This window comes from Equus caballus, chromosome 26 (assembly GCF_041296265.1).
Source record: "Equus caballus isolate H_3958 breed thoroughbred chromosome 26, TB-T2T, whole genome shotgun sequence".
Taxonomy (NCBI): Eukaryota; Metazoa; Chordata; class Mammalia; order Perissodactyla; family Equidae; genus Equus; species Equus caballus.
Window position 1 is genome coordinate 22699198 of NC_091709.1, and position 285026 is coordinate 22984223.

The following is a 285026-nucleotide window of genomic DNA, read 5'->3' on the forward strand; positions in this document are numbered from 1 at the left end:
TGTCTGAGGGGTCATGACAGATAGCTACCTAGTTAATTAAGCTGAGAGTTATTTGAATTTAATATATCCTTGTCTTTCTCATTTGTAAGAACATTGGAAAAATTAATGTTGGAGGAAAAAATCAACTGCTGCAGATTTTTCTATCAGTGATAAAACAGTTGAGATATTTTTTGTTTGGGAAATTCCTAGCCCTCGTGAAATAACTGAAGTCTTATATTCTTCAAGATGAATCCTTTCCAACTCTCAAAGAATTTGATGGAAATGCAAAAACAAATCAAGACTAATTCAGAGTAGAGTTTTACTTCACTGTAACATGTAGAGCATGTTTTGCTCATCGTCATCAGAAGAGCTTGATAAATATGCAGACTTTGAGCCCTAATTTTGGAGATTCTATTTTAGCAAGACTATGCAGCCAGGTTCTTAAAATAGTATTACAGAGCTAGGTTTTAAAAATAAATACACAGAAACTCTGTGAAGCAGAGAGAAAAGTCTATATGGGAGATTGCTATAGATTGACTCTACCTATCCCTTCAAACTTCATATCTTGAAACCTAATACCCAATGTGATGGTATTAGAAGGTGAGACCTTTGGGAGGTGATTTGGTCATGAGGGTGGAACCCTCATGAATGGGATTAGTGTCCTTATCAAAGAGCCCCCAGAGAGATCCCTCACTCCTTTCTATCATGCGAGGACACCGACCACAAAAAGACGGCCATCTACGAACAAGGAAGCTGGCCCTCGCCAGACGCTGAATCTGCCTGCACTTTGATCTTGAACTTCCCACACTGTAGAACTGTGAGTAACAAATTTCTGTTATTTATAAGGCACCCAGTCCTTGGTATTCTGTTCTAGCTGCCTGAATGGACTAAGACAGAGATTATCACAGGCAGAATAGCATGGCTGTATGAATGACTTCTCTTTTCCCACTATTTACACCTCCTTCTTGATTCTCTTTTGTCTTTACTCCAGCCTCCAGGGGCACATAGTTGTCTCCTTGCTGCAACACCCAGAAATAGACAAAAGCTCCTTTCCCGTCTTGCTCCTTGCTTAACAACGAAAAGCTAAAACTTGAAAATAACCTTACTAAGAACTAAAGAGAAAGTAAAGGAATATAAAGAAAATTCAAACTTAGAAAAGGCTTCACCTAATAAAATACAGATTTCTCATTCAAACATAGTTAAATTGAAGCCACAAGTTAACCAGTCCAATTTACCAACATTCAGGCCAAGGTTTTGCTCACTTCCTCCAACACATTCTACTGATTAGAGATTCATTTGGGTTTGAAAAAAAAACACTCCTTTTAAACTTACAAATTACTACTTCGGGAGGTGAAGTCTATCATAAATTTTAATCAGATAATTCTGTTTTTCTGCTTTTTTCCTAATACAAAGCTGAAATAATTGGAAAGGAGCAGGGTTGAATAGATAGATTTACAGTGAGAAATCAAGTAGGGAAACAAGTCAGAGGGTGAGCTTTTAGCAACTCCTTGCTGCCCATGCTACAGGCCTCAAGTGCCCTTTACAAAGCAACTAGTCTTTTTTTTCACTCAAGGTCTCTCCTTAGTCCCCCAGCTCTGGAGACTCTCCCTCTGTTCTCCTGGATTTTTAATTCTGTTCGGAGGGCCCTTCTGAAAACTGACTCAGTTGGCCAGTTTGTGACTTGACTGTAAATTATTCCCCTGTAAGTTTCCTCCCATTTGACTGGCTTCAATCTCTACAGTCTGGCCTCTTCCCCGCTCTTGAACTGGATTCCAAAAACAGTGCACCACAACCCAGTTGTGTTCAGAGGCTGTTCCCTGTCAGGAAGTTGATTCTGATGCATGAGGAGATGAAACAGAAGTCTGGATGAGCAAAAGCACTTCCAGGCCACTGAGTATGTGAAGAAGGATTGTGTGCGGGGACGCTAAATTGAAAAGGAAGAAAGAAAGGGAAGTGGGAGACTGTTAGAATTTTGTCTGACCCTGGGAATTACAGCTGCCCACAACACATATCAATCATTTTGTTTTCTCTGGTAACGTGAATGCCAAAGGTCTGACCTGGGGTATTTAAGTTATCTTGGTTCCCCACACACCATTCTGCTTCTCCTCTATCACTTTGAAAGGACCATCTTTTCCCATTCCCAAGATATAATCCTTGGCTTTCTGCTTTTTTCTCTGCTCTATTTAAATCATTCTTCTATTTACACATTTTCAAATGCTGTCTATGCTTTCAATTTCCAATTCTGTAGCCTATGTTCAGCACTGTTCCTTCCACTCTCTGTTTGCCTTGGAAACAAATGTCACTTGACCTGTGGCTTCCAATAGTTACCTTCCTCCTGCTGATAGAATTATTTGCTGACAAATTTATTTGAAAGACTAGAGTTATTTGCTGACAAAATTATCTGAAAGGCTTTGCCTCCAAACCATATGTTTTCTTTTTTCCAGTTTCTTACATACTGCCATCTGGTTTCTGTTCGTACTTTATCTCCATCTACATTTTCTCTTAGACCTCTTTGCTACATTAAAAACTGTGAAGGCTGCTTCATTCAAGATCATGGAAAACTTTTAGTAAATGTCCCTCCTTCCTGGTTTTGCTTAAACCAAGTGGAGCAGGGGTATAGTATGAAGAAAAGTAGCACTAGGAAGCTAGGTATAAATCAGAAAGCCGTCTCCCTCCCAGTTAAAGTGAACATGCCTTTGTTGAGGTCCTATTATACCCCAGACACTTGATTTAAGGGCTAGAGAAATAAAAGTGCGGGGTGGGGGAGGGGGGAGATGGATGGTTACATTCTTAGATGATTGATGAATTCTTGAAAAGAATTCAAAGAATTATAATGTAAGTTTTATCTTGGTGAACTTGAGTTCTAAAACTCCAATTGCAAAGGCCTAATAGAATTATCTTTGCCGTAATCTTAATATCAACAAAACTAAACTCATTAGCTTCTCTTTAATGGTCCCTGAAAATAGCATTTTATGTTTCAGTCATATTTTTATCTCTTTCTTAGATTCCTTCATGTAAAATCAGTCACCAAGCCTTTCCTTTTCTGAGGTTTGAGTACTACACTGGTAATACCTCTCATAGAGTTGATTTGAGCTGAGCTTTGCTTTGTAAGTCTACCTAATGATGAAGAGCATCATTAATGTCAGAAAACTGAAATTTAAGGTTATGATCGTTAGAAACTACAAATGGGATATTTCATGTTGAAAAAGAAATGATTCACCCATGAAAAAGATTTAACAATTGTGAAACTTTTGAATCCAGTAAAAAGGGAAATTAACATTTTTACATTCATAATGGGAAATTTTAGCACAGATTTCCTGGAAACTAACAGATGAAATAAACCAAAACTCACAAGACAAGAGAGAATTTGAATAACATAAAAAATAAACAATACCACATTCAAAAGGCAAAACACATTCAGTTGAAACATATAAACAACATTTACAAAAAATGACCACATGAAAAGTCACAAAGGAAGGCCCCAAAAGTAAAAATTAACAAAATTAGTTAGTTATATTCATTATTAAAGCAAAAAGAAATTCCGTAATCTTTCAAGTGAAACAAAACATAACAAAAAACAAATGAAAATCTCCTAGCAACCAGGAAGATAATAAAACTCTCTGACTCTGATAGTCCACATACATTGGAAGTCCAAGACCATATCATGCCCCAAACAGCTAATAAAAAATATTACACGCTTTCCTTTTAAAGTCAGAAACAGGATTATAATTTCTGCTATCACTGCTACTATCCATCATTATACTAACAATCTTAGTCCATGTAATAAGATAAGAACAGTAATGAGATTGGAAAAATAATTTTTTAAATCTTATGAATGTATATGAGAGGGAAAAATGACCATATTTCTAATAGAACCAATCAGTGAGGTTAGCAATATTGGAGGCTTAAAGTACAATGTATAAACATCAAAAGGTTTCCTAAATCCTTCCGATATAAAATGGAAACAATCACTTTCAGAGCAATAACAAAAATTTTAAAGTACTTAGAAATACACTTTATAAGAAAGATTTTTGAATAATGAATAAAATATTCGACTTGCTATAGCAGAAAATTTAGGGTAAATTCTCAGAAAACAAAATGAAAAGATGCTAAAATGTATGAAGTTAAAAATTCAATGACCAACAAAAGTAAAACTGGGTTATAGAAAAGATTTAGATAATAATGAAATTACTAAACAAGACTGATGTAAGAAAAATAAGGGAAAGATTAAATAAAATATTAAGAAAGAAACAGAGGTATATTTAGAGATAGAATAGAATAGGGATTTAAAAATCATAAGAGAATATTTTGACTTCTAAGAAGAAAATTATAAAAACACACTGAATGGCATAATCACTCCTAGATAAACAGGTATAGCATCTTTATTGATGATAAGATTCAACATAGTATTTTCCTAATTAACATAAAAAGTCTTTGCAAAGTAAATCAATATCCAATAGGATTTTATGGAATTTTTCAGGCTAATTCTAAATTTCATGTAAAAAATAAATTTGTAGGAATAGCTAATATATATCTGAAGAGGAACAAAAAGGAGAATCTATCCTACCAAACGTCAAAAGATGTAAAGGACTGCTTTTAAAATAACTATGGTATTGATGCAAGAATAGACAACAAAATCCAGAAAACTAACTAGAACATTCAGAAAGAGACTCATGCATATAAAAATTTTATAAAGATGGCTTTTCAGATCAGTGACGATAAGAAGAAATCTCTGACTCATCTTCCCCACTTCAACTCTCCTGCGTTCCCCTGGTCTACCTGAGCTCCTGCAATAACCCCAGCAGGTCCACCTCCTTCCGCTCTTCCACCATCTAGTTCATTCTCTACACATTAGCCAGAGTCATCTTTTGATACATCAATATGATGTCTCATACCCACTCTCCTAAATACCTTCATCAGTTTCCTTTTACACTTATATTAAAATCCAAATTCTTTACTGGATCTACAACTCCGTGCATTTTCTAGCCTCCACCTGTCTCTTTAACGTGATCTTTAAACCATTCTTTCCTTAATCATCTTTCTCCAGTCACACTGACCTTTCAGCATCGCTCTGAAATCTTGGTTCTTGTACTTTAACCTGGCTAATTCCTTCTCATGCTTGAGTCCTAAACGCAAATATCATTTCCTCAGATCGCTCTCCACAGACTCAATCAATGTAAGTTAGGAATATCCTCATGGCCTGCTATTCTATTTTTTTTTTTTAATAAACCCCAGTTCTTTTCTCTCCCAGTGCTCATTACAAATAAGCACAATACAGAATTTCAGATTTTTTTCATGGTTACTCTTCTTTTGTCTCCCATACCCAATACTCTGAAAGCTAAAGAATAGTAGAGAATGATGGCTTTATTTCTGGAACCTAGCACAGTGCCCAGCAGGCAACAGGTTTTCAACAAATATGTATTGGTTAATTAAATAATTGAGTAAAGAGGGATGAAAGATAAGGGAGGATTCCAAAGCTAAAAGAGAAGAAAATGATTGTGAAGGAAGGAGAGAATAAAGATAGAAGGAAGGAAGGGGAAATTGGATTGAATTTGAAAAATAAAAATAAGAAAGATAAATTTGGAAAAATTATAATGCTCAACTTAATAAAAGCAAGGGAAAGGTTTTGTAGATGAACATGCCTGGTCATCATTCCATAACTAGCCTTTTTTTCAGAATTATGCAGACAAAATAGCATTCTAGAAACTTTTTTTTTTAAACATAACTAATGCTACTATATATCAATATAATTTAATATTTAAATACAAAAAAGGGATTTCTTTGTTTGATTTATACTTTTTCACAATATAATAAATGGGATTATATATTCTCCATGAACTTTTCTTGAGCCATTGAAAGAATTTCACTTCTCTTGGATGTGAGGTTAGGACAACTGGTTTCCAAGTAGATTTAAAAAAAAACAAAACTAGAGGAGAATAAGAAGAGAGAAAAAGGTAGCAACTTGGGTTTGTAATTTACTATTTGTGAGATGATATAAATAATAGTAATGTGCTATGTTGTTCCCTCCAGCCCTGGTGGTCCAGTAATTAAGATTTGGGGCCCTCACCATGGGGGTCAGTGTTGGTTTCTGGGTCAAGGAACAACATCACCCCTCTGTTGGTTGTCATACTGTGGTGGTTGCGTGTTGATCCTTCAACCTAATATGAAGATGCTGAAAGCTATGCCACCAGTATTTCGAATACTAGCAGGGTCACCCATGGTGAACAGGTTTCAGCAGAGCTCCAAGGCTAAGACAGACTAGGAAGAAGGAACCGGCCACCCACTTCCGAAAAAGTTGGCCGTGAACAGCAGCGGAGCACTGTCTGATATAGCACTGGAAGGTGAGAGGATGGCACAAAAAGACTGTCAGTGTTCCTCTCTGCTGTCCACAGGGTCGCTAGGAGTCGGAATCCACTCAAGAGCACTAACAACAAAAATGTCGTTCCCACAGGCATCATTTCGGGTCTGAGAATGGAGTTATCAGGTCGAAGAGTCAAATATTGGTTCTTTGTGGGCAATAAAGTGAGTTTTTCTTCCCCACCCTGTCTTTTTGTTATATCTGTATCAGTCAGCGTTCAGTTTCAGAGAAAAGAATCTACTGTTGCCAGTATAACCAGAAGGGATTTATTTAACGGCATTAAATACCACACAGGATCATTACGAGGGCTGAAGACTCTGACTCTTGATTGAGTTTCCAGGAATCATTCGTGAAGCTACATTGCAGAATTGGGCCACCAAGGGAGCTGCAGTCCCTGTCACAATCCAGAAGCTGTAAAAGCAGGAAACTGTGTGGAAAATCAGGAAGATGTTGCTACATCTGCCAGCTCCAGGACAACACTGCGTATGTCAATATCTGCATCAGTAGAATGGATTTCTGATACCCTGACTCCCTAGCCACATGACTTAGTTTGAAATAAAAATTGCGTGCTAGTTCATCTAATCTAAGGATTATAAATTACATCTAGATGATCTAGTTCATCTAGATCAAAGGATTATAAGTCAAATATACATATATCTCACATCTAGAACAATGGGACTATAAATCACATGTAGGAAATGTAGTTTCTTGTTTATTTCTGTTTGTTTCATAAACTAAAAGGAGGCTGGAATGCCTGTTGAGCAAACCCATTCAAAGGAACTGTCATACTGTGTATATACCTGCTCTTTTTTGATCAGGGAAGAGGGATCACATATGTGAATTATGACAGTAATAAACAAAGTATGGACATTCAAGGAGTTATTTGATAGATTTCTGTTTTGGTTTATAACAAAGTATAGGCATTATTTTATAGATTCAAGTTGATACTTTCTGACATTTATAAATTGTTATTGAATTATGTTATTGATTAAAATATCAATAATTTACTAGCTTTTTAAAGAGAATATGAAGCTTCTAAGAAGTAAGTTTAGAAGAACTAAGCCTCAGCACTATTGACACTTTGGGCCAGATCGTTCTTTCTTGTGGAAGCCTGCCCATATTGTAGGATATTTAGTTGCACATCTGGCTTCTATCTACCAAATGCCAGTGGCATCCTCCTTCTCTCAAGCGTGAGAATCAGAACTGTCTCCAGACGTTGCCAAATGGCCCCTGGAGGGGAACACAAAATTGCTCCCAATTTTGAACCACGGGTATAGATAGAATCATGTAAGATGAAGAAGTCCAAATCCTGCTTTAAAAAAATAAAAACAAAAAATCACATCCAGAATAAAATCTAAGATTTTTATCTCACAATAATTTTGCATTTCTAAACTGTATATTTTCCAATTTTAGGTTTTTAGAAAATATTTAAAGATTTATAAGGATATAAGGATAAAATTCATTTAAGCAAACTACCTCAACAGTTATTAGCCCCTACTTGTATATTGGCTGCTTTAAACAAAGTAGTTTCTCTTCATTATGAGATCCTTCAACCTAATATGAAGAGGTAAATTTTAAATAATCTTATATTCATGTGAGATCTTATAAATTTGAACTGTGTGGATGTCCCATGTTCTATAAATTTAAAAATAGCGTAGCTTCTATGTTTCTGTTTATGCTTTAAATTCATTGTAATTTTAAAAATTACATTGGTTAATTTCAATAATGATGTTACAATAAGCTCAAGAAAATAAAACTGTCACTTACTTGTAAAGATACCACTTTCTCACAAAAATAAATCTAGCTATTAAAAATAGAATGGTGAAATGTTTACCCTATTTCTGACAAATGAGAGAGAAATAATTATTCATTAATATTGCTTTTGCAATAATACTGATAACGAGAGAAATTATATTTTTACTTTCATCTCCTGGTCATCACTGTGTCAACGCTAAGTCAGGCTCCTGCCTCATCCTTAGAGAAACAGTGATAGTGACGATTCTCAGATTTTTCTGCCTCAACTTTCTTCAGTTAGACCCCCGTTCCTCCAGGAAGAGATTCTCAAATCTTCAACTCTGGTTGCACGTGAGAATCTCTTTGGTATTAAATATTTATGTCATGATCTCACCCCTAGAGAATTTGATTTAATTTTTCTGGGGTGGGACCTGGCCATAGGTGTTATTTTAGAACTCTCTGGGTAAGTCTAATCTGTAGCCAGGGTTGAGAAATATTGCTGAAAGAGAATAGAACTCAACTATGAGAAACTACGTGCAATTTGAAAAGGTCCCTTGGATGGTTTTCATGTACCTTCTTTAATGGGACATCCTGAGAATGAACTGTCCGTGAACCAAGGATCTCTTTATCTCCGCTCTCTCTCTCTCTGTTTCTCTCTCTCTCTCTCTCTCTCTGTTTCTCTCTCTCTCTCTCTCTCTCTGTCTCTCTCTCTCTCCCCTACTCCCACCCTGAAGATGGAATCCCCAATAAAAACAGGTAGTTTCCAATGCAGAGTTGGAAAGATTTTGTCTGGAATAGGATGCTTTCTTTAACATTAAGATTAAATCTGGGAAGATGAGGCCCAGTGTCATTATCAACAGAAATTTCCAGAAAGAGTATGGACAAATAGGCAAGCCTGTGGCCCTGAGGATGGGTTTAGGGGAGTTTCCTAGCCCACAGGTCTATCTAGGACAAAGGACTGCGTTTGCCTCAGTGGCCTATGTATCAAAGGTCACTCTGAGAGCCTGACCTTACCAGTTGCTATGCCAGCTCTCAATCCTATTTTAAGTATACTCTGAATTACAAAACTCTTTCTTCGTAGAATTGTGTTGCTTTAAGAAATTTTGTTAATATTTCTACATCTGTTTTCTCAACTATAAAATGAAGTCACACTAGATAATTAACTAAAATCAATTCCTGCTCGGATAATTTACAGTCCTTCTTTTCAAGACTTTGGCAAAGTGATTAATTACTGTTATGAGCTTTGAAACCCCAATGACAAGCATTAAGTTACATTGAGGGTTTGGGATATTTCTCTGCCTTCAGAGTCAGTCATGGGCCCTCATATTCTCCTTCTGCTCTTCTTCCAGCTCTGCTTTGCCTTGGCATTTCTTTTTCTGAGACAGTGAGGGAGACAGATTATTACTGTTCTATAGAGGAAAATTAATGGGCTTAGTGTGAATCACAGAAGATAGGGAATAACAACTTAAGTAACAGAGAAAAGAGAGAGGAGAAAGTGAGATCATAGACACCAAATGCACATAATTTTTAAAGATGGGAACCTGCAATAATGAGGTGTCAGCGGGGTCAAGTAGATAAGTATATGAAACTTAGAGGATTCTGGTTGCATGGGCAGTTGCGTTTGTAAATGGATTGCACACTCTCCACCAGCCCAACCACAGAAAGCTGCCGCACACTCTCCCACTGCTTTCACAACTCCCTTTAGCCCTTCTCCTCCTGCAAAGCGTCATGAGTAATAACCCTCAAGCCCCTGCAAAGATGGCCCTCACCCCCACAGTGGGCAGGTGCAGTCATTCAAAATATACACAAATTCCACAGAGAAAAAGACATTATGATGGTATTGCAATCGATCTCCTCGCTGCTAAAGAAATTAAATCCACATGACCTACATTCATGTACAGATTAACTCAGATGGAAAAATGAAAACTAGTGACAGTGAATCACGCGCTAAGTACAGGAACTCATAAATAAATAAAATCCCTGAGGGTAGAAAACTCAGAGTTGAAATAAGAATGCCTGATAAAATGAAAAAAAAAGAAGAGTTAGAATCAAAATCTAAAACTTTGGGGGAAGTAGTATAAAAACATTTTCCAATATCTGAAATACATCTCTGCCCTGGGTGAAATAAGTGAGGGAAGTTGCACCCTAGCCAAGTGACAGAGACACCTGAATTTGGGGAGTTGAATAATTTTATTTTGACTGACTCTTTACAAAGATAAAATAGAGTAACTTTAAAAAACCTCAAAGATGAATAAGAAAAAAAAATCCTTTATTTTAGCCCCTCAGTCTTATTACCTAACGGTAAACACTGTTACAAACTGGCGTTCCAAATATATATGTGTGTGTATATATATATGTATCTACATATATACACATTCATATTTTAAATTTACTTTCACATATCTTATAGTTAAGAATATAGATGTATATTTGCGTCTATATATACACATATGCTTTTGACCCAAATGGGTTCATATTTTACACCTTTATGCACATTTCTTTTTTAATTTCATTCAATATAGTCCCACTTCCTGGAGTTAGATCCTGGCTCTACCACTTAATACCCATGTGACCTTTAGACCTGCTGCTCAAATTCTCTGTGCTTCAGTTTCTCCTTCAAAAAATGGTGATAAAAATGGTGTTACCTAACTCTTCAAAGTTGCTATGAGGACTAACTGAAGACTATATTACAAGATCTTAGAATAGTATGGGCACATCAAAGTGTTGTGTGAGTGTTAGCTATTATTTTGATAATCATTATCAACATCATCATAATCATCTTCATCATCACACATAGCACATAGTGGACAGTGTCCTATTCTGCCCAGATCCCTTCTTCAGAGCACTTCTGATGACTCATAACCATGCCCTGTACTGGTAGCTCCCTTTGGCTGTGGGAAACTGCCATATACAAAGTTACATTCCAGGGTAGAGTCCACAGCCAATGACTGGCTGATGTGGGGGCACAAATAGCCTCTTTAGCTCAAATTGGACAATTCTGAAGGGCCATACCATCTCCAGAGCTCTCTGTAGGCTTATGAGCCAGCTTCTCCCTTTGCTCAATCTTATTTTCCCCACTCATTTTACACTTACACATGTAAATCCTGAAACCTCTCACCAATTAAGATGCTTCATATAATTTCCTACCTCAATTTGTTTCCAGGGAACTTCCAATCTAAAACAACTTGTTCCAGTAGTAGCTGTAAGGAGCATGTTCTAAAATGGAATTTTCCATTTGGATTACCTACTGGTCAGTGGGTAATGAAAACATTATTACTAGTGGATGGTGGAGTATGGATATCCTGAACCATTTTGTAGTAATTTGTTGTTAAACTTTTCACTAATGGTGGACAGAATGTGATACCAAGGGGAGAGGATACACTGCCTGGTAAAATTTCTCTCGGGCTTATGAGGTAGGAGAAAAATGGTAACTACAGGGTCGGTGGAATTGGATGACTATTGTTGAATTCTACTGATTAGAGAGATAATGATAGCTCAGGATGATTAGTAAATAATTCAAGGCAGAATATGAAAGACTCAGAGTAGCTTTGGCAGTATTTAAGGAAACCCTAATCTCCAGTAGCTCTATGGAATGAAGGACCAGTCTAAGGACTTCAATAGAAGTAGAGATGTATAAAAAGTTGACTTCTCAGTCTCAGAAGGTCTCCTACACCACGAATTTTATCTCCAGTTCCAGAAAGAATGGAACCTTGAGACTTGAAACAGGGATATCTGAGAATCTAAACCCTAGATTCCCCTGACCTTCTGAGTTTGCAAAAGTGGCCTACTCCTCCTTAGTAGAAGACAGCACACCCACACACCCTGACTTGACATCATACAGAGGTCTCATATGAGCCAGACGTTATAAAACAATGCTTACTTCCTCATATCTCCTGGCGTCTAGACCCATAACAAGGACCAAATTCCAGCACAGCCTAATTAGGGAAGTACTATGTATTCTAAGGGAGAAGAGAGACTCTGTATTGAAGTTGTTACAAGATCTGGCTAATACGGTCTGAAAAGATATGGATGAGTATGGGATGGGATTTTGGGGGTTCTAGAACAAGGGGGCAGAAGATGAGGTTGAATAAGAAATAATTTATCAATATATTGCTAAAATGTCAGATTTAACATCACAGCAAGTATCACTAGAGATGGTACCAATACTTCTAGGAAAGCCCTTGAACGTTTAGAGAAAGTAATAACTCATACAAATGAAACAGAAATTCCAGAAAATACTGTGGCAGATATTGAAGGAAGGGATGAAAAGACTCAGAAAATAAAGCATACTCGAATGGATATGCTATCCCACCTCAGAAAACTTACCAGACAACTATGTTCTTTGGAATAGCCCAGAGGATACTCATTTATTACAGCAGTAAGGATTGTGACGATGAGGGAGACACTGGCATTGTTGAGAAACTGAGTCATGGGGATTATCTGTAGGTTAGGGCAAAAGGAGGATATGCCTTTACAAAACTAAGCTCTCTGATAGTCATGAGGATAATAGGATCCTGAAATAACAGTGGTCTGGTGGAGGTATGAACTATGTGAAACAAGGTGCATGCAATTATTGCATTAAATATCAAGATTTAAGTAGTAGCCAGGAAGCTGATCAGCAGAGAGTTATGGAATTAATTAATGAAATGCAGTGGCCCTAGAAATATGGGCAAGAAACATAGGCAGACAGCATATGTATTGCTTAAGGATTTAAAGCTGTATGTGTGATCAGGATCCTGAGGGTAGAAGCCCCAACAAAAATCATGATCTTTTTTCAGACCCGTAACACGTAGAACACCACAATAAGTACATTCAGTAGTAATTTCTTCAATCTTTCCCCCAAAATATGTATGGCCATTTACTCAGGTAATCATGTAAATTAAGTCTGAATTGACAATGATATCTAGGGACCCAAGCACCACCATGGACCCTTATTAGAACAAGGGAAAAGGGGCTAGGTGATAAATGGAATTCTGGTCCATGTCAAGATCACCGTAGGTTCACTGGTCCACAGACTCACTCAGTGGTAATTAACCTAGTCCTCAAAATGTGTAATTGGAATAAATATACTTGATTATTAGAACAAGCTGCATGTTGGTTATTTGATCTGTGTAAGTACCATTGTAGGAAAGCCAAATGAAAACTTCTGAGACCATGCCCCTTCTCCAACAGAAAACCAAAAACAATACTGAATTCTAAGGGATATGGCAAAGATTAGTGCCACCCTCAAAAACTTAAAGAATAAAAGAATTGTTGTTCCTTTCCTATCACAATTTAATTCACTAGTTTGGCTCTTAAAAAAAAAAAGGGCAAAAACCAACTAGATGGATCATAACAGACAACCATGTGTTATTGCAAGTTTGACTCAATAGTACTCCTGGATGCACCACAGTGCCATGTGTCATATTTTAACTAGAACAGAGGAACATAGACCTAGCTGTGGTATGTGGCCATTGACTTTGCAGCTGCATTCTTTGCCTTCCCCATCAGCAAAGAGGCTCAGAAGGAGATCATTTTCATGTGAGGTGAACAGTCTACATTTTCAATCTTGACACAAAGCTATATTAACTTTCCCTCTCTCCAATATAATACAGTCCAAAGGGACCTAGACCACCTGGACATCTGGCAGAATATCACACAGGTCCACTAAAGAGATGACATCATGCTAATCAAACCAAGTGGGCAAATACTGGCAAGTACATTGGAGGCCTTGGTAAGACAAAGGTGCCCCAGAGGAGATAAACCCTACTAAGATTCAGGGTCCTTTCACATCAGTGAAGGTTTTTCTTTTTTCTTTTTCAGAGATGTGGGTTTAAATCCTGATTCAACCACTTACTAGCTGAGCCTTATTAATCCTTATTTTCTTATTTAAAAATGGGGTTATTAATATCTTTTCACTATTATTCAGTTTTTTATTGAAGTATGATTGACATGCGATATCATATTAGTTTCAGGTGCACATCATAGTGATTCAATATTTATATACATTGCAAAATAATCATGTCAGTGAAGTTCTTAGGGTTCCACAAGACTGAGGAATGCCAAAACATTCTCTCTAAAGTTAAAGATAGATGGTTACTTCTCCAAACTTCTGCCATTCAGAAGCAGCACACTAATTAGTAAGACGTTTTGGATTCTGAAGGCAGCAAATTTAACAATTTGGAATATTATTTCAACCCATTTTCTAGGTGACATAAAAACCTGTTGGTATTGAGAGGACTCTAGAGCAAGAAAGGCATCAGCAGCAGGTCTAGACTGAAGTTCAAACAGCCCTGCCACTTGGAACATATTACCTAAAAGACCCCATTTACTAGAAGTATCTATCACAAAAAAAAGTTATATAAAGTTTATATCCAACCCTTATAGAAGAATCACAATCATGTGTTCTGTGAAACCCAAGAGGACATAAGACAGATGAGCCTTTGTAAGACAGAAAAGATAAATCAGGAATTGGAAAAAACAGGGCCAGAGGTATGAGTAAGGTGTGGAAAGAGAAATAGACATGTAAGAATCTATACAAACTCATGGGCAGTAGTTTAGCTGATTTGTCAGGGACTTTAAAAGAGACAAATTATAACACTGGGGACAAAGAGGTATGGGCAAGTGGCATGTGACTGGAGAAGAAGATAAGAGAGGGAATGAGGTATGAAGAGTTTTATGCCATTTGTCAACCCTTACCAGAGAGCGCCTACCATGGAAGAGACCCTAAACAATCAAGTTGATGAAATGCCACGGCCAGTTTACATCAGCCAGTCCCTGTAATCAGCCACTCCTGTGCTGGTACAATAGGTTATGAACAAGTGACAATGGTAGCAAAGATGGAAGGTATGCATAAGCCCAACAGTATGAGCTTCCACTGAACAATTCTTATCTGGCTACTGACACTGCTGAATGTCCAACTTGCCAGCAACAGAGACCAAAGCTGAGTTTCCATATAGCCCCATCCTCTAAGACCATCCAATGATCTACTTTGTGGCCAGTTGACTACCTTGAAAGGGAAATACAATAATTTTGCCTTGAATTGATGAATACTCCTTGTTATGTGTTTGCCTTTTCTCCTAAGAGGGCCATAGTTAACATTATTTTTAAGGACTTACATAGTATTTGATCCACCAACATGAGATCCCATATAATATTGTTTCAGAATAAAGAAACTATTTTAAAGTAAACGTGGTGTGTAAATGAACATACAGCTGTGAGATCCACTTATTCTATCGTACATTGCACCACCTAGAATTTGTCAGCCTGATAGCTTGGCACATCGTCTCCTTAAAAACACAGCTTGACAATAGCCAAGACATACGAACAACCTAAATTCCCATCGATAGATGAATGGATAAAGAAAATGTGGTACATACATTCAATAGAATATCATTCAGCCGTAAAAAAAGAAGGAAATCCTGCCATTTGCGACAACATGGATGGACCCTGAGGACATTATGCTAAGTGAAATAAGCCAGACAGAGAAAGACAAATATGTATGATATCACTTATATGTGGAATCTAAAAGTATCAAATTCATAGAAACAGAGAGTAAAATGGTAGTTGTGAGGGGTTAAAGGGTGGGGAAATGGGAGATGTTGGTCAACTAGATGGTGACTCTAGTTAACAATACTGTATTGTATACTTGGAAGTTGCTATGAGAGTAGAGCTTTAATGTTCTCACCATAATAATAGCAGCAACAACAATAACAAAATGGTAATTATGTCAGGTGAAGGATGTGTCAACTAACATTACTGCGGTACGCATTTCACAATATATAGCTCTATCAAATCATCACAGTGTATAGCTAAACTTACACAATGTTATACATCAATTATATATCAATAAAGCTAGGAAAACACACACACACACGTATACACAGTTAGGGCTCCAGCTTAGAGATGATACCCCGAGAAGATAAGATGCCATCTTCCAGATTGTGATATATAACTTAAATCAGTGACCACTAATGTGGCTCTGTGTCTCTGGTAGGTAAAACACATAAGTCTAGAATCCAAGTAGAAACAGAAATGGCACTGTTTAACATCATTTCCAATAACCCATTTTGGAAATTTTTGCTTCCCATTTTTGCAAATGTAAACTCTGTATGTCCAGAGGTCCTCACACGTGGGACACAAAAAGAATTCCATTGAAGCTTACTCTACAGCTGCCACCCAGTTACTTGGTGCTTCTTGCTCTAAGAGACCAGCAGGCAGGAAAGGGAGTCACCATCCTAGCAGGGGTAATTGATGCTGATAATCAGGACGAGGTAGGTCTTTTGGGTGTTCCCAGGTCCAGTTTTAATGTTAAAGGAAAAAACAAAGAATCACAGCATAAAAAGGACTTGGTCACTAGAGAATCAGATGTCTCACAATTAAAGTTCTGGGCCACCCCTACAGGTAAGACACCTCTACCAGCAGGCATGTTAGCCAAGAGTGAGGGCAATATAGAATGGATTCTGGAAATGGGTATGCTGATTATCATGGACTTGAGATCAACTGCTTCACTGAGGGCTGTAATTCATCCTACTAACCCTTCTTTTTTAGTTTTCCTTGGAAACTTAACCAATCATAAACTTGAAGGAGCACTTCCAAAAAGGGGTCAACTTACCATAAAAAATAAGCAGATCTGAGTGATACAAAGGGAGGACTGTAGTGAATAGTGTGGTACCCCGCCCAGAGCCCTCATCAGGGCCAAAGAACTCGCTCATAGAGACTGGGAATGTCAGCTGCTGACAGTTTCAGCTCTACTCCAAACTGGGAATTGCCCTCAACCACAGGGAATTCCCTCATCCAAAGCTATGTTTCCTCTCCAGGAAGGCCATGACCAATGACCACTAATACAGGGATATGATCCCTCCTCCCCACTTTGCCACATTTTGGTATAGTCTCAAGGACCATCCCAGGTCAATGTTTTCTGTAATACCAGTTAAGGCCTCAGTGATGATTACATTGCAGGTCAGATTGTCCTTCTACCTAATCTTGCCTTTCTCATTTCCTCACTCTCCACTAAACACTCTGCACATGCCTCTTCTCAGAATGTTTCGTGGGAACCTAACCGAAGACAACATATCCTGAGTATCTTTCTATGCCAGTAGATAGCTCTCTGTCTCATTAAAAAGACTGCATATTTTTCTATTGTATTTATCATTTATAATAGCATAATTTACTTAGCTAGTGAGTTAGGTAATTCTTAAGTCAACCTAGACTAGACCTCCCTATGATAGGAAGTGTAGATCATAACAGAAATCTGTGAGCCAAAAGTGTAGCCTCACTGTTAGTCATTTAAGATGATTTACTGTCATTCACAAGGCTTATGGTTTATTTAGCATAACTGACTCTAAAAAAAGCTGGCTTTGTGTTTTGCTGACAGGATTACATGGGAAAATCACTGATCCCATGTGGTAATGTATTTCTTTGATGATACTTTATTACACTGATTGACAGCTGATGGTAAGTGTGTGTGAGTGAATGGATCAGTAAGAATATAGCAGAACTTGTGGTCTGCAGAAGAAAATGTAAAATGGTAAAACCGCTTTAAAGAACTGAGTTAGGGTAGTAAAAAAAAAAATGCTGCGAGGTTGTAAGCTGCAAGGATTTTTGTAGGTTTTATTTAAAATCTGTACTTTACTAATTTTCCCACTCCTGAAAATTCAGTGGTAACTGTGTTTTAATTAAAAGTATTAGAGAGACACAATTCAACTTTGGAGGTCTTCATTGCTGCTCAAAACTTCCTTATGCCTTTGTATCCATACTCAAAATTTCCATTACCATCTATATATTGAAAGCTCACAACTTTTGTCTTCACTTCAAGAACCACATATACAAGTGTCTCTTCAACTTCTCCATTTAGGTAGCTCAGTATAGCAAGATTTTTATAGATCATATATCTGAGAAGACTTTAATATCCAGAACACATAGAGAGTTTCTACAACTCAACAACAAAAAACAAACAACTCAATTCAAAAAATGGCCAAAGGACTTGAATAGACAACTCTCCATAGAAGATATAAAAATGACCAATAAGCACATAAAAAGATGCTTAAATTCACTAATCGTTAGAGAAATGCAAATCAAAACTACAACGAGATATCACATCACATCAATTTGATGGTTACCATCAAAAACACAGAAAATAACAAGACTTAGTGAGAATGTAGTGAAATTGGAACCCTTGTACACTGTTGATGGGACTGTAAAACTGTGCAGACACTGTGGAAAACAGTATTGTGTCTCTTCAAAAAGTTAAAGATAGAATTATCATTTGATCCAGAAATCTCACTTCTGGGTATATATTCAAAAGAGTTAAAAGCAAGGTCTTAAAGAAATATTCATACACCAACGTTCATAGTAGCATTATTCACAATAGCTAAAATGGAAGCAACCCAGTGTCCACCACTGGATGAATGGATAAGCAAAATGTAGTACCTATATCCCATGGAATATTATTCAGCCTTAAAAAGGAAGGAAATTCTGACATATGCTGCAGCATGGGTGAACCTTGAGGACATTATGCTAAGTGAAATAAGCTGGTTGCAAAAATACAAATACTGCATGATTCCACTAACATGAGGTACTTAAAGTAACCAAAATCAGAGAGAGAAAGTAGAACGGGGGTTGCCAGGAGCTGGGGGAGGGAGGAATTGGAAGTTATTATTTAATGGATATGGAGTTTCAGTTTTGCGAGACGAAAAGAATTATAAAAATGGATGGTGGTGATGATTGTACAACATTATGAATGTATTTAATATTCCTGAACTACACATCTAGAAATAGTTAAGATGGTAAATTTTGTTATGCGTATTTTACTGGAATAAGAAAATTAGGAAAAAATCAAATGCAAGAAAAAATAGAGCAATATTTTATTTCCATGATTTCTCTCTTTCCTGCCCTCAAGCTGGTCCTTTTCTGTATCTTTGATCTCTGTATGACATCACCATACATCCACTTCCACAGTTGAGAAGCCCAATATTCATCCTTGAATTTTCTCTTTTTCTCACCTTTCATATCTAATGCATTACAGTTTTTTAAAGTATATCTTCTTGTCTCTCTGGAACACCTGCCATCTCTCCCCATGGCTGCAATTTATGTGAAGTCATCACACTATTAGTGTGCTGGCACTCAGTGCAGTATTCATGAATTGTTACATTATAAAATCAAACACGAGCTCCTTAGGAAATATCTTCCAGAATAATTTGGGGTAGCCATTCATTTTTGCATGGAAACAAGCCATATTATATAAGTTAAATAACCATTTGAAATATGACATGTGAGTCTTAGTTGAAATTGTTTTTTTGAATTATGGCTTAAAAGGTGATTGGAGAAAAAGACAAAAACAGTAAGACTGACCTTTGATCTTTTAAAAAATTTAATGTTTCTATATTTTTATAGATATAAAACTATTTTTATAGAGGTGATTGCTACCTCAAGTATCTTTCAGGGATTATAGGCTATAAAATAATACCTCATGAAAGGGATTCGGTTAAAGACGAACATGAAATCATGGACGTATTATCTCTAAAAAATCCCACCATGGAAGGTGAGAGTATAAGTGACGTATGTGGGAACAGTTTTGCTGTATGCAGTAACAATGACAACAAAGGCTGGAAAAAATATTTGTCCCTGTCAAAATTCACTTTTTAGAGGTTTTTGTATTTGAAAATTTAAATAACTCTTTTTTAGTTGTTGATTTACGTGGTGCTTTTGTAAACATGTTGTTTATTCTAGACTTCCAGCTGCCCATGTGATACACATTGTTAGATTTAAAATGTTGCCAGACATTTTTTTAATTTCTGAAAAGAAAACCAAGAACTGGATTTAATCTCTGCTTTAACCTTTTTTGGATGTACAACTTTGGAAATGTGGATAATGCATTGCACTCCTCTGAGCCTTGGTTTGCAGCTATGTAGCTGGACCAATAAGAATGCTAATGCCTAAGTCAAACTGGTTGTTAGGAGGGTAAAAATATAAAAGTCACCTCGTGGTCCTTATCAGCTAGGTACTCAATAAATAGTAGCTCTTAATAGCATTAGTATTAAGCTTTTGTTTTCGAGCCTTTGCTTACAATCACATGTAAAATTACCTTGTTTAGTTTTGCAAAGCCAACTAAAATATGATTTATAGGAACAAAATGAGACACAGTGGTTTCTAAGGACATAATAAGGTTATCTTATCTCAGACAGGGAGTTGGGACAAGAATTCTAACCTATTGCAATGAAGTGGTGGGAGTTCAAATGCAACAGATAACTGATAGATGAAATTTGAATCTGAGATGTTGAAATTGAACAGACCCATACAGACAACATAAACCATCCGTCTCATTTTCCAGACTGTAAAGACTGAGCCAAGAGAAGTTTACTGATTTCACACAACTGCACAGCAGATTAGCCAAAGAAAAATTAGAAAGGACATTTTTAAACTCCCAGCCCAATGTTCTTTCAAATACTGCATCATGTAAATGAAAAGAAAATTAATACCCCAATCATTTGCTTATCTTACATTCAGAGTACTTTGGATAGAAAATGTCTAGATTATTTTGGAAACATCATCACAGATATAAATGGTTGGCTACCCTTATAAACATCTTGGAGAAACTTACATGTTGGTTACATTTCTGGGAAAAAACTTCCTTTAATCCACTTATTATTCAGGTACGTGGGAGGAACACGTAAGCCTCGTCTGGCAGGGTATTTCAGTGAAGACAGTGACTCCGTAATAGAGGTTCTGTTTTTGTGCTTGGCGTGAAAAGCTATGTAACTGTGAACTTTGCCCTCTAGAGTATGAGGTCTAACAAGGAGGAAATCCATAAATAGATTAACACAATTCAACAAAGAAAGTGCTGAGATATGGGTATGCGTAAGATGTTATGAGAGTATATAGCAGCAATATTTACCTGTGGTCAAATTATCACTTATTACATAGACTTTCAGGTCAAGAACTTAATAGAAAAAATAGTCAGATGTCTATGCAGATAACAATAAAACTATCATCACCTTAACTTGTTTCTATCAGCCAAAATCTCTATTGGGAAGTAGTACTCTGTTCTCAGAAAAACAAAAGTGTTTTGATATTATTACTATAACCTTTCCTTATTCCCCAAAACTCTTTTGAGAAAAGAGAATGAGAATCTGTTTTCTAAACTTCCAGTTAATATGATTTATATTCCTACCCTTAAAAAACACACACAACTTCAATCAAAAAGGTCATCTTCCACACTTGCCCTCTTTCAAAATATGAAAAGAAATTTCAAGCAGGAACAAAAAAGAAAGTCAGGCAGCTGTTTGGGCTATTACTGAATAATTATGATGCTCATCACTATTGTTTCCTTTTAATGTTAATTTAAAACATGCTAGGCACTGTAAAGCACACTGACAAATACAGCATTTTAAGGAAACTTTGGACTGAAATACATAATATTTTATTTGAAAGATACAAAAGAAAAGCAACCAGATGCCGCTGTGTAATCTCCTCGTGTATTTTGGGGAAAGTAGCAGTCCATTATTCTGGAGTAGAAAAAATAGTGAGTGGAATGTTCTGGAGCCATAGTGCATTGGTGATATCTCATGAAATTGCTACAATAAGCAAATTTAATTGTTTGTTCCCAAATTATATTGTTCCCATCTTGCCTTTTTATAAGGTTTCATGCTCTTTATGAATCTCTAATTTTATTATGGAAAAATCACAGTTAATGACAGCATATAATAGCTAATAATATTGTTACATCCCTAATTATCTTTTAGGTCAATAAAATGTAACAAAACATTAACATTCATTCAAATCAAAAGAGACTTTATATGAGTATTTAAAAGTTTGTGTTTTTTATATTTTATCTTAATTGAAGCCTTTTAGAATGCATTAAAATATTAGAGAAACTACACAAAAATCAGCATATGAGTGTTTAAGATCTTGAATCTAAATAATTTTGCAAAGCAATTCATTTTATTTATCTTACACTATTAACACTCACCATGTGCATTCTTTATAAAAAGTCTTGGTGAAGGGATTAAATACAAAGAAAAAAATGATTAAAGAAGATTTCCACCAGAAAAAAAGCCAGGAGATGTTTTCACAAAAATGGGCATACCTGGCCCTTGTGTAATCAGGATGGAGGGAAGTTTGTGCAAAAAGGAATAAATCTTAAATTCAAACTGGAAAAAAAATGGCAATGTAGAAGACAGCACATAGACTGATTCGCAAATTGAAGTCCGTTTTGAAATTACGATTGGAATAAAGAGGAAAACAATACTTTTTCTTAGAGAATTCATTCATTAGGTCAACAATATTTGTGAAGCACCTGTCGATGGTACACACTGTTCTGCCCTATGGAGGTATAGGAAAGAATAAAAACAAAATCCCTGTTTTATGGACTTCTTGTTAGAGTGGGTGGAAAGAGACCATAAACAAATTCAGAACAACCCAATACATCAGGGAAGGAAAATAAAGCAAAGCCCAAGAATCGAGAGTGTGGCCAGTAGTTGTGTATATGTCATTTTTGACAGTGTGATCTGCAAAAGTCTCTCTGAGCAGATACTTGAATGAAGTGAGGGGGTGAAGCTTGTTGATCAATGGGGCAAATGGAGATTAAGTGTTTCCTCTTCTGGGAGCCAAAGGAAGATAGAAGTATCTATGTAATTATTGTCAAATTAGAAATACAAAAGAGACAGGTAAGAGGAAATTTCAGTATTTGTTAAGAAATGGATATACTCATATATCTAAATAGAGATTTAAAAATTAGGTTGTGGATGAAAATTAGATTGTGGATAAAAGAAATATTTATAGAAGTAATGGTAGCATTAAAGTATACATAGACACATAAAAGTAATGTCAAAATTAAATAAAAATTAGATTTCCAGATAAATATAAATACATGTATATAAACTTATGCATAAATAAAAATAAGGGATGTATATAATATATAGAAACAGAAATAAGAAACATGATTTTCTGCTTTAAAACCAATGGTTATCTTCCTAATAGGCGTGAAGATTAATTCTCGAAGGGTGGGTGTGCTGATTTGCTTTCAGACCAATTTTCTCCTATCCTCTTGACAAATTTATGTTATAAATTTTAAAACTTACGTTATTTTTTCATCTTTAAAAAAACATGCAGTGTGAGGTTGAGAGACAGAGAAGCATGTTCTCAGCAGCTGTGCGATGCTGGCATGTTGTGAATATTCAACAAATATTAAGTGACATTGAAATATGAATTGATGGATAATGAATCACTTTAGGGGATTATCCTGCCAAAATGTTTTGGAAGATCCATGAAATGTTTGACAAATCCAAAGGATCCCAAGATTTGCTTTTACTGAGATTTATTTATTTATTTGGGGGGATGGGGAGACATTTTCTGATTTTTCATCTGGCTCTTGATGTCCTGTTAGAGAGTAATTCATGTTCAAATCATATTACTTTAACTTTTGTTAAGTAATTGATTTCTTAGTGGGTATATAATTGGCAAAACAGAGCATCTAGAAAAATTGCCTCTTTTTATTAAGTACAGAAATAAAATTGATTAAGCAGAAACTTAATTATAGTAATGGAATTGACCCTAAGGTGGGGAATGAGCATCAGGACAGGACACAAATATTGCATTTTCAGAGTTTGTAACTCACAACATTATCTCATTTAGCATTTACTTAAATAAGGAAGAAAAATCCACAGCTTATAAAATTTTTTTGCATCTATTTTCTTCTGATTGCATTCAGATTAACAGTCAGGATCCTTGCCTAAGACCTATATGGTAATTTTAACAGGATTTAAAAATTATCTCCCTTTAAATATCAAGAAATTTTATCCCATTTCTTGCCATTTGAACATCCCCTGGCACATTTGTTCTGTGTGTATCCATCACTATAGTTATGTCAACCTTCTTGCAATGCTTGTAAGAGGGCAAGTGTAAGGATTAGTCAGAATTCTTGAACTTGCAAATCACAAAAGCCAGCTTAGGGAAAAAGAGGGGATTTCTCATTAGGCTACAGGAATCACTAATAGTAGTTAAAGAAAAGAATGCAGCCAGATGTCAGGTGGGACTACAAGAAGCATTAGAAGATATTGGCCACTAGGACCATTCTCTCACCATTTCTGGATTCTGCTTCACTCTGTACATTTACTTTATTTCTATTTTGTCAAACTGCTTTTTTTTTTTGCTTCTACTCAAATCACACTGTGGCAGAAGAACAGAGGCACGACTATATATGGTAGAATTCAAGCCGTATTGGAGAGACAGGCTCTCTTGATCTTAATTCCTAATTCTCAAAGAACTGACCAGGCCCCAGATCAGATAAAGTGTCCAGTCATTTCTCAACCAACTCTGGCCAGGGACTCAAGGTGCTATTTTATAAATATGGCTGCTAGGTCCTAACAGTAGAGGTCTGAGGAGGTCTGAAGTAGGCGGGAGTAATTCAGCGGTTCATTATGAGCTGGGAGATAGCCAAGGGAATCTGCTATATCAGGTAAGTGAAGTTTTGTCTAAAAGTCTCCTTAAGTACTTTACTCTTCATATGCACTGTAATTTTTAGGAAAATATCTTTTCACCATTCAAAATCCAGTTTCCAACTCATCTCTGAAGTTTTCATGTTAATGGAGAAATGATCATCTAACAGAGTGATCCTCCTAGAAAAAATACCCACAAATGGGAAAAATTACAGTCACAACTAATTTGAGGTTCTGGAGACTGCAGTATGATAGGCTGATTTTGGAGCAGAGCCAAAACTTGGTGAAAGCAATCAGCCAGATTGAGTTCCTCGGTTTTTTTGCATTTTGTCCTGAGGACAGCTCAGTTGTGGTGGCAGTGGCATAGGGACGGTTCAAACACTGATAGAAAGCCTGCTGGCTTACTGGCTAAAGGAAATTGGACAAGAAGCACATGGCAACCAGGGTTACCAGACAGTGAGAGGAGACTTACAGAGGAGACAGCCAGAGAAAGAAGATCCCAATTTCTGTGCTTAAACTCAGCCCTAGTCTCTGGCTGGCCACTGAACCACATATTGAGTGGGACAAATGGAAAGCAGCTCACAGCTATGGGTTAAGGTACTCATCTGAGATCTAAGCAGCCGCCCACCGCAGACATGCCTGTTTGCACTTCAAGTCTAACCAAGTTAATTGCCTGCTAAAACAAAAGCATCAACACTTTTTGGAGCAATATAACAGAATCCAGATTCTCCGCAATCTAATATTCAGAATGTCCAGGATACAGTCCAATATTATTCACATATAAATAGCCAGGGAAATGTGATCCAGTCTCAAGGGAAAAGACTATAAACAGATGCCAACCCTGAGGTTAGCAGATGTTGGAATTATTACACAAGTGCTTTAAAGAAACAGTTATAATTCTGCTCAGTGACATAAAGACAATTAGACTTGTAGTGAATGAAGACATAAGGTATCTCTGCAAATATTGAAAATCGGAAATTTTAGAGCTAAAAATTTTAACACTGGAAGTAAAAAATCCAGTAGATAGGCTTACCAGAAATAGAGATAAAAGGTTCAGTAAATTTGAAAACATATTCATAGAACACATCCAATGTGAGGAAATATATCCTCCACAACGTACTTTTTAATTTAGAAGAAAAGAAGACTAACTTTATGGTGGAGAAAATGGCAGACACCAAGTTAACCAAGTGATAGAGTTAACATCACCAGTAATGAGACACAGTGAGAACTTCTACCTCTTAATGTGATACACTGAGAAGAGTACAGCATCATTTCTATGGTTTTCTTTGTGAAAATGAATATCTTAAATGTAACCATGAGGAAACATCAAACAAACCAAAACTGAGAGGTAGTCTACAAAAGAATTGGCCAGTACTTTTCAAATGTGTCAAGGACTTGAACAAAAGAGAAAGACTGAAGCCGGTTCCAGAAAAACAGAGACTGAGCAGGCACGACAACTAAGTGCAATGTGTGACCTTGGATTGCATCGTGGTCCAGAAAGAGGACATTCGCAGGGCAACTGGTGAAATTTGAATAAGGCCTATAAATTACTTAATAGTACTGTACTGATGATAGTATTGTGATTTTACTAATTGTAGGTGGTTATGTGTGTATTGTTAAGAAATCTGTTTTCTCCAAATTTATATTTTCAGTGCAATCCCAATCAAAACTCCAGCATGTTTTTGCAGAATTATCAAGCTGATTCCAAAATTTTTATAGAAATGCAAATGAACAAGAATAGCCAAAGCAATTTTTTAGAAGAGGGAAAAATTGGAGAACTTAAAATGTTCTGATTTCATAAATATACAGTAATTGAGAGAATGTAGTACTGCATAAAAAATAGACACATTGATAAATAGAAGAGTCCAGAAACAGATCCAAACATAATTGGCCAAATATTTTCAAATAAAGTATAAAGGCCTTTCAACGAGAGAACGAAATGTCTTTTACAAAATAATGTTGCAACAACTGGATATTTATATGTGGAAGAACGTGACCATGGTCCTTAGCTAACGCTATGTATTCCTAATTCAAGAGGATTTCTAGACCTAAGCATCAAATCTCAAAAATTCCTAAAGGAAATAGAGGAAGAAAGTCTTTGTGTCATTGCGATAGGTAAATACATCTTTGCATGCAAAATAGAATGTAAAATGCTTGAATCACTTTCTAAAAAGTGATAAACTTTAGCAAAATTAAAACATGTAGCTCCAAAATGGGCATCAAGTTTATGTTTATATAACCAGGGAGCTGTCCCACCTCAGACTTTCTTAGTAATTCTTTCCATCTTTGAGGCCCAGTTTTCCAAAAGCTCAATTTGGTAGATGCTGCCAAAGCCATTTTTGCTTGTTACTGACGAGAAGTACTGTTTCTTGAGCTAGGTTTACCTGTGCACTATGATGCCTTACATTGACAACTTCTTTCTAAGCTTAATATTTAGAAAGGATTCTTTCCATGCAATACACATAACATTCTCACCGAGGTTAAGCCATATGAGAGCCATTTGCACTGAACATACAGAGATTGGAAGGAGACCAGGAAGGATAGATTTTCTAATTCCTTTTATTTGATCACTTAGCATGACTAATGTGCCTGCCTTGTGCTGCAGACGAGAGTTCAAAAGTGACAACTAGAAAATATTTTCATAAAAGGGGAGAGGGTTGTTCCCCTCACTGTAAAACCTAGGAATGCAGCAGCAAATGATCTCAGGATGGTCTAAGTCAATATTAAGAGACCAAAAACCCGAATTAGGTCTTTACACAGCTGGCACATACTCGAGAGAAAATTCTAGCAAATGGCAACTTGTTAAGCAGAAACCCCCATTACATCGCTGACACTCTCAAGATATTTTTCAATTATTTGGCTCAACAGCAACTCGCAAAGCCTTTTGCACAAGCAATTTTTCAGAGCCTTGTAATTCTTGTCAATGTGTATGTAATTCCCATTTTTGACTCTCTTTATGTTAAGACACCAGAACACGGGAGTTTCTGTTTTTAAATAAACATAATTTTAATGTCACAGAATCCTGCTGAGTATTTCTTAAAGGTTTTTTTCCTCCTTGCTTAAAAGCTTTACACTCTTTTCATAAGAGCAAACCTATTCCAACATTAAAAGGTTCCAATTAGATATGAAACTCCAAACCATGAATTTTGAGAGAGTTCTGAACTTGCCAGAACAATTTCTCGTCAGACTTGATACTTGGATTACACACTCCCACTGCATATTTAAAAGCCTTTACTATAAAGGTTTCCTATAACAAAAGGGAGATGAAAAGATACTGTAATTATTCACGGAACATATTCAAGCCATCATGGCTGATGAAATACGATATCTACGACATTCCTCCACTGTAAATAAAGCAGTGATTCAGAGGAGGGCTATTAGCTACAGAAAACCCATTCTTAGCCTTATTAACACATAAAACAATAGCTTTCATCTCAGAGTGCTCTGCCTTTCCGTTTAAAACATTCTAAATCTAAACTGGGATTAAAATTGAAGTTGCAGGTCTGGTTCAGCTTTTCAGACTTTGAACTCAAGTGGACACTTTGGGGGTCTTTCCCCTAATAACATGGCCAAGGCAATATACTTCCCACTTGGAAAAGAAAAGCCACTATTCCAGCAGCCCGATACTCTTCAACAGGTGGGCCTGGGCTGAGAAACTAGGTTAGTGCAAGGCTGATCCCTCAGGGAGGACTCAGGCACAGACGGCTCTCGTTGCCTGTGCACTGTGGAAAGCCACATCAGCTCAGAACTGGATGCTGAACACCAAAACCAGGGTGACGCGCACAGGACACCTAAATGCAGTTTGCAGCCTGCAGAGTGAGTGCTACCCTTGCAGTTGGAGAAGCTCTCCTTGAGACTGCATGTAAATATATTCTGAGAACAGCAGAAATGCTTGGCAATGGACAAACTCTTGATTAGAGGAGTTTCACTGCTCTCCGTGTGATGCTTTCCAGAGTATCTGTCTTGGCCACTGGCAATCCTTCAGAAAAGGAATCACACACGCATTGCATCTCCTGGTTTAATAAGGCCTCTAAGCTGCCAGCGCAATTATTGAAACTTTCAAAAGTGGCATGAGTAGCTTCAGTGCCCAGAGATCTTCCCTCTGATTTTATTACAATGAAACTAATATAAAGAAGTAGAGGGAGGATGGCAAGTTGACACACATGCCATTTCTCATATGCCATCGGAACCTGCTGCTACACGGTTTTTCTTGCAACCGATGGTGTTATTAGTCATGACCTTGTCAGACTTAGAAAACCTGCATCCATTTTAGCCACTTGCTGAAAGCACACAGAACTGCTGAAGATAAAATTTCCAGGAATACATTAAAACAAAACTGCTAACTCAGCCAGATTTCCTGTACACTTGGAAAGCCTGTAAAACAGCAGGCCAACGTTAATACGCAGAGAGAGACGATAGTATAACTAAGTGGAAGCTGCTGTTTAAATGTCAAGGTTTTGAAAATTAGGGAAATGTTTACATGAGTGCCAATTATCTTTTAGTGGCCACAATAGGTTGGTGAAACTTACCTTCAGGTTATTTTTGACATTGAAAATTGAGATTGCAATTTGCTGAATATATCAATTTTACTTTTGTTCGAAGTCAAAGAAATCATTTGGTAAATAAGGGTAGGCTTTCTGAGAAACTGCTATGTGTTCCAGTTTTAGGAAAAAATCTGTTCCAAATATTCCCCAAAACTGAGAAATAGTGTATGTACATATAAAGGAGTAGATAGTATGCAACCATTACTGATATCAACAGGTAATTTGTGGATTGTTAATATCTTTATATCTTGTTCTAGGCACTGAATTTATATTAAATTATTTCTGTCTACTCCTTGGTCATTTCCAAATATCCTCATAGCTCAGATATATCTGACTCAATTATCCCCATACAAGAAGAGGGATCCAGCTCTTAGATTTTCATTGCTGTCACAGTTACAACTGGAGGTTGTAGGCTCCTCACATAAACTCACTGTGTTTTTTTAGCCTGATACTCTTCTAGGCAAACAGTGGTCACAGAAAAAGTGTTTATTTAACAGAACCAGGAACTACATTCCTCATACAATTTATTTTGATATTTAGTCTGAAAAAACATTTTAAATGCAAAATATATTCAATTATTCCTCAAATAAAAAAATATTATCAGTTTAACACCTGTTGTGACTAGCACAGCACATTGGACCACTTTTCTTTCTTTCTTGTACCTTTCTTGAATGTTGTGGCAGGTTTTGTGAATGTATATGAATTGCTCAACTAGTTTGAAACAAATAACTCTATTATATACATATTTTTTTTCTCTAAGAACCCATACCAGGGCTAGATATTAATTCTGTTGAGCTGAACTGAAATCAAATTGAGGAATTTTGGGTTTCCTTCATAAGGGAAAGCCTTTGCCATTTAAATAAGCACCAACAGAATATGCCTATCCCTTGACTTGATATTCCATTTTTAAAAAGAAGAATTATTTTAATGAAATATTGAGCCTGAACCAAAGGAAAATTATCTAGTAATAGCCATTATTTTGTGAGTTAAGGATTTAATATCTTCACCTACCTAAATAGTACTTCCATCTGACTAATAAGCTTTCAAAAAATGTTCTCAATACTAGGGAGAAAATGCTGGAGAAAAAGAGAAAGATCTTTCTGTGACTGAATTAGCAAACAACAAAATAGATTAAGAAAACAAACAACAAAATAGATTTTAAAAAGGGATTACTGATGAATTCAAATTTTAAAAAATATTAACAATAATGTATCGATGTTCTTTATGTTTGTTGATAGAAATGAGGATATTTTAGAAAATAAGGACTTAGATTTGTGAAATTTGGCTTTTTCTACCAAAAAAATTAAAAAGGAACAAAACCTAAATATTGTTCTAATCACGAACGGATTTACTAATCTAGATGTCAGATTGCCTCAAATTAATAACATTTCAACCAGGAATATTGAAATTCCACGCAATGCCTTGTAGAATAAGCATTCAGCTGGGAGTCCGAAGATTTGTTTCATAATCCTGGTCCCGTCAGTGACTGGTTGTTGAGTTTGCATAGTCTTTAATCTCCGGCCCATTGTCTCTTGTGGTGTTACTGAGTTATCAGATCAGTTGATCTCTCAGCTCCCTTCTAGACTTAAAATTCTCCGATCTTTCCGAAGACCTCAATTCTGCTCTGTAACCAAGGCCTCTTTTCAAGAATAGTTAAAGGTTATGTTTAGGATTATGTTTTCTTTCTTTATAACTATTTCATTAGCTGATTTAGCAAAGATGCTTTGGGAGAATTTTGTCTGAAAAGTAGCTAATGGGAAGAAAAGATATGAGAAACAGATTTGTTTTCGGGTAACCACACTTATGTATATGAGTACTTGTGTGACATGTGTGCATTTTGTGTGTGATGTGAGTGCATTTCGTGTGTTCTTTTGTTTGTTTTCTTTGCTTCTTGCCTTTTTTTGTTCTTTAGCATTTCTTGCTTTCAGAAACTTAAAAGAGCCAAAAGAACTACATTTATATGAAAAGATTTTTTGGAGCAGCATTGCCAACTTTGGTTTGAAGCTGGAGTTTACAAAATCTTCACAGAGCCTATTTTAATGAGGTTTCCAGCTTTAATAAAAAGACTGCGGTTACTTAACTAAAATGACCTGCCAAAACTTCCTTAGGTTCATCTATGGTGACACTGAATATTAAAAATATTGAATAATAGATTGAAGCTAGAGCGAAAGCTTTCATGTAAAATGCAAAATGGTTGCTCCAATCCTTTATATTAAGAGCAAGTCCTCTCAGGGCATATGCAGAAACAGCTAATAATTCTTATTAAGTAACATTATTTACTACAGGTATCATTTCTCGTGGTTAACCATTTTGTAAAATTGAATTTGCTTCAGTTTTGATTAAAAGTATTTATTTCAGGCTCTGTGAAGAAAAGAGCTCCAGTAAGAATGATGAAGATTTTGCAAGTTGCTAAAACAAACTAGCTTTTGTTCTCAAATCCTCAAAAAATCTGAAAGCATATTTGTTTCCAGATGGAAGATAATTAACACAAAAAAATTTGCTTTATCCATAAATATGGTTCCTTTTTAAGTTTCAGTGAGTTTACCAAAATATATAAATTCCCTTGGAACAAATTAAAGTAAAAGTGGCCTTGGAGAAAAATTAGATAAGTAAAGACTACTTATTTTTCTTCCTTTTATTTAAATCATGGGAAAGATGGGTATTATAAATTGAGAAACTGTGTCTTTGTTATTCTCATTATTTCTTTGTGCAAGATGTTTGTTAGAATGAGAATCAGGCTGTCTATTGACAAAATTATGTGACAATCTGCATAATTATGTTGCATATATGTGAGACTAGTTATGAATGATTAGATTGTTGTTCAAAGTTAGAATGTCTTTATTTTAGAAAAGCCAATGACTATGAAATGAATGGGATTGTTTGTGGCAATGAAAATATTTCCAAACTGCAGAATTAGACTGCCAGTATCGAAAGACTTAGGCTGAGCGACGTTATTTACCTCTATCCATTAATGATAGGAGCTAAATAAAAGAATCCACATAAACACAGCAGCAGAAGTCACCACTAAGTATGGTGTAACTTAAATTATTTCTGTTCAAGTGCATTTAAAGTGTCAATTAATTGCCTCCATTTCAAATGCACACCTTTTCCCCAATTATCAAATTAAAATTTGAGCTGAATCAATGAGCACAATGATAGTTTAATTATATTAAACCACATGAAATAAACAGGGAGGAAGTGTTTGTACAGATGGGCACCTGAGTCTGTCACCTCCAGGCAGAGCCAATGACAAGTATCATTCTCTCGGTAAATAAAATTGCTTTATTTTCCTGTCACTGCAGCATCCCTACTTTTAAAGATGGGAGAATGGGTTGAGATAGAGAGATTTAAGGAAATTACAGAAGGAGAAATTGCAGGCGCAGATGTATTTTTTTTCTAAGGGCACCAGGTGTTTTAAATGCCACCAGAAGGGTGCTCCAGGCAATTCCATGCTGTCCAAGATAGCTTGGCATAGATTATCTGAAAGCTTTTGTGTCTTTTCAGCTTTTGATTAAAGGCCAGTGTCAGGACTCCTCTGGGCTTTTGCTTGGTACAGTAAAGCCGGGGGATTTTTTTTTAAGCTGCTGCCAAAAAGATGCCAGTTAGGATAATTACATTTCAATTTAAATTGGTAATTTTATGAAAATTTAAACCAGAATATGTGTCGCCCAAATCTCCTCACTTTCATTCCTCCCAAACATGCACACACACACCCCTCTTGTTTTGGGGGAGACAATGACAGCAGTCCACCAGAACCTTCCCATGACCCAGAGATATGTGCCAGGAATTAAATAGATGAGAGAAAATTGAACAGAGCCTGTTTTCTCTGTCCAAATTTATTTTCTAGCTTGGATTTATCACTGGTGTACATTGGAAGCATCCCAGGGCATCCCAGCTTCCAGTATCTTTTTCCCGTGGGCGCCAGCAAAAGAAGCTTTCGACCATAACTGTAGTATTTAAAACATTGTTTTCCATTCACAGTCAAGCTTTGTATTTGTTAAGAGGATGTAGAAAAGAAATCAAACCTACTTAGAGTCTCTCACCCTCCTGGTGAAAGGAGTGGGGACACAAGTGGCTGGATGAACCCTGAATTTCCTGTCTGCCACTTTCTTTTTCCAGGACACATACGCAAGCTTGGCAGCACCAACAAAGTGGAAGTAATGTTCCTTTGTTTAGAATGCAGTGTGTACGAACATTTACATAATAAAATACACACACAAATAACAGATGGTGAAGAGCCACTCATTTCGCCACATGTTGTAAGCACGATACCGTTCCTTGATGATCTCATTTCTTTTACTTCTGCCTACAGATGTCTACCAGCTATTTAACCTCAGGGGTTATTCAGATGGGGAAAGGTTTGAAGACAGGCACAAATCTGTCTACAGAATTTTCCTCTTCCATCAGGTGTAAATGCCCTTTCTGCATAGTCATCAATCCACAAAAAATGCTTTCCTCTGTCTAAAGGACTGAATAGTAAACTCTTTTCTCTTGACACTTGTTGGGCAGATATTGTCTACGAAAGAGAACATAATAAATACTGTCAACATGCTGACTTTGAAAGAGGTCTTTTCCCTCTAACCTTTTGTTCTGAGCAGAAAGTGGCTTATTAATAATCTTAGTTACTGGATGAATAGCCTTCTTTGATAGAAGTGAAGAAGAGCCTTCTGAAATGGGTGGAAATGTTCCAGATGCTGTTTGCTCACATGTCCAATCTGTAATTAGATTTAAGCCTCAAATGTGTGGTAATAAATACGTTGTATACATTTAACTGCCACTTCCCTCCCTAATTTACACTTAGATAACACTTTTCCTTCCAAAAGCACAAATTACATTCCTTTTAATTAGCTCACAATGTCCTTTATTAAAGTACGTTGAGAATGCACATTATTAACCTATTAATATATGAACACACATTATGCAAAAGCACATAAGCATTAATTAAATACTGTAACATAAGGAGACAGCATATCATACCCATTTTACAGAAATGAATCCATGTTAAATTATTTGGACAATCATTGATCCAGAATAAGAATCCTTGTTGATCTGTCTGGGATTAATTATTCCTTCCCAAGAGGACATATCTTTGACTAAATTCTCTTATTACTTCTCACATAAAGTGAATTATAATTTTTTAAGTAATGATGGTTAAAAACAAAGGGTGAAATATTTAAACCAATTAGCACTTCATGTTAGGGAAATTTCATTTTTAACAAGTATGTATATCTCTCATTTCACATTTACAGGTTGTAATAAGAATTTAATATGGGCACTAGTATAAGCAAACAAAAATGGATGTTAAAAATAATTAATATCTCAGGGCTGGCCCCGTGGCTGAGTGGTTAAGTTCACGCACTCTGCTGCAGGCGGCCCAGAGTTTCGTTGGTTCGAGTCCTGGGCGCGGACATGGCACTGCTCATCAAGCCACATTGAGGCAGCATCCCACATGCCACAACTAGAAGGACCCACAACAAAGAATATACAACTATGTACCAGGGGCTTTGGGGAGAAAAAATAAAATTTACAAAAAATCTTAAAAAAAAATAATTAATATCTTAAGGAAAGATCAATGAACTTTATTCAAAATGGCTGAAAACAAAGACTCTTATCCTTCAGAGAATACCTAGAGAATAATATTCAGAAATAGGTTTAGTGACTTGCTGAAATGTGAATGAGAACAATTTCAAAGATCAGAATGATTTTTGGAAAAGGAAAACAAATTAAACAAAAAAAGAGTTGATTTAGCCATATTCGTTAGGGCTGATTAAGAGATACTTGATGACCAGTTGAACATGGGCATATTGCAGAATTAGCAGGTGATCCATTTGCAATCAGAAGAAAAATAGTGGTTACAGAATAAGGAAGAAAGGACAGGAGGGTAAAAGGAGAGCAGGAAAGAATAGATTGTAAGATGGCTGGACAAGGTGTTAAAAGGGCTTCCTACCTTACAAGGAACTTTAGGCAAAGGAAGGAAAATGAAAGAGCAACGAAAAGCTTGTAAGAGCAGAAAAGGAGAAACAAAAGTTGATAATCTCACAGAATTTACCAGCAAGCACTAGATTTGAGAAGCATTAAGAATACACTGTGCACTTATACAATTGCAGCCCTTACAGAATGAAAACTGTATTTCTGGGGATGGTTACTTAGGTAATTTCACTTATTTTAGTGGTTTTTCCTATGTGGTAAGTAGCAGAAGACTGACCCTAATCTGGGTCTTTTCCCATCTTCTGTACTCCCCTTGTTTTCTGTGGTTCCGTGTGCTTCTGTCACCAATGCCACTGTGTCCTGTCCTTCTTTCTTTTAGTTGGTACAGACAATGATTGGAATAAAACAGTCATGGTGGACTGTTCCTTTTGGTTTACCTGTAAGTCAAACCATCACCAGCCATTTATAGAAGAGAGGAAAGAAATTCTAGGCTGTGACACTGATGTGCCAAATGCTAGGCAAAATTCCATTTCTCAGCTTCTAGATGTTTCTATTGCGCCTTCCCAGAAAATAAGCAAGGAAAGCTAGACTACTAAGGGATACATATGAAACTCATCAGGAATTAAGTAAATTTCAAACTATAGACTGGGATTCTCCATTAAATTTGGAGCCTTTCCAAGTTAAAAATGAAGCCAATCATCTTCTTCCCTTCCATGGAGTCTACAGGGATTCCTAGCAGAAGCAGAAATTTGCCAATTAGTATCTTCACAAAAATTTTACTACCAGTATTTTGTACCCCAGCCTGGAACTTTTCTTTTACCACCCTCCTTTCTCATCATCTACTCTGTCTTCTGGATCACAGTCTCAAAGAAAGGAAGCTCCATAACTAACGTTTGCTGGTTGAGATGCCAAGCGCTATGCTAATTGCTTGCATGTGTGGACATTTATGTCCTAGGACAGAGCTCCTTATCCCCAGTTAGGAGGGAATTGTAATAATCTGCAAAAGCTTGAGTTCAAGGAAGGGCCTAGGAACAATCCTGTAACCCTCACCTTCCTATAACCCTACACACTACCCTTCCTTCAGGACTGTTTTAACATAGTTATCCTCTATTGGAAATCCTCAGTAACTCTTCCGTTTCCAGAAGCTTGCTATGTTTAGAGTGTTCCGCTGGAATGCCTTGGACTCCCAGATACTTATACCCATCGTGCTCTAAACTTCAACCTAACATCTGGGTCATGACCCCTGCCTCTCTAACTCCTTCCCCAGGCTCTCCATTCATGCTAATCTTCCCTGCTTCTTCCGGACTCCAAAAGCACTTGTTACATTTTCTGTACTATCCACTTTGGCTCTTTATTTCATAATTGCCTCTGTAGCTTCAAGATAGCGATGGTGTTCTGTTTTTCATAACATTCCCAGCACCTACAACTGAAAAATTGGGGGTTCATCATAATTGTTACTTCTTATCAGGAAGATACAAAGTGCTTGAATCACAAATGTGGGTGTGGAATTTTCCTAGTTTCTTGAACTGCACTCGATACTTTCACATTGCATTGGTCTACATCACGGTGAAAAATTTTACTTAAATGACACAAACTAATGGCTAGTTATTGCCTGGTGACAGGAACTATTCCACGTTCTAGATGATAATTACACACATGAGTGTGTGCATATACATACAGACACAAGCACAAAGATATACAATCCAAAAGATCAGGGATTCCTTGAACAGAGATAGAAATAATGGCAATTAATAGAAAAGGATTGATTCTTTATACTGACACTTTATCTGTACTTGATTTTAATTTCTTTGCTTTCAATCTTTTTCTCTTTGATTTTTACTTCTTATTTTCCCAATTTCTTTCTTTGACATCTTTTCTTGGTGGTGTTCCTTTTCCATCATTTATTTCTAATGAAGCCTTCTCCAAACACTACTTGGTCTAAATTTCTGGAACCCTGCTGGCAATTACATTGAAAAAGTAATGTTTGAGGTTGACTTGTGGCTCTGCTGCGTAGTTGTTACTTAACAGAGCATCAAGCCATAAAGAGTATCAACTCTTTACTTCTGTTTCTGCTTTTTAATAAAATAATTATCTATGGAAAACTGTAGCTCTCTTCAACGTCATGGCCAAGATAAAACTTTGAAACTCAGGCTGAACTGAATTCAAAAATTGATTTAGTTCTTATTGCCTTGCCTTACTACAAATATTGGCAGTAAACTACATTCTGAGATACATCCTCACGGAGAGACTTTAACTCTAGCAGTTATTATCAGAATCATAGGTTCCCTTTGCTTCTAAGCACGCATCTTGTGTTGTATATTTTAGATTTGCCCCCTCTCAATCAATTCTCTATACTTTTCTGGTCTATTCCACGTCCAGATGATCTCTGTAGATCACACCATTCTGGCTCCCTTACTCTGCACTTCCAATTTGTTCAGCTATGGGGGACAAGGGAGGTGAAAGGAAAGGGAAGTAGTATTTATTCTCTCAGCTCCCTCCTTGCATGGTTGAGGGTTAGCAAAGGCTATGCTCCTCTAATCGAAAGACATTTCTTGGCAGATGTACCTTTCCTATAGTTACCTCTCTCACAGGCTTTCAATAACTGTGCCCTCTTCTCACCCCTTTAGTCTCAGGATGGATGATAACAGCTTCTAAATATCACTAACCATTAAGTCTTTCATCATACCTCATCAGTTACCCTTGATGTTCCTTCTCCATACCACTGTAAAAAGTCTGTTCACTGAACTCACTTCTATTAGCTTGTTGTTGTTTTTCTTGAGGTCACATTGGTTTATAACATTATGTAAATTTCAGGTGTACAACATTATATTTTGACTTCCATATAGACTGCGTCCTGTTCATCACCAAAAGTCTAATTTCCATGCATCACCATACACATGTGCCCCTTTACCCCTTCCACCCTCCCCCCACCTCCTGCCCTCTGGTAACCACCAATATGTTCTCCATATCTATGTGTTTAACTTTTTATCTTCCACGTATGAGTGAAGTCATACAGTAATTGTCTTTCTCTATCTGACTTATTTTGCTTACCTTTTTATATGCTACCGAATTTCCTTCTGGAACACTAATTGATACTTGTATCTTTTCCTTGACATTCTCAGTTTTCTGTCTCACAGGCCTAATTAATAATTGAAAATTTATGGATCGAATTAATAATCGGAATAAAAAATTTAAAAATAGTAAGAATAACTGCAATTAAAAAAATCTCCCAACCTAAGCCAAAGACCTAGAACTATCATTTCCTCATTTCCTCCTTCTGATTCTCTACCGAGACTCTTTCAATGTTGTGTTCTCTCTTATTTCAGTCTAATAAACTTAGGTTTGCTTGATCAAAATAAAGTAAGAATAATCTTTAATGCTTGAAAATGTAAGCTGAAATTTTAATAGCTATATTTTATGTTCATTTAAATAATCAAGTATTACTCTTTTTTCCACCAAAACTTGTATTAAAAATGTCCCCCAAACATAGCTAAAAGTATGTGAAAGCAATAAAGCATTTCATAAATGCCATAAAATTCCTGAAGCATGTTTTTATGTTAGTAGCTTTAAAACTAAGAGTAGAATAACATTTGATATCTGAAATTTAGCTTTCTCAAAAATATCTCATTTATACTCCTACCTCTTTGTTCACAAGAATCAAACACAAAATGTGTCTCCTCAAGAGAGATGAGTAACTCACTCCCTTCGTCTTTACTATCATGTTAATGACTCTATACAATTGCTTTTAAACTTTAAAGGGAGAATGCCTAAAGAGAATCAGGTGTAAAACAGAATTCTTGGAACTAAATACTCTGCATGTCGTTCTGTTGAGGACATACCTTTCAGCCCTTGAAAACTTTCTCATAGACTGAATACTGATGGCATCACAGATTAAATATTTTTCAAAGATTCATCTACATTTTTTCTTTTCATCCAAGTATAATGGTGGACATTGAAAATGCTTCATGACAACATGAACTTCTTCAAAGTAATTGCATTCACTAAAAATAAAATGTAGTTACCATGCTGAGATGTATAAAATAGGAAAGAAAAATGAAGAAAACTCTTTCTTAGGCCTATGCTTCTTATGAGGCTTGGGCGTCTGCCTACTACAACATATGAATGTTGAGAAACAGTCTTTAAGATTCTATCTCTTCCTTCTTCACTCTCTTTCACACCATTTTCTCTATCTGTTCCTTCCAGATTCATTGTCTGTCCTTCTCTGCTCTATGCTTTGCCCTAGAGACTACCACCATACATTTTGTAACCTAGGGATTTTTGCTCTCTGGTTTCTGAAGAAGCCATAAGGTGGGAGTTGAGGGAACACCAGCAGAGAGTATCCAGGGTATTTCTTCCCCAACTCCCTTCGTGCTTCATGCTTCCATGCTTTGACCATTGATTATGTCCCTCTATGACTGCAGTCTTGCTGGGCAATGCTTCTCCTTGTCCTTAACTCTTACACCACTTCAATAACACTATTTCCTCTATTTGTTCTAGGTATTAATATATTCATAGTCCCCAGCCACTATTCATAGAATGTTGTAATGAACTCAATGTGTTTTTTCCTGCCTAGGAGTATTTCCAGGTGAAGGTGGAAATATGGTGAGTGGGCAGCTACTCTGGTAGCAAAAAGAAGCAGATAATCCTTTTCCAAAATGGATCTCCTGATGTTCTTAAATCTCTCCTCTATGCTACCACCTAGTCACTTGACCATCAGGTTCTGTGGCTTTTATTCCCTTGATTTATTGCTGTGGTTAAGGACTTAGCAGGATGAATTTCTTTATATAGCCAGTACAATATCTAACAGCTGACTAAATGAATAAGGCCACACTACAAGAGAACCATAGAAGTTTTAATGTTTGGAGAATACATGTCCAGGGTAGAATTTCAAGGTAGATGGAATTTGTTTCCTACCTCCTTTTCTGTTCCTTTCTCATTTCCCCCCTACCATTTCCAAGGAGTCTGTATATGAGATGTAAGAAAGTAAGCATTCTGCATTTGAAAAGAAAATACATTGATGATAAAATATGGCAAAGCTATAATTGAGAGGAAGAGGAGTAGAACACTGTGGGGACACAGACTATATTCTAAGTTAGCCTGTACTAGTTGTTTGCAATTATGTTTTGTCCTTTTGGTAGAGATGTGGCTGATAGGAAAATGGAAGACTAGAGTTATACAAGTCTTTCTGGTCTCCTTTTCATTTCTAAACACAGTGAAGTCAAGGAGCCTACAGAGCTTAATTACAGTTGTGAGTTCACTATAGATTTGCCAGTACACCATTAGACCTGTGCTGGTGAGCAAACTCTCTTCTTGTAAGTAAAGCTGGGCTCATAGCTCCTAGACAGATACCAAAGACAAGACCTAAACTGATGACACCTGAAATCAACAGATCAGTGAATCAAGATACTGCTCAGTCCAGAGCATATTAGAAGAAAAAAGAGGAAGGCAGGTCTCTAATATGACATTTCTAGGAAGTAAAATTATTCTCCATATTATCAACATACAATATCTTCCTCTTTTTTATTCTTTACCTATGCAGTGTGCCAGAGGCCCCAAGCTCTTCTCTTTAATATTTCCCCACTCACTGATGTTTGCATTATCAATTACAATTTGTTCTGTTTTCTACCATAAACATCTACAACATTAATGATCTGTCAACTTTGAAAACACAATAGCACAACTTTCATTCCATTGATTCTCATAAGGCTAATTATGCCCTCCAAAGTATAAGAAGGTCATACACGGAAAATATAAGTATATCAATATCTATTATTAGAGGAAATAAAATGTAGTGTTTAAGAGACTATGTTCTGGAATAATTCTCCCTTTGTTTGAATCCTGGCTCTACTAATTAGCTTTGTGACCTTGTGCAAATTACTTAACCTTTCTGTGTATCAATTTCATCCTCCGTAAAATGGAGATAATGGTAATACCTGCCTAGTGTGTCATATTAATTATTAAATTGGTAAGAACAGTGCCTGATAATAGTAAGCAGAGGGAAAAAAATTATACAGAAGGCCTAGCTCAACCCCGTCACCAATATTATGATTGGCTCTATCAAAATAAAAACTGAAGCCTTAACCTAATTTTGTCTGACAGTACCCTCAACTTACAATTGTAGGGAAAATTTTAGAATAAAAGTCTTCAACATGTTTGCTCTACCTGCACAGACCTGCCAGTGCAACCCTAGATCAGGGAGCGTAAGAAGAGTGAAGCTGGGGAGCTCACGGCCATGAAGTATATCCTGGCGTCTTTCCTGATTTCCTATACCCATTATCAAGGACCTTATAAAATATTTATAAATATTTATAAAAATTAATAAAATATATTGTATATTAACATACTATATATGATTATATGTATAAACATATATTTCAAGATTTATAAAACATTTATACCCTAAGGGAACTTGTCCACCAAACAATCAGGGTTGGTATTTCCCACTAAGGCATGCTTACTCCTGAGAGAATCAAGGAATAGCAGGCCCAAGGTACACACTCATTATACAAGCTGAGGTGGTGCCTCTCATTTTCCTCCCTCTTCTTCTCCAGCCCCATCAAGTCATAAAAGGAAGAATTGAGGCCATTGTCCACTATTCTTGTTCTAACACTGCCTGATCTTGAGAAGGGATCAATTGCAAGGGATCATATGAATTGAGCTCCGAATAGTGAGGTGAGCTCAAAGAATCTGTCTTGGGAAAGGTTCAATTTCATAGGCCCTGTTGATTTGCTTAGGAGATATGAAACACGGTGAACCTATGAACAGCTGGAAAATACAGAGCAGCAGATCCAAATTGGGAGAAATAATTTTTCCCAAGGGATAATGTCTTAAAAATTTAGAAGCTGGAGATTATTTGTAGAGATTGAAAGTGAGCTCCATAGGCTCAGCAAGGACTTTCAAACAGCAATACATAGAATATAGTAGATGTATTAGCTCTGAGAGTAATTTAGTTTCATTGTGTATTTCTGGAAGAGACTATAGAAAAAAAGTTTAATATTATGAAATGTATAGACTAGCGTGTAACACAGAAGACAAAGGAAATAAGAGAGAGACATCTGTGTTGGATGGAATTAAAGTGCATGGGATGATACCCAAATTTATATTGGTATATAAGTTGGAGACTTTACATTTGCGTGTTTGTGTGTGTGTGTGTGTGTAGCTTGATTTATTTTACATTGAGTATATATTGCCTTTATAATAATAACTCTTTTGAAAATGTCTAGTAAAACATAAGGTCATTTTCCAAACCAAGTGAGAATAACAGTAGAAGTAAAATATAAGGAAAATGCATGAGCCTTGGAGTAGATTGAGTTTCACTGGCCTCTTAGTAAACACTCAAATGTCTACAATAATGGGCAGGGCTCAGTTTCATTGACCCTTGCAAGAACTATATCAGAAGTATTACCTAGTATAAGTTGAGAGGACCACTTGGTCTATCAAAACAATGTTCTGTATAAATTCCTGCAGATTATTGTGAAATGACCAACTGGAAAGTGTCCTGAAATAAACATAATTTGGACTCAGTTACACTGGGATCTAATATCAAAGCAAGGTAGCAGATGAGCCAAATGCAACCACTTTTCTAAAATCTGAGAGAGTATAGTGAATCTTGAAAATTGTAAAAGGCATTTTGTGGTGGTATGGCTACATGTCCCTGTGACCCATATCAAATAGAAAACTAAATGTCTGCTAAAATAGAGGACTTTTGAAGTTTCATCATACAAAGAGACAGTCTCTACTCCTTTGGTCTGCACATTTCCGTTCTCTTTGGACATAGCTACATAAATTACTTGTGTGACCCTGACATGCCTTCTCAAACCCTTATTCCAAGTTTGAATTCCCTTGTGCCTTTTGTGATACAGTACCAATAGGTCTAAGCATGAGGACAAAAGTGGGTTAAGGTTCTTGCCAATTGGTACTTATCTCCTAATTCCATCAGGGTACCAGCTACAGGGCCAAGTGAAGGACTTGGCCAAGCCTGAAAAGCATAGGAATTGTGCAAACACTCTTGGCAGCCTGAGACCAGAGAAGAATAAAGTTGTGGAAGAACCTGTGTGGACTTTGGAACACAACTACAAATTAGACAATTAAAATGTTTAGCTGATTCCCTTGGTAAAGGAAGGAAGTAAAGAAGGAAAGATGGAATGAAGGAAGGAAGGGAGGTAAAAAGGAAGGAAGGAAGAGGAAGGGAAAATTGAAAGGAAAGACATTTCGACTATTATCATTGAGACATAGAAAATTATACAGTGGAATTTCTAGGTAAGATAACGATTTTCTCAGAATTCAGAAACAATCAGAAAAACCTGGGATCTAAGTTATATCTTGGCCCTACTAGCTATGTTATCTCTTTGATTGTCATTTTCTTTTGGAAGGTGAAGGATGATACACTTTATGGGGATTTTGTGTCACTTAAGTAAGCAAAATTTGAATAATGAGTCCTTCTTATAATAGGTACTCAATGAGCACTAGTTCTCTTGCCTAGAACCAATTAGAAGAGACTGATTGGATACATGTTATTTATGTCTACTTCTTTAGACCATTGGATAATAAAAGGAAATTTATAGTGTCTAGCTGGGAAACCATATAAATTTTAAACAGAAAATGGATTTAGGCAGTGTGATAAAGATCCTTTGTTTAAAAATGAATAGACTACTAATGCATGTATATTAAATTATGCCATTAAAACCTAAGACTCTCTTTTATTTTCTAACAATAATGTGTGTATCTGGCATTGTAAATCTTCACCATATGTACTAAGAGATTGGGAGTTTTCACTTATGTATAGACATTTATTTCCTGTGTAACATAAAAGTGAACAGTTTACAAGAGAGGAGCAAAAAGTTGCTATTCTTCTAAAAGAAACATGCCAATCTCAGAAAAAATATGGTCAGGGCCATCCTTAGAACACATAAAAGCAGAGAGTTACTGCAGGGTCCGTTTGCTAGGGTTTGGCAGTGACTCAGAGGATGAAAGTGGATCAGGAAAGAGTAGATGGTTTCACAAAATGTTGCAAGAAAGATGAAGAAGCTCTCATATACATCCAGATAGGCCATAGTCCCCAACACCCGTACCACCAAAACTGCCAAGATGAAAAAGTGGAAATTTCCATTTCTGGAGGGAGAGTTGGAAGATGGCACCATAGGAGGACTCTGAACTCACCTCCTCCCACAGACACAACAAACCTACAACTACATGTGGAATAATCTCCTCAAGAGAGATCTGGAAACTGGATTAAAAGAACCTCCACAGCAAGGAACAACACAGAGAGAGGTAGAAGAGGCAGAGATACAGTCCTGCTGAGGGAAAAACCACACCCTTGCAGCACTTCATGGTCAGGAGCGATCTCAAAGGTACAGGGCTTTACCTGGAGGAGTGAGGAATTCAAGCTCCACATTAGACACCACTAGCCTTAGATTCAGCACAAGAGAGATGAGACATCAAAACACCTGGTGCTGAAAACCAATGTGGAATACACCCAGGAAAACTACAGAATTTCAAGGAAAGGAAAACATGCTCTTAAAGGGCCCACTCACAGACACACTCAAACCAGAAACCAGCAAAAAAAAAAAAAAAAAAAAAAGAAAACAACCCCAAAACAAATAGAAATATGCATAATCCATTGGTAAAAGAAATTCACTTACCAAGCTTGGAGCACCTGCTAGAGAGGCAGGAGGTGACTGGGAGACACACCCATGAACTGAGACATTGGCAGCAGCCATTTTTGTGATCTAGTCTAGCTGTGCTGACACAGACACTGGCAGAAACCACTTTGGAATCCTTCTTCTAGCTTGTTAGGACAGGGGCTTGTCCCACCCACTAGAGCACCTGAGGCAAACTAGTGCAGCCAGGCAGCACAGGCAGCCCATGACAGGAAGCCTGCAGCAGACTCACCAAGCCAGGCCTCACAACCAGCCACGGGGGTAAGAGGGGCCTGTCCCACACAGCAGTGATCTATCAGCAGTCATGGGCTGCATAGCCAGCCACACCAGGGGCCTACACTGCCCAACAGTGACCTCATAGCAGACATGTCCCACTGGATCCCACAACTGGACACATCAGGGGTCTGACTCACTCACCAATGAGCTCACAGCATTTGTGCATCACCAAGACTCACAGCCAGCCATTCTGGGGGCCAATCTTGCCCAATAAAATGCTTGCAGCAGCCACAGGTAGTCAGACCTTACAACCAGTCAACCTAGATGTTACCCCCCCACCCACCCACAAACCTAGCCCCATCACAAAAGAAGATAACAGGAAGCCCACACAGGGGACAAACCTGGAACATTTGGAATAGGGGACAAGAAGAGAGCATGCTGCTGGGCTCCATAAGACATCTCCTACATTAGGCCACATTTCCAAGACTGAGAGATGTAGCTGATCTACCTATTAAATAGATATAAGCACAGAAAACTAGGTAAAATTTAGAGACAGAGGAATATTTTCCAAATAAAAGAACAGGAAAAATCCTCAGAAAAAGAACTAAATGAAATAGAGATGAAAAATTTACCTTATAAAGAGTACAAAGTAATAGCCATAAGGATGCTCACTGAACTAAGGAGAAGAATAGACGAACACAGTAAGAACTTCAACAAAGAATTATAAAATATAGAAAAGAACCAATCAGAGCTGAAGAATACAATAATTGAAATGAAAAATTCACTAGAGGGGATCAACAGCAGAGTAGATGATGCAGAAGAATGAATCAGTGATCTGGACAACAGAGTAGAGGAAATCAGGCAAGCTAGACAGAAAAAGAAAAAAATTAAAAGGAACAAAAACAGTTTAAGAGACCTCTGGGACAACATCAAGCATACTAACATTTGCATTATAAGCATCCCAAGAAGGAGAAGAGAGAGACAAGGGAGCAGAGAACTTATTTGAAGAAATAATAGCTGAAAACTTCCCTAACCTGGGGAAGGAAATAAACATCCAGGTACAGGAAGCACAGAGAGTACCAAATAAGATGAACCCAAAGAGGCCCACACCAAGATACACTAAAATTAAAATTTAAGTATTAAAGATAAAGAGAGAATCCTAAAAGCTGCAAGAAAAAAGTAATGAATTTTGTACAAGGGAAACCCCATAAGGCTATCAGTTGACTTTTCAGCAAAAACTTTATAGGCTAGAAGGGAGAGGCATGATGTATTCAAAGTACTCAAAGGAAAAAACCCTACAGCCAAGAATACTCTACGCAGCAAGGTTTTCATTCAGAATGGAAGGAGAGATAAAGAGTTTTCCAGACAAACAAAAACTAAAGGAATTTATCACCACTAAAGCAGCCTTATAAAAAATATTAAAGGGACTTCTTTAAGCAGAAAAGAAAAGGCCACAAATAGAAATAAGAAAATTATGAAAGAGAAAATATCACTGGTACAGGCAAATATATAGTAAATGTAGTGGGTCAACCACTTGTAAAGTTAGTATGAAGGTCAAAAGACAAAAGTACTAAAATCATCTATATCTACAATAAGAAGTTAAGGGATAAACAAAATTAAAAAGGTAAAATATGATACCAAAAACATAAAACATTGGTGGGAGTAAAAACAGAGCTCCCAGTATGAGATTGAAATTAAGAGAACATCAACTTAATATAGATTGCTATACATAGGTTGTTATATACAAACCTCATTGTAATGACAAACCAAAAACCTGCAATAAACACACACAAAATATAAAGAAACCCAAACATAACACAAAAGAAAGTCATCAAATCACAAAGGAAGAAAGTAAGAGAAGAAGAAAGGAACAGAGAAGAACCACTAAAACATCCAGAAAAAAGTAACAAAATGACAATAAGTGCATACTTATCAATAATTACTTTAAATGGAAATGAACTAAATGATCCACTCAAAAGACATAGGGTGGCTGAATGGATTAAAAAAAGATCTATATATATGCTGCATATAAGAAATGCAATTTAGATATAACCACATTTACAAACTGAAAGTGAAGGGATGAAAAAGATATTCCATACAAATGGAAATGAAAAGAAAGCTGGGGTAGTGATACTTAGAAAAAACAGACTTTAAAACAAAAACTGTAACAAGAGATAAAGAAGGGCATTACATAATGATAAAGGGAACAATCCAACAAAAAGATATAACACTTATAAATATCCATGCACCTAAATATATAGGAGAACTTAAATATATAAAGCATATATTAACAGACATAAAGGGGTTAAATGGACAGTAACACAATAATAGTAGGGGACTTTAACAGCCCACTTACATCAATGGATGGATCATCTAGTCAGAAGATCAAAAAAGAAACATTGGCCTTAAATGACACATTAGACCAGATGGACAATAGATAATACGAAACATTCTATCCAAAAATAGCATAATATACATTCTTTTCAAGTGCACATAAAACATTCTCCAGGATAGATCACATGTTAGGACACAAAACAAACCTCAACAAACTTAAGAAGGTTGAAATAATATCACACATCTTTTCTGACAACAACGGTATAAACTAGAAATCAACTACAAGGAGAAAACTGGAAAAGTCACAAATGTCTGGAGATTAAACAAAATAATACAGAGAAATGATTGTATCAATGAAGAAATTAACAGGGTAATTAAAAATACCTGGAGACAAATGGAAATGAAAATACAATATACTAAAATCTATGGGATATAGCAAAAGTGGTAATGAAGGCAGTTTATAGCAACACAAGCCTACTTCAAAAAAGAAGAAAAATGACAAATAAACAGTCTAACATTACACCCAAAGGAAGTAGAAGAAAGAAGAAGAAATGAAGCCTAAAATCAATAGAAGGAAATAATAAAAATTAGAGTGGAAATAAATGAAATACAGACTAAAAAGACAATAGAAAAGATCAAGGAAACTAAGAGCTAGCCTTTGAAAAGGTAAACAAAGTTGACAAGTCTTTAACTAGACTCACTAAGAAAAAAGAGAAAGGCTCAGATAAATAAAATAAGAAACAAAAGAGGAGAAATTACAATAGATACCACAGAAATACAGAGGATAATAAGACTACATGATGAAAAGCAATACACCAACAAATTAGATAACCTAGAAGAAATGGATAATTCTTAAAATCATACAACCTTCCAAAACTGAATCAAGAAGAAATAGAGAATCTGAATAGACTGATCACTAGTAAGGAGATTGAAAGAGCCATCAAAAATCTCCCAAAAAAACAGAAGTCCAGAACCAGTTTGCTCAGTGAATTCTACCAAACACTCAAAGAAGATTTAATAGCTCTCTCTCTCAAACTCTTCCAAAAAATTGAAGAGAAGAGGATGCTTCCTAACTCATTTTATGAGGCCAACATTACCCTGATAGCAAAATCAGACAAGGACAAAACAAAAAAAAAGAAAATTACAGATCAATATCACTGATGAACACAAATGCAGAAATCCTCAACAAAATATTAGCAAATCAAATGCAACAATACATTAAAATGTTTGTATACCATGATCAAGTGGGATTTATTCCAGGGATGCAAAGACAGATCACCATCCACCAGTCAATCAATGTGATACACATGATCGTCTCAACAGATGCAGAGAAAGCATTTGATAAGATACCACATCCATTTTTGATAAAAATTCTGAATAAAAGAGAAGGAAAGTACCTCAACATAATAAAGGTCATATATGACAGACCCATAGGTAACATCATATTCAACTACAAAAAACTGAAAGGAATCCCTCTAAGAATGGGAACAAGACAAATATGCCCACTTTTGCCACTCTTATTCAACATAGTATTGGGAGTCCTGGCCAGAGCAATCAGGCAAGAAAAAGAAATAAAAGCAATCTAAATCGGAAAGGAAGAAGCAACTGTCACGATTTGTGGATGACATGATTCTGTATATAGAAAACCCTAAAGAATCCACCAAAAAACTATTAGAAATAATTAATGAATACAGTAAAGTTTCAGGGTACAGAACCAACATACAAAAATCAGTTACTATACACTATACAGTAACAATGAAATAGCAGAAACAGAAATCAAGAATACAATTCCATTTACAGAAAAAAGCAACAGATCACACAAAATAAAATATCTAAGAATAAATTTAACCAAGGAGGTGAAAGACCTGTACACTGAAAAATATAAGACATTGTTGAAAGAAATTAAAGAAGATATAAAGAAATGGAAAGATATTCTGTGCCTGTGGATTGGAATAATTAAATAGTTAAAATGTCCATACTACCAAAAGCAATCTACAGATTCAGTGCAATCTTTATCAAAGTCCCAATGATATTTTTCACAGAAATAGGTCAAAGAATCTTAAAATTCATATGGAACAACAAAAGCCCCTGAATAGCCAAAGCAATCCTGAGGAAAAAGGACAAAGCTGGAACCATCACACTCCCTGAATTCAAAGTATGCTACAAAGCTATAGTAATCAAAACAGCACTGGCATAAAAACAGACACACAGATTAATGGAACAGAATTGAGAGCCCAGAAATAAACCCACACATCTATTAACAGCTAATTTTGACAAAGGAGCCAAGGATATACAATGGAGAAAGGAAAGTCTCTTCAATAAATGGTATTGGAAAAACTGGACATGCTAAAGAATGAAAGTAGATCACTGTCTAACACCATGCACAAAAATTAACTCAAAATGGATTGAAGACTTGAATGTAAGACCTGAAACCACAAAATTCCTAGAAGAAAACATAGGCAATATAGTCTTTGACATCAGTCTTAGCAGTATCTTTCTGAATGTGTCTCATCAGGCAAAGAAAATAAATAAATAAATAAATAAATAAATGAGACTACATCAAACTAAAAAGCCTCAGGATGGCAGAAGATACCAACAAAATGAAAAGACAACATACCAATTGGGAGAAGATATTTGCAAATCATATACCTGATAAGAGGTTAGTATCCAAAATTTATAAAGAACTCAACAACAAAAAACCAGACAACATGGTTAAAAAGTGAGCAGAGGATCTGAACAGACATTTTCCCACAGAAGATACACAAATGGCCAACAGGCGCATGAAAAGATGTTCAACATCATTAACTATAAGGGAAATGAGAATCAAAACTGCAATGAGATATCACCTCACTCACGTCAGAATGGATTTTATTAAGATAAGAAATAACAAGTGCTGGAGAGGATGTGGAGAAAAAGGAACACTTGTACACAGCTGAAGGGAATGTAAATTGTTGCAGCCAGTATGGAAAACAGTATGGAGATTCCTCAAAATGTTAAAAATAGAAATAACATATGATCCAGCTATTTCACTTCTGGGTATTTATCCAAAGAACACAAAAACACTAATTTGAAAAGATACATGCATTCCCATGTTCATTGCAGCATTATTCACAATAGCCAAGACTTGGAAATAATCCAAATGCCCATTGACAGATAATGGATAAAAAAGATGTGGTATATATATGTAATGGAATACTACTCAGCCATTAAAAAAGATGAGCTCACGCCATTTGCAACAACACGGATGGACCTTGAGGGTATTATGTTAAGCCAAATAAGTCAGACAGAGAAAGTCAAATACCACGTGATTTCACTCATATGTGGAAGATAAGCAACAACAACAAGTGAACACATAGATACAGAGAATAGATTGTGGTTACCAGACAGCGAGAAAGGTGGAGGCAGGGCGAAAGGGTTAGAGGGTAACATTTGTACAGTGACAGATGGCAGCTAGACTTTTGGTGGTAAACACGATGTAGTCTATACAGAGGTCAAAATATAATGATGTACACCTGAAATTTATATAATATTATAAACCAATGTTACCTCAATAATAAATAAATAAGTGAGTAAATAAACAAATTTCTGTTTCTTCCTTGGCCACATATGTGTGGTTTGTTTATTTTATTTTGTTTTGTAATATTTTAAAAAATATCTCTTTAATGTTCTAGTATGTAAAAATAAGTTTTAATATGTTGAGCTCCCAAACACAATCATTCTTGGCATTAAGTTATAACGCATGAAAAAATAAAATAAGATGATATTAACTTTGTGACCCATTATTCAGATATGTCCAGGCACAGAAGACATGGTCAGCACTTGTCTACTTGCATATCATACCTCTGAGAATTATCTTGCTATTAGATGTGATTAGAAAGATCTTGTCATTAGATACGAAGAGATATATAACCAAATTAAGAGGATATTACTTTCATTTATCCATAATTCCCAAACATTTTTATATCTATAACAAACTAGAATTTATAACATAAATTGATTATTTTTAGATGGCTGAATAAGTAATTTTTTAAAATGAAAATAATAATACAGTTGAAATTTTACATTCATCTCTTACATTTGTTTTTTATACCAAATACTCACTTGGTCAATAGTCAGCTCAATAGGAAAGATCTAAGAAATGTTTGATATCCATATGACATCATATCACACTTACCAAGTTGCAGAATAGTGTGTAGTAAAAATTGGATTTCTAGTAAATCAATAATGATTGAACACAGCCTGATGTTGACATTACCCACCTGAGCTATTTCAAGTAGTATTACAGTGAGTAAAATCATCTCACTAGAAAAGTATGAAGATATTTCTTTAATAAGGAAACAGAGAAGTTTCCTTGCAACGTTTTTTTTTAAACTCTCAAGAAAACACCAATAAGAAACACTTGAAAGCTAAGAAGTGACTGAGTACAGGCAGTAAACAAATTGGATAAAGGAATTATGTCATTATAATAGAAATTTCTAAATTGTATAAGGAAGAATGGAATAATGGAAAACCCCATCAGTGAGTCATATATATTCAATGAGTCACTAATCCATTCTGAGATTCTTTCCTCATCTGTAGAGGAAGATACAGGTGTCTACTGTTTTGTTATATGATGGTTTTATGAGGTTCAAAGGAGATAGTGTTTGAAAGTGATAACTGTGATATGTTCACATTGTTTCAGCACCTTCATCTCATTCTCTGTTTAATACAAAGTAGGACACTGAAATTCTCTAGGCTTTTCCCTGTCTTACCTTCTTCTTCACACCTGATTTGGAAAAATCCTACAGTTATAAAGAATCCACTGATCCCTAATCACCTATTCTGTGGATAGAATTTTTCCGTTACTAGTTGAAGCGTTTAGTTTCAGACACTCTAAAGATCTTCAGGGAGGTCATAGAGTTCAACATTTTTACAGCTCTGAGCCTGAGACTATTCACAAATGTCAGCTTCAGTTTGAGGAGTATTTTAGACAGGTCAGCTATGAGCATAACTTGACATTATTTGACACTGTGGGATCAATTGCAATCAGATTCTACAAGACTATAACTCTACCCACTGCTGCATGCTGCCAATGACGGGCACCAGATATTCATATCAGAAAACATAATCTGTAATAACCATAAGTAAAGGAAATGAAATAAAAGCTCAAAATTGCTGAGAGCATTCTTTGGAACAGTCCCCAAGAGAAGTCCTTAAACCAAGTACATACTTCCTGCAACCACTTTATGATGTAGACATTCTAATCTCCATATTAGTACAGGTGAAACCAAGACTAGGAAAGATGAAATAATTTACCCAAAGTTTGGAAAGATAGTGAACAAGAAAGGGAGGATTTGAACCCATGTGTAAATGTATCTTAATTGAATTTATCTAGACTGAAAAATGCAGATATATATAACAAAATTTTATAAATTGCATGGCATTTCCTATTAAAAATAGAGATTTAGAGATATGTCAACTAAGAAAATCTTTTTAAGACATCGTAAAAGTTATATTTAGAGGGGCTGGCCCAGTGGTGGAGCAGTTAAGTTCACGTATTCTGCTTCAGTGGCCTGGGGTCTGCCAGCTTGGATCCTGGGTGTGGACCTATGCACTTCTTATCAAGCCATGCTGTGGCAGACATCCCACATATAAAATAGAAGAAAATGGGCATGCATGTTGGCTCAGGGCCAATCTTCCTCAGCAAAAAGAGGAGGATTACTGGTGAATGTTAGCTCAGGGCTAATCTTCCTCAAAAAGATAGTCACACTTAGAAAAAAATAGCAACTTTGAAAATTATATACGAAAGAGTTCTAACAACCAATTAGCAACATTCAGTTGAATAAAATGTTAGGAAGAAAATAGCAACTGTAAGTACCAGAAATTGTGGTGATCATCCGTAAGATTCAGGAAGAAGGAAGTTTTAAATTAAGACTTCTCACCTGGGCCCCATAGATTTTGGCACACTTATAAAGATACTAAAGATACTAAAATTGTCCACAAAACTTTGTGTTTACATACCTTGAGTTCTGGAATGAGTGTAGCTTTAGTCTCATAACGTCCATCTTCCAAGTAGGAGCAATAATTTTCCAAAGGAAACAAGTGCTTTTAACAAAACACTCAGAAGTGCCTCTTTTCTTTTCTTGTTTGCTCCTAAATAATTTAAGGTAAGCAGTCAAGCCATAGATAAAATATGATTTTTATGCTTTTCAATGAAATAAGTATATTGCCCATTGAGAATTAAGCCTGATTTTCTCCCATGGGGTAGAAAGTTTATTTAATAATAGAACCCAGTGGAAACTCATTTATTTAACAATGTGAAAAGTCTTTCTTGATAGTTTCAAATATGGGCTCAATATAGAAATTCAGTCCTTATTATTTCTAAGGAGTAAAATAAATCTGGGTTCCAGTCTGACATGTAAGGAGTGTGGAAGTTGCCATCCTGTCCTAATAAAATGTAAAAAGCTGAACAAACTAAAAAATCAACAACTTTTCTTGGATCCATCAGAGATGTGAAGTCACAGGGCAAATTGCTGTCCCCAAAATTGCAGAGATAGATAGATGGATTTAGAGAATCACAACTTACTGGGACAGAAACCCATCAGCAGAAACCTCTGTGGGGTAGGAAAACCTGAACTATGTTGAATTTCTGGAGGCTCAGTGTGGCCAAGTCTGAAAGTTAAAATCTCTAGGGGTGGTTCAGTCTTGGAGGTGCCATCTCACTTTTGTGAGTTTTACCTCTAGAAGATCTATCAGATTCTCGCAGTGAATGTGAGAGAAAAATTACTATATATTTTAGGCAAGGGAGAGGAAAAGTAGTCATTGTGAAATAAGCCAGAACATTCTGTTCTTTATAATAAGGTCTGCTCTCAAGAGAAACTATTTCTCCAGAGCCTAACCTATTGGAGTTTTATCAGAGCCTAACTGACCTGGAAGAAGGCAAATACCCAATTCCAGCCCCGTTTAGCCATCCTGTCCCACCTAAGCTGTTCAGGGTGAGGGGAAACTGAGAAGAACTTCTGAAGTTCACACCTCACAGACACACAGCCCAATATTTTGCTCACCAAATTATTAAGGCCTACTCACAGAACTACAGAATGCATCCCTTCCCCCACACCTCATCACGACATCTCTAAAGGCCTTTTTACCAGAGTTCCTTTTACCTAGCACATCCTACAGCTTTCAACAAAAAAATTACAAGGAATACTAAAAGGCAAAAACATTATTTAAAGAGACTGAGAAAGCATCAGAGCCAGACTCAGCTATGGCAGGGATGTTGGAATTTTCAGACAGGAATTTAAAATAATTGTGATTAATATGCTAAGGGCTCTAACAATAAAAGTAGACAACATGCAAGAACAGATGGTAATGTAGAAAAAGAGATGAAAATTCTTAAAAGAACCAATCCGAAATTAATACAATACTGGAAATGAAAAATTGACTAGAGGAACTCAATAACAGAGTAGATGATACAGAAGGATGGATCAGTGAGCTGGATGAAATACTAGATGAAATCATCTAAGCTGAACAGATAAAAGAAAAGAGAATTAAAAAGAACAAGGACCAGGGCTGGCCCCATGGCTGAGTGGTTGGGTTCAAGCACTGTGCTTTGGCAGCTCAGGGTTTTGCCAGTTCGAATTCTGGGCATGGACATGGCACCACTCATCAGGCCATACTGAGGTGGCATCTCACATAACACAACCAGAAGGACCTACAACTAGAATATACAACTATGTATGGGGGGGCTTTGGGGAGAAGGAGAAGAAGGAAAAAAGATTGGCAACAGATGTTAGCTCAGGTGCCAATCTTAAAAAAAATTTAAATTTAAAAAGTTAAAAAAAAAAGAACAAGGACAGTCTAAGGGACCTCTAGGACAACATCAAGCACACTAGCATCAATGTTATAGGTGTCCTAGAAGTGGACCAGAGAGACAAAGGAGCAGAGAATCTATTTGAAGAAATAATAGCTGAAAATTTTCCTAACCTAGGAAAGAAACAGACATCGAAGTACAAGAAGTACAGAGAGCACCAAACAAGATAAACCCAAAGAGGCCCACACCAAAACACATTATAATTAAAATGTCAACGATTAAAGATAGAGAATCCTAAAACCCACAAGAGAAAAGCAACAAGTTACATACAAAGGAAACCCCATAAGGCTATCAGTTGACTTCTTAGCAGAAACCTTAAAGGCTAGAAGGGAGTGGCATGATATATTCAAAGTGCTGAAAGGAAAAAAACTACAGCCAAGAATACTCTACCTGGCAAGGTTATCATTCAGAATGAGAGGAGAGATGAAGAGTTTTCCAGACAAACAAAATATAAAGGAGTTTATAACCAAGAAACAAGATTTACAAGAAATGCTAAAGGGACTTCTTTAAGTGGAAAAGAAAAGGCCACAAATAAGAATAAGAAAATCATTTAAAAAAGCAATAAAATCACTGGTAAAGGAAAATATACAATAAAGATAGCAGATCAACCACATATGAGGCTAATATGAAAGTCAAAAATACTAAAATTATCTTTTTCCATGATAAGAGGGTAATGGACATGCACACATTAAAAAAAGAGGTTGGGAATTATATCAAAAACATAATATGTGGGAGTAGGGGGAGTGAAGAGCAGAGTTTTTAGCAAGAGCTCAAACTAAAGAGATCATCAACTTATAGATTGCTATATAAGTAGGTTATTATGTATGAACCTCATGGTAATCACAAACCAGAAACCTATAATAAATACACAAAAAATTAAGAGAAAGGAACATAAACATACTACTAAAGACAGCCATCAAACCACAAGGGAAGAGAGCAAGAGAAGGTAGGAACAGAGAAGAACTACTAAAACACCCAGAAAAAAAGTAACAAAATGGCAACAAGTACATTCTTATCAATAGCCACTTTAAATGTCACTGAATTAAATGCTCCAATCAAAGGCATGGGGTAGCCGATTGGATAAAAAAAAGACCTATATATATGATACCTATTAGAGGTGCACTTCAGACCTAAAGACAATTGCAAACTGAAAGTGAAGGGATGGGGGAAAAAAAGATACTCCATGAAAACGGAAATGAAAGATAGCTGGGGTAGCAATACTTCTATCAGACAAAATAGACAAAACAAAAGCTGTAAACGAGACAAAGAAGGGCTCTACAGAATGATAAAGGAAACAATCCTAGAAGTGGATATAACACGTTTAAATATCTATGCACCCAACATAGGAGCACCTAAATATAGAGAGCAATTATTAACAGACTTAAAAGGAGAAATGGACAGTAACACAATAATAGTAAGAGACTTTAATATTCCACTTACACCAATGGATGCATCATTCAGACAGAAAATCAATAAGGAAACATTGGCCTTAAATGACACATTAGACCAGATGGACTTAGTAGATAGATACAGAACATACCATCCCAAAACAGCAGAATACACATTGCTTTTAAATGCACATGGAGCATTCTACAAGATAGATCACATATTAGCCACGAAACAAGTCTCAATAAGTTTAAGAAGATTGAAATAATACCAAGCATCTTTTCTGACTAAAACAGTATGAAATTAGAAATCAACTACAAGAAGAAAATCAGAAAAGCCACAAATATGTGGAAATTAAACAAAATGCTACTGAATAACAATTGTGGTGATGACAAAATCAAAGGAGAAATAAAAAAATACCTGGACACAAATGAAAATGAAAATACAACATACCAAAATGGGATACAGCAAAAGTGGTTCTAAGGGGGAAGTTTATAGCAATACAGGCCTGCCTCAAGCAACAAGAAAAATCTCAAATAAGCAATCTAACAGTGCACCTAAAAAAACTGGAAAAAGAAGAACAAACAAAGCACAAAATCAGTAGAAGGAAGGAAATAATAAAAACCAGAGGAGAAATAAATGAAATAGAGACAAAAAAAAAAGAGAGAGAAAAAAACCAATGAAACTAAGAGCTGCTTCTTTGAGAAGACAAATAAAATTGACAAGCTTTTAGCTAGACTCATCAAGAAAAAAAGAGAGAAAGTTCAAATAAATAAAATCAGATGTGAAAGAGGAAAATTTACAACAGACACCTTAGAAGTATAAAAGATTATATGATAATACTAGAAAAAGATGTACGCCAACAAATTGGATAATCTAGAAGAAAAGAGTAAATTCTCACAAATTTACAACCTTCAAAACTGGATTAGGAAGAAATAGAGAATTTGATTAGAGCAATCACCAGTAAGCAGATGGAAACAGTAGTCAAAAACTTCCCCAAAAACAAAAGTTCAGGACAGATGGCTTCCTTGGTGAATTCTTACCAAACATTCAAAGAAGACTTAATACCTAGCCTTCTCAAACTCTTCCAAAACATTCAAGAGGAGGGGAAGTTTCCTATTTCATTCTACAAAGCCAACGTTATCTTGATACCAAAACCAGACAAGGACAACACAAAAAAAGAAAATTACAGGCCAATATCACTGATGAGCATCAATGCAAAAATCCTCAATAAAATACTAGCAAATCGAATATAACAGCAGTAAAAACATCATACACCATGATCAAGTGGGATTTATTCCAGGGATGCAGGGATGGTTTAACATCTGTTAATACAAATTAATCAACATGATACACTACATTAACAAAGTGAAGAATACAAATTATGTGATCATCTCAATAGATGCAGAGAAAGCATTTGACCAGATAAGTCATCCACTTATGATAGAAACCCTAAATAAAATGGGTATAGAGGGAAAGTACCTCAATATAATAAAGGTGATACATGACAAACCCACAGCTAATATCATTCTCAGTGGAGAAAAACTGAAAGCTATCTCTCTAAGAATAAGAGCCACACAAGGATGCCCACTTTTGCCACTCTTATTTAACTAATTGGAAGTCCTAACCAGAGCAATCAGGCAAGAGAAAGAAAAAAAAGGGATACAAATTTGAAAGGAAGAAGTGAAACTGCCACTATTTGCTGATAATGTGATTTTCTATATAGGAAACCCTAAAGTATTCACTAAAAAACTTTTAGAAATAATAATTGAATATGGTAAAGTTGCAGGATACAACATCAGCATACAAAAATCAGATGTGTTTCTATACACTAACAATGAAGTAGCAGACAGAGAAATTAAGAATACAATCCCATTTACAATTGCAACAAAAAGAATAAAATACCTAGGAATATACTTAAATATATATCTAACTAAAGAGGTGAAAGTGCTGTCTATGGCAGCTAAGCCTTATGAAATGTATTTCTTAACGAAAAAGACTTGAAAGTCCACATTACTCCTTAATCCACAGGCTACAGAATAGACTCGTTAGCAGCCATAGAAACAACGTTAATCTCATTGTACATCTCTGCGAGAGCTCTTGGGTGACCAGGTACATTGTCAGTGAACAGTCGTATTTTGAAATGAATCTTTTTCTGAGCAATAGGTCTCAACATTGAGCTTAAAATATTCAATAAATCATGTTGTAAACAGATGTACTGTCATCTGGGCTTTGTTGTTCCATTTATAGAACACAGGCAGAGTAGATTTAGCGTAATTCTTAAGGCCTCTAGGATTTTCAGAATGGTAAATGATTGGGTTCAACTTAAAGTCACCACCTGCATTAGCCCGTAACAAGAGAGTCAGTCTGTCTTTTGAATTTGAAGCCAGACATTGACTTCTCCTCTCTAGCTATGAAAGTCTTAAGTGACATCTTCTTGCAATATAAGGCCGTTTCATTTGCATTGAAAATCAGTTGTTCAGTGTAGCCACCTTCATTAATTTTCTTAGCTAGATCCTCTGGATAACTTGCTGCATCTTCTATGTCAGCAACTACTGCTTCTCCTTGCACTTTTATGTTAGGAGAACAGCTTCTTTCCTTAAATCTCAGGAACCAACCTCTGCTAGCTTCAAACTTTTCTTCTGCAGCTTCTCTACCTCTCTGAGCCTTCCTAGAATTGAAGAGAGTTAGGGCCTTGCTCTGGATTAGGTTCAGGCTTAAGGGAATGTTGTGGCTGGTTTGATCTTCTATCCAAACCACTAAAATTTTCTCCATACCAACAATAAGGCTGTTTCACTTTCTTATCATTTGTGCACTCACTGAAATAGCACTTTTAATTTCCTCCAAGAACTTTTCCTTTGCATTCACTATGTAGCTAACTGTTTCGTGCAAGAGGCCTAGCTTTCAGCCTGTCTTGGCTTTTGACATGTCTTCCTCACTAAGTCTAATCATTTATAGATTTGATTTAAAGTGAGAGACATATGACTCTTCCTTTCACTTGAAAACTTAGAGGTCATTGTAGGATTATTAATTGGCCTAATTTCAATATTGTTGTGTCTCAGGGAATAGGGAGGCTCAAGGAGAAGGAGAGAGATGAGGAACTGCCAGGCAGTGGAGCAGTCAGAACACACATAACGTTTATGGATTAAGTTCGCCATCTTATATGGGCATGGTTTCTGGCACTCCAAAACAATTATAATAGTAACATCAAAGAACACTGTTCACAGATTACCATAACAAATATGATAATGGAAAAGTTTGAAATATTTCAAGAATTACCACAGTGTGACACAGAGACATGATGTGAGCAAATGCTGTTGGAAAAATGATATCGAGAGACCTGCTTGATTCAGGGTTGCCACAATCCTTCACTTTGTAAAAAATGCTGCATCTGTGAAGCTGATAAAGTGAAGTACAATAAAACAAGGTATGGCTGTATTCATTTTTTTATACTTAGACACTCTGTCTATAATTCCTTCCCTTTTGTTTCTTTAGCATAGGTTCCTAATTAATATGATAGAAATCATATATTAAGATGAAATTATTATATTTTCTACTGGTTTAAGGTTCAAAGTTTATAGAATTGACTTCCCGTTTGCTCAGACCTATGAAATTGGGAAATCTATTTTTCCTTTGGCTCACCTCGTTGAAGTGGTCCTTTGCCTTTTTGGACTTAGCCTTCTTGCCAACCTCCACCCCACTTTCATATAACTGCATTTTTGGCACAACCACCTGCCGCCACACTCATGCCTGTCTGGATTCAGCCCAAAGTCCACGTAGTGAAAGTCTCTTGACACAGAAGTTCCTGAATAAAAAGTACCTGGTGAGTAGGGCCCAGTTTCTCTGCATACATTAATGCTGATATACCCATATAATATCATAGATCCATGTGAAGTGAAATAATCTGTTTTACTGTCACCAAAGGCTTAGCACCCCTATATGCAGAGACTTATTTTCTTTGTTTGTTGGTTTTGTGGTTTGTTTGTTTGTTAGTTTCTACCTTGTAGAATTTCCTCATGCCTCTATTATGAAAGGAAAGTATAAGAATATCAGACAACTTGCGATTATATAATAATCACTCTGATGATTTGTAGCAGATCTTATTAAAGAAGAGTAAAAACATTCACAGTGGCTGGTTCTGAGTAATAAAGGCCTAAATTTAGACTAGGCCTAATGTTATTGTCTTGCCATGAATGATACTGTTTATGTGCAACATAGCTCGTCAAGGCTACACTTATTCCTGAACAATTCCCAACTGACATTCCAAATAACCAAACGGTTGGCTCATCCTCCATTAACAAGATGCTATTGGGCAACTGCCTTTAGGTAAATCTATTCATTTAGTTTATGGATGATGCAACTTGTTCAAATGGTAGAAATAGCATATTAATATAAAAATCATTATATGTTATCTACTTATTTGTTAAGAGGTCCAAGCTTTCTTAAACTGAAAGGAAACAATTCTTTGTGGTTTATCTTGCTTTTAGGGTCTGCTATTGTTTGGATTTAAGCCATCCATCATGATGTCTATTTTAAAAGTGGAGGCTTTTAAAGGGTCTGATGATAAATGCCTGATATTGATATTTAGAATAAAACTAGGAATATAACCGTATTTATCTAGCTCATTGTTTTATAATTGCGCAGTGTATGGCATGAAAGTAAAACCTAATTGTAGCTTCTGTTCTCATTTCCAAAGCTTTCCTAGAATGAGATATAACCTGACTGTTTATCCAAACCAGGTGATCAAACACATTGACTAGACCAGAATTCCCTTCAGATGCAGCACACCCTGTTTCCATACCTATTTCAAAGATCTGTTGCTATGTTTACACAGATCTAGTATTTGAGGACAGAACTAATTATGGTGTTTATGATCAAGAATTGCAGAATTATAAACAAACTCTCTAAATATGCAGAACTCTGAAAATATAATAACTCCTTTGTAGGAATTTTTGTACATACCTGTTAGATTTTATATGATATTATTTGATCCAGAATATTTCTACATTGTAATAAAAAATCACTTACATAGTATTCTACATGAACTAGACAAATTAAATAATAATTCCCAGTTAGGATGGTGGAATTTAGAGAAGGTTCTTTAGGGCCAGCCGGTGGCATAGTAGTTAAGTTCGCATAGTGGTATAGTGATTAAGTTTACATGCTCTGCTTTTGCTGCCTGGGGTTCACTGGTTCAGGTCCTAGGTGTGGACCCACACACTGTTCATCAAGCCATGCTGTGGCGGCCTCCCACGTACAAAGTGAAGGGAGATTGGCAACAGATGTTAGCTCAAGGCCAATCTTCCTCACCAAAAACAAAAAAGAAAAAAAGAAAAGGTTTTTATGGCTTTAGATGGTGTCCTTTAAAAGGAGACTATAAGTCACAGAATATGACAAAGACACAGCTAACTTTATGCCATCTCCATGCCTCCTAAGACCCAATAATGAAGAAAGGGAAGGTATAGCTCAAGAACAGAGTTAAGGGGGGCTGGCCCAGTGGCGGAGCAGTTAAGTTCACATGTTCTGCTTTGGTGGCCTGGGGTTCACTGGTTCAGATCCTGGATGTGGACCTAAGCACCACTTGTCAAGCCATGCTGTGGTAGGCATCCCACATATAAAGTAGAGGAATATGGGCACGGATGTTACCTCAGGGCCAGTTTTCTTCAGCAAAAAGAGGAGGATTGGCGGTGGGTGTTAGCTCAGGGCTAATCTTCCTCAAAAAAAAAAAAAAAGAGAACAGATTTAAGGGCTACAACAATATTTCACCCCTCACCCAAGGCAGGGAAATGCAAACTTTAATGACAGAGAAGACTGGTGGCCATTGTCTCCAAAGTTATAGCATCAGAAAACTCAATCATTTTATGCACAGACCTAGAAGAGATAGAACTTCATCACATCCCAACAGGGATTTAGCTCCCTAGAAGGAGGGTATAGAAATAAGTACTGACTAAAAATAACACCTAATCTTGAAATAAGATCTTTACTTTTATTTCAAATATAAAATAAACAAGACTACTTTTTAGTGTCAGCATCTATATGGATCATTTGATTTAATTAAGGAATTTACATCATTGGCTGTTCAATTTCCAAATTCAGAAAAAGAAAAAATACCTCAGTGCCCAGATAAGGCATTTTAGAAATATTTCAGATGAGTTATAGCAAAGGAATTGCTAATGTAACGAAGAGTAAAAATAGAAATATTAAATTACATACTCCTCAAACATTATTCTTTTTTAAAAAATTATTATTATTATTTTTGCAGGGGAAGATTTGCCCTATGCTAACATCTGTGCCAGTCTTCCTCCTTTTCGTTTCTTCCCCCTCAAAAGTCCCAGTAGATAGTTGTGTATAGTTGTAAGTTCTTCTAGTTCTTCTATGTGAGCCACCACCACAACATGGCTATGGACAGATGAATGGTATGTTTCTGCACCCAGAAAGTGAACCTGGGCTGCTAAACTTTAACTGCTAGGCCATCGGGGCTGGCTCTCAGACATTATTCTTTGATTTGACTTACGCTTTTAGCTTGTCTATTGTTACAGTTTGCTGCAAATTTCAAATCTATACCTTAAATCCATAATTGTTTTTTAATGAAACAAGTACACCAAGAACTCTTGCAATAAAATTATAAGACTTTCATCAGTTTATATAGTGCATAGACTCATGTTTAGTCACCTTCAAACCTACAGATGACCATGTTGTATGCAGAAGATTACATTTACTATGATTGTTCCAAACTAGCTATCAAATTATTCTGGAATGTCCCAGAAATATATTTGTAACAAGTGCATTTTTTCATGCTCACATAATTAATTGTATACACCAAATAACTTCTAGTAGTTGTCCTAATCTGACCTGGAAATATATACTACCTTGATCCATGTTCTCCTCACTGAGCATTTATTTATAATAGTGGCATGTCAAGGACACAAAAGTTCCTTCCCACAGAAACAAAAACCACATCCCAGATGGTCAAAGTCTCTTCCAGGAGGGTATGGTTAACACAAACATAGAACAACCAAAAAAAAAAAAAGTGTTCATGCTTTGTCAGAAGAAGTCCTCTAGCAAAGAATCAAAAGAAGCCTGAGGAACCAATACAACCTACCTGCAGTGTCTTTCCCCTCTTCCTGGTGTTTGGCCAGGCTTTTGGCTGTTGGAAGAACCAGGACTCTTGCTTCCAAAGATCCGCCTGTGTTGGCCTGTCTTTCAGACTCTCATGTTGCAAAATCTGAAGTTCTGTTGCAATAAACACCAGATTTCAAAGGAAAAGCAATGGAAATTGTGCAGAGATTAAACTTGATTTTTATAGCAACCGTCAAGAGTAGCATGATTATGTGTTTAAACAATGCCTCCTCTTCCAATATAATATTAGATTCAGAAAGACAGACCTGCAGTTTATTTGTGTAAAGACAGGCACTGATTTTGAGGGCGCATTTAGAAAACATATTTAGGTTTGGGGGGAAACAGAGGGCTGTCTTTTGTACAAACTTCACAAATTTATCATCTGAATCTCTCCTGACGGAACCATATGCAAACAGATAACTTTAGAACTGTGTTATTCTGGAGTAATCCTCAGCCAAATGTAGTTGAAAAGTGATCGGGCATAATGAGGGCAACCCTGACACAAACATAAGCAATATGCTTCACAAGATAAAAATTTTAAAAATCTAAGTCAAATGAGTGCACAGTATTTCAAGAATAGTTTTTTTTCTCTTGATGCTAATTTAGTTTGAAATTAGGAATGGTGACCTCAAATAACAATATCTCATGAATTAGCTTTTCTTGGTCTTCTTTCAAGGACATCTTCATTAACATTATAATATCTGTAATTTTCAATGTACACAGGATATTTTTAAAGAAGGCTAAGGAGTTAAAGTTTCAAAAAATCAAAGAAATGCTCATAAACTGCTAATAAAATCAGTAAGAATATGCCCGGGGCACCAAGGAAACTAAGACTTTGTTTAGGGTAGAAAGCACTTTACATTGCAACTCACTAATTTTTTTCTGGGCCTCTATTCATTCCTGCTTGGCTTTATAGGGTGGGGGCTCCCATGATCTAATTGCTATATAACTGAGAGCTCACAGGAAAATATCTGTCATCACAAAGTAGTAGATCTTAAAGAGTAACCATTTCAGTCCACCTAGTTTACAAATGAGGAAGATGAAGCTTGAAGAGTTTAAATGATTTTGTCCCAATGTGACGGCTGGATGTGTCAATATCGGGAATAAAATCCTTGTCTCCTTATCAGGTAATAAAATAGAGTGCCTTTTTTAGCATATTATGATTAAACCTTCCTGAGAGAAGATTTCTTAAAAGGTCTACAATTAGAAAGATTGGAGTAGAAGATTTGGCAAAGTTTAAATCAATTGTATAACGAATGATACAGATAAATTAAAGGTCTGGCCAAGTCAAGCTGAACAGTACATATGGTGGGTCACAGGATGCTAATATTCTAATAGGAAATGTTTATTCTCAGTGGCTGGCTGACCTTGGCATTCAGCATAGGTAAATTTATCATAGAATATGATTCCTGTAAAACTGATTGCAAAAACTATCAATAGTTGCTGTAAAAATGTAAATGATAGTCTTGTAAAAATAATCAGAATAATTTCTCTGGAAACAGCTGATTCTCAAACAGGAGTGGATACATATGCCACATGGGTTAAATATATTTTCCCTCAGAATTCACTCTCCTGATTTTTCTTTCTACACTATTTGCTATGAGTTAACTATTAGTGGCCTTTGGGAATGATAATGTTATTTTGTCATTTTCTCTATTTTCCTAATCCTCAAGAAACTGGCAAAACTATTTGATAAATTTATTTCTGCTAGACTGTCATCCCAATGATTCTCCATTGAGCTTCCATGACTCTCCCTTCCCCAGTATAAGCCTGGCTGCATGGAGGGGAGTGTAATTGTACTGCAGTATTGGGGTGAACATGGAGCTCATCCATAGAGTACATTCAGGACACTGTAAAATTAGCCAAAATGTCAGTCAATCGTTACAATTCACAGCAGGATGGAGTTTCTATTAGTAGTTTCTAAAAATAATAGTAAAAGAGGTTTTTGGTTCTTTTCTACAGGAAAAAAGTATTAGAATGACTGGATAGTGATAAAATATAAACTATTAAGACTCACTTGGGGAAAAAGAAATGCAAATATTAATAAATGGCAGTGGATCATAACCTGCTGAGTCAAAACTGAGACCAAAAGTGCAGATCACTGGAGTATAAATCTTTAATCTTGAATTTTCCATCAGAGTGAGTTAAGAAATCCATGGTTTGTTTTTACAGAATTTGTAAAAACCAATTTTGTGACATTAGTTAATTTAATTCTTAATTTAAAATAAAAAAGAATAAATTTGCACATTGCCATTCTGTTCATGAAATGAGTCCCTGTTATAAAAAGTTCACAAAACATGAATTAATGTTCCATTAGAGAAAGTCTAATCCAATGATCAAACTATTTAACTGTCAAGTGTAGTGTCCACTCTGAGATGAGTTCCTCCTGGTGTAACCACGGTAAATGGCTGCCTTTATGACCCATAGTTTCTCCTTACCCATCACTCAGATAATGTCATATTTTGTAGTAGGGAATTATGTTTGCATTATCAGTCAGAAAGGATTATAAAGTCATACATAGCTCCAAGTTAAAATTGGCTAATATCCAGGGACATTACAAGACACAGATTGACATTTTAGCCCCTCACAGCACAATGTAACTATTACAGTTCTGAAATGTTGATCATTGATTATTTCCCTGATAAACAAAATAAACAAATTAGTAAGTAGAGTAATATCACTTCTAGATCAGAGCAGAAATAGTATGCATTAGTTTTACCTTAAGAAAGGTAAAAATTGTTCTCTGGAATCTTTTCGTCCAAATAAAGGCCCTTTTTTCTCATCGTTGCTTGCCATGCTTTCTTTGGTTAATCTCGTCGCAGAATTACCATTAATGACAGAAGGTCAAAGGGAGTCCTCTAGTGGGTTACCAAGCTTCCTCTGTTGCAGAAACTGCGTCTGGGGCCTACAGAGAGGCAATACAATCTAGAGGTGATAAAGGCAGTTATGAATCAGATCTGGCCTTGACTCTGGCTTTAATACAAAATATAGCTGCATATCCATTTTCATCTCTGGGCCTTGACTTCCTCATCGCTAAAGTGGGGATTATAACAGTATCTGCCATGTTAGGCTGTTCTAAGTATAACATATTGTAATACGTGTAACACAATTACGAGAGGGCTTGGTTCATAGTAAGACCTCAACAAGTTTTCTATTTTGTTTATTTTTTTTAGTATTTTTATTATTTACAAAAGCGGCCTAGCTCAGACATTCTCCATTGTAAGTTGGAATATTTTTTGATTATTGAACTGACATGCTTGAGTCTTTCATTAGAGAAGAAAAATTTTCACAGCTAGATGAGAAAATAGTGATTCTACAAATATTTTTGTGAAGTGGAAGTCAAGAAAAGGGAATACATTAGAAAAATACACTTCTCATATTTAAGTGAAATGAGCACCACACTGGGAGGTAGGGCCTTGGGGTGCTGGTCCTGACCCTTTCACTAAATTGCTGAGTGACCATGTACAAGTATTCTGGGGTCTTTGTTTCCTAAATTTCCTGATCAATAAACAGATTATGTTGTCACTGCCAGCTCTAACATTGTGCGATTGGGTTGCACGGGACTATGAAGTTGGAAAACTCTTCCTTTCACTTGATACATGGAGAACAATTTTGCTGTGTTGTGTGTCCTAGAGAGGGTGCCCTGGAAGCAGCTCCTATAATGGAAATTCTTAAGTAAGTGATTTCTTGCAGGAATGTTGCCAGGAGAAATGTGCAAGGGAGTAAGAAAAGCAGAGTAAGGAAAGGAGCAGAAACCAGGTAGCGATGTGGTTGAGGTGAAGTCTCACCCTAGTCTGATCCTGTGGGGGGCTTGGAAACATAACCCGCACCACACATCTGTTTCACTTTCTGTGTAAGAGAGGAGGGCTTTTGTGTCCCTGCAACAGTCACCTGGGTGCCCAAGGTTGGGGACAAGGTGGCTCCAATCACCCAAGACCTAAGCAGCAGCACCCACAGCAGCTAGTAAAAAAATTCCTTAAGATCCAGAAGAAGCACCAGCAGTACATTATGTTTTGATGTACTGCATATTTAAAGCACTTGAATGATGAAATTCCTTTCCATAAATGAGCCTCTCCATTATAGGATATCGCTGCACACAACTCTATGTTCCCTCACTTCGTGATTGACTTGACAAGTGCTATAAACCTTCTAAAATTGTCTTGTTTGATCTTTGCTAACTTATGACTACAAAGTTCACCTTCTCTGTTTTCTGAGAGTCACAAGCCCTTACTTCTCCTGCCAATCACAAGGCAATTTGGGGGATGGTCTTAGGATGTACTCTTGTATTACAAAAATACATACATTAAAACCAAGTAGGATGTAGAAAGGCTTAGGAATGGACAGTTGAGTCCTTCCTTCTTTTCTTCCTGAAATGCAATTCTTATACCTAAATTCTGAGACACTGTCTTCTTTTTCCACAGGAGTCAACTTCATCACAAGTATACATTATGCCAAGAAAGTACCTTTCAGAAGAAAAATGGGAAACCCAGATAGCAACTTCAAGTTTTTCTTTTAAAATAAGAAAAGAAGTGGAGAATTAGATGTCCATCTTTTAAACTTAAAAAAAGAAACTTCTTTAAATACCAAGATTACCATTCATTTTACTGTAACGTATTATCCAGTAAGAGATTATGTGATTCTACCGTGGCAGCTAACTTCCAAAGTTGCCTATCTAACCACCACCGCCACAGGTAAAACTGGGAGAATAAGACTCATTTTCCTTTTAGGCTTCTAGAATAGAAATTTCCCTGGTTTTCATTTCCTTTGAGACAAATCACACTATTTTTTGACACTCTTGCATTATTTCCACCAGAATGCCTCCCTCCCAACACTGGTTTATTTCCATCATCGTGGCAAGAAAAAGTAGATCGCAAACGTTAAGAAAGTTTTGCACATTAAATGAGTTACTAAGTTTTTCTAACAGGATGGGGAAATTAGTTTCAAACTAATATCATCTTTTAGATCCAATATGCCCTATTAATGAAATTAATGTGAATTTTTTAAGAACTCAAATTCTATCAATGTGTATGATTTCATCCTGATTTTGTTTGGGGGATAGGCAATTTATTTAATTTATGTATACTTTGGCTCATGTAGGTTTTTCTTTTCTTTTTTTGTGGGGGGAGAGACATGAATTTACATAAAGGATGTAACCATTAATCAATTTTGAAGTGTATTTAAAACTCTAACAGCTTCAGAATATCAGCAATGGATTTCATTTCACAGTCTATGAACACAGGAATTTCAGAGTTACTTTGATGTTTAGAGTTTGTTTCCCAGCTAAGACATTAGTGATAAGTTGAATGCTTGATGGATATAGCTAATTTTTTCCCAACTATGCTATATTTTCATTATATCTTCTCATATTAAAATAATGCCACTTTGCAATAGTAGAAAGCAGTAATACTGTGGTATGAGTTGTGACAAAGTTCCTATGTTAATATTCTACCTTATTTTCCGGCACCTGTAAAGAAGTCATGTACATTTATCCAATATTCAAATGGGATAAATCTCAATCGAAAAGCAAGTTTTATTTTTCTTAACCTTCAATCCTAAAATGAGAAAAGGGGGGAAAAAGAGGTATTTTTCAGCAGAGCACACTCCAGAAACAAATGTGCTCCATCTGTTTCAACGGGCATGGATGCGCCTGCAGGATAATGCATTGCTTCAGATTTCACAACTGGCAGTCTTCAGACTAGCAGTTCTCCATGTTGCAAAGCAGCAAACCTCCAGGTGTAGAGACTTTATTTTCCAGTGATGTTTATTTAGGATGTTTTACCAGATGAATTGAGCTTGCGAGTTTATGGGCTCTATTGAAGCAATTATCTCCCCAGTTCAGAAGGAGCTGTTGGAATTCCTCGTGTCAGTACCACACAGCCGGCAGGTTCCCTCATCACAGACCATCACAGAAGGCATTTTTGTGGTTTATTTGGAAGGCATTTTCATACTAAATCCCATTTTTCAATACTTTGCAACTTCTTCAAAAGCTTTCGTTAGCCTTAACGTGGAGTAAAGAGCAATTTATCCATTTTTTGAGAAATTGATGCATGAGAGAAAGTGTTCCTAGGGTATTTGGTGATGGGATAATATCAAATTAGGCCATGATAAAAAAAAAGGGGAAGCCCAGCATTTTAAATTGAAGAGCCATATGAAAGCATTGAATTCAGATATTTAGATGCTGAAAAATACACAGGGAATATTTTATTCACAAAGGATTTTCTTCCTAACCCATCTTTCCGTACATCATCCATTCTGCAAACAGAAACAGGCACAGATTCTTTTGAAGTATGTGAAGGTGAATTCATAGCAGACATGCCCCTCAGTCTATGCCTGTGGGCATGATTTTAAACAAAAACCTTAGGGGTTTATTTCTGTTAAAATGCATAGACAGGACCATGTTTTTTAAAATTTGCAGCACAAGAACTCAATAAAAGCTGAGTTGATACATGTTTATATGTGTGTACAAACATATACAGGAGCTTGCTAATATAAACATATAATATATTTATGCTATTGGCAGAGCCGGGCAATTAGACAATGTGTAATTGGGTGTGTAAAACTGAGGTCCAGTCAGCAGATGTTAGTGTATTTGAGGGTAAAGCTGCCAACTCGTGCTATAAGGCAATATGCTTCCACTCAGAAAATACACCATACACGAGAAAAACAAAAGAAAAGTGTGCTTTCTTTGTTCTATTTCAAAAGAGATTGTTTTTGGTATTGTTTTCATTACAGGAGAAAAAGCAATAATGATCTAATTACCAGAAAACATGCATGCAACATGAGACTTGGGAATCTGAGTTCTTGAAAGCCATATCCAGAGATTTTCTCTAATACCTTTATTTTCAGAGTGTCTTTGCCCAAGGGGACAAAGTATGTCTACAGCCTTTATCTGTTAATCCTCACATGATCATTGTTAGGGAGTCAGGCAGGCTAGGACTTCTGTAGATTCCACTAGTGAAACAGACAGACAATGGCTGCTCCAGTAACTTGATTGAAATTACAGAACAAGTCGGGGGCACAGCTGGTGAAAGGATCTGGGTCTGCTGTTTGCCAGAGCTTTCTTTTACCCAACAGAACATATTGCCTAAAGCTGAGAATCCCACAGTGTCCTTGATTACGTATTTTCAAATTATAGTTCACTTTAGAGACTCCTATTAAAAATCGGATATGGCAGCAGGCCTGGAAATCATTTAGGACACCCCAGGTTTCGAGCAAGTGGGAGGTTTAAGAAGCAGAGCTGGAGAGATGGAATATCTAAAACGTAGGTGGGGATGGAACGTCTACATGGCAGTCGACTGACTTTCAAGATGGAGGCATCGTGTGGTTGATCAAAAAGATGCAGAAGGTATTCCCTAGGCATTTCTTTATTTACTTTTACAAGTGGCTTCTTGTGAAAGCTTTGTTTCTACTTTTAAGTTGCTGGAGAAGACATATTAAGAATAAGAAGATATATAGCTATTTTAGAAACCCAAGGGCAGCTTGAAATGAACTTCCTCATCAAGTGGAGGGAAGGGCTTCTCTCCTGGGAAAGATACAGGAGGCTCCCTCTTGTCTCACCAAGACTTTTTTAAGACATAGTCTAGTAGGGATAGACTTTTCCCTCATGAATTATTGATATTCTAAAGCAGTTTTAATTGTTTTTCCTTTCAGCGCTATATAGAGAAACCCAATAACGATTCCCACTGCAATATTAGCATATATTTTAAGCAGGCTGTAATAGCCAGGGAAAGCATCTAATTTTCCTAAAACAATATGCATCTTTAACTTTGAGAAATATGATTTAAATTAGTAATAAAGATGAGAAGTAATCTAACTTAGGTTGTAAAATTGCTTTCTGTGCTGCAATATTCCATAGGAAAATAAGAAAAGAATACCTTTATGTACATTTTAATTTAATCGTTGGAAAGCATGATTAAAACATTGAAATATGAGATTTGTAGATATAAGACAACTTCCACCACAAATATAAAAAAAGTTTTAAAAAGCCGTTAGAACATATAAAAATTTGAAACACTGAAATGTAATATTAAATTAATGCTATTTTCCTAACAGACACAGAGCTTAAAAATATTTTAACATTCTTTAATACAGCAGCTGTCAAACTTTTGAACTTAAGACCTCTTTAAATTATTAAAAATTATTGAGGAACCAAAGTACATTTATGTGGATTATAGCTATTGATCTTTACTGTATTACAAATTAAAACTGGGAAAATTTTGAAGTGTTTATTAATTTATTAAAATAAAAATAACAGATTTTATGTTAACATAAATAATACATTTTTATTAAAAATAGTGCTATGTTCCAAAACAATATATTATTGAGAAGAGAGGCATTTACATTTTTATAAATATTTTTATCGGCTGGCTTAATTATTTGGCTGTATTTGCATATCTGCTTTTGTATTCAATCTGTTGTGAAGTCATATATAAAGTAGCTTCTGGAAAACTACTATAATCTCACGAGAAAATGAGAGTCAAATGGCAGATAACATGCTGGTATCACTATGGAAAGAGTTTTGACCTGTGGATCCCTGTAAAGGTCTCCTGGACCCTGAAATAACACTTTGAGAGCAGCTGAAGAAGAGAGCCCCAAACTGGCATGTTGCAGACCTCACTTCTATTTGTGGTGCTATCATCAGCCAGATTTTTCACTTTGGGTTGAAAAAGCTCATCTGCAAAATGAAGATATTGGATAGATTATCTCTAAGATCACTTCAGTGCTCTCGTTGTCCTCAAAAACCACTGTCATCATCCTGTTAATCCAGACCCACAAATATATTTTTATATATGAGATTATAATTATGATTAAGGTAAAGAAAGAAGTTAAGTAAAAATTGATATGTTATACACTCATCATTATTTCTCTGTGGATGTTTATTTGGACTCTGGTGTAGATACAGCTTGTTTTACTGGAGTAGTGAAGACAAGTGGGTAATCTCTACCTCCTTAAACCACTGAGGCAATCCTCAGGAAGTGGATGATTCCCATTCCCCCTGCACTTGGGTCCTGGATATGAGCAGAGCTCTCTCTAGAATTAGTCATGCTTGTGTGCAAATCCCAGCTCTCCTATTTAGTGTTGTGTGCTATTAGTCAAGTAACACAACCTCTCTAAGCTTCATGTTTTTCAACTGTTAAAAGGTAATAATAGCTGGTGGGAATGCAAAATGGTACAGCCACTTTGGAAGATAGTTCAGTGGTTTCTTACCAAACTAAACGTACTCTTACCAAATGATCCAGCAATCGCACTCCTTGGTAGTTGAAAACTTATGTCCATACAAAAATCTGCACATGGATGTTTATAGTAGCTTTATTCATAATTGCCAAAACTTGGAAACAACCAAGATGTCCTTCAGTAGGTGAGTGGATAAACTAACTGTGATATGTACAGACAACGGAATATTACTCAGTGCTAAAAAGAAATGAGCTATCAAGCCATGAAAAGACATGAAGGAACTATAAATGGATATTACTAACTGAAAAGAGAAAAAGGCTACATAGTGTATGATTCCAACTACATGACACTCTGGAAAAGGTAAAACTATGGCTGTAGTAAAAAGATCAGAGGTTGCTGGAGGTTGGGAGCAGTGAGGGATGAATAGGCAAAGGATGGAGGATTTGGGAGGCAGTGAAAATACTCTGGATGGTACCATAATGATGGATGCATGTCATTATATATTTAACCGAATCCACACAATGTACAACACCAAGAGTAAACCTTAATGTAAACTATGGACTGGGTGATTATGATGTGTCAATGTAGGCTCATCAGTTGTAACAAATGTACCACTCTGGTGGGGGAATGTTGTTAATGGGAGAGGCCATGCAGGTGTGGGGGCAGGAGATATGTGGGAAATCTGCACATTCTCCTCAACTTTGTTGTGAATCTGAAACTGCTCTAAAAAGGTAAAGTCGCAATAAAATATTTTTTAATCCAAAAAAGTAATAATAGTCCCATCTTATGTGATTTTCTAAGAATTTCATGAGAGAATCCACATACAGCACTTAGCATAGCATAGTATCTAGCAAAAATTAAGCACTCAACAATTATAATGTTATTTTCACAGAAATTTCCTCCTATATCTCTTTTATTGCAATTGTTTAGTGTATTAGTATCATTATTATTATTTTCCATTTTAAATCTTCAATAACTTATTTTTTCAAGCATGATTATGCCCAATGTACTAAAGCTTTACCAGAAAGCAAATGAAAAAAAGCACAGAAATATTTACAGTCACACTGCCAAGGAATAACCACTCAATATTTTGATGTGTACTTCTAGCCATTTTTATTTTATGTTTATATTTATTTTTAAATAGTATTTTATTATACTTAAAGATTTTATAGTCTGACTCTCTCTCTTATTAATGTATCAACAATTTTCCATGCCAGGAAATTCTACTAAGATGAGGTTGTTATGCTCTTAATTGAAATATATAATGAAAGTATTCATAATTTACTTAATTATTTTCCAGCTTATATAGGTAAATTATTCCTGGTTTCTTACTATTGTGATAAACATATCATTGTTGACTGATTCTAATACATATTTCTCATCTCCTGTAGAATTCCTTTGAGTATGGCAGGGACTTAAATACAAATATAGTAGCATTCAAATACTTGGCCTTCTGTCAGTTTATATCAAATTATTTCTTAGGGCTCAGTTTTAAGTGTCATTGTGGTCTCACCCTAAACTCTGTCCCTGAGTGATCACATCTATTCCATTAGTTTTATTGTCTCCAAAATTTATATATGCAGCCCTGAACTTTCTTCTGAGATCCAGACTCATATATCCATCTCCTCCTTCTTGATATTCCTATTTGGATGAATCATAAGCTTTTAAAATGTAACATGTCCAAAACTGACTCTTCATTTTCCTCTTCCCTTAAATCTTTTCCTCCTTCATTTTTCCTTCCCATAAATAACAGCAAAAATTTCCTCTAAGTTACTAAAGTCAAGAACATGGAAATCACTTTTGGTTCCTACCTTTCTCTCTTCCTATAATCAATCCATCTTAAGTTGTCTAACGCGATCACTTTTCTGTATGTCGTTGCTTGTTACTAAGAGAAGCTTCTCTGTCATCTTTACAGAACGAAGGGATTTAGCGTCATACAGTCCAAGGTCTGTAATTGTACTTCCTTTTACCTAATGTCATTTTCTTTTGGAAGTATTCTTAAAAGTTTACAGATGATAAGAATTTTATTTTCATGCACTATAGGGATATCTAATTTAAGTAAGCAGATCTATTGTCAAAAGGTTGGAAATATTTGCAAATAATTAAAGAAATAGAAGCAGATTTGGCATGGCTTAGAGGGCAAAGGGTCTTACTTTGATATCAATGTTTATTTGAAAGAGCCTGAATGTATTGACATAAGAAAATAGATGGAATGGAAATGATCTGCTGGCTGGTATGAAGCTTCATGACCTTCTATTAACTACTATTCAATAAATCTGTAAAAGTCTATAATTTTCTTTCTTTTATATGGAAAAAATAGGTAGAAATATTCTTTAACCTTAAACTCTATGCCCCCTGCTTCCATAGCTTATACACTCTAATCCGGTCTAAATATCCAAGGCTTAATGTTAGCAAAAGTGAAATAATATGGAAGGAAGAGGCAACATAAAAATTCCCCAGCTTGACCAAAACTTTGGTAAGATTCTTTCGTTGTGTGGATGTTAAATATTTTCTGAGAAAACAAATTGGTATACCCTTGTCTTCCTCGAGAGGGGATTAACAAACTATATTACATGATTTCTTAAATTTATGGGAGATAAGTAAAAAACTGAATTTTTATGCTTTAAATGTGTTGTGTCTTAAAGAAAAAGAATTCTCTGCATATTCAGGAAATGTCACACTATACAGCTAAGGTTGATTTCTGGACATCAAATAATACTTTAAAATGATCATTAATCTAATAACTAATAGTCATTAACTGGGCTAGTGAAAGCTTCTTCAAAATATTTATTATTTGGCAAATAAATATGAGAGAATCATAAGCTTCCTCATTTGTGTAATATTCCTTTTAATCACAGTAAATCTTTCAATGAATTAGATTGGTTTGTTAATTTTGGCTTAAAGAAATTATGCGTCTTCTCTTATCACAACAAAGAATATATCATATCAGTTAGCTTTTAAGGTATCACAAACTGCCTCAAAGCTTAGTGGTTTTTAACAATAATTTTATTATTTCATATGAAATAATGAATTAGCTGAGTGGTTTTTCTTGTCTGGGCTGTCTCAGCTGAAGCTGGTTGGTCTAGGATGGTCTCAGGCAGTTGGTTCAATGTCACCTGAAGTGATGGAGATAATTTGGCTATCATCATCCAACAGGCTAGCCTGGGATTGTTCACATTGTAATTGCAGAGTTCCAAGAACAGCAAATGAGAGCAAGTTCCAATATGCAAGTCATTAAGAGCCTCTGTTTGTGTCATATTTTTAATATCTCACTGGCCAAAGCAAGTCACATGACCAAGCCCAGATCCAAGAACAGGATTCAAGAAATAGACTCTACCTCTTGATGCAAAGAGCTATAAAATCACATTGCAAAGAGATGTGCTAAAGAGATGAAAAATTCGTAGCAATATTTGCAATCTACCATAGATTGCCTTCCGGCCACAAATTATTCTTCCTGTGTGAAAATATGTTCACCCTTCCCAGATACTGAAAATCTCATTCAATTATGCCATTCATGACATCTGGCTTGAAGTTCAGGTTCTCAGGATCTGCTTCTAGTCTAGATGTAGATGTGGCTCATTGGATGCAGCTGCTTTTCATCCAGACAACTGTGAACTAAAAGCAGAAGTTATCTGCTGACATCAACCTAATATAAAAGGATGAGATAGGAACAAGTTAACTGCAATAGTTGCCTCTAATCAAAAAGGAGAGGATGGAAGGCATAGAGCAGTCATTGGTCTGTACCAATTCTGAAATCCATCCAGGCATATGTTAAAATCTTCTCCTAATCTGAGTCTGAAAATGCTCCTTAATTAGAGTCCATTTCTGCTCCCTGACAGTGATTTGCTTGTCCACTATTCTCTGAGTCTCTTGGCTCCACCTCTAGGATTTTCATCTCTTTACGTGGGAAATAGCTGTGATTCTCATTCTGATTTCTATCCCTTCAATGTGAGAAGCCCAGAATCTTACTTCTTTTTGAACTACTGCAATCCCTTTTAGTCCAAGTTGACATTTCTTTTGTTAGTATAAATGTCTTAAAAACTTCATGGATCACCTATAAATCTAATTCACATCTACGCTATGTAATTCCTAAAATTCTCAACTCCTAGAATTCACATCCAATTCTTTTCAAGATAGGCCTCTCTCTCCTTTGGATGTGGCAGGATGCTGTGAAAAAAAAAAATTTCCTTAGGATTATTAGGAGCCTATTATCTTGCTGAGGGCTCTTATGTCTAACTTAGAACTTTTAGAGGTTATTAAAAAGGGTCTTCTAACCACACCCTTGATTTTTATCTTTACATTAAGGCCATTTCCTACTTTGTGAATTTTTAACAGTTTGAGAGACTGAAGAAAAACACAATTTTATTTTTAGCCCAGCAAGTCCTGGATGATTTTTATTTCTTCTAAAATCTTGCAAACAGCACAGCACATTTTTAAACTCCTCTCTCTCTTTCCATATCTTACCATATGCAGTGAAAAGAAATCAGTTGACACTGTCAGCACTCTGTCTGAAAATCTCCTTAGATAGATCCATAAATTCTTTAGGTACATTTTCTATCATTCAAGTTCCTGTAGATAAAACTTTTGCCAAATGTTCCATATGACAAACCTGGTTCACCAGTTTTCCAGTCTTTACCAACAGTTGTTTAATTTTTTTTTTAGCCTCCATCCATAGCCTGAATCTAAAGCCAATGCCATATATTTTAGATTTTGTTATGGCAACAAAACCTAAAGTGGGCAACGCTCACTTTCAGGTACCAGGTTTGCATCAGTAAGCTTTTACTGTGTTAAGTAAAAAATTTGCTTTAAACAATAAACATTTATTATTTTTTAAGATTCTGTGGTTTGCCTGCCTGGTTCTTCTCCTCTAGGCTAGCTGTCTAGTGCTAGAAGTCTTTTTAGATAGGCTAATTTATATATCTGGCAGTAGGTTTAATATCAGTTGGGGTAATGGGGTGACTTTGGCACATGTCTCTCGTCATCCAACACATTAAAAGATGGACTCATTCAGTCATGGCAGAACACTCAAGAGCAGCAAGAGAACTTCCCAATGTGCGATGTTTTTCCAACCTCATCTTATGTCATCTGTGATAAATCCATTTGCCCGGAGCAAGACACATGACAAAGCCCAGATTCAAGAGTAGAGCTGCAAAGTCACATTACAAAGGGCAGCATGCATAAAGGAGTAGAAAAATTTCTGGCTATTTTTGCATTCTATAACAGCAAGCATATATTATGTAAAACTTAGGTAGAATTTTTTTATGACAAGTCTCATTATCTAGAGTTTGCTAAATTTCCTATGCTAGGTTTATGGGAAAGATCAATTATTATAATTTTCATAAATTATTTAAGGATATGAGAATATAAACATGTGTTAACTAAATTGAATTATAAATATTGATGTCTTTTAAACAATCTTCTTGTGAACTGGAGACAGCGTTGCAAATCATGTGAACTTAGTTACTACACCTACCCTATCTTGATAAAATAATAAAAGGTTATCTCTTTTACAAAGATTTGATATCAATTTTGTTTGTGTTTCTCTGTAGGACCAATTTAAATGTAATTTCTAAGATCCTTAATTGACTTTAAGACCTTGGGCTAGTATTAAATCAAGTTAATGAATGAATAATCTTTCTAACTAAAGTGGAAAGTTTAAAAAGTTATATGTATCATTTTATAATATGCTAATATGTTAGTATTTTAAAGCTAAAGGTGAAAGCTTTAATTTTTCATCTAACCACATATTTATTTAAATTTATGTACACATATCTAAATCATTAGATAAATAAAGCTTTGACATGATAAGAGTAAAGGATTGATAATTCAAAATTAGTCTTGAAGTATATAAACTTTTCTTTAAAGAGGATAATGAAGAGAGTGACATCAGCATCATAACAGAGTGACTTGTTCCCTTTATCTCCCCCTCTAAGTTATGACGAGTCAGACATCTATTGACTAACAAAGGGTTCCCTGCACAGCACATGAGAATGCCTGAGACATCCTTGCACTTATACATCTGAAGTAACAGGTGGCACCTGTGACCTGAAGCTCAGGAATCACAGTGGAACCAGTGACTCAGCCTCCAGTGGCAGCACGCCCAACTGGCTCCACCAGCATTGGGAGCTGCATACAAGACCCTGGGCCCTGGGAATTCACAGTGACACCTATGAACCCAGCACATCTGACAGCAGTGCTGCCAGCATCCCCAGATAACCCAGAAGCAGCAGTGCAGGTGATACACAGGGCAGCAGCACCCAAGCCTGTGGAGAGCCTGCAGAGAGTCAGTGGGGGGACATGAGACCCAGGTGACCCCAGAAGCAACAGAAGTGCTTGCAGCCCGGTGATGCTGGTGGCAACACCTGAAATTGCAACAATATCAGAAGCAGCAAGGCACCAGCAACATCAAAGGCATAAGTGGCACAAGCAGCACAAGGTGGGCATTGACAACTCCTCTGGCAGAGATAGTGGAGGGTAAAAGGTACAGGTTCTCAAATACAACCAAAATCAGCTCAGAACCAAAGTAACCAAAGCTTTACCCAAAAAAGACAGGTGTTTGTTACCACAAATCCACCAGCAGAGGACCAACTCATCAAACACTATGAACAGCTACAGTAACATGGCAGAACAGAAAGAAAATGGCAACTCTCCAGAATTCAAACATGAAGTCACAGGAGATTGCAATCTAACTGAGAATTCAAAATAGCTGCCATGAAGAAAGTTAATGAGTTACAAGAAAACTCAGAAAGACAGTTCAATGACCTCAGGAATAAAATTAATGAATAGAAAGAATACTTCCCCAAAGAGACTGACACTATAAAAATTAAAAAAAAAAAAAAAGCCAAACATAAATTCTGGAGGTGAAGAACAGAATTAATAAGGTGAAAAATGAAGTAGAAAGTCTTGAAAATAGAGCAGACCATATGGAAAAGAGAATTAGTGAGCTCAAGAATAGAAATCTAGAAGTGATTCAGGTGGAAGAGGCAAGAGAGCTAACATTTTTCTAAAAATGAAGAAATTCTGCAAGAACTATCTCACTCAATTAGGAAAAGCAACGTAAGGATAATATGTATCCCAGAAGGAGAAGAGAGGAAGAAAAGAGCAGAGAGCTTATTCAAAGAAATAATAGCTAAGAAATTCCCAAACCCAGGGAAGTAACTGGATATATAAGTACCTGAAAATAATAGAACTTCTAATTATCTCAATGCAAAAAGACCTTCTCCAAGGCATATTATATTAAAACTATCAAAAGTCAATGACAAAGAAAAAATATTAAAGATGCAAGAGAGAAGAAAATAACCTACAAAGGAATTCCTATCAGGCTATCAGCAGATTTCTCAGCAGAAACTTTACAGCCTAGGAGAGAGTACAATGATATATTCAAAATATTGAAAGACAAAAACTACTAGCCAAGAATATTCTATGTGGCAAAATTATCCTTCGGATATGAAGGAGAAACAAAGTCTTTCCCAGACAAACAAAAGCTGAGAGAGTTCATCGCCACTAGACCTGTCTTACAAGAATGTTGAAAGGAGCCCTCCTACCAGAGACAAAAAGGCAAGGGTTTACAAAGCTTTGAGCAAGGAGATAAACAGAAAGACATAATCAGAAAATTGCAACTCTATATCGGAGTAGATTAGTAAACACAAATTATAACATCAAGGCTAAAGGGAAAGAAAGCATCAAAAATAACCATAATCACTTCAATTTGGCCACAAACTCATGACGCAAAAAAGGATACTTTGTGACAACAAAGCATAGATGGGGAAAAGGAAAAGGACAGAACCTGCATAGGATAATGGAGATAAGAGGCTATTAGAAAAAGGACTGTCTCACGGTAACCACAAATCGAAAAATCAGAGCAGAGTCACAAATCATAAACAAAAAGGAAACTGAGAAAAACATCATAGGAAACCACCAAACTAAAATGGCAACAGAAATACAAGGGGAAAGAAACAATGGAAATATAGAACAACCAGAAAACAAAAGATAAAATGACAGTATTAAGCCCTCATATATGAATAATCACTCTTAAATGTTAATGGATTGAATTCACCAATCAAAAGACAGAGTGGCTGGATACATTAAAAAGCAAGACTCAATAATATGCTGCCTCCAGTAGACCTATCTCAGCTCTAAAGACAAATATAGGCTCAAAATAAAGGGATGGAAGATGATACTCCAAGAAAATGGCAACCAAAAGAAAACAGGTGTAGCCATAATTATATAAAATAAAATAGACTTCAAGCTGAAAAAGAAAACAAAAGACAAAGATGGACATTATATAATGAAAAAAGGGACATTCTACCAAGAAGACATAACACTTGTTAATATATATGCACCTAAGATAGGAGCAACAAAGTGTAGAAATCAATTATTAACAAGCCTAAAGGGAGAAACTGACACCTACACAATAATAGTAGGGCACTTCAACACTGCACTTACATCAATGGATAAATCATCCAGATAGAAAGTCAACAAGGAAACAACGGTCTCAAATGAAACACCAGACCAGATGAACTTAATAGATATCTACAGAACATTCTATGCAAAAGCAGCAGAATACACACAAGTGCATGTGGAACATTCTCAAAGAGAGACCATATATTGGAAAACAAAATAAACCTCAATAAATTTAAGATTTAAATCATATCATGCATCTTTTCTGACCACAATGGTATGAAACTAGAAAACAACTACAAGAAGAAAGCTGGAAAAGTCACAAATATGTGGAGATTAAACAACATGCTACTGAACAACTGTTGGATCAATGAAGAAATCAGTGGAGAAATTAAAAAATACCTGGAGACAAATGAAAATGAAAACACAACATACCAAAACTTATTGGATGCAGCAAAAGGGGTACTAAGAGGGAAGTTTATAGTAATACAGGCCTACCTCAAAGAACAAGAAAAAGCTCAAATAAACAATCTAGCACTATACCTAAAAGAACTGGAAAAAGAAGAACAAACAAAGCCCTAAGTTAGTAGAAGAAAGGAAATAATAAAAACCTAAGAAAAATAAATGAAATAGAGACAAAAAGAATAGAAATGATCCATGAAACTAAGAGCTGGTTCTCAGAAAAGAGAAACAAATTGGTCAAAACATTAGCCAGACTCACAAACAAAAAAAGAAATAAGGCTCACGTAAACAAAATCAGAAATGAAAGAGGAGAAATTACAATGGATACCATAGAAATACAAAGGATTATAAGAGAATTTTATGAAAAACAATATGCCAACAAATTGGATAACCTAGAAGGAATGGATAAATTCTTAGAATCATACAACCAACCCAAAATTGAACTAAGAAGAAATAGAGAATCTGAATAGACCCATCACAGGTAAAAAGATTGAAACAGTACTCAAAAACCTCCCACAAAACGAAAGTCCAGGACCAGATGGCTTCTCTGGTCAATTCTACCAGACATTTCAAAGAGTTAATATCTATCCTTCTCAAACTCTTCTAAATACCTAAAGAGGATAGGACACTTCCTAGCTCATTTTACAAGACCAACATTACCCTAATACCAAAATCAGATGAAGACAACACAAAACAGGAAAATTACAGGTCAATATCACTGATGAACATAGATGCAAAATCCTCAACAAAATATTAGAAATTTGCTTACAACAATACATTAAAAGGATCAAACACTATCATCAAGTAAGATCTATTCCAGGGACACAGGGATGGTTCAACACCCTCAAATCAATCAGTGTGAAAGACCACATTAACACAATGAAGAATAGAAATCACATAATCATCTCAATAGGCACAGAGAAAGCATTCAACAAGATTCAACACCCATTTATGATAAAAACTCTCAATAAAATGGATATAGAAAGAAAATACCTCAACATAATAAAGGCAATATATGACAAAAACACAACCACCATCATGCTCAATCGTGAAAAACTAAAAGCTATTCCTCTAAGAACAGGAACAAGACAAGGATGCCCACTCTCACCACTCTTACTCAACATAGTATTGGAAGTCCTAGCCAGAGCAATTAGGCAAGAAAGAGAAATAAAAGGGATGCAAATTGGAAAGGAAGAAGTAAAACTGTCACTATTTGTGAATGACATGATTCTATATATAGAAAACCCTAAAGAATCTACCAAAAAACTATTAGAAATAATTAATGAGTACAGTAAAGTTGCAGGGTACAAAATCAACAAACACATATCAGTAGCATTTCTATATATTAACAATGAACTAGCAGAAAGAGAAATCAAGAATACAATCCTGTTTACAATCATAACAAAATAAAAATAAAATACCTAGGAATGAATTTAGCCAAGAAGATGAAGACCTATACACTGAAAACTATAAGACATTATTGAAACAAATTGAAGAAGACAAAAAGAAATGGAAAGATATTCTATGCTCGTGGATTGGAAGAATAAACACAGTTAAAATGTTCATATTACCTAAAGCAATCTACAGATTCAATGAATCCCAATCAGAATCCCAATGACATTCTTCATGGAAACAGAACAAAGAATGCTAAAATTTATGTGGAACAACAAAAGACCACAAATAGCTAAAGGAATCCCAAGGAAAAAGAACAAAGCTAGAGGCATCACACTCCCTGAATTTAAAATACACTATGAAGCTATAGTAATCGAAACAGCATGGTACTGGCACAAAAACAGACACACAGATCAATGGAACAGAATTAAGACCCCAGAAATAAACCCATATGTCTCTGGACAGCTAATTTTAAACAAAGGAGGCAAGAACATACAAATGGAGAAAGAAAAGTCTCTTTAATAAATGATGTTGGGAAAACTGAATGCCAAAGCTACATGCAAAAGAATGAAAGTAGACCATTATCTTACACCATACACAAAAATTAACTCAAAATGGATTAAAAACTTAAATGTAAGACCTGAAATCATAAAACGCCTAAAGAAAATATAGGCAATACACGCTTTGACATCGGTCTTAGCAGTATCTTTTTGAATACCATGTCAAGTCACACAAGGGAAAGAAAAGAAAAAATAAACAAATGGGACCACATCAAACTGAAAAGTTTCTGGACAGCAACAGAAACTATTAACAAAATGAAAAGACAACCCACTAATGGGGAGAAAATATTTGCAAATCATGTATCTGACAAGGAGTTAATTTCCAAAATATACAAAGAAGTCACACAATTCAACAACAACAGCAAAAACAACCTGATCAAAAAATGAACAAAGTGGGGCTGGCCCAGTGGCATAGTGGTTAAGTTCACACACTCCACTTCAGCAGCCCAGAGTTTGCAGGTTCGGATCCTGGGTGTGGACCTACACCCCACTCATTAAGCCATGCTGTGGTGGCGTCCCACATACAAAAAGTAAATAGAGGAAGATTGGTAACAGTGAGATGTTAGCTCACTGACAATCTTCCTCAAGCAAAAAGAGTAAGATTGGCAACAGAGGATAGCTCAGGGCCAATCTTCCTCACCAAAAAAAAAGAAAGCGTAGAGGATATGAACAGACATTTTTCCAAAGAAGATTACAGATGGCCAACAGACACACAAAAAGATGTTCAACATCACTAATTATTAGGGAAACGCAAATCATTCAAAACTACAATGAGATATCACCTCACATCCATCAGAATGGCTACTACTAAAACGGCAAGAAATAATAAGTGTTGGAGGGGAAGTGGAGAGAAAGGAACCTCATACACTGCTGGTGGGAGTGCAAACTGGTGCAACCACTATGGAAAACAGTATGAAAATTTCTCAAAGAATTAAAAATAGAACTACCACATTATCCAGCTATGCCACTTCTGGATATTTATCCAAAGAACATGAAAACACTAATTCAAAAAGCTATATGTACCCCTTTGTTCATTGCAGCATTATCACAATAGCCAAGGCTTGGGAACAATCTAAGTGTCCATCAATGGATGAACGGATAAAGGTGATGTGATATATATATATATGTTCATACTCACAAATATAATTGAATACTACTCATCCATTAAAAAAGACAAAATCGTGGCATTTGAGACAACCTGGATGGACCTTGAGGGTATTACGCTAAACAAAACAAGTCAGGCAGAGAAAGACAAGTACTGTATTATTTTACTCATATGTGGAAGATAAACAAACAAACATATAGATAAGGAGAACAGAGTGGTGGTTACCAGAGGGAAAACAGATAGGGGACAAGCAAAAGGAATAAAAGGGCACATATGTATGGTGATGGATGGAAATTAGACTTTTTGCGGTGAACACAATGCAGTCTATACAGAAGTCAAAATATAATGATGTACGCCTGAAATTGTTATATATTGGTTTATATGAACAATGTTATAAACCAATGTGACCCCAAGAAAATAATAAAACAGAAAAAAAAGAGATAATGAATTATTCTCTGTATTCTTCCTAGGTGGCAGAGTTTCCTTAACTCACCAGGATTCTCTCACCTGAGATTTTAAATTTTTTCATCATGCTTATGAATTATTTGATAATAAACAATAAAAGTTTCTTACTTCTGAAAGAACTAAAGTTACTTGATTATGTTGTCTTCTGCTATTATTTTAAAAATAATCAGGACTATAATAATTTACGTATAATTTATGCTCAAATCTTGATATAATGGTCAATGTTCTCTCATCAATCTTTTTGATATTGCATTTCCCAAACTCAGGTACTAAATTCAGAATTATAAAACTGTTTAGACATCTTTTACACCCTCACTCTCTTGTAGAATAACATTTTCTCACTTACTTTCTAAAAGAGAAGTGGCTAAGAATAGGTAGGTTTGGTATTCTCCATGTGTTAATTAGATCAACACCGTGGTATAAGAGAGAGCCACACTATTTGTCGAACTAACTGCACAGGAAGAGCTGTCAAGTCAAAAAGAGAAGCTGAGCTCGTCTGGGTCAATTATGTACAAGTAAGATATTATTAATATGAACATGTTTCCACAATCATATATGCTTTCAGGACAAATTGAAGCATTCTCCTGTTCATGTGCAAAGCCTGGCACAAGGTTGCTGGAACAAAGGGATTCTTTAAATATTTTTGTTCCTACATTTATAATACCCTTCTCAGCTGGTAGCACATAGAACACACATTTCACTAGATGCCTCAGAGGTTCTGCAGGTTTTTCAATGTTGTCAATGTTCATAATGCGTTTGTATACTCAGTGTAATCATTTACTTGATTCTCTCTAAGGAATTTAGAATTATGCCCAACTAGGAAATTCTGATCTCCTCAGTTCTCATATTTTTGGTGGCTTATAAAATTAATCAAGACCATTCAGTCTTATCATCAACAAGTGGTCTCTGCTTTTGCCCCAACCTTGGCCTAAAGGTCATGCTATATAAGCTGTACGAAAGAAATTATGTTTTTCTTTGTAACCACTGTATGGATAATAGTCTCAGTAAAGGATTGTATCAGCTATTATTGACCCTTGGTACTGCAAGGAATAGATGTATCTTTACAGGATTCTCGGTGTAAGTTGACATTGCCACCATAAGCAGATACCCGGCAGACCACAGCAGACGACTGCATCAGGGTTTCTTTGGTCCAGGAGCTAATGATTTCCTGTAAGCAGACTGCTAATCCAAGTTCTGATGTGACAGGTATTATTTATGCAAGACTAAATGACGCTGGTAAGGGGAGTCTAATTGAGATTTTTTTCATTGAAATATTGATAGTATTATTTATAATGTTCTAAATTCTGTGGTCATATAGAACAAATCCTTTTCTTTCTTTTTCATCTATATCTAACTCATTTTAATGAAATAATGTGTACAAACTGGAATGAAACACTTTTTAATTGTAACTTGTTCTAACTGACCACCCAGAATCCAAGAAAGATAGTCTATAAAAAATCTTAACATAGATTATAACCATATAATCAGTAAAGGATGATAATTATGTAGAATAAGAATGCATTTATACAATAATATAGATAATACATAATAATATATTAATTATATATAATAATATAATATATACAATATTATATATGTCATATATAATAATAATCCCTTTAATGATTACTTTTCATGGTATAATATAGTTATTTGTATAACTGTAGAACTATATAAGGTAGTTTCTACAGGATAGAATTGAATAAGCAAAATTTGTAAGAAAGATCACATATAAGGCAAATCTTATTTAATGAGTTCTAGCAAGTCCATAGTTAAATAAAAAGGATAGTGTGAAAATAATGCATACAAAATCTTTTTAAGAAATTCATCTGTACCCATTCCATGACTTATGAAGTCCTATCCTTGCATATTGTAAAGAATATCACTTCCTGGCAATCAGGAACATTGGCAAACTTGGGTGTATTTCCTTACAGTGAAATGTACTGCGGATGAAATCTCATAGAGGCAAATTGGATCGTTCTTGGTTCCACTTCTTGGATACATAAGGAGACAGGAGTAATAAAATTATTTCTGGCAAATAAATATGAATTTAAAAAATGTCACCATGGGTTTTATGAAGTTAGTAGGTAGAAGGAAATTCCCTCACCTTACTGTTGTATGGCTGTAGCTATGTCGAACGTTATAACAAAGATGTCTTCAAATACTTATCAATCCTCAAGTCTTGTTACACTTAACAAAATAAAGCAGTTCTATAGAGCAGTCCATAAAATTAATACTACTAAATCCAAAAATTGGGAAGCAAACTTTTCTAGTCAAACGTGTGCCTTAGGGGAAGAATCTGGTCACAAGGAGAACCTGGCCAGACTCTTTCCTACCTAAATTTCTTTAAAAATTTCAATCATTTCCAAGACATGGTTTCTGATTTAGAGATAGACCTTGGAAAGCAGAAGCTTTCTCTCATCAGCCAACACTACAAAGGTAGCTAAGAGCAGCAGGGTCATTCTAAAATCCTTCTTTCTTGAGACAGGCTTCCAATGAGAGAGAAAGAGTGTTGTTATACTAAAAAGCAGGAATTTCTAGTTTTGCTTTTTTGACAAAATTGACTCAAAAGTTATCTAATCAGAACTTTTTCTTTCTCTTTTTTCGTTTTTATTTTTTTTTTGCTGAGGAAGATTCACCCTGGGCTAACATCTGTCATCAATCTTCCTCTTTTTGCTTGAGGAAGATTCACCCCGAGCTAACATCTGTGCCAATCTTCCTCTATTTTGTATGTGGGTCACTGCCACAGCATGGCAGCCGATGAATGGTGTAGGTCTATGCTTGGGAACCAAACCCAGGCTGCCAAAGTGGAATGGGCCTAACTTAAACACTAGGCCACAGGGCCATTCCCACTAATCAGAATTTTTGATAGTCAAATAATAATTTGAACTATACATACAGCTTCTTCAATTATTCTGTAAGCCCAGCTGAAAGCTAGATGCCCTTGCATGACCTCATTACTAAAAGCTTCACTCAGCAATCAGAATTTTCTATGAGGATCTCTTATTTTCAATATGTAAAAATGATTATTTTAGTATAATGTTAGTGTCTCATTGTAGGTGTGTTTGTATACGTAAATATAAATATGGGTACAATTCTGACTATATGAAAATGAACATAGTCCAACATTTCTGCCCTGATGAATCTCCACTGCCAATCTTATCCCTTGTTTTAGGCAGAATAATGGTCCCCCAAAGATGTCCATGTCCCAGTCCCCATATCCTGTGAATATATTAGATCACATGAGAAGGAGAGTTCAGGCTGTAGATGGAATTAAGGTTGCTAATCAGCTGACCTCAAGATGAGGAGTTTTTCTGCGTTATCTGAGTGGGTCCAACGTAATCACAAGTGGGAGGAAGAAGAACCAGAGTCACGGCGATATTTGAAGATGCTACACTGCTGATTTTGAAGGTGAAAGGAGCAGCCATAAACCAAGGAATGCAGGCAGCCTCTAAAAGCTGGAAAAGGCAAGGAAATAGATTCCCTCTAAGAGACTCTGGAAAGGGTTACAGCCCTGAATTCTTGATTTCAGCCCATTGAGACCCATTTCAGACTTCTGACCTCAAGAACTGTAAGATAAATATGCATTGTTTTAAGAGCTAAATTTGTGGTAATTTGTTACATAGCTATAGAAAACTAATACACTCCCATATTTCTAGCAGTCATTAGAATAAAAGCCAAACTACTCCCCATGGCCTAAAAGGCATTGCGTAAACATGCCTCTCCTTCCTCTCTCACCTCATCTTACCACTCTTCTCTTTGGTTACTCTGCTCAACAGCATGGACATTCTCTCACTGCTTTGAAGTTGCCAAGTTCTACCTCAGGGCCTTTGCACTTGCCACTCTTTTGTCTAGAGTGCTCATCTCTCTGCTCTTTGTCAGACTGGCTCTTTCTCCTTTTTCAAGTCATGGGTTGAGTCACCTTCACAATTAGACCTCTGTGACCATCCTATTAAAGTAAATATCACACACACACACACACAGTTCTCCTTGTGTCTCTGTTATTCTTTTATTGCATTCATTTTTATTTGATGTTATCTTATTTAATTATTGATTTACCTTCATTTCTCACCCCCACTTGAATCTACACTCACAGAATTGCAGACAAACTTGTTCTCTGATGAATCCCCAGAATCTAAAATAGAATCCTGTACACATAAAAGCTCTATAATTATTGAAGGAAATAAATAGAGTGCTTCAGCAATACCAAATGGCTTGCAGTTCTCAGAAACATCGTGTTCATTCTTGCCTCTGTGCCTTTTGAAGATGCTGTTCACTGTTTTTGTTTTCTGTGCTTGTCTAGACAATTCCAAAGCCGTTTTTACACTTAATTTAAATAGGATCATCTTTGTGAAACTTTTGCTGACTGGTGGACTTCAGTCTTGTTTCAATTATTATCTATTACTGCATAACAAACTACCCTAAAACTTAGTGGCTTAAAACAATCATGGTTTATTCTTTCTCAAGTGTCTTGGTTTTATTAGGCTTAACTGAGTCATTCTTTGCTCCATGTGTAGTCAGTCACTGAGCATCATTCAGGTTGGAAGCTAGGATAGCTGGCCTTGGGCTAAAAGGGCAAATAAGACTTTACTCAAATGTCTGGTGAGTTGGCACATTTTCAGGTGGCCCCCCAATGTGGCTAGCAAGGGCCTTCTCACAGCATCCTGGTTTCTGGCTAGTTGCACTTCTTCTGTGACAGCTGGTTTCAAGAGAAACATGAAAGATACCAGGCCTCTTAAAATCTAGATCCAGAATGGAAGTGACATCATGACACTTCTGCCACATTCTGTTGGTCAATGCAAGTATCAAATCCAGCCCAAATTCAAAGGAAGCTGTGATGGTTAATTTTATGTGTCAACCTGAGCGGGCCGTTGGATGCCCAGATATTTGGTCAAACATTATTCCTGATGTTTTTGTGAGTGTGTTTTTGGATGAGATTAACACTTAAATGAGAAAAGCAGATTGAGCTTTCCAACATAGATGGGCTTCATCCTATCAGTTAAAGGTCTGAATAGAACCAAAATGTTGATCTTCTCATGAGTAAGAAAGGATTCTCCTTTCCCAACAGGTTTCAAAATGGGACATCAACCTTTTTTTCCTGCTTTCAGACTCAAACTGAAACATCAACTCTTCCTGGGTCTCAAGCCTGCTGGCCTTCATACTGGAAGGAAACTAGTAGCTCTCCTGGGTCTCTAGATTGCTGACACCCTGCAGATCTTGAGAATTGCCCAACACCATATGCATGTGAGCTATCCTATTAGTCCCGTTTCTCTGGAGAACCTTGACTAGTGCAGGAGGAGAAAGAGACTCCACTTCTTGAAGGATGGAACACCAAGTGTGTACAAGGGGGAAAGAAAATGAAAGTAGCCATCTTTGGAGATTACTTAAGATAAATGCCATCTCTGTAAAATGGCTTGCTCTTTTCTTTGAAGAGCCACAGCACCCTGTGCTCCTTGGTTAAGCCTTTCACTCATGCCCCTACAATTCTATTACTTGTCTATCTTTTCTACTGGACTTTAGTGCTTTAAAGGGAGGGATTGTGTCTCATTTATCACTATGGTCCTAAAACTCTTACGTCAACATATTATTTAGTGATACTTGTTGGATGAATGAATGAATGAATAAAAAATGTACCCTATATTCATGATTTTTTTAATTCTGAATTTTTATAAGCTTTATAATTCCCTCTCAACTTCTACTTACTTCCCTTAGCCTCTCCCTAACAAGTATACTACACTCTAGGACAGCATCCCCGCCTTTAAGATCTCCAAATAATCCAGAACATTATGGAACCAATGATATACAATTACTGCTGTGCAGTAACTGTCCTTTAATCGAGCAAAAGGAAGATAACCCAGTTCTAACTAACGTTATCCCATAGAACATTTGATAAGATAAATTTTAAATTATAAAATTGTTTTCATACTTAGCAATTCTAAAAATCACACTCTTTAAACAGATATAATTTAAAAATCTGTTTATGAAAGAATACCATACTCTTTCATACTGATTTCATGCTGAATGTGATCATTTTAATATCTGGAAATATTAAATATTCCAGAGCTGAGAACTCTCCTGTAGTATAAAGAAGACCTGGGTGTATACTTCTTAGAAAGATTGTGGCTGGGTTAACATCCTTCACTCCTACCTCACTCTCTCCCCTCATCTCTAACAAAGAAAAGACAATTTCAGAGCTTAGGAAGGGTCTAAACTTTGCTTTACCAAGGACAATACTGGCAACTTTCCAGAAACCTGGAGGCCATGGCTCATCTGCAAATCATGTACATATATTTGCATGAATTTTATTTTGATTAGTAGCCTCAACCCATGATGGTACTTAGGATGAATGAAGCATTTTACATACATGAATAAATGAAGATGATTTAGTAGTCTTACTGCTCATGGCTGTGTTTTCCCAGTTCCTCTAACTCTAACCGTCCTCATCCATCCCCTTCTTATTATTCCTTCTCTTTAAACAAGGGTGGGTGTTTTTTTTTCTTTTTTTAACATATTTGTTTTACATAGGTGGTGAGAACCAAGCTGTCCTGCTTTTGTGTTTTATTGACCCATTTAACCTAGCTCTCCTATGACCAAGGTCATTGTCATTTAGTGATTTTTGCAAAGTTTTTTATCTGAACTGGCAAAGATTGGCATCTTTTTTGGGCTGAATCAGTGGAGTATACAAAGCTTGATAACTGTGCAATTTTATTTTGAAGAGCTTGTCCCTAAAGTACTACATACACTGAAATACAACTTTAGGGACAAATATATTAAAAGTAGTATATAAAAGTGCTAAAAGTAGAGGCAAAGGAGAATTACCACTCTGCTAATAGCCTTTAATTTTTCCTAAACTTTAAAATCCCCCTGAATGTAAGCGTGTGTGTGTGTGTGTGTGTGTGTGTGTGTGACTGAGGTAGGATAAGTTAGTGGAGAACAATGCAAAGAGTCATTAGTTGCTCAGGGTAAAGAATGCTGATGATGGCATCAGACGACAGCTATCAGAAAAACGAGGAGAGGAAGACCGTGGCGTGTAGTGAAATCACAGGAAATTCTAGAGAGCATGGGAGGTGATGAAGTGGTGGTGACTAGTTTAAAGATCAACCATGTAGGTCTCTAAGCTTTATTTAAAAATCCATACTCATTTATTGCAGTTAATTACTTTAATAAAGAAAATGATTTCTCTCCATATATTCTATATGGACTTTCCCCAGAGAATGAAAGGCAGTCTATTTTAGATTTGGGGAAATATGATTTTTTTTCCTTACCCAGCTGCTGCATTTTGTGTTCTTTTCTTTTCCTCTTCTTTTCTCCCCCGTTTGATTCTCCTGCACTCTAACACACTCGGTCCTTTCTAGTGTTTCACTGTAGCCAAGTGTCTGACAAACAATAATACCTTCATTTTTGTATTAGTTATTACTAATAATAGTCCCTACTTTACTTACGAAAAACAATATTTATTCCTCCTATGTTTGGAGCAGTAGAAAACATGAAATTACTTCAGAACATAATTAATGTCTTACGTATATAAGTTATAAGGATGATAATATGGTCCTAACTATTTAAGATAAAAATTTATAAATACTGCAGAGAACTAAATTAATGTTCAAAATAATAGATATATTATTAGAAATAGTTCTTGAAGAATTCAGCTTAAAATGATTTTGGGAGTTGAATCGGTTACGATCAGAGAAGCAGAACTACATAGAATGAGGAATTTATTATAAGGATTAGATCTTACGCAATTATGGGAGCTGGCAAAGAAATCCATGGAAAGGCTTGTCTTCTGTGTTGGATGCTGTGTCTGAAGTCACCGTTGTTATCGCGGCCAGCAGTGGGAAGGAAAGCTGCCCTGGATAGAGTGGGGTAGAGTCAGGATAAACTGGAGTCCTTTCAGATGAACTGGAACCCATGAAGATAAGCTATAACACACATCTGATTTTCACAGCCTCAAACCTGGCATAAGTCACCTACAGTAGAACTTGGTGCCCTTTGCCACAGAGCTCCTAATGTACTTGCTCCAGAACTTGGACGTACTGGAGTGGAAGATCTAGTAGTTTCTGGAGGGCTCATCGGTCTGGCTGCTACTACATATCAACAGGGCGAGCTAGCAGACTCACAGCAACATGAGAAAGCTGCAGCAGTATCTGGTGCTCCACCTTGACTTTCAGAAAGTAGAGCCTGCTGATTCACTTCCACCTTCCAAATCTCACGCAAAGTTCTTTTGCGGCCCACCCTAACCTGGGATCATACCAGAAGGACATTTAGAGAAACATAGTTCCAGCTTAACCTAAATTGACACAGGAAAAAGGCACCACAGTCAACCTCTTGTATACTCTTCTTACATATGTACCTCTTTGAACCATATTCAACACCTGATTAAAGACAATATTCAAACCATGCTTCTGGTGAACATGATGAAATCTACCTTGTACAATTAATCACATGCTAAATCTCTCCCAAAAAGAAGACACAAGTTTCTTTATCCATCTTTGGATTCATTTCCATCCCTTGATTCCTGACACCATTAATTCTGCCTTTGGGGGGAAAAAAAAGTACCCTAGAAAAGGATTATAACACATCCTGGAAGACATTACTCCAGCCTCAGAAGGTGTTGCCATCCAGCTAATGCCATAATTGAATCATCAAAAGTCTATTTCATTATTTTACCAGGTAACCTGGTAAAGTTAATTAATTGTATGAGTATTAGCCTTTTGTCACACTTTATTTGCTGTAAAATGAAAGTCTCCTTTGGTGTAAACAAAGCACTGCCCCTTCCTTTAGGAAGAGGGCCTGTGTGATTGACTTGTTCCCAGGTGGCTGGCTGATCTTCTGGGATTGGTGCCATACTGGAGACTCAGTTTTCTTCTCTGCTGCTGGAAGGTTAGGCACTCAGAATGGCTGTTGCCATATTGATCTTGGTAAGTGAAAGTCCATGTTGCTGAGCCCATGCACAATAAGCATCCTTGCCAACATGTCTATTCTGTTTACAGCCATCAGGAAACGACATAGGGAAAGAGACTCACCGACATTCACAGAATGAGTCATCTTACCCACTGAGTCTCCTCAGTGAGTATGCACATGGGACACAAATATCTTCATACCTCGCTTCCATTCCTGTGCCTTTTCCTCAGACAGCCTTGTCACTAGTTTTCCAATCACATTCCTTTGAAGTCTCTGAGCATCTCTCCTTCTAGGCAAAAATGACAGCAAGTGTCCTACTTGAAGTTCTGCCTCCAGGTTTCGTTTCACCGCTGCTCCTCAAAGCCACCCCAGAGTATGGTTGTACTGCTTAGTCAGACACTATTGGGCAGTACCAGAATATAAAGCAGAACCACTGGCACTATAGAGTGAATGTTTGTGTTCCCACCAAATGCATATGTCGAAATCCTGACTCCGAAAGTGGTGGCATGAGGAGGTGAGGCCTATGGGAGGTGATTGGGTCATGAAGGCAGAGAAATGGAATTAGTTCTTTTATTACAAAGGACCAAGAGAGATCCCTCACCCCTTCTACCATGTGTGGACACAGTGAAAAGACAGCCCCCTATGAACCAGGAAGTGGAGCTTCACCCAACACTGAATCTCCTGGTGCCTTGATCTTGCATTTCCCAGCCTTTCAGAACTGTGAAAAATAAACATTTGTTGCATTTAAGTCACCCAGTCTATGGTATTTTGTTACAGCAGCCCGAATGGACTATGATAATTGGTAAACAAGGCCTAAAATTTTCTTCCTCAGTCTCTTGGTGGTAGGGAGGCCCCCATTAGGTATGAGGATGGATTGAAAAGAAAGGCAGGATTATCGGACATGGGCATCTGGACCAACTGCTCCTGCAACTTAATTGTGCCTCAAGGCACACTACAAATGCTTTTCTCATTCCAGAATATCTTGTGGAAATCCCTAATATCCTTCACATAGCTCCATTTTATTCTTTATAGAGGCTTTATTACGTATCATGACGTGGATATACCATACCTGACTCAGTTATTTCCCTATTCATAGTTACTCATTTTATTTTCAGTTTTGTCCTATAAGCACTGTTCAGATAAATATCCTTGAAGACATGTCCAAAAATGGTGCTTTTGGTTCTAGCAGATATATTTGAAAAAGGGATTATTGGGTAAAATAATGTACTATTTTAACTACTTATTGCCCAAAAAACCTTTTCAAAATAGGTGTAACATTTCACATTTCTATCAGAACTGTGGGTAAGCACCTTTTTTCCTGTATCTATTCCAACAATAGATGGATGCCAGTTTAATGTAATTTAATTAATATTTGTCTGACTACTGGTTAGTTCAATCATGCATTTTCATGTAATTAATATTTGGATTTGTTTTCTGTGAATTATCTACTTACGTGCTCTGCCTGAGATTTATTCATGATAGACCTTTTTCTTGTCAATTTTTAAAGTATTTTGGATATTATAGATATTAATCCTTTTGTCACCTGTTTCTAAATATCTTTTGTTCCCATCTATCTCTAATTATGTTTTCCTAATGAATTTTTATCAAAATTTTACATTTTAAGAGAAACAATTTTGCCTACTCTTTTATCTTATAGAGCTTCTGGTTTTCCAGTTAAGAATTCCTCCTCCTTGACTGCACGTGTATGACCATATATTCTTTTGAAATATTTTAACTGTTTGATTTTGTTTGCATAAGCTTTTTAATAAATCTAAAATTATTTTGTTTATGCGGTAAGAAAGGGGTCTGTTTTTATATAACTTCCACATGGGTATTGACTGTTACAGGATTATTTATTAAATAATTTATCTTATTTCTGCTAAATTGAATTGCCACTAAAATTAATTAAGAATATTGTATTAAATGTTTGTTTATAGTTGGGTCAATTTCTACATTCTACATTCTCTATTCTGTTGTGATTTATTTATTGATTCCTCCTCGATACCATATACTAATGTTAGTATAATACCTATTATTTTCACTACAGTGTTTTATTTTCATCAAGTGTATGATCTGATATGTAGAATGGCAAGTTTCCTTTTGCTGATCTTATTTATGATAGTTTTGTTGGCTAAAGTGTTTAGTCTCCATATAAACTTTAAGATTATTTTACCCAATTAAAATAAATCTATTATAATTCTTATGGGGATTAGATTTATATGTCAATTTAGGGACAACTGAAATTTTATTATACTTAGTCTTCCTATCCAAGAACATAGTATGCCTTTCCATTTGTTCAAACATGCTTTGGATGTTTGACAAGAAATTATGCTTATGATCGTACAAGTCCTATATGTTTCTTTTCAATGTATTCCTATGTATATATGTTTCTGCACCATTTTAATTGTAAACATTTAGTTTCATCTCACATCCTGACCCTTTGGTTTTCTGACTCCTCCAGTCTGGAAAGAACTATGTTTTTCCTTCATTCCAGCAGCTTTTATTGTGGGTATAGTTTACGAACACCCCGCTTCATCACCATCATGGCTCCTTTATTAATTTATATATATCTTCTTTGTGCCTAAGTTGCCTCATCTAAAAAAAATAAGAATAAAAACAGTGTTTACATTCATAAGTTTATTGTAAGTGATCCATGATATTATGTATGTAAATAATTTAGACTGTGCCTGGCACTTAGAAAGGGCTCAATACGTGTTAACTATCATCATCGTCATGATAATCATTTTATTTTCTCAAATTTAGTTTGAAATGGGGGTTATTCAACTTTTTATTCATGTATTTCTCATGTCTTTTTGCCTGATTGTGAGTTCTTAATTATAAAGGCTATTTTTTATGCTTTTGTAATATGAAAAGTACCAAGCACAGAATTCTGTGACTAGTGACTGATCTTTAAGTGTTGTATTTAATACATTTGGCTAGGGATATTAGGAATATTAGAAGGATGTTTAGATAAGGGTAGAGAAAATGATGTTTGTATTAGTGATATTACACTAAAATATATGCTCCATATATGCTTCTGTTTGGTTCATGGCAATAGCCCTAGCGTCTAGGGCAGTGCTTGGTCCAAAGTAAGGACTAAATAAATGTTGTTGAATAAATGATGGTGTGTGTTGTTTTGCAAGTTTGAGGCAGGAATTGGAAAATCACACCATGAATAATTGAATCTTTTTTTTTTTTTTTTTTTTGGTGAGGAAGACTGGGCTTTGCTAACATCTATGCCAATCTTTGTCCATTTTGTATGTGGGACACCACTACAGCATGGCCTGACAAGCAGTGTGTGGGTCTATGCTTTGGATCTGAACCCACAGACTTCAGACTACCAAAGCAGAGCACACAAACCTAACCACTACACCACCAGACTGGGCCCATAACTGAATCTTTTTTGAGGAGGCTACAAATCTCTCCCCTATTCCTCCTCGATACCATATACTAATGTTAGGGAATTGTATGCATAGGTAGAAATTGTAGTTGCTTCCCTCTGCAAGCTATATTCTTTTTAGACACATTGACACATACACACATACATGCACACAAAATCTTATGTGTGCAGTTCCATAGCAATGAGTAAAATAGATAAAAGCTTGTAACATTGCATTTCATCATGACAATTTATAACAAATGAGCGGCATGTGGTATCTTATTTAGAAAGTAGAGATTCCTGAGCTTAGAGATTTAAGAATAAGATTCAAGAAGGAGGTACAATTTGAACCAGCACTTGAGGGAATTTGAAGCCAAGAAGAAGAAGCAGAGAGTTCCTTTAGGTAAGAAAATAATTATATTAATAAAAAAATTGGAAGTGGAAATTGTCATAGTTCCAGAAGAAGAGGTTAGCTGAAGCATAGGTTTTACACTGAAGAATAGATATTATTCTTCACATTTAAATATTCTCACTGCCAGATGAGCGAAGAACGCTCGGAAGTCACTCCAGCCCTACTTGCACATCGTGTGTTCCACCTGCTGCTCCTCAGCTGTGTGTCTACATTTGGGTGTCGTGTGCACCCAAAGAGCCAAATACACACAGTCAGCAGAACATGCTAGATGACATATATTGTGTCTAGTCTTGCAGCAAAATTTATTAGAATCTCAGATTTCAGATAACATAAAGATCCAGCAAACTTCCTTCACAGAATAGAAACAATAAATTCTCAAGATTGGAACAAAATAAAGGACTGTGTCGTTAACTCATAGGATGTTTATGGAAAATGGATGTGTATATTACAAAAACTCTAAGCCCTTTGCTTAATTTTACGTGGCATCTGTTATTTTTCACTTATTCTCCAAGTTGAGCTCATTTCAAAACAATGGAAAATAAAAAGAGAAAAAAATTGTTTATCCTGTCTTATCTTCTTTCTAGATATGTGCTCCCAATTTAATTTCCACTTTGAACTCTTTTATGATCATCATGAGCAGTGAGAACTTCTCTCTAACATGGTGTTCTGTACACTGTGTCCTGCCTATAACATAGACTGTTTCATAATAGTGATCTATTGTGATGTAAATTCTGAAATTTCAGGACACGAAGATTGAGTCTGTGAAAGTACAATTAGACTGCCCAGGGACATAGAAAATTAAATGAGACCTGGTTTGAACCAAGAGATCTATTTGAAGTTTGGCCAGCAAACAACCAACATGGAAGGAAATAGAGAGATGTACATAAAACAGACTCAGACTGCACTGGCAAAGAATGCCCCTGAGCTGGTTCTGGGTCTTTAAGTAGATGGGTATCTGCTGTGTAATTGGCAAAAATGTTACAGCTTTCCCTCAAAACAGCTTCTTAGATCCAACTATGACACGTGGATAAATATTTATTTTGGATATTGGTTGATTTATAATGTAAATAGTAAACATTTAGTTAATGACTTTGAAGTGAAAATGTGCACTGACGTAATCATATTTTAGGATTTCTCTCTGATCTAGAATCCATGGGCATGCAGAATACATAATCTCAAATTTTGAAAAAAAAAGGGACTCTGAAGCATAGAGCTTTAAACATCACTAGGGTGTGTGTTTCAGTACAGCCAACCTCTGCTTGTACAGTAGATATAATGATCAGATCCTGCTTTTAGAGCACTGACTACTGCCAGCATCCCCTTAGAACTTGTATCCCCTTGAAAGCAAATGAGAAACCAGAACTAAGGAATGTCAGATCTGGAAGAAAAGTTAGTGGTCATGTAGGCCTCATTTTAGAGATGAGCAAATTATGACTCTAAGAAGTTTGTAGAGAGTTGCCCTATGTCACACAACACATGAGAGGCAAAGGAGGAACAAGATTCCTTGGGAATTCCAGGAGAGTGATTTTTCCAGTAGACCTCAGGCGCCTAGAATAAGGAACCATCAGGTTTGGAATGGGTCCTCTTGGTAGGAGTCACTGGGAGATGGGCAGTTTGCCAAGGCCAGACCAACAGCAAAATGAGTTTATTTTCAAGAGTAGATTCTCTTTCTTATTCTTTTTAAATAATCTTCATTTTTTCCCTAAATATTGTGTCCAATAGGACTACAAGCTATCCAAAGGGAAGACTTTCCAGTTCTCTGGGTTGGAAATAAAATCAGGGGCACATGCCCCTAAATTAGCTATGTTGATATACATTTGACAGCTTACAGATTTTAAGGAAATAGGAAAGCATCAATAAAATTCCTCCTGCAGTGTAATCCAAATGTTTCTTCTGCATTGTTGACTTTCTGTTCTGCCAAGCCGTCTTATCAAAAGTGCTTTTGCCAATCAAAAGTGACTAAGTAGAAAGTTGTGTTGTCTTCTTTAGCTTCTCTTTCTCTTGCTCTATCGTTTAGTCTAAAAATCTAATCTAAACACCATTGAAAATGTTTTAAATCTTTTGTCTTACAAATTACACTACCCTGAGTAACCACTTATATACTTCCTTGTGTAAGTTTTTCTCAAAGCTATGTGTTAAAAATGGAAGTGCTGGGTCAAACGTTAAGGTCATTTTAATTATGGTCAAAACATCTATAAAATTTTACCTATTTCTGTTTCTACCCATAATAAATGAGAATGTCTGTTAACCCACCAGACATTCACATACCTACATTAACAGTATATTTTTTCTCATCATGAGTGCTTGACCTATTTTCCTTTATTTCATGACACTGGATTCTTTTTCACATCCTTTGCCTATTTTCCTAAATGTCCGTCATAAAGGACTAGTTAAATACATTACTGTGTAGCCATTCAATAAAATAGCTACTTTTTTAGGTCGCAACATAAATAGGCAACTATTACTAAAAGTCAGGAGATTCGATAGAACTTAATATGGGAAAACCTCTGATATGTATTGCTAATTTTTTTTAAAAAACGATGTCAAATAGTGTGCATAACATGCCAACATCAATTTTCTCAGAAAGATATATACTTACGTACATACTTATATGTAGAGAGAACATCTCTGCAATGATAGATAGAAAACCAGAAAGCAAGCTTACCTCTGGGAAGACTTAAGATGGGCTTAGAGACAGCACCAGGAGGACAACATTCTTTCCACAATGTGCCATTGGGTAACTTTCAATTGTTTTTGGGTTTTGCTATATCTACTTGTTAGCAATTTAAAGAAAAACAATAATAACAGAAAACTGAAAAATATAACATTAAATGGAAATGGTAAGGAACAAGGGAGGGTGAAGTCGAAGAGCTGTCAGTGAATCATTCCCCAAACACTTAGTGGAGGCTGAAAACAGAACTGTTGGTTGTAACTGTCAATGAACAGCCAGAGGGCGACAGGATCAGGACCTCCTGTGTTGGCATCCACCCCTTTGGGTGACTGGTGAGTCCATTTGCCCCAGGAGAACGGTAGATTTTCCCTCTCCCTTGCAGGAGCCCTGAGGCACACAAATAGCAAAAAAAGGGTTTTTGGAAGGCACAGTTAACAGTGAGTCTTTCTCAGAGAGGCATGACACGAAATGAGAACAAAACGAAACTTAAATCGTGGGCAATAATTTTTATCACTGTGAGTTCCTAGAAATCATGAAACACACTGGATTACATTTTACCGTAAGATGAAGATCATAAATCATAATTGGAGTATGTTATTTATGTATTTTTATAACAACAGAAATAAGCACCTATTACAAAGAATTTCAAGCAAGAATGAAAAATGAAATTACCTGTAATCCTACTGTACAGACAAATCAAATGTTAGTATTTTCATTGTTCATACATAGAAATGCCTACATTACATATTTTGCAAGCTCTGTAAGCTTATTAAATTTTTACATTAAAATATATTAATTTTATATATATTTACTACATTTATTTTTACATACTTGGGATAATGTTTTTTAAAAACATTTTTACAAATAGACACAACAGTTATTTCAGTGAATGCTTTCAGAGAAAGCGAAACTTATGTTGAGATCAGAAGTAGTCAGGATTTTTCCACTCTTTATAAGTGTGTTTACTGAATAATTTCCTTACTTTGAACAGTGTTTGGCAGGTTGTGACATTAGGTTATGGTGGCTTAGTAAAAGCAATTTGGAAGCGTCTTTACGGTGTGTGTGTGTGTGTGCGTGCACATGCATGTCTGTTTGTGTGTGTATAGAACAATTTAGAGAGCATCACAATGAAAGTCTGAATATAATTTTCTCCAACATTGTCTGAGTCCAGATCCTTTTATGGAGGTAGATTTTTGACAAATTTTTAAAACTTCTTCCAAGGTGGTTGTATCTAGTTATTGTTCCTTCTTGGCTTCATTTTAATTATACATATTTATCCATAACATATCCAATTTAAGGAAATTATCACAGGTATATTTTTAATCTCTTCAGTTTTCATATATGCCTCTCATTTCAAAAATTAAGAGAGATGGTGAATTTCTTTTGTTCTTTTTTACTTGATTGCAGCTGTGACTTTTTTTTAGAACCAAGTCTTGAACTTACTTACAATTAACAACTTAGATTTATAATTCTACTCCTCAATGTTTTCTAATTCTATTGTTATCTTTATTACTTCCTCCTAAGTATTAATTTTCTAAATTCACGAGTCAAGTGCTTATTTATTCTCCTTCTTTCATTTTTAAATAATGAAGGCTTTTAGAGATAGATTGTATTATTGATCCATATTGAACATTATCTTATAAAGCAAGGATATATTGTATAAATCTCTAAAGCCTTTAAAGGATTTAAGATTTAAAAATTATGCTTGAAGCCACATAAAATGTACTAGCCATATTTATTAGAGAAAAATCTCCAAAGGACTGTAAACATATAGAAAGTATAAATTATAACACTAATATAATAAATTTGATCCATATAAGTTGAATATAACAACGATAAATAATAAGGTAATAAGTTATCAAAAGGTTTACCTTCTAAGACTTTAGAACATTGGAGATAAACTTTACTGTAGCAAACGCTGTCCTTCAATATATCCATCAATAACAGATTTGAGCTTAAAGTTGAGATCGTGTCTTCAATAAACAAATAGCTCCAGTTAATCTGAATATTAAAATACCTCACTAAAGAACTTTTTTTCATAATATTTTAGAAAGAATTCTCAATATAATCTCTTATTTCCATTTTCCCATTATTTTAATTTTCTCTTCCCGACTCCCCACACTTCTTAATGCACAATGTAAGCTCAGCTTTGAAAATAAAAATAAATGATACAAAGGTGACTTGAGAATTGTGATTGAATGGCTTTATCACTAAAGCTCTCCTTTGTTGAACTTACAGCTATGAACATTTTAATGAAACTACTGGCTATAAACTGTTGACTCATCACATAAACCTGGTGCCAAGAGCAGCAGTATGAAATGCTATGTTTATTTGTTGGAAGGTATGCAACATAATCCACTCAGATCTTTAATGAGCAAATAAATAAAGGTGGCAAGAATTTAACGACAGGATTTTGTTTGGTAATATCAAATAATCAGACTAACCAAATAGCTCTTTTCAAGAACTAATTTGCACTGTTGCTTCTTATATACTTTTTTGTGTCTGCATTCTTAACTGTAGGCTCTTGATATATTGAAGTCATGCTGTAAACAAGTGAGTTTCTTCTCTATGAGCAGCCATTTTCAAAACGTTTTTTGAAGGAATAGTTTTCTCTTCTGAGTGTGAAATGGGTGGTAAGCAAACTTTAACATAAAATGAGAAAATTTCTTTTTTTAAAAAAAATTTTTTTCCAGGAGGGAAGATTGGCCCTGAGCTAATATCTATTGCCAATCTTCCTCTTTTTTTCTCCCCAAAGCCCCAGCACATAGTTGTATATCCTAGTTGTAGGTCATTCTAGTTCTTCTATGTGGGATGCTGCCACAGCATGGCTTGATGAGCAGTGGTAGGTCCACACCCAAGATCCAAACCAGCAGGCCCTGGACCACCGAAGCAGAGTGCGAGAACTTAACCTCTCGGCCATGGGGCTGGCCCCAAGAGAACTTCTGATAAAAACATCTGGATTAAGCTTTAAAGAAAGAACTTGTCTCTTCTACCTTGAATTTTCTTATCTTTTCCTTCCTCGGAACAAGCACCAATTCCTGTTAGTTGATAGGAAAAATTAGAAGAAATGACCTATTTGTAGTTAAAGAATTGCCATTATATCTTATAATATTGCTGGAATTATGAACCATGTGCCATTAAACTTAATATGAGATACTTGAAATATAAGCATTAATAGTCTTTTCTTAGCTTTTTCTGTTACTAACCCTAGGAATTAAACAGAATTTATTTGAAGGATGTTTACATTAATTCTCATGACCTGGGCACTGTTGCAAAAATGCACATAATGGACAAGCAATGAATAAATGTCAAAGCAGTTGTTTGCTATTTTTATTCAGTAGAATTTTTAAGATGTATAAATCTCTAAATGTGAAGCAAGAATGTTATTTAAATCAGGATGGAGTGCCGCTTTTTCCTAATGCCTTTGTCAAGCAACTATTCTAAAAGAGTACAACATGTAATTCCAAAATGCCATGGATTAATGAGATAGTCAAATCCAGCAGTGCAATTGAGTTTTTAACCCCAGTCATGACTCTTTTCCATGGCCTTTGGTTTGTTTCAGCTTTTGGTTTTGTTTCTTAACTCACATATGTACAATTGACAAATTTTCTTAGATAATAGAAACAACAAGGAGATGGAAATGCACAGTACAGTAAGGAAGTGGGAAACAATTATTCCTTCACACACAGTTATCTATTTATGCTTAGTTCATACACAATCCATTTGAATTATAATTTTTTACTAAATTTCAGAAAAGTATGGTATCCACAAACTAGAAATTGAACTTTAGCTATGAATTTATAATACGTATAAGATGTGATAAAATAAGCAGGATGGAGAATAAACGGTTGTTCCGTATGGCATAAATTAAGGTATAGCACTGACACACACATGCTAACTGCAGCTAGATAAGCTTTGATGGGCAGTGAAATAAATTCAAGAAAAATGTTGATCTTCTAATAGATCTTGAAAACTGTAAAAACTAATCGATATTTTAAAGCCTAGGTCAATTAGCCATCTTCATTTTGTTTTTGTATGGATTTTAAAACAGAAATTTTACCTACAACTATGTACTAGGGGGCTTTGGGGAGACGAAGAAGAAGAAGAGGAAGAAGAAAAGAAGACTGGCAACAGATGTTACCTGAGGTGCCAACCTTTAATAAAAAATAAAACACATTTTATAGTAACATCCTAACCTAATTTTGAGAATTTCCAATATTGCCCGAAGAGGATGAGATTCCTGACCTAACCACTACCATAAAGGAAACCAACTTTAAATGGAATCTTTGACATCTTCCCCTCCTTAATATTCTTTAGTGAATCCCATTGCAGAAAGAAAAAATCTAAATTATCAGTGTGGATTTTAAGTCCTCAGCTCAACACTTCCAAACTTATATTCCTCCAAATATGTCTGCCCAACAACACCCTTGGTCTTAACTAAAGCCATCTAGTATCCTCGGCCTCCATGGCATGGCTTCCTCTCCAATTCCAGTCCCATCCCTACCTGTCTGGTTCCATACACTCCTGAAGGACTATCTTAAATAACATCACCATGACAGCTTTTTATTTCCTCCCAATCAGAGTCAATCACTCTCCTGGAATTCTATAGGATTTTTTAAAAGAATTCTATAATATTAGAATTTGTCACATACTGTTTTGTTTTGCAGCTATTCACTTCATTGTCTTTGGCCTCTAACAGAGTACGAATTCTAAAAGGGCAAAGATTGCATCTTATTCTTCTTTGCATCTCTCAAAAAACTTTACCCAGTACCTAATGGCATATTCAATTCTTTTTTCTTTCTGAAATAAAAATGCAATTGTGTAGTAAATATGTAATTTCCTGCGAAAGTAAAAATGTGTGTCACTTGTTCAATTTTTAGGACTCTTCTGGAAATAAGAATTGGGATTCTTGAGTTTCAGAAATGCTTCTTTTATAAGCAGGGTGGCAAACCATTGGCCAGATCCGGACCTCCCTCTGTTTTGCACAGCCTTCAAGCTAAGGATGGTTTTCAAACTTTTCAATGTTTGAAAAAACATTAAAAGTGGAATAATATTCTGTGACATGAAGATTATATAAAATTCAAATTTTAATGTCCATAAATAAAGATGTTTTTAAAAATCACTTTATTGAGTTATGATTGACACTTAAAAAGCTGTACATATTTTATGTATACAATTTGATGAGTTTGAGAATAAGTATACACCTGAGAAACTATCACCCACCATCAACGCCATAAACATATCCATCACCCTTCAATGTTTCCTCCTGCCTCCTTCATTATTAATATCATTACGTTTGTGTGTGGTGAGAACACAATATAAGATCCGCTCTCTTAGCAAATTTTAAGTATACAATATAGCATTGTTAGTTACAGGCACTATACTGTGTAGTAGATCCCCAGAACTTGTTTATCTTATGTAACTGAAACTGTACACTTTGACCATCACCTTCCCATTTCCTCCTCCCCCCAGCCTCTGACAAGCATCCTTCTACTCTCTGCTTCTAGGAGTTTGATTATTTTAGATTCCACGTAAGTGAGATCATACACTGTTGGTGGCAATGTGAATTGGTATAGCTATTATGGAAAACAGTATGGAGGTTCCCTAAAAAATTAAAAATAGAACTACCATATGATCCAGCAGTCCTACTTCTGGGAATTTATCCAAAGGAATTGAAATCAGGATCTCGAAGAGATCCCTGCACTCCCATGTTCATTATAGCATTATTCCCAGCAGCCAAGATGTAGACCCAATCTAAATATTCATTGATGGATGAATAGATAAAGAAAATCTGGTATATACATACAATGGACTATTATTCAGCCTTAAAAACAAAAAAGAAGGAAAGCCTGCCATTTGTGACAACATGCATGGACCTGGAGTACATTATGCCAACTGAAATAAGTCAGACACAAAAAGAGAAATACTTTATGATCTCGCTTATACGTGGAATCTAAAATAGTCGTAAACAAAGTTTTAGTGGAATAGAATCGTGCAATATTTAGGTATGATCTATGGCTGATTTTGTACTATAACAGCAGAGTTCAGTAGTTATGACAGAGATTGTATGGCCCATAGAGACTGAAATATTTACTATTCGTCCCTTTACTTGAAAAACTTACCAACAACTATTTTAAAATATTCAGTTTACAGGGTTTATCATACAGATTTCCCTTTATGTTTGCTATAATAAAACATTTAATTATTTGGGCCAGATTATGACCTCTTTGTTTAAGTTTATTCCTAAGAATTTTATACTTTCTATTGCAATTCTAAATGGGATCGTATTCTTAATTTCTCTTTCTGCTGCTTCATTGTTAGTGTATAGAAATGCAGCTGATTTTTGTATGTTGATTTTGCATCCTGCAACTTGACTATGCATTTATTATTTCTAAAAGTTCTTTGGTCGATTCCTTAGAGTTTTCTGTATGTAAAATCATGTCATGTGCAAATAGTGGAGTTTCACTTCTTAGTTTCCAATTTGGGTCCCTTTTATTTCTTTTCCTTGTGTGATTGCTCTGGCTAGGACTTCCAATACTATGCTAAATAAGAGTGGCAAAAGTGGGCATCCTTGTCTTGCTCCTGTTCTTAGAGGGATAGCTTTCAGTTTTTCTCCATTGAGTACATCAATTGTGGGTTTGTCATATATAGCCTTTATTATCCTGAGGTACTTTCCTTCTATACCCATTTTATTCAGAGTTTTTGTCATAAATGGATGCTATATTTTCTCAAATGCTTTCTCTTCATCTCCTGAGGTGATCATGTGATTTTTATTCTTGATTTTGTTAATTTGGTTTATCACGTGGATTTATTTGCAGATACTGAACTATCCCTGCATCTCTGGAATAAATCCCACTTCATCATGGTGTATGATCTTCATTTTAATGTTTTTTCTATTCGATTTGCTAATATTTTAGTGAAGATTTTTGCATCAATGTTCATCAGTGATATTGGCTTGTAATTTTCATTTTTTGTGTTGTTTTTGTCTGCTTTTGGTATCAGGGTAATGTTGGCCTTGGAGAATGATTTAGGAAGCTTCGCTCTTCTTCAATTTTTTGGAGGAGTTTGAGAAGGATAGGTATTAAGGCTTTGAGTGTTTGGTAGAATTCACCAGGGAAGCTGTCTGGTCCTGGACTTTTATTTTTTGGGGGGTTTTTGTTTACTGGTCTCCTTACTGGTGATTGGGTCTATTCAAATTCTCTATTTCTTCTTGATTCAGTTTTCAAAAGTCATATGATTCTAAGAAATCATCCATTTCCTCTAGATTATCCAATTTGTTAGCATACATCTTTTTGTAGTAGTTTCTCATAATCATTTGTATTTCTCTTATAGTCATTTTATTTCTGGGGTGTCCATTGTAATTTTCCCTCTTTCATTTCTGATTTATTTATTTGAGCCTTCTCTCTTTTTTTCCTGGTTAGCCTAGCTAATGGCTTGCCAATTTTGTTTATCTTTTCAAAGAACCAGTTGTTAATTTCATTGATATTTTCTATTTATTTTTAATCATTCATTTCTTATCTGAGTTTTATTACTTCCTTCCTTCTACTGATTTTGGGATTTGTTTGTTCTTCTTTTTCCAGTTCCTTTAGGCATGCTGTTAGATTGTTTATGTGAGTTTTTCTTGTTTCTCGAGGTAGGCCTGTATTGCAATAAACCTTCCTCTTAGAACCGTTTTTGCTGTATCCCATAAATTTTGGCATGTTATTTTTCATTTTCATTTTCTTTTGTCTCCAGGTATTTTTTTTATTTCTTCTTTGATTTCTTCATTGACCCAATAGTTGTTCAGTAGCATTTTTTTAAATCTCCACATATTTGTGGATTTTCCAATTTTCTTCCTGTAGTTGATTTGTAATTTCATACCATTGTAGTCAGAAAAGATGGTTGGTAGTATTTCAATATTCTTAAATTTATTCTGACTTGTTTGTGATCTATTCTGGAGAATGTTCCATGTGCACTGGAAAAGAATGTGTATTCTGTGGGTTTTGGAAATGTTCTGTGTGTATCTACTAACTCCATCTGGTCTACGTGTCATTTAAGGCCAATGTTTCTGTATTGATCTTCTGTTTGGATAATCTATCTATTGGGGTAAGTGGCGTGTTAAATTCCCCTACTATTATAGTGTTAGTCTCTATTTCTTGTTTTTTGTCTGTTAAGAATTGCTTTATCTATTTAGTGCTCCTACGTTGAGTGCATAGATATTTACAAGTGTTATATCCTCTTGTTGGATGTTCCCTTTATCATTCTGTAGTGGGCTTCTTTGTCTCTTGGTACAGTTTCTGTTTTAAAGTCTATTTTGTCTGATAGAACTATTGCTACCCCATCTTTCTTTCTATCGCCATCTGCATGGAGTATCTTTTTCTATCCCTTTACTTTTGGTTTGTGAGTGTCTTTAGGTCTCAAGTGTATCTTTTGCAGAGAGCATATGCATATCTTTTTAAAAATCCAATCAGCCACTCTGTGCCTTTTGATAGAACCATTTAGTCTATTGACATTTAAAGTAGCCCTTGATGAGTATGTGCGTATTGCCCTTTGGTTCCTTCTTTCCTGGGTGTTGTAGCAGTTCTCTGTTCTTCTTCTCTTGCTCTCTTCCCTTGTGGTTTGATGGCTTTCCTTACTATTGTGTTTGGGTTACTTTCTCTTAATTTTTTTGTGTATTTATCATAGGTTTCTGGTTTGTGATCTCCATGAGCTTCATATACAATAACCTACACATGTAGCAATCTATATTAAGTCTATGGTCTCTTAAATTTGACCTGATGCTAAAAGCTCTACTCTTTTACTTCCCTACTCCTACATTTTATGGTTTGATATCACATCTAACATATTTTTTGTGCATGTATATTCATTACCCTTCTATCATGGAATAGGTAATTTTAGTACTTTTGTCTTTTGACCTTCATATTAGCTTCATAGGTGGTTGATCTGTATCTTTACCATATTTTTGCCTTTACCAGTGATTTTATTCCATTTTTTTGGATAATTTTATTATTTCTATTTGTAGTCTTCTCTTTCCCACTTAAATAGGTCCCTTAAGCATTTCTTGGAAAGCTGGTTTCTTCATGATAAACTCCTTTAGTTTGCTTCTCTGGGAAACTTTTTATCTCTCCTTCCATTCTGAATGATAACTTTCCTGGGTAGAGTATTCTTGGCTGTAGTTTTTTTCCTTTCAGCACTTTGAATATATCATGCCACTCCCTTCTAGCCTGTAAGGTTTCTGCTGAGAAGTCAGCTGATAGCCATCAGGGGTTTCCTTTGTTTGTAACTTGTTACCCTTCTCTTGCAGCTTTTAGGATTCTCTCTTTATCTTTAATTTTGGACATCTTAATTATAATGTGTGTTGGTGTGAGCCTCTTAGGATTTATCCTGTTTGGTGCTCTCTGTGCTTCCTGTACTTGGATGTCTGTTTCCTTCCTTAGGTTAGGGAAGGTTTAAGCTATTATTTCTTCAAATAGATTCTCTGCACCTTTGTCTCACTCTTCTCTTTCTTGGACACCTATAATACATATGGTAGTGTGATGTTGTTGTCCCACAGGTCCCTTAGACTATCCTTGTTCTTTTTAATTCTTTTTCCTTTTATCTGTTCAGCTTGGATAATTTCCTCTAGTCTTTCATCCAGCTTGCTCATCCATTCTTCTGTATCATTTACTTTGCTATTAATTCCCTCTAGTGAATTTTTCATTTCTAGTATTGTATTCTTCATTTCTAATTGGTTCTTTTTTATATTTCCCAATTCTTTGTTGAAGTTCTCATTGAATTCATCAATTTTTCTCCCAAGATCAGTGAGCATCCTTATGACTATCAGTTTGTACTTGTTATTAGGTAGATTGTTTATCTCAGTTTCATTTAGTTCTTTTTCTGATGACTTGTCCTTGCCCCTTATTTGGAACATATTCTTTTGGCTCCTCATTTTGCCTTTTTCTTTGTGCTCATATCTATGTATTAGGTAGATCAGCTATGTCTCCCAATGTTGTAGAGGTGGCCTTATGTAAGAGATGCCTTATGAGGCCCAGCAGCGTGCTTCCCTCTCATCACCAGATCAGAATGTTCCAGGAGTGTCTCCTATGTGGGCTACATGTGTCCTTCTGTTGTGGCAGTGTTGCTCTTGCTGCAGGTGCATGAGAAGATTAGGCTGTCCCCCTGACTGGTTAGTTGTAATGCTCAGTTGTGTGCAGCTGCTATGGTCCCATCAGTCACTTTATCAGGCATGGGGAATCCCAGTACAGCTGGCTGCAAGGCCTAATAGCACATTCCTGCTGCAGTTTTTCTGTTAAGTGACTAGGCCTCCAGCTTGGCTAGTTGCTAGGCTCTGGGGCTTACAATTGCTGTGGGCCTTTGGCCCACAAGGCTGTTGTCAGCTCTTTCAGTAGTGCAGCTGGGTGGGACTGTCCCCAGGCATGGAGCACACAGTTGTTTCAGGCTTTGGAATGTGGGGCCGATCCCCTATGTGACTATTTGAGAAGGACAAATCTGCGCAGCTGACAAGCCCCACCACACACAGGGCCACACACCCTGTCAACACAGTTCTTTCCTGTGCACATGCCCTGACCAACTGAAGTGGACCCATTTGCCCTGCTGCAGAGGCCCCACACACTCCACCAACACAAGCCCACCCCTCACACACACCCTGTGCCAGAGAGGTGGATTCAGTAGCCCCACTGGGGAGGGCCCACACACCCTGCCTATGAAGGACCACAAGTTGCTGAGCACTTGCTGTTGGGTGGGGCCATTCCCTAGGGTGGGCTTTCTACCCTGGCGGACATGGATTAAATTGGTGCTCTAGTAGATGGGGCAGACCCTTGCACTAATAAGCCAGGGGAAGAGCTCCAATGGAGTCTGCCGGTGTCTGTATCGGCACACCTATATTAGGTCACAATAATGGCTGCTGCCAATGGCTCAGTCCCTGGGATGGTGGCCCCAGCCTGGGAAGGTCTTGCCTCTCACCATGATGCACCCAGAGCCTATCAAGTGAGTCTCTTTTCACCAAAGGGCTATGCACCCTTCTTTCTGGTGACCTTAGGTTGCTTTCCAAAATGGGTGAATTTGTGCACGTGCCCTTTAAGAGCAGGCTTTTCTTTCCCTTATGTTTGATAGCTTTTCTGGGGGTATTCCCCATTGTTATTAACAGCTAGAAAAGCCAGACTTTATGACACTCATATCAGTTGTGCTGAGTCCAAAAGCTGCTTATTGTGGCAAAGCTCTCCTACTCAGATCCCCTGCTCCTAGAGTAATGCTTCATACCTTAATACTGCTCCCAGCCATGAAGTACAGCTAGAATGTGGCTTTTTCCTCTCCAGAAAGGAATTTCTACCTCTTGAACCTCATTCAGCACTGTTCCTTCTCTTGGGGGTTCTTTTTATCCAGTTTTCAGTTCTCTCTCAGGGATAATTGTTCCAAGGATAGCTGTAAATTTGTTGTGTCTGTGGGAGGAAGTGAATTCAGAGTCTTCCCATGCCACCATCTTCCCAGAAATCTCTGATAATGATTTTTATATTACCAGCTAGACAAACATTGAGTTCTAGAATGGCTAATAGTTACATTTTTATGAAGTGTATTTATAAAAATTTTGTGATTCAATTAAATTTTCCAAAAAGTGAAAACAAAATTTTTAGATTTAAATATCTTTCCTTAAAATGCTCATACTTATTAATTATAAATTTTACCTTACGTTTAGTAAACTTTTTATTTTCGAAGAAAAATATATTTTATATACATTTAAAATAATTTCAGTTTTCGTTATTATATTTGTTTTATATTTTTAAAATATGTGAAAATTTTATATATTTTGTACATAATTACATTTAATTTTTAATCTCTTTAATATTGAGAATGAGTACAAGTTGATAACTTGAAAGTAATATCAAATTAAAAAGCAGAGCTCAAAAATGATAAAAATCTGAAAAGATAAAACAAACAGAAAGTCTTCAAAGAGGAAGATTGCTTAAATTTTTAAAAACAGAAAATAATGAAAGGAAGTTGACTTCTGTAGAGCATGATTTACATAAAATGTATAAACAGAACCTTACAAAATTTTTATTTTGAAAAGTTACAACTAGCAATGAAAGCAATGAGAATGAATAATATAATTATTCTCATCAAATTCACAACTGGAACAGGTTAAACAAAATCGCTGCGACATCTAACTATTTAATAAAGAGTTTATTACCAATGAAAACAATGAGATTGAGAAAGAATTTTTATATCAGATCTGCCACAAATGCAATTCTATTTAGAAGATAACAAAAATTAAATACATAAAAACAAGAAATTGAGAAAAGAAAAATAAAACCTCTACTTTTATTATGTTTATTAGATTATGATTCTGGAAAATGGCTATGGCATCCTTCTCACAGTATGAGAATGGGTCTAGGTAAACACAATCTGACTCAAATTAAAGTTTGAGATTTTCCACTGGATGAACACAGTAGAAAATTTAATATTTTGTTATTCACCAAAATTATTTCATAGGAGGAAAGGAAATACAGAAGTTGAATGTTTTATTTCAGGTTATTGTTACATGTTTCACAGCAAGTTTTTAAGATCAGCTTTGGCCAAAGTTGTTACTGGAAACACTTTGGTTTTCAATTAAAAGAATATGTATGAGGTCGGCTCGGTGGTGCAGCCGTTAAATGTGCACGTTCTGCTTTGGCAGCCCGGGGTTCGCCGGTTTGGATCCCGGGTGCGGACATGGCACCACTTGGCAAGCCATGCTATGGTAGGCATCCCACATATAAAGTAGAGGAAGATGGGCACGGATGTTAACTCAGGGCCAGTCTTCCTCAGAAAAAAGAGGAGGATTGGTAGCAGTTAGCTCAGGGCTAATTTTCCTCAAAAAAAAAAAAAAAAAAAAAAGAATATGTAACTTCACTTACACAGAAATAAAGCATACAATCAATTACTAGAGCTGAAATAAAAGAAGCTGAATAAACAGCAAATTGTCAATAGTATTAAAAAATATATAAATAAACACTAATGCCAAATGTGATGTTCTTAAAGAATATGTTATTTGGCCAATAATTAGCTAAATCATAACGATGTTTTTCAAAACACAAACACCAAAGTGATCACAGAAAATAACAGAAGTTTTCTCGTTTAGTAGAGGTCATTTCTAATTGATGTCAAAATGGCCTAACATGTAAGATATATTTTAAAAAATAAAATATTATCACTACTTAGAATAGAGAAATCAAATCAGATTATTAACTTAATGGATGATAAAACGAGAAGAAATTTTACACAAAATTGAAAAGCAAATATTATTTTTCAGTTTAGCGTGATTGTACAGAAAAAAAAAACCAAGCTGAAGATGACATTTACCGTGCATACCATTGACTTAGCGGAGGAAGAAAGCAAGAAGGTTGAAGTTAATGAGTGTTTCACTGATTTTATACTTGTTATTTTAAAAAGCTACAAGTTTTGACTTAAATGAAGAACTGAAAAAAACAACCAGCATTTGTAAGCCTCAGATAAAAAGATTATGGAAGACAAAACTATGATAATGTCATTAGAATGACTGATTAGGGAGGCTTACAAGCTAGAATTTGGCCGATAATCCTGAAACATTCTTTACGCCATGTGCAGCACATAGTTTGAATTTGTTATCAGGAGACCTCAACCGGACCCAAAGAAGTGATGAAATGCTTTGGAAGAATTCAAGGGCCATATGCGATATTTTCTGGAACTGCCTAAAGATGTAATATCTTGAAGAAAGATATCAATTTTACAAGCATTCTTGGAGGCATGATGGGAATGCTGACTAAATACAGTTAAAAATATCCAAAATAAAAAAATGCTTTTGAAAAGATAAGCAAAACAACCAAAGAGACTCAAACTAAAGCAAATTTTGGTCTTTGGTAAAAAATATAATAATATTGAATTTGCATAATTCAGAAATAGTTGATATTAACTATTGAAAGTTATTAACATTTTTAACAAAAGTTACAAAAATAAATGTAGGTAAGTTTGGCCATTTCATTTTTAAAAGGATTAAAATTTATATTTTTAAAGTTTTAAAGAGAATGTTCTTTCATATCAAAAGAAATTGCCTTTGAAATATATAACAAAAATGATATTTCAAAATAATATAAGATGATTAGAATAGGAAATGAGAATTTTTGCATGACTACAAAGGAGACAATACACATACAGATAATCTCAAAGCTAATGTTAATAGAAACTAATTTCTGGCCATTATAGATCAGTGTATATTCTCAAGTTTGCTATTTTATGAATTCTTCATAATAGACAGCATTAAAATTTTTAAGGAAAGAAGAATTTAACAAATACTCTATGAATTTAGATAATTACTTTAAGAGATGGTGAGATGCATTATATAAGTGATACAGATTTATATGGTGAAATTAAAATGTTTATTACCTGAAATAATGTTGTTTGTGACCTCATTATGTTTTATCATGATGGGCAAAATTTGTGGTTTATTTCTAAATGTTAGTTTTAAGAATTTATTAACAATTCTATTAGCTACTGAGTTAGCAGAATAAAGCTTCTCCAAATGCAAATATAGGAGATTAATCAGAAAAAGTTATTTATTTTGGCATCCTTGTTCATAGAACACAAATTATCTGAAGATCTTGATTATAAAAGCATAATTAGTGAATTTCCAAAAAAGAAGGTGAGAAAAATCAATTTCATGAAATTTATGATTTATGAATATCTAATTTTATTTTCATCCAAACATCACTGCCCGTCACTGCCCTGTTACCTGGTGCACTACAGTAGTCTCCCTTTATCCGTGGTTTTCTTTTCTGTGGTTTCAGTTACCAGCAGTCAACTTTGATCTGAAAACATTAAATGGAAAATTCCAGAAATAAACAAATTCCAATTCATAAGTTTTAAATTGCTGTGCCCTTCTGAGTAGTGTGATGAAATCTTGAGCAGGCCCACTCTGGCCCACCTGGGAAGCGAAGCATCCTTTTGTCCAGCATATCGATGTCATACACGCTACCTGCCTGTTAGTCACTTACTAGCCATTTGGGTTTTCAGATTGACCATCTCGGTATCACAGTGCTTATGTTCAGGTAACCCTTACTTTACTTAATAATGGCCCCAAAGCCAACTTTATTATTAGTTATTATTGTTAATCTCTTACTCTGCCTGATTTATAAATTAAAATTTATCATAGGTATATATGTATAGGAAAAATCATTGCATATATATTTATAGGGTTCAGTACTATCTGAGGTTTCAGGCATCGACTGGGGGTCTTGGAACGTATCCCCCATGGATAAGAGGGTTACTGTAATCCTCTCTCTCCTTAGGATCCACACTTATCCTTTCATCCATTTGGAGTTTTATTCCCCACACAAGAGACTACAAATACCATCAGGTACCATATCATTGTTGTGATATTAATTTGGCCATACTCCCAACTGACACATGAAATATTATCTACCACTCATATTCTTCATTAAAAAATTGCAGGAAATGGAGGGGGAGTTTAATATTAAAATAGCTGCAACACTCTGCTTCTATGACTGGTTAAAGGCCTGAGTTAGTAAACATAGTTGTTTACTTTCACAACCCATTCCATCTTACCCTTATACTCTGCCAGCACCTCAGCTCAAACTACTCTTGACACCTACTGTCCCAGATTAAGTACCCTTGGAAACAGACTCTGAGATGGTGATTTGTGTGCAAGAAGTTTATTTGGACATATCCAAAATCAACAGCTATGAAGTGGAGAAGCAGAACTGAGCAAAGGAAGAATTTGAACAGTGATGCAGTCATGACAAAGACAGTAGCTGGTTCTATAGCTAACTTTAGAGCTGGATGGTTCTTCAGAGATGTTCTATGTTGTGGCATGGGGGCAGGCCTTAATACCTCTGTATGACCAATTATTGGAATGGGTTGTCCTGGGGAAGGGAGAATGACTTTAGATGAGTAGACTCCCTTTCAGCCAAAAGCAAGTCTTGGACAAGAACTCAGTTGAGAACAATTAGCTGCCAAGACTTTCAGCTGCAGGAGAAATGAGTGCTTCAGTCCTAGAGGATAGAATCTGGGCAGTGCACCAAGACATCCAGTACAGCTGTTGTCTTTCAGGGCCATCTTGAGAGCTGCAGTCTGCTTCTAACTGGTGCTGGTATAACACTCAGATCTACCAGTTAACCAGGTTCATTCTTTTTCCTTCTCCATGGTAGCAAAGCGATGAAGCAAGTACCATGTTAAACTGAGTCGTCCACCTGGGCTGTTTACTGTGTCTCCCAGAAAAGCTTGGCTTGAGCTCCATCTAATGTATACCACCTCCATTTTATAAAGTAATGCTGCTGTGTGTATCCAATTTTATGGTCAAGTTGATCAGGGAACATACAGTTCATCTTGGACAGTCTGATTCACATAATCACAGGATTTTACAAGGTCAAGCATCCACTTTCTACCAGAACCCAGTAGCAAGCCAGAAGCTTTTAAAATGGAAACAGTTGATGGAAAAATAAGGAAGCCATCGCATTCTTCCTAAACCCGAGATACCTAAATGTGATTTCTCTTATTTGAGTTTGGAAGAGTTTCATACAACATTGTGTCTGTTACAAACACTTAAAAAAATCATTGAATGTGTTAGGTTATTAGACCCAAGCGGTAAGGTGGTTGGAACCAAAACCAGCCTTGTTGCAGAGCCCTTTTTATTCAAGACCCAAATCAATATCCAGGTCTGGATAAGTAAATGGGTTAGAAAAGGATGACCAAATGTAGCACATATTGCCTCCAAAATTCAAATAGGCTCATCAAACTATGTGTCTCTTTCACTGTGTTGGGTGGAATAACTTGTCCCATATTTTAGAAGAGCTATCTTACTATTAACCCCTATTCATTTCACTGATGTGCCATACTATTCAACTTCATCAGCATTTCTCCCCCTTTCTCTGGCACACACATATTTTACTAGGACATTTACGGTGCTTGTCACTTCCTGTTCACTATTTTCATTTAACATAACTTCTTCAATGTAAAAGATTAAGATTATTTTTAGGCCACATCCCAGCCCACTATCCAGACCTACTGCAATACTATTTTAATAGGATTCTCAGGTGCTTCACATGTACTTTAAAACTCGAGACTACTCTGCCCAACACAATATCACATAGGAGAGTACATCTGACACAGCCTTGAGGAAAAGCAGGACAAGTACATCTTTTGTCCCTACTATGTAAATATTCCCATTTAGTACATAAAAGTCCTATTCCTTCCCCACCGTGGTTCTTATCTTAGTGTGAGATACTTAGCAAACTTAAGTATTTAAATGATGTTTACAACCAAACCCCTCAGTCTGCTATCCCGTATGAATTCATGAGATGAAGGATTACTTTAAAACTGCCAACAGGCCTTCCGGATCGCCGATCTGCACAGGTGTTCATAATTGTCTGTTCATATTTTCGCTTTTCTTATATTCACATCTGTAAGGCAATAAACCAAATTCAGAGAATCCAACAATCTTGCAATCACTATTGTTGCCATAACTACTAAGTGCCACAGCTACTTGATCTCCCTCCATCTGTGCTTCCTCTAATGATTTAATTTGATTAATTATAATTCCACTCTATGTCATGGATTACCCATGTCCCATTCCCTTTAGCAAGGAGTTATTATCCCTGTGTTCTTTGCATATATGAGTAATTCCATTCTAGAATTTCATTTTGAGGATCTGTTTCCTGGAGCTATTTCCTGAACTAGTTACTGTATTAGTCAAAACCAAATATGGCAAATCTAATCCACAATACAGCCCCAGTAAGGCATGCTTTAACTAGAATATTTTTTAAAAGGCTGAATAAAGTGAAACCACAAGAGGACACTGCATCACCCAAGGCCTAGTAACAATGGGACTGTTAACATGTCTGGACAGGAAAAAGGAGAGTGGGTAGAGTTATCAGAATCCAGAAGAGAAGAGTGTTGTATATAAGACCACCTTGAAAGAATTAGTAACTTTCAGTTAAGAGACATACGCACAAGGAGGAATAAATATTCTGTTCCCTCAATCATCCCTCCCTGTTATCTACTTTGCCGGCTTCCCATTGGCCAAATACAAGAAGAAACTAATGGACAAAGAAACCCATTGATGTACTCCATTTAAGTCAGTCACTTGGGGAAAAAAATTGGGTACAAAATGGTGGACAATACATCCAGAGGGGTAAACATAACTATCCAGCACATCACAATTCAATATCCAGAATACAATGAGAAATATAAATACTGAAAGTAGGAGAGGCTTAAGTTAGCAAAATATTTTCTAACAGAAGCCAATTACCATGGGAAGGGAAATTATAGTCAGAAATTTGCTTGGCAAAAAGAGAACAAAGAACAAGGATGTTAGTTAGATTAATTTAATGGTTATTAACATCAAGTTATAATAAACTGATGTACTCATCTTCACTGTAGTGACATTCTTCATTCATTTTTTTCATCAATTAGGTTTTGAATTACTATTTACCAAGCCATATGCTACACATATGTACACATACTGGGAACACAAAGATAGATAAAACACTGTCCACATATTCAAGGAGCTCATAGTCTAGCGAGAAAACAGACACAGATAGTATAGTTCATGATAATAAGTGCTATGTCGGAGGTAAGCACAAAGTGCGTGAGACCTCAAATGAGGGCACTTACGAAGCCTAATGGATCAAAGAAGTTTCTCAGCAGGGATTATCTGTGCCATATGAAGGATTAGTGGGTGTTAACTAGGAAAGAAGAGTGAGAAATATATTCAGCATAAACAACATTATGTGCAAACGTAGAATGGGCTACACAGAAAACTTCAAGTTGCAATCTGTTATGTCTGAGATCTATGTGTAATTTAGAGTATGACAAAAGATGAGACTAGCCATGTAGCCAGGAACAAAATCATGCCAAGGCTTTTACATGCTAAGAAACTTCTACTTTACCCCAGAGTTAGTTGAGGAGCTATAGAAAAGTGTAAAGCTTGGGAATAGCCTGAATCCTGAAAGAAATCCACTCAGTAATCAGCCACTCTTCCTCCTAAATAGTGTAAAGATGTCCTGGCAAATCCTTGTGCTCCAGGATCTACTTTTCTGACTTCAAGCTAAGACTGCCCTTTTGTTTATATGTTCTCCGTTTTGACAGTGGTTAACTAACTGGGTTAGGTTTACTTTTCTGTTAGAAGCAATTTCCAAATTTTCCTAAGTAACCTTGACTGAAAATGGATATCCAGGAACTCCTTAGTCCTATATTGATATATTCTTTCCATGGAGTCGGTTACTTAAATGATAGCTTAGCTTTGTCAGTCATCCCAAGAAGATGTTTCACAGATTTTATTCTTAGGTAATATCTTTGGGGTTTAGGATTTAATTGCTATTATTCTCAGGTCTTGGTTAAAATTAAATGAGGAAGAATTCAAAGCACTAGATCTGCTCTTTAGGAAGCTTGCCTCTGAACGGAAGGAAATATGTTTACACTCTTATTAGATTGTGCCACGAGAAATATCAGGCTCGTGAATATGCACATTATAGACAGACATTAGATGGAGAGATACACAGATATACCGAGATTAAGCCTGAGTGCTTCCAAGTGGGAAGGAACTTTTAGAAGGCTGAGATTGACTACTATAAGCCAGAAAGTGAATATATGAAAGAAGTTCCCCAAAGAAGAAAAAAATTATGAACAGAAATGAGAGAAAAACCAGACAAGAAAAAAAAACCCTTATATATCTTTTTTTAGGAAATAAAAAAAAGGAACAAGCAGATGAAGACACAGAGAACTTCTGAGATATGACGTAGAACAGAGGAATTTCCCATACAACAGCCTTTATTATCTCAATACAATGTGGAAATAAAGTTATCCCGCTAGATAACCTTATTATCTGAATAATGAAGGAAGAAAGCAGAATAGCAGTTAAGTACTTAGAAAAGCTAGAAACATATTATGTAGGGAATATCTGTAATTCAATCCATAAGGACTAGAAACATTATTGAGCAAAAATGAAGAGGTTGAAAAAAATTAAACAGAATAACCTAGTAGTGCACACATTCAACCTGTGGTTAATTTTCTGTAGCAATCCTTAGTAGCTGGAAGCAAAACTGGAAAAAAGAAATAACCGAATTAGCTTAGTGTCTAAAGTTGGAAAAGAAAATGTTAAACACATTAAGAAAATAAATTTTATTCTCTGCTAATTATGAAAAAAGAACAACAGGCAACCTAGCTTTCAAATAGTCTGAGGTCTTACCTCACATTATGGAAATAAAATTCATGATTTATAGAATAATCCAGAGAAAATTCAGTTAAGGAACCCAAGTACCATCTACATCATTGTCTTTTATGTTCAAAGATAATTATCAGCAGTGTTGTTATCCGAAAACAGGGGTAAAAATGAAAACTACACATGATAGGGCCATTGGCTTTTTCTCCCTGTTCAAGAACAAAAGTGGTTCACTGCAGGGGTTGATGCTTTCATGTAGTAATACCAGACTGCCTCAACAACTCTGTTCTTCGAAATGAGTGTCTTCATTAAATATCAATAACCAAGTGTTACAGGCTGAATTGTGTCCTCACAAAATTCACATGTTGATGCTCTAACATCCAGTATTTCAGAATGTGACTGTATGTAGAGATAGGGCCTTTAAAGAGCTGATTAAGTTAAAATGAGGTCATTGGGGTGGGCCCTAATCTAATTTGGCAGGTGTCTTTATAAGAGACAAAATTTGGAGACACCAGGAGATACCAGGGATGTGTGCCTAGAGAGGAAAGACCATGTGAGGACACAGTGAAAAGGCAGTCCTCTGCAAGGCAGGGAGAGAAGCCTCAGAAGAAAACAACTCTGTTGACACCTTGGTCTTGGACTTCTATCCTCCATAACAGTGAGAAAATAAATTTCTGTTGTTTAAGCCACATAGTCTATGTTATTTTGTTAGGGCAGCTAGTACAGATTTTGGTACGGAGAAGTGGAGTGCTATTGTAAAAAAAAAATCTAAAAATGTAAGATTGGCTTTGGAAGGGGTAATGGGTCAAGGCTGGAAGAGTTTTGAGGTGCATGTTAAAAAAAGCCAAGATTGCTTTGAAGATATTATTGGTAGAAGTATAGGAGATGCTTCAGTGAAGCCTCAAATGGAAATGAGGAACACGTCATTGGACACTGATGGAGGTGATCCTTGTTGTAAAGAACTTGTCTGAATTGCGTTCTAGTGTTTTGTGGAAGATAGAATTTGTAACCACGAAATTGGATATTTAGCTGAGGCAATTTCTAAGAAAAATTTTGAAGGTGTACTCTGATTTCTCTTTACCATTGATAGTAAAATGCAAGAGGAAAGAGATGAATTGAAGAAGGAATTGTGAAACAAAAAGAAGCAAAACTTGAAGATTTGGAAAATTCCCAGCCTATTCATCTTGCAAAAAATGAGAAAGTGTGTTCTGTAGAGAACACCAAAGCTGTGGTTGGACAATCATTTGATAAAGAGATTATGGTGTGACCCATATGTGTGAGTCATATGTGACTCTATATGGCTGAATCAAAAAAGCCATCTCAGCAGGAAGAAATAAAGATAGGGGTATACCAGTAGAAACACTGCCAGCTTGGACTAACGGGGACAGAGAGGAAATGAGACAAAGGAAGGCTGTCAGACTTCTGGTGTTCCATGGAACAGGACAATAGGGCTATCTGCCTACAAACACATTTTCCTTCAAGAAAACGGAAGAATGACCCCAAAGGCAATGCAGAGATCAGCACTGTTGCCACTACCATCAGGGGTACAAAGGGCACAGGCCAAGAGGATAAGGTTGTCACTTCCTCAGTTTCAGTGGGGTAGGATTGTCACCAAGAGCTAAGAGGGCAACAACATCATCCCACCGGGTCCAGAAGAGGAGGCCACCACATTAGTGGGTCTGCAGGAGAGAGCACTGAGCCAAAGAGGATTATCTCAAGCCTTAAAAATCTAAAGAAAATTGCCCTGCTAGGTTTTGGCCTTGCTTGGGACCCGTGACTAGATTCTTCTTTCTAATTTCCCCCTTTTGGAATGGGAATGTCAATCCCATGCCTGTCCCTACCATAGTTTGTACGCACATAACTTGTCTAGTTTCACAGGTTCACAGCTGGAGAGGAATTTTACCTCAGGATGGATTACCCATGCTTGATTCAGTAATAGCTGAGAAAACGATTTTAGGAGTCTCTAATTTTTTATAATGGACTGCAAGAAAGTCTGCTCAACCTTTGCCCTGGAGAGAGGCATTATTATACTGGACAACAAAGAAACCTGTCATCTGCTCTAGAGAAAAGACCCTTTCTCTGTCTTGCAAGGATGTTTGCTATACATTTCTCCTTCAGGGAAAGACAGTCCTGAAAACACTGAGAAAACACTTCTGCTTGCAAGAAGTTTAGAAATGAGAGACCGATGGAGAATTCTCTCCCAATAATAATTAATAGATATTTAGAATTGAGAAGACTCAGCTCCTTATTAAGCACAAGTAAACAAAGAAGCATATAGACTTAGAAGTTAAATTGCTGGTAAAATTATAAAATCCTTGATGTAAATAAATGAGGACCCTTATCCTAAGTAAGAAAATTAGTTTAGTTTTAAGCATGATGAATATGAAGTGCCTACAGGACATACAGCGGAACTATCTAGTGGGAGATTGGAAACTGATGTAGAGGTCAAAGAAAGATTAAAAACTGGTTATACCAACATTGTAATCATTCTTACGGCAAAGTCAACTTAAGCCTTCCTTTTCTCTTTAAAAAAGTCTTCCAGCCCAGAGGTCAGGAAACTAGATCCAAGGGTCAAATCTTGCCCACCATATGTTTTTGTATAAATAAAGTTTTATTGAAACAGCCAGACCCATTCCATTTCTGTATCATCTATAGCTGCTTTCATACTACAATGGTAAAATGTAGTAGTTACAACAGAGACTGTATGACCTGCAAAGGCAAAAGTATTTACTATGTGGCTCTTTAAAGAAAAAGCTTGTTGGTCCCTGTTGTACACTCTTGAATTTTTGCTATCATGTTTGTTTATTTAGGTTCTTTCTGGACAATTCCTCTTCAGCAAAGCCTTTTGTGAAAGTACACAAAAATCAGTCTTCCTTTCCAAAGTCTTATGTCATGAAACCACACCCACTTTTTCTCTGAAGCTTTGGAATCTGCCTTCACATATTTGTGTTTACCCAAGTAATTATAATCCAAAGAAGGAGGTAAGTGCTCTATTAGTTGTCCAAACTGCAATGAGAGAATCAAGAAAAAAGATTAATTCACGTGGAAAGAATTTGGAATTTCCTCTCAGAAAATATGGTTTAAGGAGGGCCTTAATGGACACTTAGGGCATTGACAATGAAAACCTCAGAACTGGTGAGAGAACTCCATCAGCAAACGAAAGGAGGTTGTTGGAAACCAGGTGGCTACTTAGAACAGCAAGGAACCAATATGCAAGGTTAGGTCAAAGCAATAGGATACGAACATACTTTTTCATATTGTTTTGTGATTCAAATTCTGTAACTGCTGAAACGCCTGGGACATATTGCGTGTGCATTATGCAGAACAAGAAGGAAAAGCAGAGTCAGCAAAAAGCAGTCCAAGATGACCCGCTGTGACAAGCAAAGCAAATGGGAAGCTTGTTTGACAAAAATAGATTCCACAGTCCGGTGCCTGTTCCTGATGTTGACAGAGGCACAGGAGAAGTGCATAATATGGAGCATTTATCAAGGTGATGTCAAAGGAGGGTGTTTCCCACCTGGGAACTCTGTCTGGGATTATGATTTACAAAGGGCAAAGAGAGACTTGTGACTGTAGAGGTCATTGCAAAAAAGAAAATCTATCATTAAAAATTTTTATCATAATGGAATTTCTTAAGTTTGTCATCAAACTTGAAAAGCTATCTTAAGGAGGCTATTTTGGAGTTATATATCAAAAAGTTTAAAGGAATTTGGGGTAAAAAATATCTTCCAGTTTCACCAGGCTATTATAAGTAAGTAATGATTTCGTTAACTCTATAGTTTACCATAAGAAATCTAGTCATATGATTTTTATGAGTATTTCAAGTTATGTATTAATATTTTATATTATTTTATATTTGTGTGGTTTTCATATACCATTTCCATATATGGTAGCTATGAATCTCAATCCATAGACTTGAGTGCTCCAGAATAGCACTTTATTTTCTGTAACTCAATCTTATTTCTGGTTCCAAGTCCCGTTCCATTCAGTCACTCAGTTTTTCTCCCATCCCCAAGGCCGTTCTATGATTCCAGTAAACTGACTCAGTGCCAAGGCATTGTGGGAGGGGACGCTCTCTATTCCCCAATCCTTTCTCTTCACAGACATCTCTTATTCCTGACCACATGGCTGCTTCAGGATCTTCAAGTCTCCCCAGCTTTTATGCCTTGACTGGGACCCAGTCACTTTGAAAGACTGTCTTTGGTTCTTCTAACTAGAATCACCATGTAGCCAGTTCTCCTTAAGATTTGTTTATCTTGCTCCCTCTGCAGAAGCACTTTGTGGGAAGCAGAAGATAATCTCTACTGTTTCAGGAAACACAGTCCTCTCTTTCTCACTTCATTCACACCAAGGTAATTTCTTTTATGAGCCTGTGAGAGAAACGCGTTTTCAAAATGCTTGAGCTAGTTCCTTCCGTTCTCCTTTCCTGTGGGAACTCAGCTGCTCGACGCCGTGAGTCAGTGGCTTTTGAGGTGGAGAGGAATTTAGTCAGCATAACACGCATATTTTAAAGGCTGACACCAAAGAAACAGCCCAGAGAATTGCATGATTAAAGACAAGAGAATTAAACAAATAAATAAATGCATTCAAAATAATAGGAGTTAGATTTCTATTGCTGGATAAAGAAGATACAAATACGAAAGGGGAGAAAAGCTAGAGTACATTGGCGGAATCAGTGTGAACTTACGGTTTTTACTTATAAACAAATATAGATACATAAATATGTGTGTGAGTTTTGTGTACAGATACATATATTTTCTAACTGTCCTCTAGGATGTCCTAAAAGCAGTGGCACCTGGAAGTAATGAATACACACTGGGCTCCCACATTGTGTTTTCTAAATCCGTTCTCTAATGTAAAAAAACCAAACAAACCATAGTTTCTTGGGGAAATGGCTGATTCCAGGGCTTGGGCTAAGGAAATATAAGATTAACCTGGAACATTCTGTCATGTCTGTCTTACAGAAAATAAGAAGTTTATTCAAAGGTCAATAGGGACATTTCAAAAGAACAGAGAAGTTTATCTGAAGGTGCCCCACTGACTAAACCTGGGAAAAATTTAACATCAAAATAAATAATGACAATAATTTATCATAGTCCATTGAAAAATAGGAATGGAAGAGAAATCTCTACCTTATAGCAGCGTGCCAACTAACAAATATAGATGGGATAGTGGAATTAGAAAATCACCATTTGGCAATCATCATCATCATAATTGATTCAGGAGAGAATCATCAATGGATGCTAAAATTAGTAGATCAATGTTCGATCAGGAACAGGATGTTTACATAGTCTCACAGTATTCAAAAAAATATTTTTTATTTACTTGTTAATTAAAAAGTCAGAAGATGCTTATTAATTAAGCTTAGAAGGGAGAAATCCGGCAGATGATACTTTTTTAAGCAAGTGGTAAAAGTTAATATCACCAATTGTGGGACAAATCGTATGCCCTTAATGGGATGGACTGAGAACCCTGCATTTCTTTGTGGTATTCCTGCAAAAACGAACAACAGAAATAAATTATATGGAAAATCATGGAACACCTATATCTTTAAAAACAAAAAGGGAAAAAGGCAAGGCCATAAAAATACATAAAGACTGAAAGAGTATAAAGACACATGGCCTGTAAATGCAATGTGTGATCCTGGTTTGGTTTATGAACTGGAAAAGAAACGAGAAAAAGAGAAAACTTATTTTGTTCTGTAAAGGGCATTATCAGAAAGAATGGTAAAATTTGAATGTCTGGGGATTAGATGATAGTATTGTATTCATGTTAATTTCCTTATTTTATTAGGTGTACTAGAGTTATAAAGAAGAATGACCTTGTTTCTAGGAAACATATTGAAAAATTTGGGAATTTGGGTCATCACATCTGCAACATAAAAATGGCTCAAAATAGGGGCCGGCCCGGTGGCGCAGCGGTTAAGTTTGCACGTTCCGCTTCCCGGCGGCCCGGGGTTTGCTGGTTCGGATCCCGGGTGCGGACATGGCACTGCTTGGCAGCCATGCTGTGGTAGGCGTCTCACGTATAAACTAGAGGAAGATGGGCACGGATGTTAGCTCAGAGCCAGTCTTCCTCAGCAAAAAGAGGAGGACTGGCAGTAGTTAGCTGAGGGCTAATCTTCCTCAAAAAAAAAAAAAAGAAAAAAGGCTCAAAATAGAAAGAGAGAAAGAAGGAAATGTTGTAAAATGCTAAAAATTGTGGTATAAAGGTGAATGTTTGTATTAGAGTTATCAAGAGAAATGGAACCAATAGGATATATAAAGAGATATAAGAGGAGATTTATTATGGGAATTGACTCATGTGAGTATAGAAGCTGAGATATCCCATGGTATGCTGTCTGCAAGCTAGAGAACCAGGAAAACCAGTGGTATAATTCAGTCCAAGTCTGAAGGCCTGAGAACTACAGGAGCTGATGATGTAACTCCCGGTCGGAGTACAAAGGCTTGAGAACCAAGAGCTCTGATGTCCAAGGCCAGGAGTAAATGGACCTCCCAGCTCAAGGAAAGAGAGAGAAAGAGAGAATTCACCCTTCCTCCTCCTTTTTGTTGTTTGGGCCCTCAACAGCTTGGATCATGCCCACCACATTGGTGAGAGTGGATCACTTTACTCTACTGATTCAAATGCTCAAGTCTTCCAGAAAGGCCTTCACACACACAGCTAGAAATAATTTCTTGCCAACTATCTAGCTATCCCTTAGCCCAGTCAACTTGACACATAAAGTTGACCATCACAAGGTTGTACTGGAGTTCTTTGTACAGTTCTTATACCTCTTCCAAAAATTTACAATTATTTCAAAATTAAAAGTTAATCCAAAATAATGCTGTTGCTATATCTTGAAACCCAATCTCTCTTTCACTTCCTCTAGTGCCACTGTTCTCTAGTTCTCCTAAGGGCTTACAAGTTTGTAAAACAAATTTCGGAAAAACTTGCAGACAACTCTTACTTTCTACCCTTCTGCATAGCTCTTTTAGAAGTAAGGAAAGAAAATGAAAAATTCAGACACAGACTTCTCACATGATCCATATTGTCGCAGGAGAATACTTTCCATTGTTCTAGCCATTATATAAAACCAGTAGACAAATCTGTAAAATCCATCAAGATACCAATCACTTGGTTATGATTTTCTGTGCTACCTAAGTTGTCCCAACTATTCTTAGAAAGTAGAGGGGTATTGAAAAAGTAATTTGGAAAAATGCTGAATGAGAAAATATTAAAATCAACATTTCATTTAAGATGAGACCAAAGCCAAATAATAACATAGAATAAACTTCTGGAATAAAAAAAGTCAGAAATTTTATCAAAATTAATTGGTATTAAATTTTTGTTATTAAGGTTTTACTAGTCACACTTCTAAATTTTGACATGACCATGCAAGAACGATTATATTTTAGCATAGTAAACGGTTAGGTTGCTCCTATGGGCACAGTAGAGCACATTGTGAAACTAAATATATGCTCCCGTTCCATTGGGGTCACTGAAGAAACAAGACAATTTTTAGCTAACTCTGTTACTGTATATGTTACTACTAATGATAAAGTTGCCTCAAGTTATTCAGCGTTACTTCCTCTCTAATACAAAACAGCAAGGTGAAGATTTATCTTCTCTTTAATTTCTGGACTCAAAGATTTGGTTGGTGGTGATGATGCAATTTCATTAAAGCAACCCCACAAATTAAAGCTTTGTGCAATATTGAAGATGCCTTCTGATTGTTTCCAGAAGTAGATTTAAAATGATAGCTCTCAAAGATAAGCCTTCTGGAATGGAAAAGTAAAGATCTTCAAAAATTGATTCCTTCATATAAGAAATAAAAACGCGGGATAAACTATCAAAATCAACTTTTTCAGAAATCTAAAAACATACCAATGGCTTGCAATAATCCAAAGGGCATTTATCAAGAAACAAAGCTGAATCTTGAGAAGAACAGTGGTGAGCTTTGTGGCACCTTAACTTTCCCTCTTCCCATTCTCCTTCCCCAGCTCCTTGATAACCTTGGAAATCAGCTAGCGTCTCAAATATGGTAGATGTGAAAACCAGCAGATAATAGTGAATGGGGCAGAAGCAGAAGGGGTTTAGAGTCTCCCCAAAATCTTCATCACCAGAGAGCTGTCAGCGTTTGACCTGGCAGGTATCTCCCTGAAAAGTCCTATTTATTTGACTTGACTAAGAGTCAAGTGTGAAAACTACTTTTTCCATGGCACTTATTAAAAAAAAAAAGCTTGAGCAATTATTTGGGCAATTATTTAACATCACAGCTGCCTGAGGCTGCAATACCAGTTGGGGCAAATAAAAAACTGAGCAAAAAAGCATAAGAGGAAAATCCAGGCAATTAGGCAATTTAAAAGTAGTAAAAGACATCCAGATTAGAAGGAAAGAAATAAAACTATCTCTATTCACTAATGACATGATCTTGGATGAAGAAAATCCTAAGAATTTTACAAATACACACATACACAAACACACACAAATGCTTTAGAACAAATAAGTGGATTCAGCTAAGTTGCAAGATCAATATAAAAAGATCGAATGAATTTCTATACATTAGCAATGAATACTCCAAGCATGAAATTAAAAAAACAATTCCATTTATAATAGCATCAAAAAGAACAAAATCCTTAAAAAACACTTTAACAAAAAGACTTGTACACTGAAGACCATAAAACATTGTAGAAATAAATTAAAGAAGATCTAAATAAATGGAAGGACATCATGTTCATAAATTGGAAGGCTGATAGTGTTAAAATGACAATACTGCTTAAATTGATCTGCAGATTCAACAAAATCCCTGTCAAAATCCCAACTGCTTTTTTGCAGAAATTGACAGGCTAGGGCTCAAATTCCTATCAAAAGGCAAGGACTCTAGAATAGGCAAAATAATCTTGAAAAAGAACAAAGTTGGAACACTCATTCTTCCTGGTTTGAAACTTACTACAAAGTTACAATAAGCAAGATAGTGTGGTACTGGCATAAGGATATATATATATATATTAATATGGTAGTATTAAGAATCCAGAAATAAACCTATTTTGTTGAGTTAACAACTTACATTTATTGTCCATTGATTTTTGATGGGGTATCATGACAGTTCAATGAGGAAAGAATATTTTCAATTGTTGATGCTGGGACAACTGGATACTCATCTATAAAAGAAGAATGTTGGACCCTTATCTCAAACCATATGCAAAAATTAACACAAAATGAATTATAAACATAAATGTAAGAGCTAACACCATAAAACCCTTAGAAGAGAACACAGAAGTAAATATTTGTTACCTTGTATTAGGTAACAGTTTCTTAGATATGACATCAAAATTACAAGCAGCATCAAAATTAAAAATTTATGTGTCTCAAAGGACATTATTAATAAAGTGAAGCTACCTCACAACATGTGAGAAAATATTTGCAAATCATCTATCTAAGAGATTTATATCCAGAATATACAAAGAACACTTACAATTCGACAATACAGCAACGAATGACCCAATTAGAATAATGGGCAAAGGATTTGGATAGCTAACTCTCCAAAGAATGCATGCAAATACCCAATAAGCACATCAAAAGATGCTCACCATCATTGGTCACTATTGCTATGCAATTAAAAACCACATTGAGATGCCATTTCACACCTACTAGGATGGCTAAAATAAAGAAGACAGACCATAATGAGTGTTGGTGAGGGTATGGAGAATTGCTGGTGAGAATGCAAGATTGTGCAGCCACTTCACAAAACGTTTTGGCGGCTTCTCAAAATGCTAAACATAGAATTACCATAAGACCAGCAATTCTATTTCTAGGTATATACCCAAGAAAAATGAAAACATATGTCCACACAAAAACTAGTAAACAAATGTTCATAGCAGCATTATGCATAATGGCCAAAGAGTAGAAACAACCGAAATATCCACCAACTGATAATGGATAAATAAATGTGGTATATCCATACAATGGAATATTATTTGACAATAAGAAGAAATTAATTACTGATTCATGCTACAACATAGATAAACCTAAAAAACATTGGGTAAGTAAAAGAAGTCAGTCACAAAAGGCCACTTACTGTATGATGCCATTTATATGAAATGTCACGAATAGGCAAATCTATAGAGACAGAGAGTAGATTAGTGGTTGCCTGGGGCTGGGGGTAGGGATGGAGTGCTGGAGGGTGACAGCTAAGGGGCACAGTGTTTCTTGGGGTAATGAAATGTTCCAGAATGACTATGGCGATTGTTGTACAAGTCTGTGATTATAATAAAGTCTTTGAAGTGTGTACTTCAAGTGGCTGAATGGCATGATGTGTGAATTATGTCTCAATAGAGCTTTTACAAAAGAAATTTTCAAAAAAATTATAGCCCTGACATATTTTTATTTTTAATATTTTTAAAATGAACATGCAGCCTCATGAGATCCCTTGAGAAAATTCTTCCCTGAAATCTTGCAGGGTGGCGATGGAACAGTTTAATTGGATTTCAAGATAACAAAACCATCTCTGAATTTCTTTCTGCAGCTCAGTTTTCCTTGCCTATACATCAGTTTTAGCATCAGTCCTAAAAGACTAATAAATGGATCCTTACTGCAGGTAACATGTAAAAAATAGCATACAGCTTTGTTACTTCACAAGAAAATTCCAGTCATTGTACTCCATGGGCAATCATTGATTAGTCTTGCTATATCAATAATGTTAACTACAATATGTATTTTTAAAGTTTTCTTTGTTCAAGCAGCCTGTTTTTTTAAATATGTAAAATACATCTAAAAAAGTCCTTGAAAAAAGTATTTGAACATCTCCTGTGTGTCATGTAGCTTGTCTCTGGCTTAAGGCCAGTTATCTGGCTATATTATGGTACATTATAATTACTCTGTGAACATCTAACTGATGAGTGTGAACACAAAAACAATCTCCGTGCTGGGTCAGCCCCCACAGCCTGGTGGTTAAGTTCAGCATGTTCTGCTTCAGCTGCCCGGGTTCCGTTCCAGGGCACAGACCTATACCTCTCTGTTAGCAGTCATGCTGTGCTGGTGGCCCACATAGCGAAAAAAAGAGGAAGATTGGCATGGATGTTAGCTCAGGGTGAACACTCCTCAGCAAAAAAAAACCTCCATGCTTCTTACATTGTCAGTGACAAATTTATGATATTTTCCATACAGCTTTTCCATTCTGGAAATATATTTTCGATCAGACTCAGTGTAATGTCAGCTGTGTGAGATTTGGGAACCCCTAAGAATGAGTAAGGCAGAAGTGTAGAATTCCTCGTTATTTCCTTCTGCTGTTGAATTAGAAAAAAGAAGCAGCAGCAGCAAAAAACCCAGTCCCTTCTCCATATCTCATAGATAAGGTACAAACATAGTAATGTTAATAATATCAATGATTTTGTACAAAGAATATAATTCAAGAAGACCTTTTCTCTTATGCTTTCTTGTGCAACTTTGTAGCTAAGATCCACAGATCAGGCAAGTCTCAGAAATTCTTTATCTTCGCTTTTGAAGATGCTGAGCAGTTTAGAGCAATAATTTTGACAAACTCTTGTTAAGTGCTTAGCTTTCATTGACTCGGAACTGGGAGGAATTATCTTCCTAAATCATCTATTTAGAGTCTATTGTATGGAGGTTTAATTGGTGAGAACTAAATATGTTTTGGTTGGACATTCTGCTTATAATTCATTTTTACAAGATGTGAAAAATTAACAAGAAAGTCTTTTTCTTGAAAGACTCATCTCCTAATGTCCTATTTATAAGTAAATAAAAAATTTAAAAATATTTTTAAAGTAGTTTAATGCTATTTCCTTACTTTAATTACTTGGAGTTCTTAATCACTCTGTAAATATAAAGTTTATTATCAATTGGTGAAGTATTTTATCTTTGAAATAATATCTATACATTTCAACTGATAAATAGATTTTCAACACAGAAACATTTAAGGAGATTTTCCACTCCAACTTACATCTGGAATGTTCTATTTATCTGTAACACATATTCAGATGTCAAAAATAAATTCAAATGATATACATGTCTGTGCTCCTGAAAGTGCTTGAATGTGATGATAACCTATGCAAGCAAATGATGATCAATAATATGTTAATTGAAGAAGAGAAAAATGACACTGTATTAGGCATTCACTATTTGGTATCAGAAATTCTGAAGCCAAACTCAAAGCTGATGAGATATCTGTGGCCAATCCTCAAGGCCAAAGTTAAACTTTGGCACATCCAAAGAAGGTACAGACAAAGCTGAAGTAAAGCCTGTCACCCCACGTTCTTTGAAAACTTGCCAGGCCACCCGGACATTCCAGAGAACCTGTGAACTTTACAGTTTGTCTGAAACAAATACGCACACACACAGAGAAGTATTCTTAACATTTGGTGCTTGAGGTAACCAACATCATTAATATTTATTTTCTTGTAAAGCCACAAAAATTTGCAAATAACATCTGCCTTCTCTTACAAATCCAGCTTGAAGAGCTAACATCTTCAAACTCCACAGAGCCTTGTCAATGGAGCTTCTCTCTCTTTTCCATTAAGTGCCTTTTTTACTGTATTTCATTTAGTTGTTGAAATTGACTGGTTCACATCAACTGAGCTGTGGAAATAGACACTTGCAGAGTGTAGCTTGGGTTTGGACTTTGTTTATATCCACATTGGACACGTGGGGAAATTCCGAACTATTAGTTGTTAGATTTCCAAAGAAGGTGGAAAATGTGAATCTATGTGACTTAAACGGTTTTTTTGTTGTTTTTTTTTTTTGAGGAAGATTAGCCCTGAGCTAACATCTGCCACCAATCTTCCTCTTTTTGCTAAGGAAGACCGGCCCTGAGCTAACATCCGTACCCATCTTCCTCTACTTTATCTGTGGGACGCCTGCCACAGCACAGCTTGACAAGCAGTGTGTACGTCCGCACCCGGGACCCTAACCAGCGAACCCCCAGCCACCAAAGCAGAACATGGGAACTTAACTGCTATGCCCCCAGGCTGGCTCCCTTAAATGGTTTTGAATATATTTAGGAGAAGGTATTTATTCTGTGTATTTTGTGCACCTTAGAACTTTTGAAGCTAAGTATCCATTCTTGGCACCAACTCTCTCCTTTCCTAACCTTGCCCATTTTATGTCCATGTACTGCTGCAAAACATAGCATTTCTGTCGACATCAAAGCAAGTTCTAAACTGTGACGCATTCTGCAGTGTGAAGATGTGGGAGTCAATAGAAATCCATTCTCATAGATTTCATTATAAACATATTTTATTTCAAACACTGTCAATACTTAAGACAAGGAGAGAAGAATTCCCAGGGTAAACTACATCTTACACTATTTGAACCACGAAAGTGAGCACACAGGGAATAGATCTATTTAAGTGTTTTGTCAATACCAGCTTTAATATTGCCACTGGGCTTTATAAAATTTTTAGGGCTTATTTTTTTCTTCTTTTTTTTCGCAGAAGTTTTGGAGCTAATTTTAAGTTTTGTTATCACTCTGAGGGTGGAGAGATTTTTAAAAGTCTATCATTTGACAAGAGTTTAAGAGTTATAACTTGCCGCCGCCCCCAAGGGTCCATGCAAATTTTCCCATTCTCCCTTTTGAATCTCACACAAGGTATGTCAATTGTGTCTTATTGCCAACCAGAACTCTTCCTGAGCTGCCTTAATCATATTTCCTTTGGCACAGAGCAACCTTGAAAAGGATATGGGATGAATAAAAAAACATTCATGAGTTTTTACGAAGTAAACCCATGGGTTTGTTTTAAAAACAAACACTAAGTGTTGTTTCAGGGAAGTCTTTCCATTTCAGTAGAAGTCGTAAAGGAAAAACATTTTTGACATCACTATCACGTATTGAGTTCATAGCACCCCGTCCAAACATAACTTTTCTTATTTTCTCTTTTAAAGAAAAAAGATCTATATGCTGATATATATATATGTATATCTCATACACACGAATATATAAATATACACAAATATATGAGTGTGTATTTATAATAATATTCACTTAACAAAAAGAAGCATGAAACACAAACATTGAGCAAATATATGCGGATTAAATCAGAGTTTAGAAAAACAGTTCCCAGGGATTTCAATGCTCTAAAAAGAAGTCTTAACCTTAGGGAAAACAAAATTATCTCCACACTGGCCGACTGAGTTTCCTAGAAAAGCAGAGTGAAATAAGTAATATATAAAAGTACTGTGGAAACGGGTCAATTTGGGAAGTCTTGTAGGCAGTTTTATCACATGGCTGTGTAGTTCAGTAACTACAAATTCATTTGTTAGAAAATAAAGTCATACAATGGAGAACCAACTAAAATATTCATTTACCAGTTCCAGTCCTTGGAATGGCCATGAGCTGGAGTTTAACAATTTTCTTCATTCAAATGGATTCTTCCAGAACTTTGCATCCTAACTGTCTTTTATCAAATCTACACGGCAGCACTCCTCTAAGAAATGCTGTCTGATTCTGAGTGCCTCCTCTCTGTCCCTCGCCCTCCCAGCATATGCCTTCTTCACTGCCTTTCTCAACCTATACTTTTGGTTTAGGTTGGTCTCAAGTACACTTTTGGGTTTAATTCTGTTTTCTCCACTATACTGCAAGCGTTTTGAAGGCATAGATAAGTCTTCTCTATTTTTGTATATCCAATGTTTAATCCAGAGTAGTGTCTCCTTCAGTGTTTGTCAAATGAATACATGAGTGGCAATGTCAGGGAAAGACAAGGCATATAAGAACTATCATTGATAGTGGGCTGACCATGAACCTAGCCCTAAGCTAGACACTTAAGTATTTTACTCATGTATTTCTCAAATCAACACAGTAAAGTGACAATTTTTTGTATGAAGATGCTCAAGTTTAAAAAGATTTGAGTACCATGCTCTGGTCTTCACAACAGTTGAGTGATGGAGTTTGGAATTTAAATCCAGTAATTTTTTATTCCAAAGATCATTATTCTCTTCCTAAACCTTGATGCCTCCAAGGAGTAGAGACAACCTTGGGATGTGGATTAGAGAATTCAAAAAGAGTAAGATTCTATCGAGACTGCCAAGAAATAGCTTTACATCCTTAACCCCCTGCTGTTTTTTCCTGTTTATCCCTGTGTCGTCAAACACTACCTTTCTAATACTTCCCACCTTTTGATGTAGGAGAATTTCTTTGACTCAGGCTTGGATTCCCTCCTCTTTGAAAGTTCACCAGAAGTCCATTCTTCTACTAGTTTTGAAAGGACTTCCGGTGCAAAGGTTCGACTAACCTAGCACTCATTTCATGGTACTTTGTCAGTATTTGCTCACACAAACCCACATCTGCTTTATTTATCATTCCATTATATTCCCACAGCCCATGTCCTTCCCCTTCCTACCACAGGAAAACATTCTAATGGGTTTAAGATGGTTTTGTTGGTATATGTTCTTTCAAAATGCATGTTTTTGGTGCACACATATTCTTAATTTATATAAATTATGTTCTGTTGTATATCTTATTCTTTCTTTATAAACACTACATTTTAAAAATACATCCATGTTGAATGATACGTATACATTTAAAGCATTGTTCTGCAGTGTGTACTAATTTTCTACCAGAAAACACACAGAAACACCTATTCTTACGTTCCTAATCTAACCTATTGTCAAAGCATATGGAAAACAAATAAATGAGAAGAGAAGTCAATTCCGTTGTCACTTAATCTTTCACCAATGGATATTAAAGTAAGTTATCTATATTAATGAAGTACTTTGAGAGTACTTATACTACACACTTTTGGAACATTCACATGTTCATATCTAGGGATCTTCTGGGGATATTGTTTGATATGCAACATATAGTGTGAGATTGAGGAATTATAAAGAATCTGGGAGAATAAAATAATATGAACTAGAAGTGGATTATGGAGAGACCACAAGGACTAAAACGAAAGTTTTTTTTTGAATCACCAATGAATAGTAATATTTACTTTGGAGACAAGAAAGTATCATCATTTAAACATGTGTTATAGATTCCTCTGTATAAGCTCCTTAATTTCTTTTTCCTTTAAAAAGTAAGTTTATGGAGCACTAACTATGATACAGTTAATTTAATTTTGATAACAACCTGGAAGGTTTGAAATTATTATCCCAATGTGTTGATAAAGAACTAAGATAATTGAATAATATGCAAAAAGTTGTAGAGCTAAAACAAGGCAGGAACTAATTCAAACCTAGGGTTGGATGAGCACAGACTTTGATCAGAAATATTCAGCTCAAATCTCAACTCTGCTACTTAACACTTCTAAGACATTTGGCAAGTTACCTGCATCCTCTGTGTCTTAGTTCTTTTTTTTTACTTAATTTTATTTTTTCTTTTTCTCCTGAAAGCCCCCAGTACATAGTTGTGTATATTTGAGTTGTGGGTCCTTCTAGTTATGGCATGTGGGACGTCACCTCAGCATGGCCTGATGAGTGGTGCCATGTCCGCACCCAGGATCCAAACCTGTGAAACCCTGGGCCACAGAAGTGGAGCACGCGAACTTAACCACTTGGCCACGGGGCTGTCCCCTGTGTCTTAGTTCTTAATCTGTGGAATGAAGTTATTGATGCCTACCTAAAAAACTGCTATGGGCATTAGAGATGGTACATCTAAGTGTCCAACAGAGAGCCTGGCACATAGTTGGCACTCATTATTTATATTAATATAATTTATTATTCTTACTTATTATTAATGTATTATTTATTCTTACTAAGCTCACATATTTCATAGAAGAAATGGCATAGAGAGCCAGGCTTTGGGGGCATAAATTCAGAACTCGTTCCAGGAGACTAGTCACAGCTTTAATTAATCAACATACACTATACTTATTGTATGCTTCCAAAGCATCTGATGTCTAATCTAATCTGTTTAGCATCTTTACTTGCCTTGTTCTGTCTTCCCAATACCTATTGAGTAGTGTAATCTTCCTTTACCACCAGACTAATACTCTTTCTTTCGGCTCACTTTGACCATATTACTAATTTCCTCAGGAAAACACCGTATTTAAAATCCTTTGCAATCTGGACTCCGCTTACTTTCCAAATTCTGCTTCTTCTATTGCCTGGGCTTCTATGGGGAAAGGTCTGGTTTTTGTCTGGCCTTCACCTTATTCATCAGTTCACTTGCCCCCACGTGGCAATGTCCCCGCCTCTTGGTTTCAAATTTTCATACACTCTTCAAGGCCCATAAAGCCTTTTGTTCCTCTAACTTGTAGGTGGGACAGAGCTCCTTTGAACCTTTGAACTCTGGACAAAGCTTTTTTCCTCTTCTCATATGGTATTTATATAGAACTTCAAATCGTACAGATTTATATTCTTAACTCATTCGCCCTGGTTAATTAAAGCTTCTTGAAAACAGAAACTGTCTTACTCATTTCTTGTCAGCTCCTCCACCTAGTATGTAAGATGTTACACACAGTTGGCGCTTAGTAAACATTAGTTGACCATAATTAAACTAAAAACTTGGAAGTTTTCCTTCCTGGGCTGCTGGAACTGTGTTTCTGAAATTACGTCAGTCTTCTAGGTAAATTACATAAAAGCGAAATTAACTTTCAAGAAGATGAAAAAGAACAATTGATGGCTAAAAGAGTTAAACTTTCAGGAAGCAGTGACAGCATTCATTTTCTTCACCAGCCAAGGCAGACTCAACAATGCAATTCAAAGCTATTGAAGTGAGCTGGGATTCTTGGCGAAACAATATTACATAATATCTCACAGTGGCTCTAAGTCACCGTGGTACAGTGGGTTAAAGCATTTTCCACCTGGAATCCAAGGCGACTTAAAAGGATTATTGATTTTTTCCTCTACTTGTAAATGAGACTCACATATTAGGAGTGAGAGCTGCAGACACAACATAATGACCTTTCTACTTGGCTTCTTTTTCCTAACATAAACAGAATCGCTTTCAGTGGTTAAGAGGATATTAAGCAGTAAATCTTGTAATTGTATGTGTGTAACTGTCTGTACCTTGAGAGCAAAAATTAGGAGGCACATTTTTAATTTTAAAAATATCAGTTCTGTTCACTTAGCATTAGAAATCTCACATCTAATTGTGTGTTTTCTCTTCCTGATCTGATGTTGAAAGGACCTGTGTTTGCTGATGCTTCAGCAGTCATACACAAGTTCAGCTTGAAACAATCGCTTTATTGAAGACACAAGACCTTGCCTGACCTTGTTTTAGAGGTAAGATTAAAAATAAACTTATCGATTCCTGCCATGTTATCTTAAGGAGAAAGATTCTAAAATATAAAACAGTGAGAAAACCCATATTACAGTTACCCCCAAATAAAAGTTACGAGGTCAATCGTCAGTAAAATTAGATTTTGTTTTGTACCTGCTGGGTTTCACCTTCATAATTTAATTAGGGACTTTCTGAAAACAAGTTGAGACTTGATGGATTTCCTGTTTTTTCAGTGCTAGTTCCTTTCTCAGGGATTTAAAGTAACTATTTTCTCTACCTTTTCACTTTTTAGGGGTGAAGTCTTTAAATCACTTCTGTGTTTGTTTCAGGCGGAGTTTTTTTTTCTTTCCTGGCTATTCAGTGAGATCTTTTACCCTCTATAGAACCAGAATGGTAACTTCCACACCTAATTCACTACAAGTAATCAGACACATTCTTATGATTTGAAAGGTACTAAGTAGATACTTACTCTGTCTAAACATACTCCCCCACCCTCACACACACACACACACACACACACACGCACACTGCCAGTTGTTGTGGCTGAAGCTTCCCCTTCGAAAATCTGTTCAGTTCATTTTGTTCAGCAACAAATACATGTTTCACAGGCTATGTGAGAGTCATTCTGTTAGATATTGGAGTTACAAACATAGTAATATTCGGCAACTTACCCAGCACTGATTGTGTGCCAAGCAAAGAGCTAAGTGTTTACATGTATATAAAGAGTGCGTAGATATATACTCTTTCTCTCATTTCATCCTCACAGCATCACTATGAGGTAAGTATTATAGCTCACTTTTCCTGTGTAAAGAAAGTGATATTCAGAGAGTTAAGTAATTTAGCTGAAGTCACAGAGCCTGTAAATGCCAAAATGAGCAGGTTTTTCTGATTCCAAAGGTTGGGGTCTACCTGAAATTACTTCCATAAATAAGAGAGTCCCTGTCTAAGAGGTTGATGGTCAGGGAGAAAATGGAAGTAACTCTTAAGAGTTTAAAAAGAGTCTTCAATTTTGGCAAGGATTCCATTTTTATAGAGAAGAAAACAGGTTTAGAGAAGTTTTTAACTTTTCAAGCTTAGAAACCTGGTGCGCATCAATTTGTAACGTCTCAGCTTCAAGTCTGCTCTTCACTGCCTGCTATTCAGTAATAGAAATAGACCCTGCTTGTTAGTCTGCTGGGGCTGCCATAACAAAGTACCACAGGCCGGGTGGCTTAAACAGCAGAAATTTATTTTCTCATGGTCCTGGAGGCTAGAAGTCTGAGATCAAGATGCTTTCTTATAAGGACGCCAGAAATACTGAATTAGGGCCCGTCCAAATGACCTCTTTTAACCTTAATAACCTTTTTAAAGAGCCTATCTTCAAATACAGTCAGTTCTAAGGTACTAGGAGTTGGAACTTCAACATATGAATTTTAGGAGACACATTTCCACCCCTAACACCCTGTAAATATTTCTCCTTTGCAGCCTGTATGATATGAAGCTTTGTCAGTAGAAGGTGCTGACGGCACACTGGAGGAGGAGGGTTTCTCTTCCTGGTTCTTGTGTGCTCCTCTAGATAGGCTCCTATAGCATATGTAACACAGCTTCTGCAGGACCAGGCTCCTGAAGCCTGTGTGGCTTCTGCAGTACATGGTTCCAACAGCACTCACCAGGCAGCCCACAGCAATTCTCCATGGACAGTTTCTATGAGCTTCCTCTTCAGGGCTTTTTAGTGAAGAGTCACCAGCATGACACCCACTGTGAACAGCTTCTCCAGGTACCTTCTTGTGCAGCTACACAGCAGAATGCTGCTCGCCGAGTACTTCCCCATAAAGGGTTTCACCGGGAGCACCCTAGGGGCAGCTTCACAGAGACTTCTAAGGAGTAGAACCTCTCCAGGGCAGTTTTCTCCACATCCTAGAGAGTGGCTTCCCAGCAAATGCTGCCAACATGGTGCCTCTCTGTGGGTGTGGGTGGCTTCCCCTGGAACCCACCCAGAACCCCCCTGGATGGCCTTACAGCCTCAGCAAACACCTCTGTCATCCAGCGAGCCATGGCTGCACCTTCCCCAACAAAGTCTGGATTTCAGTCTTGGGGTTGGAGGAATCCTCCAGATTTTTTCCTTCCTTGGGCATTCTTTCTTATCCCTAGAGGGAGCAGCTGTCTCTTATACCTGCTATTCCTCTATTCTTTGGAGTATTTTACTCCTCACTCATCAATCTTCTGTTACTCCAATCCCCTGTTAATAATCCTTTTTTATAATAGTTTATTCTCAAATTACTTTGTGGTTTCTGTCTTCTGGTTATACCCTAACTGATACAACCAGTAAGTGGCAGACCCAGTACTCAGCTAACCCTATGAAAAAGAGAAAGGTATAGGCACTATAAAGGTTGGAAAGGAATCTGTAAAACTGTCATTCTTTCTGGAAGATAAGATCATCTATGTAGAACACCCAAAAGAATCACCAGAAACGTATTAGAACTAACAAGAGCATTCAACAGACTGGCTGTTTCATGCACATCAATAGCATTCTTTATGCCTCCAATAAACATAGAAAATATAAAGGAAAAAATAGCAATCTACTCTTACAGCAAAAAATTTGTTAAGAATTAACCTAACAAAAAATGTGTAAGGTCATTACAGAAGAATTTCAAATAAAATAAAGTATATAAAATATAACATCAATAAATAAGGATAAATATTTATGTTTATAAAAGAGATTAATAAATATTGTAAGGAAGTCAATTCTCCACAAATCAAGTTCAATACAATTCCATTCAGAATCTCAGAAGAAGTTTAGGGGAATTTCAAAAATTATATTTAAATGAAAACATGATCAGTAAAGTGTTAAATCATCTTTGAAAAACAAAAGCAACGAGTAAGGACAGATTTTAATGTATATTGATAAAACTGAGGTCCAAAATAATTGAAATAATATGATACTGCAGAACAGATAAGCAGACCACTGAAATACAAGGCAGAGGTCAGAAATAAGAGCATGTATGTATAGGAAATTGATATATGGTAAAAAAAAAAAAACGCAGAACAGGGGGAATAGAATACATTTTATATAGATGCCAGTGAGAGAGCCAGCACACTCTAAGGAGAAAATAAAACTAACTCATGGTTTTTACTACATACAAAGGAAAATTCAGGAGAATTAATGAGCTATACGTAAAAGATAAATTTATAAAACCAATAGAAGAAAATGTAGTAGAACATCTTTGTGACCTATGGCTGAAGAAAGACTTCAAGAAGCACAAATGATAAGGAAAATATTATTTGATAATATTAAAATTTAAATTTTCTATTCAAAAAAGGCACTATAGATCAAGTTAAACACATAGATTATAGACTTGGGAAAATATTTGCAATATCTGCAACTGACAATGGGTTAATAGCTGAAATATACCAAGAGCTTCTGAGAAACAAACAAAAATGATAGAAAATGGAGTAGAAATCATAAACAAGAGATGTAAATAGGCATTCATAAAAGGAGATGCCCAAGGATATATTACAAGATGCTCAAAATCACTAATAATCAGAAAAATGAAAATTAAAAGACAACTGACATACCACTTCACATCCATAAAAATGTCAACAATTAGAAACCTGGATAATACCAAGTACTGTCAAAGACGTGAGAAGATGGGAACTTTCATGCACAGCTGGTGGGAATGTTAAATGACCTAATTATCATCAAAAGCAATCTGAAAATTTTTTAAAATTAGTTATGCATTTGACCTATGATACAATGATCCCATTCTTAGGCAAATATATAGGAAAAATTGTTGTTCAAGTCTATAAGAGGACATATACAAAGATTATCATCCAGACATTGTTTAGGATGATTAATAGGAAATTAGAGATAAACTACTTGTTTATTCTTAAGAGAATCATTGATTAAATTGTGGCAGATGCATACTTGAGAACATCATGCAGCAGGAAGAAACAAAAAATTCAACAACATGAAGAGATTTAAAATTATAGACTTGAATGAATATAGTAAAAACAGAATAATATTATAACACAGCACCATTTATGAAAATTTACAAACAACTAAAGCTATTTTCTTTAGGATAGAAGCACTGTAAAAATATACATGAAACTTGTGGAATGAATACCTTCAAAACACAGTAATCAAAACAGTATGGTGCACACATTAAGGCAGACAGATAGACCAATGGAGTAGAATAGAGAGCTCAAAATAAACACTTGTATATGTAGTCAAATGATCTTTGACAGGGATACCAAGATCACTCAATAGGGAGAGGAGAGTCAACAAATGGTGCTGGGAAAAGTGGATATCCACATGCAAAAGAATAAAGTTAGACCTCTATCTTACACTGTAAACAAAAATTAAGTCAAAATGGATTAAAGACCTAAATGTAAGAACTAAAACTATAAACCTCCTAAAAGAAAAATAGTAGAAAAACTTCATGGCACTGGATTTAACAATGATTTCTTGGACATGACACCAAAAGCACAGGCAACAAAAGCAAAAATAGACAAATGGAACTATACCCAACTTAAAATCTTGTACATCAAAGGACACTATCAACAGAGTGAAAAGGCAATCCACAGAGTAGCAGAAAATATTTGGAAATCATATATCTAATAAGGAGTTAGTATCCAGAATATATAAAGGAGTCCTAGAATTCAAGAACAAAAAATAACCCAATTAATAATGGGCAAAGGACATTTCTCCAAAGGAAGAGCCATTTCTCCAAAGATGATATACAAATGGCCAAGAAGCATATGAAAAGATGCTCAACGTCACTAATTATCAGAGAAATGTAAATCAAAGCCATAATGAAGTATCACTACACACCCGTTAGGATGGTTACTATTGAAAATAAAAGAAAATAAGTGATCGTGAGGATGTGGAGAAGTTGAAACCCTTGTGCACTATTGATAGGATTGTAAAATAGTGCAACTGCATGGAAAAGAGTATGGAGATTCCACAAAAAAATGAAAACAAAACTACCATATACTTCAGCAATCGCACTTCTGGGTATATATCCAAAAGAATTAAAGTACGGTCTCAAAGAGATATTTGTACAGCCATGTTCACAGCAGCATTATTCACAATAGCCAAGAGGAGGAAGCAGCCCAATGTCCATTAAGAGATGAATGGATAAACAACTGGATATTATTCAGCTTTTAAAAGGAAGGAAAATCTGTCCCGTGCTACAACATGGATGAACCTTGAAGCTACCATGCTAAGTGAATCCCAGGCCAGGTGAGTGGTGAATGCCTTCCCCTGCCAAAGTCAGCCTGTAAAGACCAAAAGAGGTGACCATGTCTTCAAATGTGCAGACACCAATGCAAGGATACAAGGATCAGGAAGAATTAGGGAAAACATGATACCAGCAAAGGAAATTAATAAAGCTCCAGTAACCGACCCTAAAGAGATGGAAATCTATAAACTACTTGACATCAAAACAATCATTTCAAAGAAGCTCAGTGGACTACAAGAGGACACAGATAAACAAGTAAACAAAATCAGGAAAACAATACATGAACAAAATAAGAGATTCAACAAAGAAATAGAAACCATAAAAAAAGGACAAACAGAAATCCTAGAACTCAAGAATACAATGACTGAACTGAAAATTCCACACAGAGCTTCAACAACAGACTCAATCAAGTAGAAGAAAGAATTAGCGAACTCAAAGATAAGTCATTTGAAATTATCCAGTCAGAGGAGCAAAAAGAAAGAATGAAAAAGAGTGAAGATAGCCTATGAGACTTACAGGATACCATCAAAGGAAACAATGGACACATTATGAGAGTCCCAAAAGGAAAAGAGAGGGAGCAGAGGGCAGAAAGATTATTCAAAGAAGTGATGGCTAAAAATTTCCCAAATCTAGAGAGGGAAATGGACATCCAGATTCATGAAGCCCAAAAGTTTCCAAATAGGTTGAACTGGAAGAGATCTACAGGAAAACACATTATATTTAAATTATCAAAAGTCAAAGATAAAGAGAAAATTCCAAAAACAGCAAGAGAAAAGTGACTCATTACATTCAAGTGTACCCTCAAGAGACTGTTATCAGATTTCTCAGGAGAAATCTCACAGGCAAGGAAAGAGTGGGATGATATATTCAAAGTATTGAAAGAAAAAACTGCCAACCAAGAATACCGTACATGGCAAAACTGCCCCTTTAAAAGTGAAGGAGAGCTAAAGATCTTCCCAGATAAACAAAAACTGAGGGAGTTTATCACCACTAGACCTGCCTTACAAGAAGTAGACTTGCCAGCCTCCGTAATTGTGTGAGCCAATTCCTCAAAATGAATCTCTTTGTATTTGCATACACACACCCTATTTATTATTTCTCTGGAGAATCCTGACTAATACAGGTGAGACTCGGTACTTTCATGCTACTGCAGGCCAGGAGATACATCCTCATAAGATCAGGAACAGGATTATTATTACCTTTTTCATAGCAAATGATCCCAACCCAAAATCCCACCCAGAGTATGTGCTTTTAAGGCAATTCCTAGAACCGGTTTTCTTAGCATGGGTTCTTCATAAATCAAAGCCTGAGGCAGAGGTATGTGTTCAGGTAATTTATTTGTGAAGGGAGCTCAGGAAGTGCGAGTTAGGCATGGGAGTTGTGAAAGAGGAGAGGAGGGAAAGCTAACACAAGGATGAACAACGGATTTGGTTACCCCTTCAGGCCACTACTGTTCTTTCCTGCCAGGCCATCTGACAAGTCTTATGAAATGAGTCATTTAGGCATTGACTCCAAACCACTGTTGGCTCAGGGTGGCCCTATGGGCTTGGAGTCTCCACACATCTGTGTTCCACATATGTGAGTGCTGAGAGGGTTCTCTGTAGCATCAGTAAGGCTTGGCAAAGGAAGCAAGAAGTTTTACTTGGCATAGGGCTGAGGTGAGATGCTCTCAGATTACACCTGCATGAGGCTGGTGGGAACCTGCACAGAACTTATTGCCCGAGCAGTACCTGAAGTCAAATGTGGGGCTGAGATGGTTTGAAGTGCTATACAAGAGGAGTTGGTACACGATTTGTAACTTTCCAATGACCTAAAAGAGAATCAACTAAAAATATTTTTAAATGGGAAATTGGGCTAAGAGCTATGATAAGAATGAGGAGGAAGAGATTTAGTTTTCATTTCATATCCTTTTGAATGATATGGTGATTCTTTATCATATGAATATGTTACTTTTTTAATTAAATAATAATAACAAATAGGCAAATAAAATATGATGCTCTTCATAGAATTCCTTCAATATTTCTCACTTGCTTTAGATATAAAATCTAAGCTCTGCCTTCAGAATCTGACCTCACGTTTCTCTCCAACCTCATCCTTTGCCCCTCCCTAATTCATACCCTACACTTCATATATAACACTTGGCATTTCACAACTGTGCCATGTTATCCTAATTTGTCATACTTTACAAATGTGATTTATCCTCAGTAGAACATCTTTGTTCTCATTTCATTTAGCTGATAATAATAATAATGATAATGTAATTAAGACTATGGTTTATTTTTAATATGCCAGGCCAGACACACTTTTTAAATGTAATTCCTGCATGTTTTTCCAGATACATTCCAGAAAAAGCTTCTCCAAAGCCTACCCATTTCCAAACCAATCTAGATTTTATAACTTCTTCTGAGACACCTTAGAATTCTTTGCAAACTCTCTCAGAAAAAAACACTTATTTCACTTTATTGTAATTATTTTCTTGTCTGTATTTCTCTCACTAGGTTGTGAATGCTGATCTCCGTTAGAATAGAGATGTGTGATCTTGATGTGTCCAGCACATAGCACAATGTTAGCGCTGAAAGTTGGATATTTTATCAATGTCAGTTTCTCATTGTAATAAGTGGTTTATAGACATCTTGATAATATTTTGCTTTTCAGCATACTTAGAGTTTAAATTATTTTCTTTTCCTCCTTATGTTTGTGTAGATCTGTGCTATAATTCAGGAACTACATAATTACAGTTTCCTTAATACTATGTAAACTTATTTTAATCAATACTTTTACTCCACTTATTTAATATACATTGTTCATGGAAGTCTCCTTTGCAATTGCTGTTATGTTGACTTTCAGAATTCCCTTCTCTGACATTCCTCATCATGATTGGTAGCAGTATATGGGAAGTTTGATCATAACCACATATCTAAAATTCATTTACTTTAGAATCTTATTTTATAAGTATTTTTCAATACTCAAAGAACAGCACTGAAATCTCAACAAAGATTCCACTCTCCCAGTGGGAATAAATCTCTACTTCACAAGCTAGAGCTATCCGAGTCGAAGTAATTTTCTATATAAGTCGCTTTATAAGTAATTACATTGTTTTTATGCTGCTCTACCAATATTAAAGAAAATACTTGAACTCTGCTGCCTTAACATTACTCTAGGCATGAAACAAGAGAAAATGTAATCATAATATTGGCAGTTCTGTTTAAACCCCCTTCAAAGAAGTTTGGATCAGATCTCACACTGTGTCTGAAAGTAGATACTTATAAATTGCTTTGAATTATATGACACCTTTCCTCTCCCAAGGAGCTTATTCTGATAGTATTTATTTTGTGGCATTTCAAATAATTGATTTGTTTCAGTGTGCATGTCCAGAAGCCCCGAGGACATAACCATGTTTCTCACAGACCTAATAAGTAAAATTAACTTGGGGCAAAAACCAATGAAGGTAAGCTAATGCAATCTAGTGGGAGGAACGAAGACTCAGCATGTTGTATGTCATTCATCTCATGGGCGAGTTTTCTGTGTGCTGCAAAAATATTGAAGATATATAAGTTATTGAATTTTCTATTTCCACTCCTGGCTCTATGCTGACTCAGTAACTGACTGTGGACAAGGAGTCATGAAACTTTGCAGCTGCAATACATTTATTTAATAGAAATTACATTATTGGTCAGTTGGTTTTTAATAGCATTATCTGTCAAACATTACAGTGACTGATGAGATCATATTGTAAATAAATTTAAATTCTTAACATGGTAAAAATGTAGCAAATCATAGCTCATATCTTCCTAAGTGGACAAAAGAGACCTCTTGCTGTGGCTCCATCCGGGCCCACCCTAATGTTACTTGACCCATAAAATTTCCTTGGATTCTCTAATAAACCTTTGCCTCAAGAGAACTTTACAATATTGCCTGAGTTAAGGCACCAGTGATCAAAGATCTTATCTAATATAATAACAGAAATTGGAACAGAAAATGGTGCTAAAACTTCCAGTTTTCAGTAAGTATATTTCATAAGATGTTAACACATTTCCTTAATTTACAATATAATGATTTTCTATTCTCTGCTCTGAATATAACTCTAATATATAGTTGTATTTAGTTAAGCTAGGCTTGTATGAAACACTGTAACCTAAAAAAAAGCAAGCACTTTTTTAAAGTCACCATTTATGTTGTTTCAGTCTGAATCTAGAGTCTATTTTTGCCCTCAATAAAGTGTTTGTTTTGTTTCATTTTAAATAGATGTCAAAAGTTCATACCTTCGCTGGGGGTATATTTTTTAGCATTCTCGCTGAGCTGTCAATGTCAGAATTAGAGAAGAAAAGAGTCAAAGTGTATGATGTGCATGTGCACGAATATTTTGTATAAGTTAATGTTGACTCAATCCCACTTGAAATGAAATGCAACTAATATATTAACATAAAACACTATCTACCATTCTTGGTAAAATCTTAGCATGAATAAAAATGACAGAATTTAATAAAAGTCTTTTTTCTATGCTGAGGAAGATTAGCCCTGAGCTAACATCTCTATCAGTCTTCCTCTATATTATATGTGAGTCACTACCACAGCATCCCTGATGAGTGGTGTAGGACCATGCCCATGATCTGAACCCATGAACCCAGTCTGCCAAAGTGGAGCACCCTGAACTTAACCACTAGGCCATGGGGCCAGCCACAAGTATGTTTTTAACATAGTCCATTTTCCATTTTTTTCCATTAGTTAACAGCTCTGTGGGACTTTGTGCTGGGCCAGTAGATAGGCTGCGATCTCACATTTCTAACAAATATCTGCCAGTGGAGGCAGATCTACTGTTGCCCACCAGTTCAGTTCAGTCCTTACCTCTACTGGTAATTGCTCTGATGTCCTCAGGAGCCCAGGTGCCAAAATGAGGTCTATCTGTCTGTCTCACAGCTCCATGTGCCTGAGCCAGTTTCTACAAATAGGGAAACACCTTCTGCACTAAGGCCCTTTGCAAATGCATAGGTTTGAAAGGAACTGTATATTGGATTCACTTCTGAAGAGTTTACTACAACCAGTTATGAAGGTAAAGATTATGTAAGACTCTTCAAATTATTCTATGTTAAGTATTTGATTTTCTTTAACAACCTTGATATTAGTCTTCTACCTTAATAGATACATGTTAATGGCTACAGACTTTAAGGGAAAACAGTTGTCCTACTTGGGTGTTTTTCTCCAGTGATGTTCAACTGCGCAGGTGTGGACACCAAGTACATGCAGAGTTGGATTGAACCTAGGCTATTGTCTCCTAAAATGGGTAGAGTAGAAAAACACTTTAAATGAGTCAAAGGTGTATACAGGCTGATGCAAATAATCCAAAATCAATCTATAAAGCAAAATTGGGGTGAGTTAATTATATGAGCCAGTTTGAGGACTATAACCCAGGAGAACCTTTCCACCAAGGAAGGAAGCTCTATGAAGAAGTGGGGAGTACAGAGTGGTATATACCATCTTGGAACGAGGAACATCCATCACATATGACAGGAATATCTCTTACTATGGTCATGAGATCCTTTGCTAGCACAGCAGGTCAGTGGTCACAAGGTGATCACAGCAAGTTGGTGGTCAGCAGGTCAGTGGTCACAAGATGAGTTAAAGTAGATCAATTATTAATCTTTAGTTTCTGGGAAGAAATGCCTATCTTTAAAGAAGTGGTAATATACAGGGAGGCAACACCCCTAACTTTAAGGGCATCATTCTTGTCTTTGGGACATTGTAAATGTTTATAGCAGATATACAATGCATGCTAAACAGGCCATGTAGGCCTTTCCGGAAAATCAAGGTCAGGCTGAATTAGTTTTAAACCAAATGGTTTCCCCACACCTCCAATATATTTTCTTGTTTTTCCTTTATTCATCATACAATAATATTAAAAATGATTGATCACTTGACTCTGTCTAAACCTGATCTCACCTGAAACAGACTTCTCATTATGTCTAAGGTAAGAACAACGTTTAAAAAGTTATCTGTTTTTAATTTTGCCTCCAGAAATGATGAAGCAACAGGTCTAAGATTTACCCCACTGCTTTAAACAACTAAAAAAAATTGCAAAATGTAAAAGTCAGTGGTTTTCTGGGGCTGGCCTGGTGGTGCAGCGGTTAAGTCAGCACATTCCACTTCTGCAGCCCGGGGTTCGCCAGTTCCGATCCCGGGTGGGGACATGGCACCGCTTGGCAAGCCATGCTGTGGTAGGCGTCCCACATATAAAGTGGAGGAAGATGGGCATGGATGTTAGCTCAGGGTCAGTCTTCCTCAGCAAAAAGAGGAGAATTGGCAGCACTTAGTTCAGGGCTAATCTTCCTCAAAAAGAAAGAAGTCAATAGTTTTCAAATATAAGACAATAGATATTACAGAAAATGAGAAGGTGGAAAAACAAGATAAGCCCTAAGATTGCCCCATCCTGCTGCCTAGGGATGTTTCCAACACATAGCATAGGAAACGGGAACCCAAAGAGAGCCTACAGGTATTCCTGAGTTGAAAGACAAGTTCAGAGATCAGAGAGGCCAAGACACCTCAAATTTGCAGGATAAAGAGAGACAGTTACACAAAAGAGAAACCCAAAGGTCTGCAGAGGTCTTGCCTTGAGTCTTCATCACGAGCGTGAGCATAATCACTACCTGTAGAGTAAAAAGTTTCCTGACATGGAGCTTGGGTAGAGTCATTAGAAGGGTACTGCATTAAGCCACACTTAGAAAGGATCGACTTGTTTCCCAGTAACTTACTGCTTCCCAGAATAAAGTCCAAAAAATATTAAAAGGAATGCAAATACTCCAGCACATCACATATAAAATTCACAACGTGACATCCAATCACAAAAACAGCAGGCATGCAAAGAAGCAGAGGAAAAATCCATCAGTACAAACAGACGCAGAAATGACACATGTGAAAGAATTAGTAGACAAGAATGTTAAAACACTCATTATAAATATGCTCCATATGTCCAGGAAAATAGATGAAAGTGGGTATAATAAGGAGAGGCATGGAAAACACAAAACAATTTATAAAAACCGAAATCAAATTTCTAAAGATAAAAAATACAACAAATACACATTCTTTGGAACATTTACCAAAATAGAAAATATTTGGGGCTATGAAACAAGTCTCAATAAATAAAAAAGTTTTTAAAACATGAAAAGTATGTTGTCTGATTACAATTAAACTAAATTAGAGGGGCCGGCCCATGGCCCAGTGGTTAAGTTCGTGCACTCTGCTTCAGCGGCCCAGGGTTTTGCCAGTTTGGATCCTGGGCGCAGACATGGCACCGCTCATCAGGCCATGTTGAGGTGGCATCTCGGATAGCACAATCAGAAGGACCTACAACTAGAATATACAACTACGTACTGGGGGGATTTGGGGAAAGGAAGAAGAAGGAAAAAAAAGAAGATTGGCAACAGATGTTAGCTCAGGTGCCAATCTTAAAAAAAAAATCCCTTAAACTAAATTAGAAATCAATCACAGAGAAATAAATGGAAAATTCATAAATATTTTTAAACAAAACAACACACTTGTAAACAATTAATAGGTCAAAGAAGAAATCACAAAGGAAATTAGAAAATATATGAATTAAATAAAAATGAAAACTCAATATGTCAAAATTTGTAAGAAGCAAGTAAAACAGCTCATAGAGGGATAATTATAGCTTTAAATGCTTATATAAGAAAAACAGAAGAGTTTGAAATCAATACAGGCATACCTTGTTTCATTATGCTTCACAGATATTGCGTTTTTTTTACAAATTGAAGGTTTGTGGATACCCTGTGTCAAGCAAATCTATTGGTGCCATTTTTCCAACAGCTGTTGCTCACTTCATGTCTCTGTGTCACATTTTGGTAATTCTTTTAGTATTTTATTTATTATATTTGTTACTGTGGTCTGTGATCAGTGATCTCTGATGTTACTATTGTGATTGTTTTGGGGTGCCACGAACCATGCCCATATAAGACAGTGAGCTTAATCAAAAAGTATTGTGTGTATTCTGACTGCTCCACATACTGGGTGTTCTTCTGTCTCTCTCCCTTTCCTCAGGCCTACTTATTCTCTAAGACACAACAATATTGAAATTAGGCTAAATAATAACCCTACAACGGCCTCTAAGTGTTGAAGTACACAGAAGAGTGGCACTTTTCACTTTAGACAAAAAGCTAGAAATGATTAAGCTAAGTTAGGAAGATATGTTGAAGGCTGAGATAAGTTGAAAGTTAGGCCTTTAGTGCCAAACACTTAAACAAGTTGTGAATGCAACGGAAAAGTTCTTGAAGGAAATTAAAAGTGCTGCTCCAGGGAACACATGAATGTTAAGAAAGCAAAACAGCTTTACTGCTGATATGGAGACAGTTTTAGTGGTCTGGATAGAAGATCAAACCAGCCACAACATTCCCTTAAGCCAAAGCCTAATCCAGAGCATGGCCCTAACTCTCTTCAAGTCTATGAAGGCTGAGAGAGACGAGGAAGCTGCAGAAGAAAAGTTTGAAGCTAGAGAGGTTGGTTCACGAGCTTTAAGGAAAGAAGCCATCTCTATAACATAAAAGTGCAAGATGAAGCAGCAAGTGCTGATGTAGAAGCTGCAGCAAGTTCTCCAGAAGATCTAGCTAAGATAAGTAATGAAGGTAGCTGCACTAAACAACAGATTTTCAATGTAGATGAAACAGCCCTATATCGGAAAAAGATGCCATCTAAGACTTTCACAGCTGGGGAAGCAAAGCCAATGCATGGCTTCAGAGCTGCAAAGGCCAGGCTGACTTTCTTGTTTGGGGTTAATGCAGGTGGTGACTTTAAGTTGAAGCCAACATTCATTTACCATTCTGAAAACCCCAATGCCCTTAAGAATTATGCTAAGTCTACTCTGCCTCTGTTCTATAAACAGAAGCACAAAGCCTGGATGACAGCACATCTGTTTACAACATGGTTTACTGAATATTTTAAGTCCACTGTTGAGACATACTGCTCAGGACAAAAAAGATCTCTTTCAAAATATGACTGCTCATTGACAATGCACCTGGTCACCCAAGAGCTCTTATGTACAATCAGATTAATGTTGTTTTCACACCTGCTAACACAACATCCATTCTGCAGCCCGTGGATCAAGGAGTAATCCTGACTTTCAAGTCTTATTGTTTAAGAAATACATTTTGTAAGGCAATAACTGCCAGAGATAGTGATTTCTCTGATGGATCTGGGCAAAGTAAATGGAAAACCTTCTGTAAAAGATTCAGTATTCTAGATGCCATTAAGAACATTCATGATTCATGGAAAGAGGTCAAAATATCAACATGAACAGGAGTTTGGAAGAAGGTGATTCCAGCCCTCATGGATGACTTTCATGGGCTTAAGACGTCAGTGGAGGAAGTCACTGCAGATGGGGTCGAAACAGCAAGAGAACTAGAATTAGAAGTAAAGCCCAAAGATGTGACTGAATTGCTGCCATCTCATGAGAAAACTTGAATGGATGAGGAGTTGCTTCTTGTGGATGAACAAAGAAAGTGGTTTCTTGTGGTGGACTCTACTCCTGGTGAAGATGCTGTGAAGATTGTTGAAATGATAACAAAGGATTTAGAATATTACATAAACTTAGTTGATAAAGCAGTGGCAGGGTTTGAGATGATTAACTCCAATTTTGAAAGAAGTTTTACTATAGGTGCAATGTTACCAAATAGCATCTCATGCTGTAGAAACATTCATGAAAAGAAGAGTGAATTGATACTGCAAATCTCACTTTTGCCTCGTTTTAAGAAATTGCCACAGCCACCTTCAGCAACCACCACCCCGATCAGTCAGCAGCCATCAACAGTGAGGCAAGACTCTCCATCAGCAAAAAGATTATGAATCACTGAAGGCTTGGATGATGGCTAGCATTTTTTAACAATAAAGTATTTTTTAATTAAGGTATGAATGTTTTTTTTTAGACATAATGCTATTGCACAGTTAACGGGCTATGGTATAGTGTTAGCATAATTTTTATACGCACTTGGAAACTAAAAATTTGTGTGACTTGCTTTATTGCAATGTTCACTTTATTGTAGTCTCGAACCAAATCCACAACATCTCTGATATATGCCTGTACTAGGCTTCCACAATAAGAAATTAGGGAAAAAAAGGGAGCAAATAATATTCAAAGTAAGCAGAAGAAAGAAAATAATAGAGAAGAGAACACAAATCAATGAAAGAATAAAGAAGAGAGAAAAAGAGAGAGAGAGACAGAGACACAGACACAGAGATAGAGAAAGAGAGACAGGGAGAGAGACAGAGTCAGAAAGAGAAAGAGAGAGAAAAAATATTTAAAAATTGTTAGCTTGAGAATAGTACAAAAATAGACTGTGAGCTGGATCTGCCACATGGGCTTATAATTTGCTAACTCTTGCTATAGATTCAATGAATCCCAATAAAAATCCCAGTAGGCTTTTATTATGAAAATTTCTATCGAAATACAAAGGTCCTAATAGGTAAAGTTTGAAAAGGGACAAAGTTAAAAGAGTTATACTACCTGATTTAAAGACTTATTTTCAATCTCCAATAATCAATTTAGTGTGGGATTAGTGTAAAGGTGAATATGCAAATCATTGTAACTGTAAAGGAAGCCCTGAAAAAGATCTATGCACATGTGGTCAATCGATTTTGATAAAGATGCCAAGAGAATTCCATAAGGAAAAGATAATCTGTCAACAAATGGTGCTAGAACAATTGGATAACCATTTAAGAGAAGAAAGAAAAAGCAATATCAGCCCTTAGCTCAGGAAAAAAATTTAGCAGTAAATTTTCAGTTAGGCAAAGATTCTTAAAATGAACACAAAAATTATGAACTACAAAAAACATCAATACAATATTGGATTTCATCAAAATGTAAAACCTTGGGGCTGGCGCCGTGGCTGAGTGGTTAAGTTCGTGCACTTTGCTTAGGTGGCCCAGGGTTTCACCAGTTCAGATCCTGAGCACCGACCTAGCACTGCTAATCAAGCCGTGCTGAGGTGGCATCCCACATAGCAGAACCAGAAGGACCTAAAACTAGAATATACAAGTAGGAAGTAGAGGGTTTTGTGGAGAAGAAGAAGAAAGAGAAGAAGAAGAAGAAAGAAGATTGGCAACAGATGTTAGCTCAGGCACCAATCTTTAAAAAAAAAAAGTAAAACCTTTGTTCCTTGTAAGACACTATTAAGAAAATGGAAAGACAAGCTACAAACAGGCAAAATATATTTACAAAACATATATCTGACAAAGAACTTCCGTCTAGAACAACAATCAGCAAAACAAGGCCCACAGGCAAAGTCTGGCCTGCCATCTGTTCTTGTAAATAAAGTTTTATTGATATACGGTCACGTCTATCCATTTATGTCTTATATGTGGCTGTTTTCATGATACAAGGCAGAACTGAATAGTTGCAACAGAAACCATACGGCCCATAAAGACTAAAATATTCACTCTCTGGCCCCTTTAGAGAAAAAGTTTGCCAATTGTTGATCTAGCATATATAAAGAACTTGTGTGGCTCAATAATAAGACAAACAATCCAATTTTCAAAAATAGGTGGAAGATTTCAACAGACACTTCACAAATGAAGATATAAGAATGGCCAATAGACATGAAAAGATGTTCAATATCATTAATTATTAGGGAAATGCAAATCAAAATCACAATGAGATACCTACTGTATATCCACTAGAATGGCTAAAATTAAAGACTGTTCATTACCAACTAAGGAAGAGGGGAGGGAGCAAATGGAATTCTCAAGCATTACTATCATTTTTGATAATTTCCTTTTTTAAATTATTCTTAATTGAGATGTAACTGACATAAAACGTTATATTAGTTTCAGGTATACAACACAATGATTCAGTGTATATCGTGAAATGATCACCAGAATAAGTATAGTTAACATCCGTCACCACACATAGTTACAAATTTTCTTTTCTTGTGATGAGAACTTTTAAGAGCTACGCTCTTAGCAACTTTCAAATATACAGTACAATATTATTAACTATAGTCACCATGCTGTACATTACATTCCCAGGAGTTATCTATTTTATAACTAGAAGTTTACACCTTTTGACCCACTTCACTCCTTTCCCTCGCCCACCCGCCACTCCCAAACTCTGGCAACCACCAATCTGTTCTCTGTATCTATGAGTTTGGGTTTTTGTTTGCATATGCGTGTGCATGTTTGTGTGTGTGTGTTTTGATTCTGATAATTTCTTAAAAAGCTAAACATACACCTGCTATACAACTCAGTTATTCTTCTCCTAAGTATTTACCGAGAGAAGTGAAATAACGGGTCCATACAAAGGCCTGTTCACGCATGCTTACACGTTACAGCCCCAAACCAGAAAGGATACAAATGTCTATCAGTAGCTGAACGGATAAACACATTGTGGTACATACGTTCAATGGAATACTACTCAGCAATAAAAAAATACATGCAACTCAATACGTGTAACACAAGTATGAGACAAACAACCCAATTTTCAAAAATGGACAAGTAGGTGAATCTCCTAATATTTAGGCTGAGTGAAAGAAATTAAAGAAACTAGATAATAAGAGTATATATCATGTTGTATAACATTTTTATATGAAATTCTGGAAAACGGAAATTAATCTAAAAGGACAGAAAGAAGATTAGTGGGTACCTGGGATGAGGGGAGGAGGCATAAATGGAAGATTACAAAGGGGCATGAAGAACTTTCGAGAGTGAAAGAAATGTTCATTATCTTGATTATTGTAATGGTTTCATAGTTGTGTATATATATGTAAAAATTCATCAAATTTTACACTTCAAAATGCCACTTTGTTGTACATCGATCTCACCTCAATAAAGCTGTACAAAAATAGAATCTTTTCTTGAATAATATTTCCATAGCCACCATTTCTCCAACATAGATATCATTTCCGGAGAGTTATTTGTAAGGGAAAAATAATTACAGTGACATTCAGCCTAGCTTCTCAGATTGCTGTATGAGAAGCAGTGGCTTTGGCATGGACTGAGAGCTTGTTAGAAATGCTGAGTCCTTTCACTAGCCCAGCTTCACCCCCGGAACTTTCCATCAGATTATGCATTTTGACAAGGTCTCCAGGTGGCTTACATGCACATTGAAGTGGGAGAAACACTGTTCAAGAGACAACAGCTTTGGCTCAAACGAAAAGTAAAGACCAATTAGATATCTGTCATCAGAGATGTTTAAAAGATTCATTTATCATGCCCTGGGTATTACTAGATAATTCTAAAATATCCTTTGATTCTGATTCCTCAGTCCCGTGCCATTACCTATTTTTTACTGGAGTTCCCACCACTTTTCATATATGTATTTTCCTCAAATTTCCCCCCTCTTTGGAATCTCCCCATATGTAAACATAAATGTTCATATTTTTATAGAGAATGTTGTGTTCATAATCGCTTTAAAATCGTTTGAGGCTCCCTTGCCTCCATTCCTATCCATGATTCCTACGTATCGTGGTAAAGCAGGACAAAGAGAAGTTAGTCACCTGACTTGAGTCAAAGTCTCTAAAATTAACTCCAGAAATTACTGACAAAAACAGACAAAGAGAAAAAACTCAACCTTGTAAACACTGCCCATTTAATTCTTTTTAAGTGAACTTTCAGTAAAATAAGTACAATTCGAAGAGATGAGATAGAAATAAAGATTTGAAGAGAAATTCATAATACAAAGCAAATGGCGTTGAGAAAAGAACACACACCAAGGAAAATGTCATCGTGCTTCCTGCAACTTTTTATAGATTTTATTGGGCTTTCACAAAAATTCATTATTCCATTTCATGTTTTCTGTAAATCTATAAGTCAAATGTTATTATCACCATTTTCCAGACAGTTATGCAGTTAGTCCAGCATCGCTCAGCCGGGGATTGAAATCCAGTTGTTTCAACTTCCAGCCTAGGGTACCTCTACCAGCCCACATTGCGTGTATAAAATGTACTTGCTAAAGACACTGTCAAGATCTCTTTCAAGCTTCATGTATAAGCAGTTTAGTTAAAGTCAAGAGTAAATGCCTCTCATGATGAGACAAAATCTGAAAGAGTTTGACATTAAAATAAAAATTGCCTTTGAATTACAAAAGCATATAAAGACATCTTTATCTCAAAAACTATTGTCTTTTCACCTCTAAAATGAAACAGCAGGCGGGGTTAAATTTCATTTGGTAAAAAAATAGAACTTCTGGGTAGAAAGTTTTTTTTTTAAATCTGGAGAGGTTTTTTCCATCAAGTAGTTAATTCTAGTGAGTTCCAGATGTCATATTTTAAAAGGCACTGTTCTCAGCCGTCTTTTTACTAACCAAAGAAATCTTCCCTCTTTAGGTAAATTTACTAAATTTCTACTACGTTTTATTCTGGATCCAACCATCATTTGTTTCTTTTTTTTTTTTCCTTAAACGACGGTTCTCCTTGATTTCTTATTAAAGGGCTTGACAGAAATAGATAAAAACAACACCTAAAAAAGAACATTTCTGCTCCTGGGAGTCATCAAATTTCAAATTTAAACTGGGAAAAGTATCTGAAGCAGGCCAAAATGAGCACAGAGCAAGCACAAAGACAAACGTTCCTTTTCCTTCTCTCTTCTTTTTTAGTTTGGGGGGAGATTATTTTGTTTTGTTTTACATTTGGTCAGCTGGCACACTGCACAGTAACTTGAGATTTTTTTCCCCCTTTTTCATTTCAGTTGCTTTTAGATGTGTCCTAAATTAGTTTTTCTGTAAGTCTTGAAAGGAGTTGGCCTCCATTCCTCAGAAGGAACAATGGCTCCTCTCGGGTGACACTGCCAGCTACGTATATTATCTGTCCTGTTCCCACAGCAACATTCCAGTGCCTGTTTAGAAAAATTAGTCACATAGACATTTAGACTGGGGAGGGGGTGACTTCAGTTGTCATCTTTAATTTGTGAGAAAATTGAACTGTTTCTCTCTTTTTGTGTCTCCCATTTGCCCATTTTAGATGTCGTAGATGCTTCACCTCCTCTTCACGACAGTCAAGGAATGAGCTGTCTTTGGAATGCTCCAAGAACTGGGGGCATATGTCGCCTGTTAATGCTTCTTAGTTGGCTCAATTCCACTTTGGCTAATTACATTCTGTTCCTCAAAAAAAAAAAAAAAATCTCTTTGCATTTTCATTTGAAGATAAAAAAAATTGTTTTTCAACTTCCTTTTCTGAGCTAAAGTTCAACCCTCAAAAGCCCAGCATGGATTCATCCAAAGTTGCCTAAGGATAAATGCCCCCAGTGTGGGAGAATCCAAAAGAACACAACAATTCTCAGAAGATAAACTAGCCATCCTTGCACCCACCTCAAAATCAGTATTCAAAGAAAAATATATGATTATCTGGTTGTACAAGTGTGCCCTTTGCTTTAAAAGACATACTTCTCTACCAAGGGATAGTGATGACGTACTTGAGGATCCACACCAAATACCAACCAAGAGAGGCAGGAATTCCCTGGAAACACATTGTCTGTTTCTTTCTTGAAAATGAATAGCCTTGCAAAGTAATCCAAAAAGTCGAATTCCTGTAGTTTCTAACCTCTTCTTTGATGCTACATATTGCGTGCTACAAACGTGTCTGGCATGCTAAAGATATTGACTGAAATATATACATCTTACCGCCATGTTTCTTTTTTGCTACAATGTTTATAACGAGGGCTCTTCCCTTTTATTTCAATTGCATGAAACAATGTGACGCTCACCCTTGTTATATTAGCTTTATTTTAGAAGTTTCTAAAACACTTGTCTCTGCAAGATTTTCTTGATTTTAAGGCATAGGAAATTGCTTTAGGCCCTGCTGACTCAACAGTTACACATTTTTCTTCTGATGAAATGTTTTGTTTGCTTTAAAACCAAATGATGTAAGGTAACTAAAACAATATAGAATTATACTAATTATGGCCTAGGGTGACAGATTTAGATGGAATCATACTTTGTGTCTGTTCTTGTAGTATATATAGTCATTATCTATCAAGTATTCACATGTAGATCAGGAATTTTCACACCAACTGTCAAAACTACAAACCAACCACTTAAAAAAAAAAAAGAAACTTCAAAAGGCTTACAGGTTGAGTTTGTATAGCACCACCAGGAAGTGATCCATGAATAAATTCATTTTGCCAGTGTTTGTGGCTAGAAAGTTCCCATAATTAAGCATTTTGCAGGATACATCTTGACCTTAAGATTCATGGGCTAAAAGTATGTTCATGAGAAGTTTATTGCTGGTGTCATATTTTTACATTTTCTATTATACGTTTTGTATGAATGTAAAATACTTTCGTTTCTGTTTCATAAATAGCCTTAAGGGAAAGAGATGAATCATAATAGAAGTAGGTTTTTTCCCCAGACATCAGTGATGATATTGTCTTAGGGAATATAGTTTTAGGTGATGAGGAAGAGAGAAGACACTGAGGAAATATCCCAATTTTCAGTTGACATTAAGCTGTCATACAAGAAAATGACAAGTTGCAAAAAACTCTTACCAGGTTCAATGAGATGGCAGAAAAGTGGTGAGGAGCTTCCACTTGAAAGAATGGAAGATAATCTATTTACAGAAAAATCACAAATAATGCACGAATCATATAGAGCTTCTACAAGACAGTAGCCTAATGAGGAAGGGTATTTTTTTAATAGTTTCCTTTGTGAACCAATATATGTCCTTGACTTTGACAGCTCTGCAATGTATACCTCAAGAAAAAAAGAAACCAAGTCAGATGTGTTCATAGAAAGGCATTCACGATGAATACATGATGAGCTTATCAGAATGAAAAATTTAGATATCTTTATCCAAAAATGTGACTATATTTGGAAAATGTAGCTAAAATTAATAAAAGAAGAATGTGGACAGAATAAAAGCCAAGTCTTAAAATATTGGACTTAGATATCATTCTGATACTTGAAGAAAGTAGAGTTAATAAAAGGAAGAAACGTTTTTCAAAGTGCGTAGTAAATTTGTGATATTCATGACTCCAAGAACGAGGAAATATTCTATGCTCTGGATGGTTGTGAATTATTATATTAAAGATACATTGCAAGCCACAGAGGGTAAGTCAGTAATATTTAGCTGTAGTCCTGAGACTTTTACATCTATGTTATAAAGATCAGTTGCCATGCACAGCTACAATACTTTAGTTTTATCCTCAAAGAAAAATCATGAAAAAAAGATTTGACCTAGGATAGCTTCATTTTTATGTAAGATTCTAGTGCCTTTATCTGTAGGACAAAATTCTGATGATAATGGAAGCACTGAAGAACAACAGGTCGTAGAATATAGAGAAATTGGGCACACTGAAGACCATAAATTCCAGAATGCTGTAGACCCCACTGAATTTTTTATTGCTTTCTCTTCATCTAGTCCTTAGGGCACTTTTCAAACTTGGAAGAATCCCAGATACTTCACAGATATACTTTACTTTCTTTTATAATCTTGGTTACTATCCAAGTTATAAAATGTCAAGACTCTTTCAGTAGTCCTATCCTACATTTTTAAGTTTCTAAAAATACATACAATGATAGCCAGACTGTTGTTCCTAAGTTAAAGTTCCAACCTCCTTTGGAGGGATCAGAGGCCATGTAAATTGGTCCTTAATGTTTGTGTTACTTTATCTCTGGACCTCACAAAAGACAACAAAATGAATGTCTAGTAAGAATAAAGCTATATAGGATCCTTAGTGATTGTCTTAGTTATTTTGACCAAGAGATAGATTTTCCCTTCTCCTCATACTGGAAAATTTGACACAAAGAACTGATTTCCACTTCAACATGTCATAATTGTGGAAGAAGTTGAAGGTTATTTGTTGGTTTTCTGAGCTACATATAACTCTTAAAAATGACATAATTTTGACAGCAGCAACAATGCAAAGGGGACGTAAGAAAATGTTATAATGCCAGTGACCTCTGCTGCTAGGTGAGCACAGAAATTTAGACTTTAAAATGGCAAAATGCTTTAACAATGTGATAGTAACCCTATTCTTAATTTTACTCACTCAAGTTTAACTATGTCATCTAGTGATTTAACACAATAACAAATGGAAATTTAAACAACAGTGCCATTTGGGACATACTAAACTATCTTTCATGGGTGATAAAATTATTCCAAATTCTAACTGCACAGCAAAGGATATACTTGCCTGAATATTGGCTTGAGTATTTTGGCTTCAATTTCAACTTTTGTAATAACTGCAGCAAACTTTTCCTATCTAAATTTTTTTAAAGACAGAATGTCTTCAGAAATGAACAAAAAGTCAAGTATCTGGACACTCTCTGGAAGCAAAACACAGACAAGTGTCCAAAGGCAAGCTTTCCCATTTACGAGAAAATGTACGTAGTGGTGTTCGAATATAACAAGTCTTTCATCTTTTTCTTAATGAAAGATGTGAATATTACTACTCTTGTTTGGGTCCTATAACTCTTCCTGCTTGGCATAGAGCATCCTGGGCCAATTGTGAGAGAATCTATGAGGGAGCATTGATAAAGCAACCTCTGATGTTCACATGGGTTGATGCAATTCAACTGTTTCTGGCTTATAAAACTCAAGGGAGATTGTAATGAGAAGAGGAGGGTAGAAAGTCATGAAGAATCCATATATATACATAAGGATTGTGGCTTTGCAGACCACAAAATTGGTATTTTAGGCAAAGTGACATCTTGGAAAAATGTATAGATGAGAGTAAAATGTGTAGTCAAATGACAAGCTCAAGCAAAAATAGAAAATCAAGAAGAAAAAAAACGATAAAAAAATCATATAAGGGGGTGATGCTGGCAATGGCCTTCCCTTCAAGAGTAGAGGTAATCAAAACCTAAGTCAGAGGAGTCAGAAGCACATTGGAAAGAGGTAACAAAGCTGAATTAAATTATGATATAAATTAGTTCATGAGATTAGTCACTAATAATTTTCTTTACTTGGAATTGGTGACACCCTCTGTTCTCCTTCCTTCCTTAAAATAATCCTTTGAAAGAGAAAGGAGAAAGAAAAAACCATCATTTCCCAATGGTATACTATGAGTCTGGAAAAGTGCCATATGGACAACATGCTGTCTTGTTCAACTCTCCTGATGATAAAGGGTGAGGATGCTTTGAAGTGGTCTGTTGAAGTGGGAGGTACAGAGATTCTCAAGAATGCCAATTCCCCATTAGAAGCAAGGAGTGACCAATGATTTACCTGGATCCTTCTAAGATGATGGGTCAGAAGATCCATTTCATTGCTGGAGTAGAATTAAGGGGAGGAGGGGTGCCATCTGATGAAAGCTGCCTTTAGAAATGAAAGCTGAGAACAGAATTTTAATATGGACTTCAAGATAGCAGGAAAGGAAACAAGTTTGGATCTCTAGAAGAGGTACAAAAACTATTTAAAAATAACACTTCTTAAATTTTTTAATGTTCTCATGACCTGTTTTGTGGTTTCTCATTTAGTTTTATGAAGTGATGGGCTTTAAAGCAAAAGACGCCTTATCATTTTAGTCATAGAACAGATCATTAGTTAGAGAACCTGTGCCTAATTCAACTGGGTGTTGGGAAAGACATCCCAAAGGCAGCCCAACAGTACCAGCAATTAGTGCTTTAGGTTTTGTTTGCTACAACTAGAAAGTGTGTGTGTGAAAGAGAGTGTGTGTGTGTGCATGTGTGTGTGAGAGAGGCAGAGAGAGATGGGGGTGGGGGGCAGAGAGAGAAAGACATAGAGGAAGGAAGGAGGGAAAGAGAGGAAGGAAGAGGAGGAAGAGAAAGAGAAAAGGAAGGGAAGGGAGGGAGGGAGGGAGGAAGGAAGGACGGAAGGAAGGAAGGAAGGATGGAAGGAAGGAAGGAAAGAAGAAGAAGAAGAGGAAGGGAAGGAGGAGGAGGAGGAAGGGGAGGATGAGAAGGAAGGAAGGAAGGAAGGAAGGAAGGATGGAGGAAAGAAAGAAAGGAAGGAAGAAAGGGAGAAAGAGAGAAAGAAAGAAGAAAAGTAGACTCCAGGACCAGAAGCAAAAAGAATGACCTAAGACTGCCGAAGGTCTGAACAGAAGAGTCTGTGAAACTCTTGGTAACCCAAGTAGGCATTACACCCTACTACTGTTGAGGAAATTTCGGCTCACAGAAGTTTTGTGACCTGCCCAAGGTCACACACGTAGCAAATGGCGGAGCTGGAATTCAAGCGCAGCTGTGACCCACTCCAAAGCCCATCCTCATGATCCTTCATCACAATGACTGGCAGATGAAAATTTTAAACCAGCAATAAGAAAATGGAACCATAAAAAATAGAGAACAATAGAAATATGTAGCAGAAAAGTTACTTAACATACATGAGCACAGTTTAATTTTAAAAAAGCATAAAATATTATAGAATTTAATAAAATATTACAGCATAAATATTTATTAGTCTAATGAAGTACAATTTGTATAAAAATAAAGTTTTAGTGAAACATCTAAATTTAACATGAGAAAAAATGATATCCATGAAATAAGTAAGCAAATACTTTTGGGTAACAAGTTAGGAAGAACTAAATTCTGTTGCCACTGAGTGGGATCTGTTTTATAGCCAGTTTTTATTGTATCTGAGCTTTACTGGACATATTCACTGTCGTTTGGGGAATACAAAAGAAAAACCGGACTGGGGCTCTGATCCTTAGCTTGTTATAAGATCTATAATAAATTACTTCAAGGAATGTCTGGACCTGAGTTTTCTAACCTACAAAAATGAGGCACTTGGCCTAGATGAGTGGTATCATATTTTGTTTTGTTATAGAACTTCTTTTTCCAAAAAAATTCTTAAGTTGATTTCAAGTAATGCTGATAAAATGGCAGCATGACAAATACCAAAAAATAAAGATTTTTTTTCCTTGAGCTCTTTGATTTATGTTTTAGAGGAGGCCTAGCCTTAAAACATGTGGAAAAATGATACTAAAATGAAATATATTTCAGAATTTCACATATTGTATTCCAAAAAGTTCTAGTTCTTGGAAGTAGTGTTTTAAAAAGAATTCTCTGGTTAATAATATTTTTGAATGATGAACACTGAATTTCCCTTTTAGAGAGTTACAATATGTGTATCAAGTTAAGAAATCAGGGGAATTCTGCAGAAAATAAACTTCTTTAATTTGGTTTAGTCACATGTATCACAAGTGACCTCAGGTCACTTTTTTTTTTCTACCTGAAGTGAATGTCCCAGCGAACATGCTTTTCAACATGGATTAAAACCTCATGAACTCCAGGGACCCTGATTTAAACACCTTACAGATTTTGAAATGGCACCAACTATATAATAGCCTCTCAATGAATATTATTTTCATAAATTTAAAGTTGAATTCCATAAGTGCAGAGTTAAGTGAGCACAAACCATGGCACATTTAAGATCTCTTTTCAAAGAGGGAAGTTGTTATTGATACAAAGCACATTCCAAGCTTTCCAAGGAAAACAGATTTGAGATAAGGTAGATACGCATCCAAAATAGGGACAATACCTTGCAAATTCTTCTATCTCCCCTTTTGTCCTTGGCTGCAAGCTAACTAAGACTTTTTCCTATCGATCCATCTTCTCTCCACTTTTGAGCCTTTCCCTTATTTAAGGTCAGAAGAGAAAAAATTGGAAGAAAGAGTATATGCTAGAATTTCAGCAGCTGCCCCACCTCTGCCCTGCTGCTCTCCTAGACTGGTCATTCCCGTTGGCACCATCCTCATCAGCTCTTATCCTGGCTTCCATAACAAGAGCTTCTCTTCATCCCAGAGCAGTGCCTCTGGTGAAGCTTCAGTGTGGCCTAAGACTGTTTTCCACTGATATGTGGATTGATTTTCTTTAAGTCTTTTTTCTACAGAGATCATCTTCCAGGTGTACCTCTAAAATCACTAACTCAAAGGAGAAGGGCAATGTTAATAGGAAAGACCGCTATTATCTCATTTCTACAAATGGCAAATAAATAACAAAAAAGAGAGAATTTTTGTTTGCTTGAGAAATAAAAAGTAAAGAAAAAACTCACAGTCTTTTTTCTGTATTGGACCATGATGAGCAAAATCTTTACTTTTAAGCCATAGGTGGAGCTGTGAAAGAAACAAGGAGGTGAACCCCCCGCCCAAAAAAAGGAAATTAAGGACAGGATCCAGCACCAAAACATTATTTTTATCCCCAACATATGAGCTGCATAAATCTCTAAAGTGGCCCTGGAGGTACCCCACAACATTAGTTTAGGAAGATTCTTTCTTCCTCTTGCTCAAAGAGAAGAGTGGTGGGGAGACTTATATTATTCCATCGCAGTCAAAGAAGATGCATTGTTGTTATCTCAAATTGAAAACACGTGGTTTTTCATAGAAACATTTTAGTATGCAGTGTTAAGTTTCATGACATTATTGACACAGTACTCTGCTTTTGGCTATACAATGTGATTGGTGAGCCGGCCGTGGGACTGAAACTCCAGCTATAACATGATTCCTACCCTTTTGGAACACAACCTGTTCATGAAATGGAGACTGCATTTATTTTCAGGGAAGAAAAGTACTGAGGTTTCTCTAATCCCAAGTAGTTTAAATATAGGAAATATTCCAGAGGATAGCAATCAAAATGATGAATGAGTTAGATTGTTTTATTCATGTGGAAATATAAATGAAGCATAAATTACCCAAGAGAAATTTGTTGAGAAAAAAACAGATTTGGGAAAATTGTGTGATGGTCTACAGAATGTGAAAGGCACAGACTTCAAGGCTAGAGAAATAATTTTGTATGATTCAAGGGTTTAGTTGGATGGACAATGAGAATGTTCAAAGAGTAAAACAGAAGCTGCCTCCCTTGAAAAAGTAGCAGAGAAACTACACTGATCTGAAAGTGATCTAAAAATGCAAACCGGGTAAAGACTTAGGAAAAGCCTGTAACAGTATGTAACATTCACATTAAATGAAATAAAACCATCCAACTAGGAAGCCAGTAGCAATTCCTCTGCGTTTTCTAGATATGTCATTTGACTCATCAGGGTCATGTTCTTTCATAAATATTGGACCCAACCAATTTGTTACCAACTCTTCCCACCACTTGAAAAGCCTGTTGGAAACATTAATGTTTGGGTGGCAAGCTGTTTTTCCTCGTCTCTGGGTACCTAAACGATCAGTAGATGGACGACAAGCCATTTAAAAATCACAACTAGTTAATTTCCAATGACAAATAAATAACCATCCCACATATCCTTAACAGTCTCCAATGCGGGGCAGTAGGAATATAATACCAGCAACATATGTAATTTTAAACTTCCAAGTAGCTACATTTAAAAAAAAGTAAGAAGAAACAGGCAAAATCCACTTAAAAATACATTTTATTTAACCCAATATATTCAAAATATTGTAATTTCACTTTGTGGCACTAGCCACACTTCAATGCTCAGTAGGTACATGTTGCTGGTATACCATATTGCACAGCACAGGAGCTAAGAGAAAAGGAGAGTCATAATGCAAAGAAGAAAAGTTTGTGCATGGGTCAACAAAGGCACATTCTTTCTGACTCAAGGTAATGAGCATAATGACTGTATTGAGTGCTCTCCAGTAACTTCACTGAGAAGGGGTGGGAGGATCTCAGGCAGTGGGTGTGCAGTGAAGTGAGAATATGATTAAATTAAGATTGAACCTCTCATGTGATTTGGAGATAGGTTAATTTAAGAATAAAATGACCTTCTTTCTATCCCCTCTAAGTGATCAAAAATACATCAAAATATAACTTAAAAATCTTTTAATTGGCAATGGCAATGATGTTAACAAATTGTGACAAGAAAATAAAATGTTGTAATGAAAATTATAAATAAAATGACCATGAATAACACTTAAACACTTAAAAATATTTCTAAGGCAGCTGAAGATGCCCAGATTCAGAATAATAGCTGCAGATCTTCATTCAGAAATATACCAACAATTTATTTCTTTATTCAATAAAGAGTTCTTTAGTGTTTATACCGGGAGCCTTCCTAAGCCCTGAGGAAACAGCAGAAACAAAAGTAGGTAAAATCCATGCTCCTTAGGGGCAGATATTCTAAGATAGATACATAAATTCATTTGCTTACCAAAGCTTTGTTAAACAGTTTATAAGAACTTCCTTTTTCCATCAGCTACTGATGTAACCTAGAGTTTGCTCTCTAAAGGGGACATATTCAATCTGCTTGTCAGCCTCGAGTAGTCTGAAACCTATTTTATCTATCATCTACTTAAGTACATAGCAGAGCGCCTTATATATTATTTAATGATTATATTTAATTGAATTAAATTGAATAAAATTGAAACAAATCAAATTGCATTTAATTGGATAGACTAGACTAGATGTTATTGTATTGCTAAAAATCCTAATTCAGAAAGCAGGAATATCTCCATTAAAAATTAACACCAAAACCAGATGAAGATATTTCAAGAAAGAAACACTACAGACCATTATCTTTCATGAACATGGATGCAAAAAATCCTCACCACAATATTAGCAAATCAAATCCAACAATATATAAAAGGAATTATAAACTATGACTAAGTGAGATTTATCCCTGTTATATAAGACTGGGTCAAGAAGTGATAACCAAATAATGCAATCAATCATATAAACAGGCTAAAGAACAAAGTTCATATGATCATATTAAATGATCAAATCAAACAGCATTTGACACACCCTAACATCCAACACCAATTCATGATAAAAGCTCTTAGCAAACTAGGAATGAAAGGAGAATTTCCTCAACTTGATAGAGGAACATCTCTAAAGAACCTACAGTTATCATACTGAATGGTAAGAAACTAGATGCTTTTCCATTAAGACTGGGAACAAGGCAAAGATATCCTTTCTCACAACTCTTATTCAACATTGTACTAGAAGTTCTAGCTAACACAATAAGACAAAAAAACCGAAATAAAATGTATAGTCTTTGAAGTAAGAAATACAATCGTCTTTGTGTAAAGATGACATGACTATCTATGTAGAAAATCCCAAAGAATTGACAAAAAAAAACTCCTGAAATAAATAAGTGATTATAGCAAAAGTGCAGAACACAAGGTTAGTATACAAAAGTCAATTAATTGCTTTCCTATATACCATCAATGAAAATTGGAATTTGAAATTGAAAACACAATACCATTTACATTAGCACCAAAAATGATCAAATACTCAGATATAAATCTAACAAAACATGTACAGGATCTATATGAGGAAAACTACAAAACTCTGATCAAAGAATTTATCTAAATAAATGGAGAGGTATTCCATGTTCATGAACAGGAAGACAACATTGTTCAGATGTTAATTCTTCCCAACTTGATCTATAGTTTCAAGGTAATCCAAATCAAAATCCCAGAAAGATATCTATTTTGTAGATATCAATATACTCATTCCAAAGTTTAAATGGGAAGATGAAAAACCAAGAATAGTCCACACTGTATTAAAGATACAGAACAAGTGAGAAGACTGACACAGCCTGACTTCAAGATTTAATATAAAGCTACAGTAACCAAAACAGCATGGTTTGGGCAAAAGAATAGACTCATAGATCAACCAAACAAGAACAAAGAACCCAGAAATAAACCCATACAAATAAAGCCAATTGATCCTTGACAAAGGAGCAAAGGCAATTAAATGGGAAAATGATAGTCTTTTCAATAAATGGTGCTGGAGTAATTGGACATCCATATGCAAAATAATGAATCTAGATATAAGACTTATACTTTTCACAAAAAATTAACTCAAAATGGATCACAACCTAAATGTAAAATGAAAAACTAAAAAATTTCTAGATGATAAAACATAGGAGAAAATCTAGGCAACCTTGGTCTGGTAAGTTTTTAGATAAAACACCAAAAGCCTGATGATTACAAAAAAATTAATAACTTGGCCTTTATAAAACTGAAAACCTTTGCTCTGCAGGAGATGTTGGTAAGAGAATGAAAAGACCAGACACATACTGTGAGAAAATATTTGTAAAACACATATCCGATAAAGGACTTGTATCTAAAATATTCAAAGAGCTCTTAAAACTCAACAATAAGAAACCAAGCAATCCAATAAAAAAATGGTAAAATGATTTGAACATACACCTCATGAAAGAAGATACACGGATAGCAAATAAGCATGTGAAAGATGTTCAATATCATTTTTCATTAGGGAGTTACAAATTAAAACAACGAGATACCACTGCATATCTATTAGAATGACTGAAATAAAAAAAGCTGACAACAAGAATTGCTGCCAATGAAGTGGGGCAACAAGAACTCTTGTTCATTGCTGGTGGAAATGCAAGATGGTACAGCCACTTTGGGAAACAGTTTGGCACTTTCTTACAAAGCTAAACATAGTGTTACCAAACGATTTAGCAATCATGCTCCTAGGTATTTATCCAATTGAGTAGAAAACTTAAGTACACAAAAATACCTGTACTTGAATGTCTATGGCTGCTTTATTTAAATAATTACCCCAAATTGGAAGCAACCGAGATGTTCTTCAATAAATAAATAAACTGTAGTAAGCCCAAGCAATGGAATATCATTGAAGGATAAAAGCCCAAAATCCTAGTCTAATTATGAGAAAAGTATCCAATTCCAGCAGAGGTTCATCCTACAATATATCTGGTAAGTGGTCCCCAAGGTCATCAAAAACAAGGAAACTCAGGGGCTAGCCCCTGGCCTAGTGGTTAAAGTTCTGCACACTCTGCTTCAGTGGCCCAGGTTCACAGATTCTGATCCCGGTTGCAGACCTGCACGACTCATCAGCCATGTTGTGGAGGCATCCCACATACAAAATATGGGAAGATGGGAACAGACGTTAGCTCAGGGTCAATCTTCCTCACCAAAAGAAAACAAAACAAAATAAGGAAAGTCTGAGAAATTATCAAAGCCAAGAGGAGACAAAGGAAATCTGATCCTAGAACAGAAAAGGGACATTAGGTAAAAACTGAGGAAATCTGAATACATTATGGATTTTAGTTAATAATAATGTATCAATATTTGTTCATTGATTGTAACAAATGGACAATGTTAATGTAAGATATTAACAATAGAGGAAATGTATGTGAGGCTGTGAGGGTTGGGAAGAGAATATATGAGAACTTTCTGCACTATCTGCCCAATATTCCCTTAAATCTAAAACTCTTTTAAAAGCAGTCCATTAATTAAAAAATTAATATTCTGACTAACACACATTAACATATAATCTAATATAAGTAAGATTAATTTTTGGCACCAGCTAACTGATAACCAGACCATGGACCTTAGTTATGTCCACTAAAATGCAGTGCCAAGAAGATCCAGTCTGAAGGAACTTGCCACCCTCACTCATTTATGATGAAAACTACAATACCACAACTCATCATGGAACCAATTCTTATAAGAATATAAATTATTCAAGTTTTCTCCACAGTCCTGCAACCTAGACCAGCAACCACCCTATTTCTTTCCATTCATGGTTAATCTTGGAAGATTTGTCTATATTCGTCTCTATCTCCTTATTTTCTGCTCATTCTTCAATCTACAGTAATCTGGCTTCTGCTCCAATTACTCTTCCAAGATCAATAATGGTTTATCTAAACCAGTGGGCACCTACCCATTATCTTACTCTATTTTTTGGGAGAATATGACACATTATCCGTTTCTTCCTTTATAAAACACTTTCCTCCTTTGCATTCACCACATTTCATTTTGCTGGTTTTCTTTCTACCTCTTTTGCATCTTCTTGGGTGGGGGCGGTGTGTATGTGTGTGTGTTTTATTCCTATCCTGTCCTTAAATGTTACTGTCCTTAAAGTCCAGCTAAGCAAATTCTTTTCACTCTACATCTCTCTCTATGCGCTTACCTTAACTTCCATGGTTTAGTAACTGCCTGATCTATCCCAAATTTCAATCTCCTGTCCGGAGCTCTCTCCTGAGTTTAGGAAAATACTGTCCTACTTACACTAGTATTTCCACTTGGCAGCTTGACTCACATATCAAAGTCAACTTGTCCCAGAAAAATCCATCATTTCCTTTTCCCTAAACTCCTTATTCTCCTATGTTCTCTATTTCACTGTCTACTCAAGATAATAACATAGTCATTATAATCAACTTCATCCTCATTTTCATTCACTCATCATTTCGTTCATTCACTTCCAATATTGAATGATTCCTTAATTCTTCTCAACACACCTCCTAAAAATTTCTCAAATCATCAACTTCTATTCATCCCTAGAATTACTGTCCTAGTACAAGCTATCATCATCTCTTACCTAGATTCCTACAGTAGCCTCACACTGGCCCCCACATCTTCATGCTTCTTTCCTCCAATCCATTCTCCACTCTATCTCATTGTTCTCTCATTCAAGACACTTTAAGGATTCCCCTTTGCTGTTGGTTTGAGGTCCAAACGATTTAATTTTGCCCTTAGGGTCCTTCATAATTAGGACACTGCTTAACACTCCAGTCTACTTTCCTACTTCTTTCATTACTTACCTACACATCTTGGCTGCTCCCTCTGCATATGTCATTACTGTACCCCACTCTCATTGTTACTTACTCTAACTTCAGGGTTCAACCTAAATGGTCCTTCGTTCAGGAAGCCATCTCCGAATCCTCAAATCCCAGATAGTTGCGTCTCTAATACCTTGCCACAGAAACTTTTACTTCTGCTCTCAAAACCCGTAATACACATACACACACGCAATATTTTCAATTTTCTGACTACTTAGCCATATTGCTAATTAAACTCCAAGCTCTCTAAAAGTAATGAGAATATCTGTATTATTTTTTATTCTCTCATCAAGAATATCTGGGACAATGACTGACACTCAGAAAATATTTGATAGATGGATTGACTGATTGATGGAAACATGGATAAATGGTTGAAGTAGCTCAGAAAAAACTGGAAAGATGGAAAATCTATTTAAACTCAGACACGAAAAAAACACAAAACCTCTCTGGACTGAGTCGCTGCTTGCCTAGTGCTTTTGATTCTAATACATTTTCCCAGAAATAGCCTGGGTTTCCGTGTGTATGAAAAATTCATAAAGAATACCCGTTGTATCCCAGGTTTAAAATGAGGACTTTCCAAGAGAGTACTATTGCTTTAGGTTGCAATAGTCATGTTAATCACTTAATACCATGTTTGAACTACACGTGAATGGACAGGACCAAAATTCCAAGACATCAAAAGACTCAAGCTTGATAATAACACCTTGGAAGCAATCAGAGAATGGTTAAGGAAGGAATTGTCAGCAACTGAAGGATAACAGGGGGAATTAACGAGTACATATCATGGGGCTATGACTGCAAATTCAATATGAGATGTATGAATAGCTATACAAGCCAGAATTAACCCCTGGCTCAGGCAGCCTTTAGACTTAACAATTGGATAGTCTAGAAAGATTTCAAAGCTTCAAGGAACAGACCTAAAGTAAATTAGGAAAGTTTGAGTATTAGTAGCAGCAAAATATACAGAATAATAGAGGTGACATCAAAGATATTCTACATGCTTATGTGTAGGAGAGGACTGAAAAATGAAAATATGAAGTGGAAAACTTGGCAAGTCAAAGATAAGTATGGTATTTTCTCCAAATCACCTTTTTTAATTCAAAAGCAACAATAGCCAAATAGCTTCAAAATGCTTTGTTTTTACTTTTTTTCTTTTGGTTATACTTAAAATTAAATAAGAACTCTACATAGAAACTACTGCCAAATATTTTACTTTTAAAGTGTATACTCATAACGTCTTATGTTAGAAAGAAATTGGAACCGAAATGACATTAATGATAAAGGCAATGTTAACACAATTAAAAGTAATAGAGTTTCTTTTGACTTCTACTCTAAAGTCTGTTATATTACTAATTATTGGGTTTTTGCTAAATGAAGACACTATCAAAGCGGGAATGGTTGTTAGCATTCTACCAATTTTGGAATTCTACCATTATATCTTCTTTCACTGATGTCATCTCCTCTTGGATTATTCACAAAATAGTTCGGTCCGGAAACAACTACGCTTTATTTTTGTCCCGAATGGTTCCGATAATCTGGCCAAATCACGAGGTTGTTGCAAATCCTCCACTTGATCTTTTCTGTACAGATTGAACCTACCACACGTTCAACATCGTTGAAAACCTCTTGAGTTCAGAAGTCTGATTCAGCTTTTCTTTTTTATCTCCCATGCACCCCATAGTAATAAGCAAAGGAAATTCTCCTAATAAGTGCTCAAAAAGTACTTGTTTGGTAAATGAGTGAACCAGGAGTAAGAGAAGTTAAGCCCCCTAATCCTTTGCCCCTCTTGTGCCAGGTATTATTCCTAGACGAAAAGAACGGATTAGAACCTACTTAACCACCGATCTTTACCCATGACGTCAAACTACCAAACTGTTACTTTCTGTAAGATGTGGAATAACCCGGCATATCTTTTTTTAAATTCTTTTGTTGATTTATTTCTAGAAATTCCACATTTTCTCGTTCTCTCTCTTTACGTGCAATCATTTGTGAATATAGTTGCTTTTAAACCATACAGTTCTTGTTACAAATAGTGCTCTCTTTGATGAAGACAGCTGTACTTGACAGATTAATGATGTTAAATTATTTAATAACCTCCTATATTTAAATAAATTATAAGAGATGTAATTCATTTGTTTATTTTTAGTCCTCAGACTTTGGATAGGCAGTTAGTACATAGGAAGGAATTAGAGCAAACTCATTCCTGCCTCAAGAACTAGAGTTGAGCTCTTCTCCCAGCGTTGAATATTTATTTGAATTTCCATGCAGAGTCAAGTGCCAATTACATTAAAGCTATCTAGACATCTTTAAAATCTAAAGGCCTATTCATGGGGTAAGTTGGACTCCAAAATCTATGGAAATAATGATTTCATAGAAGTCTGTAGTCATTTGTTCCCTTGCGTAATGTGCCCATTGAACTAAACAACACAGATGCAAAATTTTATGGGAAAAATTATATTAGGTAGCCACAGGTGGAAACAGCATCTAACTTCTCAGCTGGTTTCGCCTAAATGAAGAACATTAAGTGTCATGAAATAAAATCTATAATTAGGTTTATTTCCCCCAAAGAGTAACCATTCCAAATTTTACAAAATAGGCCTGCATGCTCATCTAAATTTATACAAAATGAGAATTTGCTTAACTGTTCTCTGTTTATTCCTTTAACTCTGAAATTCAATTAGATTTTATTCTTTGAATTTTTTTTGAATTTCAAGCATTTTTCTACAATTTGTTTAACTTAATATTCTCTGAGGGTGGATTTGTGTGTGTGTTTACTTGTTTAATTTTGTTTTTGTTCGATAAAAATACACTCCATCTAATTTCCTTTCCATATTTCCATTTGCTTTGTAAAAAATAACACGTGTATAGACTTGAATGGAACTCATTGTGGGAATGCGTAAGATTTTAGTGAGAAATTTAACTTGGTTTTTATGAAATATATCTTTTTGTAAAATTGTAGACAAGTTTTAGAAACTACTTATTCTTGGTTTGTGGATATACTGCTTAATTTTCTAAAATAGATTTATCTATTTAATTATGCTCTGTTTATATCAGTTGTGACATTCACTGTGATCGCATAATATAATTTTTTAAGTTTCAGCACATAAGAGGTCTCCCATTAGGTGTATTTATTCAAATTTGGATACTGTGACAAGTATTATGATTTTGCTACAGCCATAGAAAAACCCTTGAGTCATACACTTGTTTTCCTTCAGGTTCCACATGGTGGTGGCTGGCTGTTCCTTATTTAAGGATGAATGTTCAAAACTGTATCTTTTCTTTATGGTAGACTTGGACAACAATTTTACAGCCATTATTTTAAAAGATGTGTTTTCTGAGCAACCATTAAAGAAATGAATGCCTTGGGTAAACTTTATTGCTGATTCATAACATCTATTTTTAATACATTTTGTATCCTAACTTTGTGTTCCACATTTTACACAATCTTCAGCTCAGTCCAGAAGTCAAAGTTCCCATGGCTGTTTCCCTCTGAGTGGGCACTGATTTTCTTTTCTTCTCTTTCATTGACAGTTTAACCGCTGTGTGTAGGTCATCTGAAATAATTCAAGAGAGGGAGATTACTTTTTTCAGACTTCCTACTCTCATGGTGAGCTCCAAATTTATAATAGTCAAGGTTCTCCTGAGAAACAGAACCAATAGGAAAAAAAATTATTTGTATATATATATATTTCTCTCTAGAGAGAGAGATACATAATTTCTGATTTCTGCTGGATTATCGATGGGACTTTCAACTCCCATCCAATGACTGCTCACATTCTCTTCTCCTTGCCAACTCAGCTATGGAATTTGGCCTCTTTTTCTTGAATTTCACTAAAATAATAATAGAAATGCACATACAAAGTATACAGTAGACTTTACAGGAGATTTTGGTGTCAGAGAGAGTGCTCCATCAAGGTAATGCAAACATCTTAAAATTAAATATTGCTTATTCCTGGTCTTAAGATATTTCAGTCATTTGTCCCGACTCGTTTACTACTTTAACCTGATGCCGCTCCCTGCTACACACTCACCATTTTCCATAATTCTAAGTTAATTTCTTATGCAGAGGGGTTTAGCAATATCTTTAAATCTTTGTCTCTTACTAACTCAAGTCCTAAAAATCACACTTTCAAGCCCCATGTGGTTTATGCTATTTTTCTTACAAAGACAATTCCCTTCCTGCAAAAAAATGTAGTGTCATCTGTTATGATCAAAATTTTTTTATTATATGTGACATTTTTAACATTTTATAATGTCTTCAAAATAATGTTTAAGTAACCCTGTTGACTATATATATTTTCATTTTGAAAATAACCACATAGAAGAAATGGTATTTAGCTAAAAAATGGTAATTTAAACAAATTGGAGCATTTGCTTTTCTCGTTTGAAGGCAACTCAGAGCTAGACTGATATGGCAAGTCTGAGTGTACTCAGGAATCTTCTTTCAGATGCCTTTAACACATGCTTGTCACCTCATAGTCACAATATGAGTGCCTCATCCAGAGCATTACATCAATGTCCCAGGCAGGAAGTTGGAGAGACAAAAGGCAGAAGGCACGTGCCAACTTAATGTGTCTGCTTTTTAAAGAGATGTCAAAGAAGCACCACGAGGGGATTCCACTTAGATCTCTTTTGCCAGCTCTGTTTCACATGGGCACCTCCAGCTTCAAAGGAGGCACATTACTACCCTCATCCTGAATTGAAGTTCTGTGGTTAGAGAGAAAAAAATCATGACTATGACTTGACAGACACTATGACTGCTGCAGTAAATGTTCTTGCTCTTACAATTTCAGAGAAAATCCACCTATTCTTAGTTCATAATAGGGACCAGACCGTATGGTTTTGGCGTATTGTTTTGTATCTTGATAAACTCCCTGCTATTAAAATCATTAGACGACATGTTACTTGCAGTGGTCAGTAAGGATGAGGCTTTTCATGGTTCCCAGGTGCAAGTCTTGGGCCAGGGTTCTCAACCTCAGAACTATTAACATTTTGGGTCAGAAAATTCTTTGTTGTGGGGAGCTGTCCTCTGCTTTGCAGAATGTTTAAGAACACCCGTGGCCTCTACACACTAGAAGCCTGTACAACTGAAAATATCTCCAGACATTGCCCGTGTCTCCCGGGGCCCTTGGACTGATGAGGTTTTTGTAGTAGTATTAGAATCACCTAAGGGTCTTTTGGAAACACTCTACTCCCAAATTTCTGGTTCAGTAGATACCATTTGAAGCTTACTAATCTGCCACCAGAGAGCTCCTTGAGTGATTCTGGTGCATAACCATGTTTGAGAATCATTAAATTGTCGTAAATTATGTCTTGATGTCAGGATGGAGCCTGAAACTCTGACAAAAGATAAAAGGAAAAAGTCTAGGCCCACTGAGACCAGGCCTGGAGAGAAGACCTGGCTGTGGGATCAGCTATGAAGGGCACAGCGAATGGTCTAGATGATGGTGTTCAAGGGGAGAGGGAGCTCTCGGGGCGGGACCTGTGGCTGAGTAGGACTCTAACACACAGGGCCTTATTACAGCTGTCATTTAACCTTCTTGAACACGCCCAGACAAGAAACAATGCTATCCATTTAAACGTTTGAAAGGAGGAGGTAAAATTATCATTATTTTCAGATTTTATAATTTTACACTTAAAAAACAAAACAAAGGGAATCAATAGGAAAACAGTAAGAGAATTTAGTAAATGGCCAAGAATAAAGTTAATATACAGAAAAACAAATATTTATCTATTACATATGTACAGACATAAATACAATATTATACTCACAAGCAACAACCAGTTAGAAGATATGATGGAAGACCCTGTTTATAACGACAATGAAAAGATGGACTATTTAGAAATAAGCTTAAGATTAAATATGAAAATCCATATTTAGGACACTAAAGCATTATTGAACTTAAATGAAAAGTTGAACAAATAAAATTTTACCCCTTGTTCTCGAATAAGAAGCCTTAATCTCATGAACATGAATATTCTCCCAAGCTAATCTATAAATTTATTAGCACCCTAGCAAACTCACTAGCTGGATTTTTTTAATTAGCAAGGCAACACTACATGTTATGAAAAAAAGGCAACAAAGGAAGAACAATGTGGCAGATAATACTACCAGATTTTAAAACGTCTTTCAAAGCTTCCATAATCTAGAGTGTAGTGTTAGGGAATGAGTAGGCAGAATCATGAAAGAAACAGACTAAGACAAGAAATATGTAAAATATAAATGGGAATTTAAAACTTGATTAAAATGGCATTTCACATTCATAGAAAAAACAGATCATTCAATATACGGGAAAATCAAATTTAGTGTCAAAAATGAAACCAAAGGTACTAAAAACACATCAGTGAATGTTCTGTTTAAGACCTTTACCTAGGAAGGACCTTTTTAAGCATGACATGAGATCTGGAAGCCATTGAATAAAAGACAAACACATTTGGCTCTATAAAAACTAAAGTTAAAATATCACCATGAACAGACTCCAAAGGAAAAAGTCAAATCAGGGAAAAAATGCACCTTATAGACAAAGAACACATTTGTATAATATATAAAAAATTTCATAAATCAACAAGATATACCTGCCAATCCAATTGGAAAATAGGCAAAAGACATGCACTAAAAGATCATAGATATGAAAATAAAAGTGGTTCTAAAAAATGTCAAAGATGCGGGGGCTGGCCTGGTGGCATAGAGGTTAAGTTCGCACGCTCCACTTGGGCAGCCTGGGGTTAGCGGGTTCGCATCCTGGGCACGGACCTACTCACTGCTCATCAAGCCTTCCTTTGGTGGTGTCCCACGTATAAAATGGAGGAAGATTGGCATAGGTCTTAGCTCAGGGACAGTCTTCCTCAAACAAAAAGAGGAGGCTTGGCAACAGATGTTAGCTCAGGGCCAGTCTTCCTCACCAAAAAAAAAAAAAGTGGAAGGTGGAAAACTTTATTCATAATAAAATAGAAATTAAAACAAAACCGAGAGACTGTTTTCTACATATCTGACAAAGATCCAAATGTTTGATAACAACGGAAAAATCTGGACTCTCATTGATGATGGGAAGGTGACTTGCTCTAACCTTTTCTGTGGGAAATTTTGAAAAATCTATCAAAAATATCATTGCACACACTGTTTGACTCGATAGTTCCAGTTCAGAAACTTACCTAGCAGGTCCACATGAAAATGATTGTATTAGTTTTCTATCACTGCTGTAATAAATTACCACAAACCTAAAACATATACATGTGTTATCTCACAGTTCGGTAAGTCAGAAGTGCAATGGGTTAGGCTGGTTCTCTGGCTTAGAATGTCCGAGTCTGAAATCAAGATGTTGGCAGGGCTGTGATCCATTCCTGAGGCTCCAGGGAAGAATCTGTTTCCTGCTCATTCCAGCAGTTAAACGGTTAGCAGAATTCAGTTCCTGGCGGTTGTAGGAATGAGACCCCTTTTTTTATGACTGTTAGATGGGAACCATCACCAGCTTCTGAAGGCTGCCTGGTTCCCTGGATCCTGACTCCCTTCCTCTGTCTCCAGAGCCAAAATGGTGGGTTCTTATGCTTCAAACACATCTCCTCTGCCTCTTCTTCCATTGTTGCCTCACTCTGCCTGGCTCTTACAACATCTTCCGACGTCAAGGACCTATGTGATTCCATTAGGCCCATGTGAATAATCCGGGATTATCTTCCTACTTTAAGCTCCATAATCGTAATTCCATCTGCAGCGTCCCTTTTGCCATGTATCATAACATACACAGGCATAATACTATAGAGGGCAAACATTATGAGGAGTAAAATTCTGCCCACCACAATAATGTATATTCAGAACTACTTACAGCAGCATTGTTTGCAATAGTAAAAAATTAATGAGAACAACTGAAATATACACCAAAGGGAGCTAATTAAATAAATTATGGAACCTCATACAAAGGAATATTATTCAATTGTAAGTAAAAATGGAGGAAGAGCTCTACTTTCCCATATGGAGTTCTCTCCAAGACTTGTGATAAGTGAAAAAAGTAAGAAACAGAAGAGAAATATAATATATCATGCTACGGGATATTTTTTTTGTGAAAAAACAAAAATGGAAATAAAACCTTTTTTTGTTTCTAAAATGACTATATTTCAAGCAGAATAAAAGATACACAAAGGGCTTGTAATTTTCGTACAATATGATTTAATTTCATCAAAATTTTTGAAAAAATGGTTACATAAATTTCATCGTGAATCTCTTTTTTTCCATAGTTAAAAGACTCGGACAAGAGAAGAAAACTGGGCTAAAATTAAAATTAGTCATGTAATTGCCTACAAAGAGGGCCATATATCTTTTGCAGGTTCTAAACAATTATCTCATTTTCTCCTTCACGTCCTTATGCATGTTGTATATGAGCAGTCTGCTACTGTCTTTCCAAGGATTCAGCAGTAACTAAGAAACATTGTGAAATATTAGATTATCACATTTTTTTAATCAAACTAATATTTTTGAGGAAATCATATTGTAACACTGAATTACAACTTTTAAGCCTCAAATGCAAAATAATAAATTCAAATTCCAGAAAGTAGCATTTTTTGACACCTCCAAAATATGTGGAAAATTTTCTGCAATATCTCTCTATTAAAAAGTCTAAACTTACTTTTATTTTATGTATGTATATATGTATTTATTTATAAATGAAAAAGGAAACTATCGGAGCACCACTGTCACACGTATGTGGAGACGCATATTCTGGGCGGCTGGGGCTACTTACAAAAGCTTTTGTGTTGCCCTAGGCCTTGTTGACATTCACGTCTTTTCAGAAGACGCCACCTTCAAGTGGGACTCGTGCTGCTCGCGTCAACCTGAGGGCCACGGGTGGGGGAATGCTAGACTTAAAAGAACGCTCAGAAAGAAATTGAGAACCGGGGCTGGATTTGCCACAGTTGGTGTACCACGTGGAACAGGAAAGCGCTGCTAGAGTAGATCAGCGGGCTAGCAAGGGAGAACTAATTGCACGCAGATCAAGGAAGCGGCTGGAGCTATTCCTGAGCCTCCGCACCCAAGCTCTTGCACCTGCAGAGACACAGTCACAGATGAACTCTGCCTTCAGTGCACTTCTAGACTGTTTCCCACAGCCTTACCTTTTGAAGACAGCTTTGTCCTATTGATGGTCAACATTCACAGTCCTCTTCTGGGAAGCACTTTTCCCTTATGTATTCATAGTAATGTTAACTTCAATAAATGAGTGACATTCATGGAGAAAATAAAATCAGGAAAAGATTTCCCTTGTCTCCCCTGCCCCAAATCCCAAATTTAACTCTCTTCCCGATGACTCTATTTCTATTAATACATTTGTCTTAGTTTACTAGGATTGCCGTAACAAAATGCCACAAACTAAGTGGCTTAAACAACAGAAATTTATTTTCTTCTGGAAGTCCGAGATCAAGGTGCCAGCAGGGCTGGTTTCCTAGGAGACTTCTCTCCTTGGCTTTCGGATGGCTGTCCCCTTGCTTCCTCTTCTCAGGGTCTTCCCTCTGTGCTCACACAGGCCAGGTCTCTCTCTGTCTTAATCTCCTCTTATAAGGACACTAGTCAGCTTGGATAGAGCCCACCCTAATGGCCTCAGTTTAACTTACTTACATTTTTAAAGGGCCTGTCTCTGAATACGGTCACATTCTGAGATACTGGAGGTTAGGACCTTGACATATGAATTTTGGGAGAACAGAATCAAGTGCATAACTACCCCAAAATTCGAATTCACCCAAAACTTCAAATTCTTTCTGGCTCCCTCCTCTCTCTTCCTCTTTCCATTCAAATGAGTTTTGTATCCATTCTACTAGGACACTTTTCCCTACTCTCATGTCTACTCTGATGGAGATTTCTTATCTGGACTATTACTCTAGATTGCTAACAAACTCTCCAATACTGTCTTACACATTTGCTGCCAGATCCATCTTTCTAAAACTTAGCAATCACAATGCTACATCAACTCAAAACCTATAGTGACTCCGAAGTTGTTCCCTAACAATTGCCCAAGAATCACTTAGGTTGCTTTTTAAATATGTCCTTGGCTGCCTTTTAAGGCCTTTCCTGATCTCCTTGCAAAGAGTTCTCCAGTATTACGGCCCACGACTTCTCCATGGAATCTTTAGTCTCCAGAACAGGGCATTTCCTATGGTAGGTAAAAAAATTATTGGTGAATCATGAAACTAATTTTAACCAGCATTTTAGAAACTGAAGAATAGAACAGAATAGATCAGAATATTAAGAAGAATGTCTAAACGTTCATATATTTTATGTTTTAGTTCAGAATCTTTTTCTCTTCCCCATAAAGTTATTCCTTGAGAATTTCCTGAGCTTTTATTATCTGCCTTTCTTTGAATATTTTTCAAGAAGACATCATTACTCTATAAGTAATTAGATTGTGCGACATATGAATATAAATTACATTGATTTCCCTGAGCAATAACTGAGTTTCATGCACACAGCCCCTGTTTTCTGAGATCTTTCCTCTGACTACTGACAGACAGGTGGGCTCAGAACCTACAAGTGTCCCACATGGCAACTGAGTGTGGCATCATGACAGCAGTCGAGGCATTAAGAACACCATATTTCTCAGCATTTATTGGTTTCGAAAACCTCCTAAGCACCCATCACTGGGCAATTTTTAATTTAACAATGAATGAATCTGAGCTATTAGTCATGTACAAGTGTTGCTGTAGGTACTTAAAAAGATTTGTGTTGGTTAATCATCAACAGAGCAGGAGTGCTACAAACCAATGGACAAAATGAAGACCCAGCAGTGAAACTGGAGGTAAAGTTGACTATTACAGCAATAGACTTAGCGGGATGGGGTCCTTCCTTAGCAAGATAAAGCAAGAATATAACAAAATACCTGGTCCAGAGAAAGGAGAGTCATGAAGACCAGCAAGTTATTTCTGATGTTTTATTTGTCATAGGAAATAGAAAAATAAAGCAATGCCATATAATTAAAACTAATTTTAAATGATTTTATCTATCCACTGATGTTGCAAAGTAGCCCTTGGTTGTCCCAGAAACGAAGTGGACTGAGTTGGGTCATCTCTCCCCTGGGACTCCTTGCTCCATAGTTTGATTGAGACTAAAGAGATCACCAAGGCAGAGAGGGGTTTGTCTCTCAGTAGCCAAAACATGGGCATATCTTTGAAGACATTTTTTTCTTTATAAAAAATACATAGAAACATTGGATGAGGAATTAAACCTAGTTAAGTTACCCATAGTATGTCATCTGGGCTTTTGTGGCATCAAAAGTTTTAGCTAGGCAAGATTTGTCCTTGAAAGAAAAAGTACAGACCACAAAGAAATGAAGATGGTACACTTCAAATGACAGATAATATATATTTTCAATTGTTTATTGTCAACACAATCACAAGACTAATGCTTAGACATTTATTATTTCTCTTTACTTTAAACTTGTTTCTAAGATCTTGCGTTCCATTTCCACTGTGGATCAGGGGTTCTCAAATGCATGAGAACTACCTAGAGAGCTTCTCAGAAATGCAAACTGCAAGGCCATACTGAAGGGGATTCTCATTAAAAAGTCTAGCTGGGACCCTGGAATCTTTTTTTTTTCTTTTGCTGAGGAAGATTCTCCCTGAGCTAACATCCGTTGCCAATCTTCCTCTTTTTGCTTGAGGAAGATTTATCTTGAGCTAACAGCTGTGCCAGTCTTCCTCTATTTTGTATGTGGGTCTCTGCCACAGCATGGCTGCTGACAAGGGGTGTAGGTCTGCACCCAGGAACTGAACCCAGGCCACCAAAGTGGAACACAGTGAACTTAATCTCTAGGCCATGGGGCCAGCCCCTGGAATCTACATTTTTAAACTGCTCCCTTTCCCTGCCTGGCTGCTCCTATCACCAACCAAGGTTTATTTATTTATTTTATTATTATTTTTTTGCCAGGGAAGATTTGCCCTGAGCTGACATCTGTTGCTGATCTTCCTCGATTTTGTATGTGAGCTGCTGCCACAGCGTGGCCACTGATAGATGAGTGGTGTAGGTCCGCTTCTGGGAACCAAACCTGAGCTGCCAAAGCAGAGAGCGTCAAACTTAACCACTAGGCCACCAGGGCTGGCCCTGAACAAAGGTTTTTAAATCAAAGTTGGTCTACGGACCACAATTTGGGAAATAGTACAGTAGATGCTACTTAATTCCATCCCTTATGTCCCTTTCTTAGTTACACAAACCAATTTAAGATATCCACCAGACCCATGTATACTCAACCCAGACCAGTAAGAATATCTGCTCTCTAAGGTGTGTCATTTAAGACACAAAGGTTCCACAATGACTAAGAATAACTCTCTCCCTGGCCAGTCTATTCTCTTATTATCTAGTCTGATTATTCCCTAATAAGAATTACTAAGGGGCTACGCCAAGCTATTGGGTATCATCTTCAGGAGGTCACAGTTTGTATGTCTGTATCAATTTCAGCAGCCTTCTAATAGTTATGCAATAGTGATTTCTCATCAGAATCACTGAAGAGTGTTGTTAAAACTGAAGACTTTTGGCACCTATTTCAGACCTGCTCAATCAAAAATTCTGGGTCACAGCTTAAGTATCTGCATGGTTAACGAGTCCCTAGACATTCTTGTGCACCACTGCCAATTGCCCTTTACTGAGGATTCGGAAGGTAAATATATTTGCAGTTTCTCCTTAGCTATTCTTTCTACAACTTGGAGCTAATGCATAGCACTAAGATAATGGGAAGTGGAACGAAGGCAAATGAGGGATTGAAGGAAAATAAGTTAAACATAAGAGAGATTCTGAAAGGGAAGCCTAAATGTGAGGTTCTTACTGGCAGAAATAGTCTCCTAAATTCACAGTTTTGCCATCAAATCCAACTAGGTTTTTAGTACTACTCCTTGAGGTTAAGGACGTGTCGGTTTCTGGGGGAACTTTTGCCCCCCATCATACTTCAATACTGGTGATAAAATCTCCATGGGTAGCTGCAGCTGTGGTCACTTGGGATGATGTGGAAAGGAGCAAAACGAGTCTGTCCTGTGGAACTTGAAACATTTGATTAGCCTGTCCTCACTCAAATACATACTATTATTGTCATGAATTTAACCAAAAGAAAAACTTACGCACAGCTTAAAGGAATTAACTTTGACAAAGGTCTATGTCAGTTTACCAGCCCCTCTACATTAGAGCTTTATTCCCAAGAGTAGTATCCTTAACCCAGGCAAGCCAGGCCCCTGCCCTAGCTTGGGACTAAGGAAGTCCTGTGCTTTGGAGTTCCATCCTTGAAATTTTCCAAGCCTCCCACTTGTGCTTCGTATTTTAGTGCTTTCTGTTGGGGCACCTGAGCCTGAATTCTTCTCGAGAGCACTTTGCAATCCTCTAACCAGTGGGTAGGGTAGACCAGATGTGATGGGGATCTCTAGGACTCTGCTGATAGAGCTGTCCTCAAGCCCCACCCAGACCTTAGTTCCAAGAGTGCAACGTAGCAAGCGGATCACTCGTACTGACCAGAATGTTGGGGTGTGTTTTTCTTTTGCGTGGTTGTATGAAATTGGACAGCCAGAATAGTGTGACAGATAGAATTTGAGTGACTGTCACTAACATTGGCACAGGAAGAGTTTAAGGTTTAAGACTCCCCATGTTCATTGCCAGTCCTTGGCCTTGAGCCACAAGTGGGTCCATGTGATGACTTACGAAGATCTCTGTTCTGACTGTAGTGCAGCCTCCAGTCTACAGCACCCGTGGGCAGCAAGGGTGACAACACATCCTTTGTCCTGTGTTCCTCCTACCACTGTCATTTGGAGCAGTCACCTCAACCCCTGTGAGGCTCCACACTACATATCAGGTAGTCCTCCAGGAGTTGCCACCCCATGTCCTCTGAGGACTTTGAGATTATTTTCTCCTTAACGTTAATGGACCATTGATGGTCTCATTTGTTGCTGATGGATGTAGTGATGCCATGCTCTCCTGGATTGGTCTTAACACATGGCTGACAAGGGACAGACATTTCTTGTACAAAAGGAATCATTCTTATCCCTCCAACCGAGGATCCTCTGCCTATCCCCTTTGCTTGTGGTTATATGTGGGAAGCAGGGATGGAGTCAACAATGAAAGAGATTACAGTCTAGAAATTCAGTGATTATGGACTAAAGACTTCAAGAGAAGACATGATTGGAAGATATGTTGATCCATGATTACACTATTAAATTCCAAATGAAAAATATAACATGACCTTCAGAAAACAAATGACAATTCCCAGTTCCGTGCACACTCTGGGTAAGATCTACACTTGTGGTCATCATCAAAAAGCACAGTACAACTTCTGAGACAGGCAATGGAGGCTACTATTTACAGGCACCATGATGGATGATGCAGCACTGTAAGTGATGATGTACTCTGCAAATAAGTGGTGTGAGGGTATTGCTTCAATACAAACAGGATCCAAAGAGCCAAGACACTGAGTAAAACAGCATTGCTATCCTTCTCTCATGGTGGGAGAAATAAAACTGGTCAAGAGTGATGCATTTGAAAACAAGGAGCATAAAAAATGGTTCCTAGGCCTGAACATAAAGGGATGGTGCTGGACCCAATAATGAATCTTCACATGTACTGACTGGACAATAAACAAATAAGTACCACTTCCCAACTCCATTATTTTAAATCATTGACAATCACTATTCTTCACATGGGATCATCAATTTTTGTAATCAATTTGCATATATAGGTGGGTGACTACAAAAACATTTACCTGAGGGACCATGAACACTAGTGGTGGCCTTGATTCCCAATTCCCTCCCAGTTCACCTTTCTGTTGTTCTCTCTCTCTCTCTGCTTTCTGCTACCTTTCTCTCACCTCTGCTCCAATTTGCATCTCCTAACCATCACTGAGGCTGGAGTGGAGAACTCCATTTGTGGTCTTATCTGGTGATTTGACAAAAGCTTGGTATACATTTGTGGTGCACAATATGCGGGACCCAGATAATTATGTCCTGATTTTTTAAAAACAATGATTTTTAAACTTTGAAAGCTTACCACAAGGCAGGAGGGTAGACATATCTTCCCGATGAAGACGTTAAAGGCTTTTCTTTCTGATAAATTGATTAACCAGTTTGTTGCCCAGATAGCCAAGGATTGAAGCCAGCTGGTTGCAATAGTGTGGACTGAGAGACCAATTTTGACATCATTTCAAGTTATTCTTCTGCTGGAAGAAGTACTGAAGTTGCTTAGAGTTGTGCATATGCTGGTGAAGACATGATTGTAAGAAGCTGAAGGCTTCTAAACACCGAAAGTTGAGGGTGATTTAATGCCATCATAATATAGCTTTGGAAGTAAACTTTGTGGACAGAAATTAATCTCAAAATACAGACTGCATATAGAAAGGCATCAATCTGTGCCCACAAGGCATATTTCTTGAAATCTTGCTTATGATGGCATTTTCTTCTAAGATATATACCTATACATAGATAATTTGAGGTGAATAAGTACTCCATTATAATTTTAATAAATATTTCTGTGCATTTTGTCAACAATACCTGACTGGTATGCTGAATAGTGTGTGTTTTGCCTCATCACAATACCGTACGCTTGAGGACTACAGAACTGCTAAGGTTATTGACTCGTTGAAAGCCATTAAATATGGCAAAGTGCTTTGGAGAAATCAAATTGCTGAAGGTCTGGTCTTTAGATCCAAGCCCTTCTTGACAACATATTAATGAAGCAAAAGGTCATTTCTGAGTCCCATATTGTCTTAAGAAGACACAACCCCCAGCCTAACTCTACCACCTATATACTGCTCTCGTATCCTCTCTTGTCTCTTGTCCTCTCAATCCTTGTTTTTCTTTTCCCATTAAATTCTGATATCTGCATCTGGTAAGAGTAAAAAACAAATGGTGCTCAGTAGAGACCTAGATAACCAATAAGTCAAGGTCAGTGGTCCCAAAGAGATCCCTTTATGTTTCTGCCTACAAGAATATGGCAGCTGAAAAAAGAAGTAGATTTCACAAAACGGGAAATGGGAAACATATTGTGTGCATTTAAAATGAATGATCTGAATATAAAGAAAATCCCTTTCTCCCTCAGTTCGCTCTTCTTCCACAGTGAGGGCATGAAACTTTAGAAGGAGTCAAGAGGGCCATAAGACATGAGGAAGTTTTCAACTATTCCAAATCATTATCCATATGTGAATTTTAAAAACCATTACTCCTATGAGATTGTTTTTAATTTCTAAGGCTCCATAGGGCATTCTTTGGTCTTATATCTTGTATTCCTCCTTTGTTTGGATGTTATAAAGCAGTACAGAAACTCTATAGTTCATTCTGATGAATACCTTTATTTACTTGGGAATATGATCTTCATCTCAGAAGGACTAGATGTAACATTTGATACAAAGGTCAACCCTGCTATATTGCTTACAAATTACAATTTTTAATAGCCCTCCTGCCATACTCTTTACCCCCACCACCCATATGCGCCTAGCATGAAAAGAAGACCTGTTCTTTTGGCAAGTTGACTATAAAACTAGAGTTTTTGTTTAAATGAAAATCATTTTCAATGAGACCTCTCATTAGTTCAATAAATACATAAAGAAAATTGATGGAAGCTGTAACTTGTTACTGCTATTATGTTGCTCATTTGAGAATATGATATTTTAAAATATACTTTCAATTTATCATATCCTGTGCTAAAATATTTTAGACTAAAATTTCTTGTCCATCAAAGAGTATGGCCATTTCCAAGTATTTACTGAGAACCTCTAATGTAAGTCAGTAAGACGTGATGGCCACACAGAAGAAGAACTCATCCCCGATCTGCTGTCTAGTTGGACGCAAGAAGAGGTTATGCTCTCATGAAAACAGTAATGATAATTAATAAACAATTTCGAAGAAACTGCATCTAGACTTGCCCCTAGTTTTGCAAAGGCCTGTAGAAGCCAGGTTGACCATAACATAATGCGTAGACAAGAGAACACACACTCCATTTCACTTAGTATTCACTATTGCTTCCAGCCAATGTGTGCCATGTAGGAATATGGCCCTTGATTTGTCAATTCTTCTGGCTTTTCAAAAATGTAACATTAGGTTTCATACATGAAATCTATCAATTTATAAATTTGGCCACCAACTCAATTTTTGAAAAAACCAACACTTTATAAACTAAACCAAAAACATCTGTAGGCCAGATGTGGCTGACAAGCCATCAGTTTGCAAGCCCTAGTCGAGACTAATGACTTGTTTATTACCAGCATCATTCAATTATTTGTGGTTTCTATATTTAACATGCATCCCTCTTTCTACCTGCCTCCCCCTTTCATTTAGTTACTGGAGTGTGAAAGACTCTTCGTTACTTTGTTTCCCAGAAAATGCCCCTGAACCTATGGAAATACACTTCTCCAAGCACACAATCATGATACAAAATTATAAGAAATAAGCCTGATACAAATCAGTATATACAGTAGGATACAATTTTGTGAGGATAAGAAAAGAGAGATAAATAGACATGCAGACACATGATTGAAAGGAAATACACAAAAATGTACCCAGTGTATACCTCTGAGGATAGGTAAATTTTAAAAAATAAATTTCTGTGTTTTTGGCAATAAATGTATATTATGTATACATCCATTAAAAGAATTTTCGGAGTACACTTCTCCTAGAGGTGACGAGGTGAGGATATATGGGAGGGAAGGAATTAGAGGAATACATATTTTTTTCTGAAGGAAGTGACAAGATTGACTATGTAGGGCCTTTTCAAATACAATTTATCTCCCCCTTTATTTTCAAATTATAAATGCTGTAAGAATAACATTAATTTTCACCAACAAATGTACAATTCAGTTCTTTTCTCTTTTAAAAGTTTGGTGCACACTGGTCACCAGGCCTGTCCCATCCTGGCATCATGGAAGGAAGACATTGCTCTGAGAGTCTGCAAAGCATGTCCCACACAGCGCCATCTTTCAGGCTGGTATCACCTGAGTTTTTGAGGCCTCATGTATCACCCTGCTCACCCCAAGGAGCACTTTTCTTTTACATACACAGTTCACTTTGACAAGTTGGAGAAAACTATGATATGGCTGAGAATTCTCAAAAGAGAGCCTCCATAGAGTGGGCAGACACATCTTGTGGAAACATGCACACACATCATCAGATGTGCCTTCATTCCTCTGAGCTTCATCACATTCTTCCAGAAATGCACATCTTTGCAAATCAATGTTATCATAGTCATTTAAAAATATTTTTGAATAAATTAATACACACAGAGACTAATGCAGATAATTAGGCATATACATTATATTTATATTACATTTTCAAGTTTACTATTGTACTTTAAATTTGTCTCTTTTTAAAATTTACTTCTAGTTTTTCTTTCAAGATAACGCTTCCTACACTTCTTTCCCACAACCTCTTCTTTTCTGTCGTTTTTGTTTTCACCTTTTCTTTCTCCATTTTTCTCCCTGAAAACTTCCAATGGTAGCTGGGCATGAGAAGAAATCTACATTTATATATTGAAGCAAACCTCATCATTCATAATAAATGGAAGAGGAAAAACTAAAAGGCATATACATTCATACACACAAAAACATACTTCTTAATATTTAAGTTGTACTTAAGAGTGGATTTGATTATAAGTGACAAAATGACAAGCAAATACAATTTACTTTTGTTAAATAACAATAAGTTCAAAGGTAGGCATTTTCCAGCATTAGTTTAGCTATTCTGAGAGGCCATCAGGGACCAAGGCTCTTTCCATTCTTCTCCACCATTTTAACAGTGTTGACTTTTATCTTTTTGCTTGTCATCTCATGGTTATATGCTCCAGCTCATGCTCCAGCTCCAGACATCATATCAACACTGCAAAAGAAAAGAAGAGAAAAGAAAATAGAAACATAAATAGTAGTACCAGCTGCTTCACCCTTTCATAAGAAAGATAAAGCTTTCCCAGAAGCTCTTGTAGACATTCATTTCAATCTCGTTAGTTAGATTTTACCCTTTAAAACCATTAGAACCATGCACATGGCCAAGCCTGGCAGCAAAGAAAGTTAGGAAAGAGAATATATACCTAGAGAAATTGCTTCATCAAACAAAATTCATGTTTTGCTAACAATAAGAACAGGAAAATAGATATTGAGTAAGCAAATTACAGCATTTGCCACAGTGACCTATTTAAAAGGCAGCAAAAGCATTCCTTATTGTCATATACACCAACTCGACTAGACTAACAGGACCCAGTAAGACCCTTACAAACCTATGTGAAGAATCTATTTAAATGATCTCTAATTAGTATAATGATTGTTCTTAGTGGAGTGCGCACTTTTGAAGTGTTTTGATGTCTTTGAAGAAAATTCTCTGAGGATATAAAATTTTTCCTTAGCAAATTTTTTGCCCCATTGATTGGTAATATTCATAAGAAAGAATATGCTCTGCAAAGTAAGCTTGAGCCCAGACCATTTATATTTTACTAATTCAAAGCCAGTAGAGTACGAATGTTATATTATTACATTGCTTTAAAATAAAGCATGATACTTAATTCAGAGTGTTAAACTCAGATATTGAAGTTAGATATTTAGTAACACACAAGCAGACTAAAACTCCCACTGAAATGACAGATGATTTCATTTCAATTCCCGTATACTTTACAATGTCCTAATAAAGGTAGTTTTAACTAAATGGAAGTAGTCAAAACCTGTGACGTTGAAAATAGTATTTATAGACCATAAACAAGTTAAGTAGGGTCTCACATTGCCAACGAAATAATAATGGTGATTCCAAGTAAGCCTAATTTCCTAATTTCCAAGTTTAGTAAATTCTCTCTAGAAAGAAATAGTTTAACTCATAGGCTCCCACTGTTGCTTTTTTTCTAAGTCTTCTGGAGTGTGCAGATGTCAAGAACCCAAAAGCATCTGAATCACTTTTCCTTTTTCCCAATTATGCCACACCTCTCCATTTTTCTCTCTCCTTTCAGGTCTCTGTACAATGCAGATTTTCCCTGCCCCCAACCTTCCACTGCCTCCCATCCTTCCTCTTTACTCCTCAAATTACCAACCCCACCAATTGTCTCCCTTTTACATTTCCTTGAAGTTTGTTCCAGGTATCTCAGAAAGTCAGCTGCAGAACAAAGGGGAAAGTTCCATAACCCTGACGGAGGGTGCAGTCCAAATGCACCTTATAATTTGGAGCTTGGCCGGTGCATGCGTAACAACCTAAATTACTAACACACTGCCTTAAGAGCTTCATGATTTCAGTTTAGTGTTTTGTTTATTTGTTTTAGAAGAGATTCTCAGCTCTTTGCCACTTTTTCTTACTCTCATTTTGTCTTTTTTTCCCTTTTCAGTTTAGTTATTGTTTTTAGATATATGATACCAAATGATTTAAATTAAACTTAATTTCTGGTGACTGAGAAGATTTTCAATTTTAGAAAATGGAAAGGCCTCTGGGTAAATGCCAGCCCCCTTCTCTCCTCTCTTCCACCCACACAAATCTATTCATCCAGCACAAAGCTGCAGTAATAGATTCTGATATGGGCTGCAAAGAAATGAGGGATTTTTCCAAATAAAACTCCCTTTTATTATTTTTTAGGCCTCCTTAAATAGCTCAAGTATGTGTCATTAAATTAATCTTTAAAGTGCCTCTTTAAATGACTAACAATTCTCATTTCAACTGTTATGGCATAAAATTTAAATGCAATTATACACAAAGAAATTGCCTTCTTCCTTTGTACCAGATAATGACAAGGTCATAAGCTGCCCTAAATCTATATTCTTTGCTTAGCCATTTGCAATATAGTTTATTGTAGGTATTAAGTGCTATTTAATGAAATAGCTTATAATATTAAGAGAGTGTTCTGTTCTCTAGAGGTAAAATGGTAGTAATTCAGACCTTTATTCAAAAGCTTTTGAAAAATAAAGATTCCAGCTTGGTTGTGGTGTGTGAATTAATTATGTAGCTATCTGAATATTCCACTCCTACCCATCGCTCTCCACATTTCTGGATTATCAAAACACAGCTTTAAGGCACAACATGGCCTTTCTGAGAGGAGGTCTTGGTTATGAGTACCAGATATTTTTTGTTTAGTTTACTCACATATTCATTCCCTTATGTAACACATGAAATCTGGTTATGCTTTGCTTAAGTTAGGAAGAAAAGGTCACAAAGAAATAAGTTGTCAAAATCAAGTCAACCAGGGCTGAAGTCGGTAATCACTTTAATGACTAATCGCTACATTGGAACTCCTAAAATGCACCAAATAATTTAAGAGAAAAAGTGAGGAGGGGTCTAATAGCTTGAAAATTAGAATTTATGAGTTTGGAAAATTATTTGTTTTCCTGGAACTGGAAATGACTTTGGAGATAATCTAGTACAGACTCTTCACTTTGTGCTGACTGGAATCCAGAGCAGAGTGACACGCCTGCAGTCCCAGGCCCGTTCATTGCCTGAATGCAGCTCCAAGGAGGGTCGTCTCCCAGTGACCTCCCACTGAAGCTGTGGCCTCTGAGATAATGTCTTAACATTCTTCAGTGGATACTGCTTGACTTGATAGTACATTCAGCATGGTTTTAAACCTTGGCCATTTTCCTTCACAGGTGGGAAACTGGACAGCATGAACATTAGTTGTCTTTAGAGTAGCTTTTAATTGAAGGAAGGCATATAACAATATTAATGTGAGTAAATATCCAAAGCCAAGGTATTTCTAAGAATGTGTGCGATGTGTCCAAAACTAGTAAGAATATTCGAGTCAATATTAATGTCTATGTTGGTTTATGACCTGCTAAATGTGAATTCTCTCCTCAAATACACACATGAATTGGCTGTTGATTATTATTTGACAAGACACATTTTCCCTGCAGCAAAATTCAACATTTTACTACCCGTAGCATTATCCGAAAGCTAATCAATAGTTTTTGCTAAAGCTCCTGGCACTAGAAGCTGATCGTATGCAACACCGCTCGACAGAAAACATAAAATCAGATTTACATGTTTCCGGCCCCCTTTAGAATGGTAGTCAGGTTATAACCAGGTAAGATTTGCCATTGAATCATGAGGTTTTGGATTAGCCGTTAGGACATGGGAGTTTCAGCAAACACTGATTAAGCTACCGATAATATTTTTTACGCTTAATGAGATGGTCAATGTCACGTTTGGTAAAAGTGACTGAGAACTCTGTTTTGGTTCAGAAAGACAGAGAAAGGTGAAAAATGTAACAACAGAAACCATCCAAGGTTCTAAGATTTGGCTTTTGGCTCAATTTAATGACTGAGAACTTGAAGAGCAAACTCATATACAAAGTGATTCAAAATTATCCTGGCAGCAGCAGACTTTCAGACCAAGAAAAGAAGGCTTACAGGTGATTAAATTGAAAGAGTATCCATTTGCTTAGGATAATCGTTCACCTATAATTCACAGGTGCAGGAAACCAGGATGACGTTCTCTTTTCCAAAATGCTTCTTCAGTAACTTAAACACTATAGAATAGTTGACTGTAAATGCCTCTACAAACTTAAAAATTGAATCATTTCTCCGGATTACGTGTTTTAAAACTTGATTCTTAGCAATAGTCAAGATATTATGATCACATTTTACAGAGATGACAAAGGGAGAAAGCCAAATGCTAACATGAAAGATTAATTCTTTAATCATATTCTTCTATTGCCTGTGTATTTTTAAATGTTGATATTCATGTTACATCTATCATATATCATACAGACTCAATCAACAACAATTCACCTCTTTAAACTGTTAATAATAAACTACGCACTTATTAACATAATGGTTGATTTGCATCTTAAATCTAATTCCCAATCCAACACTTTAATATAAAACCAAGCACTGAGATAAACAGCATTAGCTTTCCCTTGCTAAAATACCAAGGTTGTCTTTAAAATACGTCAGTTTACTGTTGTAACCTATAAATTAATGTGCCTTATAAATATGCCTTGTTAACTGATTAATGAAATGCTTATAATTGCAAATTGTAAATTAGAATGAGGCAGATGGATAGATAAATGAATCTATTTGAAATGTACTTCCTATTGCATTAAACTAGGCCTTATTTGGGGCTTGGATAATAATAAATTTTCAGGTAATTCGGAGTGATTTTCTGCCCGAGTACTGATCACACTCTCAATCAGCCTTAGTGACAGAAATGAGCATTGTTCTCCAGGCCTACTCTCAACACATTAACTCAAAATTGATTTTTTTACTCATTTTTCCAGGATGGTGCAATCAGCAGGTGATCACTTCAGGAAGAAAACCAATGTCTTCATTCCAGTTCTTTTTATTTTTCCCGGGCTCCTAACAGTGACAGCTTGTGATCACTTGTGGCCTACAAACTCACTATGGATGTTAACTGGATTTCACCAATGCGCCTTCCTCTTGCATGTATTTTCTTAATATCTCCCTTTAGACTTCAGCCCCCATCAATTTATTTAACATGAATGTACTAAGTGCTGGCTACACAAAGCCACAATGCTATATTTTAAACAAAAACATAGTCTACATAGGAAACAGATAAACACATGATTTAGTCAAATGCACTAGAAAGAGTACTGAACTGGGGCTGGCTGGATGGTGTAGTGGTTAAGTTTGCATGCTCTGCTTTGGCCACCCAGGGTTTGCAGGTTCGGATCCCAGGCATGGACCTGTCACCACTCATCAAGCCACACTGTGGCTTCATCCCACATAAAACAGAGGAAGACTGGCACAGATGTTGGCTCAGCTACAATCCTCCTCAAGCACAAAGAGGAAGATTGGCAACAGATGTTAGCTCAGGGCCAATCTTCCTCACAAAAAAAAAAAAAAAAAGTATTGTACTGATGGTCTGAACAAAAAGAGTAGAGATTACTTGAGTGGGACAAAGGAGAAATCGTTTGAATTGATTTTAAAAATTGAGTGAAATGTTGTCAAACGTCTCAGACTAACATATCATTTCAGGCAAAAGGAAAAGTTTGAGCAAATAATGTGGAGTTTAATTCCTCTTTCTTAAAATGTAACGTAAGTCAAATTATATCACTACATCTTTTCTGAAAATTGAGTAGAGTGAATTAAAAATCACTCCAGTGGAGTTACTTCAAAATAAAAAAGAAAGTCAGGGAAACAAAAGGCAGATAAAGCAGACGGTAAAGAAAAGTTTCTCTTGAAAGAAATCAATAAGTAAAACAAAAGCACCTTGGCTTTGAAATCGCCTGCCCGTGTCTGCCAATGGGACAAAGCTCTAACATGCGCTCTAAAGCAAGAGACGGATCCAGGTCAGAGTGTGTGGCTATGTCCTTACGTGTCTATTGTGACATTTTTGTGAGACTCTGGGATTTTGCATAAACACATCGTACCATTCTTGAGATGCGCCTACCATGATATATTTAAGAAGATTATAAAATGTTGGTGGAAAAAGTACAAAGCGGGAAGGGAGGATAATAGAGAGTTGTATCTCATTGACAGAGTTTTTCTCCGGAGTAAATTCAAAACTTAGTTCCAAATGATATGGAAAGAACTAGCTTGAATAAAGACTTGGGTTTGAGTGGGGCCCTTCCAAGTCCTTGTTTTGAGTCTTTGAATAAAGTACTAATTCTACTCATTAAAAAAGGAAATAATAATACCTGTCATACTCAATTCACTCAGTCAGTCAAGTGTCTATGATGCACTACTCCTCGTACACTCTGAGTCTGGTCTTGTAATGGATGAGTGCAATGCATGTATACACTTTGATAAAAGAAATGCTGAGTACCCCACAAATGGGCAATAGCCCCCAAATATTCCCCAACAGCTGGCCTGATAATCCAGTGTACCTTAGCATGGTTTGTACTTGTCTTTTGCAACTATTGATCCCTGGATCTGGCCTTTGGCACAGGCACCTCTGCCTTAAAAGTTTGAATAGACACTTTCTGTATTTCTGTCCTTGCTTTCTATCTCATCCTCTGGCCATGCACCAATGCTGAGCAAGGGATTATCACTTCTCCTCACTCCAGGCCGCATCCTGGTTGGGGCAATAGTGACTGGGCTGCTGTGGGACTGACATAAAACTATAGTGTAACAGGTACCGCAGATGCTAAAATGAGTGTCGTGGGCCTTCCCAGTGGTGCAGCAGTTAAGTTCACACGTTCCGCTTCTCGGTGGCCCGGAGTTCACGGGTTTGGATCCCGGGTGCGGACATGGCAGCACATGGCAAAAGCCATGCTGTGGTAGGCGTCCCATGTATAAAGTAGAGGAAGATGGGCATGGATGTTAGCTCAGGGCCAGTCTTCCTCAGTAAAAAGAGGAGGATTGGCAGTAGTTAGCTCAGGGCTAATCTTCCTCAAAAAAATAAATAAATAAAATAAAATGAGTGTCGTAAAGAAGAGACAGTGAACTAATTGCGGATGAAGAGCATCTGAGAGGGATGGAAGGCATGGAGATTCAAGGACAAGGAAAACAAAGCACCAGGGCAAAGGAGAAAATGGTGTGTCTGGCAACTGCATACGTTTTTTGGATAAGGACAACATAGATGACTCCTACAATTCCTTTTTTCTCCAAGAAGCTATTAATAATTTGGAAAAAGAAAACAAGTTAGACATGAGTTAGAGGACTAAAATTGCTATAAGGAAATATAGTAGCAGCTGAGAAGACTGGAAAAAACTGTTGACAAGATACAAGATTCTCAAATGACATTCTTTCAGAGCCCAACTGAGATTAAAAATCTCAAGTTCTCACGGTTTTGTGATTTTGCCATCATCACTTGTCAATACTAGAATCAAAGACCAAGACAGGAGACAGATAAGCACGATGAAGTCAAAGGACAGATTTAACAGAGGATAATGAGAGAGATGAGGAAAAATGTGGAAACTGAGGACAGAGAGAGGTTTCTTGTCTCAACAAATTATGTGACTATAGATGCACCTTATAAACCCTAAAGCTCTATGCAGATGGGAGGCACTGTCTTTATTATTTTGGGAATATTTCTATGTGTCCCCTTAAATTACTTGGAAAATGGTTATAGGTGACAACCAGAGAAGGAAAGAACATACACAGGTCATGTGCTATGTGCTTTCATGTCAATTCACCAAAAACTTACTAGGTAATTAGAATTAAGACCCAAAATCTGCCCTAGAGAAACTTACTGTCAATCATGGGAGACAAATATGTAATTAGAGAATTTCAAAATAACATGCTAAAATCCTCATTAAAAATGGGGAGAGGAACTTAGACCATTCTTCCCAGAGGAGATGAAACTAAGGAAATTTTGAAATATAGGTAGAATTTAGAGAGAGCTGGAAGGATGTTTCAGACAGAGGGAATGGCATGGGAAAGGGCAGGAGCCTGGAAACAGCATTTAGGTAAATTATCAAATCCAAGAAAATAGTGTGCTCTAGGATAGTTATATTATCGGTAAAATAGAGAAGAGCCTATAGAGATACCTTGGATTAATGTTCATGAAATCTTCACTTTCCTGCTCCTTCTCACTATGGAAATAATGTATTTCACTGTTCCACTGATTTTAGAATTGGCCATACGATTAACTGTGACATATAAGATACTAGAAGCGATGCAAGCAAAGACGAAATGCGCTTGCTTGTTGGCCACTTGCTGTCTTGCACCTCTGCCAGAAGAGCATGCCCTGACTTGCCCACTCTTCCAAGGAGAATGGAAGATGTGTGGAGGACAGCCACCCGTCCACCCACAGACCTGAGGCTGGAACCAAACCAGCCACGCCCAGCCTAGACCATCTCACCTCAAGCTGGCTGGTAGACATATGAGGGAACGTAAATGAGTCTTATTTTAAACTTCCCAATTTTAGAGTGGTAGTTATGTAGCGATAGCTGCCCATACATTGTTAAACAAGGTTGTGTCTGTGTTGAAATGCTTTTTCTTGTTTTTGCTTCACATTTCTATAAATATATTGTTTACTTTTGTAATAAAGAGAATTTTTAAAAATAAATCATATATGTAAAAAATATAATTTATGACATGAGAATCTCTCAAAAGGCTCTGATATCTGGTATAACGTCTGGTATCTTTCCTCTTAACCAACTGTCAGTCATGAACTTTATCTTGAGGGTTATTATTTTTGTGTGTGTGTGTGTGTGAGAAAGACTGGCCCTGAGCTAACATCTGTTGCCAATCTTCCTGTTTTTGCTTGAGGAAGATTGTCGCTGAGCAAACATCTGTGCCAATCTTCTTCTATTTGATGTGGGATGCTGCCACAGCACGGCTTGACGAGTGGTGCTAGGTCCATGCCCAGGATCCATACCTCCAAACCCTGGGCCACTGAAGCAGAGTGCATGAACTTAACCACTACGCCACTGGGCCAGCCCCTTGGGGGTTAAGGTACAATATTGTCACTCTCAGTTGTATTTGAGGGCCCACATGTGGTGAAGCAAAATTCTCTGAGGCTCCTAAGACATTTGTTCTCAACAAACCGCTCTGGTTACTCCCTCAGGAAAAGACGAGGCCCATTTAGGAAGTGGAAAAAACAGAGAGAGTTGATTTAATACAATTAGACAATTCTATGAAAGTGCCTAGTACAGTGTCTGGTGCGTTGTAATAGATGATCAAGCAGTGTTTGATTCACGCTCAGTCTCCCCTAGTATTCCCATTAGTCAGTTTCAGAAAAGCCCTCCTGAGGATTTGCAAGGTCATGCTCATTTGCATTTTGGTTGTGGCCCAGGTAAATTGTGCTGTCTCTTCAATGATGCACTTAAGAGAACAAAAGTCAGGAAGGTTCTGGCCTTCTGGATTTTCACGGAACCTGCAATGTCTGTTTTGACATTTGGGTTTCTGATTTTCTGTGATCTGTCATTTCTGAGTGCCACAGTGAATAAGTACAGCCATTAAACAGCTGCACAACTGGGGGGACTTTTACAGCCCAGTCGCAGGACTCTACAGGCCATCAATGAGGATTAGGCACAAGAAAACAGACAGGCGTTTTAATTTGAGTAATATTAACACTCACAAACTGTCATATTATGGAAATCGTTGGCAGTGTGTGAGCTCTGCTGTTGAAGCAAAGGCAGCAAAAGCAAAACACCCAGAGCTCGGCATTTCCAGGATGTCCTCAATGCTGGCAGCTGACAGAGTCAGGTGAGCATCCAGCGTGGCATTCAGGAGGAACAAGAGCCGGACTGAGGGAGACATCTAGAGGAATCGCCAGCAAGCCGCCAGATTCTCTAAAGCACCTTTGTCTTGTTAAAAGACATGTCTATGAAGATGCTGCTGTGTCTTGGTCCCAGGTCATCAGCCAGCAATGTTTCTTCATTGATGAAAGGACATTGCAGAGACACCGGAGGGTCTAATACACCTATAGCACAGTTCCTGAATTCAGGGACTCTTGAAGGAACTATTTGTACACACAGGAACCTACCCCAAAACAATAACTGAAGTACACATGGGGAGACAACAGGTAAGTGAGCTTAATATAGCTGAATATAGCTCAAAATTCATTTCTGAATACTGTAGCAATAAAGTTAGTAAGTCAGGCTAATCATGAATAACTCCTTGTAAGAAATTAATTTTGAGAGGAGTTTTGACAGAGATGAAGACAAGGCTTGTCTTTGTGTACAAAATGGAAAAAAGCACAGACAAGAAAAGCAAATTCAATATTACCTGCATGTCTATAAGTGCTAAGACAAAATCATAGGGCACAAAGAGGAAAAAAAATGTCAAGGGCATAAAGTCAACCTTGTGCAACCTCACAATTTGTTGATATAGTTTCAAGCTTTTGTATTGACTCAGGGGGTGTGAATCCAGTAATATCTCTGCCAAATACAGTCCCTCCACTACCATTCCTGACATCAAAGACTCATGCGCAGTTTCACAGGGGAGAACCACTTGGAACAGAATCGAAGGTCTCCAGAGTTATATGGAGGAAGCAGGGAGTGGTGAGCATCATAATGACAGTAGCTGCAGCTCTCTGACTGATGAGGCACCAGCTGACAACACTCCTGTCCCTTTATGATAGTGTGCTGCTGAGATCACTGAGAAAGGCTAGCTCCAATTTACTGATTAGGACATTGATGAACTGAGAACGGTAAACAACTTTCCCTGAATCCCACAAAAACTCCCTCCTCTCACCACCTCACCATGAAAATCAGACCCACCCACATGCACAGTAGCCAAGGAAGTGAAGTGGGCCTACACAATGGATAAATGCAATGAACATAAAGTTTGTTCCTGAGCTCACCCAAAAGTTCTAAAACGTTGCGGACAGAATTTTGGTGAATTGCTTCTGTATTTCCAGTTTACTTTTATTAAAATATCAGTGATTTTTGTCTTCATTTATTATTATTTTTCAATTGGTCTCCAGTATTTTGGTTTTCTTCTCTTAGTCATGCAGCCAAAATAAAATCATTTGACACCTTATGCCTAAATGAACCTGGAGAGGAATTGTTAAAATCACCCCTTTGTAATGCTAAGACTCACTTATATACATATCAAAGAGTGAGCTTTCCAAGAGTTAGACATATCCTTATTTTCTTTTCTTTATTTTATTATTAATCTTACTATCATCTTTATGGTTGGGCTTCCCTGGCATTAGCACTAGTTTATACTTATTAAAAGCAGATGTTATATTCTTCAGTCTAATGACACATGAAGCAGCAAAGTTGATAAGCATGTTTATGGATGAGAAAATGTACGCACGGCCAAAACAATCTTGGAAAATTGAATTGACTTTTTTACAGCCTAATGATTTTTGAAAATTGATGGAATTTCTACATCCTAGAAAAAGCACCAACCTCCCACATTTTAAGGTATTCTGATGCAAAACAATATTTCCAGATAATTATTTTTGAAAACCCACCTAGTGAGATTAGAAAGACAGTAGTTCAGGAGAGGGGAATCATGACTCAGGAAATTTTGCAACAGTGGACGTTGCTTAAAACATGACCACAGAGTAACAGCAGCAAGAAGTATAGTAGGATAGGAGATAGAAAGGGAACATGGAAGAGTGGAATAAAGTCAAGAAGAAGGATGTAGAAATGAAACAATGAGAAGGTAACAATAACAGAGTCAAATTAAGGTTCTGTTTTGTACTATGGTTGTCCCAGCCAGACACTCATCACCCCCTCAAGATGGTCTCCTGCAGGGACCACTGCCCCCAGCTTTCCTGCACATCACTGCTGCATTCGATTTCATGCACACTGCTCTGAAGATGCCGCTCTCTTGCTTTATGGTGTAGAGAGATCCTCGTATTACTGCTCACTGGGCAGAATACCTCCTCCTCAGCGGGCGTCACCCAATCCCCGCAAGGCCTTCCTCTTTACTCAGCCCCATATAAAATCCTCTGCTCAAGTCACATCAGCCTTTTTTGCATTCTTTCTTTTCTTTCCCATTCCCTTTGCCCTCAATTTCTATACTCATTCCAAGCTCTACACCTTTGATGCCACCATTTCCCCCATGAAGAATTATTCCATTTTCCACAAATCGAAATCTTGCACTACTTTCAAGGAAATATGGAAAATAGTCAAATTTTCTCTCTGCCTCTTGATTCAAATTCCTGAGAGAAAATGATCACCCAAGCTCACGGTGTATACAAGCCCATGCAATGGAGTGGGGGAGGGAGGCGTGTGTGGGCATGTGCATGTGCTGGGGGAGTGTCCTGTCTCTACATGGGGCTGGTTTTCAGTGGAAACCCTAAATGTAGGGCTCTCACTTAGATGGAATTGCGGACTACTAGTACTCTTGCCACAGCTCAAAATCTTTCCCTTTTAAGTTTCTGTGCTTTTGCACAGGGTGTCAGCTGCCTACGTGTTGCCTTTTTTCAGTCAATAGAGAAGCTCTTTTCTTCTTAATCAGTTTGCTGGATCAGGGTAACGATTAACAAATGAATTTAGTTCTTTCTATGATGTGACATAGCCACGATCATGTTGCATTTCCATAATTGGAGAAGACATACATATCATTCCTAGAGATAATAAATTTTGGCTGGATATAAAACAACCGTCAACCTTAATCTTGAAAAATTCTGGTTGGGAGCCAGCAGCCTTAAAGAATTGTGCCTGGTTTAATTTGGCCAGGCAATGAGACAGATATATAACCTCTCACTTGACTTTTTCTTATTTTTCAGTAAAGGCCAAATGCCTTCCAGTGAAAGTTGAGCATTACAAAATGATCAGTATATATTATTACTTTCCAAAAATGTACTTGTAAGCATCATGCACATTTTTCCTTTAAGTAAAATATTTGCGACTTCCTTTATGATTCTTCCATAGGCAGGAGTACTCATCTGCTTTAGCAATAAATAGGAGGTGTCTGTCTTAACTTAAATGTCAAGGTAAGCCTTCCCCACAAATACTGTGAAAAATCCAATACCAATAATTCCTTAATGCTTTGCAATAGCTTCACTTTCCTACCCAAAGCAAGTCTTTATCTCATGAGGATTATAGAAATTCTACCGAAACTTTCTGTTTTTACATTGCTCTAAATGTTTGAATCAATAATATGTTACTTGCTTCCTCCCATTCATAGCTATTAAATTTATATCAAAGCCAATTTTTACATTTCAAAGTTAGCTTTTAATTTAACCTTGATAAGGCACATCCTATTTTTAGAGGAAATGTCTTTTTCTCTGTTAGAGTGGTGAAGCTATGTCTGCAGGCTCAGAGGGGCCTGGGGAATCTGAAGAGTCAAGATTTTCAAGTGCATCAAATAAATGTTCTCATCTAATATCTTTGGGTCCTAGTCTTTGCCAATCAGAACTCTAGCCTTTTCGCAGCCAGCCTAAGTCATCAGGGAGTTTAACTCTCTCTGGAGCTCTGCCCTTATAATCAGTATTTCCCACACATGTCAAATACTTAATATAGTGCGCGGATTATTGCATATTCTTTCACCAATATAGCATTCCACTTTTACCTACAGTGCACTCTTTATAATTGCCACCTTGTGCCAAGGGCTTTTCATATTCCACCTCATTGTTCACTAAGCAGTGGGTCATCCAGCTCCAAAATCCTATTTTAGCATCTGTTTTCTCAGACCATTGTCAGAACAAGTGTCACACATTTGGTTCCACAGGAAGTAGACTCTGAGGTGAAAAGCAGTAAATTGAAGGTTCATTGAGGAATGCTCTTGGATCAATAATCGTTGGAGAAGGGAAAAGAAGAAAACTTGGGTGGAGGAAGAATTTGACCTGTGTTGGAGTCACAACAAGCCCTCAGCCAAATTCGCAGGGAACTGACATGGCTCTTCAGAGTTTTCCTGAATTGAAGAGAGGGGACAAAGCTTTCGTATGCCTTCATCGACTCGCCACTGGATGCAGGTTCCCAGTGCGCCCTCACACACCCACAACGCCACCCCAAAAAGAGAGTATGATCTTGAACAAGGCAGCTATCTTCAGCAAACGACAACTCCCAAAGAGGGTGGACAGCTGGTAATAAACTGGTAATAAATCCTTTAGTCCCAAAGTGGGATGTGGGTGATGAACGCTAGCATCTATTAGTGAAGGATTAAGTATTGATGGGGACATGTCAAAAGGGCAGAAGACCTAGGCGGAAAGATATTACACTAGCTAATTTGGGGTTAATGTAAATCTCCAAAAAAAATAATAATGATGATAATACGTTTTAAGGCATTGAATGAAAAAGAATTCAAGAGTCCATAGCTATATTAAAAAGGTGAGTGGGTAGAAGTTCTTCTTTGTAGAATAATGTCAGTTAATTAATGAATTACATAATTAAAAGAATTAGAAGATCATTTTCAAACATCAATGTCATGATTTAGTTATCAATAGTTACTAAAACTATTGGCTGAGAACTTGTTGAGGATCAGGATATTCACATCATTTCAAAGTATCAATATATAGAATACACATTAATTTCCAAGAGGAAAAAGCACCTTCAAAATGGAGAGATCTTGTAGATACCACCTGAACCAAGTGATCCAATTTAACATCACCAATAAGAGAAAACAAACAAACAAACATCATTAGCTTGAGGTTTGATGCATTGGGAAGTACAAAACATCTTCTATGTATTATTCTTGACAAAATGTTTAACTTGAATCTAGTCATAAAGAAGCAATGGGAAAAATTCAGATTGTGAGAAGCTTATGAGACCACTAGCCTGGGTTCTTCTAAACCACAAGTCATGAAAAACAAAATCATAATCATAATTATGAAAAATAAAAAGTGTAAGAGGACTATACTAAATGAAAGTAATTTAAAGAAATACAATAAACAAATATATAATAAGATCATTAATCAGATCCTGAACTCAAAATAAAAAAGCTAAACAGAACATTTTGGGTTCATTGGGTAAACATGAGTATGGATTATGTGTTAGATATTACTACTATGTCAATATTAAATTCTTTGAGTGTGATAATACAACTGTGATTATGTTGGAGTTACCTGCTGAAATACTTAGGAGTCAAATGTCTTGATATTGTCAATGTACTTTTGAAAGGTTTTTTTTAAAAAGGATATGGAAAGAGAGATACGACAAAATGTTAATAATTGGTGAGTCAAAGTAAAAGTTATACAGGTATTTGTAACATTGTACTTTCAATTTTTCTATTGGTTTCAACTTTTTTGAAATAATATAAGATGAAATTCTAGTTTAACCCAAGTCCTGATTGATCTAATTTCCACAAAGCCCCTATTAATAAAGTCTGTGTTCATGAAATTAAACTGTGTTTTGAATTCTGATTACGACCTTCCTCACACCAACCTTTTCTTTCCAGCAATAAAAAGCAAAGTGATTTTTACAACAAAATACACACAATACTACACTTATTTTAACTACATTTCCACGACTCCCATCCAGGTCTTTTTTCTTAACCGTCATTTCACCCTGACAAATTCCTACAACTGTCAAAGTGAAATCTCGACCCTTGTAATTTTCACTAAATGTTTCCTTTCGACATTCCTTAGTTTTCAAGAGACGATTCTCCTTGACTGAGGTGAAGGGGGAGCCTCTAACTTCCGCAAAAAAATAAAAAAAGAAGCTTTGTTTAAACTTCCCTTTTCTGAGCATTATTTTCTCCTTTCTCATTCCATCAGAATCACATGTCAAACCTGTTTTTGAAGAGCATAGACAGTAAAATTAAAGTTCTATACTAGCCATCTTCAGAAGAATTAAGGGAAACCGGAAGTCGAGAATGCAAAGGTATCTCAAAGTATGTCTAGTAGGACCTAAAGAAACTCTTTAATGCCTAGTTCAAAAAGGAGCAGTAACCTTCTGTCCTATCACTTTTTAAAGAGCTATGGTACAGTAACATAGGGAATATGTCTCTCATTTCCTACATTTACAGGCTTCACTGTAATTCTTACCGACAAAATATGCCAAAATACTATACACATATTGATAAAGCTTAAATTGCCTAGATATGTATGCAATCTTTGAAACATCCTCTCTTAATTTCAGGTTTTCAATTATTTCAAAAGTGAACATTTGTCTTCTCTAGTGCATTTTCTGAAATAATAACACTTCAATAGCGCTCAAGTAAATTTTAACAAATACGTATTCCTCTAAGATTTTTCTTTCCCTGCTATTTAAGGCTCTCTCTCATCTCACAAATGCCCTGGCAGCTATAGACTCAAATATATGCACATATATACCCATAAGCCCTTATAATGTATTTATATAAAGGCACTCCAACACAATGCATAAAACAGGTGAGCTATTTTTAATTTTCTCATGGGAAATACATGAAGTTAATGTGAAAGAAGATAAAACAGAATCCCAACTCACTGTTTTTTATTGGAAAAACACTCTAGATGTTTTGTGAGAAGAAAAAAATCTCTATAGGATTGAATTGCAACAGAACTTTTATGTAAAGCAGTTTTATTTGAAATATATTGTCCCAGACAGCAGCAAAGAGAACGCTTTAATCCAAAATGCTTCCAGGCTCAGTCCCTTCTGGCCAATTAATTTGATTTCTGTAATGTTCTGGTTGCCTCTGCCTAGCACTAGCTATTAAATATAGTGTTGTGCCTTTTAGAAAACTTTTACTTTACATGAAAGCTGAAAGGTAAATCTGTGCAAAATTGGACTAGGAAATATGATTTTGAAATGGAAAAATATATTAACTCAAATTCTGATAAATGAGAATCTTTTAGGAAAAATTAGGTGACAAAAAATGTCCGCCAGTGTCTGTCAACCATCAGTCACAGTTAGACAACAACTGGGCAAAGCTCATGACTACCCAGAAGTTTTCAAATGTTTCTCTTTGATTTAATTCAAGTTTGGGGGGAAATGCCAACATTTTCTGATAACATTAGGATTAAATTCAACAAATATTTATTGGAAAGTATTGCAATAGGCACTGTATAAAGATAACTAAGAAAAGACAATCCCTGGGGCTGGCCCAGTGGTGCAGCGGTTAAGTTCACGCGCTCCACTTTGGCAGTCCAGGTTTCACCGGTTCAGATGCCCGGCATGGACCTATGCATCACTCATCAACCTATGCGGTAGTAGGCATCCCACATATAAAACAGAGGAAGATGGGCACAAATGTTAGCTCAGGGTCAATCTTCCTTAGCAAAAAGAGAATTGGTGGCAGATGTTAGCTCAGGGATAATCTTCCTTAAAAAAAAAAAGACAAGACAATCCCTGTCCTTGGTGCAATCTTACAGATAAAATTAGGCAAGTCTTATAATATGAGAAGGAATAAGATGACTGTATCTGTTATCTAGCCAAACACTTAGTAGTTTAAACAACAACCAGTTATTTCCCTCACAATTCCGATGGGCAATTGCTGGTCTGGGTCAGGCTTAGCTAAGCTGGCCTGGGCTTGATCATGCATCTGTGGCATTTGGAAGGTCAGCTGCCTAGTCCCATATGGCCTCATGCACATGTTTTGCGATTTGGCCAATGATAATAATAATTCCTGCCGAAACTAGGATGGTTAGGGAGGAAGTAGGAAGGATGTGATAGCCACTTTAGAAATAAAAAGAACATGCATTTTGGATTTAAAGCTTACACTATTATAAACCATGGTTAAATTAATTTATTTTTAAGTGATATATTTCTACACTGGTTAATTTCATCCCATCTTGATGATCTTACTGTTGCCTCAAATAGCTTTTTTTTAATTATGCAAGATATAAGTTCAGATTAATAGACCCCTTTAAACTCTCCCAACACTTCATTTCTCTTTATTTTTTTCAAACAGCACAGTTTCAAAATTTCCAGTTATGATTTCCCTCTTTCCTTTCCTTTTCTTCTTCACTTTCCATATCTGATTAGTTGCCAATTTTTTCTATCTTCAGCATCCTTGCTCCCTTTCTATTCCCACTGCTTTCACCGTATCTCAGACCCTACTTGCTTCTTGCCTCGCCTACTGTAACATGTCCCTCCACAGTCTCATTGCACTCAGGTTTGCTCTTCACAATCCCACTACTGACTCCACATTAATCTTCTAAACTCAGAGTCCTGATCAGGCCATTGCCTTTTGCACAAAGGAGTCTAAGGCTCCCCACTGTCACCTGAATTTCTCAGCCTGGCATTGATAGTTTTCCGCACTTGACCTCATTTATATTTCTAAGCTATTGTTTCTCACTGTTCTATAGCATAAACACTGTACATCAGTCAAAATGGAAGACTCAACATTCTTTCAAACTCCAAGACACATTTAGTCTTTCCTACCACATGTAATATCTTCCCTGATCGCAAAGATCCCAAATGTCTTTCCACATCTAGTTCATAAGCTAAGTCCTACATGAAGCCTTTCCCAATCATGCTAGCTAGAAACTGTCCTTCTCTAAATTACGTTAAGGTTTCTTCCCCCAACAGGATATTCATTTGTGTTACAGCTATTTAAATACATATTTTATTTTCCTTAAGAGGTGATATTTCCCTGAATAAAGTGACAAGTCTGATTCAACCCCATCTTCCCCATAATGTTTAACACTGCACATGCACACAATTCTGCCAATTAAAGAGCTACCAGTCTAGGGTGAGAGGCAGAAAAATAAATAAATATTAAAAGAACAAGATAATTGTCATAATAGAATACGCTAGGTACAATTATGCAGAGAGTCATCAATTCCACTTGGGTAGAACAAAAAGAGTCTCACACAGTAGAGGTCAATTGGGCTGGGTGTTGAGGAATAAATAGAAGTTTGCCAAGTAGTCCAGGGGAAAACCATTCCAGATATAGGAACGAAAGCATTCAAAGGCATAGAGGCATGGAATAGCTCCATATGTTTGGAGACTAGAACTGTTTTTGCTCTCTTCTATATAACGATCATTTGTGGGAGTGGTGACAGATCAGGTACATAATTTAACTTTATTGGATTTCATAAACCAAAAAACTGATTTCTTAAATTGAAGTTACCCTTCACATTGCCACATGAAGACACTGAAAACAACAACAATAAAAACAATGAACACCTACTCATATACTCCTTAGAATACTAAAAACATATTTTGAGATTATGTCCTTTTAAAAAATGGTCCTTATACTGAATTTGCATTTCAGAATAAAACTCAACACAATATACCAAATTTTCTCATGCCATTTGTTCACACTGTTTAGGAAACATTATTATAAGTGATGAAAATAGGGGTAGATATTGAAGAATTTTAAGCAAGGAAGTAAGCCTATATTACATTTAGGCAAGAATCCTCAGAGGCCAACATGTAGACTATTTTGGTAAGGAGTAAGATGACCAATGTTGAAGACACTAATGTTGGAAAGGTCCAGATGACAAATGATGGATGACGAAGGTCTGTAACATGGTACTAAGTAGTAGCAGCAGCACAGAAGCATCCATATTATGAATGCTAAATTGGCAAGATCTACTGGCTGCCCAAGGAAAGTAAGGAAAATGGATGTTTCTGGCTTTGGTATGTAAAGAATCAAGAAAAAAGAGACAGGTGTGTGATACGGAAACAATGAGTTCAGTTTCAGACACCATATTGAATCATCTATTGTTTCATAACAAGTTACCTCAAAACATAGTGACTTCACACAGTAAACATTTCTTATCTCGTGGTTTCTGTGGGTAAGGAATTCAGAAGTGCTTCCCAGGGTGATTCTAGGTCAGAGCCTCTCATTAGGTTACAATCAAGATGTTGGCCAGGGCTACAAAAACAGACACACAGATCAATGGAACAGAATAGAGAGCCCAAAAATAAAGCCACACATTTATGGTCAGCTAATATTCGACAAGGGAGCCAAGAGCATACAATGGAGAAAGGAGAGTCTCTTCAATAAATGGTGTTGGGAAAACTTGACAGCCACATGCAAAAGAATGAAAGTAGACCATTGCCTTACACCATGCACAAAAATCAACTCAAAATGGATTAAAGACTTGAATGTAAGACCCAAAATCATGAAACTTCTAGAAGAAAACATAGGCAGTACGCTCTTTGACATCGGTCTGAGCAGCATATTTTCAAGGACCATGTCCGACCAGGCAAGGGAAACAAAAGAAAAAATTAACAAATGGGACTACATCAAACTAAAAAGCTTCTGCACAGCAAAGGAAACCATCAACAAAACAAAAAGACAGCCTAAGAATTGGGAGAAGATATTTGCAAACCATATATCAGATAAGGGGTTAATATCCAAAATATACAAAGAATTCATACAGTTCAACAACCAAAAAACCAACAACCAAATTAAAAAATGGGCAAAAGATCTGAACAGAGATTTCTCCAAAGAAGATATACGGATGGCCAACAGGCATATGAAAAGATATTCAACATCATTAGCTATCAGGGAAATGCAAATCAAAACTACAATGAGGTATTACCTCACTCTGGTCAGAATGGCTACAATTAACAAGACAGAAAACAAGAAGTGTTGGAGACGATGTGGAGAGAAGGGAACACTCGTACACAGCTGGTGGGAGTGCAAACTGGTGCAGCCACTATGGAAAGCAGTATGGAGTATCCTTAGAAAATTAAGAATAGATCTACCATATGATCCAGCTAACCCAGTGCTGAGTATTTATCCAAAGAACTTGAAAACACAAATGCATAAAGATACATAGTGTACTGCATATTGCAGCATTATACACAATAGCCAAGACTTGGAAGCAAACTAGCTGCCCATCAGGAGACGAATGGATAAAGAAGATGTGGTATATATACACAATGGAATACTACTCAGTCATAAGAAATTATGAAATCCAGCCATATTGACAACATGGATGGACCCTGAGGGTATTACGCGAAGTGAAATAAGTCAGAGGGAGAAAGTCAAATATGGTATGATCTCACTCATAAGTAGAAGATAAAAACAACCACAAACAAACACACAGCGATGGAGATTGGATTGGTGGTTACCATAGGGGAAGGGGTGGAAGGGCAAAAGGGGTGATTAGGCTCACATGTGAGGGGCTGGACTATAATTAGTTTTTGGGTGGTGAACATGATGTAATCTACACAGAATTCGAAATATATTACAATGTACATCTGAGAGCTATATAATGTTATAATCCAATGTTACTGCAATAAAATAAAAAAATTAAAAAATAAAATTTAAAAAAAGATGCTGGCCAGGGCTAAAGGAATCCGAAGGATTGACTGGGACTGAAGCATCAACTTCTAAACTCAGTCATGCGGCTATGGGCAGGAGGCCTCAGTTCCTCACCTCCTGGGCCTCTCCATCAGGTTGAGTGTCCTGACAACATGACAACTAGCTTGTCCCAAAGAGAGTGATACAAGATAGAGAGCAAGGAGAAAGTGGCTATGCCTATTAGGACCTAGTCTCAGAAATCACACACAATCCTTTCTACCATACTATATTCATTAGAAGCAACTTACTAAATCTAGCCCACGCTCAAAGGGTGGGAAATTAAGTTCCAACTCTTGAAGGAAGGAATATCAAAGAATGTACGGACACATTTTAAAACCATCACAGACATGTTGAATTTGAGTTTCCTAACAGACACACAGCTGGAGATACCCAGCAGCTAGTCTAAAGCTCAGAATCAAGATCTAGAAATGAGAATACTCACTTGGGAATCATAAGCTATTTGTGGAACTGGAGGTTGTGAATGGTGCAGGTAGTGGACAAGACTGAGATCATTCTGTGTGAAGGTTATAAGAGAAGACGGTCAACTGTGGACATACAGGGGATATCTAAATTAAAGGCGAAAACAGTGATGGGCCAGCTTGGTGGCATAGTGGTTAAGTTCTTGCACTCCACTTCGGCGACCCAGGCTTCATGGGTTTAGATCCGGGGCACAGACCTACACACTGCTCATCAAGCCATGTTGTGGTGGTGTCCCACATACAAAAATAGAGGAAGATTGGCACAGACATTAGTTCAGCAACAATCTTCCTCAAGCAAAAAGAGGAAGATAGGCAACAGATGTTAGCTCAAGCCAATCTTCTTCACACACACACACACACACAAAATCAGTGAAAGAGCCCACCAATCAGGCTAAGATAAAATACAAAGAAAGAATATTTTTTCATTCCCTATCATAAAATCCAAGAAAAAAAATTGTTTTATTCAGAAAATACTGTGTGCCTCAACACTGAGCAACAACAATAAATGCCAAAGAAATATATGGTGAAATAAGGATTTAGGGTTATCCTTGAATTTTTTTTTTAAGTAAGATAAATCTTTACTGAATACCTCTCATGAGGAGGGAGCAAAGGAGAAATTACAACACACAGAAAACTTCCTAAAATTCCTCTTAATTCATTTCTCTCCTTAAGTCCCATATCTCACGGCAACTGTTTATCATCTCTCTTTTTCTTTCTCTCCCCCCCCCTCAAAATGAAAAGTGAAAAGGTCTTCCAAACTCTTCTTCTTCTAAGATATTTCATCCTTGCTGAATCTCCATGCACTTTCTCGAGGTATAATTGGTATACAAAAAACTGCACAAAATTAACGTATATAATTCGGTGAGTCTGGACACATATATATATCCATGTTACCATCACTGTAATCAAGGTAATAAACACATCCACCACTTCTGAAAGTTTTCTTGTGTCCCTTCATTGTTCTTTTTTGTTTATTTGTTTGTTTCTGTGGTAAGAACATTTAACGTGAGATCTACTCTCTTAAATTTTAAGTGCACAATTACCTTATTGCTAACTTTAGGCACCATGGTGTACAGCAGCTCTCCGGAACTTACTCATCTTGTATAACTGTCAATATGGAGTTGACCGGTGACCACTGTGCAGTTTCAAAGGTCTGGAGGAGAGAGGAGACAGACTGCAGATGTGGGCATAGTGAGTGGAGAATAAGGAAGTGAGACAATTGTCCTTGGAAGAAATTTGCCTGAGAAGCAAAGGAGAGAGATGGATCTATATATAAAGGCATATATAAAGGTTTTGCTCCTTTTCACATTTGTTTTTTTTCTTAACTTTTGATTACAAAGTTTTTGATGAAGCAATAAGTAGAGACTCATATAGTGAACCTCGTGTACCCATCACCCAAATTCTTGTCGCTCATGCAACTGCATTTCCTATAAACTGAAGGCACATCAAGAGGCTTGGGAACACATTTGTTTTTAAATACAGAGTCTTGAGCATAATCATATGAGGTGAAGGCCAAAAGAAACTGAGGCTAAAAATTCAGAAAGGAAAATAGATAATGAATATCAGGTCAATTTTCAGGAATTTATTTTTATTTTTTCCTGATGTTATTGCCACATTCTGTAGTGATGAGATGCTATGGGAAAGGGGAATGAACCTCGCGTTTTGAGTCAAATAACCTATCTACAGATCCTGGCTCCAATATTTATCAGCACTATGACTTAGCTAAAATTGCTTGATATCATCAATTTCCTTATTTATAAAATGTTGGTGTCAAGGAAAGCAAGTATGGGTTGATAATACTTATATCAAATAGAGTTCTTTAAAGAAATAAATGAAATAATGTAAACAGAAATATTTGAAAAACCTCAAGAACTGAACTAAGTCTACTTACTATTCACAACGTACCAAGAGAAACTGGGGGTCAGGATAAGACACAATCTATTGTCGGTCAGCCAGCAGGGAGCGCAGGGCCTGAATGCTGCTCAGGCCATTCCAAATTCAGGGCTCTTTCTACTTTATTTTGCTGTGCTTCTTGCAGATAGCTGATATCAACACATAACTCTTAAATTAAGACAAAGGCTAAAGTATGTCTGAAGGAGTAAGGACCAAGATTCATATAGCAGGGTTGTTTAATGATCTTGAAACCAGGACTCTCAGCCTGAAAATTTTTAAGCTAATATGTCTGTTGTTAAGGCAACCCTAGTTACTGTAATAGATAAAAGCAAAATCTTAGTGACCTAACACAGCAGAAGTTGAATGTAAGTTTCCTTGTTGATAGGAGAGTATCTTCCATGTGGTAATTTAGAGACTCTGCCTTCTTCTATCTCGTAACTCCAATTTCCTACAGCCTCACATTCCCCTGGCAAAATCTCGTTGCTTGGCTATATGAGAAGGGAAGCAGGCAAAGTGAATGCAGACCTTGACTGGGCAGCTGTCTTTGCATCAATAACTCAATACTGTGAAAGGGAAAAAAGGTGAGACTAAAATTACACGTTAAGAATTAGCAACTCTGGCTTTCCAAAAATCTTGTCACCAGCATCCTTGTCATCAGAACAGTGATCCATGATGGGGATGGTCAAGTGGACTGGAATTCCTTCACCTCTCACTCCGGGTGCTTGGCCACCCTAAATGTCATTCATTTTCACTTACACACCAGTGCTATCTCCTACCACGGATCTATACCATATACTAGTTTCTCTGCCTGGATTTAATCAACCCCCTTCTCTCCTGGACCACCAGATCTTCTTCATTCATCAAATGTTCCCATACATCCTGAACTTGTCATGTCATATGTCATTATACTTTTTAAATTTTTTTCTTTTGAACAAATTTTAGACTTCCGTAAAAGTTTCAAAGTTCAGAGAGTTGTCATATGTTCCTCATTTAGCTCCTGCTAATGTTCGCATTTTTAAACATTGTTCAAGGTGCTGAAGAGAGCCGTAAGTTTCAGGAAGGCAGGAAATAGCTCTGCCTCGTTTGCTGCCATATTCCTAAGCTTAGCATACTGCCTCACTCACAGCAGATGCTCACCAAATAGTGGTTGATGCATGCATGGTGAACTCACCCCAGCTCCTCCTCATTACTTCTTCTGTATTTACTTATATTTGAAGAAGATGCCAGGCTACTTACACAGGACAGGGACTAGTAATCTTTTTAATTTATGAAAGTGAGAAACAAGAAACTACAACTCAAGTTGCAGAAACTATGCACCTTGAGCGCAACTGCTGTGTTCCTCAAACACAAACTATTCTGCATTTTGCTTATCCGTATGCTGCCCCTGAAGCAGGTAACTTAGCATGTTATTTGTGAAAGATTCTTTACCCCTTTATTTATGCCATCACCACTTTGAGGCAGCATGCTATTCCTGGTTTCTATGTATCAGAATCCAACTCACCATGGTACATTCCTTACTAGCTTACCTTTCTCATCTTGAATTTTAAGCCCAAAATATTTTAAAAGTTTATCTTATTCAGCTGGTTTCACTGACTTTGGGATTCCTGGTCTATAGAAGTCTAGAAACGATAAATTGGGAAGGAATGAGAATACATGAAAGTACTCTAGTGCAGTAACATCTAACGATGATAACCAGTTTCAAGGGGAGAGACAGAAAGTGATGAAAAGCAGATTTAAGGCAGTAAGCTTAAGAGCCTGGCCACTTAAATAAGAACAAGGAACTCTCCAGAAGTCTTAGAGCATGTCTGCATTAGAGTATGAAAATAACAAGATCATAGCAATAACTATGAGTCATCAAGAAGAAATTAAATAATGTCCAGTGTAGTTCAATATAGAAGACAGAAAGTGATATTCATTTCAAACATATTTGTTTTAAAATAATTAAAATGAGACGCACTTAAAAATTTAAATATAGCTTCAGTTATTTTAAAAACCAGCTAAAATTCATTTTTAACCAATGATGGATTAAAGATTGTTACTGTACTTTTAATCATCCCTTAAATTGGCATTTTAACCATCTATTCACTTCCTTTTGTGAGATATCTATTATTTCAAACATTCTTTACAAATCATTTTTAGGGGCCAGCCAGTTGGCACAGCGGTTAAGTTTGCACGTTCCGCTTCTCAGTAGCCCAGGGTTGGCCAGTTCAGATCCCGGGTGCAGACATGGCACCACTTGGCCTGCCATGGTGTGGTAGGTGTCCCACATATAAAGTAGAGGAAGATGGGCATGGATGTTAGCTCAGGTCCAGTCTTCCTCAGCGAAAAGAGGAGGATTGGCAGCAGTTAGCTCAGGGCTAATCTTCCTCAAAAAAAAATTCATTTTTAAACTTTTTGTCAAGTATTTTCACTAGAAAATCCAACTTTCAAAATTAAAATATTAAAGAAACGAATTGGGGAAATGTTTCATTTCCACCTAGAATCAAAACTGTTTTCAAGGGAAATCCTAAAAGTGACCCGATGAAGGTGTTATGTACTAGTATACTTAGAGGATGGAATTTTATTCTTATTTATCCTCCCCTTTATAATTTTTAGTGATTTCCATGACAGTGAGTGAGTGATTCTCATCCCAAAGCTCAATAGCCATGCAAGGACCATTTTATTGTTAGGTTTCTAAGATTTGCTATGTTGGATGAATGTGGATCTCAGATTTCATAGGTGAGAAAGTGGAGGGCATTCACAATTAGCCAGCCCGTCCAAAGACACAGAGCAACTTATTTCTAAAGAATGGGACTCTAATTCATAATCCCTACATCTGCCATTCCAAGACACATAGGTTTTTTTTTCTATAATCTGATTCCCACAAACAAGACCTGTAAGAGAGAGATTGGAAATCCATGCTCTTCAAGTTCCACATCATAATCTATCACCCTACGTAGATGTCTTCTTATGTGGTACACAGTTTATGGCTACCACAGATCCCATCTGAACTATAACCTCACTGATTTAAAGAACAGAATCTCAAACTAGGAATACTTCCTGAATTCAAGGGATTTTTTGTTCCACTTGGATGCTATGAGACATAACTCATGTTACTGACTAGATAGTATCTCTTAGGGTATCTTTCTCTTATTCATTATGTTTCTTACGTGGTAAATTCATTCCCACTAACCATGAAACTGCTTTCCTCCCAGTTTGACCTTCAAATTACTTTTTCTCCCTCCCCTCAAAGCCTGTTAATCCAATGAAATGAAAGAGATTTCCATCTGTTCAGTTCCTGTACTTTACTAGACTGTGGGTCTTCGTGTCCCTTTCCTGGTCTTGAGAGAGTGAACGTTTTCCATGCAGAAACAGTTTCAGATCACTTGATGTTTGGGAAGGGCATGGACAGAACACCCAAAAGACACAGTCCTTGTTCTCACTCTTACTATGGGGTGAAGTGTTCAAATATTCTCCACTCTTTTCCCTACTTTTGGTAGCTGAATAGATGTAATTGTCAATTTTACTTTGAACTTCCTCTTTTTTCTCCTCTCCTTCTCACAGGAAAGCCCCAGGGATTAAGGAAGAAGTGTGATTTATCCACCCCAAGGAAATGAGAAACCAAAAGACCTAAGCAAGAGGAAACAGCAACTAATATATAACATTGTAAGAAATATTTAGCAAGTAAAAAGGGTAAATATGTATGCAATAAGGTAGAAGAGGAGCCAGTGATCAACTAGATACGTGGCTTACCCTGCAAAATGATCATAGCTGCTACCCAATAAGGTAATAATAACCACGGGCCAAAGGACAATTTTAATGTCTAACAATTTCTTAGACACTTTGAATGACACTGAAACTTGTAGAGTTACCTCTCTCAATTGATCCACAAAAGAAATCATGCTTCCCTTAAATTCTAAGGCTGTTCCTGCTTCAGCAGAAGACTCAATGGTGAAATAAACTCCACGGCAAACTTAAGGACCATCATGTCTCATCCTACTATGTTCCAAAATAGTGGCAGCTCCAGAACTTACAGGAGGGGCTGGAGTAGGAAAGATGACTAGGTTGGGGAGGTGGGTGGTGGGTGTGTGAAAATAGGGAGTTTCTTTTGAAGCTGCTTTTGTATAACTAGATCATTGTATTTACATAGATTTCATAGGCATTTAATATGGCTTTGGGTAAGACGACACTCTCTCTGCACCAAAGCCATCACTGGTACTGCCACTGCTTCATAAAAATTTTCTGCAGAATAAAGTGTAAGAAAAAGGCAGGAGGAATTTATTTGCTAGGCCCTATACTTGTAATCCTACTTCTCTATAGGCCAGAATCCAACAGGATGGCCTTCTAGCACTTTTGCTTAGGCTGGGGTCAATGCCAGAACCAAACCAGTTTTCCTCAGTCTACTTCATACTGTGTGTGTGTGTGTGTGTGTGTGATTTTTAATTTATTTTTAGCTCCAGATCTCTTTGCCTCTTGACCCCTTGGTTGTTTGCTTTAACTCATCACCCCAAATCTGATGCTTGCTGTATGTTTTCAGGTTCTAAACTCTGGCTGTCCTATACCCACTCATTAGTTTTATTTAACAAGCCCTTATATAGATAGCTTTTATTATTAGAACAGTATCAGTCACTGCTCTAAGCATATGACACATACTACCTCATTTAATCCTTATAACAACCCATAAACTAGATACAATTACTGTCCCCATTCTCAAGATGTTTAACACACATATGAAATACTGCCAACCAGTAAAACTTGCCCAAGCCTTGGCATCCAGAGTAATTACTGGGGGATAGTCACATACCCATGGAGTGTCCACATGACTGACCTTAAGTACTCAGTCTCCAGACTTTCCAGAGATGACAAGGATACACCCAGTCCCAGGGTCCAGGTGAACAAAAGCAGGCATCCACCATAAATCACAGTGTTAGCATGACCTATCTGGTGTGGCCCAAGCCCCGGGTACACAAAGACACTCTTCTCAGGCAGGATGTTCCCAGGACTTAGAGGTTATCTCTAAGCTGATCAAGAGGAAGTCTTTTTTGGGAACCTGCAGGGTTTTGAACACCCTAAGCCTACAGAGCTAACCCTACTGCACAGACACCTTCTAGGAGAACACATGCATCTCACAAGCAAACTCACCTAGCATTGGTGTACGAGTGATCAGGGTCAGAGGCTCTAGAATGATAATGAACGTGTCATGAGCATGAGCACTGGATGCATGCAGTAGAGGAGGACAAATGAGTCTTGGACTTACAGAGCCAGAATCCACTGTATGGAAAATTCTTCCAATCACCAGACATGTAAAATTTCTTAAAAGGCTTTGATTCTTATTTTAATACCTGGTCAACTGGAAGTTCCCTTCTATTGAGAACATATTTGATAAGGCAGCATATTACATCATAAACCCACCAATTATATATTTTTTCTTTCTTAATGGAAATCATACAAAATAAAATTTACTGGAATTTCTGTGTTTTGGGACGCAAACTTGTGGTACATAAACAGCAAGTACACATGTTCATACATAAAATAAATCTAGATCTTCCCTGATTTAAACTATATGTATACAAATAAAATTTTAATGTTAATAAAATTTTGTCAACCTGTGATCTTGATAATTTTAGATTTTGTGGAATTCTTTTTAATTGACATTCGTTAACTTTGATTTTTCAATTTTCTGCTCATGTTTTGGGACTAATACGTTTTTTCCAAATCCAAACATATTCATAGGCCCTTAAAGCTCATGGTTCTAGACTAGGCATTGTATTTATCTTGCCTATTAAATAGAGTGACCTGCTCTTGTAAATACAGTATATATCCATTCTTTCTTTCATATGCTAGTCCTCCAAATTTTTGAAGATATGTCATTAAGAGCACTCTTCTCTCTCTCCCTCTCCCCCATTCCTCTACTTTTTCTTATATGAAAAGCACTCTTAGAACTTACACAATTTAGTTTAAAGGCTGCAATGTTAAAATATTGACTATCATTTTACAAATTATGCCAACTCCTCAAATGTTCTTTAATGGGCAACACTTAGAATTATACATAATATTCCAGATGTATTTTAATCAGATGAGGAAGTTTTAATTCTTTGATTTGGACAGAGGGACAAACAGACCTGGATTCAGAAAGACCTCAAGGCCACCTATTGGCCTTCAAACATTGCATGAACTTGGGTAGTAAAGTGAACTCCCTGAGACTCACCTGCACTCTTAGTAAACAGGAACAATGACAGCTATTTTACCAGGTTGCACGAAAAAGTAAAGAAATAAGTAAATAGATCCTTAATTAATTCCTGGCTCCTGACATTTTTTTGAAATATAACATACATATAGAAATTGTATAAAACATAAAGACAGCTAAACAATTGAAAAGAAAACGGCAGATGTCCCAACCTAAAAATGGGCAAGAGACTTTCAACAGCACATCACCAAAGAGAAAAGCCAAATTGTCAAAAACGTATGAGAAGGCGCTCAATCTTACTAATAAACATGGAAATTATACACTTTGTCAAAGTTTACAGTTAATTTAAACCATTATTCTCTTCCTAAATAATACAAAAAACTTACGATATTTTAATTCCATTGACTCTATTCCCAAAACTAAATGAATTATTTCCATCTAATATTTTAATTCTATCTGTTTTTAAACCTCAGCTTGATATTATTACTACTTATATAATCATGTTTATTTACGTTTATTTACATATTAACACTTTCTTTGCTCCTCAATCCTTTTTGCACATTACACACTTCATCTGGAATCATTTGCCTTAAACTTGAGGAATTTTACTGGTGAATGTTTAAAAATGTCTTTATTTTACCACAACTCTTTTTTCTTTTCTTTTCTTTTCCTTTTTTTTTTTTCAGTGAGGAAGATTGGCCCTGAGCTAATAACTGCTGCCAATCTTCCTCTTTTTGCTTGAGGAAGATTGTCACTGAGCCAACATCTGTGCCAATTTTCCTCTATTTTATGTGGGGATGCTGCCAGAGCATGGTTTGATGAGCAGTGTGCAGGTCTATGCCCAGGATCCAAAGCTGCGAACCACAGCCTGCCAAACCAGAAAGTGTGAACTCAAACACTACACCACCAGGTTGGCCCCTATTTTACCACAATTCTTGAAGGACATGTTTATTGGTTATAGAATTCTAGCTTGGCAGTTATTTCTTTTCTGAACTTTGTATGCATTTAGTTAAACTGTATTAAATTGATGACGTTTGACACATTTTACTGTACAAAAATGACAATTTCAAGTGGTTCAATTAACTATTATTCCACCGACTTCTGGTTGCCATTATTACCTGCTGAGGAGTCTGTTATCAAATTGCTCTTTGAAGGAATATCTGTTTTCTTTTCTTTAACTGTTTTAAGATTTCTTTATTTATCTTTTCTTACTATGTTGTGCTTGGGAGTTTGTTATGGGATGAATTGTGTCCCCCCAAATTCATGAATTTCAAATCTGAAGTAAGTGTGGTAATGCTTGGCTTTTCAGCTTCACCTAGTACTAATCTCTGCCTTCCTTGCTGTGATCTGGCAACCCTCGTCATCTCTGTGTTTCTAAGTTTCATACTGCCTTAGAGCCGTTGCACTAGCCAGTTCCTTTCCTTGGAAATACTTGCCTCCATGTTTCTGCCTACTTACTTCTTTTGAATCATTCAGGTCTTGGATAAAATCCACTCCTAAAAAGGTTTTCTTTGACCAACAAAGCCAAGATAGCTTATTATCTAAGAACACAAATTCTTTCCTGAAATTATCTTAATTTGCTTATATGTCTTCCCGTTACACCCTCAAGGTGTGAACAGGGACCTTGTCTATTTTGTTCACTGCTGTAACCTCCATTCCCAAATGATGCCTGGAAAGAGTAGGTACTGCTTAAATATCTGAAAAATTGAATGGACTATCTCATCTGGAAAATTGCCAAAAACAATAATACTTACATCTTAGAACTGCTGTGATATTAAATGAAATAATGCAAGAAAATATTTTAAATGACTAGTTTAGGTTAAGCGCTGTGTGTGTTAGCAGAGACAACAGTATTCCTGGTAGAAGCTAATTGTGGTAATAGTAGTTACTCTTTTACTATGTTAGTTTAGCCAGGCAAGGCTTGATATGGTAGGCAGGAGAAAGACAATTGCGGTAAACTGCATTACTCTTAATTCTTCATCCCTTTCTTTATGCTCACCCTTCGTCGTGTGGCTTTTTCGCTTCTCTTACCAAAGGAGAGAAGTATATTTTACTGCTTTTGGTCTTTGGGTTTGACTTGTGACTTGCTTTAGCCAATCAAATGAGGTGACTATGTCAGGATGTCTGTTTTCTACTCATTCTCTTCAGCTTCTGTCATTGCCATGAGAAGAAAACCCCTAGAGATCTTACTAATCCAAAGAGGATGAGAGATCCGTGGGGTAGAGCTGACTCCAAGTCAACAAACAGCAAACCCGAATGACACTGGATACTGTTTAGACCACCTATAGGAGAAAGAAATGCTTATTGCTGTACGCCACTATGGTTTTGTGGGGGGTTTTTTAATAGTGCCTTACTGTGACAACAGGAAAGCAATACCACTATGCTTGGTAAAAGCTCAACGAAAATTAGAAATTGTACTGAGCATGTTGCATCTCCAGCTGCACTCTGCTGAATATCTGAGGCTGCGGTTCAATTGCTGAATAATTAAACTGAAATGCAACCAAATTCATAGGCAAACACTATGTTGGAACAGAACTCAACTTAATTAAAGATAAACCAAAAGGTAAAAAGGACACATGGACTATCAAGTGAGGTACTTCAGAATAAGAGAAAGGGAACAGCACTCAGAATATTTAAATTTGGAAAAGTAGATTTCCTGAAAGCAATTTAATTAAGGAGCTAGAAAATTTCAGAAAACTGTCATTCTGAAGAGAATGAAAGTAATATGTTGTCTGAAAATCAGATATCTAAAGTCAGGAGGAAAGGACAAGGAAAAGATGGAAATTAAATAGATAAGGTGAAACCAAGATAGATTATATAAGGAATATGCAAAAGATTTTCAGAAAAAGCCCCAAGAAAATGATCCTCTCCCACCGGATAATGTAAGAGCGTAGCTGATGCTGCAGACAGTAAATATCTGTGATGCTGTTCCAAAATATGAAAATATAAAATAACAAAGTGCTGAAAATATAAAAGAAAAACATCATAGAATTCAAAAGCATAGAAGGAAGAGCCAACATATAAATAACAGATAATCTTGAAAGCCTCAAAAAATAAGTAAAAATAAAAATTACAGAAAATATTTCTAGAGCTAAAGAGCAACCTGCAGAGTTCACTCTCCTGAAACATTTTTTAACTACAAAAGTAAAAAAACTGTTAAATGTGTTAGGGGTTGAATATGAGCCTTCTGAGGATAAAGAGCATGCACAAAACATAGAGGGAGGGAAAAGGAAGCTGCATGTCAGATCACGGGTGGAACAGAAATTCAAAGTGGCAAACATTTAAGAAAATCAGAGAGAATTTCTTAAGAGTCCTGAAGGGCAGACTGCAGATGTTGAACTGATTGACAGCTTAAAGCTACTACAAATTATTGGTCAGGGATGTGACATGATGGAAAGAATATATTAGGCAAACTTTTCTAATACATATAAGTAGAATAGATCAACAAGGCAAGAACTTTGAGAAAGAAATATGACTTCAGGACTGGGAGGGGACCAGCTTCTAAATGACAATACATAGTAGAGACCTCTGAGAAAGAATAATCAGTACTTAGCAAAGGATTAAACTACTAAGAGAGGAGAAGAAATAAGATGATAAGTCTCAAAGATTTGGAAGAAAGCTGTGCTAATCCATTAAATTTGTAAGTATCAGAATACTTAGATTCTTATGTTCTGAGGAATATTTTGCTCTACTAAAATAACTATCTCTTTGCATGCTTAACAAATAGTACCTTTCAAAACATGCACAAGACATGATGCTTTCAAGGCTAGGGCACCGCTCATCCCAAGCAGCAGCTCACAGAGAGACCACCATGAGGTTTTGAACAAGTTTGATTGCACAGCTCAATGCTAAAGAGCTGAATAGAATAAAAGAAACAGCCCAGAATTCAAACTAAAACTTCTAGGAAAAAGTTTAACTTCTAAGTGTAGAATTGTCTTAGGATATTCTATTATATCAAAATAATTGTTATAAAAATAATATTGTTAAGAAAGCAAATAGAGACAGCTCAAGACAGCAGGGTAGGAAGACCCTGAATTCAGCTCCTCCCATGGACACAACAAATCTACAGCAATATGTGGAACAATTCCCCCTGAAAAAAGACCTGAAAACCAGCTGAAAAGATCCTCCAGAATAAAGGATAAGACAGCCACACTGGAACAGTAAAAGAGGCAAAGACGTGGTCTCGCCAAAAACCCCACCCCCCATGCGAGAACCCATAATGGGGAGGGATCTCATAAATACGGTGCTTCTTCCTGAGGAGTGAGGCATGTGTGCCCCACATGAAGCACCTCAACCCTTGGAACCTCCACCTGAGAGATGAGGCCCCAAAACATCTAGCTTTGAAAACCAGTGGGGTCCACGTCCAGGAGAACCGTAAGCCTGTAGGGAACCGAGATTCCGCTCTTAAAGGGCTCACATGCCTACTTACTCAGTGCGGGACCCAGCTCAATAGCAGCAATTGGAAAAGGGCCTAGAAGTGAAGGAGATGCACTTGCCAATCTTAAAGCCTCTGCGGGAAGGGCAGAAATCTGTTGGGACTCTCTCTGGGGACAGAGACACTAGCTGGCGCCATTTTTGCTCTATCGCCCAAACTTGGCTAGTGCTGGCATTGGTGGACACCATTTGTGAACTCTCCCTCTAACATGGTAGCTCTGATGGGTGTACCCTGCACCCCTCCATTGCTGGCAAAGCCCCACCAGAGCCAGCCAGTTGAGCTCCCTACCCTGAAAGCCAGAAGGCACACATAGCCCACACAGGGGATGACCACTGAGCACCTCACTCTGGTGGCTAGAGGGAATTGTGCTTACAGGCCCCACAGGTTGGAAACAATCAAAGAGAGAGTTTTTAGCAGGCTACCACCCCCAGGGCACTGCACAGGCAGCAGACTGAAACACACCCCCAATCTATTTACTTGTCCTAGAGCTCCAGCCTGAAGGGAAGACTGTAGGTTTACCCACAACTAGAGGCTATGGAATGTGGGCTGGGAGATGCCGCCTTTGCACTCTCCCTTGGCCTCACTACAGTTCTCCAGTACCTCCCAAAAAGGAGCTCATACACTTGTCTGGAGGGCTAACTTTTGCAACAGACACTAAGGGGACACCTCCAAATAGTCTGGTCTGGAGGCCAGCAGGGTCTGTGATTGCAGTCCCACAGGGCTGTATATATTTGCAGCCCTTAAAAGCTGCTGCCTGGGAGCCAGTGCTCCACTGTTCCATGTGCTCCACTTTGGCAGCCCAGGTTTGCGGGTTCAGATCCCAGGCATGAACCTACTCCACTCATCAGCCATACTGTGGAGTAATCCCACATACAAAGTAGAGGAATATTGGCATGAATGTTAGATGAGGGCTAATATTCCTGAAGCAAACAAAGAGGAAGATTGGCAGCAGATGTTAGCTCAGGGCGAAACTTGGTCACTAAAACAAAAAGAAGCAGCTGCTGCCTGAGGGTCTAGCTTCCAATCAGCTGAAACTAGGTACTGACTGAGATCCCTCCTTCCAGAACACTCAGGGGTCTTGGCACAACGTCAACAACTGGGACCCATCAAGAAAAATTCAGGCTGCTTAAACAATCAGAAAGGTTTGAGAGACAACTAAGAGCTAGGGCAAGGTTAAACAATAAGATTCATCTCCTACACAAAGCCACTCCTTCAAGACTGGAAGCAGGGCTGGCCTGGCGGCACAGCAGTTAAGTTCACACATTCTGCTTCAGCAGCCTGGGGTTCACTGGTTTGGATCCCGGGTGCAGACATGGCACTGCTTGGCAAAAAGCCATGCTGTGTAGGTGTCCCACATATAAGGTAGAGGAAGATGGGCATGGGTGTTAGCTCAGGGCCAGTCTTCCTAAGCAAAAAGAGGAGGATTGGCAGCAGACGTTAGCTCAGGGCTAATCTTCCTCAAAAAAAAAAAAAAGACTGGAAGAGATAGCTGTTTCACCTAATACATAGAAACAAACAAAGAGAGTCAAGCAAGCAAAATGAGGAAACAAAGGAATATGTTCCAAGTGAAAGAACAAGATAAAACCCCAGGAAAGAAACCCCAATGAAATGGAGATAAGTAGTTTACCTGATAAAGAGTTCAAAGTAATGTCATAAAGATGCTCACGGAACTCAAGAGAAGAATGAATGAACACAGTGAGAACTTCAACAAAGACAAATTTTAAGAAAGTAGCAATCGGAAGTCACAGAGCTGAAGAATACAGTAAGTAAACTGAAAAATTACTAGAGGGGTTCAACAGCAGACTAGATAAAGCAGAAGAAAGAATCAGGGGTCTGGAAAACAGAGCAATGGAACTCACCCAAATAGAGCAGCAAAAATGAAAACAAATTTTAAAAAGCAAAGATGGTTTATGGGACCTATGGGACAACATCAAGCAGAATAATAGTCTCATTACAAGTGTCCCAGAGGAGAAGAGAGAGAGAGAGAAAGGGGTAGAAAACTTATTTGAGGAAATAATGCCCAAAACTTCCCTAAACTGGAGATTTATCCCAGGGATGCAGGTATGGTTCAAAAGCCACAAAAGAGTCAAGATGATACACCACATTAACAAAATGGAGGATAAAAATTACATGATTGCCTCAATAGATGCAGAAAAAGCACTTGACAAAATTCAACATGCATTTATGATAAAACCCTCCAATAAAGTGGGTCTAGATGGAACGTATTTCAACATAACAAAAACTATATATGACAAGCTCACAGCTAACATCATACTTAATGTCAAAAAAATAAAACTTTTTCCTTTAAGATCAAGAGCAAGACAAGAATGCCCACTTTTGCCACTTGTATTCAACACAGTATTGGAAGTCCTAGATAGAACAATTAGTCAGGAAAAGGAAAGGAATTAAAAAGGAAGAAGTAAAACTGTCACTATATGCAGATGACATGATTTCATGTACAGAAAACCCTAGACTGCACCAAAAAACTGTGAGAACTAACAAACAAATCCAAGAGAGTTGCAGAGTATAAAATCAATATAAAAAATTGGTTGTATTTTTATACATCAACAAAGAACTAGCAAAAAGAGAAATTAAGAAAACAATCACATTTACAATTGCATCAAAAGGAATAAAATACCAAGGAATAAATTTAACCAAGAAGGCGAAAGACCTTTATGCTGAAAACTAGAAGACATTGATGAAAGAAATTTAGAAAGACAAATAAATGAAAAGATATTCCATGCTCACGAATTGGAAGAATTGATATTTTTAAAATGTCCATATTACCCAAAGCAATCTACAGATTCAGTGCAATCCCTATCAAAATTCCAAAGGCATTTTTCACAGAAATAGAACAAACAATCCTAAAATTTGTATTTTGTAAATTTGTAAAATTTGTATGGCACCACAAAAGATCTTGAATAGCCAAAGCGATCCTGAGAAAGAAGAACGAAGTTAGAGGCATCATGTTCCCTGATTTCAAACAATACAGACCTACCTCAACTTACAATGGGGTTACAGCCCAATAAAGCTACGTAAGTTGAAAATATTATAAGTTGAAAGTGTATTGGGCCGGCCTGGTGGCACAGCGGTTAAGCTCACATGTTCTGCTTTGGTGGCCCAGGGTTTGCCGGTTTGGATCCCGGGTGCAGACATGGCACTCCTCAGCAAGTCATGCAGTGGCAGGCATCCCACATATAAAGTAGAGGAAGATGGGCACAGATATTAGCTCAGGGGCAGTCTTCCTCAGCAAAAAGAGGAGGGTTGGCAGCAGATGTTAGCTCAGGGCTAATCTTCCTCAAAAAAAAAAGAAGTGTATTTAATACACTTAACCTACCGAACATCATAGCTTAGCCCAGCCTACCTTAAACATGCTCAGAACACTTACATTAGCCTGCAGTTGGGCAAAGTCATCCAACACAAAGCCTGTTCTATAATAAAGTGTTGAATATCTTTGGTAATTTATTGAATACTGTACTAAAAGTGAAAAACACAATCATTGTATGGATACAGAATGGTTATAAGTGTATCGGTTGTTTACCCTCGTGACCACATGGCTGACTGGAAGCTTGGCCCACAGCCTCTGCCCAGCCTCAAGAGAGAGTATCATATAACATATCACTAGCCCAGGAAAAGATCAAAATTCAAAGTACTGTTTCTACTGAATACATATCACTTTTGCACCATCATGCATTTGAAAAATTGTAAGTCAAACTATTGTAAGTCAGAAACTGTCTGTATTGCAAAGCTATAGTCATCAAAACAAAGTGGTATTAGCATAAAAAAAGACACATAGTTCAACGAAACAGAACAGACAGCTCAGAAATAATCCCACACATATATGATCAATTACTTTATGACAAAAGAAGCAAGAATATACAATAGGGAAAAGACAGTCTCTTCAAAAAATGATGATGGGAAAACTGGACAGCCACATGCAAAAGAATAAAACTGAGCCACTATCTTATACCATGTCCAAAAATTAACTCAAAATGGATTAAAGACTTGAATGTAAGATCTGAAACCGTAAAATTCCTAGAAGAAAACATAGGTGATAAGCTTCCAGACTTCAGTCTTAGCAACAATTTTTTCAATCTGACTCCAAAAGCAAGAGAAACAAAAGAAAAGTAAATAAATGGAACTACATTAAACTAAAAGTCTTCTGCACAGCAAAGGAAACCATTGACAAAACAAAAAGGCAACCTACTGAATGGGAGAAGACATTTGCAAATTGTATATCTGATAAGAAGTTAATATCCAAAATATATAATGAACTCATACAACTCAACAACAAAGATTAAAAAAATTGGCAGAGGATTTGAAAAGACATTTTTCCAAAGAAAACATAGATTGTCAACATACCCAGGAAAAGATGCTCAACACTACTAATCATCAGGAAAATGCAAATCAAAACCAGAACGAAATACCACCTCACACCTGTCAGAATGACTATTATCAAAAAGACAAGAAATAACAAGTGTTGGCAAGAATGTGGAGAAAAGGAAATCCTTGTACACTGTTGGTGGGAATTTAAATTGGTGCAACCACTGTGGAAAAGAATATCAAGTTTCCTTTAAAAATTAAAAATAGCACTACCACTGGGGGCAAGCCTGGGGTCCTGGCAGTAAGGTTTGGTGTGCTTTGCTTCCGTGGCCTGGGTTTAGTTCCCAGGTGTGGACCTATACCACTCAGCAGCCATGCTGTGGTGGCAATCCACATACAACAAAGGGGAAGACTGGCATCAGATGTTAGCTCAGGGTGCATCTTCTTCAAGCAAAAAGAGGAAGATTGGCAGCAGATGTTGGCTCAGGGTGAATCTTCCTCATCAGAAAAAAAAAATAGAACTACTATACAATCCAGTAATTCAGCTTTTGGGTATTTATACAAAAAAAAACTGAAAACACTAATTTGAAAAGATATATGCACACCTATGTTCATTGCAGCATTATTTACAATAGCCACAATATGGAAACAACTTAAGTATCCATCAATGGAGGAATGGATAAAGAAGATGTGGTGTATATATATATATATATATACACACAATGGAATACTACTCAGCCACAAAAAATAATGAAATCTTGTCATTTGTGACAACACAGACGGACTTTGAGGATATTCTGCTAAGTGACAGAGAAAGATAAATACCATATGATTTCTCTTATATGTGGAATCTAAGAAACAAAACAAGCAACAAAACAAAACCAGACTCACAGATACAAAAACAGATTAGTGGTTGCCAGAGGGGAGGGGTTTGGGGGATGGGCAAAAACAGATAAAAGGGATCAAGAGGTACAAACGTCCAGTTATAAAATAAATGCCATGGGCGTGTAATGTACAGCATGAGGACTGTAGTGCATAATACTGTATGAACTCTGTACAGTGACAGAGGGTAACGAGACTTATTGTGGTGATCACTGCACAATGCATACAAATGTTGAATCATGATGTCACATACCTGAAACCAACATAATATTCTATGTCAATTATACTTCAATTATTTTTTTAAAAAAGAGCAAATATATTTAAATACTAGCATCCTTGGCTTGCAAATGTTTAAAAAAAAAAAAGTACTGCTCTTTCATTTACCTGTTTTTCCCTTAGGGAAGATGATGTAGAAAAGAGAAAGTCAAGGTCAAAGCCATCAAAGGAAACATTTTCAAAAGTAGCAAACGTTATGAGTGTGAGTCAGTTTAAGGCATTTTCACTTTCAGTGATATACTCTCTGTACTATAATATCAAGATTTTTACCCAACACATATGCCAATTAAATGAAATATTGAAGCACAGAAATGTAATGCCTACTGTTTCTGATGTAATCAAAGGAGACTAGGGCTCCAATCCTAAATCTGCCACTAACAAACTCAACAATTTTAGACAAATAACAACCTCTCTGGGACTCAGTTCCTACTCCTATAAGATGGTAAAGCTGAATTGATATCTTCCGTAGTTTTATCTTTAAAAATACACTTATTTTGTAAATAATTTCTTCTCCTGGATGAATTTAGGTTTGCTCTAGGATTTATCTATAAAACAGAGATAGAATAAATCCCTGTGCTTCCTCTGAATTTTAGTCAAATCACTTGTTTTAAGGCGCAGGAAGGTCGACTAAAGGAGAAGATTGGAAGATGTTAACTGAGTAGTAAGATAACATTAGCACACAGGGAGGTATATAAATACAGAACAAAAATTACTAATTGAGAAACAAGTCCTCTTCAAAAAGTAACTAAAAGTTATATGTCAATTATATCTCAAATAAATAAAGCTAAAAAGCAAAAACAAAACAAACAAGCAAGCAAAAAGCAACCAGCGTATCTTTGTTTTGGATGCTCTTAAATTGAAAAACAGACTCACATAAGAGGCTTTGCCCCAAAATTTGTTTGCTTTGGAAATTGTCAAGAAAATGAGTGCCATCTTTTAACTAATCATCTGTTTATCAGTAATGTCTGTCACTGAGTGTTTGTTGAACATTTACTTTGTATTTATTTCTATTAAATGTCATGGGAGCTATAAAAACTGTTTAGGCAAAGTCTGTATTCAGGAACCAACATTTTCTTTGAGGAGTGAGAATTTAAAAAATGAAAAACATATCTAAAAATAAACAGATAACATTAACTCTAAAATGTGGAGCATGAACTCAAAGTCTTTTAAGACATCTAGAGAAGAGAGAGACTCATTTAGCCAGGAGTAATGAGGGAAAGTTTCGTGAATTAGGGAAAACAGATTAAGAAGGTGGGTAGGACTGGAGAGGCAGGAAGAAACACAAGCAAGGACTTAGAGGCAAGACTGAGGCTGGTGTCGTGAGGACAACGAGCAGTCATAAAATTTCAGATTTCCACCAGAACTGAATGTTTTTCCTTCTTCTTTAGCTGTTATTTTGGTGCCAAAGCAATCCCAGAGAGTATTCATGTCAATAGAAAGTAAGAACATGTGCCAAAAATATCAGTTCCTACAAACTATGGTGTATACTCAGCACCGCCCCTAACTTGGAGGAAACTGGGAAGTCAGGTATTTTTGCCCCCAGGCAAGGGCATCTTGCCATGGAACTCTCGGTACATAGGACTTTGGCTGTATCTACGCAAAATCTTCACTTGATTCTAAGTGTGCTTTTGAACACTTGGCAGGATCCATGAACCTAGTGTTGAGGTTTCTGCTAACTCATGCCATCAAAAGTGACTACAATACAGCGCCTGGCCCTTTCATGTGATGGATATAGAGTTAGATATTCCGCCTGAAGGACCTTTAGAGAGAGATGGCACAGAAAATGAAATGAAAGCCTGCTTTGAAAGCCAATGAAGGATTCTAGTTAGCCCTGTATCTGGCAGAGATGACAAGGAGGCGTGCTGGGGAGGGTATGGCAGAACAGGGAACCACGGCAATGGGAGAGTTTGACCTGGATGTTTTTCTTCAGCAGTGACAACTGACCATTTAAATGCTGTGATCAATAATGAAATAGATATTCAAAATCTAGTTTGGCTATACAAAAATTATATTAATGACATCTATTAATAATTATCGTCTTACCATTTAGGTTAATTCTCATGTGCACAATCATTATCATACATAGTATAAATATATACCATATTAATTGGGTTGTATGCTACATATAACATTAACTTGTATTTGACACTTTTTATTGTTGCATAATTTTGTCTAATGTTACATAGTTTCTTGCTTATCACTCTTAGAAATTAATCAGAACTCAGAAGCTGGGTGTGGACATGACCCTGATCTAAGCCCATGGCAGGAAAAACTACTTTAGGACCTACAGGAATTAGGAAAATGTTTCTGATAACTGCCCCTCCCCACAACAATATAAACAAAAAATAAGACTTTTGAGCAAATTTTGAAATGAATCAGAATCTCCCTGTCACTTGAGGAAAGAAACCAAAAATAGTAAAATGTTTATAAAATTAAATACTGAAAGGAAAACATCCACATGCCATGAACCTCAAAGAGTGATCACCAAGGAAAAAGTCAGCAGATCTGACACAGCTAGTTCAGCTGTTAACCCCACCCAGCTTTCAACACCAGAGGTGCCTCGATGCGCAAATTACGTCGACCTGCGCCCAGTTTGCTACGCTGGAGGCTCTTTGTCATAAACATGCCGCTAAACCCCCTAAAACTACCTGGAAGAGGACCAACTACGGCCCGGCTATCTCCCCCCACACACAACCAAGTACACTTTTCTAGTGGATGTGCCGGGTAATTCAAAGAAAACATTGAGGGAGGCGTGATAAAAGCTATCTGCAGAGTACACATATTAAACCACTAAAAGCAAAGTAAACGGATAAGACAGATAATAGCTATTTAATAAACTTCTCCAAGAAAATAGGAAAATAAATTCACCAACTCATTTATAAAGTTGGTATAATCTTGATATTTCAACTAAATATGGAATAAGATATCACATTAAGATTAATCCAAATCCACAAATTTAATGTAGAGAGATATAAGTATATGTAAAGAGATATAATGAGGATCATGTAGCAATTTTTCCAATAATGCAAGGATGATTTAATCTCATATATGCAATGTAATATACCACAAAAATGAAATAAAGGAGAAAATACACAATCTTCTGAATAAATGCAAAAAAATTATATAACAACATTCAATATCTATGATTATGAGAAAATGAGGAAAACTTTTAGAAAACTGAAAGCAAACAACTTCCCTGCTTTGATAAAGATTATCATAAACTGCAGCAAAGATCCTACTGAATGAGAAAGCTGCGGGCAATTCCCTTGAAAATCTGCTATTAGACAACGATGCTTAGTACTACCGCTACAGCTCTACAAGGAACATGAAATCCTAGTTAAGGCAAGAATACGGAAAAAAAAAAAATTTAAGGATTGGAAAGAAAGAGGTAAAAACATTTTACACAAAACAACCAACAGAATCCTCAAACCATTGGAACTATTGTGTTCATCAAGCTTGTTAAATATAAGATTAACAGGCAAAAAACAAAGTATTCCTCCACATCAGTGGTTCTCAAATGAGAGTGACTGTGCCCGCCCCAGACCTTTGGCAATACATGGAGACATTCTGGTTGTCACAACAGGGGGTGTGGGGGCGGGGCGTTGAGGGGAAGGTGCTACTGGCATCCAGTGAGTAGAAGCCAGAGAGGCTGATAAACATTCTATCATGCAAGGAAAGTCTGCCACAACAAAGTATTATCCAGCCCAAATGCCAGGCTGCTGAGAAACCCTGCTCTACACCAGCAAAATAACCAGTGAGAAAATACAATAAAAATGAAGATGCCATTCCCGACAGCAATACAGACTACAAAGTATCTAGGGATTAACCTAACAGACATTTGTAGGAACTTAATGGAGAAAATGTTAAACTCTCTTAAATGGCCTAAAAGAAAACTTGAATTAATGGAAAGATATTTTATATTTGTAGATATATTTACTTAATACTATAAGAATTGTTGATTCTTTCCTAAAGTAAACTTTTAAATAATCTAATTTTAAAAATCATCAGTATTTGGGAAATTGGTTAATCCGATTCTAAAGTTTTTAGTGAGGTATTAGTCGAGGAATCTTACCCTATTCTTTGAGTGGTTGGTAATTTCTAAAAATTTCAATCAAAGGCAGATGTAGAAACAATTTGAAGTTTGCTATTTAGAGGCAGTGGTTTCCTAGGCTAGTACGAATTGTAGCAATCCTCAATACATAGAGTTTAATCTATTTGAAAAAACAAATATTTTTCATCTTGAAGGATAAAATTAGATGTCTACACTCACTAGAAAATTAGTTTTTAAAACAGTACTTATGATATTTGAACATCATCATTGTTTAAAGTATGCCTACCTGTAGCAGGACACTAAATAAACACTATATGATCAGATAGAAAGTTTTGAATGTCATTTTTCCTTTGTTCTTCCCTGACACGGCATTCTACTAATTTTAGTACATGTTTTATATCAAAACTCTCTAACTCTAATCTCTCAGAAACTCATTAATCTGCATTAATAGCCTTTCTGGGAAGCCGTAAGTTTAATCAATTCTTATTTGATAAGGGTCTCTAATGCTTTCAGTGATGGGAGACATACTGAGCAACAAACTGTTTCAGAACAAGAAGCATTTTCTAAAGTCATGTCAGATGTTGATAAAGTGAAATTCCTCGTACAATACAGGAACGTAATTCTCAATTCCTTATCCACTGAGAAGGTTAATAAAATAGAAGGCCTTCAAAATGTTATCTAAATACTTGAAGAGAGATAACTTATTCCAACGTAGTATTTCTTCATAATCTGGATACTTTTGTATTCAGATAGTACAGGCTGTTTACTCAATGATCTGATGGAGCTAAGCAAGTCACTGTTAGGCTGGTTTTTAAATGTCTGTCCACCACAATGAAGGCAATGACTACAGTTAGCTGCCACTTTTTGCAGCAAATGTCCTACCTCTGAGCTGCACCCTAACTCATTGCATCTAATAGATTTTTAAAGTTTTAAACCAATCATCCTATTTTGTCCTCACAACCCTATGGAGCAGGAAAGAATAGAGATATTGCTCTTACCAATGGGAAAATAGAACTCCGTGACCTCGTGCGCAGATGTCTAGAGAGTAACAGAATTGGAATCAGGCCCTGGGCCCTTGATCCCAGGTGCACTGGCCTTCTACCACACTGTGTTGGACAAGAACCACAATGGACTAAGCGGAAGCTGCTCCAGGAAAAAAACTAAAAACACATGGACACAGGTCAGGTTTAAAGGAATTTCTTTATGGATAATTAGTTAGCTTTAATGAACTGTTCTTCATAGAAAAGTTGATTTTGCTAGTCAGCCACCAAAATAAGATGCTTGCTATTTGATTTCTCCAAAGTTGTGATGTTTTGAAACAATTACTATTGCTTTTCTTCTCTGAATGCTCTCATTCAATCTGTTAGGACGCTAAGGGGTGTGACGTGGGCAAGAGGCAGTTCGCAGCTAGTAGACTGCAGGGCTCTTGAAGGTAAAGCTCTCTTACTCTTCTCTGTGTCCCTAGTGCCCGGTATAATGCCTACTGCATACAGAAATTATATACATACATATATATACATACATATATATATATACACACATAAACACACATTTATTTAAATTCAACTCTGAATTCCAATGGACCTCCCCTCTGCTATGACCCACTGACCCAACAAGTTTGCACAAGTCTACACACCATAAGGACCTACCACTTGTGCCTAGAGCTCATGAAATGACTTATTTGGCAAAGCAGGACCACGAACACTCTGCTTTTTCTTTATGCCTTTATACCAGCATTCCTTTCCTTCTTCGTCCTCCTGCAGAACTAAGTTCTCCTTTTCCTTCAAGACACAGACCAAGTGTCACTTTCCCGTAAAGCTTCTCTGACTCTCACCGCAGGCCAGATGACAGGGATAAATCACTCCCTGCTTTAGACTGCCACTGCACCTTCCACTGCCCTCAATCATTACAGGGTGAGACAAGGTCTGTGCTGTGGGTAGCTGGTCTTCGGAGGAATTGTAACACCGAAGCACTTGCAAAAAAAGAACAACACTATTCTGGTTTGACATTACTTGCATAAGCTATTTCACTGAAGCATCATAGCCCTATGTTCAAACAGGAAATTTCAGTGCCCATGGATCCCTTTATTTAAGAGGTAAAATTAAGAGGCTAACTCCAGCATGGGAGGCGAGAAGAGTGTTCCAATGATACAGAATCTCTTTTTAGTATCTTGTAATTTTCATGTCCAACTATAAGCCAAACTGTGGCAGGGAAGATCAATTAGCAAAATTACTACTTCAAATTCTATATAACATTCATATTATCTTCAAAGAATTATTTGGGTGAACTAATGTCTTACCTTAATATTACCAATATTATTAAAAGTAACCGTTTATTTTTACTTACCAAGTACAATTGCACCTGGACTAGATTCAGCCATTTTGGATGGAGTTTTTGCTTTTGTCTTCATTCATAAAGCCATGGTATAACTAAAATCAATTTCAAAAAAAGTAATTGTATTTTGCGAAGACATTGGATTGTTTTTACTAATCGCAATACATAATTAAGGCTCTGGTCAGATTTTAGCACATATAAATATTTGAGAACTCTGACTTATAGTGCGAAGTCAAGATTTATAAATATAAAATAGTATCTCTTTGCCTCCAATTTCAAATGGCTAAAACTGAATTAGCTTTGGGAATACAAGCATTAAAAGAAATGAATTTGCTAATATTCTTCTTCTCTGGAAACTCTTCTGATGAAGACACAGAATTCTTTGTACATTAAAATGATGTAGAAACAAAGCAGTCTATATATTTCTTAACCATGGGTTGGGCCTCCCTCCCTGATTGATCTCTTTAAATGATAAATCCAAACTGATCAAAAGAGAAAACATAATGAAACCACTTGAAAATTAAAAAGTGCTATAAGCATGTAAAACATTGTTACTATTCGACTGCACTAAACTAAACCATCTGAAGATTAACAATCTGTCATCCAGCTTTTTCTTGTCATAGTTCCATGCTAACCATTGGATTACACTGCCTTTGTTAGAACCTCTACACAGTCAACTCTAGGAATAAGAGCAAACAAGTCTAAAATATTTTTCTCCCTGAGTATTAGAGGCAAATTCTTATGGATACTTCCAAAGAGGTATTTGAATCCGTTTAAGAGAATTCTTATAGCGGGGGCCAGCCCAGTGGTACAGTGGTTAAGTTCGCACGTTCTGCTTCGGCAGCCTAGGGTTGGCTGGTTCAGATCCCAGCTGCAGACCTACACACTGCTTATCAATCCGTGCTATGGCAGGCATCCCACGTATTTAAAAAAGTAGAGGAAGATGAGCATGGATGTTAGCTCAGGGCCAGTCTTCCTCAGCGAAAAGAGGAGGATTGGCGGCAGATGTTAGCTCAGGGCTAATCTTCCTTAAAAAATAACAAAAAATTATTATAGCAAGTAATGTGGGCTCTATTTCATTTTCAGTTCTGACATTCCTTTTTATTTTGCATTTTCTCCTGATATACTGTATATTGGAATTATGCTTCCCATTCTCCTCATTTTCTAGAAACCATATATATTGACTTGGGTCTCTGGTTTTGCTTATTGAACTTTGTCACGTGGCATGGAAATTTAGCTTCACTTTTTCTAAAGATGTAAAAGAATTGCAAGTATCCAAGAAGAAAGCTTGGTCTCTCCCATTACACATGCTCAGCACATCAACACAAACTTGGACAGGCCAGACCAGACGAAGGCAGGCCAACAAATGTCCTATCTGTGTGAAGGAGGTCAGGATACCAGCAGGCCCAGATGGATGAGACCCACAGCAACACTCAGGAACAGAGGATGGCGATCCAGCTTTCCTCTGGCCTATGAAATTGGAGTTACTGTAATATTGTATAGGAAGAAAATGTATTTTCATTTTCTACTTTATATAAGCATGTCTATTCCTGCCATGAACTGAATATTTGGGCCCTGCAGATAAAATAAATATCACAAAAGTCTAAAACTCCTACTGAAGAACTATTTTCTCTCTGACATAGGAGAAAGTGAGAAGACTAGGTTTATATGCGGCACGCTGAAAGCTGCTAGTTTGCCTTCCAAAGTGAACAGGACAGTGAACTTTTACAGTATCTGACACACTGGAGTGTTAAAAATGCTTTCACGAGCAAGGCTTCACTCACTTTTCTGGGGAGGATTCCCACAATTACAACATTCTTGTTTTGAATTATCTCTTTTTTGCTTTCCTCATGTTTAGTCAAAATGTTTTTCCTTGTACACTTAGTCTTATTAATTATAGTTTTATTCCTTTGTACCACATTCAATAATTCTCTCTGCCACTTGAAAGATGAGTAAGTGGTTATGACGCTCCCCTCCTTAGCCTTTTGCCAGGTAATGCATATTTTTTCATACCCTTTATTTTCCCTCATGAGATTAATTATTCTATTTTGTAAATTATTGCAGTTTCTCTTCACTGAATCCTTCTCCTCCAAGACTATTTCCAAATTTGAAGGGATTAGATGTCCCAATATTAGTCAACCCTGTGCCGTCACTATTCTGAACTATGTTAATATTTGTTAACCATTTAATCCTCACAACAGCTCTATGCAGTCAAAGCCGAGCTTAGTATTTTAGCAATTTTACTGATGAGCATGGAAAACTTAAATAATTTGCCTACGCTTATTCATCTAGTAAGTAGCAGAACGAGGACTGGAATTCTGTCCTTCCGGTTCTAGAGCCCATGCGTTAACCCCTATGCCACAATGTCTCTCATAACAGCTCCCCTTTTAGATTAAATTTGAACTATTATTTCCTTTATTCACAATATGAGCATATTTATGGAAAACCAAAAGTCAAATCAGGGTCAGGAGAAAGCATATTTAAATGACTTTTTCTTATGCTGTGACAATACAATTCAGTAGACATTCCATCTTCTCTATTTAATCCCAACTCAAAATACGAATCAAACAGCCTGCCATTCTCCCACTGTCATTTCATGGGCTCTTGGAGACATTTTGACTCCAACAACTGCTTTTTACAATACAGGTATTCCCAGGGAGAGTTATATTTTAGCTATTGTCAGCTAACATTGTATGGACATCTTATTACCGTAAAAAGAATAAGTGAAAGTTACATGACAATACAAAGTGAACACTTAGATATATTTCACTTGTCTAAAGTAGACACTTCTACTTTCTGATTTTCTACAATTCACATTTATCAATATGTCATCAAAAATTATTTATTTTTAAACAGATTGCTCTGAATTGTAGTGTATGTTTTAGTTATATGGTATCTGCATCTTTTTTCAAGTTGGACACAGTCTAAAAAATTACATATTCACTCTCCAAATCCTTATGGGATACCTATGATATTGTAGGCATTGAAATAAGTGTGATATATTTAAGAGAGAGAGAGGGGTATCAAATAAATAGGTATCCTGCCCTGGAGCACAGTTAGTGGAGATGAAAGAAGAAGTGAAAACATATAACACTGAGAAAAACACCATAAATAGGACATATTCCCAAATAAAGATAGCAAGCTATACTTTTAACCTTAAATTAAACCTGAGTAAACATATGTCCTTACAAGAATTAGAGCAGTAAAAAGAGTAACCTACAGCCATAGCAAATTGTATACTATAAAAAGTTAACAATGAAAATTTCTTAGTTAGCATGACTGATGAATAAAATAGCCCAGCGCCTTACTTACAGCAAATATCAATAAATACTTGTAGAAGGAGCAATAATGTACATAATACAACTCCACTTGTGCCAAAGTCTGTTGTTTCTTTGATTTATATAATGGATCTGAACCTATCATCCATGAGCCCACCTTCCACTAGGCATCAGAGGAAAATTACATAACAATAATAGTAGTAATAATATGAAAAATATAAGTAATTAACTTACTCTTTTCATTATAAAACATTCTCTTTCAGGTAAACCCAGCCTCTTAATTCTAGGCTGTCAGTAATTTCCCCAACCTTACTCTACAAACACCAAAAAAAAAAAAAAAACAAAGGAGGGGCCAGCCCCATGGCATAGTGGTTAAGTTCAGCATGCTTCACTTCTGTGGCCCAGGTTCACGAATTTGGATCCTGGGCGTGGACCTATACCACTCATCAGCCATGCTTTGGTGGTGACCCACATATAAAATAGAGGAAGACTGGCACAGATGTTAGCTGAGGGCTAATCTTCCTCAAGCAAAACAGGGGAAGATTGGCAACAGGTGTTAGCTCAGGGCAAATCTTCCTCAGCAGAAAAACAAAACAAAACAAAAAAAGAAATAGAGTGTCCAGATGGACAAGGAGCCCCTCATCACTCACTGTCCCCCAGGACTTCACAGTTGTCTGATGCTAGGTGGCTGCTCTGGTCAGGGCCCTGGACAGCTGGCTACCCCCATATGAAGTTGTTGCTGGTGGAACCCTTGGTTTCCTCTCTCCTGAATCAAACTACCAGTGTCCTCATGCCTAATGTCTAACGTTGGCTCTCCATGAATTCAGCTCATGGCTCTATCCAAGCAGCACAGTCAGCAGCATCTGGGTGTCTAGACGTGGACCTAAAACCACTCTCTCCCTCCATCATCCTATATCTCTTCATTCAGTCTCATGCACATAAACCAACAGTTGAGTCTGAAAATCTGCCAGCATAAACATTGAAGAGCAAGCAAACGGAATGGCCCAGTGTCTCCTTTAAAAGACTAAAACCACTCAGTTGCCCCCCAGTGCCATCTCAACTAACGAGTCCTGTTCCAGTTTGCTAGTATCTCCTAATAGTTTGAACATTTGGGAATCAGTTCACTTTAACTTTTGGTCTTTGCTATATTTGCTTAATATTTCTATTAAGCACATTCAATTCTTTAAACTTTTTTAATAGAGAGAAAAATGTTTTGACTTTTGTTTTTCATGAGGTGCAGAATTTCTGGCTGCACTAAAATATTAGCTTTACTTTCTCCCTAAGCAAATTTATGTTATAGCGCATACATTAAAAAGAAGAAGAGAAGTAAGAGAAACATACTGAGACAGAGCTATCTTTATAATCACTGCCGACTTGCCCTTTCCCTCATCCCCGGTTTCAAAAAAGACAACATAAAGCTTCATGCTGGCATGTTAACCACAGTCAGGAAGAGAATGAGCTCAACTGTGTATATAAAAACTTGGTTGTTTTTCTTTGATTCACCCGATAGCATCACGCTGGGTCAGTTTCTTGTTTATGCTATCTTTATTGTTTCTGGTCTTAGAACAATAAACAGCCCTAAGTGGTTTCAGTTCCAGCAGCAAAACTGTGCAAATGAACTTTGGCTTTGTTTCATGTTGAATAGGGGGTTTTTATGATTTTATAAATGGTGATGTTTAGGAATCTTGCCAACACTGTTCTATAAACAGTGAAGAGTCACATTTGCCAGCTCTAGGCCTTTAATCACCCAAATATTCTTCCCCTGATATGGATAAAATATTTTTACCCTTGTTCCATGGAGATGAATAGGAATGAGCACATTATCTGTGGATTCAACAACTATTTGCATAAACAAGGTATTGGAATGTTTTTGCTGGTCATGTATCCACAAGCTGATACTTTTTTTGTATGGCTTCTTTAATTGTAGGAAAAAGTTAGCTGTCACTCATTTTTAACAAATATAACACAGCTATATCAGAAAGGATAAATTAAAGGATAAATTTGTGGTAACAAAGAGTGACACCCCCCCCTTCCCAATCACGTACTTTCACAGAATAAAAGTTTACATATAAACAAAGTACACAGTCAGGAAGCAATCCTACCTCACGTTTCCATGATCACCTAGGCAGAGGAAATTCTGGAGACTATTGCACTAACAAATAAATGCTCCAGAACTACTAACACAGGCACTCCATCCACAAGAAGTCCAGGAAATTCAACCTTCCATTTGCCTGAGAGCAGTGACATAGTAAGGCATCGGTTCATTTACAGAACCTGACGTTTCAATCTTATAGAATGTTCTAAAAAAGAGTCGTCTCTTTTTTTTGATGACAATATTAGTCAGCTAGGGCTTCCATAACAAAATACCCAAGTCTGGGAGGCTTAAACAACAGAAATTTATTTTTTTTATTTTTAAAGATTTTTTTTTTATTTTTATTTTTTTCCTTTTTCTCCCCAAAGCCCGCCAGAACATAGTTGTATATTCTTCGTTGTGGGTCCTTCTAGTTGTGGCATGTGGGACGCTGCCTCAGCGTGGTTTGATGAGCGGTGCCATGTCCGCGCCCAGGATCCGAACCAACGAAACACTGGGCCGCCTGCAGCGGAGCGCACGAACTTTAACCACTCGGCCACGGGGCCAGCCCCAGAAATTTATTTTTTACATATCGGAAGGCTGGAAGTCCATGATCAAGGTGTCAGTAGGTTTGGTTTCTCCAGAAGCCTCTCTCTTTGGCTCGCAGATGGCCACCTTCTCACTGTGTCCTCACATGGTCTTTTCTCTGTGCACATGCATCCCTACTGTCTCCTTCTCTTCTTAAAAGGACACAGGTCATAGTGGATTAGGGCTCAACCCTATTGGCCTCATTTTAACTTAATCACCTCTGTGAAGGCCCAATCTCCAAATGCAGTCACATAGATTGAGACCCAACCATATGACCTCATTTAATGTTAATTACCCCTTTATAAGGTCTTTTCTCCAAATACAGTTACATTCTGAAGTACTGGAGGTTAGGATTTCAACATGAGTTTTTTGGGGGATACACTTCAGCCCATGACAGTGACCCATCACAGTCCTGTCAGTGTGTCTTTGCAGTTCAGACTTACAAGTCAAAAATAATTTGCAAGTTGAGGCTGGCCTGTGGCCTAGTGGTTGAGTTTGCACACTCTGCTTCAGCAGCCTAGGGTCCACAGGTTCAGACCCCCGGCATGGACCTACACACCACTCATCAAGGGATGCTGTGGCGGCCTCCCACATACAAAATAGAGGAAGACTGGCACAGACGTTAGCTCAGAGACAATCTTGCTCAAGCGAAAACAAAAAGAGGAAGATTGACAACAGACATTAGCTCACAGCCAATCTTCCTTACCAAAATGATAATAATAATTTGCAAGCAAAAAGTAAGGCTGAACAATATTGTAAAGCCTACATACGGCATTTAAAGAGTCTCAAGTATGAGAAAATTGTCTAACTATAGAAAATCTTTAATTTGAGTTTATTTTGGGATATTAATAGAAAACTTTGAATAGGAAATTTAGAACATTGCTTATATTGTTCCAATTCACATTTTCATTTTTGCAGAACATGCTGTATCAATTACCATTAAATTTAAAAGGGAGGAAAATTCCAAGTAAAAACTATCTGATATTAAGAATTAGAATTTACTCCTCATCAAACTGAAGAAATTATGGTAATAAAATTATTTGCCTTTAAAGGTCTGTGGCTTGTTTTTCATCTGACCTTTCATTAAGCATCTTGATTCAGCAGAATTAGGATAAACTATATTTACATATTCATGCGAAGCATTTTCAAAATGTGGTTCTGTGGAAGGAACCTATGGTGTGCTTTTAACTCTAAGCACATAACTATTTATAATTTTTTGTGTATCTTTATTCTAATCAGCTAACCTCACCGAGCTTCAATTTCATTACATGCATAAAAGAAGATAATAAGACCGAATTTTCGCCTTTAACAGAGGATAATATTTGAAAGTGGGTTGTAAATAGCAATCATATAAAATGTAATGAAAGCCAACTTCAGAAGATAAAGATCCGTAAGATATAAAAATTAAGTTTTATGAGGGTTTGGCAGGGATGGTGAACTATCAACAGAGAAAGGTTGTTAATTTTTGTAAGATTCATTTAGAGTCTTCTCTATTGTAGAAATATAAACAGATTCAATAATTCAATTCAAGTTTCTTTCAGTGGATCCTCTATTAAATCATAGAACTAAATTTCAACTAATATAAATCACAGAGGTCACCTAATACAAAGGATAGTGCTGATCACATTAAAACTAATCAATATAAAATACATTGTACACATGCCAAGGCTGAATAACTTTAATTTTTTTTGGCTGCACAGATGTTTCTGCAAAGAAAGCAATATTGCCAGTAGGAGTCCAGAAGTAACATTAAGTGCTATTTAAGAAATAGGGAAAAAAAATGGGGAGGAGATAGCATAGCACAATGCAAGATTAAAGGACAGTTTACAAATCGTACAAATTGTGTAAATAAGGGTTTGTGCAATGGTTTAAATTTTATTGTCATTACTTTTTAAAAATAATTATATCATTGATATTAACAAATAATATATAAAACACAGTGTTCCAATTCTTTACACTTTTAAGAGCATTCTTAGTTTTTTCTTCAAACAATCCTTTCTATGAAAATAATGGGTGAGAATTGCTCACCCTGGACAACTCAGATGACACTTATTTTCAACCTGCTTCATCTCCTTACCAGAAACATTTATTTCTTGACCCTGAGTATCACTCTGAATTTGTTAATTTCTGAAATCTAGAATTCAGAATATCCCCTGTCCTGCCTTCAGGTTCATCCTAATGAGTCTATTGTCCTTTGTCCTCGCAGGCTCCACGTCCTCCACTCCCTGGGCCCCCTAGTCAATCTGTCTCTGTACTGCTCTGTCTCTCAGTGTGCCCTGACGCCACAGAGGGTCCCTTTAAGCAGTTTCTCACCAGCATCTTAAAAGCCTACTTACCACCACCCATTTTATTCATTCCCTAATATTTAGTATATTTCACAACTTATTTTCCCACTTTAACTCATAGGCTGCCAAAGCAGTGCCAAATAATGACTCATTTCACCTCAGATTCTTGCATTCTTAACACCTCCAAATAATGAACATTTTGTAATTTATCTTTCATCGAAATTAAAAAATTAGGGGCCGGCCCCGTGGCCGAGTGGTTGGGTTCACACGCTCCGCTTGGGTGGCCCAGGGTTTCACTGGTTCAGATCCTGGGTGCAGACATGGCACCGCTTGTCAGGTCACGTTGAGGCGGCATCCCACATGTCACAACTAGAAGGACCCACAACTAAAAATACACGACTATGTACTGGGGGGACTTGGAGAGAAAAAGTAGAAAAAAAAAAGAGAGAAGATTGGCAACGGTTGTTAGCTCAGGTGTGAATCTTTAAAAAAAAAAATTTAAAAATTAGCTTACTCATAAGAATTCCTTCTCTTGAGAAAAATACAGAAAAGTATACAAGTGAGAGTAAAAATCAGTCAAAATCCCACTCTCCAGAGAGAATTATTATCAACATTTTGGTTGACATCCTTCCATCTCTTTCACTCTCTACCTTTTAGAAAACATTTTAGAGAGAATCAAATCTATCACTCTCTTAAGTTTTAAATTTGTCTTCACACTGATAAAGAATCACCATCTACCTCAAGAGTTACCAAAATATTCACCATTTTTCTTTCCTTCATTTTTAAAATTGTGTTTTTACTTTTAAATCTCTGGGTCATTTGCAATTTTTGGTATGTTGAGTAAGGAGAAGATTGGACTTTATTATTTTTACAAGTTTAGGCTGGTTTTTAACAATTATAAAATGTTAACAATTTTACAAGGTTGATCCAACATTATAGATTGAAAAATCCATCCCTCCTTTTGCTAATCCCTCATATCCTCCTCATCATATGCTAACTCATTATATTTACTCAAATCTATTTCTGGACTATGAATTTTGACCCACCTATCAATAAGCCTGGTCAAGTTGCAAATCCATGATGGTTTAATTACTGCAACCTTGTTATATATTTTAATATTTTACCAAGCACATTTTCCCCCATTATTCTTCTTTGCAAACCACTCTTTAAAGTTTTATTACTTATTATTTGATTTTATTTTAATGCCAATTAATTAAAATTATTTTTAATTTCCTTAACTCCTTTTTGGACTTGCTGCAGTGATCATTCAGTTTTCCTCTCCCTTCAACCCCTCTACCATTCAACAACTTTGTTCCACTCAGCAAGTTCAGTCACCTCAACATAAGAAGAACGTGGAAGTTGTTCATCCTGAAATTCTTCACCTTCCCAGGCTCGCTTTCAACGTGTCTCTAAATCCTAACGCTGTCTCTTTCTCCTCTTCCATATGAAGGAGAGTACCTCCTCTTTCTGTATCTAACTTCACCACAGCATGCTTTGGTTTTCCTTCTTCCATCTCTTTAGAAAGTCTTGCCCCATCTGAAATCTTTCCCCAGTCTTTTTTTCTTTTTAATTTTGGAATTTACCTTTCTTTCAGCCCATAAACAAGCTAAAATTTCCCTACCCTAGCCCTTTTTTTTGGCATCCTCCTCTCTGAAGGCCTCCCTGACCCTGAGTTCTTCTCTTGCCTCTCTGATACCTCATTGGTATCCTTCTCTGTTCCATTTTCTGTAATTCCCATATACCTGCATATTCCATGATGCTCTATCCTTGGCGTTCTTCTGTTTAATTTCTACACTTACTCCGTTTGCAGTCTCGATTATTCCCAAAATTTAAACCATGACCTCTATGCAAATGACCCCAAAATTAATCCTGGTACCACAGAATCACAGATTATTAAACCTATTACTAATTTCATCCACAATCCGTTTCAAAGCAATAGCTTTACAAATGAGCAAACCAAGAAAGGATTGATCCAAGTTAGGGGCATAATCGGAAATAAAATTTAGGTTTTGACTCTAAATTTGACTTTTATCCTACTCTTCAAGCATACATGTTTAAGCTTTCTGTGGAAATTCTCTACCTATGAATCCCACCAGCTCTGCAAACTCATCAACCTCCTTTGCCTATAGACGCAAGTCCAAAACTTCTAAACACCAAAGCATTCAGTGTTCTCTGAACTCACTACTATCCACCTCTCCATCCTGTCTCCTGTTAGATCCTTTTATACGTACTATATTCCAAACAAACTAGTCTATTGCCCTGTTCCTAAATTAAGATCTGTTTTACTTTGCTTCCATCTTTTAATTCACATTACTCCTCTCAACTGAAACATCCTTTTCTCTCACTACCCTTTCCATCTCCACCTAATAAATTCCTACCCATTACCTAAAGTTCAATGCAAGCAACAACTATATCATGGTGTCCAATCTGATGACCTCCCATTCTTTCATCCAGAACATTTTATTTTCCTATGTTAAGCTCCAATATCACTTCATATCTCTCTCGGCACTTCTATTTTGACTTGTATTTGACAGTTATTTGGGTGTTTGTTTTATTTCACTAGTAGATTATAAACTCCATGAGGTCAAGTATTCCTCTTTATATGATACACATCTTCTTGATCATAGTTTATAATTAAGTATGTCAATATTAGGTGAGAGACTAAAATGAATTCCTTGCTTTCATCAATGACTACCTTCTGAAAATTTTTTAAGTATTCAATGAAATTGATCTTATTTCATATAATTTCCATTAGACCAGGTTAATAAAAGCAGAATCTTCAGACCCTTCTAGAGATATTCAACCTATACCAAGATCAAAATTTTCCTATTAGTATCATAAGATTAGGACTTGTTTCATTAGGTAGAATAATCCATCTATTGAGGGGAAATATTTTAATTATCAAATCTAATAAGAAGAAAGATGTATCATTTTCCCACTGCTGCTGCAATATATTACCACAAACTTAGTGGCTTAAAACAATACAAATTTATCTTATAGTTCTAGAGGTCAGAAGTGCAGTATCTGTTTCATTGGCTAAAACCAAGGTATCAGCAGGGCTGGTTCCTTCTGAATTCTCTGGGAGAGAATCTCTTTCACTGGCCTTTCCAGTTTCTAGAGGCAATCTACATCCTTGGCTCCTTCCTTCATTTTCAAAGGTAGCAGTGTATCATTTCCCTCCTCTCTGATCTCTGCTTCCATCTTCTCTCTTCTTTCTCTCACTCTGCTACTGCTGCCTCCCTCTTACGAGGACCCTTGTGATACATTGGCCCCACCCAGATAATCCAGGATCATCTCCCCAAGTCTTAATTTGAGCATATCTACAAAGTTCCTTTTACATGTAAGGTAACATATTCACAGGTCCCAGGGATTAGGACATGGACATCTTTGTGGGGATCATTATCCAATCTACTATAAGAGGTTAACCCAAAGAACATTAAAATCTAAAATCCTGAGAAAACAAAAAGCTTAATCACAACTATTAGAGCCACATTTCCAGAATGACATGGTCTCTAGGTGATAGAAGATCTCTAAACAGGATTTAGGAAAGACCTAAATATGAGCAAGTGGCAAGATTCACAAAAAAGAAAACCAGGATAAGGGACTGGGGAGTGACATTTCCAGGCATGCTGCATTCTACCACTTGCCACCAATTCTGCTCTCTTCTTAGGCCACTAAGTTAGCCAGGATGAGAAGCACTGGACATGATGAACAAAACAGGTAGTGCTGAGCAAAGGAGAAACCAAAGGCATGGACAAATCCATCACGAAAAGTGTCTGAGTACATAGCCAACCCCCAAAACAAATTACGTAATTTTGGTGATTCTGCATAAGAATCAAATGCTTAAATTTGCATTCAAACTGGTATTGCACGAGATATAGATGAACAGTAAAATTCATGCTAATGATTTAAAATTTTAATTTTTCTTTACTTAGAATGATATTAAATAGCAAATAAAATACATCATGGTAAGTCAGAGAGAAATCATGAAAGGAAGGAAAAATCTTCATATGTTAGTACCTTTAGTAGGACTTTTTTCCTGCTTTTGGAACAAGGGCCTCACATTTTCATTTTGCACTTGACCCCACAAATATGTATGGACCTGCACACCTACTAGCCGATTGGTTTGAGCATAACATAATTGATACAGAATTGAGTTGCATGAAGATCAAAACCTTGAAGGAATTCAATCACATTTCTGCTGTCCTTTCCTGAACATGGCTTAGTTCTAAATGTTCACTGCTTCCTGTAATAAGTGCATCATGCTAGTCTCAAAGCTTTCTTTGTTTTGCCTTAAAACTTAGGTAACCTGCCTCTTTCCATACATAAAAAATATATATCCTCTATTCCTCATGTTCCCTGACTCTGTAATCTTTGGTACCATGTTACCAAGCCACAGATTACCCTCTCTCATATTAAAATAAGAGGCTGGTGTGCATGTGGCATGCTGAACTCTGTGTGCAAGGGTCCGAATAAATCTTTTGTGGCCTTAATTACAGGTAAGACCACATTAAGACCATGCGACAAATGTTACCTATGAATATGTGATAGCTCAATCATTTTAAGGGAAATGTTGAAATTCAAACATTTCCTTGTTAGAAATTGTAAACTCCTGAAAGCTGACCACAGTTTATAAGCTTGCAGTGTTTTACTGGAGCTATTTTTAAAAGTGTTGATGGTGGGAGGGACGATATATGGATTTACTTCTGAAAGCAAAGCTGTGTTGCTTTACACTTCAAATTAGTGGTTAAAAATGGCTCATCCTGGAGCCCAGAGATCTTCAAAGCTGTATCAGGAACCATCAAAGGAACTGGACCAAGGATGCCAACTGGACAGGATTCCAGGCTCCTTTCCTACACCACTGCTCCAGCCATTGCAGCTCCAAGTAATAAACTAGACTCTCATATAAAGCTTTTGTTTGATGAAACCATGCTGAGGCTTAAAGGAAAACACAGCAAATAGGAAAACTCTCCCCACCACTTCACAGAATAACTTGATCTTTATAAGACAAAAGGAATCAAAGATAAAAAGAATGTGAAGGATTTTCTCAGTAAAAGAAGTTTCTTCTTTTAGCAATGATTTTTTATAAGATCACCACTGATAGATGAATAAAAGTTATGCATTTTATACTCCTTTCTTTCTTTAATGAAGACACTTAACTGGTCTTAAAAATTAGAATCACTGGAATGAAATATAACATATTGATGCCCCAGGAAACATTGTACATTGCAGGCCATCTGGCCCCTACACTAAAGAGACCCACAATAGCATAATCTGTAATATGGAGTTAGTGTCTATATTGGGCCTATTCCTCCCATCAATTTAGTGGAATAGCATTATACATCATCTAATTTATTATAAATTTACTACATATTTAGTTTACTAATTTAAAACTACATTGATTTGGCATTTAAGACAGAGAGAAAGATAATTTGCAAAGTCCCTGCAATTTCAATCCAACATCTCACTTAATTACGCTGTGCCCCAGGTATTAGATGTAGTCAAACCATGTAGGGGATATGGAATGAATGTGTGAATTAACTTGACGAGCCCCCAACTGTTGACAAAGCAGTTGAAAAACGAGAGTAAGCTCTTTTGAAGAGGCATACTTTTTAAGACAGTAGACGGTCTCTTTCACAATAGCCTGGCAGAGCTCTCGGTCGTCAGTCACCAGCATCCATACTTTGGGGACGCAGATCCATTCAGGCTTCTGACGCAACACATGCAAGACAAAGCTCCTGCTCCGCAGTCGCTGACACACCAAAGGAGGGCTTTCCAATCTGTTAGGTTTCATAAACCAACCAAATGCCAATAAGCCAAAAGTGTTTTTACAGATCTTTTGTCTTCTACTTTTTGGGGAAAATACTCTATATTACTAAAAGCTAGGACAGAGAATGGCTATACATTCCTTCTCATATCACAGGATGCTGACAGACTGTACTCTGAGTTGGAAGGATTCCAACAGCATGCTTTGAGACATTTTGATTAGTGTTATCCAAAGCAACGCAAACTGAGAAAAAAATCACTAATCCACTAACGTTTTTAAAAGATCACAATCTGGGTGTCAAATGTAACCCGAACAAACATTGGATGCTTCATACTCTATTATTTATCATCCCTTTGAGTTCATAAATAAAAATTTGCATTTCAATATTTCTCTCCATCAAAGATCTCCAAGATTTCACCACTTAATTTTTATATTGTTTTCTATTGCAAAAGCCACACATTCTTTTAAGATTTTAGTAAATAAGGCGTAGAAAATAAAGATTACCTAACCCCCAGAGATATCTCTATTAAAAGTTTGTTTCCTTCCAGCATTTTCCCAACACATAGTTATATAATTTTTTTCTTAAAAAATGAATAAGCTAATATATTTAAAAATGGTTAAGATGGTAATTATATGTTTTTGATCACAATTAAAATTTTTTTAATGAATAAGTTTTTGGTATATATTCTCTATATAAAATTTTATCATAATAATATTGTGAACATTTTTCTATATTATGGTATTATTCTGTAATATCATTTTAATGTATAAATAATATTGTATCATAATAATGTATTACAATACATTAACAAATCCCCTATCAATAGGAGTTTCTCTTGCACAAAGCTGAGATGATCTTCCTCATAGCTCCATATTTTCAAATATCTTGTTTGTTAGGTTAAATTCTAGCCAGAGAATTATTAGATCAAAAGCTAAGGAAAAATTTAAAGCTTTTGACCTTTCTGTAAAAGTTTCTCAGTAGATTACATTATTGTTCCAAATTAACCTCCTCCTTCCATTAAGAGGATTATTCATCTATTGCCATGTGACTTACAATGCCCTTTGTGGAAGGAGAATTTATTCTTGTCCCATTGCTATTGAGTATGGATATACGACTTACTTTGACCAAGGGCATATAAAAGGTGTGACCTATACCACATCCAAGTAGAACCTTTAAGAACCACTGTGTTTTTGCCACAGCTCTTTCTCTCTTTTTTCTCTGACATTAGAAATGGGTATTCCAGATGAGAGCTGTTTCATCAGCTTGGATTATAGAATAAAAAGGAGCAAAGAACCATGTGGATAATAGCCACCAGCCTACTGTAGTGACATCGGAGGCATAGCCCCAACCACAGCCAACAGGAATAGAATGAAGCCCACCACAAAAAAAAGGCATGTAACATGAGCAAGAAATATACCTTTGTCTTTATAAGCTACTGAGATTTGGGGGTTGTTTGTGACTGCTATACTACAGCACACACTGATTGTGATAGATCACACAAATGGCTGCATTTCTTCATGCTTACCCTGTATCCACACTGTTGTGCCACTCAGGATGAACCCCAAAATTTGGTTTTGGTGTTAAGACTAATGATGTCACACACACGAAGAGGGCATGAAAAGATGTGATACTTAGATAATGAGACTTTTAAGGAGAGCAGAGCATGTCTCCCACGCAGATCCTAACACGGCTTGAGAGAGCAGGGAAACGACCTGGCCTGGAGTTTTTAGGATGGCTAAGAGGTAAGAGGTTCCTGTGTGGACAGGGGCTTGAGTGGTTTGAACTTCCCACCAGCTCTAAAGGAGGGTGTATCCAGGCTTTCTTATCAGCTGGCCCAGACATGGGGCAGAAGGGGAAGGGGGAGGGTTGAGGCTTAAAAGCCGCCAGCAGTCCAACATCAGAAAATGAGTCAGACTCCTATTACACATGCTTTTGCGTGTGACTACACAGCTCCTCACACTGAAAAGTGAAATCTGTTTCTCCACTCCTTGAATTTGGGTTGGACGTGTGACTTGTTTGGCCAATACAGTTACGTAGAAGAGACTCTGTAAGTTCCAAGCCTGGGTCTCAAGAGGCCTTGCATGTTTTTTCTCACTCTCTTAGAATCCTGCCACCACATGTGAACAAGCTTGTTCTAGCTTGCTGAGTCCAGAGAGGAGAGCCCACTTCTCCATGCAAAGCCATCCTGGACAAGCCAGGGGTCAGCTGATCTCAGCTATGTGAGAGAGCCCAGCCACATGCAACAGAGCTACCTACCTGACACACAGCTGACCGCAGGTCCATGACTAAGACAAGCCAAGATCAGCAGAACTTCTCAGCTTACTTGTAGACTTGTGAGGAAGGAGAAAGGCTTATTATTTTAAGCACTGAATTTTGGGGTAGTTTGTTAGGCAGCAATAGCTAAATGATATACTGTTTATACCTACACAAATGTTTGTATCAATTTGCACTCACACCAGTAGTATAGTAGAATATCTACAGGCCCATATCCTTGCTACTTCTGGGAAATATCATTTTCTAGGGTATTCTTCCTCTTGCTTGCTTTATTGTTTCTTTTTTAGTACTAATGTAAATCGATCACTGATAGGCAGGTACAGAACACTGGCATAGATTTTCTTTGTTCAGAAGCGTTATCACTTGAGTGAACCATGTTAGTTACACAAGGTTAAGGCAAAGAGATATAAATTTTTATTTGATTTTGTAAGTCTGCTTTAGCTTTTAATATAAAAAGTTGGGCTCAGACCACAATCCCAGCACCTACACACACACAGACTCCCACATCCCAGTAGGAGTTATGGGTCAATTTCCATAGAAGCAAAGGGACACAGAGGAGGAAAAAGAACACAAGAACATGAACTCTGTTCTCCAAGATTCAAAATAAAGGAAAACCGCTAGAATGGACAAGAATTGTTCTACCCAACATCAGGCAGTGAGAAAACAAATCACAGGAGAAATTCCCAAATTAGAATTTAAAAGAAGCAAAGAGGAGTTTAGGCTGGGAATCTAAGCTCAATGCAAGGCATTACAAATTGATGATAATAGGAAAAGAGTTGATCTGGCCTCACTTGTGATGGAAGTCTGACATTTCTCCAAGTCCAGTTGCCCAGGCAGGATATCTTATTGAAGATCAGAAGCTGAGCCTGTGAATTAGAACAGAAATACACATTCTTATGCAACCCAAGTGAAGGGCATAATAAAATTGGTGAGAGAGGTAGAAGAGCCAGGAACTCAGATGTATCCATCAGAATGAGCAGAACCAGTCTTCAAAGGCAGCTTCAGACGGCAGCCTGAGCAGAAATGGTATCAGTGGACATAGAAAATTACCAATTCCTTCCCACTGGCCTTTAAAAGCAGGATTTATGCCTTTGGAATTGAGTAAATCCTCAGGGTTCTTGGACAATTTGGGGTAAAGAAGTCTCAAGAAAAAAATGATTGCTACCAATAAGGGCAGGTTGGGGTCCCAAATAATCAACTGGAAAGAAAGAAAGGAGTGGTAGGCAGTTTGAATTGGAGAGTCAGTTCATAACAGCAAAATTAGAGATTGTGGTCTTTTTTTTTTTTTTTTCAGAATTAGCCATTGATAATTCAGCTTTATTGTTTATTCTCATTCTTTGCCAACTTTTCATTAGCATACCTTTTTTCTTAGTTGTTGTGAAAGTTCTTTCAAAGATATGGCAATCCTTTCCCTGCTTACATTCTACTATTTACCTCAATTTTTTTCCCATCTTCATAAAAACTAACCTCTCCATCATTTCCTTTTACCATTTGGCAAAGGGTATCTACTACCTATTACTTAATTTGTGGATTTACACATTTTTCACAAACATAAGCCAAGGCTAGGCAGCAAGCTAAAAGTCCATAAATTTTAACTCCTAAATACATTATTTGACCCTAAAAATGTCACTAATTCATGTTAAGTGACCCAGAAAATGCTCAACTGGCATGGTTCAAAGCCAATGTCTTGATTTATTTATCTGGTTTCCCAGTCCCCTGAACTTGTGTTAATTAAATTCTTAAGGACATTCCTTTTTCCATGTGGGCTTTGTTCTCCCCCATGTCATAGTAAAAATAATAAAATTGAGCACATTGACTTGACCTGAGAGTCAACAGGTCAAGAAAAGTGTATCACCCAGAACAAGAGCCCTTTCAGCTTGAATCATGTAAATTTCCCTTTTTTCTATTTTAAAATATAAAAAAAATAATTATTTTGACCAGTAGAATTTGCCTAATTAAGCTGGTTCCCCGTGTCTAGCTATATGTCAAGTCAACAAACTATTTGAAATGACCACAGGTTAAAATCTGTGAAAGGATAGAAAATTAGAAAAAAATGTAATCACTTATGTATGTATATTACGTCCTGTTACTCTGGAAGCCTTGATTTGAAATTGCTCTTTTCTATTCATTTTCCTGTAAAGAACATGAGGAAGTTAACAAAATAATAAAAGCAAATATTGAAAGAACATGATGATGAGATGTTCTTCTCTGTTCTGTATTCACCCACCATTTTCTCCAGGATTCTGGGGCTCAAAATAATGCCAGATCTATGCATGAGAAAGGACAGTGACAGACTGGTGTCTGTCTTGGGATTCAAGGATTGGAGGACAGACGATAGATATGGCACGCATGTTTGGCAAACTTAACCCACTTTTCTTTTGATGATCTTGAAAATAAAATAAATAGGCTCTTAGAAACTCAAATAATTGTAGCTGCCTACAACTGAATTAACTGAGATACATAGAAAACAGAAGATAAGTCCATGTAACAGTTCTCCGATGACTGCTTTGCCTGCACCCACCAGTTACTCCACCCTTAGAGGGAGATGCCTTGCAAATAACAGGCACTCAATACACATCTGTGAACCAACTAAGGGGACAGTCACAACATCATCAGGTCCTACTTTTCACCCATCTCTTCTCTTTCTCCATAATCCACCTCCTCTCACAAATGTGGTCTAAACACCCAGCTCAGAACTCTCATCTCGCCTCTGATGAATTTTCCTCAAAATTAAGGAAAAGAGACAATTGAATGAGAACTATTTTATTTTGCTGCCACAAAAATCTATCAACTTTCCTGCCATCTGTACTAAATATCCTGCTCTCTCTTGTTACAACTAACAAAGTCTCTGTTCTCTATCTAAGGGTTTTGTCAACACTTGTGCCTGCTCTTGCCTACACAGACGTCAGCCTTCTTTGTCCTCCATCATCAACTTCTTCTCACCTGTGGAAACACTCCCAATGGTATTTCAATATGCATTGCTACGGTCTGTCTCTCTGGACCCATGCCTCCTCCAGTTACAGCACTATTTCTCTCTTTCCTTCACATATAATCAGAGTTGGTAATTCATGACCTCTATTTCCTCAACTCATTCCAATTGGCATTTTCTCCACCATACCACTCTAGATGATCTTGCCAAAGTCAGCTACAACCACTATCTTACAAAATCTAAGCCCTCACATCACTCTACCTCTCAGCAGTATTTGACATAGGTGACCACTCATCTTCACACATCTCTTAGCAAATATAGATTACTTACTACCTGTGAGCCTTGGTCTAAGTGCTGGGGATGCAGAGGTGAAAAAAACAGACAAATACTCCTGCCCTCATGGAGTTTTCACTCTAATAGAAAACCAAAAATAAGCAATATAAATATCAAAATATATGTGATACCAGATAATGATAAGAGTAAGAAGAAACATAAAATAGAAAAGAGGACTAAGAAATATGGGAAGGGGGCTTGAAATGTTAGATAGGAAGATCAGGAAAGGCCTTCCTGAAAGGTGACATTAGAGCAAAGGCTTGAAGGAAGAGTTTGCCTTATGCAGGGAAAGATAATTGCAGGAAAACGGGGGCAGGGGAGAAGGAAGCGCAAAGGCCCTGAGGCATAAATGTGACTGGTGTGTTTAAGAAAAAGCAAGAATGCCATTGTAGAAGGGTGGGCCAAGATGGAAAGAGGATGTAAGAGATGAGGTCAGTGAGGAAACTGAGGGCCAGGCCATAGTAAGTACTTCTTGCCTTTTATTCTAAGTGAGATGAGAAGCAACCGGAAGACTTTAAGCAGTAGAGAGACTGGATCTGATCTTATTTAACAGAATCCCCCCAGCTGCTTTGTTGTGCATAAGCTGTAAAGCGGTGATTGCAAGAGTAGGGAGATCATGAGGATATTATCACAATAATCCAAGAAAGAGAGGATGCTGGCATGGAAAGCACGGTAGAGTAGAAGTGGTACGAAGTGGTGGTAAGACAGATTCTAGATATATTTTTAGAGGTAGAATTAACAGGATTTGCTGAAAGACTGGATTGTGGAGTGTGAGAGAAATTGAGTTAAAGATTACTCCAAGGTTTCTGACATGGGAAACTAAGATGATTTACTAAAGTGGAAAGAACTGCAAAAGAGGTTTGCTGGGTAATTATCTGGATCTTCATGTTGACCATGTTAAGTTTGAGATGCCTATTATTTATCCAAGTGGAGAGATATATATATGAGTCTGGAGTTTGGGAGAGAGGGTTGAGCTGAATATAAATTTGGGAAGATAATGAGGAATGAGCAACAGAGACTGAGAAAGAGCAGCCACTCAGGTAGGAGGAGAACAGGTGAGTGTGGTCAACTGAAATCAAAGTGAGGAAAGTGTTCATGGGAGAGAGTCATGAGTACATCAGATGCTACAGATACATCAAGAGAAATGAGGAGTGAGCACTGAACATGGATTCAGCAACACGCACTGGTGGACTGGAGACTATGGGTAGGCTGGGGAAAGCTTGATTGGCAAGGGGTTAAAAAGGCTTATTGGGGAGAAAGTACACACAGAAAGTACAGACAAAAATTCCAAGCAGGTTTTCTGTAAAAAGAGAGAAAGATAATAGTGGGATGGAAAAGTTGAACTCAGGGGAAATAATAGCTTGTTGTGTGCTGATGGAATAGGTTAAATAGTCAGGGAAAGACTAATGTCAAAGAAGTGAGGGTGAGAGTATGAGGGACTAAAGAAATATCTTTGACTGAGGAAGAGGACCTGGGAGATAGAGGAGGGGCTGGTCTTAACTAGCAGCACAGACATCCATTTAACAGGAGAGAAGTTAGAGCACATGGGCATCACGACAGGGAGTAGATGGACTTGTGAAAGTCCTTTTTGGATTGCTTGATCTTCTTAGTGAAATCGGTAGCAGTGTTCATCAATCGGCATTAAAACTGGAGAAATAAGGGTTGGAGGTTAGAAGAGAGAAGAGAAGATATGAGAAACATGCTCAGCAGAGGCAGAAAGTGACTTGATGAGAAACCGTACAATTACTAGCCAACTATGCCAGGCAGTAAGAGTCCACTGCAGGTTAGTGATCACGACTTAAGGTGATACCAGTACATCTTGTAGATGCTCTGGGTACCTTGTACCATATCGCCTTGGCCTGCTTCTGTTCAGCTACATTTGTGGTGAACAATTCTCACACACCCTCACAGAAGTCTACCTCAAGCTCCTAGTGAGTCACTCAGATGTTCTTCAAGAAGTCTTTCACGAATTCATGAAAATTTGCTCTGCCCTAGGATAAGGTATCCTAGAAGGATGAGAAGGTTAATACCACTGTTTAAGGGCTGTATTATGTCCACCAAAAATGCATATGTTGAAGTCCTACCCCTCAGTACCTCAGGATGTGACTGTATCTGGAACTGGGATCTTTACAGAGGTACTTAAGTTAAAATGAAGTCATTAGGATGAGCCCTAGTCCAATATGACTAGTGTCCTTACCTAAAGAGAGAATTTACACAGAGACATGTACAAAGAGATGATGTGAGGACACAGGGAGCAGAGGGCCAACTACAAACCCAGGAGGAGGCCAGGACAGATCCTTCCCTCACGGCCCTCAGAAGAAATTAATGCTGCCAAAACCTTGCTCTCAGATTTCAACCTCCAGAACCACGAAAAAATAAATCTCTGTTGCTTAAGCCATCCAGGCTGTGGTACTTTGTTACAAGCAGCCCTAGCAAAGTAATACTCCATCTGTGACAATTCTTAACTAGGCAGGGCAAAGTTCTAGATAGTCTCCATTTCTTTGGAGGCATAATTCTAAAGAACCTTCTACATGGAGCTCTGGAGTGATAACCCAGTTCAATAACACACATTTTATTGATTTTCCCCATTTCTTGTCTTTTTCCTCACTCTATCAATCCAGCCTCTTGGGATCACCTTCTAAAAATAGACTACCTGCATCCAAGTTCCTGTCTTGGGTTCTGTTTTCAGGGGAATCAAAACTAGCACACCACAGTTATGTGTACTGCCAGTTCCTCCTGAGTCACTTTCTTCTCTTGCCTTTTTCAACACCACACATCTGGTTTTCCTCTTACTTCACTTACACTTTCCCAGGCTTCTTCCTCTTCTGCTCAACCTCTTACTGTGGAAGTGACCACTTGGATCCACTTGATCAGTCATGGATGTTTCTATATACTCTCCTTGGATCATCAGAAAATCAATGCTCAGTCTCCATCATAAATGTTCTATCAGCAGGATTTGATGCAATTAATCTCTTCTTACTCTTTGATAAAATTTATCACGAAGCTACCAGGATATCCTGCTGTCCTGGTTTTCCACTACATCACTCATGTTTCTCAGGGCTTATTCTCATACTTCCTCTTCTCCTCAATCTCCCCAAAATTGGAAAGCACTGGACATAAGTCATTAGACCTATTCCTTCTCTTCCTACTCTCATTCCCGTGGTGATTGGATTTGGTATCAAGCCTTTAAAAACCATCTATATACTAACAACTCCCATATTTATTTTTCCCAAACTCCAGACTCGTATACCCAGCTATCTATCGAACATTTCTATTTGTATGTTGTGGTGGTTTTGTCATTTATCAATTTGGCAAGACTAAACTACATTTCCCAGAGTTCCTTTCCTATATGGTTCTCATTAGGTTGGGTCTCAAGAGAGATTCTCATAAAACAGTTGGAGGACAAAAGTAAAGCAGCAGTCATTTTGTAATTCCCACCTGTTTTCATTTATCAGCTGGTTCTCCTCACTGTCATGAGGCAGAGGTCAGACCTCCAATTGCTCCACTTCCTCCTGGAATATCCTTTAGCTTTTTTGATCCCAGAGCCAAGTGTATGTTTTTACCTCTCTGACAAAGGCCCCAGGCTTCTTCAGGAGACCTATACCATCAAAGTCAAAGGCAGCATGAACTACCTTGCTTGTATATGCCAGTATATGCTGTTCTTGCTCTCCCCACACTTTGCATCCTTCTATCCTTCCCAACTGCCTGCCCCGTGAACTCTGAGCTTCAGTATCAGACAAAAAGACAACAACTTATAGAGACTATTTAAACACTTCCTACAATTGTGTAAGATCAAATATCTCTAATAAGTCCCTTCATATTATTCCTACCTATCTCTGTATATACAGGATATATACATTCAGCATAATGAGATATATGAAGGGATTTGTATATCTCTATCTTGTATATCACTATCTTATGTGTCTACCTTCACTACATATCCAGAAATGAGGAAGAATATATCTCATTACACTGGATATGTGTCCAGTATAGAGAGAGACAGAGATATATAAAGGGATTTTAATATACATTTTTATATATATGAACATATTTTTATATATATTTGTATATATATATATGAATATACGGTTTCTGCTTCTCTGCTTGAACCCTGACTGATACAGATGTCTAACAGACATCACCAAGTCAACAAGTCCAAGACTAAACTTCAGACTCCACTCTTGCTCTCCATAAAACTTGTTCAACCTACAACCTTTCATGTCTCAGTTGATGGCACCTCGTTCTTCCAGTTGCTCAGGCCCAATCCTGGAGGTAATCATTGATTCATATTTTTTCTCCGAGCTCACACATCCAAACAATTGGAAATGTGATTGTGTCTACCTTCAATACCTAACCAGAAATGAAGAAGAACTGATGGAATTAGATTATCCGTCTATAATGAGTCTAAGAAATGATTATTGATGGCTGAAAATAACACAGAGAGAAACGATCAGAATTACATGCCTCCTTTGTATGATCTAAGTTTACAACACCATCTCTGAAGTAGTCTTGCCAGAAAAATCAAACTTTAACTGAATCAGGCCCTAGATAGAACCACAAATTTTCAGGAATTATAGGAGACAGGGGACTTTACTATGTGACCCAACAGGGATACAATTAACACTATCTAGAATGTGGTAAACTCCAAAGGACAAAGCGATCTAGTGCCTTCAAAACATAAACTCTAAGGGCAAAAGAAAGAGACAGAGACAGGGACAGAGAGAGCACAAGCAAACCTAAAAAATAAAATATTTAAGGTACGTAGCAATGTGCATCTCCACAAATACAATGGGTAGAGCTTGTCTGAATACTGACTCAAACCCACCAATCAAAAAATTACAAGACAACTGGGGAAATTTACTCTGAAGGGATGTTTGATATTTAGAATATAATTAATATTGTAAGTGTGATAATTATATTGCAGTTGCATTTTTAAACAGTATTTATCTTTTATGGATATATACTGAAACAAATAAAGAATAAATAATATTACACCTGGTGATTGTTTCAAAATAGTCAATAGAGAAAGGTGGAAGGGATGAGCACAGATGAAAACTGGTCAATGGTGACTGGAGAACTTTGAAGGTGGGCGATGCGGATTCATCTATGGCCCTGTCTACTTTTATTTCTGTTTGAAATTTCCCATAATGAAAAGCTTTTTAACTCTATTAAAATTTACTACCATGATAACTACAAATGGCAGTGAAAACAAACTTTTACAGAGATGGCAAGAAAAGACTTACTTAAAGTACTAAAAACCTTTTCATTGACATTATTCTAACAGAAAAACAATACATTCTCAGAAACAGAACAATGAAGTGGAGTAACTGCTTCTTGCCAAAACTGTATTTGAATTTATTTTAGAGATAGCTTTCTTTATTACAATTTAAAAAAACATTGTTAGGACAGACAATTATAATGACTTTTCATTAGTAAAAACCAACCATCTGCAGATTCAGCAGACAGGTAAATTTCACTTCATAACCTTCAGAAAGCATGCTAGACTACTTTCCTCTCTTTTTCCTCATTTCATACCACATGATTCCATGCTATTTTTAAAGAAACACAATTTGCCAAGTGGAAAATGTTTTTATGTGCTGTAAAAGATAAAGAGCTTTTTTTTCCAGGAGTGTTTTACGCATTAACCTGTTTTGCTTTCTGAGTATTAATCACATGTGCTTTGCTCATATCTTCTGACTTGTTTTGCTCTATGAAGGAAAAATCATGCTTGTGGGGAACTTCAAAGTCACTGAAATCCTCCAACGTTGTGACTCCTATAATCAGCCCATGCCCACTCCAGTCGTTTCCAGACCAGTCCTTAGTCATCAGGGTTCTTGACAAGCCTCTGCAAAGCAGACAATTGGCTTGTCTCAACAGCAGCTGCCGGCTGTCATCCCCTCAGTTTCAAACTCAAGGTCCTGCTTTGGTGTGGAAGCAGAACTTTTCTTGCCAGGTGAAAGACTGCTAAGCAGAGGAAGAAGAGTCAAATGGAATAGGTCAGAAGCCATCTGAGAACAAGGTCACCCTGACCCTAAATGAACACCACAAAAACCCACTGGATACATTGTTCTTCAGATATGGACTTCAAATCAAAAGGAAAGCAGACCACAACTACCAAAACGTTTCTCCTCCTTCAGGTTGGGGCCCGGAAAAGAGAATCAAAGGTTCTCCTCATTTTCTCCTCACCACCCTCCTTACCCAGGGATCAATTTTCAATGTAATCATAAGGCAATTGTAAAACAGACTCATGCAGAGGAACCTAAAGGAAGATGCTTTGCATTCACAGAAGACCGGTGTTGTATATGGTTTACTAAAGACTGCAAATAGTCTTTCTGCAAAATCCACATCATAATTATAGAAGTTAGTTATTACTAACAAACCACATTTCATGGGTGATAAAATGAGATACGCTACCTCCAGGGCCTGCCTATGAGTAGGCCACACATAAAACATAGAGGAAGATGCTTCCCTGGGCTGGACTCTCTCAGACCATATCCTAGCGCTCTTATGGCAGGCGTTCAGATACAGCAAGGACCTATTCATCCATCTTTCTGCAATTCTCCCATCCTCCTGTTCCCTAATGTTACCTAAACCCAAAAAGTTTAGAACTTCAAACCCTTCTCTAATCACTAATTCCCTTGGTTGAAGCCTCATTGAGGAAGCTTGCCACCTCTCAAGGGCACGCCGTGACCAGGCGGTGACTCGGCAGCATCCTGAGAATCCCCATAGTGGCCACATAGCAATAACTCTCAAGAATGTCCTATCCACCCCATGATCCAGCATATTGTAAAGCTGTTGTTTTCACATTTCTCCAATAAAATCTAGACAATAAATCTGGTTCCTTTCATATTTTTAATAGTGGAAATGTATTTGTGATCGAAAATAACAATTTCTGCCAAAGGGAAGCAGAACATATTGTATTCAACAGTTTCGGGATCCCCTGTCAAAAGAAATAATTGTAGAACTTTAGCATAATTATATGGTACCATACAGAAAAACTAGCTTGTAAAACGTAACATGGATTTTAGCTTATAGGAATGATATCTGAAAACACTTAAGCAACCAAATGTATTTGCAACCAAATGACCAGGCATCTCAAAAAGTCGTGGCACCAGTAAAACCAGAAGGGAGTTAAGTAGAAATGGACATTTTCCTTCAGTGGGAATACTTGCCAGGTTTGCAGAGGAACATAGACTTGTGGGGCTTTGTGGCAGCCCCATGACTCTCCCTAATAAGGGGGACTGTTCATATTTTCTCCCCTTAAGGACTAAGAGTGATAGTTTACATACTGAATAGCTCAGAATGATAACACAAAGGAACTCTGTGAAAGTGTGGTTAGAAAACTAGAGTTGGGGGGCCAGCCCCATGACCAAGTGGTTAAGTTCACTAGGATGCCAGGTAGAATACTAACTTGAGTTTTTGGTAATGTAAGACCTTTCTATTCAATTTCACGCTGTAATATTATTTGCTATATACTATTAATGTCATCGTTCCATTGAAAAAAACTCTGCCAAATTGGTCCATTTAAATTTACATTCTATTGTTATAAAATGCAAAAAGATTATCAAAGCAAAGCTGCATGGAGTTTTCATCCCAAAAGAGCTTTAAGAACTGGATAGGCAAGTAGGTATAACCAGAGTCTAAGAGAACTCAAAGAAACAATAGTGTAGGTTTCCTTCCAATTTTTAATCCTCAGAATGGAAAAATCAGCTGAACCCCTACACTTACAAATAATATTTATTACACTTGCGTTTCAAAGAGTAGTTTTATGTTAAGAATTTTGTCACGATTATAATTAACATTACGAAAATCTTATTTACATAAATAGGCAAATAAATCATTAAATACCAAACAAAAGTTTTTTTAAAGAAAGGCAAGCTCAGCACTAGAGACCTAGACTTAGGATGTTTCACCCAGGTTTACTGAATGACCTTTAAGCCACTTATCTCCTCTCTATCAATTCTTTCAAGAGAAAAAACGAGATAACAATTCCTAGCTACCTCACAGGATTGCTACAGATATCAAATGAAACAATGAATCTTCATGTTCTTCATAAAGCATAAAATGCTTACGCGATATGAAGCATTATTTTTATTGTGTGTGCTGAATGAGAAAGGAAAGTCTGAGGTCTCTGGCAAATTGTCTTTAAAATATGAAACACATGTTGTAGTAATTATCCTTTTGTATCTCTCTTTTTTTTAGAATTCTTGAGTGATGGATGCTACATATCTGAAAATCATTATGCTGGAATAATTCCAGCCCTCCCAGCCACAAAAATGTGTCTATCAAGCAAGACTGTTTGTTGCTGCAACTCCCTAATGGTATTAATGGGAGCAGAGGTTCTAAAATACTGTTATGAACATTTAAAAAGTTCTGCTGTTTCTAATTGGTTCATGGATGTTTAAGAAAAATCGTGAGTTTATTTCGAAGCAACTCAGAGCGGTAAGAAAAGATTTTACTCAAATCCTCTATGTAATTTCCCCTCAATGCTAGAATCATCTGATAAGTGATATCAATTACTTTAATACGCAATAAAGAAGTGAAAACAGGACGTTACATGGGAAGTCTCCTTATCTTTCTAGACACAGTATTCTTGGGGAAAAAAATTAACTAAACTGTCAATGGTGAAAGTACACCAGCTTATAAATAAATCAGAGCTGTTTTTCTGCCAGTGGGCTCTAAAGTGGGGTACACACACCCCAGAAGATATGCAAGAGGGGCCATAGAGGCATGTGAAGAACACACTAGAACTTCTAATATTTATCCAAAAGTCAGTGATCACACTTTATTAATGTTTAATATTTAGACTTACAAGGTACATGTTACGAACTTATAAATAAATATATTTATATTGCAGGGTGCATGATTGCTCAAATATTTCTTATTGATAGAAATACAAATCAAAAATTTTAGAGAAGAACAGATTTAGACAATACGGGAAATTTTACTGTAGGTTACATTCTCTCCAGAAGATACTCCAGCAGCTTCTTAAGATAACAGGAGTCCACAGAGGAAAGTCTTTTAACAAAACTACATTACGTAACTATTTTAAAACCAGGAAATGACCCATGGATTTAATTCACTGTTACTTAAAATGGGTGAAGGTAACTACGAGTAAAATGAGAAAGAAAGAAGGAAGGAAGGGAGGGAGGAAAGAAAGAAGGGAGGAGGAAAATTTTCTGGAAGAGGAAGTGGAAATCCCATGGGACTAAAGGTTAGTAGTTTACTATTAACTGACAATGACAAAAAGAAAAGAGTTTCGTGGCTGATATACTGTTTTGAAACCTCAACTTTGGCAAACCATCTTTTTTGGTTCCCTCAGCTGGAGACACTCCAGAAAATTCAGGTGCAAAGTGGTATTAAAGCAAGTTTTCTCTAGTTTGAAAATAAAAAGAGTAAAACTGCTATCCATGTATTTTCTGCCACGTTGTTAACCTGCCTCCAGTTCTGTGCAGTCTCTGAGCTGAAGAAGGAGGCAACAAGCCGCTATGGATCCTACTTCTTTCTGGGAACCGGAAATTGCACAACCTGATACAGAAAATTTGGACTCTAGAACTATTTCTGTCATAGTATAACCTTAACAACGCGTTACCTTTGGAAAGCTGGGGTTGTTTACCTGTCTGTAGAACCTAATGTTGTCCTCACTGATTTCTAAACTCTTAGCTCTAATTGTCTATCATCCTATGTTGTTTCATCATAGTAATTTGAAATGTGAATACTGGGGAAAACTTGTACAGCATGTAAATCTCTGTAATCTATTATATTATTTCATCTATGAACTGCATGTACCAAATGTGATCATAAAATTCTTCATACGTTCATTCAGAAAGTATTTGTTGATCTCCTAAGATCTGTCAGATACCGTGCTAAGTGCTTCACCTCTAACAGTGATTAGAAAGATATCTTTCCTGTACTTACAGAGCTTAGGAGCTGGTAGAAAAAACAGACGGGCAGCAATTCATACAAGCAATGTGCTAAGGACTATAATGGGGACATTCAGTGTGTGTAGAAAAACACAGAGGAATATTTAATCCCGATTTAAAGGGTTAAAAACTTCCTGAGAGAAGTGACTTATAAGTCACCTAAAATGTGAATATGAACGGGCCAGGCAAAGAAGGGTGATGAGGTCCAGATGAAGAGAAGGCATTGGCACCATACAGAGCAAAAATCTAAAGTCAGGACTGCCATGTACGCGTCTCTGGGGAGAATCTCCGACATCATAGGCCATGTGGCCCTCCCTTGAGTTGGGCAGTGCACAGTACATGTGGCATGGAACACATCTCTTCTAGATTTAACTCATTATGATTGGGTTAAGAAGAGTGAACGTGGACATGGAGAAGTAAGAAGGGATCAAATATAAAAGGACATTATAATCTAAGTGTTGGAGTTTGAGTTGAAGTATTTTATGCAGGAAAAAAAACCTTAATCATATCACCATTTTGCAGGGACTCTTCCCGTGTCTGGGGCTCCCTGTGTCTGGGGCTCTTCCAGATTCCAAGTCACCATGACAGCCCATGAGCAGCTAATAAAAGCCTGGCTGGATTCTTCCTCCTTCCAGCAGTTTCTCTGCCTATGTCAAGTGTGTTCCTCTGACTGCCTGGGTACCCAGATGTAATAAATATGCTCAGGGATAAAAGTAGTTTCCATTCTCAGCCCACTTAAGAGGGGTCGGCCTGCTCTGTACTTTATGGCATTTAGACATTTTTGCTTCCACAGTTCTTTGATAGGTTTAAGGATAAATACAACTTTTCACTTTAGTCAATGTTGCCTCATTGCTACAGCAAGAGCAATGGTCTTTCCTGGCTTACTACAAACTAAGAGTAAAACTCCCTACTTCCATTTTTTTCTGTTTAGGGGAGGTTCCCTAGAGTATTGCATTCTTCACTTAGTAAAGCTCTAAACAATGCCAGATTATTACAGCCCTGATTATCTAACAAACTATCATATTAAACTATATATTTACACACATTTATAAATCCCCTACTGTGGGCAGTGTGGTCAAAATTTTTCCCTTTAGGGATCATCAACAAGTTATAGTTAAGTCACTGATTTCCAAGTGTGAATGACAACGGTCAATCTGTTCACTCCTTTGACATTATGAAGGTCATGATGGCGGCTAAAACCTGTGTAATGGATACCCATGGGGCCCCATTTCACGTTCTCACAACCCATCTTTTTACTCCAGTCATTGCTATACAATCAGCTGCACACATTTGTAACCTGACAACTGATGCTTCAGCTGCCTCTTGTATCTCTCTTTTCCATCCCTGGGGCTCCTCTGCTGTCACCTCATGGGACTCCTTTAAGAACTCTCAAAGCCATTCTGACTATGCACAAACCTGAGGTGTGAGGGACCAACAGCACAAGGGCAATCCTCCCCAGTGAGGAAAGGGGAGAACTAGTGGACAGATGCTCCCCTCCGTCAGGTTTCAGCTGACCAGGTCTGAGGTTCATTTGACACAGGTCTCAAGGGTCTCCAGTAGGACTGAGCTCCAGTTGCTCACAGAGGTGACTAGATCAATGAAGTATCCTTAGATGGGCTTTCTCTCTTCCCCTGTTTCACTCCTCTCAGTCCTTAGGACTTTTTCTTGAGACTGCTTCCCAAAATAAATTGCCTATATGCAAGTTCTCATATGAAGCTCTGCTTTGGGGGGCACCATGGCTAAAAGAGACTGGAAGGGTGACCAACAATTATAGGAAGAGCAGATGGAAGGCAATAGAGATGGAGGCACATCATGATTTCAGAGATGTGAAAAGACAGGCAACAACATACCTTTATAGAAAAATATCTCTAACAACCTATTCAATGCATCCATTCCTGCAAGCACATCCCATGCTAACAATATATGAGTGAATATTTTTAAAACAAAAAAATGCCAATCACTTTTAGAAAAGTAGGGACATACTTTTAAATATTTCCATTTAAAATACTAACATTTTAACACACAAAGATCAACTGCATAAAATATTGCTATTCAAAATATATTATAGAACTCAGAAAAAATTCAGAGTAACATAGGTGACTGTGTCTGGTAATAAGACACAAGACACAAATTTAAAGCTGTGTGGTGAATATCTACTTTCACTTGCACGTGTCTTTGTGTGTGTCTCGCAGGAAAAATGACCTTATTATTCCAATCCACCCTGAACCCTCCATAAGCCCAGAAGTGAGGAGCGGAGAATGGATGATGAGAGCGGTTGTGGACACCCAAATGGCAGCTGAAAGGCTGGGCAGCCATAGTGACATCAAAGGAGTTAGCTGATTTCCATCAACCACTCATTCCCACTATCCAGCTCAAATAAACCTACTACTACTATCTGTGATACTACTACTACTAATAATAATCTTTTACATGGACAATTGACATTTTTCTTAATAAATTTTTAGTAAAAACCTCTTCGGAAAATATTTCTACTTTTTTTTTTTATCCCTAACTTAAAGTATAAATAAAATCTTAATAAAATGCATCTTTGAGACCAGCCCGTGGCGGAGTGGTTAAAGTACCATGCACTCTGCTTTGGCAGCCCAGAGCTCACAGGTTTGGATCCTGGCCGTGGACCTACTCTACCCATAAGCCATGATGATGATCCTCCACATACAAAATGGAGGAAGACTGGCATGGATGTTAGCTCAGGGCTAATCTTCCTCACCAAAAAAGACAATGCAGCTTTAAGACAAGTCCCCCAGATACCTCTTCTTTCCTGAAAGATCATACCTGGTTATTGCTTCCATATAGAAGTACCATGGCCAACCAGTAGGGCAACAATCTCAGTGAGATGACAATGGACTGAAATAGAGCAATTGGATAAGGATGGAGTTAAGTCAAAAGATGTAAAAGATATTTAGGAAATAAAACTGCTAGAACCTGGTGATTGATTAGATGTGATGGATGACAGATAACCTAACACATACTACTAGACATTGGTTTTATATTCCTTTCCAATCCATTTCTAACAACAGCTGCTAGTGAACAGCTTTGTGCAGGTGATAGGGAGTTTTAATCAGGATGAAACAGCTTGATGAAGAAAACTTAGGTGATCCAGAGAGAAAGAGGACCCGTGGAAAGCATGAAAATGACAACCATTCAATCTTGTGTGGAAGATTAAGGACAGAAAAGGCATTTGCTTCCTATAAGTGCCACCTGACAGCTCCTTGTCTCAGGTCTATCCTGTATGTAGATTAAAACAAACAAAAAAAAGCCCTCCTTACCGGGGCTTTGCTGCATGGGATCCCATTGCAATCTGCTTGATGACCGTATTCATACAACCTGGAAGTACATGGGTGTTAATAACATTCCATGGCAGCACATATTAACCAATCAAGAATGGAAGCCCGTAAATATATGCTGTCTCTCCCCTCCCCTGCCTACAGGAGATCCCAAGGCATAGTTTATACTGCTTCCCAGGTGGTCCTGCAGGATCAAGAAGCCAATCACCAGTAGTAGTGGCCAACTTGATAAGGCATCCTTGCATTGCCTCTTTCTTTCTGCTTCCTTCCTCGTCACTCTACCTGGATCTCTGGGGTCACACACTTGCCCTTAACTCTGTTTCAGGTCTGCTTTATGAAGAACCCAGGTAAAGGTAATGATGATGATGATGACGACAATAATAGCTAAGATTGTTGATACTTAGTAAGTGTCAGTCACCTTGCAAGCAATCTCATCCTTATTACAATCTTACAAGCTTGGTATTATTGTTCTCATTTTTACAGATGAAGAAACTAAGGCAGAAAGACTCCTGAATTTCCTCCTTGATAAGTACTGGTGACAACGACTTGTCGATGAGGCTACAGATGCTTATTCATTAACATTTTCCCTCTCCAAACAAACAGGGGGAAAACATGGGGAAAATACATGACTAAGTTAAGTAGATATTTCTAATTTTTTTGGTAAGAGATGTAACACTGATTCAGTGAACACCTTACAAAGTAGACTTTGAAATCATCCATTTTTCACTATCATTTCATTAATTCTAGTAGAATAACTTATTTATTTATGACTATCCACTTTTTTAGCAGAGAAGTCATCATCAATACTAGATTGACTTCTAAAATTTTAGAAATAATGGTAATTCTGGGGACAGAATAGCAAGCACCTTGTTGGGTGACAAAGTCATGTCTTCAGGGTATACATTAGCTGTTTCTGACAGTCTTCAGCATTTTAGGAATATTTTAATGACGCATCTCCAAATCATAATATGGAAAACACAGAAGTGAATAAACATGCATGAAATACTGCTTACATTTCTCCCTGAGGTACTTAATTTCATGCTTGTACCAGATACAGCACATACAGATAAGAATATACTTCATCAAGTCACTTTTCTGTAATTGGTGCTTCTTAGCGATTTTGCAAACTCTGGGCACCAGAATCCAGGTTATAATAACAGGTAGGGTCCTCTTAGGTATTTATAGTATAACAATACTCAGAAACATTCTTTAAGCCAGGATTAAAGAAGATAAAATAATTTGTTAAGAACCACCAGATATTTGTTCTGGAATAAAAATATATAGTTTATGAACTATAAACTATAAATAGATATATTATTATAAATACAGTTTAACATATTATATTCTGTAGGCCTGTTGCTAATTCTTTACTCAGGCCCACTTCAGGGAAGGGGTGAAAAGCCTGCCAAGAATAGTTAAGTCTATGCTTCTATCCTGCTCTTGTTCAGATCTGCTTTCTTCCTCTCTGCTCTTCCTCAATGTGCCACGCTGCTTGCATGCTATACAATTTCCACGGTAACGATTTCTGGGGTCAGAGCTTCTATTTCAAATGACATAACTTTTGAGTTTCCCTAGTTATGAGTGCTTAGAGTTTACATTTAAGTTTACAGTTTTCATCAACTGACTAATGCTAAAATTTTGATTTCCTATTCTTGAAATATGTTCTGTAAAGATGATGCAATTACAAAGAAATGACACCTTTCCCCCCACACGCCTTATCACTGCTAACACTTCTCTGTGCCCTTCAAGGGCAGCATCTTTCTGACTACTTACATTTGCAAGTTGCATACTCTGCACTGTGGTTCGGGTTGAGTTTTGGAAGGAAGTAGATAAAACTGAGTTTGGAAGTATATTTGGGAATAATCATTTGAAGATAACTGGGAACAGTTGGCAGATTTCAAGTATGTAACTATTTTTATATACTGGTGGCAGAAACAACCAAAACTGACGTTCAAAAAATAAACATCAACTTACTTTAAAATCTATTTATGATATTTATAAAAGAAAGTGAAGATCTCTTGCAAAATAATAAGAGAATGATAAATACTACAATGGAAAAATAATGTCAAAGGAAATTTAGAGAATAAATATAAATGATTGATACACTTTTTAAAACCTGTAATCAAATGAATAATTAAAACAATGAGATGTCGAGCCTATAAAATTGTCCAGTACTTGAAATAGTCTCCATTATTATTGAGGCTATTAAGAAATGGAGACTCTCATATACTACTGTTGGCAGTACCCATTGGAATATCCTTTTTCAAAAGCATTTTGCACTACAAATACTTCAAAAGTACATCTTGTGACCTAGAAATTCAATTTTGGAAACATTTCCTAAGGAAATAATTACTTAATTACATGAAAGTTTAGCTGCATCGATGTTCTTTTCAATTCTACTTATAATTGCAAAAACAACGAAATCAATGTAGATAATGGTACTTTTACGCAACAAGATACTATACAGCCACTATAATAAATAGATATATTTTAATTGCTATGAAAAAATTCAGTATATACTGCTAAATTTTCAAGTGTAGTCTTACAAAGGAAGGTTACAATATAATGCTATTTTAGAATAAAAGATGTATGTATGCATTTTTTTAAATACAAAAGTGTATGTAACAAATGTCAAATTGTTAACAGTGCTTTGTCTAGATAATGAAATTTTGATTGAATTTTCTTTTTGTTTATCCGTGTTTTCAAATTTCCTACTGTAATCCTGGATAACTCATGAAAATATTAATACAAAAATATAACTGAAATATTGGAAGAAATTCCTGTAGGAGAAAAAACATTCTGTAAGCTAACTGAGGTATTTGGAGAAGTAAATATTAATTCTTTTGACTAACTCCTAACTATTCCAGTTTACAAATTATAATAACCTCTTATTGCTTTTAAAATACATATGCGATTTCAATAGAAGGAGATACTTTCTAACAAAAATACTGTACTTGGGGCACTTCCAGTTTAAAATGGCATCCAGTTAACAGAACTTGATGTAACATTTCTAAATTTCCCACAAAAATATTTGCAAGGACCTTGAAAAATGCAAAAACTTATAATGTTACAAAAATTTGGTTGCAAGAATTGACTTATTTACTTACTTAAAGAACTAGATTGAAAAATGAATTAGTAGCCCTCCATACCATATCTGCCTGGAAACACATCTTCTGTTCTTCAAAAGTTCAACCAAGTGCCATGGAAGGCAGCACAGCACAATGGCCAAGAGCGAGTACTCTGGTGACGCAGTGCTTATCAAGTTAGACCAAGTGCATTTGAAGTTGACATACTGGGTTCATGGCAACTTGCTGGAATCCCCAGTGATACTATTTTCACAGAAGGATAGAGAGGGGTAAAAAGAAAAGTCATAAGACCTTGAATATTTTCTACACTCAGAAACAAAGGACAATCATTGTCTTGCCAATCAAAAGTTAAAAACCAAATATACATCTTTAAGGATTAGAGAAAAGGGCACAGATATGAGTAGCCTTAGGAATTTAAAACTGAAGGAACAATGTCGATAATTATGAGGTGGCTTCCTTTCTGGCAGTTAATTTGGATACATTAATCATAATCAACTCTCTTTAATCAGAAATTGGGATTTCCTGAGGACTTCTCATTAATTGCAAACCAGAGCGGTAGGCAAATTATTCTTCACTGTAGATCAGAGTACTCCTTTGTGGGTTATATTCATATCCCACAGAATTAAGTTCAAATAGAATTTTTACTGAATTTTGCTATCATATTACCACACATCCCCCATTAATTCATTATTGCTAATAGGAAACATATGTGCCCCTAAAATGGCATACCATGAAATGACTGAGCTAATGAGGAAACGTGAGCATCAACAGGTACAGCTGGGAGCACGCAGGTGAACGGGCAAAGGGCTGATGTTTTATTCAGCACCGAAGCAGTTAAGCCAGCTCCATATTCTCTATTTTGCGCCGGTTTCTAATGACATTAAATCAAATTATATTTCTTTATAAGATTTAATGTTTAGCTTTTCTAATTTTACCTTTATAATGAAATTGAAGAGGGCTGTGTGTAGCCGTTCAGCTGAAACGAAGTGCCAACAGCTATACTCTTTAAGCTAAATAGCAGCCTTTCTGTTTAACGTGAGTAAGCGGTCCAACAGTTTTATGTGAAAATTTTCTACCTCTTTTGTTGGAATTTGACCAAAAGCTGTGAAATTACTTATCATAAATGGAGAATTCCCAGAAAGAAAATTTAATATCAATGCAATTATTTGAATTAATGTGTTTGTACTTGATGATAGACATATTTGAGGACAATTATCCACTTTTTTTTTTTTTATATTTACATGTAGCAATTCGCATCCTTTCTGTTTAAAGGCAGTTTCACCAGTGCGGTAGTTTCCAAACTCACTCTTCACTTTTGAAAACTTCTTGAAAACTCTGTGTGAGGGCAGCCTTGTTCAGGAAACAGCACGGGCGTGGCTGCCAGTGACCAAGATCTCTTTCACGTTCTGGATCTTCTAAGCAACACGTCTTTGTCCAAGTCCTTTAACCTTTCCAGGCTTCTTGTTCTTCAACCATAACATTAAGTAACAAGGATAATTATTAATTATGTTATTACTATTATGAAAAGAACAGTAGCTTACATCTGTTGGATGTTTGCCAACTGTCACATAGCATGCTATAAGATCTCATTTAACCACCACATGGGCTCCATGTACAGTAAGAATTATTTCCCCATTTTACTGATGAGGACACTGAGGTTCAGAGAGGGTTAGAAAGTTGCCCAAGTTCTCAGAGCTAGTAAAGGACAGGGCCAGAAAATTAACTAAGGTCTAAATTAGCAATAAAAGGTGTTGAAATGCCCCTTCCGTTCTTAAATTCAGATTAAAATAGGAATCATCTGCTGAATTACAGCTTTGCATAAAGGCTGGTTTTAAAAGAAAGAATTATATGAAAATTATACCTATGAAATAAACATATTACCCATAGTTCTAAAAATTATTCCCCGTTGGAATAACTTTATAATATCTAATATAATTTATTTATACACTTTTTTAAAAAAGCTACTATTTGAAAGGACTACCTGTAATTTTTATATAAAAAAGCAGGCAGTGTAGTATTACTTCTTGTTAATTTTCAATTGACCATTTTCCTCTTTTAAGTCATGTCTACAATTACCATCTGTGCCTTTTTTGGCCGTGCAATTGAAATCTTTGAGTGAAATGTAATTTCATTACGGGTAAAAGCAGAAACAATGAATCTGTGCTCATATTAATTTTAGTAGAGCATGTACTCTAAAACGTTTAGCCAGAGTAACAAAGTTCAAGTCAATCTTAGTTATTATCAGCCTAGAAATCTCTTAGAATTAGAATCCATTGCAAAGCCAATTTAAGGGTTTGAGTCTCTTGGTAAATCAGGACTCTCCCACTTACTAAACTTCCAGGAACAATAAACTGCTTTTATAGTTTTCTTCACATCAATGTCTTTGTTCACACTGAATTTTGGCTTGTAATATTTTCTCCTCCCTGGAAAACTCTTGCATAGCCCTTCTTCTATTCTTTAAGACTCAGGTTTATTGTCACCTCCTTCTAGAACACCTTCCTCATGCCTCACTAAAACCAACACATAACCAGAAAAAAACAGAGTAGGTGCCCTTCTATAGTCGGCATCCTTCTATGGTGGGCAAAGACCTCCTGTGGAGATCTCTACCACTGCATGTACTGCATTACCACACAACTGTCTGCTTATGTGTCTTTCTTCCCTATAAGATAGCACATTACTTGTTTCAAAGAGCTTTTGTATACAAAAAAGAATCATAAAATCTCATTGGTATGGAACAATAACCACGTTTCTCACAGATCCATGGGTCACCTGATAGTTGGCTGATCTAGACCAGCTCTACTGGCCAGTTCTGCTTCAAGCTGTGGATCCAGCTGGCCTTGACTTCTTTCTTAGGTCTGTATGTGTATTATTTCTGAGGCCAAGTTTCTACTCATGGTAATGGAGAAGAAATAAATAAATCAAGCTCCACTGCACGAGCGCACTTTGTGCTACTCCTTTCACCACATCTGCTAACATCTTTTTAGCAAAAGCAAGCCATATGGACAAACCCAAACTCAGAGGGGCAGGGAAATACACTCCTATGACCCTTATAATCCCATGACAAGGCTATGAATGCACAGAATCAATTCAAGGGAGTGAAAAGTTGTTAACCAATAAGTCAAATACTATGAAACAAAAACTCTCTCTTATTCATCTTTATTTGTTCATATATCCAATGCCCAGAATTTTAGTGAACAATACAGACTACTCAAGACACGTTTGAAGAATGACTGTCTGTGATACTGCTAATGGTGTCCCCACACTCATCCATTTTGTGAAGCATACTCCAAATCACATAAAACTGCCAAAGAGGTGAAAGAGAGGATGATGAACTGTTCACTTCAATTTACTGAGCCATGAGACATTCAATAGCTCCCAATGGAAATACAAAGATAGACTTTCATACAGTAAACTGCCAGGTTAAAATCTGGGCAAAGGAGCATATAGTAGTAACTTTAGAAATGTAACCCATTCATCTGTGTTTGTGGTATACTGTTTTCCAAAATGGCTACAACAACCCCTCCTTTTCCATGTGCCCCTTTGCAATGTGACTATACCACTCCTCTTCCAATGAGTCTATTTCCACTCTCCTTGGACCTAGGATATCCTCACAACTTGCTCGACAGTAGAATATGGTGGAAGCGACCCTGGCCAATTATGAGCCTATGTCTTAAAACATCTTACAATTTTTGGTTTTTTCCTTCAAAATTCACCTTCCAAGTGAAGAAATTCAGGCAAGACAACTAAAGACCATGTGAAGTGAGGCAAGACACTTGGGAAATAACCGAGATGCCCTGCCAACATTTAGCACCAACATCCCAGATATGAGTGAGGCCATATTGGATCCTTCAGCCCCAGGTGAACCACCCCAGCTAACACCAGATGAAACAGAGACAAGCCATCCCCGCTGAGTTCTACTGAATTCCTGAGCCACAGAATCATGAGTAATAAAATGGTTCTTGTTTTAATGATTGTTTTAGGGTGGTGTGTAGCACAGCAACAGATAACTAAAAGAGTGTTCAAAACTGCTCTTGAAAGAATGGAGAAAATTGATGCTATGAACTCTGAAATAGATCACTGGAATCATTTTACAAATAATTATTATAAAAGTGCTTCATCTGAAGTAAAGTACCTTTTGTATTAACATATAAAGAAAATAAGCACAGGAATTTTCAGACAAAAGGAAAGCAGACCTCCCACTATTTCTTGTGTAAACTTGAATGTATGGATATAAATATTATTCAGATTAACTTTGTTAGAAAAATCAGCAAGATGTCAGAGCATTTTAAACATTAGTGTGATAAAATGATATACTTGAGTATATTACAATTTTAAATCTCAAATTATCTAAATAATCTTTGTAGCATTAAAAAATTCTCCAGTTTCTATAAACACTTAAAAATTAAACACTCAGGCTCATGTAAAAATAGTAATCAGTAAGTAAGTAAATTAGAAAGACCTAATTCCTAGCAAAATTCAACTGGCTATTTTTGAAAAAGGTCCACTGATAATATAAACTGATCTTCTGAAAGGTGTGATTTCAAATCAAGCAGAAGACATAACATTTTTTAGGAATACTTTTTTTCCATCTTAGTGAAATGAAAATGCACTCATGGATGCCAAACTTCTTTAAAGCTTGTGTAATGAATGTAAAAGTAAACACATTTCAAGTTTGAATTCAATTCCACCTGAATATATTACGGGGCAAGTATGTCACATCCAATATTGAGGGAAACATGGGGCTTCTTAGGAAGTGTAAACACTTCTACTTTAGCAAGTCTAATCTGATTCATCATCCTCAGTAAGTACGAAAAACACGGAATAGTTTGGAAAGATTCCAAAGATCATTAAAAGTGACAGAAAAAAATGCTATTAATTTTACATTTTGACTATAGAATTAGCAACAGGAGAGCATTTTAATTAAGGTTAACTCATTTCCCATTATATTTTCTATTGCTTTATTGTTATGAGGAATATGTGCTCCTGACAGCATGTTAAAGAGAATCTCTCTAAATTGTGATTCTTCTTCCTGAGGGAAAATGCCACTGTTCGTGATTACCACGGAAGGACTATTGGGGGCTGTGGAAGGAAGAGGCATGACCAAGAGTCACTCCCTGTTTGGTACTCATGCAAGAATAATTGTGTGATGGTTCACTCCACCTTCTTTTTGCAGCACATGTTGTATCTTGGCTTCTCCCTTTTAGAATTAATGGACAGTTCAAAGTTTTGCTCCAAAAGATCCACTCATCTTTGGATATTGTGTGCAAGTCAGCCTAGCTGCTACTGGTTTCCCATAAAACCATGGTTACAGCATGTCATCTGAATATGTGCATCGCTGCATCCTTAAACCATTGTTTCAGGTTGCTATCGCTCTCCTTCAGCTCACCATTCAAGAAGCATGTGTTTATTTGGCCCTGATCCTTCATCAGGCCCATTTCAGTAAAGAAGTAGTGAGTAGCACCATGATGAATTTTCATTCAAGATCCTGTCTTGTCATTGTTGCTGAGTTACCTAACAAGATTAAATGATCTTGAATATGTTGCTTACCCTCACTAGGTGTTAGATCTCTCATCTGGTATGAAGGTTGTAATTTTTGCTGTGTCTGATTCTCTCCACTGTTGCACACATGGTGGATCCTACTTCTTTCCCTCTTTATATCAGGTGTAGCCAGGTGAATGGTTTTAGCCAATGAAATATGAGTAGAAGTGGCATGCGATACTTTAGAGCCGAAATTTTAAGTGTCAGTGTGCAATTTGCCATGTTTCTTTCCTAATCATGAAAGCATATACTGAAATGGAGCCTCTGGCAGCCTGTATCTCTGACTAGAATGAGCAGAGCCCCTAGTCAATACGAATGGACATGTAGCACTTATTATTTTAAGCCCTGAGATTTGGGGTTTGTTTGCAATGCACCACAGTCCAGCCTTTGGTGGCTTACTCAATGTGACTTAATTCTGAGAAAAAGAAAGGAATGCATTTGCAGCTTGGACCCTGATCAGGAAGATATTTTCTCTATCAAATGTTCACACTCATCAGAGCAGAGAGAAAGAGGATGCCATGTGAGCAAAGAGAGGAAATCCACTTTAATAACATGTAAAATAGACAGGAAGAATTCTAGAAACCTTAGAGGGGAAAACAATCATCTCTAACAATTCACAAAAGTGATAAAGACTTTGAGTAAGTCCATTAGTAGAGGCTGAGAATTAGAGTCCACGTACAAAAATGTGGCATCACAGTACAGAAGGGAGCAGAACAAGACCAGGGCAGACAGCAGAAGGGAATCAAGAAAAGAAAAAGAACAGGTTTTCAAACAAGACCAGAATCAAATTTTAGAAAAAGGTTTTTGTGTCTCCTAATAAAATAAATTACAAATTTTATTAGAACTCTAAGCTATATTAATTATAGCTGTTTACAAATAGGCTTCACGCCATCACACATGGTGGATTTCTTTCACCATCTTTAAAAAGTCACAAATTAAGGAAACCCTGTAGTTACTATAAATACTATCAGAAGCCTACCTTGAATGGGATATGCATATTTTCCAATGGTTAAGTCAAGGTTATGGTGGGACCAGAAATACAGAACCACGTACCTAATATTGCTCTACCCAGCCTTATTTCTGTTTGTGTGATATATTTCACAAAATAGATGGCCTATAAAGCACTTGTCAAATTTAAAGTAGGATGAATCTAGATATCACTAATGAACTATTCCTGAAGCTAACTACATTAGGAGTCTCACCTCCTAGATATATATTTATGATTGCTTTAGTTTGACCTATTGTCTAATACCATGTTGGTTATTATATTCTGTCTGCTGACCTCAAAGCTCTGTATTCACTTGAAATGCCAGGCTTATAATTATAAAAAGTAGTGGTATATCATGACACAGAACGATTTCAGTGAACTCTACTTCAGAAATAAATTTAGAATTCTGTTATATGGGATTTTGAAAATCCATGACTACCAGTACTTGTCTAGAAGAGGGTCATCATTCTTTTTTATTCATAATAATTGCTATCCCTTACTAAGCGTATAACTATGTCCATGTTAAAATGGCTAGAAAATGACAAGGTTGAAATTTAAAGACTTTTTAACAACAGACTGTATTCTGTTCTTTAAACCACACTGCCTCTATTTAATTAAGCAAGAGTCATTAAAAGATTGTTTCACAATCTTTCAAAAGATTTGTCTTTCATATTCCTTCCCTTATTCTTAGCCGATTCTAACTGTTGCAGAAATTTGGTTTTTATGTCCTCGATTTTATGCTTTTTACTCACAGCCTTTCATTCTTGGTTTAGTCAATAATTTTTTAAATATCCTTTTTAGGCCAGACACTTTAACCTCTGGAGACTCAAAAATGGTCCCTGGCCTCAATGACTTCAGAATATGGTGAAAAAATTCTCTATCTGGTAAAGCTAAAATACAGGCTTCCTTCACTATTTTCTGAATATGTGTGATTGTTAGGAGTATCTACTTTCATTTTCATAAAACCACGAGACCACTAAAGTCTCTCAGAGCTAGGGGACCAGGTAGGGAAATTCACCAATATTGGCTGAAATTCTAAGATGCCAGGATTCTCATAAACCATGGAGAAGATGTGGTAGAGAGAGTGTAAGTGGAGGGTAGGATGTAAACTTACACTTGCAGGTGAAAGTCTACGAGGTTTGACTCCTAATACATACCTGAATATAAACATCTTTCCTATTTATAAAGGGGAGAGCACTGGGAGCTCTTCAGTGTGGCTTTCCATAGCTAAAAAGAAAATTGTAGAGATACGTTTTGTGTCTAAAAAAAATCATGAGAGAGAATAGTAATAACTTTCAAACAGAATTAATATGAGTTATGTCTGCAGGAGGAGAACTAATAAATTTTACACCTCAGTGAAATATGACTCACCTATTTTATTATGGATGTCTAGTATATGACTTTCTCTCAAGGTTCTCAGAACACATTTTCAACATTCTCTGAGGTCTTTGGGGTTTTTTTAAAAACTAGTGGAATAAAGTGGGGACAGAGAAAGAACAAGCACATGGAGGTTCAAGGGTTACAAAATGAAGCAGGCTATATCAAGTGTCTATTTATAAAGTTATAAATGGGGTTGGGTGGCCACAAAATCTCATAAGCACCTTTTGATTGTTCTTACTTAAACCATATTTATAATAGGACTGGTTTTAAGCTTCATGGTCATAGGAGACATTGAAAATTGTGATCAATATAAAAGAAAACAATCAGGAGAGGGAGAGGTCCAAGCACTATGTCCATTGTGGAAGAGCTGATGAACTGAATATCATTAGTGTTTAGAGAAGCCAAATGAAGGGTTGCCAGGAAGAAGGCGCAGAAAAACTTCATCTATATTTTTCCAGGAGATTAGTCTGGAATCAATACATAGAAAATACAAGGAAACAAGGATGTGAATAACAATGTGAAAACAAGGCTGTTTAACAATGGAAAAAAATCCCTGTTAGGCAAGGAATTTCCCTTCCCTTTGAGTATTTTAAACAGTGGTGCACACCTCACCAACTTTATGACTCATTTTTGTTGAATCCAGACAAGGGCTATGTTAGTATCATATGGATGGTGTCATTTAGTATTGACAATAATGTTTTGAGATCAGAACTATTATTACATCCATTTCTTCAGGTAAGGAAAGCAAAGTTTAAAAATATTTTTTAAATGCTCAGTCTCTCCCTATATTTTTTATAATTTTTATGACAATATTAGCACCAAAAAACGGTGAAGGAATAGAGCTATCATGGAACAAAGCTTCTGAATAATATTGAAATCAAGTTGGCTTGAAAAGCCCAAAGTAGGCTTTTCAAAGTTAAGATATTAAGTGTAATCTCCAGAGCAACTAGTAAAAAAATAACTCAAAAAATATAGTAAAAGAAACGATAAGGAAATTTAAATGATATATAAGAAAATATCTACTTTTAAAAAAGAAAGTAGTAATGGAAAAATAGAGGAACAAAATAAAACATAAGACATAAAGAAAACAAATACCAAGATGGCAGACATAAATCCAACCTTATCAGTAATGATATTAAATGCAAATGGACTAAACACTCCAATCAAAAGACAGAGATTGGCAAATGAATAAAAAGAACAATAACCCAACTATATGCTGTCTACAAGAGACGCACTTTAGATTCAAGACAACTAAGTTGAAAGTAAAGGATGTAAAAAGATATGCAAATAGTAAACAAAAAGAGAGCTCGAGTGGCTATATTAATATAAGACAAAATAGACTTTAAGAGAAAAAAGTGAAATGAGACAAAGAAGGATATTATTATTATAATGATAAAAGGGGCAATTCATTAGGAAGATATAAAAATTATAAACATACACGCACTTGAAAAACAGCCCCAAAATACATGAAGCAAAAAAAAAGTACTGAATGAAGAAATGGACAATTCAACAAAAAAAGAGACTTCAATATCCCACTTTCAATAAGAGGTAGAACAACTAGGCAGAACATCAGGAAGGAAATGAAGACTTGCACTACACTATAAAACAACTAAATCTAACAAATCTATAGAATACTACCCAACAAAAGCAGAATATACATTCTACTCAAGGGTAGATGGAACATTCTCCATGATAGACTATATATTAGGTCATAATGAAGCTTCAATAAATTTAAAAGAATTGAAATCATACAAAGTACATTCTTCAACCATGATGGAATGAAATTAGAAATCAACAGGAGGAAATTTGCAAAATTCACAAATATGTAGAAATTAAACAACACTCCCCTAAGAAAACAATGGGTCAAAGAAGAAATCACAAGGCAAATTAGAAAATACTTTGAGATGAATGAAAACAAAAACAAATATTACCAAAATTTGTGAATGCTGCTTAACTCAGTGCTTAGAGGAAAATTTATAGCTGTAAATGCCTATATTAAAAAAAAGAAAGTTCTCAAGTAATTAAAACAGCCTTTCACCTTAAAAAAACTGGAAAGAGAAGAGCAAACTAAAACCCAAACCAAGCAGAAGGAAGGAAATAACAAAGATTAAGGAGAAACAAATGAAACAGATAGGAAAAAAACAACTAAAAAAACAACAAAACCAAATCTTCTGATGAAATCAACAAAAGCGGCAAACCTTTAGCTAGACTGACCAAGAAACAGAGAGAGAAGTTAAAATTACTAAAATCAGTAATGAAAGAAGAGATATCATTTCCAAACTTAAAGAAATGTTTTTAAAAGTTATTAAAAGGGAATGCTATGAACAATTGTACACTAACAAATTGGATAACCTAGATCAAATAGACAAATTCCTGGAAAGACACAAACTACGAAAACTGACTCTGGAAGAAACAGAAAATCGTAATAGACTTATGTCAAGAAAAAAGATTGAATTAGCAATTTTAAAAAGTTCCTGAAAAGGCCAGGTTCCCATGGCTTCACTGGTTAAGGTGTTTAAAGAAAAATATCCATCCTTCACAAACTCTTCCCAAAAAAGTGACACTTCCCAGTTCGTTCTACTGGATCATATCACCATGATACCAAAACTAAAGAAACTGCAAAAGAAAGATCAATGTCCCTTAGGAATATACAGATTTTCCTTGAGCTATGTTGGGATTATGTCCCGATAAACCCACCGTAAGTTCAAAACGTCAGAAGTCAAAAATGCATTTAATACACCTAACCTACAACATCAAGGGTTTGCCTAGCCTACCTTAAACATGCTCGGCACTCTTACATTAGCCTACAGTTGGGCAAAATCATCTAACACAAAGCGTGTTTTATAATAAAGTGTTGAATATTTCATGTAATTTATTGAATACTGTACTGAAAGTGAAATACAGAATGGGTGTTTCGGTGCAGAATGCTTGTAAGTGCATCGGTTGTTTATCCTCGTGATCACCTGGCTGACTGGGAGCTGTGTCTCACTGCCGCTGCCTGGCATCAGAGGAGAGTATCTGCATACTGCATATGGCTAACCTGGGAAAAGATCAAAATTCAAAATTTGAAGCGTGGTTTCTACTACACGCACATCACTTTTGTACCATCATAAAGGAGAAAAATCATTAAGTTGAGTCATTGTAAGTTGGAGACCATCTGTAAATACAAAATCCTCAACAAACTATAGCAAACCAAATCCAGTAACATAAAAAAAGGATTATACACCATGACTAAGTGGTATTTATCACAGGAGTGCAAAGTTGATTCAACAAACAAAAATCGATGAATGTGATATACCATATTAATACAATAAAGAACAAAAAGCATATGATCATCTCAATAGATGAAGAAAAAGCATTTGACACAATTCAACACCCTTTCATGATAAAAACACTTAACAAACGAGATATAGAAGGGAAGTTCCTTAACTGAATAATGGCCATCTACAAAATGCCAACAGTTAACATCATACTTAATTGTGAAAGACTAAATGTTTTCCTTCTAAGATCAAGAACAAGATAAGGGTGTCCACTCTCACACTTCTATTCTACATTGTACTGGAGGTTCTAGCTATGGCAATTAGGCAAGAAAAAGAAATAAAAGGCATTCATATTGAAATAGAAGTAAAATGATCTCTATTCACAGATGGCATAATCTTACGTTTAGAAAATCCTAAGGAATCCACACAAAAAAAACTGTTAAAACTAACAAATACAGCAAGGTTGTAGGGTAAAATCAATATACAAAAGTCAATTATATTTCTAAATGCTAGCAATATATAATCTGAAAAAGAATTAAGAAATACACAATCTGAAAAAGAAATTATTTACATAAAAAAATAGGAATAAATTTAACAAAAGAAGCACAAGACTTATACACTGCAAACTGCGAAATATCACTGAAAAAATTAAAGAAGAGTTAAATAAATGGAAAGGCATTATATGTTCATGAATTGAAAGACTTAAGATAGCAATACTCCCCAAACTGATCTACAGAGTCAATGCAATCCCTATCAAAATGTCAGCTGCCCTTTTTCTAAAACTTGGGAAAATAATCTTAAAACTCACATGATGCAAGCAACCCAGAACAGCCGGAACAATCTCTAAAAGGAAGGACAAAGTTGGAGGACTCACACTTATGATTTCAAAATTTTACTACAAAGTTCCAGTAATTGATACAGTGTGGTTCTGGCATAAGGATAGACATATAGATTAATGGAACGGAATTGTGAATCCAGGAATACACCTTTTCACTTACGGTCAATTGATTTTCACAAGGATGCCAAAGTAATTCAATAGGCAAAAAAAGTAGTCCTTTTAAAAAATAATGCTGGGGGGTCCACCCAGTGGCATAATGGTTCAACTTGTGCACTCTGCTTCGGCGGCCCAGGGTCCACGGGTTCGGATCCCAGGCATGGCTCTACACACCACTCAGCAAGCCATGCTGTGGCAGCATCCCACACACAAAACAGAGGAAGACTGGCACAGGTGTTAGCTCAAGGACAATCCTCCTCAAGCAAAAAGAGGAGGATTGGCAACAGATGTTAGCTCAGAGCCAATCTCCTCACAAATAATAATAATAATAATAATAACAATAATGATAATGATAATAATGCTGGGCCAATTGGATATCCACATGCATAAGAATAAAATTGAACTCCTACTCATACTATACACAAAATGGA

General features: G+C 36.7%; 3 long non-coding RNA genes across 4 annotated transcripts; 1 reads left to right on the forward strand and 2 right to left on the reverse strand.

Annotated features, from left to right (window-relative positions):
- The first annotated feature begins 472 nt into the window (after window positions 1-472).
- LOC138920928 (uncharacterized) lies at window positions 473-159035 on the forward strand. The gene is made up of 3 exons (XR_011432981.1): window positions 473-796; window positions 138662-138759; window positions 158928-159035. It is a non-coding gene; the product is annotated as an uncharacterized lncRNA (long non-coding RNA).
- A 16697-nt stretch (window positions 159036-175732) lies between these two features.
- On the reverse strand, window positions 175733-179708 carry LOC111771885 (uncharacterized). Its single transcript, XR_002805779.2, has 3 exons — window positions 179529-179708; window positions 178149-178183; window positions 175733-175930 (listed from the first exon to the last, which is right to left on the reverse strand). It is a non-coding gene; the product is annotated as an uncharacterized lncRNA (long non-coding RNA).
- A 10371-nt stretch (window positions 179709-190079) lies between these two features.
- On the reverse strand, window positions 190080-280188 carry LOC111770759 (uncharacterized). Of its 2 annotated transcripts, none has more exons than XR_011432987.1 (9): window positions 280119-280188; window positions 273742-273901; window positions 272499-272678; window positions 269332-269389; window positions 268838-268909; window positions 253651-253725; window positions 252842-252915; window positions 236608-236690; window positions 190080-191183 (listed from the first exon to the last, which is right to left on the reverse strand). It is a non-coding gene; the product is annotated as an uncharacterized lncRNA (long non-coding RNA). The 2 variants fall into 2 exon arrangements; XR_011432988.1 differs by having other exon boundaries at window positions 273677-273901.
- Window positions 280189-285026: the final 4838 nt, after the last annotated feature.